Consider the following 250,752-nt stretch of genomic DNA (forward strand, 5'->3'; position numbering starts at 1 on the left):
ACACGACGATTTCCATATTTTCTTTAACTTTTTCGATGTTATCGTGATTAACAGAGATGGATGAACGACTCGTATAAGGAAAGTCTTCGATGACTTCACGACTTCCACTGAATGTTTTGTGCGACTCAAATAATTGTGTTTGTGATGGATTAGACTTTCCAAAACACTTCCGCATTAATTTTTTAATGGTAAAAATCGCCAGACAAACTTTTTGTGTCGCTAACAAACAGCTGCTATACAATTGATATATTTAGATATAATAGAGAGTGTATAGGCTCCAGGACGGGCCACACTTGATTAGATTATCACATACTAATATGCAGCATTCTCCACCTAAGGTTAAATTTCGAAAAAAATAATTTTATGTGTCGATAGCTTCTACTTTTGGAAAAATACATACTAAAATTTTAAACGAATATTTAAAAAAAGTGTAGTCACTCAGTTCAATCAGCTTATTATTATTTTTATTTGTTTTTAAACGCGTTTTTCTCAAACCTACATTTTTCGTATTGAATGCAGTTTATCTCTTGCAACATGTTGCTACAGAGTAAAATAGTTTTGTTCACCTAAAGCTTGTATGTATCACCTAATCGTCTAAGCGATAGCTTGAGTAAAAACCAGAATATCCTGACACGCCCACAAAATAATACTAATCGAAAACCTACAAAATGCTTACTACCAAAAATTTACCAAATTGGACGACAACTATTCTAGACCACAGATACCGAATATGTAGACCCCAGTCTCTACAGCGAATATTTTATCGAAAATATCTGTGAGATATAATATAGAAATTCGAAGATAATCCTTTTCTGATAATAATATGCCTGTATGTAAAAAATGGGTTGTATAGGGTCAATAACTCCGCTAGCCTCCATATATCTAATAGAAAGATTTTCGAACTACCGACTGACTTTGTATCGGCAAATAAGTAATTGTCATAAATATTGGATATACTAGTTGAACGCCGAAAATATGTGAAATTGGTCCACAAATTACCCAAACTATCATTTACTACATATATTGATTCTCGTTGTTCGAACATACCTTATGCACCTGAAGGTATTTCCCTGGCTATTATCCTGGCAAGTTGTAAGAGTATGATATATTCGGTTATACCCGAACCTAGCTCTTCCTTACTTTTGTTGTATATGTTTTTATGTATTGTAACTAGTGTGACCTTCCAGCTTGTCGGTTGTATGAAAAACGTTAATTTTTGAGCGAACGAAATTCGAAATCACTGCAGCAGTGGAAAACTTTTTTTTTTAATAACTTGGGAAATTATAAACAAATTGCAAAAATTTTTTTTGTGTAGTCAAATTTTTTCATGTATATTCCTTTCTTACGTGTAAATATATCCTCATAACTTTAAAATATTTTATGAATTAGTTTTCTTTAAAAAAATCCAAAAAATCACTTTTTTAGGCCGTCACAATAGGTGTCTACCCTAAAGCAACTTAACTCTTTCAATTCTTTACTAATTTAATTGAAATTTGGTTATTGTCAAATGGAGGCGCATAAGTTTCCAGAAAAAAATTGCGGCGATACTTTTTCTATAATATGCGTATTTTCAACTCTGGAAATACATTTTACCTATAAAAAAATGAGTTGCAACTTGTAATCATGTTTACAGTATTTTCTATCAAGAGTGTGCAATGTTTTGATCTACCGCGTAGCACATGATCATTGAAGTTTTGCATCCCGATAGATCATTCCATCGAATATTAATTTTCCTTGCCATGGTCTTGTCCAGATCGTCGTAAAGACAATGGGTTTACCAATGTCGTTCACGTTATCGGATGACAGCCGTACTACACTCTTGGCAATCCCGTCCACTATATGTTGCGCGCGGCTAACATACCTTTACGCTACTTTATTTATGTTCACTCTGAACCTTCTTTCCCTATTGAAAAGTGGGATCATGAAGTCGGTGCTTGCCAAACCACCATTACCCACCGAGCTAAGCCCGACGGTTCTATATGTAAATTCTACTGCAGTCATTAGTCGCCACGCCGAGTTTGCCGGGGAGTTTTCAGTGAAGAGGTCTATAGGGGGTTAGGTTTCGCACTAAGTCAAGAGCCGCCGTTGGAGTGATTTTAACAGCTCATCTTGAGAGTCATGGTTACAATACTACTAATGGCGTGTATATACCTTCCCGTCATTAAGATGGCAATATCGTCTGCATATGCCACTATCTTAGAGGCTTTTTTTTAGAGATCAAGATCATCCCTTAGAAAATCTTTATACTTTTTCCAACAATCATCGCCTTCCGCTAGCTTGGTTGAAAAATTCCCATAGCCTACGTCTGCAAGAACCGAGCTCCTAAATAAAAACTGCAACTTAACTTAAAACTTTATTTTAAATTAATTAATTATAATTTAAAATAATATTAGTATATATTCAACAAGTGTTATTGGTTTATTAAACCCACTTTTACCACGCATTAAATAAAACTTTTATAATTAGATTTTACCTTAACATCAAATGGCTGATGATCCTTCTCCAAGTTTTGATAAAAGCGTAAAAGTATAAAGCTGTTATATGGATCCACTATCGAAGTTTTATATGTGATATTACGATCTCGTTCACAAGTGAAATTGTTTATTTATTCGGTAAAATTGCTTGATCCAGAAGTTTGATGCCGATTCCAAGCTCCTTCTGCACGTGTTTTTACATTATTGATTTCAATAATTCTATACTGTTGGCCTTCTATTACTAGGCGAGGGGAGACTTCTAATATTATCGTAATTTTTTAATAATATTTCGAAACATTTTCATTTGAATTAGCTTTTCGATAATTCGAATTCGTAGCAAAATTACATATACGTGAATGTGTCAGAAAACCAAAGACTCCATAAAACATCACATATAGACATATTTAAAAAAATTTTGGTTTCCTTCTGAAACATTTTGAATATGCCTTTTTAAAAATGTTCACTTAAATTAAACTTTTTACCTGTTGTTATACCCGTAACGCGTGTTCATAATACCACACATTAATAACTCCATACAAGTGTGGAAATGTCATTCCACTTTGCGTAAAAGTGTTCTTGCTTTTGTAAATAAAAACATATGTAATTTCCTTGCGTACTCCAATTTTTCTCTTCACACTTACTTACATACAAGCACGTACACATTTGATTTGTTTTCGTTTTTATTTTATGAAGAAAGAAATTTTATTTTTGCTTTCTTTCGGTTTAGCTTGTAGCGCTTAAAGCATTTGTAAGTGCCACTTAATAATTCATTAGTATCATTTATAAATTGCACGAGCAAGCGCGAGTAGCGTGTAAATTTGTCATAAATTGCTAACTTATAAGCTTACTCAGCGTACTTTAAGACTTCGTTTCTGAAATCATATTTTAGATAGAGTCAAATGAGGGACTACTTTTTGGCATACAGAACAGGTGTGATGGCCTCACTGAAAAGATATTTTTAAACGAGAATGAAACACATGAAATAATTTATATGAGTATTAAGAAAAGTATAAAATTTGACGTATAGGCGTGGTATTAAGCACCAATGAAGATATCGGAATTAAAGCCACAATGCATTTAAGGTATGGTACCATTCATTTAAAAATGATGGAAATCAAACTAAAACTTTTCAGGGCCGCATATACCGAATATGTCGACCTTAGTGTCTATGACTGACTTTTTACCTAAAATATCGAAATACATATATTAATGATATTCAAATTCTGATAACAACGTGCCCTTGTGTCAAAAATGAATAAAATCGGGTTTATACTTCCCCTAGCCCTATATTCCTAAAATAAAATTTTTTCTGTTAACGAGTGTGAACTACACTTATCCCGGTATTCTGATTATGTCTATACTCCGAAAAGGGTATGTAAGTTTAGCACGTAGTTTGTAACTCCCAGAAGGAAACGTCGAAGAGCTTATAAAGTTTCTATAGAAATATATATAAGATCGGTCTGTCTTTATATACGTGAACTTGTCACTCGGTTTATGAGATATCAAACTAAAATCTGCACATTTGTTTGGTTTACCATTTCATAATGAACAGACTTACTCCGGAACAACGTCTGCAAAACGAGATGGCTAAGTTAGCGTAAGTTCATGGGGACGACCTTTGGTTCCAACAATGCGCCGCTACATGATAAACAGCCACCGAAACAATCAATTTATTGAACGAAACTCGCGTTGTGGGACTGTGGCGTGGCCCCTAAGATCGTGCAATTTAACTCCGCTGGACTATTTCTTGTCAGGTTATGTGAAGTCGCTTATCTACGCACATCAGTTCGAGACCATAGATGCCTTGAAAGAGAATATTCGGCGCGTTATTACTGACATACGGCCCCATTGCCGAAAAAATGGTCGAAAATTGGACCTTTTGACTGCAATTCAAGACTACCAGTCGCGGCGGTTCATTGTTCGAAATCATTTGTAAAATACAAAACATTTCTAAAAAAAGACCCTTTAGTTGTCATTCAAGCTAACCGATCAAAATCAAGATGACCTTTATATAGGATATTTTTTTCTTATTAAGTAACCTTAACCATATGATGAATGTTAAAAGCTGTTTAGTAAAAACTAAAAAAAAATTTTTATTGGATGTAAATAATAATAATGTTATTATAATTAATTTTCATTAAAAGTTTAAAATTTATTGAAGAAATAAAAATTATATTATCTACTGCGCAAAAGAATTTTTCATTAGTGACATATTTACAATCATGACTGACAAATTGCAGCTATGATAACGTTTCAGTCATAACTGACAATTTTCAGATATGATGGATTTGTGGTCAGCAATGACTCAGAAAAAGATATGAGAGTGAGCAGTATAGATATATAGTGAATCAATTCCGAATACTCATGTGTTAAAGAGAGATGCAAACTCACACACATACGTTTGTTTATATCAGTTTTTGCACAAGGCTCTTAAGAAAATGATAGAAACTTTGTTCTGCGCGCTGGTAAAATTCAGCTGTGACTGTCATATGACCAGTCAGATGACTGTCACTGTTCTTGTAGGGTATATGAACTCTTATTTGTACATATATATGGTATTTGATTCACTGTGACGTGTCTCAGAAGAAATGCAATGTGAAAGGAGCAAACAAAGAACAAGCGTAGTAAGCGGAAAAGTAAAGTGTTGAAGGAAACATCGTGTAGGCCAAGCGCTTATATGCGCTTTGGTTTGTACTATACCCTCTACTCGCATGTGACTATGGAATATAGTAAAAATGTATATACCATATTTCGCTGATTTCTCACTTACATATATATAGAATTCAATTTCCATAAAAATATTTACGCAATGCTATCCTTCTTGTTTTTAATTGGAAGCAATAACTGTTGGATGTACTATTATATTTTCAATTAGTTGTCTGAAAAAATGGTAATGAAAATATATCACTCATACGCCGAAATACTTGAAATTGGAGCTTGGATTAATTTTTACGCGGTTTTTGGTATAGATTGCTAATAATTTTGCAAATTTTGTGTATGAAATATTATTTCATTAACAGTTAATTTTTAAAATATGAATATAAATAAAATGCAAACTCCTCCTTCTGACTCCGTGTTAAATAAAAATTCATGACCACCATGTACAAAATGAGAAACTTTTTCTCTCCTAAAGCATGTTTTGTGGTGGCACACAAAGAAAAAAAGTACAGAACAGAAATGAGTAAGTACCTGGTAGCATATTTTCGTTAGCATTATTGCAGTTAACTACATATTCCTGTGTTAGAACCAGTATCACAAATTGAGAAAAATGCCTAAGTAATTACCTTTGAAGCAATTAGTGTAGCTTTTAGAGCAATAAGCTTTAGTTCTTTGATAAAATTTTTAAAACGATTTAAGGGACTAAATCGTACAGTACACTTCAGGACCACATAAATAGTATTCAATACGTAGAATGGTATCTTCTCTGTCTATTAAAATACAAAGTGCCGCTTTCTCAAAACCATATTTTTGGAATCGGACGACGATGGTACTCGGAGACTATCGCACGTATCCATTTGAAACTTTCACTGTAACTGGTAGTAATCTTATCTAGTAAACTTTTTATTTAAAATCTACAGCTCATTTTCTCGGTAAGAAGTGTAGAAGTTTAGTTCACCAGTTTGCGAAAAATGTATGTAAAACTAAAAGCGTACGTACTTTACTAGCAAGCCTTATGCAGATAGAAATCCGGTTTCTTATTTTGTCTTATTCCTTGCTCCGAGGCCCTCTTGAAAAAGCAATTTATAACAAAACTAACCCAATTCCTTAATATCTCAGCTAAGTTTTTATAAATATTTACTGGAGTATACCTTGAGGAGAAGGTTTACATACATAAATAAATTTTTATCAGCAAAATTTTCATAGCAGTTAACCAGGAGGCAGTAATTCGATTAAAACATAGGAACATTTGCAAAAGAGACGTTCGAATTAAATTATTTTTATACTCTTGCAACATATTACTAAAGCGTATGGGTAAGATTTTTTCACCTAACGGTAGTTTGTAACACCAAACACTAATCGAGATAGATAAAGATATATAAATTATCCTGATGCTAAAATCAGTCAATTTCCGGTTGATGGTCTGTCTGTCCGTCCGTCTGTTTAATTTGGTACAGGGGATCTCAGTAGGGAGGGACATCTGTGGTTGGAAAAAATGTAAAACAGGAGGCGTTGAGCCACCACCTAATAGTTTTACTGTACATATCTCACAAAATACTACAGACCTGGTTATATTGAATAGTGTGAATGCGAGATGAAGTATCGAATAGAATTATTCTAATTGTTATTAATTAACTGTTGCTTTTCAGCTATTACAACTTTTTGCTTCCGGCCGAACGTGTAAAAATTAGAAAGCCGCAATAAGTCCACTTCTCAAGCACTCGCTTATGTCATTGCTTTCTCCACCGCATGACCTTTGACCAGTACAAATACAGGCAAACGCTTGTATCGTCAATGTATAACAAATAAGTAGCGAAGAATAGTTGGTTTTTGCTACATACCATATACCATCAATATAGAATACATACATATGTATATACTCATGGAACTGATATCACGAACCACCACAAAATGTGCGTTTCAAACAAGCGAGTCCTTTGTACTTGCCGCAAAACCGAATATGAGATGGCAGTATTGCGGCTCTGCGTAGCGTGCACTGCTGGTTTATGCGTGCGTCCATTGACTACAAATGGCAGGAGTCGGTTCATTTGTTAAAAAGGCCCTAAATGAGTGAATGCCCTTTTGATTGTTGTTGGGATATCGCTAGAAAACCTTTATCAAGCTAAAGAGTTTTGGAAGGGCAATGGACTTGAAAAGAGATAAGATGTGGATGTACGCTCGGAATATGCTGAAGTTATCCACTTACTGAAATAAGGGTCTAATGCATATATTTTTCTACCCTTGTATGTTATGTGTATGTACCTGTGAAGGGTATTATAGCCCTGGTGCAGCCGAAGTAAACGTTTTTTCTTGTTTTCTTACCATAAAGCCCCATCATATGTTGCATAGAATTTAGCACCAAGATTTAGGGCTTACGTCTCATATAAGTTTACAAGAATTTATAAAATTTTTTCTTTCTGTTAATGTAAAACATCACTATGGTTACACATCACTAGCAGGTCAATATCTTCATTCGTTTGATACCTTCTGTGACGTTGCTAGTATTATTGAATACTCACAATGTTAGCCCAATAGAACCCGTCTTCTAAATATGGCGCCGCTGATGTAAACAGCCGCTTAAATTACCTTTTATACTCAACTGGTCTACAAACAGGTGCAACACCTCCCTTTAGCGCCGGTTGGGAGAATGTCACGCACTCACGCAACATTTTCAAGTGCTCGTTAAAGTTGGTATGAGCCTCTTCAGATTAAAGTGTACTCTTTTAAATTGAAGGTTAAAATTTTTATTTTTTTATTTTTTCTAAAGTCCCTATAATTATAGCAACAAAATCTACTGAATTGAAGTTCGCAAAAAATTGATTTGAAATAGTTTTAGTTTAACAGAAGTAATACTTGAGAATATTGGACTTAATGTCACCAGGTAAAGGCAAAGTGAGAAGAAACTGAAAATTAATACGCTCGGAAATATTAGGAAGCAGTGCTCGGAAAAAAACTGACCAGTACTTTCTTCCTTCCACAGAATATCCTTCGTTTTGCTTGATTTTCATTTCGTTGATTACACTCCCACACATTCGTAAGCAGGCGCAGATGGACATGCAATTAGCAAACACTATTTTTACACGAATTCCCTTGGGTACACATACTTGTATTTTATTGCAATATGTTCTCTTTTACATTTCAAGACTCTCTTCTCTGCAGCCGTGGTGAATTTCAACTAAGATATTCAAAGCGAAGTACTTAACATTGAAGGAAAAAGTCTACCCCAAAGCGAGTTTTTAAAGCAAAGTAGAATGAACTTTTTATAGAAAGCTTCAGTGGTAGTAAAGTAAGCTATATTAAGCTCTAAGGGTTGCAAAATAATTTTCGATGGGCAAACTATGTCTGTGACAAAACAGAGAAGTGTTTTAAGTTAAGCTGAAAGCTCCGAGCTAATACCGCAATCATTATACTGAAGGACCTAAATCGAAATAAGACTAAAAACAAGGTTGGTATTGGTATCTAAAATTGTAGTACATGTCATAGATCCACAACTTGAATTTTAGGACAGCTTTCGCTAGAATAAGTAGAGTACTGTAAATTGAATAAGAACAGTTTGAAATTCACGTTGTAGATAATAAATCTTTATTGTTGACCCAATTTTTTTGTTATGAATGATATGTATATAATCATTTTATTTATTTAAGATTTAATAAATTGACAGATAACTTTCATTATTAGCCGAGATTTTGAACAAATTCTTCATCTTACTCTTTATTTTAAATATTGGCACAGGTCCGTTTTATTTATCTTCGATATTATTATAAAATGTAATTGTACCAAACAACAGTACACATATTTGCACAATATATACAAAACATAAATCATAAAATTTAAATTTTAAACCATATTATAAATATCCTTTTGAAACCGAGCGCAAATGCATCAATGGAAAGAATTTTTAAGGGGGTCGGTTAATTTAGAGGCCAAAAAAGTCGCATTTTAGTTTTAGAATAAGAAGCATTGTAGACAATTCGTTTAAGAAGTATATTTTCGGACATATCTGAAAGTTTTTATTAATGATTGAACCACTGAAAAATGTTCAAAAAGTGCGGAGAAATCCGCATTAGCTTGCAAAGTAACGCAACGTAAATACGTTTCCTTTTTTTCTATACGAACCTCAAGATTTTCAACAAACAAAAAAATAACAACAAGTAAGGAAGAGCTAAGTTCAGGTGTAACCGAACATTTTATACTCTTGCAACTTGCAAGGGTCAAAGCCGCAGGAATAACTTCATGTGTTGCCAATATTAAATATTGTAGCGAAAGGGTGCAACTATATTTTTCAACGAAATTGTTAATAGATTACAATAAAATTGAGTATCATATTAATTTACTTTTAAGGTCATAGACTCACTTAGTTTTATTACTAAATTTTACTTCCCGTCAGCAAAATTTATATTGAAATCATCCTCAAATAAAATATATGTAATAAAAACTCAATCTAAGAGGCTTATATTTTAATATATTGAGTTTATGTGAAAAACGTCAACAAAAAGATTTGAATTCATTATGTTAGGGTATTAATATAATTTTGTAACTTTTAAGTAAACATGTTCACATAATAACTTGAAAATTTCACACATTTCGACCAATCTAAACGGGTTATAGTCAAGTGGAAAGTCGCAAATCACTATAAAGGGTATTGTTGAAGCACAGAAATGGAAGGGCTGACTGCATTAGTTTTTGGCATTGCTCAGATATACTTCAGCACTAATTTTTAAGCAATTTTATAAATATAAAAATATAAACTAGTATATAGAGTAAAGTCAGCCGGACGTTTCAAAATCCTGAATATCAATTATATGGGGACCACGAAAAGTTTTCACCCGATTTTATTTATTTGATACACAAAGATACACTGTCATTAGAAAAATACGCACTCTTAATTTCACTAAAGAAAATCCCATATTTGATATACGTAGTATAAAGTCAACAGGAAGTTCGAAAATATTTATATTAGGTATATTGGGAGTATTGCCCCGAATCAACCAATTTTTGATATAAGGATATATTGTTATCAACGAAACATTTTTTGCGAATTTCAATAATACTCACATATTGGCGGATATTTTCGGCAAAAAGTCAGCCATACGCACTGGGATGCCCATATTCGGTATGTGGGGGTTTGAACAGTTTTGGTCCAATTTTGACAATTTTTAGACCTAAGGTATGCTATCTTCAAGTAGATATATTAAGTAGTGCTTGTTTTGTACACTGGAAAGAGAAAAAATTAGATGGAATTTAATGTTGTGTTTTATGGGAAGTAGGTGTGGTAACTGTCCGATTACGCATTTTCACAATGTAACATAAGATCGTCTGGATAATGTTATGTACCGAATGTGATTAATATTGGTTGAGTAGGTACGGAGATATCTGATTTCACCAAATGCGTGCTCCTATAAAACCCTTTTGTATCATATCAGATGTAAATTTTAATATCTCTGACGCATTTCGTTATTGATTTATCGCGGCTTTAATAGTTTTTAACGTGGTTATCATCCAGTTTCACCTATTTTCATGCTGTCGTAAGAGTTGTCGAAATGGTATGTCTTATATAAATTTGAGTTATATAGTTTAAATAGTTTAGGAGGTATGTACAACAGGGTCCCCTCATTATTGAGATTCGTTGTACCAAATTTCAATTTTTGGCCAGGGAATACGAGTACAAAGTTTCATTGAGATATCTCAATTTTTACTCAAGTTACCACTTGCATGGATGGACACACGGACAGACAGACAGTCACTCGGATTTCAACTCGTGTCATCTCCTGATCGTTTATATGTTATATATCTAACTCCAATATTTTTAGATTATACAAATAATCATTAGGTGAACACAACTATTATACTTTCTAGCAACATGTTGCAAGGGTATAAATATCAATATATTTACACTGGTCTACAGTGGTTTTGTTGCCCTAGATATAAGATCGATTTTGGATATATTTGTGCTCACAGTTCATGAAACCTTTTTATTTATTTCCATTTTACATTACAAAAATCAGAAAAAACGAGACCAAATAGCATATTTATGTATTTAAGGATAGATTTAAGTAAGCAGAGACAAAAATGTCGAAACATGTATCATGTGTTATGTTTTAATAAAACGCATTTTATGCGCTATTCATTTATAGTTTTCAAGCTGGAAATATCTTTTTATGGACCATAAGTAATCTGCCATCATTTGACAGATTTCAAAAAAGGTTGATACCACTTTTCCATCACTTTTAGATCTTGGTTGAACCGCTCTCTCTGTTTCTCACTATAATTTGCAATATTATCCGAACACGTGTCTAGATTCAACTTTTTTGTACTTATTTCAGAAATTTTCTGCAAATGTCACTAAAACAATATCCTTCCACGTCCAACGCTTTGACAAATAGTTTTATCATTCCTAACTTGATCACGTATTAAACCATTGAGTTCATTTTAAGTAGATGTTTCACCCTCTTATTTACATCCATTGCTAGAATATATCGATATCTGGGTATTTGGCGACAACATCGTTTCTGAGTAGTCCATGCGAATTAACGAAACATTTTCTATAATGTAATTTTAGATATCTCCACGTGTGATATTTAGTAAACCCTAAAACTTAAGTTTAAGAGTTGAGATCACGTGTGAGGTGCGCAGAACCCTAATTATGAGTGTAAAACTAAACTTTTATACTCTTCCTACATGTTGCTACAGAGTATAATAGTTTTGTTCACCAACGGTTGATTGTATCACCTAAAACTAATCAAGTAAGATATATATTTATATATACATATATAAATGACTGTCTGTCCGTCCGTGCGAGCTCTAACTTGAATAAAAATTAAGATAGCATGATGAAACTTAGTACACATGCTCCTTGGCAAAAAAGTTATGACGAGTTCGTAGATAGGCGTAATCGAACCACTGCCACGCCCACAAGACGCCATTAATCGAAAACGTGTGAAGTACCATAAATAAGCCGTAAATTATGATACAGAACTCATATTTGGCACAACGAATCACATTAAGGAGGGGCACTTGTGCTTTGGAAATCTTTAAAAAACGGCCGTGGCTAAGTTTAATGTATTGTAGATACCTTCCAAATCTTAAGAGCTATATCACCAAAATTTGCACAGGACAAATTCTTTTAATCCTTCGTACGATAGTGTGAAAATAGGTGAAATCGTATGATAACCTCGCCCACTCCCCATGTAACGGTAATTTGTTAAAAACTACCAAAAGTGCGATAAATCATACATCCCTGATAACATAAAAGGGCCTTATGGGAGCCAGTGTCAAAATTGTACGATGGGCATGGCACCACCTGCTTTTAGGTGAAATCAAATATCTCTGGACATGCTCCACCGATTTTAACCAACTGCGGTATATAACATTCTTCTGATATTCTAATATTACAGTACAAAAATGGAGGAAATTGGAATACAACCAAGCCTAATTCTCATGAAGCACACTTTTAAATTCCATCTGATTCTTTCATTTTCCAGTATACAAATCAAGCAACAGTATCTTGACAAAACTTTGCTCGAATTGTGCCTTTGAAGTGTGCCACCTTATGACCAAAAATTGTCCAAATCGAACCAAAACTATTCTAGCCAAGTATAGTTGACTTTTTACCGAAAATATCGGTTAAACTGTGAGCTATATTATTGAAAATCCGGGAAATGAATTTTTGGTAATAGTATACTTGTGTCAAAATTGGGTTAAATCGGGTCAATACTTTTGCCCCCGTATACTTAATATAAGGATTTTCAAACTTCCAGTTGACTTTATACCAAATATATAGGTCAATGTGGAAGATATATAAGTGAAATTATAAGATAATCTTTTCCTTTCAATAATATGTCTTAAGGTCAAAAATGGGTTGAATCGGGTCAATACTTCCCTTAGCCGCCATATACCTAATATAAAGATTTTCGAACTTCCGATGAACTTTATACCGTATATATCGGCCAATATGTGAGTTATCTCTGTGAAAATAAGAACGCGTATTTGGTAATAATAACGGTGTATCTTTGTCCCTAAAATGGATAAAATGGGGGTAAATTTTGTCCTATCCCCCATATAACTAATATCATTATTTTCGAACATCCGGGTGAGTTTACGCCACATATATTGGTGAGGTTGGAAAGTGAGGTACCTTAATGAAACTCAGGGGATATTATTAGTATATGGCATGTTAATAGTATGTGGTATTGCCCCATAGATAAAATTGGTTCAATACCATCCCTATCTCCCACATACGTAATATAAGCTTTTCAAACTTCCGATTGGCTTAATATCATATATCAGTCAATAGGTAAGTTTTGTCATCACCTAAAACTATTTCGCCAGCTTTGATTCTTGCAAGTTGCAAGATAATAAAATGTTAGGTTACACCCGAAGTTAGCCTTCCTTACTTGTTATTTCTAACAAGCCGCTAATTATCAAAATATTATACATACAAGTATCATAAAAACAAGAGCACATTCAATATTTTCATTAATAAGGGCTTAATATGAACATTTGAAAGCATCAAAATTTGGAATATCTTACCAACAAAAAATATTTATGTTTTTGTAAAGCTTTGTTACTATATCTTTGATTCGTATAGAACAATTTCCCATACTTTACAAAGTAGAAGTTTAATCAGATTGATAGGTGAGATAGTTCTCGTGCAATCGTCGACGCCAATTGCAAACACATGGTTTTCAAAAAACGTGCTTTAAAGTTTTGGTAAGCGACTGACACGTGGTTGAATCGCTGTCGTTTACCTTAAATATCTTCTAAACGACTTCGAAATCGAAGCTAATATTATACGCATATGTTTAGATAGTTGTTGAAGAGATTAAAGAAAAAAAATCGTTTTTTTCGACATAAACGATCCGACCCCCCTAAAAACACAAAGCATGTTGCCCCAGTACGAGTAACTCGATGCCCCTCTTTTTTTATTGTCACCTCCTCGCCTAAAAACTACGAAAAGGTTTTCGTCTGGAAGGCAAGGGTAGATAAAGGTCGATTTCTTTAATTTTTAGTAACAGTATTATTATTAATTTTACGGAGTTTGTAGTATATTTACGAGTATGCCCATATATGTGTATATATGTATACACAAAGCTTTTAGCAGATGTCATGTCAACCAAATAGAGAAAAATTAAAACTCGTTTACAACAAATGTTCCATATCAACACCTTTGTATCTTAACACTCACTTCATATGGTATAATATATACATAGAGTGGGTTCAAAAAATAACATTTTCGTTTTCCCAAGTGTAGGTAGCGTTTTTTTTTTGGAAAACTGTTGTAAATATAGAAAATACATTATTTTGTTATAGTCGCGTTGTCTGCTATAGTCTGACATCTTTGATGTTGCAGCTTAATTTTCCACATAAACCACAGGAAGCGGCCTGAAGGTATGTTGGAGTAGCTGAACGAAATCATTCGTTGACGTTAAATGTTTTTTTGATATTTTGCCTTTCATTGAAGTCTAAACATTCACTACTGGATTGGCGTTTGGTGACTGTGATGGCCAATCTAAAGTAACAATACAGAGTCTGCTCCTATGTTTCCGATCATTGTCTTCTTGCAGTATTCAATCATGGTTATTTTTGCCGTAAAGAATTTCAGCTGAATTCAGTAAACCCTTTTTATATAATTTAATAATTCTTCAGTTTCCTGCGAAGCAGCTCAAAGCCCAAATCCATGAGCAAATAAGCATTCATAAACGTGCAAGTTTTCGGGGTGCTTAAAATTCCATTGAATTAATATTTGTCCTTTTCTTAGCCAAACACGTCTCAACGGGGTTACACAATACAAAAGTTGATTCATATGTAAATATTACTTTGCTCCAAATAATATTTTCCTGCGCCCATAGTTGGTATACGGTACAGCTGCGTATAATCCCTCTTTAAACAAAATTTGCTTAGCTTCTCTTAGACTGAGCAGTGGTTTCTTCACATAAAGGAGAACAACAGCTTTGTCCTCACTTTTTGATGTCATGTGATTCCTCCTTCTTCTTAGGTTGTCATCTACGTTTTCAGTTTCTTCATAATGGTCAGATCACCTCTTTACGAATGTAGAACTCGTATTTAAATATTTTGCAGTCTATTTGGGTCCTTTAGGATGCTTCGTTAGAAAGACTGCTTCAAAACGTTTCTAATACATAGCACTCAATTTTCTTATTTCACGACACGACGTGACACATTGAGAAGAACTGACCGAATTGTTGAACATGTATTAATTTGAAAAAAAGGAAGCATGTTATTTTTTAAAGCACTGTAACTATAATTCTCTGGAAAAGAAAGTCTCGCCGCTCAATGACTTACTCTAGTTACACTGAGATTGGGTTGGTTGATGCTATAGAAGATTGTATCCATCTTATATACATATATAAATTTTAAACCATTTTTAGCTATAGAGCGATTACTTATATTATTCTATATTCAAGGAAGCATTTGTAAAGTTCTTAAAAAAATATACTAATAAATAGTAAAGAAATATGTTTACTGATATTTTAGTTTTCCTAAACAAGTTTATAGTTGTCCAACTACGTCACAAAATGCGACTAGCGTAACCTAGTATTCTATACAACTTTCCCTACTACCGTCGGATTTTTCCTTTGATTGCACCTTAGCATAAGACCGGAACGCATGATGCTGTCCACCAGGTTTGCGTTTAAAACGAATGTTAGGTATATATGGTTTACCGACTTAAATAGGGCGTGACAGTAATTTCAAATTTTATTTTAGAAACAAATGGGAGAAAGGATTAACATTTCTTAGGGAAAACGCTATTACAGTCTGTGCGAAATTTGTGAGCCTAAAAAATAGATTTTTAGCTATAATGTCCTAATGCTTATGAATGCTTATGCTTAAAGCATATGTCTAAATTCATATATATTTTTTAAATCGCTTTTATTAGCTTCACCTGTAGACTTGCATGTATGTATGTATGTTTGTAACTTTTGTCTGTGCAAGTGATAACTTGAGTAAAAATTGAGATATCTTGATGAAACTTGTCATCCCTTGGGACCCAAGAGAGGTGGGTATTGCAGTACAAGTACCAAATTAAGATACCTAACTGTAATTTGCTACAGCGAACCACGGTAAAAAAATACACCTGTTGGCTGAAATTTTAAGGATGGGCATAGCTCCGCCCTCAAAATGGTATAATACACATATTTTCCAAACCGCTGAAGCTAACTCAACCAAACTTGCTGGGAGGAAGTCTTTGTAGCCCTTCTTCATATGCTGTGAAAATGTCAGATCAGATTATAACAACGCTCACTCCCTATATAACGGTTGTGTTTAAAACTAGTAATAAATGCGCCAAAAGCATTAAACTTCAAAGCTAAGATGGTGGCTTTATAGGAGCAGGTATACAAATTAAACAATGGACGTGGCACCACACATCATTAGGGGTATCCAAAATCTCAGTAACTACTCGACCAATTTCAACCAAATTTGGTATGCTATGTTACACAGCCGTTACTTTCACACACACACACGAAATCGGACAACAACTATGTCTATTTCCTATGTAACATAACTTTAAATTCCATCCGATTCTTTTACTTTCAGTATACAAATCAACCACCAATTAATATTTCGGAATAAAACTTTGCAAGTAGTGCCCTTAAGGTATTTAATCTTATGTTCAAAGATTGTTTAAATCGAGTTAATGCTTTTCAAAGACCGAGACACCAAATATCTGGACATTTGGCTGATTTTATAACGCTTTTATTAGCTTCACCTGTATGTTTCTATGTATGTATGTTTGTAACTTTTTTTTTTCAATGGTACTGAAACTTAATGGCCCTGACAAAAGAATCAACAGTTTGATATGCTCTGCAAAAAAAATTACACAAAAAAATTACCCTAAAATTAAATTAAAGAAAGTGAAAACACTACGTTTGGCTACTTAATCAATATGGCTTAAGAAAACTTAAAAGCATGCTTTTGAAGCACTTTAAGCTAAAGCATGAAAAAGACATAATTATAGTTTAAAAAACACACTTTTAAAGCACTTCAAACTAAAAAGTGAAAACTAATTTTCAATACAAACTGACAGTAGTATTGACCGAAAAATACTTGTACTGTGTGTGATATGCTAGATATGCGACAAATATGACACAAAGCATCCAACGCTCTCAAATAATACATTTTATTTATTTTTTCAACCATAGATGCCCCACCCTAATGCAATTCGATGTACTAAATAACAGCCTTGTAGCTTATTTTGGAGGTTAGTTATGGTACTTTATACTCTTGAACTAATTCAACTCGCTAACTTAGCTTTTGGTAATTTCTTTCTCTATTAAATACTTAGCCAGGGAAGACACCGGTTTAGTACCAACCAAAAATTTTGTTTAAAACTTATCTTACTTCTTACCCTTATCACATTGTTATACAATTTAGTGTAGCAGAGGAAGGCGTGATTTCCATAAAAAAAAGTTTCCACGAAATACTAAATTTTTATGAAACAATTATTCTAAAACGATTTTGAAAGACAATAGAAATAGTTTATCGGTTATATTTCGCCTCTGAGCTGATGATAATTTTTTTCGAAAAGTTAATTGTTAAATCCTTGTTTAGGATGTATAGCAGGTATACCGCTTTATCTGACCTTCATGCCGCAAATATTTTTTCTACCTGAAGACTTATATTTTGAAATGTAATCAGTATAAAAAGCCATCACCGAAAAGTTTTAGTCATTTGAAAAACAGATTTTGAAGAAAGCACAAGTCATAAGAAACTATATTTAAGCAAAGTGGATTTGAATTCAGTAAAAAGTAATATACAACCGGTTGAAATGGATTTGCTAGGTGTAGCACTCGCTAAAGTTATATCCGAAAATACTTGCGATGAGCTCTATATAACGGAAAGTAACAATAAAGGAGGTGACGACAATCAAGAAATCGTTTTTGCTTCACCTGAATCATTGAATGATAGTGTAGCAAAGGATTTGGAGGAATTCTTCAATGGTCCTCAGAGAAACGATGAAACATACGGGAGCAACCATTCAACGAGAGAACTTGGATCGGAACATTCAAAGGAGAGATATTACGATCAGGAGGCATTGGATTTGAGCTCGCTTAGCTGTAATGAAATAACTAAATACTATAGTTGTATAAACTTGTCCGAAGATTTAAACGAAACAGACAATATCAATCAAGTTTACATTGGGTTTCGCACTTCGACACCTATAGAATTTTGCTCGCAGAACTTGCACCCGATGATCGACAGAGATGACCTCGGATCGATGTCAACTATAAATCATAATTTTTCTGGTACGGACTATTTATTGAGAGAATCTGGTTATCAGTGCTGCGGCAGTTATATTGCGAAGGAGCATCGTGAGAGAAAAGGCAATTCATCAGCCTTAGAATTTGGCATGCAGAACTTACAACCGATGGTCGACAAAGATGACCTCATTGATGCCAAAATGCCTGATACTGATACTGATTTTGCGCTGAGAGAATCGGTGTGCCAGTATTCCGATGAAAGTTATATGGAAAGTGAGGAGCAACGGAAGCCAACTATAGGTCATAATTTTTCTGATACTGACTTTCCACTGAGAAGATCTGATTTTGACTATTCCGAAGACAGTCATACGGAAAGAGAACATCGGGCTCTCATGTTACTTATAGGCCGCGCTTTTTCCAGCCCTGACAATTACAATAACTCGTCTGGGAAATTTAATGAAGGGTGTTGGTCGCCAAATAAGAGCTTGTGTAAGTGGTATAAGGATAAAGAAATATGTTCACCACCTGTGGCTTTATTTTAAAGTACACAGATCTAGACTCACACGGATGCTAAATTTCATTGTGAGATTATAGAAAAAAAGTATCTCTCTTGAAAAAGTTCATTTGAAACAGAATGAATGATTAAATGACCGACAAAGGGGTTACTTTTATAGGAAGTTTGATCTGATATAGGTATTGATATTATTTGAAAGTAATTTCATAATGCCACTCCGTTAGAAACCTTCGTCTTTATTGGCAAGAATATGGGACGGTCGATTTTCACAAAATTGTCAAGTTCAAAGTCCGGACTATAAGATGGATGTATAACAATCTTCCAATCAAGCTCCTGGAGCTGGTCAGCGACTATCGATGTAATTGACCTGGCCTTGTTCTGATGGAACAAAATTACTCACCTAAAAGCCCTAAAGTTTGGTATTTCTGGCGATTACTTCCTTCAGACGGTCCATTGACAGAACAGGTAAAAATTAAGAGTTTGGCCGTAGGAGAATAGTCCATAGTATTCTTATTATATGTAGATTTTTCCCTGTCAATCCCATCGAACACATAACAAAACCTTCCTGACCGTCAATCCTGGCTTGGCTTTCGGCAGCTCACTTTTTATCACCAGTAACCATTCATAATAAAGATTTTGCTATGATATACGAAACATAAATATTAATTAGTACTCAAATTTTTATTTCTATAAAATTAAGCAAATGTACATTTAAGGATGGAATAAAATATAATATGAAATAAATCTTACTTTAATTCTTTTTTTGATTTCTAAAAGCGTTCTTTGTCGTCAATTGAATTACCATTCGGTCAGACCTACTCAATGCAATGTTCAATTTTTGTGGTCTCTTTTTAAGCTTTTTCTTTGGAACACCTTATGTGCTCGCGGCAGTTGAATAGCCAACAAGTCGATAATCAATACATGTCACAAAATCAATGAGTCAATAGTCACATGTCTATTTTGAACGCATTCCGTGACAATATTATGCAAAAAATTCTAAACAGCTGATTGGGCTTGTTTGATTGTTTTGCTGTATTCTTTCACTTATTGCCACTATTTTTTATTGTTTTTACTTATATTTTTACTAGCCGTTAACTTAAAGCCTATTGCAACGATCGATTGAATTTTTGCGATTCTTTCCATGACCGACTTTTGCCGAAACGTTAATGTAATTAGTAGCATATACCAAGGCGTTAGAGCAAATTATTTTCAGTTCTTCGCGAATTCTTCAACTATCAACTACTAAATTGTAAGATTTAATAAAAATGGATAGTGAAGAATCTGAGAAAAAGTAAAGGTGTTGAAGAGGATATACGTTCAGAATATTTCATCAGGGATCAAAATTGTAAAGGATTCTTTAAATGTTTCCAGTTATGTGGATAATGCGTGAAAGGGATGGGAACTGAAAGTGCAGAATTCACTGATTAGTAACGAAAAATTAAGTTTGGCGGGAACTATACATTCCAATGTGAAAATATCGATCGTTTTGTATACATTGCGTTAATTTAATTAATGATTGTGGAAAAGTTAAGAAACTAAATCTAAGTGAAAAATTGAATAATTGAGTGATAAATTGAAAATAAACTTCAATTATCCTTTTAAACAATACACAGTCCACACATGTAGGGTTACAGATTACTAAAGTTGAATAGTAGTATAAGTGTCCTTCCATTCCTTCGAAAACTCACAATTTTTTATATATCTCCATTGACTAAGTTAAGAAAAAACTTGTATTAAACTCTAAAAATTTTAAAATGCAAGTATCCTGTTTAAAGTGAAAATATCCTGAAACTGTTTTTAATGAAACTATATTTAAGAAATTTTATAAAGAAAAGATAAAAACATTTTGAAGGACTTCTGATCTCCTGTGAATCACTGGTGTTAACTGCATTTAAAAAAAAACATTAATTTCTTAGTTCTAGAGTGTGAGATCATGGAGTAAAGTAATGTTGATCGATTTCAGTGACAAATACACTAAACAAAACACGTGAATTTTCATTGTTCTGTGACAGTGACTACCGATAATATATATTTTTGTATTCGTTCGGTGCCACGCACTGCTGTGTAATCTTCTCACGGTTGCGCTGGTTGTCCGGAGTGGGCAAACGAGGCATCCACCGAGCCTAAAACTTTGTCACGTGGCCCTTTTAGTCACCTACTGTCTAAGCTACCGTCGTGGTTTTCACAGCCTAAGCATGGCTGATTAAAACCCAAGGTTTGAACTTTGAAACACGTAAAACTAGTTTTGATGGTCGCCAACGAATGAGAAGAGTCAGGGTAAACAGCATCGAAGCATTCATTGATTGTAGTAGCCAATTTTACTTTCTAGCACAAGAATCGAATCAATGTTTCCAATTTGTACAAAATCTTGGCGATGGCCTTTTTCGAGATGGTGAAATAAGAAGAACTGCCCTCGTACGTGTGATAGAGAGGTGTCCTCTATATAAAACCACTTCATATTTTGACCCGCGGGTTATTACTCTGTGTTGAGGAAAGAGTAATTGTTTTTTTTTTAATTTCACAAATATCTTTCTTCTTATTCGCATTTTCATTTCTATAACATATTTCTCCCTGATCGTTCTGAATTTGTTCCCACACATACAAATCGGCTGGTTTAAGCCCCCGATGTTAACTATAAAATCGATATAATTGCGGTCGATAGGATTGCTGAAGGCTCAGTGATTCATGCTTAAGAAGCATTATATTATATTGTTTTTAAATGTTTAGCGTGACAAGCCGATCCGATTTAGTCATGTCCGCCTGTCTGTCTGTCTGTACGAGGTGTGTTCAAAGGAAAAAGAAAAGGTGAATTTTGAATTTTCTTGAAAGGACTTATTTATTTATCAATATCTATTTTGTCCCCTTCAAAGTAATCCCCTTCGGATATATTATACTTGTGCCAACGCTTTTTCCAATTCTCGAAGCACTTCTGAAATGTGCTCTGCGGTATGGCCATCAGCTCTTTCTTCGATTCTGGCTTGATCTCATCAATTGTAGCAAAACGCTTTTCTTTTATTGGTTTCTTCAGTTTTGGGAATAAGAAAAAGTCGCAGGGAGCCAAATCTGGTGAAAATCACTCCTGAGCGATACTATGCCGATTGATATGCCAACATCCTATGCAACTGCCCTAATACAGATTCGAAAGTTTTCAAGAACAATTTTTTTTCTGTTTCAATGTTTTCTTCGCTTGTTGACGTGGTCGCACCTCCAGGATGCTCATCGGCATCAACATCTTCTCAGTCTTCTGTAAGGCGATTGTACCACTTATAAACACTTTTTTGAGACAAAGTGGACTCACCGAATGCCACATTCAACATTTCAATTCCCTTGGGGCACTTTGTTCCATTTTTAACGCAAAATTTAACACATATTCTTTGATCAATTTATTTCAAAAGTCAAAAATCGAAGAGCACACAAAAACGTAATTACCCTTTTCTGTTGTCAAAAACAAACTAGTAATCGAAATTGGCTCCTAATGCAAGCTCATGATAAACATATGTGTTCAATTATAACAAAAACAAAATATCGATAATCGAGTGTAAACAGCCCGGGAAAAATCAAAATTCATCTTTTCCTTTCAACACCTCGTATGTACGCGAACTAGTCCCTCATACAAACTGACCGATCAAACTCAAGTCCTTGAATGGAAAGCTTTTTTATTTGGCTAGGTATCTTTAGGAAATTAGGCACGGGTATATAGCATATAGCGGCTATTCAAACTGACCGATTAAAATTGAGATAAAAATCTTTTTTTACATTTTGATGCAAGAAAAAATGCACATGTAAAGGGTATTTTAGCTTCGGTGCAGCCAAAGTTAATGTTTTTTCTTGTTTTGATTCTAAGTAACTCCACTTATAAACGTTGAGTCTATTCGATATGCATTTATATATACCTCAAAGGAGCTATTCGTTTTGATACCAGAAGGAACAATCGCCTCCTAGACTGGCTTATGCTTACGGTTACACTGCAAAATTTAAACTTTTTGAAATTATTTAATTTTTTTACGGTTAAATAATAAAATACTTTGAATTTAAATAATTTGTAATTATTATTATTTTTTACGATCTAGATTTATACGAATTTCCAAGTAACTAAAAATTGCGATACTTTTAAGACACGAAGAATTTACTGCTCATTGAATATATGAGCAGATCAAAATGTCACAACGAAAGGGCGGTGACGATGACCCCGAAAAAGGTGAACCCGACTATAACATCTCGATGGGAGAGGAGTACATGCTAAATGAGATCGAAAAGAATTTCATATTAGCGGCCGAACGTGGTGACATTCAGGGTGTTAAAAAGTACGTAGAATGACTTTAATCTAATTTCGCTTATACAAATGTAGTATATACTTTTAATTTGTACTTTCCAGAATAATCGAAGACAATAAGGGTCAACCGGATAAGTTTAATATAAACTGCGTAGATCCGCTCAATCGCTCAGCACTTATATCTGCCATTGAGAATGAGAATTTCGACTTGATCATTGTACTGCTGGAATGTGGCATCGAAGTGGGCGACTCGCTGTTGCATGCCATCTCAGAGGAGTATGTCGAAGCTGTCGAGGAATTGCTGCAGTGGGAGGAAACGCATCACAAAGATGGGCAACCCTATGTAAGTATAGAAAGAAGTGCAGCCGAAATTGTTGTGACATTAGTGGCCATAAGCAGTGAGTACGCATGTATGTGTATGTAAGTTTGTCTATGTGTTGATCGCTAAATAATGTATTTTTCAATGTATTAATTACTAATTACAGAGCTGGGAAGCTGTTGACCGTAATAAGTCGACATTCACGCCGGATATCACGCCATTAATATTAGCAGCCCATCGCAACAATTACGAGATACTCAAAATTCTATTGGATCGTGGTGCAACACTGCCGATGCCGCATGACGTGAAGTGAGTAAAACTGTGAGCACAAAAACACACATAAGAGTAAATTAACATTGAAACTCGGATACCTATAATCCGCTGCAATTCGACAGCTTGTTTGCTTAATCAATGTATTGGTTAGCACTTCCGTTATAGTTTTGTAATATTTTTCCATCGTCTCCAACACTATTGACCCATTTACAAATGGTGCCAACACATAGGCCATGGTGTCTCTTTTCTATTGGTTGCTTACCAATACCGCTTTGATGCCCCCACACACGCAAAATCGTTCTTCGTAGTTCTTATAGCCGAAATTAGTCGCGTTTGGCACGTTTCCTTATTTGTGCTGTCCCTATGCACAGTCGTGGCGCCGCTCCGCTCTCCGCATGCGTATGTTTACGTGATTTTCGACGAATTTGCATTATTTTTGAAATGTTACCGCCTCTGCCCTGGTTGTTGTCATCTGTTTGATGTTGCATGCCGCATAAAATGACGTTAAAATAATTCCATTCGTATCAACGTGGGGTATGCTTAGCAGATGTGGGGGTGTAAGGCAATTCAAAGGTGATTTTGCTGCGTCCCCTTATGTTGCTTTTGGTTTTTCAGGTTATCCGTTGATGGCTTGACATTCGTCAATGATTCACTTAAAATTGGTCTAAATTATATTTATTTTATTTTTGTATTCTGCTGATAATTAAAAGAATAACTTTAAAAACTATTATACTCTGTAGCAACAGGTTGCGACAGTATAAAAATATAGAAATGGTATTCTAAGCCATTTTACCATACTTAGCCACAAATTCTGTTACAAAGTTTACAATGCGTACAGCGAGGACTATTTCGCAGAAAAAAGTGTTGCTTTTCAACGCTTTTATTAATAGAATAGAAAAAATCAACAATTTGATAGCCTCTGCAAAAAACAAAAAACCGCGCCTAAACCTATGCAGCTAAAATCATCAACTATTCATGCCTGCATTTGAATAATAATCAATTTTCTCAAACACATCCTTAAGGATAACGAAATCACTACACGTGTCTAAAGTATAAATATTGTTTAAAAACTAAAAAACTTGCATTTGAAGCACATTAAACTAAAAGGTGAAAAACAAATGAATCCTTGGACTACAGTTTGTGGTCACTGTAGAAGAATACCCTAAAGACATTTGAAGAGTCGCAAAAAACATTGATCCGAGGAGCGTCGTCAATACCAATAGAAACTATGAGTGCTGCTATTGATCAATGGTCGTTTGAGGGCTTGTGTGAAAGCAAAAGGTGATCATCATGCAAACAATTTTGTAAACCTTTCTATTGAGCAACTTTGTTTAGTTAAGAAATATTTTTTCTTGTTCCAAATATATTGTACTTTGTCTTAGTTGAATGGAATCGTTTCAGTTGTTTTATACTCCGAAGCTTAACTATTAACCGATTTCGGTCGTTTCTGGTATCAATCTAAACGATAGAAGTTTTCATCTGAAGAAAACTTCATCGATTGTACAATTAAGTTTAGTTGAGTTATCGAGTCTTCAACGAATATTTTTACTGGAGGTTTGCGCCTATTACTTTTTCTAAACCACTTACTCCGATAACCGCGAAGGTCCCAAATATATATTTTATTAGTAAAATCCATATTTATATTTTAAAATCGCCAAATTTGTTTCCGCAAGATCTGACTTTTGAAGACATGAAGCATTATCATAAAGTTATCTAACAATAAGGCAAATTTTGAACTTCAATTCTTTTTCGAGCGCTAACTTCATAGCGCCGAAAACTTACTTTTTTACTAAATTGTAATTTTATTTATTCTAAAATATCTATCTCTAATATCGTATCTGCCATGATTCTCTCGTTCTGTGGTCTAAGATATGTATCGGTTTATAAAGTAATACTCATCTGTAATACAAGTACAATAAACTGGGATGTCGTGAAAATGTTTATAATGCCTCCCCAACAGCTTTGGATAGATATTTTCAAAACTATGTAACCTCAATGAATTGTGGAACATTGAGTATAAGTTCTTTTAATGGTAAACAGAAGTTAAGTATTCTTCTAAAATCAAATCATCATTTTAATTTAGGTTATTTACTGTACTTTCTGACTAAAAATCATTTAAATTAATCTTGCATAGATGTGGTTGCGATGAGTGTGTCACCTCCCAAGAAACCGATTCGCTGCGACACTCACAATCGCGTATCAACGCCTATCGCGCCCTCTCCGCCAGTTCACTGATAGCACTTAGCTCACGCGATCCCGTTCTAACGGCTTTTGAATTGTCATGGGAATTGAAACGACTCCAGGCAATGGAATCCGAATTCAGAGCGGAATACACGGTAAGAATTAGGGTGAATGTAATAATGTGCAGAAAAAAAAAGAAAAAGTAAAATAATTGTGGGAAGAAGCTACAAAGAAGCTAAAAAACGAATAGACAATAAAATTAGCGCTTAAATGCATTTATTTAGTAGTAAAATGAATATGTTGCGATTATGCAGCTTCTTTAGGCATTTTTTAGGTGACCATATGTTGGATATTTGTATACTTACTTATGTGCATAACTGTAATGATATTTGTTTGTGTGTGCACTTTCTTATGTCTCCAGGAAATGCGTGTGGGTGTGCAAGCGTTTGTCTCATCATTATTGGATCATGCACGTACTTCAACCGAACTGGAGGTAATGCTCAACTTCAATCACGAGCCAACCACGGACATTTGGATGCCAGGACAGAGGCAAACGTTGGAGCGCCTCAAATTAGCCATAAGATACAAACAGAAAGCGGTAAGAAATTAATGTACTCAGCATACCCTATCAAAAACATATTTGATTTTGTCGTTGTACTTGCATAAATCAAATTTGCAATGTCTTCTTCGTCATCACAATTTAGTTTGTGGCACATCCGAATGTGCAACAATTACTGGCGGCTATTTGGTATGAGGGTCTACCCGGTTTTAGGCGCAAACAAGCCTCACAACAGATCATCGAAGTAATGAAGCTGGGCACTATGTTTCCCATTAACAGCATGAACTATCTACTGGCGCCGGACTCAGATGCAGGCAAATTCATGAGAAAACCATTTGTGAAGTTCATTTCGCATTCTTGTTCGTACATGTTCTTTTTGAGTAAGTTGGGCGGTGGATGTGTTACGGACAAAACACTGAAGTATTAACATATTCTTATCTTTAGTGCTTCTCGGTGCTGCATCGCTGCGTGTCGTTCAACTATCATTCGAGTTGCTTGGGTTCCCTTGGATGTTGGCAATGCTGGAGGATTGGCGGAAGCATGAGCGTGGCTCTTTGCCAGGGCCGATCGAGCTGGGCATTATCACTTATATTGCCAGTAAGTAAATGTATTAATTTACTTAGAACTCATAATTTATATTTTTAAGGTCTCGTGTTTGGTGAATTGAAAACGCTTTATTCTGATGGTTTGTTCGAGTATATCATGGATCTTTGGAATATCGTCGACTTCGTTTCAAACATGTTTTATGTCACTTGGATTCTTTGTAGAGCGACAGCATGGATTATAGTACATGTTAGTAGCATTTTTTATAAATCTTTGTATTACCATATAATTTTTTCATTTCGCCGTTCATGCTTCTGCAATACTTCCAACTCTAATATTGTAGTAAGCTATTTGAATATAGACTCCCGATATTTTAATTTAAAATCCAGTCCAGAAATGCATCATTCAAATTCAAGAGAAAACATTTCGTTGGGTATGAATTAGTAAAAATTTTTACTCAACGTAGGAAAAAGAAAGAGAGCTCCTTATCTAACAATACCGGTTTTAGTTCCCCAAAATAACATTTCTATCGGTAAATTATTTAGTTATGCTTTATTGTCCGCAGAAATCCGAGAACTCCCTTGGTAACGGAGAATGCGAAGTAAGTAACGGTTACTACTTCATTCTCAAGTCGAGTGCATCTACTTTCAAATAGAAAGCCAGAGAGAGGTTGAGTAGTAAACCTATCGATCATTCGTTTGAAATGATTCAAAATCGCCGTGTTCTTGTGCTATATTTATAGAGTTATTTAATGCCTTTTCCCTTCTCTTGTCTCCGAAATTTTGTAGAAAGTTGTTGTTACTTCAATATTTCATTTTCATAATATAAAAGACGCATAATTTTACCTAAGGTGAAATTCTTTTCTCGCCTCCAGCGAGATTTGTGGTACCGCGGCATCGATCCTTACTTTCCACGCGAACATTGGCACCCTTTCGATCCGATGTTACTTTCCGAAGGCGCCTTTGCTGCCGGCATGGTGTTCTCCTATTTAAAATTGGTCCATATCTTCTCAATCAATCCACATTTGGGCCCGTTGCAAGTCTCATTGGGGCGCATGATTATCGATATCATCAAATTTTTCTTCATCTACACTTTGGTGCTATTCGCCTTCGGCTGCGGCTTAAATCAGCTGTTGTGGTATTATGCTGAACTGGAGAAAAACAAGTGCTATCACTTGCATCCAGATGTGGCGGATTTCGATGACCAGGAAAAAGCTTGTACTATTTGGCGACGATTTTCGAAGTATGATTTTTAAGGTATTTATGGTAATTATATCACTAATTTGGAACAATACTTTCCCTCTTTGCAGCCTGTTTGAAACCTCACAGTCACTTTTTTGGGCTTCCTTCGGTTTGGTCGATTTGGTATCGTTCGATTTGGCTGGCATTAAGAGCTTCACTCGATTTTGGGCTCTACTTATGTTCGGGTCATACTCGGTTATAAATATAATTGTGCTTCTCAACATGCTTATTGCTATGATGTCCAACTCGTATCAAATTATTTCGGAACGCGCAGATGTTGAATGGAAATTTGCACGCTCCCAGCTATGGATGAGTTATTTCGAGGATGGTGGCACTGTGCCGCCGCCATTCAATATTATGCCGTCGGTGAAGCTGCTACGCAAGACACTGGGCAAGGAGGGACCGAAGCGCACTAAAAGTTTCATGGTGAGTGAGCAACCCTGTAATTTTGGATTAATAAATTTATATCCATCTGGTAAAGATTATCATATAAAGGAGTGAATTTCTTCGATGTTTAAATTTTTTTATATTGTACAATTTACTTGCACCTAAAATATATCTACAGTATACATTAGTAGATTATGCTGAAATGTCTCATAAGGGCAGTATTTTAAAAAATTTTGCTCTCGAATTCGTCTGGATGTAGGCAAGGGGAAATATCTCGAATCTTTCTTTTCGACTGACCAAGTTTCGCTAGACTGATGTTGAAACATATAAGCGCTCATAAGGTCATATCTTCGTCAAAATATTAGGGTTTCTTCATACATACCTAGGAGTTTTAGCATCACACAGAAATAACTTTCTACTATCCAAATAAGATACCAGTAACTTCCGTCACAGGGGATTGGCCTTAAAACCTAACAAAACATCGAAGTATGTAGTTACTTTTAAAATACATAAAAAACTGTGAAAAATAGTTTCCCGAAAATATCATTCGACCGCACATGTAGATTTTTCTAGTCACTGGAAATAACTGTAAATAATCGAATCTGAAACGTTTCCCCAGATCCCAAATACTCCTAATGAAACTGTAAGTGGCAATTATATATCAAAATAGAGAAAATAGGACAATATATTCCTTCGTTCCTGACCTTTCTGCCAGCTTACCAATGTTCTCTACTTATATTGCGTCGACTACCCTATCAGGAGTTCCAAGTAAATATATCCTATTTAAGAACCTAGTTCCTCAAAATACCGATATTAGTGACGTACATTATATTACCGCGGTGTAGACTACCTAATTTTCCCTTATTTCAATATAAGTTTAATTTAAAGAGTGTGAATTCTCCTGGAATTTGTTTAAATTTTTTTTCACTCTACACACTTTTATTTAAAGGATTGCGAGGCGATATTAATAAATTTTGCAAACAAATTTAATTCACAATGCTTTCCCTAATATCTCATTTCATCTGCCAACACTGTAAATAGGCGTTGTTGGAAAGAAGGTACAAACCCCTTGCGATGATAAAAATAAATAGTTAGTCATTATTAACAATTTCTCAGCTTGATAGACCGGTGACCGGCTTTACGGCAACAACACGGCGCTGTCCCAATCGGCACCAAAGTGTTACAGTAAAAAAAAAACAGATATTTTCCAATCTAATTTCCTGACTCCAATAGCTGCAGTAAAATCTCCCACTTTCTGACTCACATGCTATCTCGCTCTTACTTGCAGCGCAAGACGAAGGAGCGCTCACAGGCGTTGCACGACAAAGTCATGAAGCTGCTGATACGACGCTTTGTCACCGCAGAACAGCGCCGTCGTGACGACTATGGCATAACCGAAGATGATATCATTGAAGTACGTCAGGACATTAGCTCGCTGCGTTTCGAGCTATTGGACATTTTTCAAACGAACCGATTCAATGTGCCCGATATTGAGAAGAAAACAGCAGGTGAGTAAGAAATGATTGCGACAATGAAATGATACCCTAGTGCACTGAGAATATTAAATGTGTGTTCACAGCTGCGGCTGCCGGCACTAAGAAGGGTAAAGTGATGGAGCGTCGTATACTGAAAGACTTCCAAATCGGGTTTGTTGAGAATTTGCAGCATGAGATGACGGTAGGCGATGAGGGTAGCAAAGATATATTCTCCTCTTTAGCGAGGGTGATTGGCAAGAAGAAGTCACTGAAATCTGGGTAGATTCATTTAACTCCTGTCTGGAAGGTACAGCGATTCAAACACTTTTCTTAATGTTTTACAGTGAGAAAGACTGGAATGCAATTGCACGTCAGAACACAATGACCGCCGATCCGATTGGCTCTAAGCGTTCGTCTATACAGCGACACAGTCAACGCAGCTTGCGGCGCAAGATCATCGATCAGGCTAACGAGGGCCTGAAGATGAACCAGAATCAATTAATTGGTGCGTAGAGCTTCATCAATTAATATATTATCTCATTTGTTGCTTCATAATACAGAATTTAATCCCAATTTGGGTGATGTGACACGCGCCACACGTGTTGCTTACGTCAAATTCATGAAGAAGAAGATGGCCGCTGACGAAGATGGGGCTGCAGCCGCGTCTGAAGAGGCAGCGGCAACAAGCGCTACCATCACAGATGAAAAAGCTGCTGGAGGCGTAAGTACTAACCTTAAGGTAATACTTTACCATTAAGTATACACAAATTTTCCCTTCACTTAAAGTCAAAAAAAGTAAAACCGGATGATCGGAAAGCAGCCAGCGAAGAAAAGGCTGATATTGTATCCAAAACCTCTAGCACCAATGCCAAGGCAAAGGAAAGTAAGCCAGGCGATGGTAAACCAGGTGACACTAAACCAGCCGCACCGGCTCCGCCTGGAAAACCAGCTGCACCTGGCGCTAAACCAACTGATGCAGCGAAGCCTACTGCAGTTTCTGCTGTAAAGTCACCACCCCCAGCCGCTGTCAAACCAGACGCAGCTGCTAAGAAGGTTAACACCGCTAAGCCAAGCAGCACCGATGCCAAACCCGCAACAGCAGCTAAACCAGCTGACAGTTCATCCGCCGCCTCCGCTGCAGCTAAGCCTGCTGTTGCTGAACCCGGCGAAGCTACAAAACCAGAAGCTGCTGTCAAAAAGGAAGACACTGCTAAGACAGAAGCCGCGAAACCAGGCGCTGCTGCAAGTGCTAGTGCGACCGCTACCGCCGCTAAAGCTTCTGCCCCAGCTGCGCCCGCGGGTGCAAAACCCGATGTACCGGTAGCGGGAAGCGATGCAAAACCGCCTGCAGCGGGTCCGATAGCCACCAAAGCGGCTGGTGACTCTACTGGTGCGAGTGGTAGTGGTTCCGCTGCGACCACTGGTACGGGTGCGACGGCGAAAACAGATGAGAAGAAAGCGGACCACAAGAAGGACGATGACAAGAAACCGGACGAAAAGAAAGCTGACGAGAAAAAGGCGGACGATAAAAAAGCAGCGGCACCTGCCCCGGCTAAACCGGCAATTAAGGTAGGTCAAAGCAGTGCGGCTGCGGGTGGCGAACGTGGCAAATCGACAGTTACTGGTCGTATGATATCCGGTTGGTTATAAGTTGAGAATGTGTGTTATACGTACTTTCAAATTAGCAGCTTAAGTTTAAGTTTACTAACCCATACGTATATTTTGTGCTTTGCAAGAACAAATAAATTTATATTAAATTGAAGTTGTTTAGAAGAAATGAATAAAAAAATTTATGAAAATTCAAAATAATAGTCTGGTATCTGGTACCCTGAACAGGGTATATTAAGTTTGCCATGATGTTTGTAAAATCTAGAAAGAAACATCGGAGACCCTAAAAAATACATATATATATATATAAACGATCAGCGTGACGAGTTGAGTTGATTCAGCCTTGTCCATCTGTCTGTCTGTATACACGCGAACTGGTCTCTCAGTTTTTGAAGAGGAAGGATCTGAAATTTTGCTCACGCTCTTTTCTCCCTAAGGAATTGTTCATTCGCCGGAACAACCGATATGGGACCACTATAGCAAATAACTGCCATACAATCTGAACAATTGGAATCAAGTGTTTGTATTGAAACATTTTTCATTTGACGGGATATTTTCACTAAATTTGGTGAGGATTTTGTCTAAGGCAATGATGCAATCTTCGAAAAAAATTTTGCGGTGGAATCAATATTGCATACAGCTACCATACAAACTGACCGATCGAAATCAAGTTATTTGAAGGAATCTTTTGTATTTGTGAGTGGTATTAACTATAGGTATATTAACGTTTTTTCTTTATTTTTTTATTTTATGTGTTCCACGAACCGCATGATCACTGGAATTGTACTTGAGCTGACAGACAGATCCCTTAGTTACCAAAAATTTAAATACTTATACGGCTGCTATATATATTTCTGGCCTAATAATGAAAATACGAGTATTCATCAAAGAAAATGGTTTTTTTTTAGGTCGATTTCTGTTTTGTGCTGTTTTGTTTCGGGCTCATACTCATAGATCCATGATTCGTCACCTATGACGATCTTATAAACGTCTTTTGAAGCACCGCGATCGTATTTTTTCAGCATTTATTTACACCAATCCACACGAGCCTTTTTTTGAGCGATCGGGATCCAACGAGAACAAACCTTTTTTACGGCCAGGTGTTCATGCAATATCGAACGTATGCTGGTGGAAGAAATGCATAGGCATGCCTCTACCTGAAGGTATGTTACATGACGGTCTTGCATTATCAGTTCATGTGCGGCATCGATGTTTTCTGGCACAACGGCTGTTTTTGGACGACCTTCACGGAATTCGTCTTTGAGCGAGTTCGAAAGTTGTGAAAAATGATCGCACGAAAATGTTCACGAGTTAATTCCATTTTTTGGCCGAGATGAATTTTTTAATTACCCGTAAATAAAACAATTCACGATTAAATGACAAAAAGTTCTGAGTGATGTTATGCTAAAAAATGTCAAACTCTCCAATGGAAATGTCAGATTGCACCTGGCAACACTTAGTGTTGCCTAGGCCAGCCAGCTATATAGCAGCCCTCGTAAAACCCATATATACGAGTACTTGTATAAAGTGCCTTAAGTATTTTACAAGTCCGTTCAGGCTAATTCGCTGTTAAATAGTAAAGCAGGGTGATTGAAAGTATATTATCTAAAATGATATAATGTTTTTCCTGGTAAAACTGCAAGTCCATTGCAGTCGCATCCTAGAGTAGATGCATCCTCCAAGTATTGTTACTTGGCTAACCTGTTGCCAGTTGCTAGATATTGAGACGAGAAAGTCTAAGGCTAAAGCTAAAAACTGCAAAACAAAAGATATTAGGTCAAGTAAAAAGTTCGTTCGGTTTTTATCTAAGAGATGGCGTTATTGTCCATAGTACTAGTGTTACATGTCGCATCATGCCATACTATACGGGAATGAAAACGTGTTTATTCGCGCTAAAAGTTTGTCTTTGACAGTTGTTTGATTGATTGACTCAGTCCGTTGTGAGCGCTCGTCAAATATGGACACCAGCAAAGAGAAAATTCGCTATATTTTAAAATTTTTCTTCGATCAAAGCGACAAAGCAGCCAAAGCGGCTGAAAAAATTAATTTAGCTTATGGGCCCGATACTGTAAACCAACGTGTAGCACAGAAGTGGTTTGCTAGGTTCCGTTCCGGTAATTTCGATGTCAAAGATGCACCACGCGTCGGGAGGCCTGTCGTTGAAAATTGCGATAAAATCATGGAAATAGTGGAAACAGACCGTCACGTGAGCACTTATTTAATTACTGAGGAACTAAAGATAAGCCAGAAAACCGTTTGGAACCATTTGCATAACCTTGGATTCAAAAAGAAGCTCGATGTTTGGGTGCCACACGAACTAACGCAAAAAACATGATGGACCGAATTTCCATCTGCAAATCGCTGCAGAATCGCAACAAAATCGACCCGTTTCTGAAGCGGATTGTGACTGGCGATGAAAAATGGGTCACTTATGACAACATCGAGCGCAAACGGTCGTGGTCAAAGCTCGGGGAAGCGGCCCAGATGGTGGCCAAGACCTGATTGACGGCCAGGAAGGTTTTGCTGTGTGTTTGGTGGGATGGGCAAGGAATCATCTACTGCGAGCTGCTCCCCTATGGCCAAACGCTCAGTTCGGCCCTCTACTGCCAACAACTGGACCGCTTGAAGGCAACACTCATCTAGAAGAGACCATCTTTGATCAACAGAGGCCGAATTGTGTTCCATCAGGACAACGCCAGGCCACACACGTCTTTGGTGATTCGCTTCTAATGCACCCACCTTATAGTCCGAACCTGGCACCAAGTGATTGCCATCTTTTCCTGTCCATGGCGAACGCGCTTAATGGTGAGAAGTTGGCCTCAAGAGAGGCCTGTGAAAATTGGCTCTCCGAGTTTTTTGGCAATAGGGACGCAGTCTTCTACGAGAGGGGTATAATGAAGTTGACATCTCGTTGGCAACAAGTTTACGAACAAAACGGCGCATATTTGACTTAAATCGGACACATGGATGTACACAAAGTTATCATCTTTTGAAAAATCAATAAAAAACCGAATGAACTTTTTACTTTACCTAATATTATCTGCAAAACATAACCATATCGTATCTTAGCGCTCGATGGAAGGAGCAGAAAAATCTACGGATCCATTAATCCAAATATTGGGCTTTTGTCCTTTCTTGACCCAACCATATTGTTTTAATTAATTAATCGGCTGGAATTGGGCAAGAAACTAATTTGCTAGAGTTATTATACTAGAATTTTATTTATCCCAGCTTTTAGAATACGTCAAATAAAACTGTCAATTTTAGGTAATGCAGCCTTATCTCCTATATCTTATTTAGAGAATATTTGTCTTAGTATCTCTCTCTCTTAAGGGCTAGATTATATGCCTCACTCTTCCATAATATAATCCACAAAAGGTTAGTTGAAAGAATCTTAACTTTTTTGTGAAAATGGTGTACTTTACAAGAAATTACTTGCAGTATTAGGATTTAATCTATTTCGGTCTCTCTTGTATTTGTTATTGTAGTAAGACATACTTTCTATCAAGGCATAAATAGACACATTTTTACATTTTTAATACAAAAAAAACGCATAAGTCTCTTCAGCAACATGTTGCTCGAAATCCCTGAACACAATCACCAGTTACAAATGTTGCTACAAATTTGGTGGTAAGCAGCTGATTGCGGCAAAAGCAAAACTTGATATATGAGAGATATAGACTAAAACCTATACTAATATGTAGGTATAAGGCTTTAGACTGATGCTGTTACAGTTGCACGTCTAGATATGCAGCTTCATTCATGCGGCTTAAAAAACGGAGTAAGGACAGTGCACACACGTACATGTGCAACCACTAAGGTACATGTGCTACAAAGCATTTAGGGACGCCCACAACACTAAATGTACAGTAACAATCGGAAATTTCCCCAGTAATGGTACATATGAAAATGTATTGGTGCTATTGCTCATTAACATATGGTATATGTGTGTATGTAAATAAAGAGTGTTGCACGCAAATGCGTCGAAAAGTTGACATATCCTGTCGTCGTTGCTACGTCTTGGTATTGGTGACAATGTTGTTTATGGTGCTGTCATCCCTAGCGTTCGTGTAGCTTGTGTCAATGTTGCCATACACACACATGCAAGTTGGCATAGGTATTTGCGGCTATGTTGCTACATCATAACGCGTTGTTGCTTCGCTTGGCTATTAGCCTAACGGCGATGGCTTTTGTCTTTTCCGTATAAAAGGACATGCGTTTTAACAGTTATCAAGCATAATTTCAGTGAGCGTCGCAAGGCAAAGTACGCCAAAGACAACCAAGCAACAAGCGAAAAGTGTGAATTTGTGACATTTTTGTGACTCGAATCAGTCACTCGGCCATCCCTCGCCTGCAAATCCTCACCAGCGAGGCGAAACGGAGAACAGTCGCATCCCGAGACTTTCAAACACGTTGCCGTCACAAAGTTCGCATCGCTCTTTCGTTTGTTGCACATTTTGTTTGTATGCAAATCAGCAACGGTTATTTTTAAATATTTCGATCTTTTTGTTTTGGTTTTTCTTTTTTTCACAAAAAATTGCAACACTTGGAATTCAAGGTTGTTTCCTTGATTATTTTCATCGCTGTCGGGTTTTGTCACACAACAAAGGATTTATCAAAATGAAGTCTTTCTACTGTTTGGATGTTATCATTTGTTCGACAGTTGTTGTTGTGGCCTTAGCTGGATTTTCCGACGCTGGTAAGTGTACAAGAAACAATTGGACTCTCAAATTTGCCAATGATAAGAACTTTACTCGGATAATGACACAAAACTTTTGTGGAAATTTGAAAAGATTTAATTGTGGGAAAAAAGCAACAAAATATTCAAAATGTTTTCCAAATAAAAAGATAACGCAAACTCTCGTAAGCTGTGAAATAATATACTTAACGGTATAATAAAAAAACATGACTTTAAGTTTGTCATAATTATCGAATAAATTGCATGACAAAAGTGTGAGTGTGAAAAAAGTGCACAAATAAAAAATTTAAATTAATCGTTTAAAAAAATAATATTTATTTAACTTAAAAATTGTAGTCTAAGTAATAGTCTTCAACATTTTATATTTCAAAGTAGCCATCTATTTCAAGGATATTTGTTTCGTTTTAAAAACAAGTTTTTGTCAAAAAATATAAATATGATAAAAAATATAGAAAAACACATAACTTTCATTTTTACGGAATAACATTGAAATTGTAATTCTTGCTTATTCGTTGCTCGTCCTAAATGTTGGCAACGCCTAAATATATAATAATGAAATGTCCGAGCAACAGTAACAATTGAAGTGATTTAAAATATCAAACTTAAAATAGAGCTAGTTAATTTGTTAATTTAAGCTATCAAGAACATTTTGCAAGACACAGCACAAAGTTTATAATGTTTGGAACTGTAATACTCCGAAAACCTTCAGCGATATAATTTAATAATATTGTTGGGGAAAAAAAAAAGATCAATTTAGATTGAAATATCTATCCACTTTCTATTTTGCCTTTTGTGTATATAAAATTAAGTAGAATTAATAATAATCCTAATTGGCTGATCACATCAATACTTATGACTAAGTAAGGAGTTTATTAAAGTAACCAAGAATTTATTTTTGGCAGAAGTTATAGTGCGATTTCGATAATTTTGGACGTAAGATGAAATACCTTTAGGACACTATATATGCAAAGTTTTATTCTGATAACTTTATTGGTGTTTGATTTATATACTGTAAAGTGAAAGAATCAGACTGAATTTAAAAGTTTGTTATATGTGAGTTAGGTTAGGTGGTTTTCATTCGATTTGCAGTGTCTAGTAGGAATGTTTGGGTAATCTCACACAACAAATTTGGTGGAAATCGGTCGAGTAGTTTTTGAGATATACGATTTCACCTTAAGGTGGCCGCTGCCACACCCCTGAGATATGTATATTAAACCATTAAGAGGGCGAAACCACGTCCATTTAAAAAAAGTTTGCCCACAGGTGTCTTTTGCTACAGTTTTGCATCTTATTTGCGAATTAGTTAAGGTATTTTAAAAGTTTTGGTGTAATGTCTTTTTGTGGACTTCGCAATGGTCTGATTCCTCCCATTTGCAAAATCAAGGAATATGTGTACGAAGTTTTATCAAGATATCTCAATTTTTACTCAAGTTATCGTTTACACGTACAGTCAGTCGGATTTCAACCCTCGTTATCCTGATTATTTATAAATACATCTCGACTAGTTATAGGTGATACAAACAACCGTTAAGTGAACAAAACTATAGGTATACTCGGAAGCAACATGTTGCAACAGTAAATATTATTTAAAATCAAAAAAAACAAAAACGAAAAGAAAAGAAAATTATATTGCAAAATTTTTAATTGGGTAAAATTAAACTTAGTGCTGGCGTTGGAATGATAGTTCAGTTAAAGACAGTTCTATATAAAATCAAAAAAACTGCTTATTTGGACATGCATGGCCAGATGATCAAAATTTATTATTTTTTAGTATACTATTATTTAAGTTGTACAAAAGTTTTCGGGTTAAAATTAAAATAAAATTTAGAAATTATTGAGAAATTTGCTTCTGCAAGGTTTTTGTTTAAAATTTTCGTAAACAGTAGAAGAAGGAATTATTAATATTGGCTTTGCAATCTAATCTTCCTGAAAATCATATCTCTAAAAAATCATAATTTATTTTAAAATTGTGTTGTATAATCGTGGAAGTATTTATAATATATATAGCATGCAATATTTTTCATATTTAAGATAGAGTCTCTACATTTTAAAATTATAATTGAAATAAAATTACGTGAAGGATTTTCAACTCTATTCATATCGACAAATAATACTTTCCAATTCAAATTAATGGATAGTAGAATTTTTAAATACTATTAAACCACTTTTAAAATCAAATATTTTTTTGAAGTTATTCAGAATTGGCGTTTTTTTATCATTAAACTAATTAACATATTGTTTCATTATACATTTTATAAACAATATTTTTAAATAATAAAGGTGATGCAATATATTTCTAAGAAATTAATTTCAATTTAAAATTGTTGACCTTTTTATTGGAATGTATTTAAGCATATTTTAAATTAATAGTTTCAACTGTAGGGAATTCAAATTGAACATATTCCCGATTAGATTTTAATTAAAACTTATATACATTTACACCTCAGCGTAGAAATATGCTTTAAAGATATAGGTCAAAAAATGTAAGTCCCACATTCAATTCAAATTTTTCTAAGGGAGCTTAACATGCACAAACAAAAACAAAAACAAGAAAAAAAACGTTAAATTCGGCTGCACCGAAGCTGCACGAATATCCTTCCCGGTACTTTTTTTATAGCATAAAGGAGTATAAAAATAACTTTATCAGTTATTATATCAGTTTATATGACAACTACATGCTATAGTGGTCCGGTATCGGCGGTTCCGACAAATGAGCAACGGTGACAAATGTCTCAAACAGTGAGGGACTAGTTTGCATATACAATATATAGACGGATAGACGGTCGGACGGACAGACGAACATGGCGTACATAATTAAACGAAAAACTGCTTTCGGAAGAGAATTGAAATATATAGAAAGATAAAACAATCAAGCAATGTAACGTTTTCACAAAATATAATTATTCATCAGGAACAAGCGGCATCCCTTAAAACTATAATTAAATAAGTAAATTGATATCTTAGTATCATGCATTTTAAGTTAACTTGTATAATGAATTTATGTCGATCTGTATTGGAATATTTTTCTAAAATGTCTCGCTACTATTACATAATATTTCAAAACCACTGCAGAGTCTTTTAAATCCCCAGAGTTTTGTCCACAAAATTTATTGTAATTTAGGCTTATCATTTTAAATCTTTAAAGAAAATCAAACAATGAATTATGGTTTTGAAAAACTCTATTCAAATGGATATTTTGGAGTAATTCACTGTATTTTTAATGGCGTTAATATGATTATCTCTGATCACAAATGAAATCTCATGGAGAGAAACACTTGGCAGAGTGTAATAAGTTGTTGTATAATACATCGGTCATTCTGCTCTTTGCAAAATTCTCTATAGCTACCGCTGCTTGTATACAATTGAGTTATTCATTTGTCTGTATAAACTCTCTAACTGGGTTGTAAAAAATGCATTAAAAAGGCAATTGAATTAGCATTTATAAAAAAAAATATTTTGTAATCCTGAAAATCGTATTAAATAATTATCATATTTCTAATCCCAAATTCCGGATTAAAAATTAAAAATGAAAATTTTAGACCTAACTACCGGATTTAAATATAAAAAAAACATATTAATCCCATGTTTATAACTAAAAATTTAAAAAGGAATTTTGCACCTGCGTACTTCGTCTACATTTCGGTTATCTTTGTAAAATAAAAGCTTCCGTATTTTACATTTAATTACTTTTAATTTAGTGTTTCTATCGTTTTTTAACCCTTTTTATTCCAGTTTTTTTTTTTGAAAAATAATTTTGTATATTTGTTATTCCATTTAATTTTAAAATAAACAAGTAAGAAAGGTCTAAGTTCGAGTGTAACCGAAAATTTTATACTCTCGCAAGGTAAAGTGGTATATGCGATTTTCGCATATATTTTAATAAAAAGGAGGAAGTATGGTATTGCATCCATTATTTACATTCGCAGGCAAGAAGATACACTATTTTTAGAAAGAGATTCTTTCGGAATTGTCTTAAGACATTTTACATATTAACCGATAGATGCATTATAAAGTCAACCGGAAGTTTGAAAATATTTATAATAGGTATTTGGGGCTAAGGGAAGTATTGACTCGATCTTACCCATTTTTGGCACAACGGCACGCTGTAATCACACAAATATTCTTCTCGAATTTCAATACAAAGACTCATAGACTGACCAATAGGTCCGGTAAAAAATAAGCGATATGCACTGGTGTCCACATATTTGGTGTCTGGGTCCTTGAAAAGTTATAGTTCGGTTTCGACAATTATATTTATATCGACGGGCGTTTATACCCATTAAAATACCTTGAGGACACTATTTCTGCAAATTTTTGCATCCTAATAACGTCATTGATATTTGATTTGTATACCGTATAGTGAAAGAACCACACCAAATTTTGTTGAAATTGGTTAAGTAGTTCCTGAGATATAGGATTTCACCTAAAAGTGGGCGGTGCCACGCCTATGTACACTGGCTCCTTTTAAGCCCTTCCCTGCCATCTTGGCTGTGAATTTCAATGCTTGTGGCTCTTTTCATACCCTTGCAACATGTTGCTACAGAGTATAAAAGTTTTGATCACCTAACGGTTATTTGTATCCCCAAAAAATAATCGAGATGTATATATAAATGATCAGGATTACGAGACGATTTGAAATATGTGTGACTGTCTGTCCTTCCGTCCGTGCAAGTAGTAACTTTAGTAAAATTTAGATATCCTGATGAATCTTGGCATATATGTCCCTTGGCGCCAAATGAGGGTTGGTATTGCAGATGGCCGGTTTGCACCACAAACTTTGGTGCAGAGGATTACAGTGGCGAAGTTCACTTGTGGTTGGAAAATTGTTCAAAAGTGGGCAGAGCCCCACCCCCTAATAGGTTTAACGTCCATGTCTCCCAAACCATTTAACCTTAATCAAAGGAACTTACTCAGAATAAATCTTTTGAGTATATACTTCGACAGTGCAAAAATGGTTGAAATCGGATTGTAACCCCGCCCACTCCCCAAATAACGGTTATGATACCCCTATTTAGGTGATGGTACAAGTACGCGTTATAGGAGCCCATATCAAAATTTGAAAATGGGCGTGGCACTACCCATATTTAGGTGAAAACATATATTTCACTCAGCATCTGCTCGACCAATTTAAAACCAATTTGGGACATTACACTGTTTTGACATTCCAATCGCATAGCAACCACGCCTACTTTCAATGTAACAATTTTTTAAATTACATTTGACTCTTTCACTTTCCAAAAAATCCTTTCCTAATAATACTATGCCCCATGGGAAATATGGGTTAGATCGGATCAATATTTTCCTTAGCCCCCCTTAGTGTTAATACGAGTATAAAGTTTTGCCAACGCCTGAAAGTAAGTTGAAGGGTATAAAATGTTCGATTAGTCCGAATTAAGCAATGCCTTATTTGTCAATACCGATTTTGGGATTAAAAATTAAGTTTGAAATTGAACAATTTTAAATTGAAAATGCAAAATCACAATTCAAAATTGAAAATTTAAATTTTAGTCCAAAATATTTAAGTTTGATAATTCGTAACCTTCCTGGATAAAATTTAATATATAATTAATTAACAGAAATATCGTCAATACTGTTGTAGCTAAATTAAATGATGATATAACTTAATATTGGAAGTGCATATTATTTTCTGTATTATTGAAAATTATCATAGTTTCCATATGTACATAATTTAGCGATTGATAGAATCATATTTTCATACAGACTACATCTGGTCACAGTGTTAAAAAAGCTAATACTCTATACATTTTATAAAACTGTTTGAAATAATTGTAAAATATAGAGATTATGCTTATTAAAGTCAACTCATCAACTTAATCATTAAAAGCATCAAAGAAATAATTTAGGCAAATTAAAATTTACATTAAAAAACGAAGCTAAGTTTTTTTTTCAATTGTTCACCATAAACTCGTTTTTCTACCTAAAACATCATTCGAAAAATATATCTCCGACGACAATTGTCACTTGTGAAACAACAATTCAAAAATAGTCAAAGTCAAAGAGATTTTCCGCAAATTTACATGAAGCAATCAAACATTTTCGCAAAACATATATATACATATCAAAGTGGCATTAGCAAACATCAATCGCACTGCAGGTTACTTAAAATACAAACGCGCCGACGGTAAGCCAATGCGTATGAGCAACAGCGGCGCACTTTATTCTTGTGGCGTGTCAATATAGCGACGAGCTGTGAGGCAATTGCCGTTTGCACCCTCCTTTCTTTTGCTGGCTCAACTAAAATTAGCATCATAAGTGTAGTCCATTTCAACTATATTTTTGTTGTTCTTGCTCTTCATATTGTACATGTTGGTGATTTGTTTAAATTTAGTGCTGAAATGTTGGTCATTAAATTTGCATAGATTCCCTGTAGCAATCAGGTTAAGCTTGGTAAATTGCTGCAAATGAGACAGCTGCGAGAATTTGTGGCATCATTTCAAACGCGCGCCCTCCCTCCCCATACACAACATCCCGCATACACACATAGAACTACATATATCGTAGAAGCATATATTGATCAGCTTCTGCTGCTATTTTCACTTTGCTCAGAAAAATTAATTATCTGTATTAGCACACTTATAAGCGTTTTTTGTTGTTATTGTCTATTGATTTTAGAATCCGAGCAACGGAGTTTATTTGGTAAGTTTTAATAAATGTTTACAATTAATTTAGAATTTCTTTCGAGCACAAAAGCACATTTGAAAATATAAAAGTGGTTAAATATAATATAAATCAATATTTTGCGAAATAAATGCAGCAGTGAAAACATACACCAAAATAAGGGCATTGGGAAATATTATGTATGTTCAGAATAAGTCTCGTTTATTTAGGTTTCTGGTTTGGCCGTTAAGCTGATTTAAATAAATTGGAAAGAGCAACATAGATACATACATATATATGCATACAGGTTATAATTAGATATAAAATATGTATCTTTGATTTCAAAGCGTTAAAGCACAGCAATTAGAACAAACTAGCTTATATAGTTCAAGCAGACTGTCAGTACGAATGGTGAAACTTTCTCACTTTGATAGTAATTATTTATATTCCTACCTCAAATAAACCTTGGTTTCGAGTTATTAGAATCAATAGATTACTATTTTTATGCTCTCGTAAAATCTTGCACAGAGTATAATAGTTTTGTTCACTAAACGGTTGTTTATATCACCTAATACTAATCGATATAGATATGGAGTTATATATTATATATACATATAAATGATCCGGTTGGCGAGAAGAGTTGAAATCCGAGTGACTGTCTGTCCGTCCGTCTGTCCGTGCAAGCGATAACTTGAGTAAAAATTCAGATATCTGGATGAAACATAGCACACGTATTCCTAGGCATCCAAGGGGGGTTGGTATTGCAGATGAGCGTAATCGGACCACTGCCACTCCCATAATACGCCAATAAACGAAAAAATATAAAGTGTAACAACTAATTAAGATACAAAACTGTAACTTGGTGCAGGGGATCGCAGTGATAAGGGGCATTTGTTGGACAAACATTTTTTAAAACTTGTCTCAAGTCGCGAAAAAAATTTGGTAGTAATTAAAAAAGCGGTTAAACACTTTAACGAGGTCGAACTCAACTCACTCATTTTGTTGTTGCCTTTACAAGTAAATTTTTTGAGTTTTTGACAAGAGGAAAGCGCCAAAAATTTTAGCGAACTGAAAAATAATGAATCGATGGTATTTAATATCTAACTCATTTTTATTTAGCCACCAAAAGTTCCAAGAGGTGGACATACCTGAGCTGAGTTCCATAATGAAACTGTCAGTACTACTTTTTTAGTCAATTTACAGAAGATCAAACATAATTTTAAAGTCTCTAAGGCTATTTCTAAACATGTCTCAGAAGCTAATTTAATCAATTACGATCAGAACAAATTAATTATAGTAGGACGAGTGGATGAAAAAAAAATGTATAGAAATACAATTTAGTGAGCATTCGCACGAATTTACCTTTATCCATGCTGATATCCTTAAAGAATTTACGAATATACACAAGACAAACTTTTGTTTTTTAGAACTCATCCATTACCCACAAATGATACTGAAATCAGGATCTTTTATTTGGACCTGAATTAGGGAAGATCTTACTAGGTATCAGTATAACAAAAAAGATCTGAAAAGGGTAATCTACATACAAGCAAACAAATCGTTACCAATTTGTAAGATGACTGGGCCGTTTTTGATGATCTCTGGTTTGTTGAAGTAGTCTGCGTCTCAAATAGCATAACGACTATTAAAATATGGGTAAAATAATCAGTGTAAACAAAAATAAAAAAGAAATAATATTTTGTTAACTAAAATCATAACGTAAGTATAGCTAAAATATATCACTTCATTTATTGTCTTTAAGGCGTGACGAAGTTCGTTGAATCAGCTAGTTGCAAAACAAAACAGAAAGTTCGTAGCCTTATTATACTCGCACTTGTATATGTATATGTATGGTACTGTTATCCTTCATAGACATTTTCCTTATTTGACATTATTGTTTCAACTCCTCTTGAGGACGCAAGTCTCAGATAGTGTTTTCTTTCTTTAACACTAAAGATATTTTCCAAAATTTTACTTACACAACTCAGAGCTACAGTTGTTATTATATTATGTAAAGTGTAAGGTACGTGTTCTCAAAGTTCTCTTTTCGTCCTCTTAAATGTAAAGTGAATGGTTTTTTTCTAGAAGCAACAGAAACCGATTGTATTGCTTAAAAACTGCAGGACCACTTTGGAATTGTACTAATCTCGACCTCTAGTAACCATGACAGTGGAACTGTGACCAAATAATTCGCGACACCGTAAATGTAATTCTGTTTACTCAGTGTTCCTTGAGCATAATCTATAGATTTTTGTCCACAACTCTGATACTATATACTATATATTTCCTATAAAAATTAAAATATTCCTCAACTAAAGCCATAATACCGCTCACTGGTGCATATTTTATAGCATAAAGGGTATAAATAATATGTTTGTCATCATTTTTATTGGAGATTGTCAAATAAGAAAGTCTTTCATACAAGAACCTGATGTCGACCGATCAGTTTGTATGGTACTAATAACCTATACGGCCTGATATCGGCGGTTTATAAGTATATAAGTAGGCAAAATTTCAAATCGATATCTCAAAAACTGAGGGACTACTTCACTAAAGTACGTGAAATGGGAATATTGTCGTCAAAGTCAAGTTCTTATAATCTAATACCAAGCTGTCAATAAAAATGTTCCTCACCCTATACCTAAGTATATTCTTTCATATTTTGACAAGTAATGTTGCAGACTGGAACCCATGTGTCCCAATAGAGCTAAAATGAAACATTTTCAGTTCAACAGATGAGGTTCGCAAATGTCTTTAAGACCGCAGATATTTATGGCAATGTTCTAAACATTCCCTTTACGCCGATTACTACAATAATATACACCGCTTGTGACAAGATGTTTGCCATGCAAAAATTACAACTGTATCGAGATACATACACACATGCACAAAGCTATCATTTGGGACATCTTTGTTTATTTATTTATCTTCCAATACGCAAGCACGACTACGAGAATCCTAACAAAGTACACCCACTAATTTTGAAATTTATTTATCTAGCATTTAAATACAAAAACAAAGCAAATAGTGGCTAATATATACGAAATGTTATGCGTTGCAGAGCTGGAGCAGAAAAATCGGCGCACGGCCGGTGGACCTTCAGGGCTGATAGCCTTCCCGCGCGTCGGTCGCAGCGATCCGAATCTGGTGAATAATTTGCATGAAGCTGACATCTCAGCGCTCGGCGATAGTATCATGTACCCCGCCTCCTTGGAGGACTACGAAGGTAAGTTGATTCACCGAGCATTGTAATGAGTCTGTCGCTTTCCGCTTGACAGGAATATGTGCTCGTCTCCGTTGATGTTTGCGTGTGTACTCTTTTGCAAGAATTTTAATTGATTTGTTGATTTTTGTTTTCATTATATTAACAGTAGAATTTCCGAAAAGCGAAATGAAGCGCGCCAGTTTGATCCCCTTCCCACGGGTCGGCCGCACCGATGCGGAGCTGAGGAAGTGGGCGCATATTATGGCGCTGCAGCAGGCGCTTAACAAGGCTACCGGCCCAAGCGCTACTTCAGGCTTATGGTTTGGCCCACGTCTGGGTAAGCGCAGCGTAGACGCGCAGCAACAACAGCAAGCACACAAGTCGTCTGCGAGTGGCCAAAAGGAGCTTTACTAAGCATTGAGCGACAACAACAAGACATTGACGAACCACAAATGCAAACGATTAGGCCGACGAGTTTTGGACCACAGAAATCATACAAGTTACCCAAATTTTAAGTTAGCACAATTGTCATAACAGACAAAAATAAAATTTTATGTAAAAGAGAAAAAATATGAACGGAAAAATTAAAAAAATAGCACACAACATACAAATATACACTTAGTCATATATACATGTGTAGATAGTGTCTTTGGTGGAGTTTAGAAAGTTAAAAAATCAGTATGTGTGTGTCAGTATCAGTAGATGCGCAAAGAAATCTAAGAGACTAAATTTAATAAAACAATTTTTAAAGAGATCGACTTTCGAATTTGTTGTTTTTGTAAATTTTAGTTTTTAGCTTTGCATATATTGCACATTCAAAAGAACGCAATAACAAAAAAAAACATACTACATGCACAGATGTTGCTTTTGTTTTTGTAAATATTTTCTTCAAATGGGCTGGTGAGGGCTTTCATTGCAATGCAAGTACTAAAAAAATTATAAAATGTAACAAATATATGTATGTAAATGTATCTTCACCTTTTACTATTTGTCGCTCCCACACATACATACGACCACACATTTACACAGAGTTCTGAATTACAATGAAAGTCCTTTGAAACAAACAAACTAATAACAACAACATCGATTAAAGCAAAACGCCACACTTCTGCAATGGCTTCCCACACAAAAGTAAAAACAACAACACTTAGCGGTTTCGGTTATATGGTATACACTATACATACGATTTATATAAATCCTTAATGAGAATTATACAAAACTCCTTAAATTAATGTTCTTGAAATAAAAAAAATAATAAAAACATCTTTTAATTATAATTCATTATGTACCTTTACTATGTACACTTAGGAGTACAGTGCTTGAGAGAATCTAGGATATAGCTATATTTTTAAATAATATATGTAAATTAAATCAGTTTTTTTGTCGTTGGTATTTTTTGACATGCTCAATTAAAGCAAACGAACATAATATACATACATACATACATTGTACTTTATTGCACGGTGCAAATAGGAGAGTCAAAATGATTTCAACCATTGAATGTTGTAGGTTTTATTTTAATCACCAATGGGGATATTGGAATAGAACAACTTTACACAAGTAGTGCATTTAATACATTCAAGATGTGTCTATCAGATACCTAGTATGTGGATCTCAGTGCTTTTAGCTGATTTTTAACCAAAAAGAATGGTCAATCTGTACCTTAATGAAAGTTAAAGAGAAAAAATCGGGTCAATGGTTTTCTGGTTGACTTTATACTGTTTTTATATTGGAAAATTTCTGCGACAATGCAATGAAAGTTTTACATGTTTTCTTAACCAGAATATGGATTAGGACTAAATTTTGATGAAATCGATCTGTATCTTGATTTAGCCCCCATACCCCTAATGTAATGATTTCTGCCACTTCGGTTTTATATTTCCTCTGATACCAAATGTATTAAATTTCTTGATAAAAGGAGAGAAAACAAGTAAGGTCCTAAAGCTGGGGAAATACCTTATGTACAACGAAACATTGTTACAAAACCACGCTATTTAAATTTCATTTATATGCGGTATAAAGACAGTTGGAAGTTCGAAAATATTTTTATTAAGTATATGTGAGCTAAGGGAATTATTGATCCGATTCCATTTTTGACGTACAGACATACTATTACTACTGGGGTCCACATATTCGGTATCTGGGAGCTTCAAAAGTTTTACTCTCTGGTGTATTTAAATATTCATTGTTTTATCGCGCTTTTAGTAGTTTTTAACAGACCCGTTATATGGAAAGTGGGCGAATTATCATCCGATTTCATCCATTTTTACAGTGTCGGTAGGAGTGCTCAAGGTAGGATTTGTCCTGAGCGAATTTGGTTATTGCCTCTTAAGTGGTTTAGGATATATGTGCACTAAACCTCTTAGAGGGCGGGGCTACGCCCCTAACCCTGGTGCCTCTTGCTACTGCGATACCCTGTGCCAGTTTTGTATCTTAATTTAGTGCTTAGTTATGGCACTTTATAGGTTTTCGTTTGATGGCGTTTTGTGGGTTTGACAATGGTCTTATTACGTCCATATACGAAGAGAAAACATTAAGTGAAGAAAACAAAAAAATTCTACACCGATTCGTTCGGCGGAAATCCTCTTAGCTGTATCCTCCTCGTTAGGGTAATGGACAGTAATCGATATACATATGGTATCCCCAGTCTGCTGACGTATTTTCGAATGAAGACTTTTAGCGCTCCCACTAGAGTTCTTATGTCTTTCCTTTTGAATTGCAATAGGCGGTGCGGACCATAGACGAGATAGCATATACATTTTTTTGGCTGAAAATCGAGTTGAAACCGAAACAAATTTTCCTGTGTTATTTATTAAGGTTAAACACAATTTTACTAATTGATTAGAGGAATATTCCTATTCCACTATCCTGCCTACTCCTTAAAAGACAGACTATTTCACAGTAAAATTAAATGGTATTATATATATATAAGTATATATATGAGTATGCTTAGTTCCAAATGTTTTTGCTAGTCTAAAATTTTAAGTACCTTGGAGAACACATTTAGTCTCTATTATCATTGAAATATTACTTTAAACTAAAATTCTTGAAAGCAGCGCCGAATCAGCACAACTAAATGAGCCTTATCATTACATTCCTTGACACCTTTCTATGGACTGAGTCACTTTCCACATCTCAGTTTCGTTTTTAAGCTATTGATGGGTACTCGAGATATAAATTTCTTGGTAATTTTGCTCAATAGACTTTGGCTCAATCCCAACGTAGTTCAACTTTTTGCCTTACATTTAAGATTTAACAGCTCTTTATTACATAAGAGAGTACTTGAAAATTATACTTTTAAATATTTTCAGCAGTAAATGTGATTTTTTGTTAAACCTAGGGTAAAAAATAAACAATATCCACACCCATTACAATTATGCGTATATGCTTGCTTTATTTTTAAATTAAATTTGTGCAATCATTTTGTGCTTTGAATCTAATGCTTCTCATTTTTAAATCGTCGTAATTCGCTTTTGATTGCCTCTATAAGGGGCTCCGCTGAGATATCAGACCGATTTGTTACAGATCTGGGTGGACCAACCACCTGAAATGACTCCGAGTGCTGATATGGTCCAGCACTCAATGGACGAATAAGTGGAGAATGGGAACCGTAAAGACTACCACCCCAAGCGCCGCTGGCAGGTGAAGGTGGTTGAGTTGAGTTATTCGATTTTGTCGTTTTTAATGGTTGGGCAGTAGCTGGACGGACGTCGGTAGTATTAAGGCGTGCAGCTAAGCTAAAGATGGAAATAAAAGTTAATTTGCTCATAAAGAATATGTAAAATATTGTCTAAAAGTACAGTTTGCCAACCTGGATACGCCTGCTGATGAGCCGCGATTTTCCCATTTTGTCGGCTTACGTTTATTTACGAAATCTCGTGTTGGTAGAGGCATCGGCAAGTCTTCTTGACTGGAATACATGTGTATGACGCTTTCTAGCAGATCTTCATAATGAACTCTGATTGCTCCGGGATTATTGCCAAACCTTTCATCATACCCCATTAGAATGTCCTCTATTGGAAATGTGTAAATGTGGAAGTAAAATAGAAGAAGACAAGAGGAAGAATGTAGAATAGAGAGGAGTTTGCGTTGAGCTTGGAAGTGTTAAGTGTTGAGCAGATTGCCTGCCTGTTTTTACCAATACATTTAATTATCGATTGTGTCTATTAGACTATCAATCAATATTTTTTATCTACATTTGTATCTCATTAACTACGTTGGTGATGGGCTCTAGTCTACAGTTGTCTAATATATAATACATATGCTAGGCGCACTCAACGTTTAATAACGTTCCCGTTCCCCTTGTTCCCCTTCTTTGTGGTTATCCCCAACATCATTACCCGCATCATCGGTATCCGCAGTTTCTTTTAAACGTTTCTTATGCCTTTCCCAGACTACAGGGCCAACTACACCCGAATCTGGATTGTCACTCTGCGAAGCGCCCAAATTATTTTGTGATGGTGCTTTAGGTATGGGGAAACTTTCTATAGTGGCTATAGCTGTTGCATCCAACACATCCTGTCGGCTCTGCTGCCTACGCAACGGATATGTCTCCACGGTTTGTTTTTTTGCAGCAGGGTCCTCAATATTGTCGTAGTATGTGACAAAAACCGGATCCAGCACTCGATTCAATGGCTGAGGCAGTGAATTTTTCGGAAAAGCTTTCACAGAAGCCATTGATAAAAATGAACCAATACTGCCTGTATCGGAAGATCTTTCCGTGGGAGGTAATGTGCGTATGACCTCCTTATTAACAGCTTCTACGGTCGGTAGTTGCTCAACATCAATCTTATCGCCAAAAACGCTTTTCTGATGTAACAGTTTATTGCGATGATAATTGTTGTGCGGGTTAAATGCCTCATTCCTTTCAAAATTCGCATATGTGGGACTCAATTGTTCTTCATCCAAAGAGCCGCTAATCACCTCGTCACCCGAAGTTTGCGCCGCGAGATGTGTGCGTGGACTGGTCTCTAGCGAACCCACGCGATTCTCAGAAAGATAACGTCGCTTGGTTTTGCGACGTGTCTTGTCCTGCTTTTTCTCTGTAATAACAGTAGTATATACAGCATTCTCATGTCCCTCAGCTTGATCGTAATCATGTTGCGTATGCCTACGACGATGTTTTTCGAATAAAGCCGCAGCCTTATCGTCAAGTATACGTTGAACATCCGGGGCTGGTGGATTAATAGGACAATAGACTGAAGAGTCAGATGTATTGTCTGATGAGCTAAGTGAATCGCGACGATATTCACGTTTTGCCGGCGGACTTGGGAAGTTAATACGTGGCTCGCGTACATGATGTGTGCCATCGTGTTCAAATGAGAAGTTTTGTACGCCAATATCACGGGACTGCGTTGTAGTGCGACCGGTATCTAAGCCGGTTTCTGTGGAAGTGCCGCGCCCTGATTGTAGTTCAGCTAATAGCTCATTACGGCTGGTCGTTCTATGCAGTAAGTTATAGACAATTAGATAAGGCTTTCAAGTTTTCGAACGATAAGTATACCTTTGCTCCTCTAACCGATGTTTCTCACGCACACGCGATCGACCCATCAACAGTAACGCCATGAGCAAAAGCAACAACAGTAAGATAGCAAGCGAAGTAATCACCACCAAAGCGGTGTTATTTTGTATAGAGTCTATGAAACCCGATTGACCGCTGCGTATTGCAGGCGCCAATGGAGTCGCCTGTGGCTCGCGCAAATAAGCTGTTAATATTGAATAATTTATAGATTAGAATTTTATCAACTACAATACAATATATTCAAAGTTTAAAATCTGCTAAATTTTGCATACGTTCAGACTTCATGTAGACTTCCTGCCCAATGATATTTGAGGCTTCAGTTTCAGACACCAGTTTCATATCGTTGGCTGCCGTTACCGCCAACACAGGACGCCCATTGACGAGTACAGAGTAGATGAGCTCGGTTTGATTTGCAATAGGGCGTTCATCGCTGAAAAAAGGACAATTTTAAATGCACCCTAACTCAAACGATTTACACCGCCTGGGTACTCACATCTTCTCATTGATATCTTCATCGTAAGTGCCAATGCTGTGTATGCCTTTCTGTACGTCGTCCTCAGTTATCCGTGTGATATTATGGATAACCACACGTACTTGTGAATTATGCAGCAGCGGAACCTGCGGTTGTAATGGTACCAGTGAAGCTTGTGTGTCCAAGAGAGCCGCTGCAGCTTGGAGTTTCTCTGATTTTGTATCCTCCTGTATCAACTCCCATGACAATATACTCGTATGTGGTAATTGTGTGGTGCTTGTGACTTTTTCGCGTGTAGCTTCCGTATTCGAACTTGTGGTTGTGGTGAATTCATCGGAGGCGGTCGTGCTTGTAAAAGAGAAATTGTTTTCGATTTCTTCCGAAGATGTTTCCCACTCAGTATTTCTGTTTGGTTTGCGTTTCGGCTGAATGGGGTGAGTGTTGGCTGGTGTAGCATTACCGATCATGTCAAGCATTTCGGCGTCGTCATCGAGATCTGTATAAGAAGTATTGAAAATACATGTTTTCAAGCATTAATTTCCAATATGCCGTTTTCAGACCTTTAGGTGTCGTGAGGTCAAGTGTATGTACGTCGGCTTCATGTTGACCACGCTTATTTCTCCCAGCCGATACCGCAATTCCTGCAATCTGCTGTGCACCATTAATGCCTAAATGTTTCGAATTTTGCCTGTTCATACAAATTTTAAGAAGACAATGTCAAATTACACCACGCAGGAAATCTGAATGAAAAAATTGCGACTGATGTGGAGGTATTTGAGGTGTCCTGATTACGAATTTGAGTTCAAAATTTTTCCATCATATACAGTTATTTTTGTTATTTTAGTGGTGGTCGCACCAAATCCTACGTGCTAGGAAATTTTTGCTATCATTTCGGGTTTGGCAACCCAAAATTAGCAAAGAACAGCCTCTAACATTACAGTCGCAAAATGAGTGTAAACTAGTGTTATTATTCTTCAGTTGTCTTTGAAACCCTTCTTACTTTAAAATAGCTCTTTCAAGTTGTTTGCCGATTTTGGAACGAAAAAATTGCATACCGATATTTTAACTATCGATTACTATCCCAATGAGCGGGAATAGTTCCAAGAATTTAGTGGTATACATTTTGTTCTCTAACTGGGATTCTGGATCAAGAGATTTTCCAATTCGAAATCGTAATCTAATTTAGTTTGGTTAGTGGGATAGATAGTTAGTATTTACATATTTGTGAATGATGTGAATTAAATGAATTAAAAATTCTGAATCAAATTTAGTACCCCGGAACTGTCAAGAGTTAAAAGGAATTGTATTAATTATAGAAAAACATGCGACAAATTGTGCATTTGGTTATCGGCTTAGACTAATTTAAATACGTTATATTTAATAAACACCTCGTAAAAGCCAATCGATATAATCGCGCCAACTTTTCCTCTAAGGGCGGATTATCTTTTTGTGAATAGAATCCAGACATCACTGTAAGCAGCCAATATCTTCGATCTGTCGCTGAGTAATTAAGTGGTGGCATCGCGCCGACACCCCAAGTAGTGCCGCCATCGTCTGGTGGACAATCCAAGCATATCGGTATATCAATTTCCTATAACAAAATCATTTACTCATTCACTTCATCATTTACTTAGAGGATATATAATTCATATCCTTACATTATTGCCGTCCACATATACTGTTGCAACAACTGTTTCCGTTTTGACAATCACATCTTTGCCCTTACTGATGCCAGTATGCACTTTCTTCAGATAGTCTGGTGGACCATCACCCGACCCTGTCCAAAAGAAGTCTTCAAGATGTACTTCCTCACGCATTTCTGGATAATCATCGCCCAACTCTTCATCTGTATAATTAAATCAGAAACTGGTATTAATGAAAGTGGCTGAAAAAAATTTAAGTAAAATTGAAATCTGAGCGCAATGGATAACGTATATCACGAGATTATCACAGCAACTGCTCAAACACAAACTTTAGTAATTGCGGAGTAGAGCTCGTAATTTAGCAGGAAACATCACCGCTGCATAGGATTTGAAGACCGAGCAGAAGACATTACAGAAAATTTATTAAAAGGGACTCCCACGGACCAGTGTCTAACCGGGGCCTTGTGGTGATTACCCGGCTTACCTCCCCACTCGTCGGGCAGGATTAAATCTCCCTAAGTTAAGCGTAGTTTGTTTATGTAAATTTTCATAACTACGACCATGTTTGAAATGTCATTTGATGTCGGTAATGTTATATGTTCGAGTATATCAATACCCTTTATGGTTTAGCGTAAGTTGCGAACCCATATTTATTATGATGGGGTACTAATAGGCCGTTGTTTGAAGCTGTGTGAGATAGCAAGACTCCGAATAACAACCGCAGCCGTGAAACCACATATCAGTGCTTAAAGTCAGAGTGGATTATGCTACGAAGTGCTGCCTAAACCATCGTATATCGTATAGAACACGTTATTTTAGACACTAGAATAAAACTATTTTAAACAATAAATATCCAATTTTCCAAAATTTAGGTGTGTAGGGTAAGTACCAATGGGGCCGCCCTCGTATTTTATGAGACACGAATGTAAAACCTAACAGAGGGTGAGACCACTCCTAACTTTCGTAAGACCGTATTCTGCACTGTATGAGTATACAAGCATGTGAAAGTTAAACCAACTAGGAATTTTGCTTACAAAAATACATGTATACATATGTATGTACTAGGGTGAGCCACAAAGTAACCTATTGGATTTATAGGTTAAAATTAACCTCTATACAAAAAAAAAATTTCCCTGCAGAAAAAAATGTTTAGCTTATTTATAAAAGGTGTCAGTGAACATTCAAAATTTCCCATAGAAATAAAACTTAAACAACAATTTTTTCATTAAGAATAACATAACTTTTGAAAATGATAAAATTATTGTGTAGCGCTCCTTTCCTTAAAAATTTACCTCAGTGGGAGTTGTTGTAGTTCCAAAATTGTTACTATTAGAACTGAAAAGTTCATTTTATCTCATACATTCGACAATTTTTATGCTTACCCTAATTTATATGGTATATATAATAAAAAAAAGCGCATGTTCTCGAAACTGTGTCTTGAAACTTCTTCTATCCATTCATAATTGTATGCTTCAATTAGCTGCACTTTCTTCCTATTATCACTTTATCGCGCAGAGCAAATTGTTGAATATTCGCATTTTCTTATAATTTTCGGTAACTATAGAAATATTTGCAATTTTACAACAACATTGTTTATCGACAAATCGTCAACTGTTGCCAACGTTATATCGCTCCTTTGTTGTTGTCTTGTTATATCTTTTATTATTTATACAATAGAAAGTATTCCTGTGCAAAGCTTGTTTGTTTGATCAATTGACATGATTTCGCCTTAAGAATCCAATTCAAAAAATAACAAGAATAGAAGATATTATATTTGAGCAGATATTCTAGCGAGTATAGTTTATATCGTTATCTAAGTATTTGTATGCAACTACTTGTATTTTAATTCTACTGTTGTTAGTTGAAACTCATTCTTTCATAGGTATGATGTAATTCTAAGTATTAAAATACGAAACTACTGTAAACAGAACAAAGAAAACATTTCAAACCATTTTCATTATTTCATAACTCAATGATTCGAGTTAAATTACTTAAATAATGTGCTTACTTTTCAATAAAGGATATACAGGGTTTCTTTACTTAACTCCTATTCGAAACCATGAAGTAAACATTATAGGTTAAGAACTCTAATTATGAGTAGATAATGATGAGAGGAACCGATTCCTAGCTATGGATATTGTCATGCTTTTAATATAATCAGTCCATGGAAAGTGTTTCAAGAACGCATAAATTTCAATAATGTTTTAAAAGATCTAAAAATTCAAACTAAGTACAGGGACCCGCGATGAATTAGAGGCAATAAAACTTGAAAAATATAAACTTATTTGATCAAATATTAAGTTAAATGTAATAAACTTACAAACTATTTCAGGTAACTTAACCGAATTCGATAATTATTACAAACTTTCACATATTATTGTTGTATAACGCCGGAATTTAGCACCAAAAACACTTCCACCATCATATAATCATATTTTTAAAGTAAAAATCATAGCGAAATTCCATCCCACGCCCTTACACTGTAATAATGAGTGGTTTTGGTATAGAATAGATTCATCCTGATTACCCCAAATTGTAGTTAAGTGAGAAATACTATGTAATACATTTACAATGATTAAAGCGCTTAAAAACTTCGCAGATTGGCAATAAAAATGAGCAAACTTTTCATTTACAGTGATTTAATTCTGTACGCAATCGACACTAAATTCTAGTATTTCTATACCTTAAACAGCGTCTATTGAGTTTGTCACGAAATTTGTAACACTCAGTGGTAAGCGTCGGGGGTATATTATTTATAACTATATCCAAATGGATATACAGTATCCGCCGGATAATTGCACTTCAAGAATTGCAAGATTTTTAGTTCAATTAACCGGGGAATCAATTAAACGTTACTCGTTTAATTGAACAATACCTTCGATTACAGGAATCGCGCTTAATTGGACAACCTAATCAATTTCAAAAAAATCATATGCACTTTAAGTATTTATTTAGTTTTTAGTAATGATATTTAAATAATATCTTTAACTTCGAACGGAAAAGTATAAGGAACATAAACAAGGCAAAGCACTTATATATTAAGAGATCGTTGTTTGAAAAAATAAAATAAACTTAAGGAACAAAAACAATTCAGATTATTGTATATATGCAGCACTTACATTCTCATATTTAGAAATCGTTGCTTACATTTTTAAAATGTTAATTGAAAAAACCCATACTTTTTTTGTATAATGTTCAATCTACGAGAAATAACATTCGATTCCATATTTCCTCATTCACACAAATACTTGTTTTCTGAACAAAAATATCTTCTTGTATGTATTTTAAATCTTCGAGAACTGACGGAGGCTTTAGAAATATCTTCACCAATAAACATATATTATATTTTCAATTGCTTTGCAAAGATGCCATGAACATGCGGCGAAATATGTATGTGCGGCAATGCCAGATTATTTTTTAACGAAAGTTTTTTGTTTGAAAATAAGCGGGAAAATCAATTGACCGGGGGTCAATTAAGTGGTATAAAGTATATGCATGTATACATACATAAATGATGAGCGTGATAAGCTGAGCCGACATATGATTAATATAATGTCAAAATGCACCTATGTATTGAATTTCGTTCGGATATCTCAAAAACTGACGAAGAAATTTTTATAATCCCCAAAAATTAAACTTTATCGACCTGCTCTAATGTATATATACATAAAAGAAGAGCGTGATGAGCTGAGCCGCTTTAGCAATGTTTATCTGTCTGTCCGTCTGTCTGTATATATCCGAACTTGTCTCTTAGGTTTTGAGATATCGGCCTGAAATCTTACACATGTACTTTTCTCCTTGTTTTTGACAAGGTATCTTCGCGAAATTCTGTACGGCCTATAACCGAAGACAATGCTATAATCTCCGAAAAAATTGTTCAGATCGGACCACTATATCAAATAGCTGCTATTCAAACTGACCGTTCATTATCGATATAACGATTTTCATAAAAGATATTTTTTCCTTATTAAGTAACGTTAGGCTTGAAGATTGTTTATACCAAAGAACGTGGCTAGAATAAACAACCAAAACGTTTTCCGTTGGAAACTGTGGACCGGTTACCTTTTTAGATTTAGTTATACCATATATTTAGTTACTATAAGAAATGCTTCTGTGAAGGGTATTAAAGCTTCGGTGCAGCCGACATTAACATTTTTTCGTGTTACTTTTGCAACATGTAGCTTTGTTCACTTAACGGTTGTTTGTAACCTCAAAACTAGTTTAGATAGTTAGATAACATTTTCTGACTTTTTTATGTTACAGGGCAAAAATTTATTTTTTCACTTTCCAGAATACAAATCTATCATTAATGAATATATCGGGATAAAATTTTGCCCAAATAGTGCCGTTAAGATACACCATCTCAAGTCTAAAAATTGTCAAAGTCGGACCATAGCTGTTAAAGCCCCCATATGCCGAAGATGTGGATTCCAGTGTCTAAGGCTGATTTCTTACCGAAACTAGCGGTCAATGTGTGAGATTTGTAATCGAAATTCGGGTAGAGTCTTTGTAGGGTCAAAAATGGGTTGAATCGGGTCAATACTACTTAGCCCCCATATCCCCAATATAAGATTTTTAAACTTAATACGTTGGATATCTTAGCAAAATTAACTGAAAGTATAATATTGAATATATTTTAGTTTAATGCCGAAAATATATGAAACCTTAAGCCGGACATGTCGGTCAGTGCGAGAGCTATTTATTTAGAAATTGCTTGAGAGTAAAATATAATCTGTGAAGTGATTTCTGACTTTCAGCTGACTTTAAACCATTTAGGTCGGTCAAAATAGGTGATATTTTAATGAAATAAAGTGAACAAGTTTTCTTAAAAACTTCTTTTGTAATTATATTAATGATTGAGCGTTGAATATGAATGAAATTGATTTAGATTTTGGTCTTAATCTCATATCCTTAATACAAGTATAATTAATTCCAATATTATGGTTGATGTTTTTCACATGAGCTCAATATATTAAATTTAGCCTCTTTGGTTGAGCTTGCGTCATATACATCTCATTTGAATATACTTTTAATATAGTTTTAGCCTTTGACCTATAATATAACTTAAAGAAACACCAAACTTGATTGTAATCCCTTCACGACTTGACGAATAATGAATATTGAATTCTTTTGCAACATTTTTATACTCTCGCAACTTGTTGCTACAGAGTATACTATTTTTGTTCACCTAACGGTTGTTTTTATCACCTAAAACTAATCGAGTTAGATATATGGTTACATATATAAATGATCAGGATGAAGAGACGAGTTGAAATCCGGGTGACTGTCTGTCCGTCCGTCCGTATGTCCGTCCGGCTGTAACTTGAGTAAAAATTTAGATATCTTTATGAAACTTGGTACACATGTTTCTTGGTACAGTGAGACGGTTGGTATTGCAGATGGGCGTAATCGGACCACTGCCACGCCCACAAAACGCCATTAATCAAAAACAAATAAATTGCCATAACTAAGTTCCACAACAATATACAAGACTCTTATTTGATATACATGATCATATTAAGGAGGGGCATCTGCAGTTAAACTATTTTTTTTAATGGGTGTGGTCCCGCCCCCTAATAAGTTTAATGTGCATATCTCCTATACCACCGAAGCTATAATAACAAAATTCACTTAGAACAAATGCTTCTAGCATCTTTATCGACGGTCTGAAAATGGGTGAAATCGTATGACAACCCCGCCCACTCCCCATATAACGGTACTGTTAAAAACTACTAAAAGCGCGATAAATCAAGCACTAAACAAGCCAGAGACATTACACCGCGTTCAAAATTAGACAGTGGGCGTGGCACCCCAGGTGACACCCCATATCTTGGGATCTGCTTAACCGATTTCAACCAAATTCAGTACATAATATTCTTTTCATGTTGCTATGTTATAGTACGAAAATGGACGAAAATGAACGAATTACAACCACGCCTATTTCCCATATAACATTCTTTTAAATTCCATCTGATTTTTTCACTTTCCAGTATGCAAATCAAGCAGCAATGATTATATCGGCGTAAAACTTTGCGAATAATACGTTTTAAGTATACCACCTTGTGACCAAAAATTATCTAAATTGAACCAAAACTGTTCAAACCCCTAGGTACTGAATATGTGGTCCCCAGTGCCTATAGTTGACTTTTTACCGAAAATATCAGTCAACAAGGTGGCAAAATCTACAAAGAAATCTAAAACGAGTATACCATTTGACTTTGCGAGAGTATAAAATGTTCGGTTACATCCGAACTTAGCCCTTCCTTACTTGTTTAATATAAAGTTTTGCCAACACCTGAGAGTGTTTCCTCGGATTTGATACTTATACCCTAATTTAGCGCATCCTTACTTGTTTCCTAATATCAAAAAAAAAAAAAAATGGAGTCACATAGTACTTAACCATTCGATATACGCAGTATTTATTTTCAGATATATATTTATCAATAATATTGCAATAGTTCGGTGATATTAACTAAGGTCCCCAATCGGTTGGAAATTCGACCAATTTTTCAAAAAAATTAACTATTATATTGTATAATGCACTTGAAATAAATCTAAAAATTTCTAACTCATCAAAATGAAACGAATGATATCAAAGGTTATTTCCACATCAATGTGGTTTTTTTTTTTACAAACAATACTCGAAACTTAATGTGCTTCTTTCCACCGGTATATATTATATCAATATGACAGTTGACATATGTAACGGCAACACAGTCCAAAAAGCAACACAAACTTTTTTGTTAGCGTAATTATATAAAGATACTTAACCAACTAATGAGAAGCAATAATTACAACAATTGTTAATAAATTCTTATATCTAAACTACTAGCAACATATAGTCTTTTAAAAATAGGTTTAATATTATATTTACACGAGCGAAGTATGCTCTAAATTATCCTATTGCAGGTAATTACCGGAAAGCGAAAAATCATTTAATTTGGGAGGCCTCAACTCATATTTGAACGAAAATGTATGTTACAGGTTAATTATTTTCTGCTTCTTAAAACTTCTTTCATAAAGTCAAAAAAGTTAAAGAATAGAGAATTAATATTTGTAAGTTTCTTAATGTTATTGAATGCGATCGAATGGAGGATCGTCGAACTTAAAGCGACTAGTAGGAACGTAATTTTACAGATTATTTATATATCAATATTATCGGTAGAGCACTTCTCTTAGTAGGACTAAAAAATAGCAAAGCTAAATCTAGAAAGATAAATTTGTGGTCTCAATATATCGAATGTCTAAATTATTGTCGAATTATTGTTTCATTATATGATCTACAAAAAATCCACTGTTAGTGAATCTTGAGAAGTACGCAGCATATATTTCAATCAGAACATTTTCTTTATGGGTAGTAATAAAGAATCCCTCATTCGTACTTGTGTTCAATATTCATCCTGAATTAACATTCTTTATTAGCCGAAATTGTATAAAGTTTAGTATCATATGAATTTATACTACGGTCATACGTCATTTAGCTTTACTCTGATAACAACTTTATATACGAAATGCGTTTAAAGCTAACCTGACTAACAGAACTCACTCTATTCCTCATATTAGTGCGGGGACATGGTATGCACCGTTATAACCCATTTTGGGAACTTTATTAAATTATGCTAACCCAAATATTCCAGCTATTTTATCGAGATATAATATATACTTCTCTAATCAATATGAATGGTGTAAAGAAAAGTGTAAAGACGAAAGTCCTGTTATAAGGTACATTGGGTATTGGAGAAGTATGGGTCGGTTCAATAGTAGGTTCGAACATACTAACATTCGGTTTATGGGAGTGTGAAAAGTATGTATTTATTTGCGTGAAAATGAAAATCGATTCTTTAGAGAGTTAGTTCATTTTAAGTAGTTCCGCAATGAATCATTATTAGTTGGCGTGGTTTTTCATCCAATTCTATAGCATTAAATGACAAAATTGAATTTGTCCACCAATTACTCATCTTATGGCTTATATGAACAGAACCGCAGACGGTTTGACAGACAGGCATCCGAAAGTTAATTCATCTCTTTATCCAGATAATTTTGCTATCAATAATCTTATAGAAGTCCTGCTTAGCCTGAGTGTTACAAGCACCCGTTAGGTGAACAAAACTATTGTAGTATCACCTGTATATGAAGTTGCAAAAAAAGTTTGGCATAAAAATAAAACTGAAATACCAAGTATTCAAGCATATAATTATATTATACGAATATAATATTATATATCAATCCGTAACAACTATTAAATCGTATTGGAACCAAACCTACAAGTATTATCGTTTCCATGAGGTTATGTGACATACATTTTTTCTTCCCTCTTCGATTTGATTCTATTTTGCGTATTTATAATTAATTTTATCGAATGCCTCAAATATAAAAAAAAAAACTGAACACGAGTTCCTTATAACCACATTGGTTATTCAACTGGTCTCTATATTAATTCGTTTTTTTTATTAATGTTTGAGCATATGTCAAAATAAACAGAACGTGCAGAAAGCGAATAGTACATGCAACCATCATACGCACTACTCCTGGACATATTTATTATTAATTTGAATTATCAATTAGTTCGTACATATGTGCGTTACCTCTGTGAATAGGCGATTTTTGAATTTATGTTCTGTTGAAAATTAGCTGCTAAATTAAAAGACACCGATTTATTCGTGAGGTTTTAAGCATTTGACTCCATTTATTGCGTATATGAATTTTAGTTCCGGTCTGATAGCAAAGCCCAGGCTTCATAATAGTTCGAAGTATGCTTAAATATAAGATATTGTGCGTCAATTATATGGATAAACTTTAGGCTCAAAAGTGGATACAATTAAAATGGTTGCATTCAGTGCCAACATTTTAGTGTTACTGGATCTGCTTAGAAACTTTCCCTTCTTGATTGAAACTAAAGTTGTATAACGGATCTTCAGTTAATCTATAATGGCGTCCAGTCGTTTCTGCTAGAGAAGAGGTATTGCCGCCAATTAGAAATAAAAAAGTAAACCCAAGTCTCTATCCACTTTGCCTATAACATAAAATTGGTCTCCTTCTTCCTTTGCTCTCAGAAGTCGGTAGAGTATATAATGCTTTCCGAACTTGAGACTCCATCCATTGAAATTATTATGGTCTTACACCATTTGTTGCGCATAAATTTACATATGGAAATCTATCGGAAAACTGTTCTCTTCCACACACCGAATAGAACAGATGTTATAATTAATTGTCTTAATTTCAACTCCTTATACCAGGACAGATAAAGGTTTGTCCAGTCTTGTTAAAGTTTCAGTTTTGTTAGTCGAGAGACAAGTTTATCTCTTAATCACTGTGGGAGAGTGAGAATCTGTTTCGTATTGTTATTAGTGTTTTTATGGCTTCCATATGAACGAAGCTGTTTTCATCACAAAAAATATGTCAACCGTGGCGTTTAAAACTACACTTGAATGTGATGACTTGTTATTCAATGATATTTTGTCTTATCTAAACTTCTGGTTGTATAGTCATATGACATCGGAGTCATCAGTTTACCTAGAAATTGGATACTTTTATGTACCCAAATTATTGATTTGTTTTGCCTGAAATATATTCTTCTTTAGAAGAGAGAAATACCATAACAGTCCTGTCTGAAGCTGTGTTCATTATTTGTTTTCCGGGTATATTGAATTTACACATAGGGGCTTGAAGGTAAAACCACCGTGATGTCGAAATAATCACATGGGGAATTATATGCATTTGTGAATTTAAAATATTGTAATTTTTGTGAATATATGATATATCGAATATACATATGTACATTTTAGAATATTCTCCGAAAATTCAAAGCTGATCTGACAAATAGTTTCGGAAATATAAGCGTATTTGTAAGAATTTTAATATTCTCGCAAAAAAACAAAAGAGGGGTCCAAGGACCCTCACGTAAAGACCAAGAGTAAAACCCGAAAAAGTGCATGAAACTACTGTCTCTCAGCAAAGTTCATATTGTAGCACTTGTAGGGGTTTTAACTAGCCATTGTCCATTAGGCATACATGTGAAGAGACTACAAATATTGACGTCAGTTGTCAATATTGTCTGGAAGAAGGTAAGTTAGAAATATTTCGATACTTTCGCCTCGACTGTCCAGCTTTTGGCAGACTTCGGTTAAAGCAACTTTTACGCAACTTTTATGGCATACCTTCGCTGAACTGGCCGTATTGGCTGGTATGGTTATTAGCTTCATAGAATTGCTGTAGACCCGCAGCGCATCATATATGTTAATAGAACAGCAATTGAGCTGCTTTCGATTTAGTTGCTGATAATTAGCGTTGCTTACAAAACTTCGTAGGGAAAATTTGTTGGCACACCTAAGCATATGCAAGGTCAGTAAATTTATTATGCTTTTTGTATTTTTGGTTAAAAAAGGTTTTGGAAAACAATATTAGAGCACAAAAACAAAAAAAAACTGTGTTGTTTTATTGCTTAAAAGTGCATTGTTTTAGTCGCTAAAAAACACAGACTTTCGCTAAATAAAAATCGAATATGTCGCTTTATGTATTTTCACTTATTTATGATTGCCTTAATCATAGTCGAACGCACAAAAAAGCAACAAAAGCCAAACTAGAACAATCCAACCGCGCATACGCACACTTGTCATCGCCTTGAGCAGCCACGCAAAACAGCTGAGGCGTTCAACCATTACAACAACTTGCGGTCACACAAAGTGTGAACACAGCAATGCAAACAAATTGAATTGTTTATATATTTTTGGGAAAAACAATTTTTTTTAAATCCACATTTTCACTTTGTTTTATTTGCATGCCACATTCGTAATAATAATAATAATTGTAGTCAGAAATATTTATTTGTAAATGTGTACTTGACTAGCGGGGTAACCTACCATGACTTATTTGTATGAGCGGCAGGCCAATGTCCGCGCGGCAGCAGCCGAGCAGAACCAACACGGTGATCGACACATTTTCAGCCAGCATGTTGACAGCAAGTGTTGTGTTTTTTTGATTTGCGGTTGAACAGATTGGTTGGTGGATTTTCGGCGTGGCGTGAAGAAAGAGCACGGTGACGGCTCGGCTACGTAAAATGGCGTTTGTTAAATAATTGATGAGCTTTTAATGGTTTTTGGCGCACCAAATTGACGTCACTTTGCGCAGTGACACTTTGTTGCGACTTTAACATTTTAATTGCATTTTCGATTTTTTCTCTTCCACTTTTTAGATTATTTGGATTCTTTTTGTTCTTGTATTTTCTTTTCTTTTAAGTATTTTCTACGTTTACAAGTACGTGGAACATTTGAGAAACATATTTCGAGATATTTTTATAAAAATCCCTACTTTTCCTTATGGAAACGGAGTAAAATTGTTCTTGTAAATTTCTCTCGCACTAATCCTTGAGCTGAAAGCTTGATACGCTTTCCTATATATATAAATTAAAATAATTTCAAAGTTTTCATAAAAAAAATATTTTAATGAAAACAACAAAAAGTTTCCACTCTCATTCAGCATGTGCTTTGCAATTCATGCGCAGCTAATTCGTTTAGCAAAGTAACTCTTGCCTAGACAAGCATTTCATTTAATTACACTTCAAAAAATTTCGCTTCGCACACTTCCCCCTTTCAACCGTGGCACACACACGCACACATGTCTATCATAGATCAGTATATACTCGTATATGATAACTATATACACGCGAAGGAAGCAAAAGTTTTTTGAGTACTTTAACTTTTTTTTTTTTTTTTGTTCTTACTATTTATGATTTTTCATAATTTTCCGCACTTTTCCGCTTTAAGCAATTTTTTGCCGCTCGCACACCGTTGAATGTCTGTTTAGTACTGAATCATTTAAGCTCGCGTACGTGCGTCCAACGGCAGCCAATTCGGTCTCATAAACAAGCCTAACACACCCATACACCTGCATGCCCACACACACACATATGTTTGCCTGCAACTTGGCTCTAGTTACTAAGTTACTACCCCATTCATCAGTTTATACTTGACTATAGTTCCGCTTTGGTGCAATGTTTGATTTATTTGTTGCTGTTATTAGTGTTCAAGTGTATTTTTTGGCTTTAGTTTACTGTTTACAAACGCTCTCGCCCGCTTGTACTCTCGCCATGCTCTCTGTTTTGGTCGCTTCGATGCCTGGTCAGTTACCTATGGCAACAAAAATAAAGTGCACAGGTGCATCAACACACTTACACACATGCATACAAGTATGTATATATTTAATAATTTTGTTTATTTGGCGGAATTTTTCTTCCTCGTTGTACATTGAATAAAGCGATACACAATTTGTATGGGAGCACCCACCACTGTCTTTAAAATGCTGACACTCAATACACTCGCGTTTAAAATTATAATAAAAATGCGATTTTTCTCGTTTACAATGTACAATATTTTATTACATATAAAAGCCAGTTATTATTATTGCTTTTAAGGCATATCTGTAAAGTAATATTTTGGGCCGATGTCGATCGACGAGTTTATAATCGGCAGAGTAGCAGGATCGTTGTTGTCGAAAGTGTATAAGCGAAAAGTTGATGTGGCGCTCAGGCCCGTAGACGATAAGCGAATGTAAGATGGTATGTTGTGTTGTCCTGTGTGGTGTCATCTGGTGTGGTGTATTGGTGAGTATGTGGTGGGCATTATTAGGGGGCGCCAGTTTTTCCCGAGTAGAATGGTGTACTTGGAGGAGGGAGTTTAACTCATTTAAACACAGTGGCTGTTGGATTTTTTCTCAGAAATATTCAATCACAATTTTTATATGCCAGCGCTTCTTTGGAGTTAGGATGATTTAACGATTTAATCTGATAATTTGTATAACAGTATTTTAATTTACGCTAGAACTGATCTGTTGGATAGCATTGCAGGCTATCGCGAAACAGATAGTGATGGTGGAGTCCAATGTGCTGCAAATTGAGTTATAGCCGGTTTTTATTAAGGTATATTATAGGTCATACACTCACTTAGTTTTATTGCTATATTTTACTCCGCGATATCTAAAATTATATTAAAATTATCTTCGAATGAGATATATGTGAAATAAGCTCAACCGAAACACTTAAATTCAATATATTGAGTTTATGTCCACCAGAAGATCGGAATTCATTATATTAGGTATATGAGGTATAAATCAAGGTCTACACAACCCCACTCATTTTGCATTAATATAATTTTATAACTTAAAAAAAAATGTTTGTTACTAAATTTCATTACAATATCACGCATATTGACCAACTTAAAGGGTTTAAAGTCAGATGAAAAGACAAAGTTACTATACAAGGGGCCGAGAAAGGTCTAGGCTTGGTGCATTAACCTTCAACATTGTTCACTTGTACTCGAGAACATATTTTCAAGCAGTTTTATAAATTTATAACTCACACACAGTCTTCGACTATCTTTCTTATTGAGCGGACGTGTTTTCTTGACTACGGTTTTCTTTTGTGCCTTTCGCTTTGTTTTCGTAATTCACCTTGCATATAAGTGCACGTGCTTTTGGTTTGTTTCGTTCGTACGGTAACTCGCGTTGCTAGCGTACAAAAAACCAGTGTATATTGGTGATATTTTGTTTATTATGGCCCCAGGGCCTCCTAACCACGGGGAAAATAGGTTTGCTTTGCTTGCCTCTAGCCCCAACCCCAAAAGAAAAAAACTGACACATAAACCTTTTGACAATTTTCCAGAACTACCTCAAATTAAAAAAGATTGCCCTAAGTTTGTTCTTATCTCCGCAACAGATTCGAACAAATCACTTTCCAAATACTCTTGCTTCGCTGTGCATAAAAGCTTAGAATCAATTAGTAAGGAAATTGTGTCTATCACTGAATTGCGTGATGGTAAACTACTTTTACTTGTTAAAAACCATAAAATTGCTGAAATATTTTTAACAACAAAGAAATTACATGGAATTTGTGATATTTCTGTGAAACTACATGATATTTCTGTGAAACGACATGACAATTTGAATTGCTCTAAAGGTACAATATATGCGCCATTCTTAAACGACGTTTCAGAAGAAGAAATTATCGATAATTTAAAAGATCAGGGAGTTACTTCCGTCTATAAATTCACTAAAAATCTGGAAGGCAAACAAAAACCTAGCGGAGTGATTCTCCTTTCATTTGACCTCTACAAATTTCCCGAAAAAATCTCATGGCGCACAATACGGATTAGAGCCTATTTCCCAAACCCCATGAGGTGCAAAAGTTGCCAACTTCTAGGCCACACAGCTAAACGCTGCAACAACAACCCAACATGCGACACATGCAATTTCCCACCCCATCCCCCTTCATCATGCAGCCGCACCTTCTGTGCAAATTGCTCAGGCGATCACCCTTCCTCTTCACGCTTTTGTCCCAAATACCTTCAATCGAAAAATATTTTAAAAATAAAAACAGAAAGAAAATGTTCAATGCGAGAAGCACTAAGTTTATACAAAGAACAATTACCCCCCACAACCACAAACTCTTCTTTCGCCTCTGTTACAAAAGAAAATACAAACAAAAAAAGTACAAACGTGATTTATCATCGCTCACCATCTCCCTCCCGGCCATTCCTCACAGACCAATCTCCAACAACTGATCTTCTTCCACAACAAAAGAAAACTTCAAAAGAGAGCAATAACTACTATGTAATTAATACCCACCAAAATTCACCAATTGAAACTGCAAAACAAACAACTAAAAGCAATCCTAACTTAACGTTTCCCCAAACAAAAACAAACTCAACCAAAGTAAACATTCCACTCATTCCAAAAAAGTCCATTACCATCCTCTCCTCACATAATTATCACATCAGATAATGAAGATCAATAATTCTCAAAATTCCTTCTCACTTTTTTCTCTTTTCTCATATCGCTAAGAAATGTTCAAATTTCTGCAATGGAATATGAACAGTTTCTACAACAATTACACTGACCTAGAGTTACTCATAAAAGAGCAATCCCCAACTGTTATATCATTGCAAGAGACACACCTTTCATTTAACACCACAGCTGCAGTACCTAAACAATACTCTGCCTATTTCTCCAACCTAACAAAAAACCTTACTAGTAAGCAAGGAGTTGCTACTCTGATAAAAAAAGATATCCCACACAAATTTCTTCCTACATATTGTAATATCTCTACAATAGCAGTGGAAATTTTTATTGGATTTAAATTAACCATCCTAACAGTTTATATCCCACCACATCAAAACTTCAATATCAAAGAACTCCGCGATATAATCAGACCCATTCAAACACCCCTAATTATACTTGGCGATTTCAACGCCTGGAGTCCTCTTTGGGGCTCTGAATGTACTAACCAAAGAGGTAAAATCCTAGAAGACCTTATATTAGCGGAGAACTTAACTATTTTAAACGACGACTCTCCCACACATTTTTCTACACACAATTCGTTCACGAATGTAGACCTGGTCCTTTGTTCTTCTGCTATCGCCCCCAAACTAAATAGCCAAACCTTAACTGAACTATATAACAGTGATCATTTTCCTATTATAACTCACCTATCAACCCCCTTATCTAACAAAGGTTCGGCAAAGCCGAAATTTCTGTTGGACAAGGCGGATTGGTCTAAATTTCAACAACTTTGTGAAAGTTATTCTGCTGCACATCCCCCCGTCAATAATATAAATAAAGAAACAGCTACAATTACCAAAATAATTAAAACCTCTGCCCACTTCTCTATCCCTCAAACGGGTAAAAAAGCTTTCAAAAGTCATGTGCCTTATTGGTCTACCGAGCTTTCAAAACTAAGAGAAGAAAAACAATTACTATGGACAGTATACAAAAAAACTCGCTCTATCCACAATTTGATAAAATATAAAAAAGCCAATGCAGTATTTCGAAAAAATATTAAAAAAGCGGACTTGCCTACAAAAACTTACCGAAGCTATCACTCCCTTAACAAGCCCCAAGAAACTATGGGCCGACATAAAAATGTTATCAGGCTCGTATTCGCAAGTTAACCTTAAATGTATCATGAGCCCGAATGGCCCAATTTTCGATTCAAAAGAGATAGCTAATCATTTCGCATCTGTATGGTCCGACTACTCGAGCGACTCAAATTTCCACTCCTCCTTTGTATTAAATAAAAACGAACTTCTCAGAAGAATGTATAGTAAAGACAACCCACCTGTACATATTACCGAATCAGACATAACCATCGCCGAATTCGATTTCACAATATCATCAATGTCAGGCAAGACTCCCGGTGCAGACAGAATTTCATACCCCATGCTTAAAAATTGCCCTTCAAGTCTCAAAAATAGAATTATTAAATTATACAACAATATTCTATGTCAAGGTGTCTACCCCCAAAGCTGGAAAAATGCAGTGGTAGTTGCCATTCCCAAATCCAATAATGTCTCAACAGATGTATTCGGTTACAGACCTATATCACTCCTCTGCTGCATGGGCAAAGTACTACAAAAAATTCTATCAAAACGAATGTCTGGGTTCGCATTAAAAAACAACCTTCTCACCCCAAACCAAGTGGCATTTAAGGAAGGGCAAGGCACTATAGATGCTTTACTTTATTTCGAAGACTTCGCCAAAACTGCTTTATCGAAAAGAAATCACGTATCTACTCTCAGTTTGGATTTCGAAAAAGCCTTCGACAGAGTCGGTTTGCACGTTATCTTACAACAGCTTGAGAAGTGGCAAATTGGTGCAAAAATATTTAATTTTTTTAAATCTTTCCTAATTAATCGTAAAACCACGGCCAAAATCAATAACACCTTTTCAAATACGTACAATATGTACAACGGGATCCCGCAAGGATCACCATTATCTGTTATACTGTTTGTAATCGCATTTAACGAAATTAGTGTGATCATTTCTAAACATAAGCTCATCTCACATATTATTTATGCGGATGATGTGCTGCTTTTCTCCAAACAAAACAACCTAAATATTGTAAAACAAACTTTCTTAAATATCCTAACCGAAATTTCAAATTGGGCTAATGGTTCAGGTGCGAATATCTCTATAAACAAATGTAAATTATTCCATATTTGCAGAAAACACAAATGTAATAACTTCAATCTACAGTATAATATGTAAATATTGTAAATACTACTAGACTTAAATTTCTAGGTTTAATATTCGATAAGAGACTTACTTTTAAGGAACATTGTACACATCTTCGTAAACAACTAGTTTCTAGGCTTAATATAATTAAGTATTTATCATCAAAATATTGTTCAATACATATCACATCTCTTATTAATATCACAAGAGCTTTAATTTTATCTAAGATAGATTATGGTCTCCCTATCTACGGCAACTGTGCAAAAAGCAATATAAAGCAAATCTTTGCACCATATCATGCAACTGTTAGGAGAAGTATTTGTGCATTTCCGACATCACCAATAAAGTTTATTTTAACGGAAGCTGGACTCCCATCTATCGACGAAAGAATAACGAACACTACACAAAAACTTATTCCAAAACTGCTATTGTGCAATAGTAACCTTTAATATGGTATAGTAAAAGCCAAATGGACTGATGAAACAAACTCCAATATTGGCTCCACTATCTCTAGATGCATCAAACTAGCTAAAGATCTAGGTATTTCATCTGTACCGGTTGTAAACTTTATCTCAGCTGCACCATGGTTACTTAAAAAAACCTCGTTCGAGCTACAACTTCAAAAATATCAAAAGAAGAACACTAACTCCAGGGTATATCAAAGTTTGTTCAAAGAACTCATTATACAACAATACGCAGACTGGAAGCTCATATTTACGGACGCTTCCAAGACCGACTTCTACACGTCTTTTGCTATTGTTGATAACATTGGAAATACGTTAAAAGCTGGACAATTACCCAACTACTGCTCAGTATACACGGCAGAGGCAGCAGCCATATATAATGTATTACCTCTAGCTCGTGACTATAATACAAAAACGTTAATATGCACAGATAGCAAGTCTACAATCTCAGCTCTTCTTAATGGAACCAACAAGTCTTACCTAATTTCGCAAATTAGAAACATACTAATTAGTAACACAAACATAAAAATTATGTGGGTCCCAGGTCACGCTGGCATTACTGGAAATGTATGGGCCGATCATAACGCCAAACTGGCTGCAAAACAGTCATTGATTATCTTCGACTACATTGAAAAAAAGGATATATTCCGTTTAATCGCTTCACAGGAAAAAACCATAAAAGTTAATGCTTGGAAAAATGTGCAACATCACTACGCCATCTGCAATCAGAACGGGAATAAATCTGTCTACCCACCCTCAGGCCGATGCCATGACATCAAGGCCTTTGTTCGCCTTCGTCTTGGCCATACGTCATTAACGCACTCTCATATATTAAATGGAAACAGAATTCCACCCTGCACATATTGCAACTCGCCGACCTTATCCATAATCCATCTACTTGATGAATGCCCCTACTTCAACTCTGCAAGAACCAGTATCTTTCAAAACAATAAAGCTCTTGATTTACTAAAAGTAACATATATTGTAAATATTACCAAAATCTCTGAATTCCTATCTCGTACAAATTTAAAAAAATACATTTAAGCTAATCCTTCCTTTTCTAAATTTATTTATAACATATAATTTTTATTGCATAAAAACATATTGTTTGTAAATATTTTTTACACGGAATATATCATTTTTATTATTTAAGACCTTTATAATTAAAGCTGCGAGCTGAAAGCCTCTGAAGCTAGTGCTCCTTTTACTTATAATAATAAAATAATAATTGTATTATTATTTTTCATATAATAAATAAATAAATAAATAACTCACACACTGACCGACATATTCGGCATATGGTTTCTTAGAATATATTTTATAAAAATATTATTGTAGTATGTGGGAGTAAGGGTAGTACTATTCTATATTATACGCTAAAGTTTTTTGACAGGCATACTAACTATATCCTTCAAAGGTGATTTGTATATTGAAACGTGAAAGAAGGATAGGTAGGGTAGGCTTTACACCGTTACATGAAATTAGTAGAACGGCTCCTGAGGTCTGAGATTTTATCTTTAAGTGGTCGGTGCCACGCTAATTGTTCAATTTTGACACCGGCACATATAAATTCCTCTTGCACAAGCTCGGGTGTAAAATTCAATGCTTTGTGCGCATTTATTCCGTGACTTATCGCATATTTAGCTGTTTTTAACAAAACCGTTATATGGGGAGTGGGCGTGGTTATAATCTGATTGCACTTCACAGCGTCGGTAGGAATGCCACAAATATCTGTTTTAAGTTTTGCTATTATACCTTGAATGGTTTAGGAGATATGTACATTAAACCTATTAGGGAGTGAGATCACGCCCATTTTTTAAATAATTTTTGCCCATAGATGCCCCTTATTAGAGAGATGTCTTAATTTGACTTAAGTTACATCTTGCACGGATAGACACTTACCCGGATTTCAATTCATCTTGTCATCCCAATCATCTATGGTATACATATACACTCGTATAACCCTATATCTGTGTCGATTAGCTTTAGGGGATACAAACAACCGTTACGTGAACAAAACTAATATACTCAGTAGCAACATGTTGCAAGCGTATATAAATTTTGCGTAAAAATGGTATGTTATTAACTTAAATCATAGGTCGTAGAGTCACTACGGCCCATTACTATATTTTGCTTAAAATCCGAGAAATTGGTTCTTAATCAACCTAGTTAACTCAAACGAGATATATGTGATAGAAACTCCACCAAACAGACTAAATTTAATATAGTGGGTAAATAAATTCTTAAAATTTTCAATAAATTTTTAATCTGGTTATTGGCATAATTCCAACATCGGGATTAAAAAATGAAAAACATATATATGAATTAAAAAATTTGCAATCCTGATTATAAGGAGGAAACATTTGATTGTTTGTTTTAATGGATACTAAATACTTGAAGGATTTGACCGGATTCTTTCACCGTCGGGAAGCTACACTATCTCCGGTGAACATAGGCTATATTATATTTTCAAATAAGTAAGCGATCATTACTAAAACGCTAATAATGTAAGCCAAGGTGTAGAAAAATTATCTAAAAATTCCTTACATCGCGTGCGTTGCGAATACTATTGATTATAGAAGAATCGACTTTGCAGAACTTATAATTATCTCCAAAAAATGTCGCGGCAGCATATGTTGAACTATTATAGTTTTCTTTTATTTAAAAATAATAATTTTAATGTGATTCTGTAAAAGCTCTTTATTTGTACCTTGGTTTTAATATTTATCAAAATTAGTTTCTTATATGTACGTATGTAGGAAAAAAGTAAGTCCGGACAGAGAACTCTCGCTTTAGAAGATCACGCAATTCATTTAAAACATTTGATAACTTTCCGAGAAATGATGATTGAAAATTGTTATGCTGTTGTTTATTTTAATATCTCTAATGATTTGATTTCACATTCATAACAGTTTTGGCTTTTATCTCGAGTTTTATTAATAACTCTCTTTTAACTCTACCTTGTTGACTAAGTTGACCTTCTCCATGAGTATGTTAATATTTTTTTTCATACATAGTTCGATAGATCTCTATTCCCAAGTATTGTGTTTTATATAAGGAGAAAGTGGAATTTATAATTTGGTGGGTGTCAATTATGTTTTGTATTAATATACGTTTAGTCTAATTAAAACGATCTTATGTTTTTATGATTCGCTTTTCCTCTAGTAGCAATTATTAATTATACTTTGGAAATGGCATCTACTATCGTCTAATATAACCCAAGTAAGCAATATAGAAACGCAACAAGCAAAATTTGTATTCATTGGCGCCATCTAGCGTCTATTAGTGGTGGTAAATGATAGGACCGCGATTATCTACACGTGTGCGTGTAGAAACTTACTTTCCTTTTCTCAGAGAATGTTAATTAATTCGTTAACATTTTCTGTTTATGTTCAGAAAAATTGAATTATGTAAAGTTGTGAAGTTGCTCAATTTAGTAGTTTATTCAGCTTTTATGGAATACTTGAGCGAACTTTTAACTATTACCTTTCTACTTTTATAAACAATTTTTAAGTCATTTCGGTATAATAGTGTGGATAAAAGCGGTTCAGAACTTCTCCTAGTCGTTATATACCTAATTAAATTATTTCTCACACTGGAGTGACATAAGTAATTTTATACTCACTAATAAGCAATTAGAAGCTTTCATAAACTACTGTTTGAATTTATGTAATATTTGTTTGATCTATGAGAATGTATCCGTATACTTACTTTAGAACATATTGACGACTAACATAAATCAACTCGCTGCTTAAATGAAGCAATTCGAAATCGAAATGCTAATTTGCACGGCAATTAAAGTCGGTGTTTGAGGAATTCACTAACGACAACAATTTAATGACACAAGCGATACCTTTGACAACTAACGACTGTCATTAAGCAACTGTACGATTCCTGTAAGTAAATAAACCAGTTTTGATTTAAGAATTGCTTTTGAAAACTGAAAAAAATTGAGAAATTAATTTACAGTAAAAGCTTTATTTCATACAAAAATGGCAGTAAATAATCGAGTATTAAACAGTATTTTAAATTACTTTTGAAAACAAAAAACAGTTTAATTAAAATTTACAAGATTTTATCCTTAAGTAAATATTAAAAAGCTAGCTTCATTTTGCTTAACCAGCGGCGGATTTCAAAGCACCAGGGCTCAATTTGCGGTTCTTGATCATATAGCGCGGCTTGTAACCATCCTTGTCGGCTGTGTACATTGTGATCGTTTCGGTGTCTGTCTTCTCATCGTACACTGTGTAGCTACCCATGACAACGAGCTGCTCGTCGTCGGTGTCGGGATTCATTATCACACCGATCTCCTCCCGTTTGCTGCCATTTGGTTCTTCCAAGCTATTGAAGGTAAATAAAAATAATAACAAGTAAGGAAGGGCTAAGTTCGGATGTCACCGAACATTTTATATTCTCGCAAAGACACGCGGTATACTCGTTAGAGATTTCCTTATATATTTTGCTTGATTTGCATAGTGGAAAGTTAAAGAATCAGACGGAATTTAAAATGGTGTTATATGGGAAATAGGCGTGGTTGTAGTAATAGAGGTGCTAAATCTAATTTGCCTCAGTGAATTTTATTATTATAGCTTTAGCGGCTTAGGAGATATGTACATTAAACCGGACCGGGACCACATCCACTTTTTAAAAATTGTTAAATTGTAGATACCCCTCCCTAATGTGATCCTGTATACCAAATAACATTCTTGCATCTTATTGTGGAGTTTAGTTATGGCAATTTATTCGTTTTTGATTAATGAATATTTAATAATTTCAGCATTTCCACAGTTTTTAGAGCTCAAAAGATACTTACTTAAAACGATAACCCTCCTTCGTAGGTGCCAAGCTATAGAATTCCGACATAAGGGTAGGATAAACATAATCCAGAAAACCGGAATTCACGGTGAGAGAGAGGGTGGCCAAAATGGCTACAGCAAGAAACTGAAAAGAGAACACAGGTTTGGATAACAATGTATACGTAATTTTAAGGGTGTTATATTTTTGGTTTAAAGATTTTATTCAATTTTGAGAAATAAAAATAAAATTAGGGTATTTAAAAACAAAAAAGCACTGTTCTAAGACCGTTGCACAAAAGTGATTCGTAACAAACCATGGTCCTACAGTTTTTGAAATTCAATAGTACATAGTACTACTACACGAGTACATTTTTATTGCATAGCAAACTCGGGTTTATTGCTTTGAATTTTTGTCGGGTTGATAATGAATTGTCAAATCCGAGATCAATGACCTAAAATTTTTCAGTTGTACGGCTAAATTTTTTTATTTTCATAAACAACAAATATGTGATATTAAAGGTGAGTTAGAGAAACCTTTATATTTATAGAAACGGAAGTTGTAACAAACGCTAAATGATTCAGATCAAAATATGGCTGAATGTGTTGGTTATATGTTTTATTGAGTCAATACTTTGATATCTATCCCCTATATTGTGTCTATAACTATATTCGTGCGGTTTTTTTTTCAAAATTTGAACTTTTATTAAAAACGGAAAAAACAATACAATAATATTATTCAAAGCCCATCTGAAGCTATGAAACCATAACATTTTCCCATCTTTCTGGCAATTTGTGGATTCCATCTCAAAAGTGCTGCGCCAGCTTGGCGGCCAAGAATGAATCAAGCTAGGTTAGGTTTCACTAAATTTTTAAATTTGTAAAGTATCCGGAAACTTTTAATTGTTTTCAACTGGCTGCTTGAGTCACTCCTAAAGATTCTACGAGCTCTTCTTGGGTTTGGGAACATTCTTCAGCGAGTAATGCTTTCAGTTCATCTTAAAACGTTTTTGGTAACCCAGGACGTTCATCATTTTCACAACCCAAAATCACCACTTGTAAATCATGAAAGCCATTTTTAACACGTTCGATCACTTGGAGCATGTTCACCATAAAATTCCAACGAATTTCAGCGCAGGTTTTCTTTATATGTTTTAAAGAAATGAAGAATAACTCCTCGCAAAAACATGTATTTCAATGAAAAAAATTATAATTGTTTATTCTTCTAATCAATGATCTATTACTGAAAAAGACGCAGAACGATGGAGAATAAAAATAATGCGTCACTTCTTGACAAACCGCGCGAATGTAGTTAATAGATCCAATATATTATATACAATAGAAAAATCTCCACTCAGACTTCCTGGCCTAAAAAATAAGTTAACAACGCTTTCCTTAAGAAATCAAAAATAAATTACAATAATAGTTAGATTTTAATCGCCTGACGAATGATTAAATATAGAATTATAGGATTAAAAATATTCAAACTGGAATATGTTTTTTGTGGATATGTCTGAGGAAAACTTTTGATGAAACTTCATACATTCGTCAAAACTTGAATATAGTACTGGGTGCTACAGTGCAAATGGACATACATGTCTGAACTTTTCTGAAAAGTGATCACGGTTCCGCGCTATTAATTTTATGTACGCATATTAGCCAATACTGAATCTATCTCAAATCCGTTGAAACGACCAATTTCATACCTTTAGATTTACCCAAGATGTTTGAACCTTCGTCTTATGGGCAGTCCAGAAAAGAATATCGAAATGATTCTGCTCGCCTGGCGTTCGTGGCATGTAACGGCAGTTTGAATGTTATCCTTTATTTGTCTTCGAAGTAGTTGCTTTAAGAATCAGTGAATATATCGAACCATTATTCTACTACGAGCTACCATAAATTAGCTATATTATTTGGTTCAACCGCTTTTCAAATACCACTTAAGAGATAAGTCAAGAATACGAAAATGATACTTATAACCTTCAATCACAAATCACTAACAAATAAAACTCGTAAACATTGGCGCTCATAAAAAAAACATAAATGCAGATGTTAGTTCGTCTATCATAAAAAGAAACGCACACTATCAAAATATTGAGTAATGTAATAAACAATGTTTGAATATGTTAAACTCACTAATGATGTAATAATTCCTTTGGCTTATAACCCTGACAAAATATGTTTTTATATTCGGCTTGATGTTAAAGGTCAGCTCGAATATTCCACGTAATTGATGATAATACTGATTCTGATCTATATGTATATCTGGCGACATTACGGTTTTGGCCGAACTCCCATTTGTGATGTGTGCAAGTTTTGGATTGACTGCAAACGGGTTTATGGAGTTATGTCAAAGGGCGACTCCGCTATTAGCAAACATCTTTTATAATGGTGTGAACACGATCGAACACAGATTCCTTATTGTGATATAGAAACAGTTATCACGAGATTTCCGTTCCGTTACTTTTTGGGAGTGCGTTTGACAGAAAATTGGACAGGACTGTGACGTCATGAGCGAAAAAAAATTTGTTTACATTTTCTGTAAAAGTTTGACAGTTCCTAGCAATGGTAACACAGAACACACTTAGATATGGATCACCAGACCGTTATGGATCGAGGAAGCGTTTTCAAAGATGTGTCTACCAAGATGTTTGAACATCAGCCTATCATCAGTAAATATGGGATACTTGAAGAGAAAGTGTTTATACGATTTCACCTCGCTTTTTTCATAAAAATAAATGGTGATCATCTAGCAGGTTCTGTTAATTAATGTCATATTATGTGAGACCAAAATCTACAGTGTATTTTTAATTAACTAAAGTCCAGTAAAATACTTCTAGAATCATAGTACATTTTAATAGCGGGAACAGGAAGAGTCTCCCCAACTAATAAGGACCGGAAGGAATTTGTATATTTCTCTTTAATAAAATCTTCAATTCGAAGCTGAGGGATCAATATGTTCAGGGTATTTTTCCGAAAAACCAAAATTTCGGCTATAATAAGCAACTAAGACTAACCTCTTGCGAGTTAGGAGGAAATAAAAGAGGTAATTTTAAAATTTATATGATTTAAAGATTTATAACTTTTATGGGTGTATACCTAAATACATAAAAATAGAGCATACTGCCTAAGCCAACGCCACATAAACCTCTGGCATAAGCTTTAAACAGTATTATTTTATTTTAGCACGAAAAGATCAGAGACTGATGCAAAGTGATGCATAAATGAGCTTTTAAAATGTTTTCTTCTAAGACTTTCTTCAAAGAATTCTGCTTACATATTTTGATTTCTTGCTTTATGTAATTTCTATTAAATTTAAAAATTTATTATAAATGAATTCAATTCACTATTATAAATACAACACTAAAACAAAATTTTACTTTAATGCTTGTTCACACTTTCGAATTGTATTTACTCAACACATTTTTTAGACAAAGTAATATTTTTGGATTCATTAATTTATTATTCAATTTATGTTCCAAAATATTTTGTTTTGCACTGAAAGACACAATGCGTAAAAACATTTGTCTTACACCTTTGCGTGGTGCCCCAAAACCATTTTTGTTGTATGCAAAACTTACCAGCTTAGCAGATGCCATGTTGAGGCTGCTTGAAGATCACAAAACTGACTGACACATGAAAAGCAATTTTGTTCAATATTTCGCTTTCGTTTCGAATTTGCAAACGCCGTAATTAATAGTTTATACTCAAATATCCAAATACCTGTATTCACATATGCATATCAATGAGTTTTTAAGACATCTGTGTTCTCAGCTAGATTAGAAGACACCAGCGGACATTCAAATGCTTATACATGTCTTGCATACGTACGTATATACATACATATATGTATATATATATGTATGAACTTGACTATGTACATTTGTTTTCCTATACAAAATCTAGTAGATTTTTAAAGTTTATACTCTGCGATTAAACCGGTCTCATATTAATATTGGACTTGAAACATACTCGTACTAATCTAACTGAAAATTATTATAGACGCCAACGAACCAACGAAAATGATGGCATTCCGTAATGAAAAGAGAATAAACAACACAAAAAGGGCAACAGCTTATGAACTACAACAAATGTCTAATAGCGCTAATGACGTTATTGGTAAGAAGAAGAGAATAAGAGAGAAGTATACGACATCATAAGGAATTAATAAGCGTCTATATAGTGTTTATATAAGTTGTCAAAACATGAGAAATCCCACAGCCAATTAATTGTGGGGGGCAGTTGGATACATCAGTTATCCGCTGTTAAAACGATTTTTTCCCTCTTTCTATTCAAAATAATTAGCGATTGATTTTCCTTTGTTTAATTAAGGATACATTTTTTAGAGCTGTCACCGCCATATTTGTTCGACATGTCTTACAAACGACAAGTTTACAAAACAAAATAAAGCTGTCATCAATATACACGGTGTGTCCCACAAATAACCGAACTTTATATTAAGTCATACAAGATGCAGCGTTATCTATTTCAAACGCACCTACATAACATCATGTAAATCGGATGACATATGTTAAAGTTACACCCATCTCAATAAAAGAAAAAGTGTGCAATTGTTCCATTTTTACAAAAAGCAAATATACGATTTTGTGTTAAAGTTGAAAAACTCGCTGGGACATGTGAATTGAAGAAAAAAGTTTATGGTAACGATGGTAAGAGTCGCACTCTAGTTTATACGTGGGTTACACGATTTAAAAATGGTCTTGAGTATTTTAACGACGACCAAAGGTCAGGTCGTACACGATACAAAGTATCACTATGAGAATGTTGACTTAATGATTAAGTACGAGTAAGAATATTGTTTGGAGAATTTTGACTGAAGACCAAAAAAGTGAACGACTTTTCGGTGAAAAAACGGTCTTCTGTCATCAACCAGCCTGCATATTTGCCTCATCAGCATTTTTATGATATCCCAGACATTTAAGCAGCCGTATCGTTCCTTCAAATTTAAAGATTATAAGTTAGACTTTTATACAATTATTTTAGTGTTATAACGACAGAAAGTGTTCTTCAAATAATTTCGTGAAATTCTGCTGAGTTGCCAGTCTTTGGCTGGCGATAGTTCAGGTACATTGAGGTTATTTTGGCCGACTCTTATGAGAAAGATAATCATATGAAATATCAATCCACTCACGCATTAAATTTTCTGATTTGATAACGTTTATCCACAGATAATTGACGAAAAGTGTAAATATTTTAAATTACCATTTGCATAGTCTGAAAACTTTTTGAATTATCTATACATATATTCAGTATTGTATTACTCAAGACGGCCGAAAATTTCTAAAGGTACTGATAAAAAAAAATTCGCAGGGAGTACATTTTTAAGCTATTGCATATCTTTTATCTCGGGCTTTTAACGCAGCGACCGAATCAAGAAATTCCGTAACGGAAATAGACCTAACACGATCACAAAATATGCGCAGAAGGTTTGCATACCTTTAGTCGTATTTTTCGCATATCTCAAGCGGAACAAATCAATTGAAGAGCTGGGTGATTCAAAAATAATAGATACAACTTTTTTTTTGCCAATAAAATACAAAATATGGAATTTAATAAAAATTTAATTAATAAAAAATTAATTAATCAATATTCGGAGCCATAATATTAATAGCATTATTATTATTTTGGTAAATAGCTACCCCACCTTATGGAACAGTACAAGTATTTCGTTTGAATTGAACAATACAATTGAAATTAGGTATTTCAATCGGATTATTAATAGTAATAAATTTTCACTTACCTTGGCTGGCGATTTCAACATCAACTTCACTAAAAAAAATTAAAAAGGTTGATAACTGAATAATGACCCACAAGAATCCACAACAAAATATGGGACCAACATTCACGAGGTATTTTCCAGATATTTAGAGGATATCAAGTCTCAAACTAATGTTTCTTATTTCATGTTGTTTATATAATCACAGCCAAAATCTGTCAAATATATATTGTGTTCCCAATGCTGGTAAATTATTAAATAGAAATTTTGTAAGAGTTAAGCGTTCTTTTACCACTCGCTTACCAAAAAAGTAGATTCAGTCTCAGCAGAGAAAATGAGAGGACTGATGTTAATTGACATAGAAAGATCATTTAGTGAGAAAAGTTTAGTTGCTAAATCTGACAATTCAATTCGTTTTATAGTTATTAGTCACACATCAAATGCATAATATATATTAATATAAAAAGCAGATAATATATTCTAAATCTAAATCAATCACTAACCATTTTATGGAGACTCCAACTAAATGTTAATAGAAATTTTATACTATACATTAACCACCAAATTCACAGAAAGCATACTGATACTTGTCAATTTATACGATTTCATACGTATAATATGTATGCATTTCCCATCCCTTCTTTTTCGTATTCGGTGGTCATCATCCGAAGTTAAATGGAAATGATTTGTAGATTTGTGCACAAACGTGTCAAGGGGAGTGATGTTGTTGGCGGAATAAGAATGGAAGTACATACGTTCTTCAACCAATTTGGTTTCTTTACTTAGCAAATCTTCGATAATAACAGGGGGAGAATTTAATGCATGGTCTACTGCTTGGGGTAGCAGAAGCACGAACCATCGTGGACGTCTTATCCTAGAATTCTTGAGTCAAACGAACCTTACAATAATAAACAGTGGCACGCAAAAAACCTATCAAAAGGGTAATAAAGGTACTGGTGAAGTCAGCAATTACTCGTAGCAAAAGAGGCTGTTTCGAAAAGCTTTGTGAAGAAGCAAACATAGACCCCTGGGGAACCGCGTACAAAATATGTACTATGTCGAAATTCAAAAATATTTCGCTGCAACCTAAGAACGAATCATTTATGAGGAAAGTCGTCGACGCATTATTTCTGGCACATGAACCCAATCCTATGCTAAGTGAAACGATTGTACAGAGCCCCCTATTAGTCACAGAAGAAGAACTACTGGCTATCGCTAAAAAAATTAAAATCCCAAAGCACCTGGAATAGATGGTATACCAAATATAGCCCTAAATGAAGCCATGATTCTGAGACTCAGTTTGTTCGTTAAAATGTACGATTAGTGTATATTGGTAGGCGTATTTCCCGACCCGTGAAAGGTGCAGCGTTTGGTGCTACTCCCAAAACTGAAAAAGCCACCTGAAGAACCTTGATCCTATCAACCTCTATGTATGCTCGACACATTTGGTAAAGTGTACGAAAGCATAGTAAGAATCCGCTTGGAGCAATCCACAAAGCCGGCGGAGTACCAGAGAGACAATACGGCTTTATAAAAAAGAGGTCCACTGAGTGTCAGATAACTTCACAGCCACATCTGAATTATTTTGGTGTAATATTGGAATCAAGGCTTAAATTTAAATAGCACTTTTAAAACATGACGGGTAAAGCCAATAAATTCCACAATTCAGAAAAAAGGAAGGAAAGGATCAAAAGCATCACAATGGGGCAGCCACCGTGGCAAACCTCATCCAAAGAACAGTGGACCCACAGATTAATACCAGACATCATACCGTGGGTAGATAGAAGACCTGGATTTCCACCTGACCCAAATACTAACAGGACATGGGTGATTTAGAAAGTATCTATTGCAAACTCATCATGATGTGTGCATAGACGACTCTGAACACGTATTTTTTCTGTGCCCCCGTTTTTTATATATCAGAGAAAAGTTAAATATACACTCGGCGGTAGTCTAACAGTGGAAACTTTGATAGCACATATGTGTCAGTCCTCTGATTAATTGGAAAGCTGTCAGCGAAGCGGCAGCTCTAATTATGATTAAACAGAGATACTAACAACAGATTAAGAGTCGGTCAGTCCGTACCGTAGAGGATACATAAATACTTGTACATACATACATATCTCATTATTAATTTTAAGTAATAGCTTTACCGCGACAGTCCCCGAGTGCCACACGTATTTATTTATTTTTTCTTATCGTATATAAAACTTCCTGATGTAAAATACTATGGACACTATAAGTTTGAGGCTACAGACTATAAACATAAACATAGGCAGGAATATTATTTGATCTTTAAAATTATTATTTCAAGAACCTCATGCGTGATAACCTCTATAAAGAAAACAAAACTCTTCGCCGTATACAAATAGTTACACCCGTACTCGTATGTTTAAGCTTTAAATATACAGTAGTAGACTCCATTCATAAAACGAGCAAAAAATATAAGTACATACATAATGTCAGTAAATGGCAGGTATTCATATATTTTACTGACTCTAATCCGCATTTTTGATAGTCCCTTGGAGGACCTTGCATCAAATAGTCATTATAAAAATTTTCTTTTAAACTCAAATAAATATTTAATAATGTCTGAATAAAAACCGTATGTTTCCTTTTTTTCTTCAAAATAAATTTCCGAAGTTAAGTCATGTTTTGATCTCTGGACTGGTCTAAACGAAAAACGGTGGCATGGTGTATGATTTTTCCTAACTAAGACAGATCTAACAAAATAAAAACAAATGCTTGTCATCACAAAGATTTATCAATAACTTCGTTGACCGTCTTCATAGAACCACCATAAAAAACCTAAAACCATAAAACCTTTCCGTCCGTCCTCCTGTTTCTTTATGATATTTATAGTTTTTTTTTTTAAATCACTGCCAAAATAAGGCAACAGAGTTAGATATAGGGTTATATATATATAAATGATCAGGATGAAGAGACGAGTTGAAATCCGGGTGACTGTCTGTCCGTCCGTCCGTACAAGCTCTAAAAATTGATATATCTTTATGACACTTGGTAGACATGTTTCTTCGTACCGTGAGACGGTTGGTATTGCAGATGGGCGTAATCGGACCACTGCCACGCCCACAAAACGCCATTAATCAAAAACAAATAAATTGCCATAACTAAGCTCCACAATAAGATACAAGACTGTTATTTGGTACACAGGGAGGGACATCTGCAGTTAAATTTTTTTTTTTTAAGTGGGCTTGGTCCCGCCTCTAATAGGTTTAATGTGAATATCTCCTAAACCGCTAATGCTATAATTACAAAATTCACTGGAAACAAATGTTTTTAGCACTTCTATTGACGGTGTGAAAATAGTTGAAATGGAGTGGCAACTCCGCCCACTCCCCATATAACGGTACTGTTAAAAACTACTAAAAGCGCGATAAATCAAGCACTAAACACACCAGAGACATTGAATTTTATCTCTGGGATGTGTTCAAAATTAGACAGTGGGCGTGGCACAGCCCACTTTTAGGTGAAACCTCATATCTTGAGATCTGCTAAACCGATTTCAACCAAATTCGGTGCATAACGTTCTTTTTATGTTTCTATGTCATAGTGCGAAAATGGGAAATCGGACTACAACCACGCCTACTTCCCGTATAACACCATTTTAAATTCCATCTGATTCTTTCACTTTCCACTATGCGAATCAGGCAACAATGACTGTATCGGGATAAAACTTTGCGTGAATAATGCGATTAAAGTATGCCACCTTGTGGCCAAAAATTGTCTAAATCGAACCAAAACTGTTTATGCCTCTAAGTACTAAATATGTGGACCCCAGTGCCTATAGTTGACCTTCTACCGAAAATATCAGTCAATCCACAAAAAAATCTTAAACGAGTATACTATTTGACTTTGCGAGAGTATAAAATGTTCGGTTACATCCGAACTTAGCCCTTCCTTACTTGTTATACTTGTTTTCTTTTATTTTCTCAATAACGTTGGTCATAATTAAATTGCTTTAAATATTTTACAAATTATTGCAAAAAATAACAAATATGTGCGCATCTAGAAATATTAAATTTCTTAGTGTTTTATGAGTCACTAATATAACATTTGCCCATTACGTTTTCTGGTTTAACTACATGTTAAATCACCAATATGTCGTTAAAAGTCAAGATCGCGAAGATGACAGAAATTACCTTCTAAGCAATCAACTAGTTTCGTTGAAATTCCCATGCAAACATAGAATTTTTATAAATACATGTGCATGCGCATTCAATTAGCCATAAATATCAAAAATATTGATAAAGCAAATCTTATATCGAAATAAGAGAATTTTTTCATTGCACTTGTTTGGTTACAATTATAAATTTTATGAATGTTATGAATTTCGTCTTTCAAATTCTTTGTTTAAATTTTATTTTTATTCTTATCATGAAATACATAAAACTAGAACTTAGCTTTACATATCATCTTTACTAATAACTCAAACACTATAAAGTTGTATAGTAAGTTTGTATATGGAATTACTTCAGTAATTCAGTATGCTGGAACTTTGTGTTACATAAAAAAGTAGATTACTGTTAATATTTTAACTGGAGCTCGGCTCCAGTTTGTCAATATATTTAACTTTTCAGTAGCTTTAATGTTACTCATGATTCATACGGATCGGTCACTTTTTTCAAATGTTATGCTATCTTAAGCTGAGTTTTTCCTGTAATATTACCAAATTGGAATTTTTTATTAAGAATTTTAGCCTGTAACACCGGCAGTGTGACTACAATTCAGATTACACATAGTAAGCGTTTCTAAATGTTTTCCAGAACCTCCTTAAACGATGTAAAAGGTATATTTATTCCACCAAAAATTTTCACACCAAATTTATCAGCTGTTAGAGCAATAAAAAACTCCATACACTTATTTTCTATCTATTGTATCTTACAGGAGCACAAGTGAAGTTGAAAATAACATCCGTTGAGATATCTCCTGTGTTCTGCATAGGTGCTTTTGCCTTTTCTATTTTCGTTTGCGACTGATATTATTGGAAAAGTGGAATAGGCTTTATGATGAGAGAACCAAAGTTCAGGGAGGCAATATACAATTGCTGCGTCTACTAGTCCCTAGCCTTACACCTCCTGGATGTTTAATTGCTGTAGCAGCTGGTACTAAGTTTTCGAAACAGCGGTCGTAATCGACCTGTAGCATGGACGCTGCTTGATAAAGACAATGCAATCCTGTAAACTTTTGAAAGAAAATGTCTAGATGTATACAGCTTCAGTGCTAAATGCCATAGGGGATGGAACTTTAAACTATATTACCTTATAAAGCGCAGAAATTCCTCAAGGAGCAAGTATTAAGATGTCTAGCCCATGAACCAGAATGGACCTTGTGAGAGCAAAGAGAAAAGTGTTTAATATCATGCAAATACGCGAAACACCATTGTTAGCTGCATAGTCTTAAAAAGTGGAAAAAATTCGTTAAAGAATATTATATTTAGATTATATTTAATATCTTTCATACATTGTAAACATTATGTAATATACTTTAATTAAAAATTATTAGTTAGTTTATTGGTAACATAGATTTCGTATTAATTATTTAAACTGCCATTGTAGATATCTCCGCATTAATTTACGTTTTTTCACTATTTACTGCCCTTTGCCAATGACATTAAGAGCTTGGCACTTAATCCACGCCTCTTCACCTTAAAACGCGATTGATAACCATTTTTATCAGCAGTATATATCGTTATCGTCTGAGTATCGGTTTTCTCGTCATACGCCATGTACATGCCCATTATCAGTAGTTGCTTTGCCGGCGTACCGGGATACGCCAATCTCCTCGCGTGAGCTGCCATTTGGGTCCTCCTGCCTAGGTAGAACAAAAGTGATAATTGCTGTCATAGTCATAGACTTGTGTGTCAAATACTTGAATCGGTAGCCCCTCTCTGTGGGCCCCAGACTATAGTACATGGTGATAACTTCTGGATAAACATAGTCAAACATTTGAGTATTTGCGGAGAGCAAAGAGGTGATAAGAATGTATGCCGTCAAGAACTATATTATGAAAATAGAGTTATAAAATTTGATTTATTTAAAAATTAACGAATGAACGGAAATATATGGGAAGATTTCGCTTTACATCTCTAGAGCTTGAACAATTTCGCTGCCAAAAATGCTTAATCGCCATATGTTAAAATAATTTCTATATGGTTTTCAACATGTATTATGGGATCTTGTTTCTGTTTTCAAATTATTTAATGGGTTTAAGAGATAAGATTCGGGCCTGTATCTGTAATTTGGGATCAGGGGCAACTATAACATTTTTACATTAATTGTATTAATTGTCGAATATTATAAATTACTGACACAGGTAGAGAGTCGGTAAACCTGACAGAATTCAACTTTATGCAATCGATCCAGGCTTGTGTGAGGTACTGGATGAGAGAGCATAAGCATACACAAGACCCATATTGAGGACCTAAAACTGCTCTCTGTGCTTGGTTTTGTACAAAGTCACAATTCATACCAAACTTAAGCAAGAATTTTTAGAAATATGGTATGATATAGTCTTATACTAGCGCAAGTGAACGGTTCCCTAAATAGGATAATACTATAGATCCGGTTGTATTGAACAGTGTCAATGCGAGATCGAATGGAGTAATTTAAGTTGAATTATTTACTCCATAAGAACATAAAAAACCAAGCAGATTGCTGAGGTATTCCGAAGATTGTTAATGTTGAGTTACATATAGAGAGCACTAGGTTTCAGAGTACAAATAAAACATTAGATCAGTTGTCGGCATGAGAGGAACTGCGACTGAGTGTAAACAAAGTATATAGAAAATGTTTGCATTATTTCGTGAAACAATCATTTTCGTGACTCATTATTCATTCTATATATGTTGTACGATCAGGATAAATATATTGAACCATAAAAACCTTAACTTTGAATTCAAAACAGCAAAGAGCATTCCAGCACACGACCAATCACGATGTTGTTTCGTTGCTGCCTCGACAACGACTATAGTTTAGTGAGGTATTTTTTACATTCGCTGTTAAAGCTTACCATAGTAATATATATTTTTTTACACCATGAAAATATAGCAACTTCAATAAAAAAGCCCACCGACATTTTTATAAAACTAAATATTTTGACGTGAGAGTTTTCGATTGTAAATTAGGGTTTTTTCGATATTAAGTCAAAATAAGGTGGATAATTAAATATTTTAAATAAAAAAAAAATCCCAGCATGTTTAAGACAGAAAAAAAGTTAGTGTACACCAAATTTCGTGAATGAAAAAAGTTTTTGTAAAAGATAAAAACAAAAACCCAAAAACTTGAATATATGAATTTTTCACATAAATTTTAAGGTTATGTGAAAAAGGTGTTAATACAAATGTTGAAGATCTCTTCATTATCTAAAACTGTGCCATATAACTTTTTTCTATAGGACTCGTCGTTTTTAACAGTTAAAAATTCAACCACCCCTTCCTCTTCCCAACCTCAGATTGCCCGTAAATTATTTTTCCTTTCCTTTTATGTTATTTTATTCTAATTTTCATCCAACTATAACTTTTTTGTTTTCAAAAACTATCTGTCCTGGTCTAAAAAGTTTGTTAAAATATGTGCAAGACCTTCGAGTTTTTAAACTTTATATACACTTGAACTAGTTTCATTATCACTTGTAATTAAATTTAAGGTTGAATTGTCAAAGAATATTTTCTCATTGAAATTACATTTCTTACTCATATTTTTCCGAGTATGCACTTATTTTTTAAACAAGTGAATTTATGTTTTGTATCCTTTCAATAACTTATCACCAATCGTCTTTTAGTTCACTCACCAACTTTGCGGACACCATTTTGTACTGTCTTACATTAACGATCAAACCATCGACTGAAGCATTGCAATGAGATGAAGTTAACATGAAGGTTTTCCAACGCATCTGTCACTGAATCCATCATTTTAAATATGCATCATTGTAATTTGCAATTGGATATACTCATACAGAGACAAGTGAGGCGGGTCCAACAAACCTACTGCAGTGATATGCAGATTTGAGAATTATCTTATGATGTTGTAATAAATAATCAATTAATATACTCCGATCTTGGTGATTTTATTGATGATTTGTTATTTAAAATTGTTCAAGGTTGGACACAGTATGCTATAAATAGACACCTACTATCTCGAAAGATTAATTTATAACTTCTTTATTTATATCTACTGTAAAACTGCCATGTTGCAGTCGCGAGGCTCCTAACATACCTATTCAGAATTGATGCCGACATACTGATATGATTCTACTTACACCTTTACATTCAGGACACTAAACAAACTTTTTATGACTCCTTGAAACCATTCGTTTTATCCTGAACTTAGTTAAAATATATCATATCGTATAAAATGGGGGTTTCGGAATAATAGTGACACAGTGAACATAAAAAAAAATGTTCAGAGAGATGCTTTGACTTTGAAGGACTTTTCGTAATTTTGTCCAAATCTAATTTATTTGGATCTGATTGTCGTTGATTTGAATGGAGAATGCATTGTGTGGTGCAATGGAAGCAAAAGAAGTGCAGTGTGAGCAAATGGCGTCAGTAACCTTGTTTTCATCAAAGAAATTATGTAAAGAAAATACTACTAGGAAATATTAAATAAATAATTTGGCTCCATCAGCAGCTTAATTCAATTCAAATGATGACTTCTGTTTTATTCAGGATAACGACCCGAAGCATTTTGCTTTAGAGGTTAAGGAATGGTTGTTGTTCAACGAGAAAAAAGTGCTGCCGCATCCTCCCTAGACGAAGTTACGAGAGCGCAAAGTTAATCGCAAAAATGAGGTTATGGCTAATTTTCAGGAAATATGGGCAAATATACCTTCTGAACTTACATAAAATATGGTGCATTCTATGAATAAAAGACTGCAAACCATGATAAAGTATTAATTTTCCTTTAAGAGTGTTAAAATGTCAATTTATGCAAACTGTACAAGTTTTTGTTTTGGTTTTCGTAAATGAAGTTTTTTTTGATTTTTTTAATTTTTTGAAGAAAACTGAATTTTTATTATATCATATATTTAAATTACATTATGGAAATTAATAAAACGATATTTTGCTCAATTTTAGATGCAACTTAAAAATTTTAATAGTTGAGGAGATAAGTCACTTCAAATGCAAACCATCTCCTTGTAAAATTTTTTTTTGGCTGTAGCTGCTTTTACGAGTATTCTTATAAACTTAAAATTTGTAACAATGTGGCCAAAAATTGAGAGCACGAATTTGTGTTATTAAAGCTCACTACTGGACGTATTGCAGTTACCAAACTTCCATGAATGACAAAGAACTGACTTTAATATTTACAACTCAAAAAAAAAATACTACTTCGGCGAAGAAGTTGACTCTAATTGAATTTGTTTAAGAAAATTTTTTGCATTTTATAAGAACATCGACAAACTGTCGAAGTTGATTATTTTATTTATCGTCTAGAACCAAAAAAAGTATGTTGTATGAGAAAAGTTCAACCATCCAAAAATAACAGTCACACTTGGGAGATTTTGTCTCAATTATATATTATAACTATTGTAAAATAGTCTGCAGTCCGCTAGTTGGTCCTCCGGTTTCAAATTAATTTCTATATTTTCCTAGGTGCAATGAGCACACCGATTCCAAAACAATTGAGAGGACAGGTTATAGTTGTAAACTCACCTTTGTACCAAAACATAAATTTTCGTTAGTATTAATTAATAGATTCTCTATCCGTATATTCAAAAAATATGAGAATTCCAGTTTCGTATTATCTGAATGACGGTAACAGAGCGAATCGTTCATATTGTTATAAATAATTGAATCGAATTATTTCAAGAAACGATGTGATAGTAATTGCTTTACTGACAAGACTCACAAACGACTCCCGCATAGAAATCCAGAGAGCATACTAGCTGGCATAAGTCCCCCTTTTAATCAGACGCCTACATAACCTTACATATTGAGTGGTTTTGAAAATTCCGAAATAAACTAGAAATTTAATATAAAGTGGTATATACATACATACATATACAAGTATGTATAGTTATGAGTATGGTATTCTTCCTTTGATCTACTAAGTAGCTTGGTATGTATGCCTCCCACTCCACCCATGGGAAGTGTTTCAACAATAGATAATCTGAAAACAAATAAGTAAATAAAATTAAGCAGTCATTCGAAAAATTCTATACACTTCCAATTCTTTAAAAAGCGAGAGTTCCGATTGAAACCGTTCTTTATTTGCTTTCACTTAATTTCTCAAAAACATATTGATCGAAAACAAACGTCATTAAATATTTTATAAATAATTGAGTAAATCACATATGAACGCAACTAGAAAGATTAAATCTCGTTGTTTTTTATGCATGAATAATATCAGTCTAACACGTTTTCTGGTCTAGCCACATGTCAAGTCACTAATATGTCGACAAAAGTCAAGATCGCGAAGACGACAGAAATGACCTTCTAAGCAACCAACTAGTTTCGTTGGAATATGCAAATATAGAATTTTTGTACCTGTACATGCGCATTGAATTCGCTATAAATATCAAAAATATTGATTAAGCAAATTATAAATTATATGAGAGTCATTAATTTCGGAGCTCTTGGGAAGGTAATAGAACATACAATAAATGTAAATATTACGTTTACGTATTGTACTTTCTATTAAAGATAATTTAGTTGTTCTTAATTGCTCACCAACCTTGCGCGCTGCTCTCTTGTTCAAAAATTACCTCGTTAAAGTGGTATAACCGCTATCTTCAATGCTGTTAAGTTTTGTTTTACATATTTTGTACCTTATGAGTTATTATAAGGCAAAAATCCTCTAAATAATTATCTTACAAATATTTTTTTTTATAGAAAACGTAAGCATCCAAAATTCTAATGGAAAAGCAAGAATTTCTCTCAGTGCTGTCATTTTGTTTGTACAACTAGAATAGTTCAATTCACTGCTATCCAACGCTTGGAGAATCGAAGAGAGCTGTTATTATGCAGTAGCTTTGATTATGACGTACAAATGTATCTTTAAGAATAGCACAGTAATAGTTTATCTACCATATAGGTATACCATATAAAACCAGTTGTTATCATAAAAAGCATAAAGTGAAAGTTCAACCCTCGTTAGTTCCAATACTTACACTCGATCAGTATAGGGAGAAGCTTTTCAGTGAAAGTTCAATGAATGTTCACTACATTTAATGATATTGTGCAGATAGTGCCACTCCATTATTCAATTTAACTAGTTTACACAGGTAGAGGATTCTGTAAGAATATCGAATTCAGACCTTTCATCTCTTAAACATCTTTTACTTATCTGCTTTAGAAAATGCTACATTTACTAGCAGAAATCTTACCCTATCTCGCCAAATATGCGTTAAATTGAACTTTCAACTAACAATAAATACTATTCGCACTATATGAAACCCATATTGCTTAAAAAGCGTGCCACCCTTCTGGAATAACGTTAAATAATTTGAGAAAAGCCGTAAAAAGGCTGAAATTTGACGACGATAATAATCTGAGCCGAAACAGCTAAGAAAATTTTTTATTATATTTTATTATTATTATTCAATAATTTTTTATTTACATTTTTAGTCGTACTTAATATCTGTTGTTTTTTGAAAACATCAAGTAATATATTTTTATTAACTGTTATTGGTTAGCTTAGTATCAACTTATGTAGTTGCTGTATTTTATACTCAGATGTAATTAATTAATTTCCATTTATAGCCATGAAATAACAATTATATACATTTCTAACTATCCTCGTCCCTTAACCCGTGGAAGTCATTAAGAGCTTGGAACTTAATTTACGATTCTTTAATTTGAAACGCGGTTGATAACCATTTTTATCCGCTGTATACATTGTAATGGTCTCGGTGTCGGTCTTCTCGTCATACACCATGTACATACCCATTATCACCAATTCTTCGTCCGGCGTATCTGGATTCATAATAACGCCAATCTCCTCCCGTGAGCTGCCATTTGGGTCGTCCTGCCTATGTAGATCAAAAGCGATAATTGATGTGTTAACTAGTTATAGACTTTTGTGTCAAATACTTGAATCGATAGCCCTCCTTGGTCGGTACTTGACTGTAGAACGCGGTCATAATTGCAGGGTAAACATAGTTCAACAGTCCGGCATTTGCGCAAAGCGAAGATGTGACGAGAATTGAAACAACCAAGAACTGAAATAAAAAGTTTAGTTTAAAATAATAGTTAAAGTTTTAGAAATATGTTTGAATTGTCAAAAATTAGTACAACCAATCCCCCGAAATACGAGTATATTGGATGGTTTAATTTTACCTATCTCGGTCTTTCAACCCGAGCTTAAAAAATTTTTTAGTGACTCATTAGATATATATTTTTTAAGATTATACTATTCTATGAATAAATAAAGAAATATTTATTTGGATTCAAATTTACCTTTGTTTCTAAAACTAACCTAATCTAAGTCTATCGAGATAGATTTGCTCAAAATTATCAGTATAACTAACCGAATTGATTTCCGGATGTCTTTCGAAAAGGTAACTTGAGTAAAACTTGAGATAAATTAGTAAAACTTAGAATGCATCAGGTTCTTTCACTTTGCGATATTTAAATCAAGCATCCATCAGGAAAGACGAGGGGTTTTTCGTAATTCTGTTTACGTTTATACCTAATAGATCGGTCATATATCTTCCACAAGTTCACATATACCTAATATAGCCCATTCTCCAATATAAGCTGTCTTCGATTCGCCAAGCATTACTCTTTAGCGAATCGAACAAACTATACCAGATGCTCAAGCAACAGGCAGCACTTCTAGTACAACCCTGTGCTAACATATCTTCTGTCGCATGCAATAGTATTATTTCTTGGTGGAGAAATTCTTTTTTCGCATCGAAAAACGTTGCTGTAATCCTTTTTTTTGTTTTCGAAAAAGTACTATAATTGATTTTAAGTCTTAAGTTTTAAAAATACAATATAACAAGTAAGGAAGGGCTAAGTTCGGGTGTAGCCAAGCATTTTAAACTCTTGCAACTTGCAAGAAACAAAGGCGGAGAAACACCTTCAGGTTTTGGCAAAACTTTATATCAAACAAAGGAAAATACCACTGTGATTTCATCCATTTAAGTAAAGAGGATACACTGTTATTAGAAAAACATTATTTCTGAATTTTATTAAGATTTCTTATATATTGACCTATAGATGCGGTATAAAGTGTTAGGTAATGGGGCTAAGGAAAGTTAGGTATATGGGAGCTAAGGGAAGTGTTGACTTGCTTTGACTTATTTTTGGCACAAGTTAAAGTGTGATTTCGAAAATTGTTGGACGTAAGATGAAATACCGCGAAGGCACTATTTATGCGAAGTTTTATTCTGATAGGTGTATTGATGTTTGATTTGTATACTGTGAAGTGAAAGAATCAGAATGAATTTAAAAGTTTGTTATATGGGAATTAGGCGTGGTTGTCATTCGATTTCGCCCATTTCTACGGTGTCTAATAGTCTTTTGTTTGGGTAACCTCACACACCAAATTTGGTTGAAATTAGTCGAGTAGTTCCTGAGATATAGGATTCAACCTAAAGGTGGGCGGTTCCACACCCCTTGTCCAAGTTTTACACTAGATTCTATAAAGCCCTCCTCTACCATCCTGGTTGTGAAGTTTAATACTTGTGGCTCATTTATTTAGTGAGTAATTAGACTTTAAGTAGTTTTCAACATAACCGTTATATAGGGAGCGGGCGTGGTTAATATCCGATTTCACCTATTTTCAAAAAGTTTGAAGAGGTGATAAAATTACTTCTTCTCAGCAAGTTTAATATATGGTATCTTATGCGGTTTGGAAGATATGTACACAATCTAAAAAACTTTTTAGCCCACAGGTACCCCTTGCTATTGCGATTTCTTGTACCAAATTACAGTTTTGTATCATAATTCGCGGCTCAGTTAAGACACTTCAGAGCTTTTCGTTTAATGGCGTTTTGTGGGCGTGACAATGGTCCAATTCTGCCCATTTGCAATACCAACCTCCCTTGGGTTCAAGGAATACATGTACCAAGTGTCATCAAGATACCTCAATTTTTACTCAAGTTATCGCTTGCATAGTCAGACGGACGGACAGACTGACAGTCACCCGTATTTCAACTCGACTCGTCTTCCTGATCATTTATATATACATAACTCGATATCTATCTCGATTAGTTTTAGGTGATACAAACAACCGTTCGATGAACAAAAATATTATACTCTGTTGCAACATGTTGCAAGAGTATAAAACAAGAAATTTGTACTTTCATTTGTCATTTGACCATTCACAATAGTAAAACTGATCTAAAATATGCAAAACAAAACTTGGTAGCACTGAAGATAGTGGCTATATCACTTTTATGAGGTATCCGCATTATGTTATTGCTTTTATATGCCATTTTTTTGATAAGAGACCAGGAGCGAGCAGAGAAATTGTGAATCGAAGACAAACACATTTATTTAAACACTCTCTGGTACTTTATCACGTTTTATTTAATTTGAAAGACATTCTAATCTTGTTTAGATATATTTGATAACGCACCCTGAAGTGTTTATAGCAAATTGAATTATCTCCTTTGTAAAAGCGGTTATGAGAATATATATCTCTCTCTTATATAAAGGAGAATCAACGTTTAGATTTGGCACTGTATGTATATGCACTCGAAATAGTTTCACTACCATTTAAACATAAGTTATTAATACTTTCAAATTATCAAACGATAAATTCTCATCATAATTGTATTTTTAATTCTCATTGAATATCTCTCTATAATTGAATATACTTATTTTATAAAGGCTTCACACATCCAATAATGTAATTCTGAACTCATTTATATTTCGTATCCTTTCTGTAAATTATCCGAAGAAGCTTCTAGTTCACTTACCAACTTTGCGGACACCATTTTGCGCTGTATTACGTTAAAGATCAAACCATCGACTGAGGCATTGCAATGAGATGAGGTAAACATGAAGGTTTTCCAACGCATCTGTCACTGAATGCCCCATTGCAGATATGCATCATTGTAAACTGCATGGTGGTTTTGTTATACAGTTGAAAGCAATAAAAATGCAGCTAAAAGCTATAGACTTAAAATAATTAAAATTTGTGAAAAAGTGCAGAGATGTCACTATTAACTAAAATTTTAGACAAAAAATTACTACAGGAAACAACAAAAACAATGTAAAATTGGTTAGACCAGCGTTTGAATACTTAAGGTACACTTTAGGGTTCTTAGAACATTATAAAGTAGAATACCGAAAAAAAAAATTTCTTTAGAAACAATTTGTTTCAAAGAGCTAGCAGACCTGTTCTAATACTTTTAGAATAGTGCTTTTGGATAAGAACTTTTAGATGAGTCATGAATTTTACCTTAAACTCTATAGAAACTTTTGATATAATATTATTGAAAACCTGTTGACAATTTGGGGGAAACAAATTATAGAAACACCTTCTCAAAATGCCGAGAGGTAGTGAAACTATTTTTAACTTAAGTTGCAATTGTTTTGCCTGTCACTGTACATACATATACATACAAAAATGCATTCTCAAACAAATATTAGTGTTCACGAAAAGATATAAACTCACAAGCTTTCTAAGACATATTTACACAAACTTACATATGTTAACCCGTGAAAATGATTCTTCACATCTGTAACCATTTATCTACCAAATATTCAGTAATGACAGGTGTAACTCGCAGACATGCTCATTATGTTAATAAATAAGTATGCTTACACACCTCAATTTGAGTTCATTCATTTTGTTATCTTTCGTCAAACTACATTGAAATAACTTTTTGTTTTGTTTTCACAGTGCTAAAACCAGTTGCCACACCAATATCAAGCACGCGACCTTAACGGCGAGGAGGACGTACGGTTACAGCGAACCGCGTAATTGCAGTAAGGGGCTGGTAATTATCAAGAATTACGATGTTGTAATAGTTAATCAATTGCATGACTCGGTTATTGGTGATTCCATAGAATTTATCAAATCAACTTTTTCCAACGAGAGGTAAGCAGTTCACATGTAGCGGTATATTAAGATATTAAGCATCCGGTGAAGTAAAAGTGAAAAAGTGAAACAATGAGCAATGCAATTTTATGATCCCCATATTCTATTTGTATATCAGCTGTAACTAATTTTATGAAAATGCTTTTTAATGAGACCTTTATAAAATATATCCATTAGTACCTTTGGATTTCATATATTGCCTATGGTGGTTTAAAATTTAGTTTCTCAATACTACAATACAAATATTGTTTCGGACTTTTGAATATGTTTATTTTCAAAATTTGTAGAAATACGCAAACAAATACTGTCGAAATCGTTTCACAGCCCCTTCGCATTTTTATACGGAATATAAGGATCCACGTCCATTCGGGTAACTCTAGTCGGTAAATACAAGGTGTGTTCAAAAAGTAACGGGAATTTACAAATTTTAAATTTCGAGGGTTTGGCGAGTTTAACTGTCAAAATTTTTGTTTTTTATTATTTCGATATACATATGTACAAGCTCTGAAGTACGATACAATTTTCAACTGTATTCATTGCTTACTTTGTCTGTATAAAGTTTTGGCTGCACTCGAACTGTGTTGTTAATATATATAATATATAATTCTTTTGTTCTAATTATTATTCTAAATTATGATAATATCCCTTCGGGTTTCAAGTCATTTAATAAAAATTAATAAATAAAATTTTTCAGTTTCAATGACTGTAATATGTTTATTTTTTGAAATGTATGCATTTTCAAAATCACATGAAAGATTTTAATTGAAAACACCTAAATGTTTCTTTAAAGTATTAGTTTTCCGTTTTTAATAGAACTCAGAAGGTGATGACGCAAAAATGAAAAAGTTGCCGAAATTAGAGTCACTACCTGTCAATTTTAGTTTGTTGTTTACAGAGCTTTAAATTAGTACTCCTAAATTTGAGGAAACACTGTTAAAAGATAAACACGTTTATTTATCCATTCTTTGGTACTTCACTACTTTTTATTTAATTTGAAACACATTCTCATTTTGTTACGCTTTCATTACTTACCTTACTTTGTCTTTGGCAGCCGCTAAGTTTAGACGTGTTTTATGAACTTGCCAATTTTCATTTGTTAAAAGAAATAATAATAATGAAGTTCGTGAATTCTTGGCTAAAAACAATACTGTAACGATGCCCAGCATCCATATTCGCCAGACATCGATTTGTGTGCATTTTTCCTATTTCCAAAAATAAAGAGAATCGAATCGAATCGAAAATGTATGGAAAGATGCAACAGTCAGATGGCAAAACTAAAACATACCACACTTATGAGCTAGCGCGCAATATAAATCGATAGAAAGAATTTTCCTAGACTGGTACAACTTTTGTTTTTGTAAAGTTTGATCTCCATATATGGCAGATGTTTGTTTACGGTACGACAAGTTTTCGCGTGAAATTTTGCGTTGACAATAGAATCATGGCTACGGAATCGTTGAGAGTGTTGCCAAAGTATTTCGGGAAGTCTACATTGTTACGTCAAAGCTAAACTCGTACCAAAAGATCTGAATCTTTTGCAAAACCGACTTCGAGTAGAGGTCGCAAAAGAGATGCTTGACAACGTAGATAAGAACCCCACATTCATCAAACGTATTATTACTGATGGCAAGACGTGGCTCTATGAATATGACGTCTGACTATCCAAATGGCGCTCTAAAAATTAAACGAAAAAAAAAACAAAATTTGCTGAAGGCATTGAAGGCCAAGGCTAATAACAAATGTACCAGGTTTTATCGGTTCGGGTCAGATTTGACCAGAAGGTATGTGTGTATGTAATTTTGATGCACACGGAAACTTTTCATCGACTATCGAAATACTACACCATTCACCATATTCTCAGGAGCTCCCAGCGGAGTTTTCTTTCCGTCAGATCTTGAAAGAATGCTCGATAAGATAACAGCCGACACAAAAATGTTATATTTAAGGTAGTTTGATTTGATATTAAATAAGCAATAACGTTAACTTCGTTTGCACCAAAGCTATATATACTTCACAAATACAAAATATTCCTGACAAGAACTTGATTTTGATCGATCAGTTTGTATGGCAGTACATATACAGACATACAGAAATGGCTAAATCGACTCAGCTCGTCATCATTTTGATCACTTATATGGTATATACATATATTTTATAGGGTCTCCGACGTTTTCTGTTTGGGTGTTACAAATCGTGGCAAACTCAATATACCCTCTTCATGGTATAAAAAAAGAAAAACCTTATTAAATAGTAAGTTCTCCGATCTATAATATAAGCAATTTCATTGACCATATTGATGAGAGGCGACTAGAATAGGAATAAATTTGACAATAGTTCACTTTGTATAAAATGGGTCGGTATCAAAACTGAATAATATTGGTTCATAGCTGTTTCAGCACTTATATAAACAATAACATATAATAATAATAATATATAAGATTGCGGTTAAGCACGTGATAACAGATATTTGGGTTATTCGGTGAGTTTCTTTTCATAAAACTAAGTTAATTTAGTGCTAAATATGGGGGCATAATATCAAATGTTGAATTTATATACTCGTAAATTCTCTATAATAATTCACAATCTCTGGTGTAGTTTTCAAAATTTAATTGAATTTCATGGCGCTAAAAATATTTTAATTGTCAGGTGCCAATAACTGCAATTCAATTATATTTGTGGTAATTAAGCACACGAAATCCAACCACGGGACCTTAACGGTTAGGAGAATAAGTGATGGCATTAAAGTGGTTAATTGCACTTGTGTAGAAGTTTTCAAGTTTTCAAGAATTTAGATGTTATAATATTTATTAAAACAAACACATATGTACATACATAGAAGTGGTGTAGTTAGACAGCTGCGAGCATAAGAATTTTTTAAGTAAAGAAATTGTTATTTAACTCTTCAGGCCATAAAGTGCATGAGTAAAATACAAATGCAATAATAAACAAGTAAGGAAGGGCTAAGTTCGGATGTAACCGAACATTTTATACTCTCGCAAAGTCATATGGTACACTCGTTTGAGATTTCTTTGTGGATTGACTGAAATTTTCGGTAGAAGGCACTGGGGTCCACATATTTAGTACTTAGGGGCTTGAACAGTTTTGGTTCGATTTAGACTATTTTTGGTCACAAGGTGGCATACATTAAACGTATTATTCACGCAAAGTTTTACCCCGATATAATAATTGTTGCTTGATATGCATAGTGGAAAGTGAAAGAATCAGATGGAATTGAAAATGGTTTTATATGGGAAATAGGCGTGGTTCTAGTCCGATTTCGTTTTTGCACTATGACATAGAAATATAAAAAGAACGTTATGCACTGAATTTGGTTGAAATCGGTTAAGCAGATCCCAAGATATGGGGTTTCACCTAAAAGTGGGCGGTGCCACGCCCACTGTCTAATTTTGAACGCGGTTCCTATAAAGTCATCTCATACGATCCCAGAGATAAAATTTAATGTCTCTGGCGTGTTTAGTGCTTGATTTATCGCGCTTTTAGTAGTTTTTAACAGTACCGTTATATGGGGAGTGGGCGGAGTTGCCACCCGATTTCAACTATTTTCACACTGTAGGTAGAGATTCTAAAAACATTTGCTTCCAGTGAATTTTGTTATTATAGCTTTAGCGGTTTATGAGATATGCACATTAAACCTATTAGAGGCGGGACCATGCCCACTTTAAAAAAAAAATTTAACTGCAGATGCCCCTCCCTAATGTGATCCTTTGTACCAAATAGCAGTCTTGTATCTTATTGCGGAGCTAAGTTATGGCAATTTATTTGTTTTTGATTAATGGCGTTTTGGTACCAAGAAACATGTCTACCAAGTTTCATAAAGATATCTCAATTTTTACTCAAGTTACAGCTTGCACGGACGGACAGACAGTCACCCGGATTTCAACTCGTCTCTTCATCCTGATCATTTATATATATATAACCCTATATCTAACTCGATTAATTTTAGGTGATACAAACAACCGTTAGGTGAACAAAACTATTATACTCTGTAGCAACAGGTTGCGAGAGTATAAAAACATATAAAAACAAGAGATCAAACATAACTGGTCATTAAACATCCGGTGTGCATTCTTGTTGTTTTAAATTGACATTCTAATCGTATAACATGATGACGACTTAAAAGCATTATACTAGATATGAACTATTATATAGTAAATTTTAAAATAATTCAACTCGGGCATCTCGTTGCCATAAAGAATCATAACTGAGGTGAATAAAATTCTCAAATCATATGTTTTGTAAAAATCGTATGTTATACTCGTACTGACAGGTATTGCTTTTTTACATTTTAAACATGCTTCAAATATACAAAAAAAACCAGCAGAGAAAAGCCAAAGTTGAGAGCGTAAGAAGCTGGAAGAGCTGCAAGTTTCTGCTAGAACAGAAATTGGCTGCTGCCACATGAAGAAACCACTGTTGAACATATGTATAAGGAAGCGATATTTGAAGCATTTGCTTGATTTTATTCATTTTAATAGTTTTGAATGTCTAAAGTAAAAATTCTATTGATACATTTCAAGTATTGATGCATGTCATTATTAAAAGCAACATTTAGATGTCTCCTTACTAATTGGTGTTAGCTTTCTGTTTCTTTACGTTTTCACGTAAATGTGAATTATCAACAATGAAAAAAAAAACAGCGACAATGAGAGAAAAGAGAGCAGCGATGCTCTGAAATGTCACACAGCATAGAAATCAAAGTTCAACAGATTTCTATGTCATGTCCTGCGTTCGGTAATTGAATGCTTTGTTTTTATGATTTAAAAATATATTTTTTAGACATTCCTGTCAATAAAAATGATAACTGAATATGAATATATTGTATAGATTGATCCATTTCGAGGTTCCCTACTTTTTTAAAGAACAAAACATAAAAAATTCAAATTTAATGGGAAATATTTATAATCATTCGAAAGAATGTTTTTTGGCATTTATTTTTTAAAGATTATCTCTTTCAAATGTTGGCCGCGGCCACGTCTCAGATGGTCCATCCGTTGAGTCCAATTTTCGATGACTCGTTCGAGCATTTCGACTGATAACTGACAAATGACACGCGTGATGTTTTGCTCCAAGTCCTGAATCGAAGCGGGATTGCCCGCATAGAATTTAGAGTTCACATATTCCCACAGGAAAAAGTCTAACGGTGTGATATAGCACAATCTTGGTGGCCAATCGACCGGCCAAAAACGTGACATTATCTGCTCACCGAAGTGTTCTCTCAATCAATTTATTTATTGTGGCGATGTGTGGAAAATGGCGCCGTCTTGTTGAAACTAAATGTCGCCGATATGAGCTTCAATTTCAGGTATCAAATAGTCGGTTATCGTGGAGCCATAACGGTCGCCATTGACGGTTACGTTTTTGAAGAAATATGAACCGATGATTCTACCGGCCCACAAACCCCACCAAACCGTTGTTTTACAATTGAATCTCTTCAGGTTTCTCTTTGTCACAAATGAGGCAATTTCGCTTGTTTACATACCTAATGAGCCGGAAAAAAGTTGAATCAAAAGTTCAGATATTTTCGTGTATTCTACGAAATACCTACTTCTTCTTGGCAAAAATGTCCGTAAATGCTTGACATAACCCGCTGGGAATTAAGTGCTGTAGAAATCAACAACTAAATAGTACGCAGAAAGTGGAGAGGTTGTATACTCCCTTCCAAAAAAATTACAATTATATTTATAACCTCACACAGACTACGATGTATGGTAAATGAAATTATAATCATACCTACCAAACCAATGGGTTCATAAATTAATTGCTTCCTTCTTTTTATCTTTGTGACATTAAATTCTTATCTCGTGATTTTTTAGATGTTTAAAACTTGTACTTTGTTATTTTTCACAAATTTGCATGTTGTTAATTGAAGGAGCTTGTACATCGACTATTTTCCAGTTTAGAATAGATAAAAGGAAAAAAGTACACATTTTGGAAATTATCTATCTTTTAATATTTTTAATACCTGCTATTTTTCACTAAACAAAGAAAATAAATTTAGTTAGAATACTTTTGTACGATCTGCTACTTTGAAGAAAATTAATATCAAAGATTTAATTTTAACTTGTTATCTTACTGGCAAAAGCACATATGGTACATATTTCAATAATACCCACTTGACTTCCCAAACATATGTTACGCGACATACTTGTAACTACAATTTGGTTGGTTTTTGGTTCAAATCTCAACCGATTTAAAATTTAAAAGTATAGTAAGACTTTGTATTAATAGCGTCCATTCTTCGGAAGAATCAGCAAATTCTATAAAATATCGTCTCAGCCCATTGAAAATGTAATGTTATGTCTGTTTACCTTATTATTAATACTAATAATTTCAATTTTCCAGTATCTATTGGAAAGTTGTTTAATTATTCATTAGAGGCAACGAGTCGTTAAAAATCTATCAAAGCCTTTATTTCCAAAGAAAGGCATATATTGTATTTTGTAGTTAGACCTAAACTTCAAAACACATGTGTATGAATTAACAGCAATCAGCCAATTTGGATAAGAAACATGTCATTTGTCAATAAAACGAACACTGACCGCCAAAGACAATGAACGCATAAAATTCTTACGAGAAAAAATATCAAACACATCAAAAAAATAATTTTGGACAACCGAAAGATAAAGTCGATCGAGATAGTTGAGACTCTAAAAACACTATAGGAAAATGTTGGACATATCGTTGATAAATACTACCCAGTTATTTGTGCTAAGCTGTGTGTAAAGTGGGTGTCACGCGAGATACCAATCTATCGATTCATCATGTAACAAGTCTACGAAATCTATGGTAAAAACAGTAGCCCCCAGTGTCTTTTTCCCAGATTATAATGAAGAGTATGTATTTTTCCACTAAACTGAACCATTTGTTGTAATACAAGGTGCGTTCCAAAGTAAACAGTAAAAAAGTTACAAAGTAAACTCTAGTGGCGCCATATATATGTCGAATAGTGCGTTAGAACCTGCTATCCTTTATCGACTTTCAGTAAAAATTTCATGACATTTCATCTATTGGAAGTGAAGTTATTGCGTTTAAGTGTCAGTATGTTGTTGTCATCGGTGCGAAAATGAGCTTCGAACAAAGAGCCAACATTAAATTTTGTTTTAAAATTGGTAAAACTTTTACCGAAACGTTTCAATTGATGAAACAAGTTTATGGCGATGATTGCCAATCCCGTGCAGAGTGGTTTCAACGTTTTTAAAGTGGTCGTAAGGACAAAAATGAGAAATGAGCCGAAACCCAAAAAATCGCGCCTGGAGAAGTCAAAAGTGAAGACAATGCTGATTTGTTTTTATGATTCCAAGGGTATTGTCCACAAAGAATTTGTTCCACCCGGCCAAAACGTTAATGCGATATTCTACCTTGGAGTTTTGAAGCGTTTGGTGCGCCGTATTCGACGTGTTCGGCCCGAATATCGCGAAGATGAAAGTTGGCGTTTGTTGCACGATAATGCGCCGTCTCATCGATCGAAGCTTGTTGCCGATTACTTGACCAAAAACCACATTTTTACAATCAACCACTCCCCGTATTCACCTGATATGGCACCGTGCGACTTCTACCTTATCGGAAAAATGCATTTGCCGATGAAAGGAAAGCGTTATGCAGACGTGGAGGCCATTCAAAAGGCTTGCACCGGCATACTGGCGACCATACCGGGCAACGAGCTAAAACACTGGTTCGACATGCGTTTGGACCGTGAATACAATTAATTGATTTTGCCGATAAAAACATTTGTTCTGTCTTTTTTGTAAAAGTCCTGTTTACTTTGGAACGCACCTTGTATATTGTAGAGTCAATCGTTTTGATTATTGAGATACATTGTTTCCTTTTATAATTGTTTAATAAATTTATCAGAGCAATACTGAAATATAGATATATTTTAACTGTTTCGCACCGTTTTATATACGTTTTAATTCCATGCACTAAATTCCCTCGAAGCTAAGTATGTTGGATATACGAGTATGCAATTGCAGAACGATCTTATATGTTGCTTTATATTTTCTCAGTACTATGAATAATACTTAATATGAAACACTGTTGTCCACTTTCAGGCGCAGAGATCATCAGTATTATTAATTGAAAAGTAATTTAATTTTACTGCTACTGTACAGATAATAATCTAAAATTTAAATAAACAGCTACCGATATTCTACTAATACAAACCTTCCGTAAAAATATCGCAAGATAAACTTTGAAGTGTCTCAATACTATTATTAATTAAAATATCAAAAAACGGTCACCGGTGCATTTTTTATAGCAACTATATGTACAACTAATTATGAAAATACTATAATCGGCCAACCGAATGCAGCCAGCGGAAAACGTTTTTCCACGTTTGTCGAAATATATTTTATGAAGATCTTTGTCTTGATTATGATCGGACAGTTTGAATGGCAGCTATATGCTATATTAGTCCAATATGATCAATTTGTTCGTGGATTGCAGCGTTGCTTTGCACAATAATGCTTACCAAATTTCGTGAAGATATCTTGTCAAACTAAAAAGTTTTCCATATAAGAACTTGACATTTATCGATCAGTTTGTATGGCAGCGGTATCCTACATTGGTCCGATGTTGGCGGCTCCGACAAATGAGCAGCTTTTTGGGAAGAAAAGGACGTATGTGATCTTTTGTATATATATTATATTTTATAGAGTTTCCGACATTACTTTGTGGGTGTTATAAACTTCGTGACAAACCTTATATACCCTGCTTAGGCTTTTCATTCGATCTGACATGCTATTTATTGTATAACAATATTAATCTAATTTAACTAAGTACCGCAAGTAAACCGTGCTTTCTTTCATTCGTTATATCAACATTTTTATTGACAAATAAAAGTCGATCATTATATTAAAATTTTAACTTTGATTTTGGACAGCCAGGACAATCATATTAATTAATGCAACTAAATTAAAATATTGGCAGTAGCCAGGGTTGCGAATTTTTTAATTCAAACATTTTGGATTATATATGTCAATATTGTTATTTAAAGTTTTATTTGCTAATTCCGATGTTGGGATTAAAAACTAGATTTTAATTTTTTAATCCCGATGTTTCGATTAAAAATTAAAATTTAATTTTTTAATCCAAGATGTTTGAGATTAAAAGTTGAAAATTGAAAATATAATTTTTTGATTTGAATGAACGCAAAAAAATTTAATTCTAAAACAAATGCTGGAGATTAAAATTTTTCTTTTTAATTTTCAACTTGGGAGTTGGTTTTTGGGATTAAATATTTATTTATTATATTTTAAGTATATGGGATTAAATTTTTCTTTACCCGGTATGTAGGATTAAAATTTTTGGGATTATAAAATAAAAAAAAATGTTAATCAAATATTAATTCAAATATTTTTTTATGCATTTTTTGCAATCAATGGTTGTTGGAGTACTACCTGGACACTGTCCGATCGGGATTTTACCGAACGCCAGTTGCATTAGTTGCTTGAAATAAGATGAGATAGAATCATTTCAACCTCTTCCTCGAATGTCACGCCTGTCGAAATCTAATATCTAAATACAGCAATTCTTATCTGGCTTCTGAAAGAACAACGAGTATATTTAGCTGTCTAAGTGTGACCACCTGCCATCTTAAGAGATTCGACCCTCGGGTATACTAAGTTTGCCACGATGTTTGTAACACCCAAAAGAAAACGTCGGATACCCTATAAAAGATACAGGGTGGCGCCAAAAATCGTGCTACAAAAACAAATCGTAATAACTTTTTTTTAAATCAATGCATTACATTTGCATAGCAAATTTTACATAATTGTATATAATTAAGTATTTAAAATATATATGGACCGTAAATGACCTCCATGCTCAGCCACGCCTATGCGACACCTAATTAGAAAATTATTTGTTGTGGCCTGAAGTGTTGAAATCGGGATTGCCTCAATTATCGATTTAATGGAGTGGCTCAATTCAGTCAGATTTCTGGGTTTTGTATTGTACACCTCTTGCTTGACATAATCCAATAAAAAAAAGGTTGTTGCAGTCAGGTCAAGTGATCTTGGGGGCCGGTCTGGCAGTTCCTCCATCTTTCTGAAACTAAACTATTGAAAAGGATACGTCTTCGGCGCAGTTCTGTGTAAGAAAACCGATTCAATATCTTTAAATAACGGTGCCCATTGACTGAAGTTAGGTCCGACAATACACCTTGATGAAACTGCGCACCACACAGTGACGCTGTACTGGGTAAATTCCCGTCATGTGGAGAATTTCTGAATTTGATTCACTCAATATACGCCAACAGTCCTTGTTTACATTTCCGTTTAGATCAAAATGGGCCTCATCAAACATAAACAATCAATTTATCAAGTTATTGTCTTCTTTGGTCATTTCAATAATTTTTTGGCAAAATTCCAGGAGAATAGGCAAATCTAGAGGGAAAACTTAAATCATAGTCTGCCAAATAAAATAAAAAATAAGTCGATTGCTCACACAAAGAGAAATCGCACTGAAATTTTGCATACGCCATTTTCTTATCAACAAGCTGCTCATTTGACGAAATTGACGATATCTGAAAATTATATCATTTCATCTGCCATGCAACTGAACGATCAAACCCAAGTCCTTGTTTGGAAAACTCTTTTTTTTATCAAGGTATCTTCATAAAATTTGGCATAGATTATTATCCAAAGCACCGCTCCAATCTCCAAGGGAATGGGTCAAATTGGACAACTAAAACATATAGTTTCCCTACAAACTGACCGATCAAAATCATAATAAAGATATTTTTATATCCCTTTATGCAATTACACATGTTTGAAGGATATTATAGTCTCGGTGCAGTCGAAGTTACCGTTTTTTTCTTGTTTTTTACCTCCTTTGTTCTCCATATAACTTATTTTAAAGAGGTTTCGGTAATTTTTTTTGGTAAATATGTACTTAATGACCCCCACTTCGTAGGGAGTTGGGGTTGTAAGGGGTGCCACAATTAAGTGTCCTTTTTATGAATTCGAAGGAATTACCCGTCGGTCACCCCTTAAAAAAAAGTTATGGAGGGTGGAAAAACTCCTTTCCGCACTGGCGCCCTCGGCCGCGCTTCAAAAAACTAACCCTGGTCGGTCCAAAACCGGGGTGTTCATAATTCAATTGCGTCAAACTCCTTTCTGCACAAACAGCAGCGAAAAGGATTTTGACGCGATTGAATTATGAACACCCCGGTTTTGGACCGACCAGGGTTATTTTTTTGAAGCGCGGCCGAAAGCCGACAGTGCAAAAAGGAGTTTGACGCGATTGAATTATGAACACCCCGGTTTTTGACCGACCGGGGTTGAATTTGGGAATATGCTGTTTTCACGAAATTTTAACCCTTCATATAATTTTTTTGAAGGGTGGCCGACGGCTAAATCCACTGAAATTGTATTTTACAGACTCCCTTCACATACCATCTGCAACCCCAACCCCCTCCGAAGTGGGGGTCATTAAGTACATAATTACCTTTTTTTTTACTGGTTAGCCTTTGATCACAAAAATAAGCAAAATACACTTATTTAAATTTCTAGCTTTCTTTATTTATGTATTTAAAATTTTTATATATACAATAGCATTCAATTAAAGTAATCATTATTAGCAGTTAGCATTAGTACACAGAACTTAAGCATCATTTAAATGTATACACGCCTATATACATAAGTATGTACACATGTGCATACATACTTCTTATGTATGCATGTAACTGGGTTTATATATTATTTTACGTTATTTATATTTTGAAATACCCAGTTGGAGCTATCGAAAAATATATATATACATAAGTAGATATTTAAATAATTATTTCAAAAGTGTATATTTTATGAGATTTTCAGAAATGCGAAAGCGAAAGTACAGCCGAATTAACAATAATGTTAAGTATGAATTTGTGTGAATGTCCAAACATTTTTTCTTCGTCTTTTATCAGCTGTCTTCCATTCGCCAACCGCTACTTGTAATTTTATTGGTAATATGAACCATTCACAATAGTTAAAGTGAGCTAAAATATGCTAAACAAAACTTGGCAGCATTGAAGATAGAAGTTATACCAGAGAATGTAGAATAATAATCTACATTCTCTGGTTATACCATTTTAATGAGGTATCCGCAAGAGAGTATTGCTCCAAATCAACTCGGTTTCGCAACAACAAAGTTGCTTTCACATGTAAATTTTTTAACAAGAGAGCACAAACGAACAGAGAAATAACCAATCGAAGACAGCTATTATTACATAATATGTATGAGTACATACATACGTATGTGGATTGTATGTATGAATATATGCACATACAGAAGTAAGCCTAATTGATGGACAGCCGGTGCGCTGCAAGCCTTCCGACCCCCAATGCAGCAATTTACAATTACTCATATATATGTATATCCCTAACTATACTAATTCCGAACGTTTTTTGTTTTCTTATATATCTTCTGTCTTATTGCTGGATTCCACAATCACTTCGAGCTTAAATCAAAAAAAATTAAGCAAATTTAATTTTAAGGCTACTTTTTGAAGTTTTTTTTGTTGTTTTTTATGCACAGCAGATAATTAGAAATACCGGGTTTTCTAATTGCTAAGCTTAGATTTGCTTAAACTTTAGTCGAAATTCCTCGCCTACAACAGCAACAGCGCTTGCACGTTTTAATTCCTTTCCTCCACTCTTTCGCTTTTTCATTCAGCGCTTCGCCGCCATTATCGCGTCGCTGCAGCCGCTGCCGTTGTTGCTCACAATCGCTTTGCACATGACCATCTTCATGCTGGCGAGGAAATCCGTTAGATAGCATCATGTGGGGCGCGGCGGTGCCGCCGATTTCCGATTGGCAGGCGGTGGTGGTGGTGCGCTGCGCATACGTTGTACTGGTCGCATATCGAGCGGTTTCGGTGGTGTTGGCCTCTGCGGTGCTGTCGCATTGCCATTGCTGGTCCGCTCCGTCGTTGAATTGGATCGTTGCGTTAATTTTGGTTGGGTTGTGATTATTTTTGGCTTATTCAGGTCGGCTGATTTATGTTTTTTAATGTTACTTGTGTTGCCATCGTCTTCAGCATCACTCGAGACCGAATCGTAGGAAGAGGGTGTCGGTGAGTGTGGTAAGTAAGATTCTGGTTCGAGTTCTTGTGACTCCAACATCGTACGAAATTCCTGTATCGAGTCGTTGAGCGCCCACAATTGGGAGAGCAGCGAGAGATCCAGCTGGCGTAGGCCGTACTGTAAATAAAAAGATTGAAGAAAAATTAAGTAATTAATCATTAGATTATAATACTTATAAGCGAACTATAAGTGAAACCTAATATAAGCCTCATCAAATCCTCTGAACAATTAAATACTACATATCTTTTTTCAGTCTACTGAACCCAGTCCTTAACTTACAAGCCGTAATCATAGATATTGAATGATTGCCTGTGGAGTAATATGAAAATTAGGAATATTAGGATTTGTTGGGTTAAGAAATCAATAGATTGTCCAGAAGGTCAAGATATATACATATAAACTCTAACAATCTCATGATATTTGTTCGAAAAATGGATTTGTGGATGGTCAGTCGGATATATGCTTTATGTTAATTACACTCTTAATGGAAACAAGGTCAAATCAAAATGCTTAACGGTTAGAAGACGCGGCTTCTGTGAATTCTGGGCAACACTCTCGTTGACGACTTCAATTAATTTATTTTAACATCTTGGGTATATCTCTCACTATCTCGATCTCCACTATCCTCCTACTATTTTAATACCCTGAACAGGGTAAATTAAGTTTGCCATGAAGTTTGTTACACCTATAAGAGGAGAGAAGAGAACGTCGGAGCCCCTATAAAATACAAACATATAAATGAATAGCTGGACGAGCTGAATCGATTAAGCCTTGTCCGTCTGTCTGTATATACGCGAACTAGTCCCTCAATTTTTGTGGTATCGATCTTAAGTTTTGCAAACGTCCTTTTTTTCTAAGAAGCTGTTTATTTGTCGGAACCGCTATTGGATATCGGACCACTAAGTATATAGCTATCATATGTATGTTTGTATGGTAAACTCGTTCATTTGAGGTGTTATCTTCAAGAAATTTTCCATGAGTTATTATACAAGGCAAGGTCTCTGAAGAAATTGTTTAGATCGAGTGACTATAGCATATAGCTGCCATACAAACTGACTGATTGAAATCAAGTTTTTGTAAGGAATCTTTTGTATTTGTGAAGGGTATTATAGCTTGTGCAATCGAAGTTAACGTTTTTTCTTGTTTTCAATACAGAAAAACATGGCGGTTTTTTCAATCTAATTTGACTTCTAACCAACTCAATCGGATAAAAAATATGTCAATATTATTCAATGTTTACGTAACCACAAAACCTATGGCGCACCATGTATTACACGAAAGGTTTGCTTCATTTGCAAATTTTCGGATATCAGAACTGGGATGTAAAAATAAAACTTTTTTTCTAAAGAAATTTATATTTTTAGTTTCTAAAGGCTCAAACTACGCCCTTAAAATTTAGATTTAATATTGATTTGAATGAAGATACTTCGAAATTGATAAAAAATAAATAAAATTAAAACTCGCTTCTCAACTTAATAATAATTTCCTTTAATTATTTTATTCACTCAGCTCTCTGTCAGCTCAGCGGCATCACTTCCTTTGAGAGACCACGTCATTGACGTCGCATGGAAACTCAATGTGTAAACAATTTCATTTAATAAACTAATCATTTTAGTGGGTAAAAAGCTTTTTATTCCCTGAACAGGGTATATTAAGTTTGCCACGAAGTTTGTAACAGCCAGAAGAAAACGTCGGAGACCCTAGAAAATATATACATAAATGATCAGCATGATAAGCTGAGTTGATTTAGCCATATCCGTCTGTCTGTCTGTTCGTCTGTCCGTCTGTCTGTATATATACAAAGTAGTCCCTCAGTTTTTAAGCTATCGATCTGAAATTTTTCAAATGTGCTTTTCTCACTAAGAAGCAGCTCATTTGTCGGAACGGCCGATATGGACGACTCTAGCATAACTGCCAAACAAACTGAACAATCAGAATCAAGTGCATGTATGAAAAACTCTTTCATTTGACGAGGCATCTTCACGAAATTTGGCATGGAATAATCTTTAAGACTATAATCCAATCTCCAAAGAATTTGGGTAAATCGGGTGACCATAGCATATAGCTGCCATACTAATTGAACAATCGGAATCAAGTTCTTGTAAAAAGCCTTTGTATTTGTGAAGGGTATTATAGCTTCGGTGCAACCGTAGTTAACGTTTTTTCTCGTTTTTATAAATCCGACAGCTTAGACAGTAAGCATTAATCTCCCATTGGACTGTGCTACCGTATCGGATTGCCAACGTTGCAACAACATCAGCGGCTGCATATGCCATATATATGTATATACATATAAACATACTGTATTAGTGCTTAGTCACACTCTTTGTAGTACTTTGAGAGCAGAAAGCTGAAAGAGCATTTGAGATGCCACGCGCTCATATTAATTGACAAATGAGGATTTTCCTTCCCACTCCTCGAAATCACTTTTATTTCGATCACCTTAGCACCACCCGTAACACAATAGCAAGAAAGTAACCAGAAAAAACAACAACAATAAAAGCAAATATTCAATATCGTTATATGCCGCGCAAATGACGTTACACCTTAGTTGTGGCATACTCGTATTCGCAATGGCTTCGCCGGTTAGTACGAGCAGTGTTCGCATTTGTATGCTTGTTATGATTACCAAACGAGTTGCAAAAGTTCGAAAAGTATTTTGTTACTTTTGATAATTTCTATTGTATTGCTTGCCACAGACACCGTGAGGTATACACGCGCAGGAGTTTTGCAATTTCCAAGTGCTCACATATGTATGCATGTATGTATGTGCTGCGGTAGCGTGACGGAAAGCAAAAATGTCACTAACCGCCCGATTGGCGAATCGATCGAGCGTACAAATGCCTCTGCATTAAGCTTCACCTTTAGCAGCTTCCACAATTATTTATATAGATTATAGTAAATGTAAGTAAATAATTCATATGAATATATAGGGCAGAAGTGACCGTCGTAATGGAATTCAGTAAGTACGTAACTACCAACCGGTGGGTCAAAAGTTCAAATTTCAAACGAAGTAAAATCTCAAATTATATAAACGAACATTTTTTTATAGCGGTTTTCTGAGTGATTTTTTGTCATAAAGGAGCTTCCTGGACCTTCTCAAACTCCAACAGTCGTTGGGAATTGACTTTATTTACTCTTAGTATCGGGACAAGCAAAACAAAGAATTAAAGATTAGTTTGGATATGTCGGCAGCCGGAGTTTACTATGTTGTCAACTTATTCAGAAAACTGTTCAAACATAGCTGGAAATTAAAAACATTCCTCTAAAAGTTAAACAGAGTTGGCAAATAATTTTAATTCCAGTTCTCTCGCTCTCTTTCAAATTCAGAAATAAAATTCATAAATTTAGTAAGTCGTAACAAATTTACCACCAATTCATTTCATTCATGCTTCTTTTCAAATATTATTTTTTTTTTCTAAAATATCGTACGAATTGCTTTTTGTTCTTGGCTGCAACTAATGGATTTGCACTTCCAAGCAAAAATTAAAAACATTAATTACAATGCCAAGAACCCGCCCTTTGATATCCATCAAACAAATTCTATGCGCATGCGCCAAACATTTATGAATATGGTAGGAAAAAAAGCGAATTAAAAACAACACAAAAAGTTAAAATTGAATGGAGAATGTTTATTCTCATTCGAAAGCACGTTTTTTGGCATTAATTTTTTGAGGATTATCTCTTTCAAATATTGCCGCGGCTACGTCTCATATGGTCCATCCGTTGAATCCAATTTTCGAAGAATCGAAGCGGGATTATCTGAATAAACTTTAGATCCCGAAAGGAAAAGGTCTAATAGTGTGATATCACACGATCTTGGTAGCCAATCGACCGGTCAAAAACGTGAAATGCTCCAAGTCGTTCCATATGTCAGTCCGAGTTGCTGCGAACGGCGTCAAATCGACTCTCCATGGTCTTCGTGTACACTTTCAGCTACGGCCGCTATATATTCTTCACTGCGTGCTGGACGCGGTCTATTCGGTCGAATATTATCCAATGATGAATGATGGGTCTCAAGATGGGTGATGGTGTTGCGAATAATATGCTCAGTAGGCCGAATATGTTGACCATAAGTTAAGCGAAGCACGCGAAACACATTCTTTACTAAACGTTTTTCAAGCGTAAGTCTTTCAATGATGAAATCCCAAACAATACCGAATAAAAATAACATAACAGCTTGCCACGACTCATGCGTGATCTGTCAAAAAAGGTCATTGATATTAAAAGTATCGATCACCCGTTATATATATAGATATGTTTCTGTGTAGTTTTGCATGTTAATCTAATTTGTATGAGAATATGCTCACGGCAGTAGCTAACTTCCATTGCCGCAGTTAGCATACGAGTATCAAGTAAAAGCCAGGAATATGCCAAGAAATCGGTAATTATAACAAAAAGAAGGAAAAGCTACACACCAAAAATTCTAAAAAATCAAAAGTTCATCACAGCAGACAACTAAAGACCGAGCAGAGGCCAGTGGAGTGCCGATTGGTGCATTGGAATTGGCCTCGACCCAAACATAATCAGTCGCACTACCTGCTATGCGGTGGCAGGCAACAAACAACTAATACAAGCACTTGGCAACAAAACCAAGCGAAACGTAATGGAAAATTGAATCAGTATTGAGTGCTGTCGGTAAAATTGTTGGAGGCATTGCATAATCCATTGACATGTTGACGTGTGACGGCGGCGAATTGAGCGGCCGCCAATCGGCGACTTGCTTAGCGGTGCAACGGAAAACAACAAAATCAAAAGATTGATATTTGTTACAACAAAAATAAGTAAGCGTAGGGAATGCGAGAGCATTTTGTGGATTATGGCGTATTGTTTAAGCGTCGCAAATTGACCTGACCTGCATTAGCTACTTAATCTAAATACACCATTTCCAATCTATGGTAGTTTAGTTGGCACAGCTAACCGCCATAGTGCAACAATTTGTGGCAGCATTTGTAATTGATTCGAGAGTGAAGTGTAGTATGAAAATATATTTCAGTATACGTACATAATATATCATTACCGTTAAGCAATAACAAAAACAAATACATGCATGCTAAGTGCAATTCTTGGCAACGTTGAAATTCCATTTCAATTACTTACTTTTGGCTATTTCGGCCCGCAGCAATTAACTTGTTAATTTGTGTGTTATTAAATAGTAAAGTAATTTTTTGTGCGCTTGAATGCAGAACTGTTTATTGCAAGCGTTTTCGCCGTAACACAAGTGCTTCATATACTTGTATATGTATATATTATACAAGTATGTACTATATTTATATGTGTGCATACAACACTTGCAAACAACGTGTTGATGTATTATTTTAGTATACCATACACACATTCTTACATACATATATGTATAAAACCATTCGATTATAGTCAACTATGCGCTCATTAAGCAAGCTATGCATTATTGCAATAAATTTTACTCATATTTTACTTTTTACTGTATTTTCAAGTTTCAACGCTGGTTCACTAAAATAATATATATTAACGAAAAGCAATTGGCCAAACAACTAAGTAAAACGGAAAATGAAGCGAAAATGTTATATACTTTTCGACGGTCGAATGATATATTTTAATTCCTAGAAGTCACTTACACATATTATATATTTTTTACTAAAATTTATCCCACGTGTTAAATGAAGCACAATTTTCGTAGTTTATTCAAAAAATTCTTCTCAGGTTTTTTTCGAAATTCGAATGATTTTAAAAAGTACAGCTATTTTAGCGGCATGGCATGGCTTTCATTTTTAAATTCTTTCCATGCGAATGCAATTGCACTCGGTTCCAAATGAATTTTTATAATATTTTCGAACATTTTAATTTTATCATCTTTTTCTGCATGTAATATGCAAATATATATTCTAATATCGTATCATATAATCAAAATAGTTTAGGAAGGAGTGAATAGGATAAAAATTAGCTCATCAAATATATTATTGTGCACAGCGGACATGAAGCGTAGAAGAATTTGAGAACGTGATATGAAATGGAATGCAGAAAATGGTCCAACGAACTCATTGCATGTACACGAGCGACGTCAAAAGAGAAACTGCAACATTGCTAATGAGCAACAAAAGAGTCCGTGTGTGAATGCGGTCTTAACAGTTGACGACAGCACGCTAAACAATTTTTTGATTATACCCGATACTATTTTTTTTTTTTTTTTGTATATGACATACCTTAGTTTTTGATTTAAGATAAACCAATTATCTGAAAGATTTAATTAGAAGATTTAGTTTATGCATAAATTTTAAAGTTCAAAGCCTTTTTGAAGTTGTTAGAAATTTAAATGATTACAGAAAGTTTGAAGACTTTACCAAAATGCTTCGATTGAGAATCTTGCCCAGTAATTATGCTGGAGCATTACATGGTACTATTGGCTGTAGTCCATATAGTACCATTATATCTTCACAACATAATTCCTGCCAATATTTTGGGGAATTCAAGAAATAATCGATTATTTTGATAAGGCAAGGCTCTTGGCGACGAAAACATTTGCTCTTTTATTTTGTCTTTTTTTCAATTATTTATACATTCAGTCCATTCAAATGTTTCAAACTCAGATGTTTACGGGGAATAAAAATGATATTTCAAGGAAAACGATTGGATTATTAAGAGATTTTAATTTCCTAAACGAACTTTTATTAAATGATTAAATAAAAAAATAGAGAAAAAAAACTATTTTATATCAAATATATCAATTGATCCAATTGGAAAAAACAAAAATATAAATAATTTGTTAAAAAGATATATTTATCGAATATTTTCCTCATATTATCTATGTTAATATGCGTTCTTCACTTGGGATGAGCAAATTCATAAAATAATTGTAAAAAAAATAGTCAAAAGTGAAATCTAAAATTTTGTGACTCTTTAATATAGGAATTTAGTTAGAATACTATAGTAACTAAAATCTTATTTTTTTCAAATCATTCAACGTCTCAGATATCATTTGTCAACAGCTTAGGCTTGCCTCCATAAAATTCAGTTATAAATAAAATTCTGCGATATTTTAAGCATACACCTTCCATAACTTAGTTTTCTCACGAAGAAAAGTAATTTCGTAAAAATTACATGCTTTAAATTTCAATTCGTTTTTGATATTTTTTTGTATTGTATTACAATTTCTAATGTTCTGTACTTATACTCATGTGTAACGGAGATCTTATACATCAGCTCTGTTTTTTTCATTTTTGCACTTTCGCTAGATGAAAAACTACAACTGCTCTTTAAGCTGTCTTGTCTGCAAAAATATGTATGTAAGTACATATTTTTCAAAATATCGCGGAAATATTTAAGAGTCACTATGTTTATTTATGTTGGTATATGGAAGATTATATGGCTTCGGCTGTGTTATGTTTCTCGCTGACCTAAGAAAAAACGTTGGGCGTAGTCCAGCTGCGAATACTTTAAATATAACGGCACGACGAGTTTAACAGTTACTCAACTAGAAAGATTTCATAACTTTTCTCTCTGTACTTATTTTGGATTACATAGATTTATCAAGTAGTTTGTACTCAGAAAGTAGTTTGCGAAAATAGTGAAATATACATATGAACGTATGTATGTAAGTTTTATTGTTTTCTCTAATTATTTTTTCTTAAATTTTATGGCTTCATTTACTAATTTATGAATATCATGGTGAAAAATATTCAGAAATAATAGAAACAAGTAATAAAACAAAAATGCCCATACAATTTGAGTCTATTGAGGAGGAGCCCCCTGTTAATATCAATGTCACACATACGTTTTTATTTAAAAAAAAAGCCTGAATATGAAATATATTCCATCATTGTTTAGAAGTATCTGAAAAGTATATATATTTTTGAGGCATTGCCTTTGCAGCATTTTTGCGTAATAGTAAAAGATTCAGAGTACATAATATTGGAGAACAATATAAGCTCCGAGTTGGTATTTTGAGTTTCGCGACAAATTTCGAAATTGTAAGGAAGTAATCGTTTAATTTTTCATATTTTACACCTCAGTAAACCATTTGATGACAGTGAGTACTCGTATTTTTTGGTGCCAAAAGCTATCGCCTAAACCCTTTAGTATTTCTAAGGCCCATGATAAAAACTACAAATTGGTTCAGAGACCAGGGTAAAATACTTAAAAAATTAAAAATATCATAAATATACGAGTTGGTACTATAGATATTATATAAAGGAATATAATTTTTAAACTTATATCATCTGAGAGTACATTCATTTCAAAGGAATGAAAATCACGTAAGTCGTGTAAGTAGTTCTTGCATAAACTGCACTATCTTCAGTAAAATTTAAGATGTGCAATAAATAATTATGTCTTAGCTAACATTTATAAAATTTTAAGCATCACTGCAGTATCTAGGTAAGTTTACTACAACGAGTAAATTTCTTGATTACTCTCATCTCTGCTGAGAAGTGATGCAAAAGCAAAAACCATGAAAAATTCCTTTAAAATTCACTTAGTTAAATTGCTTCTCATTAACTACAAATTTAATTAATTACCATAGAAAGGCGTAGTCAAAGCAAAATGCTGTCACACCTGACGTATACTTAACATTAATTTAATTGAGTTGCATAATGGCTGCATAATGAGCTGGAATGGCACCTTGCATGTAGATTTCCTTGCTACATTTTTCACGACGTTGTTGTTGTTGTTGCATATTGTTTTTGTTTTGTATTAACGGCATTGAAAGCCAATGACAGATAAAGACACACGCTTGGCCACTGTCAATGAGCGTTTAAACTGCAATAATCCAACGTAATTACACTTTTCAACAACAGCGTGAAAATTCTGCAGCAAAAACAATAACATATTCACATAAAGTAAAGAGAATACATATCAAAGTTAAATGGATGGCAATGACGGGTGGAATGCAAGGCAGGGAAGGCGGGAGGAAATTCTAATGAGCAAAAAAAAATATTAATTAGAATTAGTCGCAAGAGCGATACGCAATGACAACCAGTAATTTTGCACTATTTCATGGCCCAACATCCGCCACTGGGAAAACACAGCGCACGCACCATAAGAAACATACAAATGCACACACCTACATAAATATAATATTGTTGCTATGTTGCTGCGTCAACAGCGACTAACAGACATACTCTCTTGACCACTTGCAAAATCTGTATATTATATATAAAGATTTCAACAAACATAAAACCTACTGACTTTTAAAAAGAAACTAAAATTTTGATTTTAAGTCGAAATAAGGTTTCCTCCTTAATGTTTTAAATTGAAAAAAATACCGTATGTTTTGGACATAAGAAGGTAAGTTTACAGCAAATCTCCTGAAAGAAGTAAATTTTTTGTAAAAGATAACGATAAAAAACCGAAAATTTAAATTTTTCTCATACATTTTGAGGTTATGTGAAAAAAGTATGTACAAAAGTTACAGGCCTTTTCATGGCCTACAACATTGGCATATAACGTTTTTCGGAAATCGAGTTTCTAACCCTTAAAAAGTCAACCACGCTCCTACCTTTCTCGGAACTTTAAGAGACAAACAAAGAAGAAAGAAAAAACTCTTGGAACTACTTCAGAGACCATAAATTGTAGGTCAGAATAGAAGAGGAATAGTTTGACTTTGCTGATTACAAAAGTTTGTTTTTGGGTTATTAAAAACCATACGTTTATTAAAAAAAGATACTCTCTTGCATCAAATTCAACTCGTTAACTTTTTGCTGATTCCACATAAAAGGTTTTTGACAAGAGCACAGCACTTAGAGATAAAGAGCATATAAATGGTAAATCGAACATAACTATATTTAATTTAATTTAAAGAATTATTATTTAAAAAGATATACTTATTTACTATTTCTTTGTCACGCCACATTACGCTTAAGCAGTTATAACGCCCTAAAGGAGTTAAGCACTTTCTCATAAACCAACTTCATCATAATTCATCAAAAGACCGAGTCTTGATGAATCTCTTATGCAATTTCATAAGGCTAGTACGTTAAAAATCAATATCCAAATACTTCTAGTCCTAACAAGTACAATACATGCTAAACAAATTATAAGTACGCCAACATATGACTTAATGATTTCTTACGTAAACAGAAGCCAATGAAATGCAAAAACAACATCATAAAAACTGTGTTGCCTAAGGGTCATATGCTATGAGCAAAAGCAACAAAAGCAGTAAAGCTTGAAAAAAGTTGCAAGCAACACCGTAGCTTAACTGCAACTGTTTCTGCGCTTTTTTGGAATTTTTTCCATTCGTTTGCTATAAATGGCACAAATGCTGAGTGCAAATGACATGCAACACACGCTGCTTTACGCACACGCGAACGCACTGCCACACGGCATCGCAGATGCAGTCTAACAATGAGGTATGAGGTATTCGTATATGCCGCAAAAGCGGCGCAGGGCGACAGCCGAACACTCACATTACACATTACTTCATCAAAGCGAAGCAATTGCAGCTGCACGTCACAAACTTTGCCATTGACGTTTCTAAGCGCAAAAAAATAATAACATGAAAAAAAAATGTGTGTATGTGTGCGCGTATATGCTACATGCCGCCTAACGTCACTCGCAATTGCCGTTGTGTGTCCGAATGAGTGCCGAAGAAATTACATTAACAGCATCTTGTCATTTACTTCCAACCCCATTATGCCCATTATGCGCAACAAATTGTTTTATATCTGACAACAAAGGCAATGACGAAGAAGAACTACCAGGCTCCTTTTCATGTTTGTACACCCTAGGCACCCTATATAATATTAAAGTGTCTCAGTAAGGAAGTTTATGACCGAGAGATATTCTAGGATTAAAGGAAAAATTCAGAAAACTTGAAATGATAATCCCTAATTTTGTTAACTATCATATCGAAAGGTTTGGACTTGGTAGGCTGCATTCTCTACTCAGGACTCTCGCATTTTGGATGATGGATTTTTATGAGAAGCCGATGGTTCCAAAATAACGGAAGGAATTAATACTAGAATAGCAGAACCAAGAACCAAACTATTATTGTCAGCTTTCCGTGCAAATTTCAAGCAAAGGTTTTCGTAAAAGTATGTGGGTATATCCATCCGGAAGCAATATCTGCAGTGGGTCCACATATCATCAAAGAAAGACTCCAAAAGTTGGAAAAAATGAAAGGGGTCAAGAGTACGAGTTATCGCAGAGACAAATTCATAATACTTGTAGGGATGTGTAGATTCCGTTTCAAATTTTGAGATAACTAATCGTATACTTCCGAATCTATTTCCGCCAGTGAAAATTATCTCAGAATTTATTAGTCCAAAAATCTAACCTTTGGAGTTTTAAATATTTTAAAAAATTTCAAAGTGGATACCACTCAAAAGGGAAGAGATTTGAGCAAGTAATAAGAAAACGTTGTAAGGGATAACTTCCATGAGAACTCGTAATATATATTATACATACATAAAAAAATTAAAATAAATCTCACTAATGATCAACCAAAATTTCCAACTGGCCCATCAAGTTAACCAACTCAAATGTACACATAAATAAATGCCATGGCATGTCATGTAAGCACTTTTGCCATTTCGACCAGAAGATGATAACGCAATGGACCATGACCAAAATCGCGGTCAATATTTCCGCCAATGAATTAAGCCAACAAAAATTCAGTCTGCTAATGACATAGTGTTCATTTTATAGGGGAATGTAGCAAAGAGTAAAAAAAAAAACTTAATAGAACGAAAACAATAACACACACAACACAAATACAAAAATATGGAAGATTATTGTTTGAAATCAACATCTGCGAAATGAACGTGTTAATAATAAGAGTATTAGCGGTGAAAGACCTTAATGTTTCGAAGCACTAAAGAGGCTCTATTTTTAATTTTTTTTAACATTATTTTTTATATATTTCAATGTTTTTAGTAAAAGTTAGAAAAATATGTTACTCATCTCTTTATAAGGGATCCAGGTAGCTCTTATTAAAATTCTTAAAAAATGTAAAAAATATTTTATTATTAAAAAATAATATTGTTATTGCTTAGTTAAAAAAATAATTTTTAACAGCTCACACGGTAGCCTAGTCTACGAAACCTAGGCCAACATAGAAACATTCCTTAATTCTATTTGGTGACAGTTTTCCACCGCTTCAGCAACAACAACATTGATTATAATATTTTTTTTGTAATATAGTATAGCAGCAATATAAGCTCATTTCTAAAAATATTAAAGATAGATATTAAAATTTTTTTTTAATTTTTAAGAGACTGTGGATTATTTTATAATACACAATCTTAATTTTTGAAAACCTTTTTTTACTAAAAAAAATAACAATTTTTTGAATAGTGTTAACATTTTTTGTAACCATACCCACTTACATATGTACATATATCCGACCAAAGACTGTCAACTCCCTAGCATTCCAAAGCGTTATTTGGTGAATGTTTCTGCAAACACCGCAGCAACAATACAAGTATTTTTATAACTTATCCAAAAAGATAATATTTTTGTTGAAGTTATACCCTCAGGTATTGAAAAAACTTAAACAATCTTTTTACAATATCTCTCTCTCTCTCTCTCTCTTTTACGCTAGTTCTCACTTTTAAAATAAGAAATTCAAGTTAGTAATTTTTATTTATCACCTTAAATTCAAGTATTATTTCTACTTCTTTTTTTAATAACAGTAGTAAATATTTAAATCACATACATGCATATGGCATATAACACCCACAAACACAACACTGCCAATTCAAGCGGATACATTGAACCTGATATTACGGTTAGAATAACGGTGCCTTACATTACTCGCCAGCAATGCAAATTAATGGTGCTGATAATTTCTTGTAGCAACAGCAATAGCAACAACAACAACCACACCGGTCAACTTTGCGCACCCACAAACATTTGGCTCCACAAAGGAGTGTCGCTGTGATTATTATTCCAAGCAGCAAAGCAAAGTACAGCGGTGATCTGCAAAAGTACAAGCCAAGCGGCACGTCTACATACCATCGAGTACAATTGTTACTTCTTTTTTCATATGCATAGTCGTATTGTTCGTATGTATGAAGATATGCATACAGTTGTAGTGTGAGTTGGTATTAACCAGGGGCAATACACATAGGTATATATTTAGGTTGACAGCAAGCAGAATAAAAAAATGAAAGTTGTTCAGTAAATAAAGTTGGCACACAGCACAAAGTTTAATTTTTAATGGCAAAGTTGGCGTCGAAAAGCACATATTAATTCTTGCTTAAAGGTCTACTAGCATATAGTCTTTTCTTTTTAAAAGTCTAAAGAGTTTGTATTTAGACTGATGATTTTTTTCTTATTTTTTACATAAATATTAAAAATTGCTTCTAAACGCTAAATGAATAATTCTTAAGCAATAAAACCTAGCAAGTTTTTTGGTTAGTTTCGTAACATAATCGTGTTCATGCACAAAACAAAAACAAGCAAAAAGAAACGCTAGAGACCCTATAAAGTACAAAATCTCTCTATTATATATAAAAGTTTTCTGCTGCTGTCGAGAATCAACTAACATAAGAGCGAGCTAGCTCGCGCTCGGCGGGGGCGGACGTAGGCGAGCGAGCGAAGCGAGCGTCCCGGAGCGCAGCGGAGGTCGCCTGGTATATTATATGTAAATGATCAGCACGACAAGCTGCATACTCGAACTGGTCAATAATTTTTTGAGATATCGATCTGAAATTTTCAAGCATGCTTTTCTCCTCATGCAACTGCTCATTTGCCGGAATCGCCAATATCGAAATACTATATAGTCATACAAACTAACCGATCAAACACAAGTTCTTGTATGGAAAACTTTTTTATTTGACAATATATTTGGTATTATTATTGACCAAGGCAACAGTGTAATCTCCGAAGAAATTTTTCAGATCGGCCCATTATAGCCACATTGGTACCATATAAACGGACCGATTAAAATAAAGTTCTTGTATGGAATCTTTAAAATTTGTGAAGGGAAGTTTACGATTTTATTATTATTATTTTTTTTTGTTTCGAAGTGATGCTATTCGGATCAAGTATCGAGATCACGGTAAAAGGTTGATGCAATACAAGTATAATGAGCTAGAAAATTTGTCCTTAGACCTAAAGAACATCTAGCAATTCTCAAATCTTTTAAGTGTTGCTACTTATAAACACATACATATACACTAAGAGTTTTCACGACCATCATGGTGGTTAAGTACTAGACACACATTTTTATGACGATATTTTACTCTGTTCGATAATTATTAACGATTACAAAAAATAACTGTTAAAATCGAATAAATAGTTCATTCAGAAATGTGGCGTATTCAAAATATTTGCTAATTCTTATATCTGTATATAATAGTATTAGAAAAGTCGGATGAACTGAATGATCAATTTTGTTATGTACTCCGTAGCTTCCGGTTTTTATAACTACTACTGCGAAACAACAGATAGATGAAAAAAAATATCTTTGAATCATTTAGTAGTCTTATTTTTGGTAAAAAAACAAAAAACTTAAAACTTGGTAAATTACATTTTTCACATAAATTTCATTCATATAAATATATTTTTTTTCAAAAATTATCGACCATTGTCTATATGTATAAAGGAATACATATAAGTATGTATTTGAAATATTTGTAAAGAATCTGCGAGAGACTGTGTTCGAGCTAAGATATATGTTGCATGAAATTAATATAAGCTGTCTTCGATTCGCCAAGTGTTACTCTCCAGCGAATCGAACAAACTATATCAGAGGTACTTGCACAAATGGGCACATCCTACGCTTACACGTCTTCTTACCGTTATGATTCTTTCTAAGTGGAGAATTTCTTTTTTTGCGTTAAAACACGTTTGCTGTGACCGTTTATATTTGTTTTGATTTATTGATTTTCAGTCTTAAGTTTTAAGAATACAAGAAAAAAAAGAAATTTGCAGTTTCATTTGTCATTTCAATAATTCACAGTAGTAAAACTGATCTCAAATATGCAAAACAAAACTTGGTAGCACTGAAGAAGGTTATACCACTTTAATAAGGTATCCGAATACTCTTTTGCACGAATTCAACTTGATAACTTTGTTGTTACTTTTACATGTATTTTTTTCAAGACAGCAGAAGCGAGCAGAAAAATGGCGAATCGAAGACGTGCATATACTTTTACATATGCTAATATATGTATATATTTGTAGTTATTATATACAATGTATTTAGTAGTCATTAAGGTTGACCATGGCGTATGAGTGATCCAAATAGTCGATTTCATAAAAAAATGTTGTCGCGCCAAAAAATTAATTTCGGTGATTTAAACCTTTTTAAGAAACCTGAATTAGGTAATATTAATACTTTAAATTAATTTTTAATTTTAAAATTTTGAAAAATACTATAGGGAGTTCAAAGGTAGTCACCAAGTTTTTTATATATTTTAGACTATCCATTCTTATTCATAAAATTTTCGACACTTTAGCACAGAAACACACTTGAATATACTTAAGGAAATTTTAGTATCTCATTACTCATTACGGTAGCGAAAAAAATATGATGAGTTAAAATTTTTTGCTTGGGTGTGGTTCGCATACACATACCTGACACTTATATTACTACTAACACTATATTTTCGCAATTACATTGCTTATGAAATCAAAATCAAAATGCACACAAGACGCAGCACTCACTACCGACTTGTCGCTCATCCACAAATCATAAGCCATGCGATCACTGTCACCGCAGCGCAGCAGCGGCTGTCATGTCACACATACTTGACGTTGTCGCATACCGAAATCAGCGCAATTCATTCACAATCTTTCGTTCTCCAAAAACGCCCTCCATTTAACAATTGTCGCAGTGATCAGCATCACTATTTGCCACGGCTAGCGGCAACGCTGTGGCGGCTGTCAGCGTCGCTGAGGATCATCGAACTTTCACTCGTCCGTCCGACGTCGTTTTTGTATGCGCATAAAACGCAATAAAACCGCAATTTGCGCACGTAAACATCAAACAAAACACCAAAGAAATTGCTATTTAAACAACAACAACAAAGCCACTGCCACACCACAGCCAAACACACACACATACACTCACGTACGAATCTTTATATCGCAATAAAATGTGAACTAGTGCAAATGTTAATTTTTATATACTGTGTTGCCACATCATAAACACACACACATACATATGCGTACAAACATTCATGTGCATATTAACATACGCATATGCGTCCGCTTGCATTATGGCAAAAGTTGCATGCCGCAAGCGCATATAACTACACCGCTTATCGATTATCTGCACATGCATATGCCTGTGAGTGTGTGTATGTGGTGTGCAAACCTCACACGCCTTGATGTAAGCTGCCCAACTTTGGTTGATAGTCAATTTCGTTGTGCCTCTTTGCGTGTGCATTCGCTGCTCAATTACCTATGAACGCACAGTTATGGAAAAGAAGCAGGGGCCAAAATCCCACATCCAACGTCAGCTGGGTCGCTACACACACATTCGTGTTATTTTTGTTTGAAAAATTGTTATTCTGATATTTTTGTGTTGCTCGTTTTTTTGGTGATTGTTGCAGTCACTTAGGTTGCCGCAACACGTCAACAAACATATTCATGTATATATATACATATATATACGTATATACATATTTATTTATTTATGTTTGTAGCTTTTGTTTTGCCTGTATTTGCCACTCCGCTTTAATTATACCCTACACAGGGTATAGGAAGTTTTTCCTTTTTTGTTGTATGTATGTTCGTTTAGATGGTTCTATGTAATTTATTCATATCTTTTGTTAAAATCAGTAGGTTATAAAATAAGTACACCATCAAATATTGAATATGTTTAATTATATAATTAAATTTAGTAGAACATTTCATTCAAAGTGGTCTTAACTTAAATTAGACTTTTTGTGTATAATAAATACGCATTTGTATTAGTTAAGCACTGAAAAATATTTCTATATAATAACATAATATATAGCAGGTCAAATTCAGTATTATAGTCTAGAAAGGTATAGTGCCGAGTGAGAGAAAAATGCCAAAGAGCTGATTAACATCATGGGGAGATTCGTTACTTGAAACGCGTTCACATTAGAACTCGATCTTTTACAAAAATATTATATATTACAATATTTATAACGGATATTTTGGTTTCGATAGGCAACCGGAACTCTTCATCCCTCATGCGTCGTGTTCTCACTATAAAGTCGTGTAATTAAAAGTGATATAAATGTTGGATAGTTTGTTTACCTTTAAGTAAATAACACCGAATGTATGTTTCGTAAGACGACAGATTTCATTAGTGCAATTAACAAATTGCTCCTTAATCTTCCTAGGAGGCGTTTCGACTTCGAATAGGAATCTGTTCACTATTGTTACCTATTTTCTTCTCCCATCGTCATCAAAATTTTAAATAATCTTATTGGAATCGTCTGTCATGGTAATTGAGCCTACTAAAGTTTCTTCTTCTAACACAATTTCCTTATAGGGCAAGTACATCGAAATAGTTTTCCTGGGCCAACACTTAGATAGCGTGAAGGACAATTCGCCCAGCTATATTTCATACACACATAGTTTAAGGTAACCGATATAACAACAATATATTAAGTACTGAGCCCAGTTATAAAGAACTAAACACAGATGGATGAGGTAGTCGTTGTAGGAAAAATGTCTTTATTTTTTTTTGTGCCGGTTTAGTTTAGTTAAAACTAGGAAGCAAATTATAAAATATTTTTTCTTCAAATATAATTATCAGAAAAGTGCCAAAATAAAGCTATGTCAACTATGTTCCATTTCATTAGCTCATAAGGCTCGATGCTTCCAATCAAAACATAATCCTCGTGTTACTCTAATACAATAATATTCAATATAAACAAGAGAGAGAGAGAATTGTCAATTATTCCCAACTCGTTTTGATCATATAGTATATATGTATATATGTATGTACATGCCTTCGATGCCAAGAAATCTGATTTTTGTTTGCTTGACCTTTGTTTGAATTGATCCTTGGAATTGAATATAGCTCTAGCATAGCTCTAGTTCTCACCTCTACACTACAACGGCTGTTGATTTTTTACGTTCCTTATCTAGACATGGAACATTCTACTAAAATAGAAAAAAATTCGGGAACTCTCTTCAAAGCAAAATTGAAAATATTAGCTACTATGATCTTCACTAGAACTTAATTGTCATACATACATAATACCTGTATATTTGTAAGAATAAGAAGAAAAAACCTCTAAAGTTGAGCTAAAAGGCATTGGTTAAATTATTCCCACTATTTTCGCGCATTTTTAATGTAATTCCAAACTGTATATATTGAAATTAATAAAACAGAATTTGGAGTTTGAACTTAAATCAGTCATACAAGCACTTCTGCCAAAAATGACTAAAAGTTCACTTATGCTCTAACTCCATGTAACTGCACGTTATCAGCATTGAGGTAGTTAATTCCCCTAACGGCCGCTTGCCCTTCCCCCGAGTACATACACCTATATCTGGCAGATCAACTCCATTCACTTAACGATAAAAAAGCGAAATTTTTTTGTTTACATGCGACTAGGCACTTGCCATAACAGAAATAGAATTTCACCTTAATTGGGAATTTCCTGGTTATTCAACTCTGGGCGAGCACTAACGAACGGTACGAATGGAGCGCAAAGCTGCTCCAACTTTCAACTGTTCCAATGTGCGAAAAGGTGCGATTAAGGTAGGCAAAGTATGGCACAAACACAAGCACATATCCACTTATGCGATTTGTGTACGTGTGTCAGCAAGATCACTTGTTCAAATATATATGTGTGTATGTTCTGCTCGGTTACGCAGATTTGCATGCTAATTCCGAAACGACTTCCCGATTTGCATTCAATTCATGTTTTCTGCAAAATAAATATCTCCAACTGCAAATAGAAATGTAAAATTAATCGTTTCGCGCATACAACAGACAAACAAACAAATGTAGATGTTTCCGAAATGAATGAAATCGGTGAAGTCGAAATGGTGAAAAGCCCAGTCGGCGTGTGGGTATTTTGAAAATTTGCTACATTATTTGATTTGAACACTAATTGAAATTTATTTTCGCTCTGTCGGCCGGCTTGGGCGCAAATAGAAAGGCATGAATGCTGCGGGTATTTAAGTACAATGTAGGTATGTATATACATACGTCTGTCTGTATGTGTGTGGCATGAGTACTTTTATATTCTCAATTAACTTCGCCTTCCTCATTCTGCAAAGGGCATTGCATGCTGACTTTCTGCGCATTGTCTACTCATATATACATACATGCATATGGATGTCTACATATATGCCGGCAGTGCAAGCACACCCAATTTACCGCTAAGCAACAAAGTGAAGTGAAGATTGAAAAGTCAAGTTACCTGCCGCAAACTAGCAATTGTCGACTTAATTAACTAAATATATACATACATACATATATATATACGAAAATCTACGGCTAAGGTCACGTGAGGCCAGCGCAACGATGCGGCAAGTGTTGCAAGTTCAACGGCAGCATAGCGGCGGTGATCTTTCGCGATCGCTTAGTGAGATACGAGTAATATGTGACGCTTGGAAAGGTTGTATAAATACGCATCTTCACCACCCTGCAGTAGAACGCAATGGATTAGAATCTCCTTTCAAATATATCACTGGTTTTTCCTCGAATTTCTACTAATTAGTTAAGCCGTAGACTTTTTATAGATCATATAAATAATATGGTGGATTTTTCTAGTTTGAAAGCAAAAAGGGGAGTAACACTAGATTTCGTGATTTACATAGGCTATATATTAGATTATCAAATAAGTTAGAGATCCTTACTAAAACGCCAATAATGTAACTCAATGTGAACAAAAATTAGAACAAAATATTGTACCACGACTTTGCAAGTATAATTATCATATAGTTACCTACAAAAAATGTCAGAACAGCATATGTCTAGCTGTTATAGTTACGACATAGTAAGTGTTCTTTTATTTAAAAAATAATAATTAAAATGCCGTATCTATACTTTATTTGTACCGTGGTATTAATCCCTATCAAAATTAGATACTTCATATTAAAGACTGAGTCAATACCTTTATATAACTTTTAGAATTGTTCGATTCATTCCATTCAAGATATCACGATTTTAAAAATTTAAGTATTAGAAAAAAGTCGCGTGGTGAGCGGCTCGGCTAGGCTGCAACATAATGTGCGATGCCATTATGAGATGCGATTTGATCTATACACAGTAACTTGAACTATTATCTCTGTAGGTTTATTATACATGTAGATTAAACCAACCTGTGAGGCCCGGGCCTAGGGCGGCATAATTTTAAAAGCGGCAAAATTTTTGAAATGACAGAATTTTAGAGGCAAAAAAAAGTAAATACAATCAATTTCAAAAATTAGTTCAGATTAGTTTTTATAAAAAAATGTCTATTTAGAATAAAGTACTAGATCAGCTTACTATAATTATCAGATATGTACGTGATAACGGTGAAATTGTTGAAAGGTTTCTAGAATGTCTACCAAATATCGGCCATAAAGCTAAAGATATTGAGGATGCTTTGTTAAAATCTCTAAAAAATAATGGTTTGGACCTATTGAACTGTCGTGGCCAATCTTATAATAATGCAAGCAATATGTCAGGTATATACTCAGGCCTTCATACACGAATCAAAACAATTAATCCTTTAGCAGATTAATTTCCTTGTGCCGCTCATTGTCTAAATTTGGTAAGATCATGCGCAGTTGAATCGTTAACGGAAGCAGTCGACTTCTTTTCTACTTTGCAAGAACCATACACTTTTTTTACCATATCTACACATCATTTTGGTACAGTTAAGAGTCTTTCTCAAACTCATTGGTCAGCTCGACATGATGCATGTTACGCATTAGAAAAAGAGTGGTATGCAATAATTGATGCACTGGAATTTATTGCCGAAAGCAGAGATGAGAAACCGTCTACGCGATCTGGAGCTACGGGATTGCAGTGAAAATTACAACATATAGAAATAGCAATCCTCGTCACCGTTTGGAATGTAATTTTAGATCGTTTCAATGCTGCTAGTAGGAAGCTTCAAGAATCTCAAGCTGATTTATCATCCGTTGTACAGATCTATAGTTCTCTGGCTCTATTTCTTCAAGATATGAGAGACAGACAGTTTTCTGAATATGAAGAAAAAGCTAAAGCCCTATCTGTAGTTCAAGATTACTACCGTTATGATACTTATGATTCAGCCAGATGAGTCACGGGTAAATGAAAGAACATATTTTTCTGGACAAGAAAATGTTTGCACAAATGTTGATTATCCTACTCTAGATAGTTTGAATGTACAATTGGCCGGGCATAAAAGTGCATATGAAAAGCTTTACGAAAATTCCAATTTTTTTGATGATTTATCTGAGATAGATACAAACGAATTGAAAAATCTTGCCAATAAACTAGTCAGTAAGTATCTTGACGATTTGGAAGAGACGTTAGGCAAGGAATGTACTCATTCGGAGACTTCAAGATGTTTATCCAAATGTGGATACTACTCTTCGTTTTTTTTTTTTAATATTCCGTCGAAAATTTGTTCAGGAGACAGATCCTTTTCCACTCTAAAAACCTATTTACGCGCAAGCATCGGGCAAGATAGACTTAATGCTTTGGCATTACTATCTATTCAAGCTCAACTAGTTCAAGAAATTAATGATTTGATGAAATTTTCCAAAGATTTTTTTAACAAACATACTAATGATATGAAAAAATTATATACCAATATATACAAGGGCTAGAGAACACCCGATATATGTAATATAACAGCTGGCGCAGTAGCAATTATTTTCTACAGCTAATTGCACGGAAATTACCATGGGGTTTTGGTGTATGTTGCTTTTAATATCTAAAAATGGTCCAAACAACTAGGTTTTGATTAATTCTCGTTTAAGTAGCGTAGCAAACCAATTTTAGATCAACTTTTATGATCAGTTACATGATCTAATTGAAAAATTGACAGCCATAAAAATTACATAAACATATAATTACACACATTGTTCCATACAAAGTCACGCATAGAAACTTGACACAAGCAAATAGAATTAGAGGCACTTTAACTCTAAATCTACTGCAGAAATATAAATTAATATAAGAAAGATATATGACTATGACTTAGAGGGGATAGCAAGGCGTTGAAGGCGACACACACGCTTATTACGCATACATACATACATATATATGCTTGAAGGTATATTGGTACAAAATGCGTTTGTAACAATTGCAACTATATCAAGTTAGGCGGTCAAGTAAAACTCGCTGCTGATCCGAGCTTAGTAACATAGCCTTAGTGCACACGCACACACACATGCACTGCATGCAGCTTACCGCATTTCTATTTCTTAAGCATCGCAAATACGAGCGCATGTAACAACAGGTTTTTAGTATTTGTATGTATGTATATCAATGCATGTTTGTGTGTATGCGTATGTGCGTTGTAAAATCGCCAATAGGCAGAAGTAAAGACTTTAATTTTTTAACTCTGAGCAAATAAAGTAAATGGTGTGTGTTTAAAGTTAAGTATATGTATATATGTGTGTGTAAGTAAATTCAAACAAGCAAATCCACAATTATACCTTTCAAATGGTCAAGCCACGTTTTTAGTGCATTCAATATATGTATGTATATGTATATATGTGTGTGTGCGTTCAAGGCCGCTTTATTACGTCCATAAACTACTAATTTCATGCTCAACATAGCCTCATTTATACACAGGCTCACACATACACACATACATACATATATATATTAAGGTGGGTCAAAAAAATAAAAGAATGTTCTGTTTTTAGCTTCGTACTCTGAAAATTTGGTTTATAGACACCTTTAAGAAAGGCTCTACAAGTATGACCTCTTAATTGTAACGGGACGGTTCTATAAAATGGTTTCTTATCGTTTTTTCGTAAATCTAACGGTTTAAAAAATATTAACAGTTAAATATTGACTATTTTAAGACAAATTTGTTTTTTCTTTTGAATTTTATAACTCAATAAAAAAACATCATTTTAATTTTCAAAGCTCAAAGTCTTGTAAAAAAATGTTCTGCTCTACAAAAGCTACATAATTTTTGATTAAGTTAAGCGTTTACGGGATATCTTCGTCAAACATCTATGCCTATCAAAGGGAACAAAAAAAAAATAAGAAAAGATATACCATTTTTGTAGAACATTAAATTACCTAAAAGTCGATGATTTTTGCAATTAAAAATTATGTTTTTTTAATTTAGTTAGAAAATTCAAAAGAAAAAATTAATTTGCTTTATAATAATCAAACCTTAACTGTTAATATCTTCGTAAGAGACTATTTTATAGAGCATTGCATTTCCTATAAAATCTATTAAACCATTTTTTTCAAGCAGTTGGTAGCGAGATATGAATTTTTCTATCTGATAATAAGAAAAAAAATAGAAAACTTCACAAAGCGAAAAAAACATCGTTTTTTTACCCACCCTACTATACATATAACGGGTGTTTTTTTTCGAGGTATAGAACTTTAAGTTGACATTACTGTTCAAGATGGCTACCGATTTAACAGCTGTCAAGTGATTTATTCTCAGTTTGGTTTGGCAATTCATCATGAATAGACTCACGCCTGAACAACGCTTGCAAATAGTGCAATTTTATTTTGAAAATAATGGTTCTGTGCGTAATACGTAACTACGTATCGCGCACTACGTTCATTTTATCGTCGACTGGTTCTGGCTGAGTATGTCGAAACACCGTTACATCCAGAATAACGGACTGTTTGTCACACAGCTCGTGCCACAATCGATTTTTTGAAAGACTAGACTACTTTCTGTGGGGTTATGTCAAGTCATTGGAAGACAACATTCGCCGTGTTATTGCCGATATACGTCTAGATTGGACTACATCCGAGCCAGCCGTGGCGGTCATATGTCAGAAATCATATTTAAAATGTAATACCACAAGATTATCTTTCGAATAAATAAAAGTCATGTCAATCGAATAATCCATCGTTGTTTTATTGCAATTTAAAGTTCTATGCCTCTAAAAAAAAAACACCCGTTATATATATACGGCCGCGCTGTTGAATTTTATTGCACAATGTAAACCCATACTTATGTATGTAGATATGTATGTACATATATACATTTGTAGAAGCAAAATTAAGCGCTTCTAATTACGAAAGATTGTCTATTCCTTTCTTATGCTCTTACGATGATGTTTCACTGCTTACTTATTTTTTTATGATTATTCAGTTTCACCTTTTTTTTGCTTCTATCGTCTGTTTGCGAATGCTCATAAATTTTATTTTGCATAATAAACAAAATAATCGATGAAAGCAGAACGTGCCGCAGTTGGCCCGTAGCCACATACATACATGTTCATATGTACTATAAAGAAGCGTGTGTATGTGTGAGTGTGTGGTAAAAGTTGTGTCTAAAGGCAGGTGTTTTCTCACTTTACACTTTTTTCTGGTTTATTTATTTTATATTGCAAGGAAAGCGTAGAACAATAGCTGGCAGCTAATAACCTGATTCTTCAATCTTCTTGTGCCAGGGAGCAATATGTTAACGGTACATTGAGTTTGTTACCTTGAAGGTTGCTTCTGATAGAATAAATAATTGTTAAAAATAATAAAATATATAAAATTCTCGTGTCACGGTTGCGGCTGAACCGATTCTGATGCAATTTGGTGTGCTTATCGGGTACGTCTGAGAATCGGCCAATATCTATTTTTCATATCTCTTAAAGTTAAGGGTAGTCGACCCTAAATTTTACTTAGTTATATTTTTTTAGACAAATTTTTCTGTTTTTATTTTTTTACGATTTAGCTTGAAAAGATATATTAAATTCCAAATTTTCACACCTATACAATCAACGCTTGATTTTTAATCGCGATTTTTATGTTATTCTATTTCATCCAGAGGCAATCGAATATAATATTGTATTATACTATAATTCATAATAATCAACCAACTAGTTATTCCCGCCAGTTGTCTCCCGTGTCACTTCCAACATTGCGAAGAAGGAATGAAAATAAGTCGGCTTATTTTATTCACATTAAGTCAAGTTTTTCTTTGTGCATCTCGAAAACGGCCAAAGCCGTTCACGAACGAAACCGCGCTTGATAGTGTTATAAATCCAACAAAAACTACGATTATCACACTCCTATTCAAAAGTAGCACGCTATTTTACATTGGATCAATCGAAAAAATTGATACCCCGTAAGTAAGGCACACCAGTTGATACACGTCCAAGTTTATTCAAATTAAATAATTTGGGTCGAATACCTATATACAGCCAATCCAGGGCAGACTGGGTGCCTTTATCTGCGACTATTGTTGTGCAACAGTATACAATGTATAAAGCTTGCTAGGTGACAATCAGTCGGACAGTATGCTTGCTGAAGCAGCATTATACTGTACAGGGAAAATTCGATGACTAATGGTATATTGTATTGACCTCGTACAAGATGCAACGATCTAACAATATCATTCAGTGACGCAATGTACAATGAGCATGGATTGATATTGGGGATCACTCCATTGATTTACTCAACACATATATAAATCGGCAAATGAAGTATGATATTGTTGAATTCTTCCACTATTACTGACAGTGAATTTTCTTCAAGATCCATCTGCCGAAACTTTCTCAAAACAATTGTTAGATATTGGCAATAAAAAACTATCTGTACATGAAAATACTGGATACAAAAAATTACCGACGGATTTTTGCACAATCATCAACTCACAAAATACTCTTATCGACAATATACTTCTCGATGTACACACAAAATATAAGATTGGTTGGCAGAAAGATTGATTTTGGCAGCAAAATCTGTGGACGTCAATGGATTAAATTCAAAGATAAAACAGTTTTTGCCAGGGACCACGGCTTTGCAATGACACAAGATTAGTTATTAAAAGATTAAAGAAAAACGTTAACGAACCCACTATTTTGAATGACAAGTTTCGAGGCGAAAATGTATTGCTGCCACGAATTCCTATGATTCTTATAGATGCACCAATTGAATTTTAATGCACTCAATTTCATATTAGATTGACATTCATAATGGCGATGAATAACTCACAAATGTTGTTTGTTTGTGGCTTAGTTTTGGGTACAGCATCTTCTCTCATTTTTTGTATTCGGTAGAGATAGACTGACCAAAAATATTGTACCCTCCATTGCGTTGAGGGATAAATCTTTGTTTATTTTTAATTGAATTAATAAGTAGTCTAAATATGAACCGTTTTCGTGAGAGCTATCACTAATTGGAATTTAATTTACAATATATATTTCCCATTCATTTTTCTTTCAATTATAATCACATCCCCCAAATGCTTATAGTGTTAGTTATTTTTAAAAGTATTTCCTCCTAAAAAATATTTCCTAAAAATAACGTACATATGTATATGGCAAAACAACGTTTGTCGGGTCAGTCTTTATATATACGTATACATATAATTAAATAGGAGCGACCCACCACTTTTTTTATCTTCAAACTATGATTAGAAAAATAGAGAAATGTGATGTTATGAAAGTACACAGTTTGAAATTTTTGTTTTTTTTACCGCGATCATTGTCACACTGCCGCAATTTGGACCGAAAGTTTTCAAGGACGATTTCACCAATATTTTGCCTCAAAAATACGGGGTTGTTTACTTCAATGTATTCCCCACGTACAAAATACATTTCGCACGAGTCCAGGCTTTAGGGTCGTCAGTTAATGTAATCTCTTTTCAATATCACTTGATGGTTCGCTAGAGTTGATCTCTCACCACATTTTGCTAAAATCACGATCTTTGATTAAAACCATAGAAATTTTATTAAACTGAACCAAGCAAATCTTAGCAAAACAGAGGTCATATGTTGAAACGTATGCTTTGAGAACATAGATTCAATCTTCCTTCCGACTAACTTTCAAAATCATGTACTTTTTTAAGATCTATCATCTATCTGTATATATCCTTTATTCATTACGATCCCACCACTAAATGGTTTGTAAACTTAGCATTTTAAAATGCTAGACCACTACTTAGTAGTGAGTTCAGGGTATTAAGTTCAAGTTTAATTAAAAGATCGATGTTTTTAAGATCCGTTAAAGTTCTTGGTCGAGCAGATAGTGGAAGCACCATTGTTGAACTCGTTTTTCTAAGTGTCTGTTTACTGATCCGATTCATACGAATATCTAAATGTTAAAAATGAAAGTGCAAAACAATTTAATCAGGTAAATAAATAATATTTTTGCAAATTTATAATTATATCAGTGAAAATAACCTAATCTAAATTAGAGCAGCTTTAAATGTCAAATAGTTGAGAAATTAGTTGAGTGCATTGAAAGATTGCTTAGAACTTTAGGAAAATTCTGAACTAAGTGGTCCTAAAATATAAAAAATATTCTTTTTTATTTGGGTTTCGCCCAGTAGGCAAAGAGTAGGTCTTCAAGTTCAGTTACATATGAAGAAAAAATATAAATATGAAGAATATATATAAATATCCTATGGCTAATTATTGATCGCCCCAAATTCTTTCAGCTGTTGAATATCATTTATACCGAAGTTCCAAGTAACTGGAAAAAGTACAATCAATTTTTTATTAAATTTTATGAAGCCTTCTATTTAAGTTTTGCGAAACTATTTTTAATCCAACTTCCACCCCACCTTACTCATTCCAATTTACATATGTAACTCATCAATCCTTATTTTATCATTCTGCTTTTATTTAGAACTCATAATCAATGCCATCAGCACAAAACCATAGTAAAGGCTCATTCGATTTCTTTATGAGCGCTTTGGATTTTCTTCCAGCGTTAAAACGCTTTGATTAGTTTGCTATAATTGCAGGGACAATGTAAAAAGCTGCTTATTCCTCTTTAATTCCCATGTCTAAGGAATAAACTCACTTGTCTTTTCTACTTTACACACACATACACACAGAAGCATTTTTATGTATTTATTTTAGATCGTTCTCGTTCTTGATTTAGCTACTCCATATGTTTTTGCCAAGGAGGGAACACTAACACCTTTTCCGATTTGTTCAACAATTTCACATTTTTCTTGTAAAGAAAACATTTTTCTCAAAGACATGATTACACCATCAATGTATAGCATTCAGCATTAAATGAAAAGATTTCCCCCTCAAGCAGTTTGTACTCGACGAAAGACAAAATTTCGAGGAATACCCGATATCAACTCTGATTTATTTTTGTATTTTCCGTTGCTGTCTACTCAGAGTTGCTTTTAAACGTTCACTATCCCCAGATAAGACTGTACTTCATACATAATGCGACACCCACTTATGTCTTAACAACTTAAGTTGTAATCTGCGGATAAACTTTAATACTAAATTAATAAATTGAATATTTAGTAATTTATATACATATATATATACCACATTTTCTGAGAAAATTTACCATAGCAATGTATGTATATACATTTTTTTTTTACCATACAATTTTTGATACCAAAATAAAGACCTACTGACTTTTAAAAAAATCTGATATTTGGATGCGATATTTTTTGATGGAAAATTAGGGTTTTTTCGATTTTAAGTCAAAATAATGCCAAGTTTTGTTTTACATATTTTAGATAAGTTTAGCTATTGTGGATTGTTCAAATGACAAATGAAAGAACTAATTTTTTTTCATGTATTTTTAAAACATAAGATTTAAAATCAATTTATAGAAAACCAAATTAAATTATCTTCTATAGTTTGTTCGATTCACTGGGGAGTAACGTTTGGCGAATTAAAGACTGCTAATGTTTTTAACCACTTAAAATACCCATCTACCTTGAATACTTAAGACCGCATTTACCAAGTTTCATCAAGATTTCTCTTTTTTTGATATGATGTTATTATCTAATTGTTTATTCATTCAACTAACAAAGAATCAGGCCGACGAATCTCACGAAACCTTGTTTTTTAAACATTGTAAATGTATAATACTTGTATCATTCTTATCTCGATTATTTTAAGGTAGTGCGAGAAACCGTTAGATTATAAAAATTCTGTAGAACATGTTATGAGAAAATAAAAAATTAACAAATGGTTTTTTGAAAATAGAAAATCAGAGATGATAAGTCTCTATCGCCATGAATTATTCCTTCAATAATTTTTGAGATTGCTATTGAACGTTTTGCGGGCCACGAAGTGAGTCTAAATAACCAGAATGTACACGGACTTGGAAAGATTCACCGATGTTGTCTAAATTTTGATGCTTATAGAAGAATCATTTTATCTTAAAAACTGGGATTATTAAAAATTATTTGACAAACCTTTCATTTCGAGTATAATGTCCGTAGAATAATTTTTCATGGCCTTCAGGCTTCTTTAATTGCATTTTACGTGTGTGATCATATTCTTATACCTATATCTTATAAGAGAGTAAAGCAAAGAAGGTTGAATTTTAGAAAAATTGTTGAGATTATTTGCTAATAACAAAAAATTGTTGGTATTACCCATTAAAAACATAAGTAAATATTACAATACTGTCAATTAACGCTTAGAGTGAAACTCGTATAGTTTCAGATGAGAGAAAATAAATAATTAATTTAAAAAAAATCGAGTTTTTCATATTTCGATAGGCTATAATATAGAAAAATTTATAGTTTTTGAATCACAGCCTTCTAAATTGTAGCCACTTAGTTCAATCAGTTCAGTCAGTTCCATCAATTTATCTTTAAACCGATTTTCTCAGAATACAATAATACTATGTTCGCACCGAATTGAAATCCTCTTGAAAACACAATTTGTGGATTGTGGAACCAAAGTCGTTCTGACCGACATTGTGTGTTTTCGATGAGTTTTCATTGACAGTTCACACATCTATTAGTTTACATTTGTTATGTACCCTACAAGAACAGTGACGGTCATCTGATGGGTAATATGACAGTCATAGCTGAAAAAATTTTGTCGGCGCGCAGAACAAAGTTTCTATAATTTTCTTAAGAGCCTTCTGCAAAAACTGATGTAAACAAACGTATGTGTGTGAGTTTGCATCTCTCTTTAACACATGGGTATTCGGAATTGATTCACTATGTATCTATACTGCCCACTCTCATGTCTTTTTCTGAGTCATTGTTGACCATAAATCCGTCATAGCTGAAAATTGTAGTAAGTTAGGACTGAAACGCTATCAGAAGTGACAAATTCTTTTGCGCAGTAGATAATATAGTTTTTATTTCTTTAATAAATTTCAAACTTTTAATCAGAATTAGTTATAATAATATACTTAAATATAAAAAGGAATGCAACAAAAAATATAATAAAATATGAAAATAAAAAAATTAATTTTAACTTGATGCCATCTTCTCCTCTCAACAGCTCTGTGTACGTCTTTCTCCAATCAGTGGATAGTTCTGAATTTAAAAGTGCAAATGTAAATTAACAGTACTGACACATCAAATGTGAGTGTATTGGTGAACCCATCAGCAGTTTCTTGCAGGGTACGTTTTGTCCAATTATGGAATGTAAACAAATTGCCAACTGACATTTAGGGCTGGCAAAATATGTCTTCTAATAATATCGATTAAACTAGAGTAGGCACCGATCATAATGAGTGGAATGTAAGTTTTCAAGGGGTTTTCAGCGAAAACTGTGTTTTCGTTTGACGGATTTTGTATGGATGAAAACACAAGCTTTCGCGTGAAAACCTCTTTTGTCTAAGAAAACACGAATTTTGTGTTGGTGCGAACATAGAATAACCTACCAATTTTTGATCTGACGACCAGAATTTTGAGTAAATTTAAAAACGAAGCCATTTTGTTAATTTTAAAAATAATGTTTTTTTTGGGGGGATATGCACGGAGAAGGCCGGAATTACTGCAGCAGATGCGAACTTTGTATGACTCGAAAAATATTTAATTTTTTCCCTACAAACTGTTACTGTTTATTCTTACAATAAGTATAAATATATTCTTTATATTGACAATTGATACAATAACTTTTTCATTTAATTCCCAAAATCTCCTTTTTTATGCTGTCACACTACCGCTAAAATTCAAGCATTAACTATTTTTTCCCGTATCGCTTTTATAATAAGGTATCATATTGATTACGAATTAGATAATTTTATTCGCCAAACCTTGGAGAGCAGCGAAACGAAAAGACAACTGGTATAAATACAAAATAAGACCATAACAACATAGTAGGAGTGTAGCTAGTGAATATACCACTTGACTGAGGTAAACATATATCCTCTGGAAAATACTTGTTTTCTAGTCCAATACGCTTCAGAATAGCCAAAAATCGGTTGGTGATATTCGAACCAACTATAGTAGAAGACAATATTAATTTAAAATCAGACACTTATCCAAGTAGTACCTTAATCTCTTACATAATATTTTTTTTTATGCAAGTACACACTTTGCATTCATACAACAATTCCTTCAACGACACAATTTTAACGCATAATTACCGTATTTATTAACTCGTTAAATATCAATTGGTTCGATAAACTATTCCAGTACCTTTTTCAACCAAATACGGTCAATAAAACGTATCAATGAGGTGTATCGTTGAATAATCGGCATACGGACCTGTAGACTTGTGTATGGTAATAAGTGTATTTTAATTATAACTGCATAATTACGTATTTTAAGTTTGTATGTTTATGTACAATATATGGGTATACTAGCTCGTATAAGCAGCTATTTTGAAGTACGGCTCCACATGCTCGATATTTGACGCATATCAATTTCAAACAATGAACCGCTCAATCGATGACCATGAAAAATTATTTACTTTCGATTTCAATAGTTGGCGAAACAAAAAAAAGGCAAATAACAAAAGCAAAAAAACATGCATACACACATATATATATGGGAATGAAAAAAAATATAATAAACTTTATTAAAGCGAATGTAAACAAGTATAATAAAACTGAGTAATTATGGAGAACCAGTAAACTATACACATGATGATGGTATATACGAGTCGTATAACAGTAAATGCATACACTGCTGAGTAAAAACAATCGAAACTGGATGGTATTTTATAATACAAGTACATACAATTTTAACTGGATCAAAATAAGATGTAAGAGAAACTTAAATACTTGAAACTACCTTATCGCAAAGAAAAAAACAGTATATAAAACTGTGTTGTGAGACAACGTTTGCCAAAACTTCGATTTCAATAATAGACGTCCCCATCTATTAGTATTAAATATAAGCAATAATGTAGCAACACAAAATAGAATAGTCGCTTAATGGAAACTGAAAAGAGACCCATATTGTTGAATCGAGAAGAATATACTTTTACTCCTTGATAAAACATATTTTCCTCTTCCGGAAAGTATGCACTGTTAAAAATTTACATACAGCCATGTCAAACGTAATTTCCGGTATTGATATTGAAATACTGAGAACAGTCAAGCGAAAACTAAAGCTTTCGAGTTTTACCACAAACTCTTACAAAGTTCACTTTTCAAAAATGTGAAAAAAATAGTCCGAGAAATATTACAAAAAATTCTTTAGAACACTACAAGTATAGAAGAAATTTATATTCTTCAAGTAATAGAAATTTATTTGCAAGTCCCATATTGGCAATATAGGCCCTAAAGAAGACTTATTAATTTTTAGACACTTACTCAGCTCTATTGTAACACTAATGCTTTTCATAGATGTTACATTTGTTAATTCAGTTATCGTTAGTACTCGTTGCGCTAAATAATTTTTCAAGAATATAAGTATATGTAGATGCCTAGAGTAATGCTGAGTAAATTAAGAGGAACTACTTATTTATACTATTTTATTTTTGGGACATTATTTTTGTAGATGACTTATGATTTGTGGAGAGTTACGCAGTTACATGCAAAACCATTTATACAATTAATAAAAGTTTGCTTCGTTAAAAGCTTTTTTGGAAATAATTTGCTGCATTATGCATTTGTTTATTCGCAACTTGTTGTTACAGAGTATAATAGTGTTGTTCACCTAAAAGTTGTTTGTATCAGCTAAACCTAGGGTTATATGTATATAAATAAAAAAGATGACGAGACGAGTTGAAATCTGAGTGACTGAGTAATAGTTAACACATCTTAATGAAACTTGGTACAAGTGTTCCTTGCCAAAAAGTGAGGACGGGTTCGAAGATGGACGTAATTGAACCACTGCCCCGCCCACAAACCGAAAAAATATAAAATGCCATAACTAAACAATAAATTAAGATTTAAAACTGTAATTTGATAGAGGGAATTATACTAGCAGAGGGCACCTGCGGGGTAAAAAACCATTAAAGCTACAATAACCAAATTTCATTAGAATAAATTTTATTAGAACCCGACACCGACAGTGCGAAAATGGATGAAATCAGATTATAACCCTGCACTCTCCCCATATAACGGTTTTGTTAAAAAGAACTAAAAGCGCGATAAATGAGTAACTAAATACACCAGAGACATTAAATTTTACAAAGGATGGTACATTAGGCCTTAATAGGAACCGGGGTTGAATCGGGTCGATACTTCCCTTAGCCCCCATATACCTAGTATAGAGATTTTTGAACATAAAGTTGACTTTATACAACATGTATCGGCCAATGTGGGAGTTATTTCAGTGAAATTGTGAGAGCGTATTTTTCTAATAACAGTGTCTTTGTGTATAAAATAGATAAAATCGGACGAAAACTTACCTTAGCTCCCACGTAACTGATAATCAGGGTTTTGAAACATCCGGCTAACTTTACTCCATATATTATATATGTACGTTTACATTTATATATTTATAAAATTTTTTGGTAAATAAGTTTTCAAGTATACCTGAACAATGTCAAAAATTAATGCAATCAGCCACTACATTACTCTGCCCCCAACATATCCTATATAATAATTTCCGACTTCCACATGACTTTTAACCGTTTAGGTTGGTCAAAATGTGTGATATTTTAATTTTAATTTTAATAAAATATGAAAAAAAATTGAGTGGACATGTTTTAATAAAAGTTATAAAATTTTATTAATGGTTTGGCGATCAATATAAATAAAGTTCTCCTTGGTCTAAACCTCATATTCCTAATATAATGAATCCTTTGGTTGACGTTTTTCACAAAAACTCAGTATACTAAATTAACCTCTTCAGTTGAATTTACATATCATTTGAGGAAGATTTAAGTATAATTTTTGTGTAATGTAAATGTAGTGATAAAACTAAGTGAGTCTATGAGCTCCAAAATAAGTTAATATGACATCAAATTTGAGTAATCCCTTTACGATTTGTACGAACAATGAAGTTCGCTATATTTTTTAATATTGATCTTTGCAAGAGTATGAAATGTTCGGTTGCAGCCAAACTTAGCCCTTCCTTATTTGTTTAATTCTAAAATTTAAGTATATTTGGCTACAAATGTAATATGTTCATATTTCGAAAACTAGAGCTGCTAGAGAATAACTAACTACAGAATTGGAATCAGCGTGGCAAAATCATGGGAGATCGAGTAAGAAACTTCATAAAACAAAACTACTGTTTCCCAGTGTTATTCATCTTACTCTAAAATTATATTTATTGGTATCTGAAACTTCGGCTATATATCTATGTACTTCTGCCAGAAAAGGTACAAATTGATACAGATCAATAATTATTTCAGGCTTATCATTTTAAAACTGAAAAAATAATACTTCTTTTTAATTAAGGTGTCTACTTCTATTACTTATTCCAACACTGTAAATGCAACTATACTTAAAAACTTTACCGTTCTACACCTCTGAATAAATATAATCATTCCTTTATTTCCCAATCAATAAATTATCATTAAGCCCGCGGCAAAGTGAAATGATTTCAAATTAAATATAAAATAAACCAAATTTATAAAAAAAGCTTCGCAGCAAAAAAGCAGAGAAAAAAGCGAAGAACTGAATCAGAAAGAATTACACTGGTTGTTACAGCAGATATCTACTCATGCCATATCTCTTTACCAAGTCATGCCCGGCTTACCGATGCCTAGGTAAAGTATGCCGTGTCGTCAACTTCAAGCTGTTGCTATTGTTGTAATTGCTGTTATAGCTAACTAACCTAGCGGCCAACCTCGCTTGCAGGTAGTGGATTACCCAACTCAGTTAAAACGTGAATAATTCAACCGCAAAATTGAATAAATGAAACACTGCTAACGATACCGTCTCACTTACACACAAATGTACTTACACGTATATATTTATTTATGTTATGTATAAGGATGTAGTAGTGAAATAAAAATTTAGAAATACATCCACGATTAAAATAATGCAACAAATTGTGTTTGCGAAGTGGAAAAAATACACAATCGAATAACTGCACACGAGTTCGTGCATGTGTGTGCGTGTGCGCCCCAAAACAATAGGCAATTAATATACATGTGAAATCGGCGGCGGTGGGGAGGTTTGACAAATTTGCATGAGCCAAAGTTGCCGAACGGGTGAATGGAGGAGGCGGTGCGAAAGTTTTTCATAGCTGTGGGTAAAGCGCAAATTAGGCCACGGAACTATGGAGCGACATTACACAAACACACACATACATAGTTATATATATATGTATATATATCCATAAGCTTGGAATAGTTGATCGACCACCGACACCTGTAGCAATATGAGAGCAAACATTAGATGCATCCGTTGCATATACGAGTATATATACATATAATGATATGTGTGTGTGCAACTTAATTAATTTATGTTATTTATTAAAATGCATGCAACTTATGCAAATTGGCAGCGCGTTTTTGCCAGCGAACATTCATTGAGCGCTAAAAACACACATTTTAGGCGCAAGTGCAGCAACTGGTAAGTAGTTGTTGTTGCTGTTGTTCTTCCCATATTATAGCTAATCTTGCGCTGATGTTTCTCTTATACTGCGGAATACAAAAGTGTGTTATTATGCTATGCATCTCAAATCAAATTAACGAATGTAAACCAAACTCTCACAGCGAAGCAAATTGGCAACGATATGCAAAAAAACTAATGTTAAAATGCTTACAAAACGAGCGGAACGAAATTGTTTATATGTTTATAGTACATATATATATATATGTATAATATGTGCCTTAAAAATGGGTCGGTAGCAATCCAACATTTTTAGCGCCAGAACCACACAGACCGTCTTCGGTTTGCCACTTCTTCGCTCGCTATAATTGTGTTTTACTCTATTAGCAAAAAGTACATTTAAAAGTAAGGACAAAGTTATTGAGTTGATTTCAAAAGAAGAGAGAATATGGATACATCATCAAAGCGTAAAATATCTACCATTTTGTCTCTTTTTAATTTTAATATCGCTATATGCTTAAAAATAGTTTGAGGAATTCTATGTTTTGAGAAGCTTTAATAATTGACAGCGATTCGACAAGAATATGTAGGGATAATTCATTACACCGTTGTAGTAGGTCCAATAGACTTTAACCAACGAAGACATACATACTATGGTACTTAATAACCGAGTTTACAATTGTAAATTATAACAAGTAAGGAAGGGCTAAGTTCGGATGTAACCGAACATTTAATACTCTCGCAAAGTCAAATGGTATACTCGTTTGAGATTTCTTTGTGGATTGGCTGATATTTTCGGTAGAAGGTCAACTATAGGCACTGGGGTCCACATATTTAGTACTTAGGGGCTTGAACAGTTTTGGTTCGATTAAGACAATTTTTGGTCACAAGGTGGCATACTTTAAACGTATTATTCACGCAAAGTTTTACCCCGATATAATCATTGTTGCTTGATATGCATAGTGGAAAGTGAAAGAATCAGATGGAATTGAAAATGGTGTTATATGGGAAATAGGCGTGGTTGTAGTCCGATTTAGCCCATTTTCGCAATATAACATAGAAATATAAAAAGAACGTTATGCACCGAATTTGGTTGAAATCGGTTAAGCAGATCCCAAGATATGGGTTTTCACCTAAAAGTGGGCTGAGAGATAAAACTTAATGTCTCTGGCGTGTTTGTGCTTGATTTATCGCGCTTTTAGTCGTTTTTAACAGTACCGTTATATGGGGAGTGGGCGGAGTTGCCACCCGATTTCAACTATTTTCACACTGTAGGTGGAGGTTCTAAAAACATTTGCTTCCAGTGAATTTTGTTATTATAGCATTAGCGGTTTAGGAGATATGGACATTAAACCTATTAAAGGCGGGACCACGCCCACTTTAAAAAAAAAATTTTAACTGCAGATGCCCCTCCCTAATGTGATCCTGTATACCAAATAATAGTCTTGTATCTTATTTCGGAGCTTAGTTATGGCAATTTATTTGTTTTTGATTAATGGCGTTTTGTGGGCGTGGCAGTGGTCCGATTACGCCCGTCTGCAATACCAACCGTCTCACGGTACCAAGAAACATGTCTACCAAGTTTCATAAATATATCTCAATTTTTACTCAAGTTAGAGCTTGCACGGACGGACAGACAGACACCCGGATTTCAACTCGTCTCTTCATCCTGATCATTTATATATATATAACCCTATATCTAACTCGATTAGTTTTAGGTGATACAAACAACCGTTAGGTGAACAAAACTATTATACTCTGTAGCAACAGGTTTATGAGAGTATAAAAATATATAATTTTGTAAGATTTTCGGTGATATTAGTGTTTGAATTGAAAGAAGCAGATATTTATTTGCTCAATAAATTGTTTCTGTGCTTTTTGCGTATTTGTGTTCGCGTTTATTCGACTTTAAAGTCAATCTTCGAGATAAATTGCAATTTTACGGCTTCGTCGATCTTCGATGGCGTAAATGTTAAGTTGATTCAGGCGGCAATTGGGAAACTTTGTGAGCAAACTGGTATAATAGTGGTGAACTAGCCATGGAATATTAGCAGTATTTGAAGAGCGAAAAAATAAGTTGTTGGACGGAAATTTTGTACTAACTAACCCAAATATATGTCATCTGAAAAATGTAAGACGGACACTTAAGTACAAAAGGTTGGCGCAATTGTTGATGCAAGGACGTGTAAAGGGTTGATGGTGGCCGCCACGTTAGTCTTTGTTATAAAACAGTGGAAAGAGAAGTGCTTTGCAAGTAGTTCCGATGGTTGGTTCTAATCCAGAAGTGGCATCATAAATTTTAAAAACTGTCCAATATCATACTAAGTACCTATTCCATACACACCTGGGGAAGGGTTGGCTCTCTTTATAGATAATGGTTATTCCAAAACTGATGCGACGCGGTGCAAAGCGCGAAATGCGAAGACGAAAATAGATATTATATAATCGTTAGGTGCGCTTTATGGGCTGGTGGAATCATTAGTCCGTTCTTCTTCAAAAACGATGATGACCAGAACGTTACAGTCAATGGTGATCGGTGTAGAGCCATCATTACTAACTTTTTCATTTCTGAATTGAACAACCATGATGTCCAGGAGCTGTGGTTCCAACAAGACGGCGCAACATGTCATACAGCTCGTGAACCTATAAATTGGCCTCCAAGATCTTGTGATTTAACACCGCTAGACTACTTCCTGTGGGGTTATGTAAAGTCATTGGTCTATGCGCATAAGCCACAAACGCTTAACCATTTGGAAGACAACAGCCGTGGCGGTCATATGCCAGAAATCATATTTAAAATGTAATACCACAAGATTATCTTTCGGATAAATAAAATCCATGTCAATCGAAAAATCCATCGTTGTTTTATTGCAATTTAAAGTTCTATGCCTCTAAAAAAAAATACCCTTTACATATAGTATACGAGTATATATAGCGGTAGAATTTGTATGCCTAAACGCAGCATAACAAAGTTTGAAGGAGATATGATGATCATCACCACGATGATAAAGTAGTTGTTTTTTTCGGTTTTTATACTCTTGCAACATGTTCGTACAGAGTATAATACTTTTGTTCACCTAACGGTTGTTTATATCACCTAAAACTAATCGAGTTAGATATAGGGTTATGTATATATAGTGGTAATCAAGGAAGAAGAGACAAGTTGAAATCCGGGTGATTGTCTGTCCGTCCGTCCGTAGAAGCTGAAACTTGGTTAAAAATAAAGATAACTTTATGAAACTTGAAACACAAATAAATTGCCATAACTTAGCTCCACAGTAAAATACAACACTGTTATTTTGTATACAGGATCATATTAAGGAGAAGCATCTACATGTCATTTTTTTTTTAAAGGGGCGTGGTCCCACCCCGTAATAAGTTTAATTTACATAACTTCTAAGCCGCTATATAGCTATAATAACTTAATTCACTGACAACAAATTTTTTTAGCACCTCTATCGACAGTGTGAAAATGGGTAAAATCGGATGACAACACCACCCCCTCCACATTCTGTACTGTAATCTCGGTACTATTAAAAACTACTAAAAGCGCGATAAATCAAGCACTAAACAAGTCAGAGACATTAAATTGTATATCTGGGATGGTATAGGATGACTTGCTAGTAACCGCGTTCAAAATTAGACAGTGGGCGTGGTACCGCCCACTTTTAGGTGAAAACCCATATCTTGGGATCTGCTTAACCGATTTCAACCAAATTCGATACATAACATTCTTGTCATATTTTATTATGTTATAGTGCGAAAATGAGCGAAATCGAATCACAACCACGCCTATTTCCCATATAACACCATTTTAAATTCCATCTCATTCTTCCATTCATTCTCTCACTTTCCACTATGCAAATCAAGCAACAATGATTATATCGGAGTAAAACTTTGCGTGAATAGTAAAAGTTAAAGTATGTAATCTTGTGACCAAAAATTCTCTAAATCTAACCAAAATTGTTCAAGCCCCTAAGTACTGAATATGTGGACCCCAGTGCCTATAGTTGACTTGTAATATCGATCAATGTGTAAGATATATAATTGAAATTTATATACCATAATAAAATAAATAAATGAAACTCTCGATCCGGCTTTGATCCTTGCAAGTTGCGAGAGTATAAAATATTTGGTTATTTATTTGTTTGTTTTATATTACGCCCTGAACAGTGTATATTAAGTTTGACACGGAGTGTGTAACACCCAGAAGGAAACGTCCTATAGAGTATATACTTGTATATAAATGATCAGCGTAACGAGCTGATTCTATTTAGCGATGTCAGTCTGTATGTCTGTGTATACGCGAACTACTCCCTCAATTTATAGACATCGATTTCAAATTTGTCTCATTTATCGGAACCGCCGATATCGGACCATTATAACATACATACAAAGGCTGATCCATTTCAAGGTTCCGTAATTAAAAAAACAAAAAATTCAAATTTAAGGGGGGAATGTTTATTATCATTCGAAAGAACCTTCTTTGGCTTTCTTCTTTTTTAAAGATTATCTCTTTCAAATGTTGGAAAAAGTCTAACGATGTGACATGACACGATCTTGGTGGCCAATCGACCAGCCCAAAGCATGAAATTATCTGCTCACCAAAGTGTTCTCTCAATAAATCCATTGATTGATGTGATGTGTAGGAAGTGGCGCCGTGTTTTTAAAACCAAATGTCACCGAGATCTTGAGCTTCAAATAGTTGGTTATCGTGGCGCGATAACGGTCGTCATTGCCGGTTACGTTCTCACCGGCATCATTTTTGATGAAATATGGGCCGATGATTCCACCTGCCAACAAACCACACCAAACTGTTTTTTTTCCGAATGAAATGGAATCTCTTGTATCTCTTCGTCCAAATATGGCAATTTTGCTTGTTCACATACCCGTTGAGCCAAAAATGGGCCTCATCGCTTAACAAAATTTGGCTTGAAAACGTCGGATCTTCTTGGAACTTTTCAAAAATTTGTCTAACGACCCTTAATTTTTATTGCACATATAATTGATAGATGCTCTCGGAAAAAAATTGCGTTCTGAAATGAAAACTTCTCTTCACGAAATCTACGAAAGTGAGTCCAAGGAAGAACAATAGCTAATTAAATGAGACTAGCAACTACATGAACTACAAGGTAAAATATGTATATATATATCTCAACCACAATATATAAAAAAAAACACATAGTACTCTTCACAAATACGAAAGGTTCCTTAGAAGAACTTGATTCCGATCATTTCAGCTTGTATGACAGCAATATGCTATAGTGATTCCATCTGAATAATTTCTTCGGAGATGCCATTATTGCCTTAGATAATGATGCGTTTCAAATTTCGTGACGATATCTCGTCAAATGAAAAAATTTTCCATGCAAGCACTTGATTCCGATGCTATAGTAATCGATCTGAAACATTTCTTCGGATATTTTTTATTGCCTTAGTTAATGATTCGTTTCAAATTTTCGTCTAGCTATATGCTATAGTGGTCCGATATCGGCCATTCCAACAAATGAGCAGCTCCTTGGTGAGAAAAGGTTATACGCTAAATTTAAGATCGATATCTCAAAAACTGAGAGACTAGTTCGCGTATGTACAGATGGACGGACAGACAGACGGACATGACTAAATCAACTCAACTCAGCATGCTGATCATTTATGTATACATTTTATAGGGTCTCCGACGTTTCCTTCTGGGTGTTAAAAACTTCGTGGCAAACTTAATATACCCTGTTCAAGGTATAAAAATATGCAGATAAGGCACTTCTCAAGATGTAAGTAATTCAAATCGTTACACTTTACTGGCAGAAATTTCGCCATACAAAGTTCAAAATATAGAAATGTCTACTAAGGCGCCCGTCAGAGCAGCACCTTAGCCGCCGCCTATTTTTATGTACAACATCAATAACATCATGGACATGTTATCCATGATTGAGAAAACGGTGGGTAAAGACACGTTTACTTACAAGGCAGTCAGAGACGGTAAGAAAGGTAAGGCTCATGCTTAACGATAGTGATGGCTACCGAAAAACAGTCAAAGCACTTGATATTAAAGTAGATTTTCACACATATTAGATGAAAGAGGAGCGTGCTAATAAGATTGTGCTAAAGAGTCTACATTACACAACTGATCTGGAATATATGAAGAGTGAGTTTGCAAAGGAAGGACACTTAGTTCGACATCTCACCAATGCCAAAAATTATATATCAAAAACACCAAAAATTCTCTATTGATCTTGAGCCCAGCACTAACAATTAAAATATATTCGATGTCAAAAGGCCCTGTCGTGGAATTGTATATTTCCAACCGCCAAGGAAATTTCATAACTTAGTCCAGTGCCATACTTGTAGATACCAAGAGTTCGGTAAAGCAATACCTACCTACTCGTATGGAACTTAAATCTGGGGGAGCTCAGTTGCTTCAACTTTTAAAGTTCAAGCCCTACAAAATAAAATTATTTGCATATTGGATGCACCTTTTTATGTTAGAAATAACGTCGTCCATCGAGACTTAAAAAAGCTCACTGTTGAAGAAACTATAGAAAAGTTTAGTAACGGTTACCTCTTTAGTTTGGAGAACCATGATAACGTACTTGCGATCCAACTGCTGCATAATAGTCTCCTCTTACGATTCAATTGATTTTACCTTCGTGTTTGGAAAATATTTTTCATTATGTGGAAGAATTGTTTTTGTCAGCAAATATAGTTATTATCATTTTATTAATAAGACGGATTCTAAATAAAACTGAATACTACACAAAAAAAAATTATTCATGCTCAGCAAGTTAGCCTCATAAATAAATATGCATTTGTATATATACGAGTATATTTATACTTCAATTTGCACGTTACACAACTGCTTGCATAGCAACAAAGGTTGTCACTTGTATCACCCGTATAAACCCCTGAATACCGTCTCTACCCGGCATAAGCTCACAGTTAACTCGCGTTTTCAAGCTCCTCTAATACCGAAAACTCAGGGAACGCCACGGAAAAACTCAAGTAATATTATAATTTAGCCACAGTTAAACGCTGCTGTTATCGCACTTAAGCGCTAGATGCCTAAACAAGTACTTACAATGCAGGCTTAACTAGTGCCAACTGAAAATCTAACAATTTGCCATAAACTTGCACTCCCACACAAACATTTAAACTAGTTTGTATGTAAAATGTCATGGCTTTGTTTTCTTAAGCGATCGTGTTGCGATTTTTTCTTTGTTTTTTAATAAACAATTTTTCCTAAGCGAAATTTTTTTTCACAAACAGTGAGCAGTAAGTCGGCGCTCCTTTGTTTAACCCGCACCTTTTTGATTTTATTTATTTTTTATTTCCTTGCTTAATTTAACATTTAAATTCTGTTTTAATTCTTTGCAGTCAACCTTGCTGAACTTTACACACCGCGTATTCACCTTCCCCACAACCCTCAGTATATCCTCACCCTCATTTGGCAATTAACATACTTCTTTTGTTAGTCCGTCCATGGAAATGTTTGAGAGAGTATGTATGGGTGCAACATTTAACAAACTCGAGCAACAGGTTATTTGGTGTCGGCAATATAAGTGGTTACAAGCCATAAAGCGCAATTTAGAAAAATTTGTAAAAGAATAACTAAAAATTAAAAAATCAAGAGAAGGCAAAATCATAAGAATTTTTCATTTCTGAGGGGTTTTCAAATTGTTTCTCCAAGCCAAGTGTTTGAGTGTTTTTTTTTGGAAAATTAGGTAATTTTTTTGGAAATAAGGTAATATGTCTTTTGTTTTGATATCTTAACAAGAAAAAACGTTAACTTTAGTTGAACCGAAGCAATAATACCCTTTAAAAATAAAAAAGATTCAATACAAGAACTTGATTTAGGTCGGTCCATTTGTATGGCAGCTTTATGCTATAATGTTCCGATCTGAACCATTTCTTCAGATATTGTACCTTTGCCTTGGACTTTCGTTCCAAAATTCGTTTGATAAAATGTAAAAAAGCTTTTTACGGAAAAATTAAATATTGATCGTTCGGATTGTTTGATACATAGCTATGTATGTGCTATAGTAATCCGAAATCTGTTTCGATAAGTGAACAGCTTCTTGGGGAGAAAAAAACGATCATCGATATCTCAAAAACCGACAGACTACTTGCCGTATATACAGGCAGACTTAAAATTTTTTTCAAATCAATAATACCAATCACATTTTTGGTGTGGTTGTTGCTTATGTAAATAAGTGTACGCAAGATTCAACAATTCCCAGTTTCTCCACATTTATCAAATTACAGCGTCAAATCTGTACATTTCTACAGTAGCAAAGAAAGTAAAGGTGCTCATTTATTTAAATACACACAAATCTATGGTCATGGCGGGTGTTTAAATGAAGACAACACTCCCAAAACACGATAATCTACCAAACCAAATTACCGAAAAAGACAACGGAAAACATTTAAACCACTTTCGATTTAGCCACAAGAAAGGTCATTAGTGAGAAGCGATGATATGTATTAATATACTATTAGCTCCATAATTCATACCTGGAGATTTTAACTCCAACCGGCGGGCAGTCGGGCCAGCAGGGCGAGGAGCTATTAATAGTGGTGACCGCATGCGCCCGAGTGGCTGAGTCAAACAACAGTAACCAGGGTCATTACATATTTAAAATTGTATTGATAATATCATTTCAGTTTTTTTTTTTATTTATAATAAAGAAGAAATTTAAATTTCGCGTCTGCGCTCTTTATTAAGAAAAAGTTATTGATAAAAAATTGAATGAAGAGCGGAAAACAACTCAAAAAATCTAATGAAGTCCGCTGAGCGAACGAGTGGAGGAGGCAAGAGTCAGTAAATCAAGAAAAGAGTAAATGAGCTAAAAATCGCTGCAGGAAAACGGCGACGTTATTCACTCATCATTAAAACACTTTGCGAAACAGCAAAAAGAAGAAGAACAACAAAAACGCAAACACATATAAAAAATGTTGAGACTAATTGTACCCCACAGGTGGCGCAACAGACGCTGCCCAACGGCAATTTCTTTAGCGGAAATCGTCAATCAAGTGCGCCGCGAATAGAAGTCGCAAGTAAATGCTCAATGCGAAAGAAATCGAAGTGCAAGAGAAATGAGCTGGCAATTATATTGAAGTTTTTCATTTCACTTTTTTTACATAACATTTTTTTAACTTTTTATACTCTCGCTACCTGTTGCTACAGAGTATAATAGTTTTGTTCACCTAACGGTTGTTTGTATCACCTAAAACTAATCGAGTTAGATATAGGGTTATATATATATAAATGATCAGGATGAAGAGACGAGTTGAAATCCGGGTGACTGTCTGTCCGTCCGTCCGTCTGTCCGTCCGTGCAAGCTGTAACTTGAGTAAAAATTGAGATATCTTTATGAAACTTGGTAGACATGTTTCTTGGTACCGTGAGACGGTTGGTATTGCAGACGGGCGTAATCGGACCACTGCCACGCCCACAAAACGCCATAAATCAAAAACAAATAAATTGCCATAACTAAGCTCCTCAATAAGATACAAGACTGTTATTTGGTACACAGGATCACATTAGGGAGGGGCATCTGCAGTTAAAATTTTTTTTTAAAGTGGGCGTGGTCCCGCCTCTAATAGGTTTAATGTCCATATCTCCTAAACCGCTAATCCTATAATAACAAAATTCACTGAAAGCACATGTTTTTAGAACCTCTACCTACAGTGTGAAAATAGTTGAAATCGGGTGGCAACTCCGCCCACTCCCCATATAACGGTACTGGTAAAAACTACTAAAAGCGCGATGAATCAAGCACGAAACACGCCAGAGACATTAAATTTTATCTCTGGGATGGTATGAGATAACTTTATAGGAACCGCGTTCAAAATTAGAGAGTGGGCGTGTCACCGCCCACTTTTAGGTGAAAACCCATATCTTGGGATCTGCTTAACCGATTTCAACCAAATTCGGTGTATAATGTTCTTTTTATATTTCCATGTCATAGTGCGAAAATGGGCGAAATTGGACTACAACCACGCCTATTTGCCATATAACACCATTTTCAATTCCATCTGATTCTTTCACTTTCCGTTTAAAGTATGGCACCTTGTAACCAAAAATTGTCTAAATAGAACCCAAACTGTTCAAGCCCCTAGGTACTGAATATGTGGACCCCAGTGCCTATAGTTAACTTTTTACCGAAAATATCGGTCAACATAGAACAAGGCGGCAAGATCCACATAGAAATCTAAAACGAGTATACGATCTGACTTTGCGAGTATAAAATGTTCGGTTACATCCGAACTTAGCCCTTCGTTACTTGTTTAAACTACTTTTGTTTTATTATTTAAAAATCATCATTTTGTTTCTGATTATATTATTTTATTTATTGTAATATAAATTTATGTTTATTATTTTCATTTATTTTAAGTTTAAGTTTAATTAATTGTATTTTTTTTCAGCTTTTTGTTTTTTTTCGCTTCAACTTGTATATATACTTGTATGTAAGTATGTATTCATAGAAAATGCGCAGTGCGCCATTTAACACGCTAAGGTGAACAACTCAATGGCTACGCTGTGCAACGCGGCGCTTTGGCCCCTTTTGTACTGCGCACACCTACCCCCGCCACCCGCTTGATACTCCCCATCCACTTCGAAACGTTATATTCACGTAAAAAACTGGCATTTTTCTGCAGATTTTCTAAATTAAGTTTATAATTGCATTTCAGCGCTTTAGCATTCGTAGGCAATAGCTGTTGTTGCTGTTGCCGCCGATAACGGCGTCGGCTTAAGTTTGCTGCAGCTAGCGAAGTGAAGCATTGCATTTATTTAACCTGATATTCTGTGCACGACCTGCGCTGCGACGGCAATGACAACAGCGACGTTGGCTGCGCAAACGCATTGCAATTCACTCTCTCAAATTGCTTGTCGCCGCCTGTTTAATGTTGAAGATAATTTTAAGCTGTTTGCCATGCTTAGTTTGGTTGGTTATTTATGGCAAGCAGCACTAAACAAATGGTGATTTGGAAAAGTGGATTTTATTATTTTTGAAAATCGTGATTCTTGTACGACCATTGCGCGTGATTATCAGAGTTTGTACTCAAAAATATTATAGTTTGTAATTTATGCAATTAACTTCACCTTTAAAAGTAATAATATTGGTGGTGCGAAAAAATATATTAATAATTTACCCACAAAACACAACGCAAAAATTTATTTTAATTTACAGAAAGCCTTGACCGCTCATACACCTACTATATGGGTGTAGTACATACATGCAACTTAAGTGCATAAATATGTGTATGTATGTAAATTACATGTAACGTGCCTTGATATATGTGTATATTTACAAGTAGCTGTGTGATATACAGAACCGATATATGTATATATATACATACATATGTACATATAATATATATGTACCCTTCCCTTCGGCTTCAGCTCATAAATCTTTCGCTACATAACATTGAATAAAATTCAGTCACGTTTCTTTAGACGCTCTACAAAATTCAAATGAAGTCAACTCTAATATATCCACATAGTTACTCTACAATTGTATTGTAGAACGTTGTTCAAGAATGAGCCAATATAATTCCGCTCGATATTTTTAGCTATCGGTAATAACTCAATGTCAAAAGTGGTATAAATTGTTGATAAATTATTTGGCGTCTGAGTACAAGACAAAGCAAAAACAAAAGGAATAGAAGTAAGCTGTTTTCAAGGCACCAGAACTCGGAGAGTAGTGAAACGAACAACCAGCTGGCATAACTAAAATAGACAAACATTACATAAAAATAAAAACAATATGTTAAACCACTTCCACAAGGTGTTCACATACTCTCTAGTATTAAATTAAACTTTGTTGTTACTTACGCAAAAAAATTTTTAACAAGGGAGTAGAGCTGAAAATATATAGCACGCAAGAAAGTAGTGTTTCAAAGACGGTAATCGGTTAACATTCTTTACTAATCTACCTTCGCACGAACTGTAACGGTAGTGATCTTTGAAGAGTTAAACGTTGAGTATAACAACCCGATATTTGATAGCAGAGGATCTCAACGTGTCGTATGGGTCGACTCAACCATTTTGGTTAATGTGTTGGGTATAAAGATCGTCAATGTTGAACTCGTACCAAAATACCGGTTTTTTTTACGAAAACGACGCCGATCGCAAAAGATATGCTTGCCAACGGAGTTAAGGACCCCACATTCATCAAACGCATCAATACATGGGTTTATGAGTATGACGTCGAAACTGTCCAACAATCTAGCTAATTGCGCTCCAGAAAAAAGCCGAAACCTAAAAAATCAAAAAATCCCATAAGACACTGAAGGCACAGAAATATTTTAACTCAGCATCCTATATCAGATGAGTTTTATTATTGCCGAATTAAACTCCATCCAACAAGTTTAACATTCATGGAATTAATAAAATTAGTATATACATATATCAACTGCCGTTTGGGCCGACCCCATTGAACCAGCATGTTTTTTTTTTTGTCTTACTTAAAACAGCGGAGTAACAATATTCATAAAATATATTAATCTATATATCCGTTATTTGACTCTCTTTCAAAAAAAATTCCGCATAACATATTTTACTGAAATCTTATACCACATCCAGGCTTCGATTTGAGCCATGCCATTGAGAGCTCCTACTTATAATATATTAAACTTATTATCACAAAACAGTCTTCCATTAAAGTTGGATTGTGAATTGTGTTCGTTGAATTTAATAATTCTTTTCGAATTCAGAGGCTTTAAACAGAAATCATTATAAGTTGACTCCAGCTAGCAATTATACACAAAACATTTCTCAAGACAAAAGATCTTAAAAACATCACACAGAAAAATGGTGAAACGTTAGTATAGTTAGTTATTTACTAATTATATTACTAATAAAAAAATGTGGAAAAAATTTGGCCTCAAGGGCCATCCCTGCAACTTCCCGCTAATTTCATACTCTAACGTTCAAATTTCGCTTTTTTGACTGCTTGCTGAGCTCTTCGAAATTTTTCTTTTTCAATATCTCGCAAGTAAATCAACCGACCCGGTTTGCGGCAAACGATGTGTTTTTTCAAGGTTTAGAACTGATTAGTTTTTGGTGTCGATCGGTCAAGTCGTTTGGAAGAAATTCGAAAAAAACGATTTTTCAAAATTTTTATTTTTGAGATTTCTCAAAATCTACTGGTCCGATTGGGTCCAAACTCACACGAAATTCAAGTGCAATGAAACCCTTTGGAATGCCGTTTAGTTTATTCAAATCGGTTGAGCCGTTTAAAAGTTATAAGAGGGTCACATACATCCACACACACACACATACATCCACACATACATACAGACATACGGACATCATCGTAGAAATGTTCGGGGAAGCTTCCTCGACCCCCAAACGTCGAGATCTGTTGAGAACTCGATTTTTGCAAAATGGAGTGAAACCAATATCTTCCCGATTTTTAGAAAATTTTCAATTTTCTTAGCGGGAAGTTAAAAATCGTCGATTTTTACAATACAATAGGCCGTCTGTATTTCTCCAACTGTTATTTTTTTTGTGAAAACATAAACCACACATAAAAAATAAAATACTTCCTGTACTCTTAACATGAAAAGATAATGTCGTTAAGCTTTTTTTTTAATGTGGGTGAATAAATAAGTGTGAACGTTACACGTGGCGTTGGCAATGACACGAAAACAATATGCAAACTGCGAGGTGACAACTAGCTAAAAGCGCATGCACAAAGATGCGTACAACGGCGAATGTGGGTACTTTATAAGTACTATGAAAAAATTATGAATACGAACCAAAGCAAAGAAAAAAGAGGGAAATAAATATTGTATAGCATAATAAAAATTCAAAAACGAACTTGTTGATGAAAATAACATAAAACTCTGCAAGATGAATGTATGTGTACACGTGTAGCGCTTAACAAATGCAGCGAAACTATGCACCTCCAAGAGATATTTGAATTTGTATGTGTACGTGTAAAATGTTGGTATTTCTACTATTTTTAGTTTTTTTTCATCTGTGTGTGTGTGTGCGTCTGATTTATTTTTAGTTGTTTGTATAGGCATTGTTTCAATTTGTCTCTATTTGTACGCTTCATTTACTCATTTTAATGCATATTTCATACGTTTCACAAATAAAACTCATAGTATGTATTTCGCGAAGATCCCAAATTGCGAAGCAAGCATTACAAAAGGAAAAAAAGAAAACGCGCCAGCAAATGAAGCAACAAGAGACCAACAAGAAGGTGGCACCACGTTAAAAAGGCAAAAGAAGATACTATTTTAAGGTCAACTCATTTCACTTTCCACACCAAGTTAAGTGACTGCCTGACTGACAATCGGACAGACTGCGTGAGTAACTAATGACTATGGGCAGCAGTGCAGGAGCCAACGAGCAAAGAGCAAAATACGATGATAGAAATGCAGCGCAATCAACGAGCTGTTGGATGAAGAGGTCTAAGATAGGGAGAGCGCACAAAGAGGCATATATACATATATACATATGTATATGTATAAATATACAAATGTACATATGTATATAAAAATTTGTGCTCGTAACTTTTTGGCCGCATCACTCAATATCTCAAAAAAAATTTGTGTCTTAACAGTCTGCTTCCAATGAATATGAACTTACACCTACAAAACAACAAATTTGTAAAAAAAAAACAAACAATAGTAATGCAAAAATAGTGCCGGCAAATGCTAATAGAAGTGTATATATTATACAAATCTACATACATAGGTATGATATATAGAAATGCACAATATATATACATATATATATATATGGTACATGAGTTGTACCCACAAGCGTGATAAGCGAAAGTTTGTTGTAAAGCTTCATAATGTCAAAGTCAAAGCCAGAGTAAGCTTAGGAAAGTGCGATTTTAGCCAGAAACCATTTGCGGCAGGTGGAAAAATCTTTGCAATCAACGAAGTAAAAATACAAAAAAAGCAGCTAGGAACTATGTATGTAAGCTGTATTTAAATATAGGACTAGTTTACACCTATTAAATATGAGTATATCTCATTTTCTATTATTGGCTTTTGATGGTTAAAGCCCCTAAAATGATATTCAGTAAGTGAAGTAGAACAAATGTATTTGAAAATGTGTTCATACTTTATTACCACATTTTCCAGCCAACTTATATGACATAACAAGAATTGTTTATATTTTCCAGAACTTTCTAGAAATCATTTAAGAATGTCATCGAATCAGCTAATAATACAAGTTAATAATACGACTGTCTACATCAACTTGATTCTAATAGTTTTATTTAGGTTTCGCAGTTCACATACTAAAAAATCAGCACCAACTGACATATCTTTTTGATGAGATTAAAATTAAGCTAATCTAAATCTATCCGGTGTTAAAAAAATTCTAGATATCGCCCACGAGTCAACCCAAGGGTTCCTCAATGTGGTAGCCAACTGGGCAAATAAATGGCTTAGCCGTCAATCAAAATAAAACGGAACTGAGTTTACTTACCAAAAGGTATAAAATCCCGGATGGACCCCTTGCCGCGTTGGAGAGACTCTCGACTTAACTTTTTATATTGCTTTAAAGAAGCTTTTGGGAAGCGGTGGCTCTCTCACGAAAAGTTGTGCTTTGGTTTTACAAAACCGTGATTAAGTCGATAATGTTTTATGATGTATTTGTCTGGTGGAGGGCGCTCAGTAAAGTCACACTCTATGAGTTCGCATGAAAGGGTACTGGATCTATGAATCCCGCGCAAGCTTAGCAAGCAATAGTCAGCAACCAGCACATCTGTGTTTGCGAAAACCTTTTGCCCCAAAAGTGGAACGAAAGATGTGCATTGAATTACTTGCCGCTAGCAAGCTTCATCTCGCTTCAATGATAGGAGTTCTAACTGAACACTGTCTTATTGGTACTCGCGGTGGTTCTCGAAATTTGCGGACAGAAGTAAACTATTTATTTAAATATGGAAGAATAATGTTTTCTCTATTTTAACAGAGAATTTCAAAGTTAATTACAACTTGTTACGTGTAAATTCCCCAAAAACAAGAATTATATTGTAGTTAGTCAGATTACACTTTCTGTTCACTTTCAACAAGAAGCGATGTTTCATATCGTGGTTATACTTGCAAGAACTTTTTTCTTTGTTTAAGGGATTACTAGTTGCAGTAATTTATAATTTCTCTGCTATAAATATTGTATTAAAAGCTTGTATTGTAAAAATGTATTGTACAATATTAAAAAAATGTGGGAGACCCCTAAGAATACATTTGAAAAAAAAACCTAAAACAAGAAAAAACGTTAACTCCGTAACTAGAATATCATTAATAGTGGTCCAATATCGGCAGTTTCGACACATGGGCAGCTTCTTGAGGAATAAAGTTGTAAGCAAGAGAGCGATATCTCGAAAACTGAGGGCCTGGTTCGCGTATACTAAACACCTACAACTAACTGAAGTATCACTATGGCAAAGGGCTTATACGACATAAATTGTAAGAAATATGTTAGAAAATCATATGAAAAATTTAATTAATTTCTTTTTGGCACTTCAACTATAGATTTTGACAAACTTTGCAAAAAATATGAACCTTTCTATTTTGCTTCTCTACAGCCGAATTAATTACCGTAAGTAACCTTCAGTTAGAAATGGGTCAACGCGCCTTTGCTCTACGAGCACCCAGAACATCCGTTGATCGCACGTGTAGGGTTCAATAAATTTCAAATGATATCAGCATATATGTATAAAGCATTTGCAAGTAAAGCACTTTACCGTCCGGTCTTCCGCCGCACATGCGCTAACCATTACTATCAATTGTTTGTTTGTAACTGGGCTCATAGTAATTTTTCTTTCACATTGAGCTACAATAGTAATGCAAAGTAATTTTATATTCCCGCTGCGTTGTCTCTAACCACCATAAAAGCCACAATAAAGCATTAACAACAAAAAGGCATTAGGCTTACACTTACCATTTCTTTTCTTAAAATGGCCAATTGTGTATCCAGTGTGCTTCCCGTCACGGTCGCCACCGCACCGCCAGCGCCAGCGGCGTTTGAGGTGATGCCAGATTTCGCGGGTGTCGCCGCCGCGGCTGACGCTGCTGTTGTGGTTGCTTCTTTCGCATTCGTTGTTGCTATCGTTGCTGTTGGTAGTGCGGAACTCGATGTCTTTGCCTTGTTGCTCACGTCCATTTCGTTACTTTCTAACAATTTCGCTGTGTTTAAATCATTTTTGCCAATATTATTAACACTATTCGTAGTACTGTTGCTGTTGTTATTATTATCGCCGTTTTGGTATTCTACGCTATTGTCCAGATTGCTTTTGCTCAAACTTTGCACACTACCGGCGCTAATGTTGTTGTGATTGTTGTTTTTGTTTTCCATATTGACATCAGCATCATCGCTGATCAAACCCGAATCGGAGCCGAGCATTTTATTGATACCGCTAAGACTTTTTGGCAAAGGTGGCAGATCGCTAATAGACAAAATTCTGTGAAGACAAAGGAAAATAATTTGAAGTAATTAATACTATAAATAAAAATTCAATCAAAAAATTTTGATATTACTTAATTAAATTATTATAATTAAAGTAATTAAATAACAATTTAGTATTTAAAACTATTTTAACCTGAAAATTTTCTGAAACCTTTTTTACGAAAATACTCTGCTTTGTATTATATTGTATAATGGGTACATATTGAGAGTCACCGTTGTAGAAGGTTCTAAAATAGTTTGGTATCATAAAGCTTCACAAGGGTAATTAGAAATAGTTTAAATTTGTTAGATCTTATAAAGAGAAATGCGAAGGAACATGTTTGTTTAATCAAACTGGTTTAGAAAGAATTTTTGGAGATATATGTTTGAGAAGGGTTGCCAACTATACAATTTTTTATTCTATAAAACTAATCAATTGTCAATGGCGATCAACCTAATAAAGTTTCAGAAGGATTTATGTAGCAGATAATTTAAGTAGCCATCTGTTGGAAGCTTTAAATTATTATCAAATGAATTCATATTGAAAAATTCTTTCTAATTTCTATACATTTAATAATAATTTTAATTTTGAAATAGGTGGCAACCCAGCCCAAAAACAGCTGCTACAGAAATCCTCTAGCTTAGTTTGATGGTCTATAATGATTTTTTTTAGTTGACCGGTTTCAAAAAATAAAAATAAATTAATAATTGGCAACCCTTTTCAAAAATATCCTTCCCAAAAGTCGTTTCTAAACAAATTGGATGTTCACATTTGTAAAATTTCTTCTTCATTTAATTTTAATTAAATTCATAATTAAACTTTCTATATATTTGATTTTTGAATTTTTATATAATTAAAATCATTGAAAACTATAGAGGTATCGCAAAACTATCAGTTATACCTAAACTTTTTGAAGCTATCATCACTGACCATATAACCTTTTCGATTTCTCTGTTAATTTCCTCATCTCAGCATGGATTTCGTAAAGAGAAATCGACTCTAACAAACTTGCTTGAATTTGTAAACCATGTATCATTGGGTTTTAGAGAACATAAGCATACGGAAGTTATATACACAGACTTTAACAAAGCTTTCGATAAAGTAAACCTCTCGATTATCATACATAAACTTGATCTACTGGGCTTTCAGCCAAGATTTCTTCAATGGGTAGCTTCCTATCTTTATAATAGAACACAACGAGTGATATTTGAGGAGACACCTTCAGATACAATTAATGTTTCTTTAAGCGTTCCGCAAGGTAATCATCTTGGCCCGATTCTGTTCTTGTTGTTTATTAACGATATCTCTTCAGTAATTGAATTCTCAAAAAATTTATTATACGTTGACGACATAAAGCTTTTAAACGTAAATCATACACTTGAACTGAGGAAAGGTGTCTGTTGCAAACAGACTTAAACAATATGGTTGCATGGTGTGATAGAAATGATTTGCCATTGAATCTGAATAAATGTAAGACGATGCGCTTTTCCCGTAGATCTGTGCACCCCTCTTCTTATGTAATAAAACACCATATTCTGGAGCAAGTTTTTAACTATGTTGATTTGGGAGTTAATATGGGCCCTAAGCTTAATTTTAGTCTTCATATTGATACCATGGTCTTGAAAGCAAAAGCTGTCCTCAGTTTTGTTAAACGTTGGTCTAAAGAATTTAGAGATCCGTATATTACTTAAACACTTTATGCAACTTTGGTTAGACCATATTGGAATATGGCTCAGTTGTATGGAATCCTAGCTACCAAATCCATTCTGACAAGTTACAGTCTGTTCAAAAACAATTTTTACTTTTCGCGTTAGCGCATTTCCGATGGGATTCTAGGGTAAGTCTACCTCCATACACATATACCGCCGTATATGTCATGATTTTAATTCTCATTCCAGCACATTTGACTTATCTGACTCACTTTTCAAAATTAAAAAGACTTTATTGTTTTCTCTTAATAAATGAAAATGTAACAATTTATTATATTGTAACTTTAGATCTTAGCTGTTGAAATTAAAAAACTCTCTTGCCTTTTCTGACTCGGCTAATTCCGCACGTATGCGGATTGCGCCCCTTGCGTCGGTTGGGTAATCGTTGGTATATTATTATTATTATTATTATAAAAAGGGATATCACAACAATCGTGAATTCAGCTTAGTAAATGTCGCATACGATGTTTCATTGTATATTGTGTAAATTTCTAGTGGTACGACTTAAAGATCCAAAAGATATGAACAGATTCGGTGGAAGATTTATGAGATTTGTTCGAGGATACCCGAAATATCGCCGATAACGGAAAGATAAGTTTCCACAACAAATTACAATTTAAAAAACTGCAGACTAGGTCATGTTAGATAGACTCTCTATCACAAAACGTGCATTGCTTCCTGGTAGCAGCCGTAGAGAAGACAGTTCTTCTGCGAATTTCCTTACTTTTGATGAGCATAACTTTGCTCCAATTACGGGCTATTTATGAAATTAAAATTCTTTAGTTAGTGGCTAGATCCACGAACTTCCAATCATCACTCAATTCTATCTACGTTCATATACATATATGACTCATATAATTTAGAAACATTACTATATCCAAGGTAATCGCACTTTCACAAACCCAAAAAAGTTGAGCACAATCAATAGCGTCGTAATCACACCACACCCACAAACGTACTTCCCGCCTTATTGCATACCAAGACGCACATCCATCCACACACTCACCCAACTACTTGCCAATAGAAGTAGCGCCCAGTCAGCACTTTTGTTAAAAATGCTAATTTAACTTTCATTGTGCATAATAAATTGTCGCTTCTTTATTGAAGTAATTCGCTTTTACCGCTTACAAGATGTTTTACATTTCTCTTTCGCGTCTACTTCTTGTTCACCGTTTGCTATTTTTAAGCGTGTTTGTTGTATATACAAGTCGTACGGTCGTTAGGGAAGTGGAAGCGTGAAATTGAGTCGCATTCTTCGTCAAAATAAATGTGGTTGGTTTCATAATTAAAACATATTATATGATTACTAAATATGCAAAATATATATGTGCAAACACCCACAAACGCACATTTGAAAATATGTTTCAACCTTTTTATACATATACACACACATACTTAATGAAACGTGACGTCAGATTTAAACTATTGCGGAGGAATGTTTTCTGATCAAATATTTATGCTAAGAAAAAACTACTCTTCGTGTTCTTTTAATCTTACTAAGAAAATTCTAGTGAGACTCAAATTAGACTTATATAAATTTTTTGACAACAAAAACTTTTCCATAGCCGAATTGCGTTTAGTTGTGTCTCAACCTCCTTATTCAACTAACTAAGTTTGTTAATATCCCAAAATTATTTTTAAAGGGTTAGTTGAAAATCCCGTTAAAAACTTAAGCGTGTTGAAATGTTCCAGAAAATATTCTTCAAAAATGCTTATACTCGTATAGGCTCCTCGGAAGAGAATAATCAACATCAAAACAGTTGTGTGGAATAAGATGGACAATTTACTTTTGTCACAGCTGACTAAATAAATAGTTTTAAATAAACACCTAAACAATGGTGTTTAACTTAAGGCTTTCTATTAGAACTGATTTAGTATTTGGAATTACTGTACTCATCTTTCAATGCTTTCTCTATTAATATTAAACTAAGGCTTGGTCAGGTACCCTTAAAGAAAAATACCAATTTTTTTTTGTTTTCAATTTAAAGTAAGTACGTTCAATCTCTCAGTTGAATATTTCGCGATTATCATTTAACTCTATTTTTTCTTTATCTTTGAAAAAGTATAACAAAGATATTGACTTTGAAATGTCTACCGAAAACGTGTGTTGGAAGTTGGACATAAGGAAGAGTATTAAAAAACAAGAAAAAATGTTAACTTCGGTTGCACTCTTCCCAAAAACAAGAGATTTCTTGAAGAACTTAATTTTGATCGTTCAGTGTATATGGCAGCTAAATGCTATAGTTGTCCCATCTGAATCATTTCTTCGGAGACTCTATCTTCGTCTTGTATGGCAGCTATATGCTATAGTGTTCCGAAATCAACGGTTCCAACAAATAAGTCGCTTTTGAGGGACTTGGCTAAATCGGCTACGCTCGTCATGCTGATCATTTATATATGTATATATATTTTATAGGGTATCTGAGGTTTCCTTCTGAGTGTTACAAACTTCGTGGCATACTTAATTTACCCTGTTTAGGATACAAATAGTTAAGGAATATAACCGTTAATCTTATAGCTATCACCGTCTATGATACTTTCTTTAGTATCAAATGGCATACAGAATTTGCGCTCTTAGATGTAAAAAGTGAGAAGAAGATAATCTTGTGTGAGGATGAGCAAAATTTTAACCATCAAGAAAAGTTTAGAAAATTGAGAAAACTTTCAGAAAAGATCTGAAAAAATAATATTAACGAATGTCACTATTAAATGGAGAGTTGAACTCCTAATATACATACTATGTACATACTATGTAGTTTAATAACTGACTGTTAAGTAGATCTGACAACAGACGGAACTGACCCTTATTTATATGCATCCAAGGGATGACTCAAAGGAATATACTACGTATTTGTTAAAACTTATACATCTGTTATATCTGGAACGGAAAAAATACCAAAAATTGATACTCAAATATTTAACTGATTGGTTATGGTTTTGCGAGTACTATGCAGTTCTCTTATTTGTTAATCTCAAAGTTTACTTCTGGAAGGTAAGTAATTGTGAAAACTTAGAGATAATTACGAACTAGTTTCTTCTCAATATACCTGTATAATATACTTTACTTTGATGCCACACCAGCAGACAATGAAAAACATTTTAGAATATAATTTTTTTTGTAACAACTACTTACTTACAGCGTTCAAAGTGTAACACAAAGTATTAATCAATCATCCTTTGGTATTTTTTTTTTTCAAATTCATATCATTTCCTATAACGTCGTTTTACGATTAGCAAAAATACTCCAACAAATGCTAGATAAATATTTAAACAGGTATGAGCTTATGTAGAGTATTGGCGTTGATGCTTGTATATGTACGTATATATTATATAATATTATATAAACAATATGTGTATACGATTATACTTAAAGATAGATAAAATTAAAATGAAAATGAATGAAAGAATGAAATAATAGTTCCTGCCTTTTTAGCAGATGTTGCGTAATATTTTTATGTTTTGTTACTCACAATAAGAACAACATCATTGGGTTTATAAACATGTACAGATAAGTCATACAGGTTATATTGCGGCTGCTTTGCCATTCAGGAAAAATTACAATTCAATTTGTAAGATCATTACTTTTTCACATAACGGTAAATCACGCATAAAACAAAGTAATGCTTTTAGTTAATTATTTAATAACGTACAGTGTTTCAGAACTATCTAGTTGCTTCAAAGAAAAAGTTTAAAATAGTCGGAAATCTGTAAAAAAAATCGTCGGAAATGTCTTTAGATCTTTAAATTTTTGTTTAAAATTTAAAAATTAAAGTACACTTTGGAATCCTAAAACTCTATGCAATTAGTAAAATACTGAAAACATTAGTTTTTCCAAACCAATCCTCTGTGAGATCGAAGCGTTCGAGTAAGACAACACAAAAAAAACATTTACAAAAAAAAAATAATTTGTCCTCTTCTCGACGATTTTTAGTTCGATTTACCATTACATAGATCACAACTTGTTCTTATAATTGGGATATACTGATACTGAAACGTTCGTTCTGTACCTTACCTTACGACTAAATCATGTCAAATCCAATTAATCTGATAGGTTATTTAAGATCTTTCTATATAAATGGTTTAACCCCTCTTTACAGGCGATTGAAAAGTCTTATAATATAATCCCATAATATGTATATTTCCTACATTTTCGCACTTATATAAACCGAAGCTGATCTAACATATTTACATTCGAATATCGAGACAAGAAAGTAACTTTCTGAATCTTTAGAAAATGTGGGAATGATATTTGTATCATTCATCTTTTTTTCTAGGTACTTTTATAGGATTACATACAACACAATACTCTTATTAGCAGAATGTTATGCAAAAACGATATTGTTGTTTTTCTTTCAATGGAATCCAATAATCTGCTAAATGGAAAGTTGGTTTATTATTTTTTAAATTTATTTATTTGTATTTCAATAGTTTTACTGAGCTATTAATATTAGTTAAGTGAATATTTTATGTAATTATGATACAATAATATCAATAGAACACTTCATCTTAGGTGATAAAATAAAAAAAAACGTTAACTTCGGGTGCACCTAAGCTATAATACTCTTCACAAATAAGATTCCTTACAAGAACTTGATTCCGATCGTTCAGTTTATATGTCAGCTATATGCTATAGTGATCCGATCTGAACAATTTCATCGAAGATTGCATTATTGCCGTAGACATAACCCATGCCAAATTTCGTAAAGATATCTCGTCAAATGAAAAGGTTTTCCATGCAAGAACTTGATTCCGATCGTTCAGTTTGAATGACAGCTATATGTTATAGTGATCTGATCTGAACAATTTTTTCGGAGATTGCATTATTGTCTTAGGCAATAACCTAATCAACCTTTACCTATGAGCAGTTTCTTGGGAAGAAAAGAACGTGTGAAGTCTAGTTTGCGTATTATAGACAGATGGACGGACGGACGGATAGACAGACTAAATCGACTCAGCTGGTCACACTGACCATATATATTATTTTGTAGGGTTCCTTCTAGGTATTACAAACATTGTGGTAAACTTAATATACCCTGTTCAGGGTATAAAAATTAAATAAACTATATAATATTTTTTAGAAATTATTATTATTATTTTCCCACAAAAACTCATTTTTAACGCCAACGTCTCTTTATTAATAAAAATTTTAATACAATTTTTGTAAAGCAATTTGGTAATTTAGCAAACTCAAGGTTACACAGCATTTAGCATATTGGCTTCAATGGCACACGGTGAAAAATTTTGTCAAAACCGCTTGGCAGCTAATATGTTAATACTATTGTAATTTATAAATTAGATTTTAAAAAAGGATGTAATCAAATTGTAGCGAAAATATCAGAATGAAATATATGTGTGTTAAATTGTAACTCCAGTATACGGTTGCCATCTATTTCCTTCCATAAGAAACAATTCTTTCAAGAGTCAAACAGTATACAATTTTTTGTAATCAAATAGGAAGAGAAAGCATGCAGATAATTTAGCAAGTAGATAATATTAATAATTAATTTTATTATTTATTTCGGTTTTAATACGCTGAAAGCGATATGCTCGTATCTAGTTTGTAGTAACTGAAATGCAAAACTTGAAACTTTGATTAATTTAATTTAATTTAAATTTTCAAACAGGTGGCATTGTTTGCCAAAAATTTCTCCGCCACAATTACATATTTCTTAAATCGGCTTAGTTTAACACCCGTATTTAATATAATACAAAAAATGAGCATGTGGTAAAACTTATCAAAAACTATATAAAATATATAATATATAAATGTATAATAATCTGTTTAAAGCACTTTTTTAAGATTTTGGTTTTATTTTATCAATTATAATAGTTCGTTAGTTAAGTTATTGACAAAAAACTAAACTTGGATAGGATGGTTGGATACCCTTCTCTACATAGTGTTTATTTTTTGTTCCAAAGTTACAAACGGGTGAGTTGTTGCTTTATCCGAGTATTACACTGTACGACATTCGGCCAAAACTTTTTTCGAGAGATTAAAATTGGAAAATCAAAATATTTGAGCATATTTAAATCATCACTATTAAATATAGTATATAAGTTACTAAACAAGTAACAATATGGGCATCATACACCTATCCACCTAATTTCAATGGTGTATATTCTTCGGTCATGATTTTCTGTCAGATGTTAATAGGTTTCAAATCCGAGCAAGTGTTTTTGAATTATAAAACCTTTATTTGTATTTTGGTTTTTTTTGGATTTCGGATTTTTGAAAGTATCCTTAATATTAAAAAAATTACCAAACTTTACTTTTTTTCTTCTTTACAAAAGCATATAGCATTATTTTGGTTAAAGTATTGTATTAAAAACCCCTTAGAGATGGCAGTCGTTTAAGAAGGTCACCATTTACCTGTAATAATTATGAACATTAGATCTACTCGGGAATATTAATATCTCATTCCATTATGAGAAAAAGAAAAACATAACTCATAACCAAAATCCAACCAATATTGAATTATACTTCATTATTTCACAAAGGAAAAACAGTAATCTCAGTAATAGCAGAAAAACAAATCTGTCATAAAGAATAACAATAAAAAAAAAAAACTTTATATTTAATAGTATAATTACACTGGTAAACCAAATCAAATTTTTTTAGCTATTGCATAGCTTTTACTTGGGGTTTGAGCGCGGTGATCGAATCAAGAAATTTTGTAACAGAAATAAACCTAACACGATCACAAAGTATGCGCAAAATTTGCATACTTTAAGGCGTATTTTCGCATATCTCAAGTGGAACAAATCAATTGAAGAGACAGAGCAGGGCGGTTCAAAAAAAAAAATATTTAAGACACATTTTTTTTAATATCAAATAAACATATGGAATTTAATAAAACTTTGATTAATAAAAAATAAAGTATTCAATATTCGGAGTCATAATATTAGTAAAATTACTATTATTTTGGTAAATGGCTACCCTAACTTTTGGAATAGTATCTTATTTGAATTGAACAATACAAATAAAATTAGATATTTCAATAGTAATAAATTTCCACATTTCCAGAGTGAATATGTACCGACTAGTATGAATGTGATGAATGCCCCTCTAGTAGCCAGAGACCGCATTATAATACCCCCTCTTCATATAAAGTTGGTCTCATATATCAGTAAAATTTTCCGAAATTGAGCACGAAAAAAATAATAGCTTGTATTTTTCACGGTCCTCAAATCAGGAAACTAATGAAGGACCAGAACATTTTACTGATTCTATGACAGATAAGGAAAAATCTGCATGGATTATATTTATTTGGGTTGTGCAAAATTTCTCAGGAAATAAAAAGTATCCAGACTACATCAAGCAGCTCATGTTGCGCTTCCAGCGACTAGGACCGCCATTTAGAAAAGCCACTACCCAGAAATTTTTTTTCTAATTACTGCTGGAACACTCTAAACAAGTCTGGTGTTCTACTCTGCAAGAAAAGCACATAAAGTAAAGTTATTTATTATACCCTGAACAGGGTATATTAAGTTTGCCACGAAGTTTGTAACACCCGAAGGACGTCTGTCTGTATATATACAAACTAGTCTCTTAGTTTTTAAGCTATCCATCTAAACTTTTGCACCTGTCATTTTCTCACTAAGAAGCTGCTCATTTGTCGGAACGGCTGATATCGGACCACTATAGCATATGGCTGCAATACAAACTGAACGATCGGAATCAAGTGCTTGTATGGAAAACTCTTTCATTTGGCGAGGTATCTTCAGGAAATTTGGCACAGAATATTATTTAAAGCAATAATGCAAGCTCCGAAGAAATTGTACAGACCGGATGACTATAACATATAGCTGCCAAATTAACTGAACGATCGGAGTAAAGTGTTTGCATGAAAAACTTTTTTATATGGCGAGGTATCTTGACGAAATTTGGCATGAGTTATTTTCTAAGGCAAGAATATAATCTCCGAAAAAATTGTTTAGATTAGATCGCTATGTCATACAGCTATCATATAAACTGAACGATCGGAGTAAAGTGCCTGCATGGAAAAAAAATAAATTTTTTATTGCCGATTCACGAAATTAGATCTGAATCAAGTTATTGTAAGGAACCTTTGTATTTGTGAAGACTATTATACCTTCGTTATATAGTGCAACCTAAGTTAACGTTTTTTCTTGTTTTCATGTTAAAAAAGGCCAATTTATTTTTTAGTTCTAAAATTGTAGTATTTTTGGCTACAAATGTAATATGTTCATATTTCGGAAACTAAAGCTGCAAAAGAAAAACTGACTACAGATTTAAAATCAGCGGGGCAAATCATACGTAGTTGGGTAAGAAACTTCATAAAACAAAACTACTGTTTCCCAGTCAAATTTTGCTATATTCTCTTTAAAGATCGAAAGTAAAAAAATTGTTTCCAAGAAATATTGTTTACTAATTTTGCATATAAATATATTTTAAATGACAAAATTGCAATAATTATTTGACGAACCCTTCAAATATAAGTAGTGAACACGTCAAAGGAATTATTACAACAAAATCAAATTAAAGGCAGAAGAAATAATTAAAGAAACACAGAGCACAAAAAACCCCCTCAAAATATTAAGCAAAGCAAAACAGTGAGCCGTGGACTAGGAAATATGCGCTAATGCGACATTAATTGCCTCAAAGGAAAAAAATAAAACTCATTAAAAAATCTCAGAAGAAAAATATTAAAACAAAAAATAAAAATAAAATTATAAAACTTTAGCAACCAAATCAAAAACCACTTCCCAAAAAAGTTTAAAATAACTAACAAAATAAATATAAAATCACTGCAAATTTGTAAGTTCATCAGCCGATTGTTGTGGACTTTTGTGGAGGAGTCAGCAATAGTCTTAGCGTCAGCATTTTGACCTAAGCTCGCTCTGAAGAAGGGTGTGTCAAAAATGGTAATAACTTTATAAGCAAAATGCAAGTGCGTGTGTGTGTGTCTTAATATGTTTATTAATATTCTTGCATAAGCAAATTAACTTGTGATATGCGTGACTAGCGATTATAGCTGTTTTCACCTCAGCGAGATGGCACTGAAATACATACACACATAAACATGCATTTTATATATACAAATATATAAACATATATTTAAACATACAAGTACGCACTCAATCGTAAATATATTTATGTCTACACGGCGTATACTTGACCCACGCAGTTACACAAACAAACGCACATACACACATACTTTAATGGTGTTAACTTTTGAACATAAAAAAGCTTGTATTTATGTATGCATGATTGTGTGCCAATTCTTTCCAATTAAATTCCGTTTCTCCTTTTTCCTAAATTTATTTTTAATTTTACTAAGTATAATCACAAGCACATATGCTTGATGAACATTCCACTTACTTTCACAAACATCGCGAAATATGTATGCCTCTTCGCACCTTATTTATGCATAGCGAATATACATACTTGTACACATTTATTTTCATAATTAAATTTAATTTTTACGGAACTAGTAATGACCTAATTTACACTATGTACTATTTTCCGCAAATATTAACAAGTTTCGTGTAAATAATTATTTTTATATACAAATTTAGCATAAACAAACTGGCCACACTTTAACTTTTCGTTTAGTTTTCGCTCGGAAAAGTGGTCTACAATAATCACTGCTTATCTAAATATATTCATTTAAAATATTATTTTGTATTTCTCCAAAATTTTTTCGAACATTTTATCTTCATCAAATTGGAGTAATCGGTGAAAGACACACAATCACAACAGCAACGCGAAAAATTAAATGATTTTCCGGCTAGTTAAGAACTTGAACTGTTTCCTCAAATGTACCAAAATTAAAATGAGGCTAAGCAAAATTTGGCTTACAGGGTGTGACAAAAAAATACAACAAAGAGATTTGCGAAAATCCAAAAATATTTTCAAATTAGTCATAACTATACTTTACTAAAAACCCATATTTCGAAAAAGTTGTAATGTGTTTCAAATTTTTTTCATATGTGATTTGTCCTAAAATTTACAATTCCCACTACTTCAAAACTTTGGTTGTGGTGTTGTTCCTCTAACTTCCATAGTTTTATCCTTGTGGGGGCTGTTCGGACCAACTCTTCCGTTTTTCCACTGCCTGCTATATGTACCTATTATTGGGTTCTCAAATGATTGGTACTGAATTTTTACACTGAAAGTCTAAATTGCCTCTTTGACTAAAATTACACTAATTACTCACGTGGGCGCAGCGCAAACGTTCGCTTTGTCTACCCACAGGAAATTTAATGGATTTTTTATGGTGGTTACAACAGAAGTTTACTTGACACATTTTATTAATTTCACAATCTCACATCACAGACAGAGTGCTAATCGTTCAATTTTAAGGTACTTTCTATGTAGTGATAACCACGGAAGTATCCTGCTTCTATGCCTGCTTCACATGACCAACTTAAAGTTCTAAGTCCGTATTAATAACAGTTTAATTTCAACCAAAATTAAATGTTTTCTTAACGTTCGTAGTATGAAAATAAGACTCATCTCACTTCGAAATAGCTTAAGCGACAAATTTCTTGATTATAAACTAGAATTTGATAAATTTATTAAAAAATAAAAATACTGCTTTAAAAATGAAAAGTCAGATAGCAACGTCGCACCCAATATTTTTGTGCAGTGCGTGGATGTGTGCAAATTATTCTTAGCTTCTTATATTTAAATAACATTTTTGTAGATTTTTTCGTCATTTCGGATTTTTTTGTTATATTTGCGTGCTTTTGGACGAACATTTTATGAGACGCTTGCTTTTCGTTTGTGCGCCCTCTGCCTATTTTTATTGAATAATGACGCACCGAGGCAAGGTGAAATAATATTGATTGAGAATATGCACAGTGGCGTTATTTTGCAAATAATTAACTGTTTTATAACTTAGAAAACAATTTTGTGAGTATTAAAGTTGTCTATATGTAATTTTCCAAAAATTCAAAATTTTGTTCTTTAACAAATGGCTCAAAACTATTGGATATAAAAATCTAAAAGTAATTGGTAGTCTCAAATTAGAAAAGAAAATAAGAGTGAAGTTACATAAATTTACAACAAAATGAAAGTGTGTGAATGTGATCAAAATATGATTACAAATAACATAGTAAAATACTAATCATTGTTCCGGTATGTGGAAAAAAATTTACTTGAAGTCAAAGGTCAAAAATTGTTCGAGTTTATATATCTTTGAATATTTAGATTAACCGGATTATTTAGGCTTAATTTTGTTTTTCGAATTGGTATTTATAGGAGATTTTTCGAATATATTCTAAATTAAATCTTCATCACTCTACTTTACTAAATATATATGTAGATATGTATATCCCTCCATCTAAACAGATGGCATTTAGTTACAGATAATACATCTTTCACTTTTTTCTTCGCAACACATTTATAAACATGTCAACCCTTGTTTTTCTAACAGCAAAGTGCTTTGACTAATTTATTACGTCGTTTTTCAAGAACTTTCACTTTTAATTTGCCTTCATTTGACCAGACCAGCAATATGCAAATTGATATCAAAAGAGATATCTACGCACAAACATATATGCACAAACATACAATACAAGTATGTTCAGATACAAAAACGAATTATTAAATGTCGGCTAAAAGCTGGAACGCCACACACACACACACCCAAGCATTTAAGTCTATCAAGTGCATCTGCTATTAAATTAATCATGAAAGCGCAGAATAGAGCTAGTCTGACCCTATAAATGTGTGAGCCACTGAAAAATTCCGCAAGCGCAGATGTACACAGGTAGGTGCAGGTAGCACAGCGGAATGGCGGAAGAAAACAAAACCCGAAAAAATCAAGATGCTTCAATGAAACGAACAATACTTGTGATTTGCTATTGTTGCTTTGTCATTTCCTTCTATTTTTATTTATTCACATTTTGGAATAATAAAAGAGAAACTGCAAATTGGTAGAAGCTCCCAACGCGCAGCGCATTTTTGGCATTTAAGGTAAGGACCGAAAAAATTTATAATGTAAAAATTAAATGTAAGTAAACGTGTGTAAATGTGTTAAAAATGTACGCTAAATAAAGCGTGTATATTTCATCCACGAGCTAGCTGCCTTGTCGAATAAGAGTTAGAGATGCTGAATTCCTTGGAAGCGAGATTTACATTTTTCTATCTGATAGTACAAGTTGGTTGAAAAGTTTTTGCGCTCAAAATGAAAAATACTGGTTTTAGCACGAAATATACTTTTTATTCAATACAATATCCCTTAACTTTAATACGCTTATTCTAATAATCTTCCAATAATTTTATGCCATCCCTATAATGACTTTCCGGAAGCTCTGCAAAATACCCGCCGAAAAACGCTTTCTACGAAGAAATGGAATCTGAAGAGGTAGTGCCGCTGAGAGCCAAATCTGGTAAATACGGTGGTTGCTCAAGCAATTCGTACTTTAATTCGTTGCATTTTGTGAGCAGATACATTGTCTTGATGAAAAATGATTTTTTGTGCTGCAAACCAGATCTTTTCTCAAGAATTGTTTCATTAAACTAATCCAAAGGCTGCAATAATATCCAGAGTTGATTGTTTTACCTTTCTTCATAAATTTCCTTTGCTTTTAAACATTTTAAAGCCAAAAGTCTAATCACTGCGCGATATTCAATTCTTTCCATGTTAAGAAAATACTCTGACACGTCAACTTCAAATGTCTTGTAAACAAAGAATTAATTGACAGAATAAAGTCTAACTTTGCATGTGTTCTCATGACAGATGTACCAACCTGAGAAACAAATTTGGAGTTAGTAGTGCTATTTCCACCAACCTGTTATATAAAACTGTAATGCGGAAAACTTTTCCGTTACAATTAAGAGCTCATACTTGGATAGACTTTCTTAGAGGTGTCTAAGAACCTAATTTCAGAGTTCGAAGCGAAAATAATATTGTTTTTTTTTACTCACCCTAAGGAACATTATTGGAATACTCACTGGTCACAGTCTGGTGGGGTCAATCGGCTGCAGAATGGGATTGAGAGGTTGAGAAGACTGCAGCAGATGTCAAGAGCAAGTTTACAGGGGAAACAGGAAAACAATTGAGCATTCCTTGTGCACTTGTCCCGCATTGGCAAGACAAAGCCTCACGCATTTGGGGCTCCACGGTATGAGGCATTGGAAGAGGTATCGTTAGTGAGACCACAGACTCAGTTGAAATTCGCGTCAAGCGCAGGCATCTTAAAGGATTACTACTCCTTATGAACAACGTAACGGCCCTCTATCTGGCATTACAAAACTGGTCAATTCATGGCTTATTAGCCTACCAGACTAACCTAATATCACTAATAAACTCTGATTCAATAAATCTACTTAAATCTAACTTCGATAGATGTATATATCCGGTCTAATACATTTCTAATTTTGTCAGCTAATATCACTACGGATATCACACCTTGTTATAAACTAATTTACATCTAGTATTAACTACAAACCACCCAAGTCAGCAGGCAGTCTCTTTTCCATAAAAAATACTGATATTTTTCTTACGTGTTGGCGTCTTACTAGATGGAAATTGTCAGAAACATAACCTTTCAAAAATTAAGTTCTACAAGTAGTGGAAAAACGAAAAGCTCCTTAGAAAATTGTTCAATACTTAGTACGATACTGATTTTCTTTAGTCTAGCCAGGCACAAATATGGAATCGATTTTGAACAATGGAACTATGCTAGTTAAGTTCTCCCTTAAGTCGAGAAGTCGACATTTATACAACTCAAGTTTGTCGACTTTGAAATCACAAAGCCTTTTGACCTTCACATTAACGATCTCTAAAGCTAGGGTCAAAGGAATTTAGAGGACCTAGTACTAGTAAATTTCTTTGTTCTGTTATCTGTACTTAGAACTATTCTTAAAAATGGTTCGATAATTTAAGTCCAAGAAATAAAGATAACTTGGGGAGGAAAAAGGGAATTTATTATTTTTTTGTTAAGAAGGATAAAGTATAGTATTCGTGTATCTACTAATTGCCTAAAGTTTATTGACCTTTCCACATCAGTACCATGCGACCTTTTAATATTAATAATAAGAGCTAAAATTTTAAGAGGCTTCTTTTTTACATTCTTCAAAGTTTTTAATCTATTTAGTTGAAAAAGTTGTCTATAAATGACACACCCTAATGTACACACATAAGTTTCTCCCATAGGAGTTTTGTTTGTAATACATATTATTTTTTTTACTCACAAATTTTTTTCGCACTGGGTTTTATTTATTTACAATTATACCTAGTGGCGACTAATACAGAATAAATCAAAGACCAACAATCAATAAGGGAGGTATAATGACAAAGAAATTCACCATCAGAAGCAAGTGAAGGTCATTATTTTGATGTAGACGATAGAGAAAAGCAGCTGTGCTTCAAAATATTGACATCTTTTATTACCCTTCATATTACCTATCATATTTCCAAATAGTAAATTTTTATACCCTGAACAGGGTATATTAAGTTTGCCAGGAAGCTTGTAACACCCAGAAGGAAACGTCGGAGACCATATAAAGTATATATATAAATGATCACCGTGACGAGCTGAGTTGATTTAGCCATGTCCGTCCGTCTGTCCGTCTGTATATACGCGAACTAGTCCCTCAGTTTTTGAGATATCGATCTGAAATTTTGAACAAGTCTTTTTCTTACCAAGAAGCTGCTAATTTGTCGGAACGGCCGATATCGGACCACTATAGCATATAGCTGCCATACAAACTGAACAATCGGAATCAAGTGTTTGTAGGGAAAACTCTTTCATTTGACAAGGTATCTTCATGAAATTTGGCGTGTATTATTATTTAAAGCATTCATTTAATCTCCGAAGAAATTGTATAGATCGGATGGCTATAGCATATAGCTGCCATACAAACTGAACAATCGGAATCAAGTGCTTGTATGGGAAACTCTTTCATTTGACAAGGTATCTTCATGAAATTTGGCATGTATTATTATTTAAAGCATTAATCTAATCTCCGAAGAAATTTTGTAGATCGGATGACTATTGCATATAGCTGCCATATTAACTGAACGATCGGAGTAAAGTGCTTGCATGGAAAAAATTTTTTTCACGAGGTATCTTCACGAAATTAGGCACGAGTTATTGCTTAAGGCAACAAATTATTCTCCACACAAATTGGTCAGATCAGATCACTATATCATATAGCTGCCATACAAATTGAACGTTCGGAATCAAGTTCTTGTAAGGGGCCTTTGTATTTGTGAAGGGTATTATAGCTTCGGCGCAACCGAAGTTAACGTTTTTTCTTGTTCTTAGTAAATTTAAGCAACAGCTTCTAAAATTTAATTATTTTCTTATATACTTATTTTGATAATTTTTTAGAATTATCTATATCAGTTTTAGTTTTTTTTTTGCTATCTTACATATTGGCTTAATTTCTTAAATCTTGTGATACGCTTCGACCTTCAAACGCAATTTGGGCGCCTTTCAATGACGTGAAGTGCTCAATTAAACAAAAAGCCGCTAAACATTTAAGTTACAGTTCAATTATTTCACTTCAAAGGCATTAAGTGCAAGTGTAATATAAAATCATAGATACAAATACATATATATATATTTGGACATGGACACACAGTTTGTCATATAACTACTTATTTACACTGAGCAGCTTAAAGCAATTATGCACTAAAAGTTAAGCCAAGAAAAATGCAGAAAATCAATAAAAGTCATAACATAGCTTATATTTTAATAAAAACGCTGAAAGCAAAAAAAAAATTGTTAACGTTGGGGCCTTGGAAACAAAATAAATGTTTACCGTTGCTTTGCTCAGATGTTTGTTTAACACTTGTGTTCCTATTTATTATTTATTCACTCTGTTCTTGCATAATTCAGCGAAATGTTTCGGGTTTCTCTCTGCTTTGTTTGTTGTTTTTGTATTTCGGTGATTAATTTTCTTATAATTCATACTAAGTTTAATTGGTTGTATGATTAGTGAGACAAATATGTGTATTGACTTGTATTTGAATTAATCGATCTTTTGTTTCTAATTTGACCTTTTAGAATTTATTAGTCAAAATTAAAAATTACGGTCGGTTTTTGTTCTCTTATTCTATTCTTTATATTGACCTATTAACGCACATATAACAAAAAACTTCGCAAACATATAACCTCTTAGAGGTGTACTAGATATAAAGGATTCAGCCAGGTAGATTATATCAGGTACGGTTTTGTGGCTCCACTCGACGGAGATTATGGGGATCTCACTTGAATAGTTGAAACAATGTATTTCATGATCAGAGCACTTTTTACACCGTAATTTTGCTAACAAACTGAAAATGGAATAGTTCGAAAATAGTTTTAATGAGAATACCTAGATAATACTGTCAGTACCTCCAAAAAAGTGCAAAAAGCTTCGTCACTCTCAGGGATTCGAAATATTTGGACTGAGTAAAAACATCAGTGCAAAACCGAAGAGTTTGGCTGGGAATCGAAATTATTTTATATTGTATAATGGCCCAAAGAACAGTTTTGAGCAATGACTAAATAATAAATACTAACCAACGGCTTTAAGGTGTTGGTTACAAATATTGAAAAAAATATCCTTATCGCAGTAAGAAGATAACAACGAGCAAATGTCTAAAAATGATATAATAGTATATATAATGCTAAAGAATACTGGCTTTTTAAGAGTTAAAAAGAAATGGCCCTGAATCACATTCATTGCAAAGTGCTTCATTTAAACTCATCAAAATGAAGCGAGATGGGTTGTGATTCTATGTTGTTTACCATCTACTCTTTGTCCAAAACAACTTAACTTCTCCAAGTTGCCTTAAATTTGGTAACTATAGCCCGTTTCTTTATTTGGTTAAAATTACAATCGGGAGTCTAAGGTGGATTGCCGAGGTGGGATTGTTTTATTCCTATAATTTATATTTAACTGCGGTTCGTAGTCAAGCCATCAACCCAATTGGTTACGGTATATGAGCAGGCATCGACGAAGTACTTATGTATAATTGAACTGATCTAAATTGGGCCAAACCAACTCCAACTTCAGCGTCAACGCTAATTAATCCGGTTGACCTTTAATGCTACAGCATTTGTGTCAACCGCAATTACAACACAAATACTTTTATTATTTTATTTTATGTATTATTGTTGTTTTTGAGAACTATAACTGAAATTGGAAAATGGCACAGTCGCAGTGGTCACAGCAGCTGAAAAACAAGCAAAAAATCGCATATCAACTAAACAACAAAATCATCAAAATATTTATGTACATTGTGACCAGAAAGTTTCCAGAAATTGTCATTTAAACTGCCCGCGCTGAATATTTTTCAGCACTTTTTTTGTTAAGTTGGTAGCACTGTCCTTAATTACTGTGCCAAAAATGAGCACGATCTGTCAACCAGTTTGTTTGCAGCAGCTGTTGAAGTCAGTCGACCTCAGTAGTGTTTTGCGATCTTTACGATGGGGAAAAATATTTAACAAAGAATTTCGTTTTCGGAATCGTTACGAAATTAGAAAAGGCTTATGGTGAATCTATTCTATCGAAAACCCAAGTCTACGACTGGTACAAAGCCTTTAAGAATGGTCGAAAAACTGTCGAAGACATGCCTCGCTCCGGTCGTCCTTCGACGTCTACCACTGACGATAAGATCAAAAAAGTGCAGGAAATCGTGCTCGAAAACCATCATGCGAGGGCTGGAGAAATAGCACGTAAGCTAAACATCGGCCGTAAAGCAGTTCGTTTGACTTTGACCGATAATTTAGGCATGAGTCGCGTCAATGCTCGGCTAGTTATAAGAGCTGAATTTTTTGCAAAAAGACCGCACCGAGCTGTTATTGTGAACGATTTTAAGACCAAAAACTCGTTCAATACCATCGATCAACCACCGTATTCATCGGATTTGGCTCCATGCGATTTTTTAATTTCCAAAACTTACCACTCCGTAGTACCCGTTTCAACTCGATTGATGCCGTAAAAGACAATTCGCAGAAGGAACTGAAGGCGACCCCAGACAGCGCCTACAAGGTATGTTTCAATGATTGGAAAAAGAGGTGGCATATGTGTATAGCTTCAGAAGTAGCATATTTTGAAGACGACAAAATAAATATTAATGAAGATTATAAATGTTTCGTTTTACTTACAATTTCCGGAAACTTTCTGGTCACAAGGTATGCACTCGTATGTATGTATAAAAGGATATTAAGCATTAAAAAGTCAGTACCAGTATATTTATATTTGTAACAAAGGCATTTAAAACCACATGAAGTGCCCCAAAAGCGTTCACCTTCGATAATTTTTTGCTTAACAAGCGTTGGAGTCGTAGTGGAACTGCCACAGCTGACTGCCGCAAAGCAGGTGAATGCTTCGACAAAACGCCAACATGTTTTACATACCACTTGCATACAAGCACACAGCGCGCAGGTGAGGCAATAAAATATAGCTGGAAATATTGTGACAACAACCAAATACAGCCATTACAACAAAATACAAGTAGTTACAATCAAATATGAGTTGCGCTACGGCGCATGAGTTGACGCAACAGTAAACACCCCACTTACACCCTCAACAACCAGGCACAGACTAGCTGAGAGTTTCACCGACACTCCGAATGTCGGTTTAACGTTTTTTCCGACGTATTTGGGTATGTATGGGTGTTTGTCTTTCTAAAGCAGTGGCTGCGGCAACAACACGGATGGATTAAAAAAAGTCACAACCGCTGAGCCGTCAAGTCGTCGAACTTCCAGTAAGCTAATGAAACCACCGGAAAGCCGCAGCTTTTACAACAGTTGAACTGAAAATCCCGGATCCCTGGAACTTCGAGAAGGCAGTAAAATCAATCGAATAATAATGAAAATAACAGAACTGAATTCTTATTCGACTAAAAAATCTGAATTCGTCAGCATTTCTCAAAACTGCTTGAAGGATGTTATCTATCGCTATAAAAACAAAATATTCATCACGTTTGGAATTTACAAAGCCCCACTATAGTGAAAGTTCTGTTAATTTGCATAACTTTTTGGAATACGAGTACTTCAGTATAATAGTTACAGTTCAAGAAAGCATATAGTTTTAAACAAAGTATACATACATATTATATTTGAGATATAATGAAGGCTCATATTTGAACATTTTTAGAACGGTTGCCACCTATTCACATATTTTGATTTAATAAATTGATAAATTAAATTAAAAATTACTTTTAGCTTTCAAACAAAAGAGGACTTCTGACAGAGATATTTTGAGAAAGGTTGCCACCTGTTTTTATTTATTTTATTAAATAAAACGATATAATCAATTCAATATTAAAACATTACCAGCAAAATTAAAGAAATGTAGAAAAAAATTTATATTTATTTAAAAAAAAAACATTGTAATTAAAAAAAAAAACAAGAAAAGCCGTTACCGTCGGTTGTATCGAAGCTATAATACTAAATGTCAACCAGAAGATCAGAATTGATGATATTATATTATATATGAGATTAAGACCAATGTCTAGATCAACTCCATTCATGTCTAGCGCGAAACCATTAATATAATAAGGTTTGTTAGAACAAAAGAATTTATTACATGTAGTACAATATAATTTCACATATTTTCGGCATTAAACTAAAGTACGAGTATATCCAATATTATACGTTCAATTAATTTTTCTAAGGTATTTTATATATTGACATATATATACGGTATAAGACCAACCGGAAATTTGAAAATCTTTCATTAGGTATATGGGAGATAGGTGTAGTATTGACCCGATTTTATCTAGTTTTGCCATTACTACATATTATTAACAGGAACAGATGCTCTCTAAGTTTCATTAAAGTACCTCACATACCATCAACAATATATACCATAAGGAGTAACCGGATGTTTGCAAATTCTGTTATTAGATATATGGATGCGAGGGCAAGCAGAAACACGCTCACTTATTTTATTAAGATAACTCACACATTGGCTGATATATGGGGTATAAAATCAGCCGGAAGTTCGAAAATTTTCAACCCATTTTTAACATACAGACACACTTTTTACCAAAAAATTATTATCTTTTAATTTCAATTATATATCTCACACATTGCCCGATATTTTCGGCAAAAAGTCAGCCATAGCCTCTTTTTTTTGCAAAATTTTATCAATTCTTGATTTGTATACTGGAAAGTGAAAGAATCAGATGGAATTTAAAGTTGTGTTATATGGAATGCAGGCGTGGTTTTTATTCGATTTTCTCACTGTAACATGGGAATGTCAAAGTAATTCTATGTACCAAATTTGGTCCGGATACATCCGAGTTCACCTTTTTTCACGCTGTCGTAAGAGCTGCCGAAATGATTTGACCTGTTCAAATTTGGGTGATATAGCTTGAATGGTTTGGGAGATATATATGAACATTAAACCAATTAGGGTGCGGGGCCAAGCCCACTTTTTAAAAGTTTTCAAACCACAAATGCCCCTTGTAATTGCGATTCCTTGTACCGAATTACGGTTTTGTATCTTAATTTGCGGCTTAGTTATGGAAATTTGTCGATTTTCAATAATTGGCGTTATGTCAGCGTGGTAGTGGTCCGATTACGCCTATTTACGAACTTGTCTTCCCTAATCCACTACGGTGGACTTGCACGATATCTCAATTTTTTTACTCAAGTTACAGTTTTCACGGACAGACTTACGGACGCACATTTGAAATTGCGGAAATTGTTCAAAACAATGTTTTTTGTACATTATCTCCCTATAATTCCCAAATCGAGATCGAGTAACGAGAACTGACATCCCTAGTATGTAAATATGTTCGAATTTCGTTCGTATACATGTTAAGCAGCCAATTGTGTGATATTAAAAATTTACTCGCTCTTTTGTCACAACAAGTTGTTAATGCGGAGCCGCAAATACCAACTATCAGCATATTCCACCAACGCTGTAAATACAAACCTATATCCTCCAAAACGCCAACGTTCTTACTGACGCTAATTCGGTGCACCTAGTGAAGCATACTCTAACTACATCCTGAAGCCATCACCAGGTAGCATACAAAATTTTAAACTACTACCTAAGCAGGTTGTCGATTAATCTTCTTACTTAAACTTATCGTAAAGCTCATAACAATTTGCATTTTCATACATATTACGTATTCAAAGGGCCCGAAGAAAACTTCAAATTAGCAAGTTAATGGGATAACCCGTGTCAATCAAAATTGTATCTAAGACACAAGATTTCTTAGTAAAATCAAATCAAACTCATTTAGGTAGATAAAGGCGGCTTTCCAATTATCGCATTGCAAATTTTCTACTAACTACTACTTGGCCCACACAAAATAGAAAGTAACATGATTTATAATATAACGGTTTTACTAAGCGATTTTTAAGTGTCACAAATTTATCTCGCTTAATATAGAAGTTTTGTTATCTCTTTTATTTTGAACTGATGTCGAGTCTTCACCTCCACGCAAAACTCTACGCTAGATTAACGTCACTCCCTTCAGTCCAACACCGACGATATAAGTATATTCAACCTACCTTCGAAATGAGTGATTGTTTATTTGTGCAGATAATACTTACAAATTAATTTTTAACAATCTGCGGATTATACAATAGTTCAAAAATACCATTTATCAGGACGAGAATACTGGTTCGTAAATTAGACTAGATAACGCTAAATTCTAGGTCTGACCCCCAAATGGGAATCACACTTGGATTGCTAAGAACATTCCTTTATGAAATCAGAAAACCCTAAGGATTTCTAAGATGATAGCTTCAAAAGCTTTTTGAAAGTCAATAAATTAAAAAAGAATCAGACAGGATAATAAAAAACCCAGATCTTTTTAAAATAAAATTCCGCGATCCTTTCAATATGGCTAACAATCGACAGACACCGCAGATCTATCATAATCGGACTGTCTTGCACACACGAGGATAGTACTCATGTTAGCGACACAGCTTATAATATTCTGGTGTATTGGTTAAGTATCAATCAACCTGGATGCGAAAGATATATGTATGTATAAAATAAAACATGGTGGGAACCCCACTATTGAGGCTTGTGTGTGCGTGCGCGTATGCGTCGATTTGTGATATCACCAACAAGAAATAATCATAAATATAACTGGTTATTATAGGAGTATCAACTCATAGACGAATACGCACTGAACCAGTATTCATTGAAGGCATACTCACATGCACAGACACATACATATGTACTCGTATGTAAAATGAAATGGCCATATGCTTACAAATAAATGCCACTGCAATTGAAATGGACAGCCGTAAGAAAACCTGAAAACAAAAATAATATAATCCGCAGATTGTTATAATTTTTTTTAGAGGAGTTATAACTTCGGCTACTAGAAACTTTTTTTATTAGTTTATTATAACTGACGTAGTTTTTTCATTGCATGTTTATTGCTAAAATATTTGCACGCAAACACGTATAATTTCTATATTTTTTGTTTTAAGAAGCCAAAAGCGAGTAAATCGTGATTAACTTTACAAGCATGAGGCGCATGGGCAGCATCTATCTCTATTGTTGTTGTATAAATTTGGCGACACACTGGCTTAGTGACTACCATATACATACATATTTAGGTATACCTAAATTCATTTGAATAAACATATTATATTTTTGGTCGCGAGTGCGAATGTGCAAAGGAGTCTTGTTACAGAAACCAGGAAAACTTGGAAGGGATATACATACATATGGTATGTATGAATGGAGCAAACAAATTTGAGATAAATTTAGGAATATTTGAAGTTAGTTTTTACTATAGCTATAATCTAAACGAAAAATATGAGAGAACATTTTTTTTTGCAGATCCCAAACATTGAAGAGTGTTCTATTGGTATTTAATTTATGATAATGAAAATTACAATTCACATTATATTAAAATAGCTTTTAAGCTAAAATATGGTTAAAATAAGTGATAATTTCACATTTTAGATATACTTCTTTCAATTCCAAACAAACTGAATTTAAACGCTAATTTAAGAAAATAATAATCAAAATATTGCCCATCTGTAGCTATATTATTTTCTCATTTTCTGGCAAATTGTAGATTCCATCCCAAAGAACTGCCAATTTTTGTTACTCTATTCTAATGTGAACCGTATTCCAGTGCGGCGTTCTGCGAGGGTAAGGTCTGAGCGTGGGTAAGGTAAAACAACAGCCGCTGATTTGCAAATAATTTTTAAACAGTTTTGCAATTGAGCGTTCTCATGATGAAAAATTCTTACCTCGTGTCTAGTCGCTATTTCTGGACATTTTTCGGCAATCGCTCGCTTAAATTTCATGAGTTGTTGTTGGTAGCATTCCCGTTTAATGGTTTTACCCCGTTTTAGAAACTCATAATATACGTACCGCACGCCCTTTTGATCTCACCATCAACTTTGTAATTGATTTTGATATCTGAAATGGCTGCTTAAGTGACATCCAAAGATTCTGCGAGCTCTTCTTGGGTTTGGCAACAATCTTTATCGAGTAATGCTTTCAGTTCTTCATCTTCAAATGTTTTTAACACCCAGGACGATCTTCGTCTTTTAATCTAAAATCACAACTTTTAAATAGTGTAAACACATACGATGACTTTCGGCTGAGGTTTCTTCATAAAAGAAATGAAGAAGAACTCCCCGTAAAAACACTTTTCAGGTAAAAAAGAGTATTGCTATTTACAGCTCATATGACATATACTGAAAAAGACGCACAAGGACAGCAGGTATCCAACGCATGTTTAGAATATTAAAAAAATGTAATAATAATCAAGCGAACCTCACGTATATGGTTATGGACCCACTATTCGGCGCGAAAAGAAGAATATCTTCACCGAAGAAAGAAATGAACCACATATGCATATATGTTAGAACGAAAAGCTAATACAGTTTGTTCGATTTGTTACCCTGTAATATTTTGGGGAACCAAATACAGCTAATATTCTTCGTCTTTACTACACAAGGACATATGAAAAACCTTTATTCTCCTACATGCCACTCCGCAGGTACAAATGTATTTCAAAATCACTATTGTCTACTTAAAAAAATATATGTAATATATTGTTTATATTTCCAACCAATACTTTTCGCAACCGCAACTCGACGCATGCACACAACTTCGTAGGAGCTTACTTCACTTTGCTTCATCATATTATATTTTAGTTAAATTTGTTTTCGTGCCTCATTTTCCATGATACTTCATTTGATACTGGCATACGCAACCACACTCATATATTTATGTGAAAAACCAACTCGTCGTCGCGCCGCAAGCACCCACTTCACTTCACTCGACAGCAAGCGGTGCGGCGCGACATGCTCACCAACAATTTCCAACATTTTCACCCGACAACCAAGTCACCACGCCATTTCGCCGAAGCGAATTAGTGAATTACTTCCGGTGTGTGCTTGGCTAACATTAATTGGTTCGTTCGCTCTGCCACAGTTTTGTGTGATTTTGCAATGGCATTTGTTTTCAGCTGCCAACATTTGTTTATTCGACTATTGTATCAACTTGCTGATGATGATGGCGTGTTTCTGGTTCAACAAGCCGCTGGATTGCATATTACATACGCTACCTGTAATGGTGTTGGCGATGGATCACTCGGAAGAACGGCCGTTAATCTAACATGTTTGCTTTCATGTTAACGATGGCAACAACAAAAATAAAGTCAAAAGTGGAATAATAAATATTTAACAATAACAAAGGAAGAGCCAAAATGTGAACAGACATGTAGTTTAGTTGTAATGTCTAACGAGTCAGTTGTGTTCGTACATGGCATACGAACCATAGAAACGAGATTCAAAAATAACAGCACTAATTTTCGACTCAAATAATAGTTAGCCGCTACTTCTCAAATCTAAAAAGGCACAATCGGAACTAAGGAGTCCTACACTTTTATGGGCTCTTCAGCTCAGAAGCACCAAGCGGACGATAAACTTGGCCTAAGCTTCTGAGAAAATATTTGCGAAGAGCTATTTTGGTTAATGCCAACAGAAAGCCGTTATGAAAATCGTTGCACGGCCGCGTACAGTTATACACATTCACCCCTACATTTATAGAATAAATGCGCATAATGAAAAGCGCCAAAATGCGCAAGACACCAGCCAAAGCAGTGAACTAAATGAAAAAAGAAATTCGCACGTTTACGTAAGTTACACACGCGTGAGCGCGATTGTGCCAATATTTTTTTACCGCAACGGCATATTGCCACGGTAAAAGTTGACTGTTGTATAACTAGTTTGATAGTATGGAATACTGGTTAGGTTCAGACAAGTATTAAAACCAAGTAAAAACTTTGAGATGATTCAAAATTCATCAAGCATAAAATAGTTAAATTAGCCTAAATTGGTTTATAGGACTTCACCAGCTTGAATATGTTATCTCGACACTCCTGGTTGTTATTAATATTGTCGACCGATCAAGCATAAGAAGCTCTTAAGTCAGTAGCAGACACCACGAATTAAAAGTTCACGAGTTGCTGCTGGGTACACGAAATAAACTCGTATTTATACATTTAGCTATATACATATGTACTGGTAGTTTGAATGCATACAGTTTTTAGTGTAAGAGTTACATAAATATCTAAACATTTCTCCCCGGCCGATTATGTGAACTCGCGCGACAGAAAATGTATCGGAAACTAAGAGAAAATTGGTTTACAAGTTAAAGCAATAAAAAGAGTGTTTCATTTGTAAGTCGGTTACAATGTTTGCCTTTTGAATGACTTGTCACACTAGAGAATAGTATCTTTTATTTATTTTTGTAGAAAAAATGTACAAAAAAAAGAAAATTAGAATATACAATAATAATTGATATAATTAGTGTAATAAGGCCAACAGTTCGATACCAGCAGAAGAAAGTTCTATTAGAATGAAATTGCCCGCAAACAGCTGGTTGATGTTATTGGAGCTGTTTAATGACCGAAATACATTTCAAGATTTGACATTTGACACCAACAACAAAGTAACTCTACAGGAGAGTATTTAAACACCTCTTTCATTTGGCTTAACTAATCGCTTTTGTATTTCAATTTGATTAATCCTGTCTATTTATTTATATCAGTGGGTTGTTTGATTTGCCATTCTGCCATTTTGTGAATCGAGGCAAAAAATTCGGCAGTGTGGCTTTCTCTGATATTCATAGATCACATACAAGTATGTCATAAAATGAAATTGCACGAGCTATAAAGCGAGGAAACCATACTTGGGTACCATCTAAAGGGAATTTGGTAAGACTTGAGCTACTTTGCAGATAAATTTTGCTGAAGAAGACCAATCACTATAAAAACGTTTTTCTTTATTTGTTGTTTTTCGAAAATTTAGTGCGATTGGATCATTTTAGTGGCTCATCATCATTGTCGACTCTTAAAATTAAAGTCAGAACTTTTCTAAAAAATATTATATATGCTTATTTGCTTAGAAAATTTTATTTGAGACAGTTTCTTTAAGCTTATCTATCAATATAAGTACGGTCAGCTTACAGGTTGGTACAAAATAGGTTTTTTTATTCAATATAATCTCCCTTAACTTTAATACACTTATTCCAATTATCCTCCAATATTTTATGCCATCCCTATAATGGCTATCCGGAAACTCTGCAAAATACAAGTCTACGGTTGTAATAGCTTCTTCATTCGACAAAAAACGATTTCCACGAAGGAATTGTTTCAGATTTCTGAAGAGGTAGTAGTCGCTGGGAACCAAATCTGGTAAATACGGTGGATGCTCAAGCAATTCGTTCTCCTTTGTGAGCAGGTGCATTGTCTTGATGAAAAATTATTTTTTGTGCTGCAAACCAGGTCTTATCTCACGAATTGTTTCACCGAGCTAATCCAAAAAGCTGCAATAATGTCCAGAGTTGATTGTTTTACCTTTCTGCAGATAATCAATCAGCAAACTTCCTTTTGCTTCCCAAAAAATTGATGCCATAACCTTTTTTGCTGATCGTTGTGACTTCACCTGCTTTGGAGCTGAACAACCAGCTTCAGTCCACTGTAAACGTTCTTGTTGTGCTGAGAAATTTGTTTTCGATCCAGTTTTTTTTGAATTGTCAAACAGCTTTTTCATATTTAATTCTCCTTGTACAATATAATATGAAGTACTCGTTGTCTGAGATGCCTATGGCATTAGCAATTTCACGCTAAGTCAAACTTGGATCTTCACTAACAATATTATGAACCTGAACAATGATTTCTGGTGTGGTTGCGGTTTTTGTTCGTCCTTCGCGTGGATCGTCTAGTACGATCGTCAGTACGACCACGTTTAAATTCACCGGCCCAAATTTCAACGATGCGTTATGAAGGTGAGGACTACTTATACACTTATAACAATTGTTCATAAATTTCCTTTTCTTTAAACCTCACAAAACCAAGAACCTAATCACTGCGCAATACTAAATGTTTTCCATATTAAAAAAGTACTCTGAAACGTCAACTTCAAATGGTTTCTAAACAGAGAATCAATTGACAGAATGACCTGTAACTTTGCATGTGTTCTCACGACAGATGTACCAACTTGAGAAAAAAATTTGGGACTAGTAGTGCTATTTCTTGGTGAACACTACTCACTTTTCAACCAATTTGTATATGCCCATTTTACTATATATGTATATTGGTCTATATTCATGAGGTTTGTCAAGAGATGACGTAACTTGATTATTATTCCATTGTTTCAATATTCCAAAATTCCGTCCAAAAACGTTTGAAGACGAGGAACTGGAATCGGTGAAGATTGTTGACAAACACAAGAAAAGCTCGCAGAATATTTAGGAGACGCTCAAACAACGTTTTCAAAACGTTTAAAAGCAGCCGGATGCTTTTGGTAATAAAACTAGAAGGCTGGTAAATAGGACTGATTGCCAAACGCAGCACGAGCAACCGAAGGAATAAAGGCTTTAAAAACTACAACAAATTACTGAAAGTAAAGGTGTTTGAATTAATCATTTCCTATTAGACGCAATCTTCTAAAACAGTTTAAAGGGTAATATCTCTCCTAAAACTCGTTTAAAGTAAGGTGCATTCGAGTAAAAGGCAATATTGTGACTATGCTATTATAAGTATCTACTATTATGTTTTTAGAAAACTTGAAAGATTTTAAAAATTAGAAATTAGCTTTCACAACCCCAACCTGTATGTCTGTAATACCGAAAAATTTCAACAAAAACTAGTTTTATAACGAAAACAATAAGATTAAATTTGGATTAAAATAAAAGTAAAAACTGTAAACTTCGGTATAACTTTGCTTGCCCACGACCGTAAGTTAGACAGCAACAATAAGTGACAACGCCGCTGGAAAAACAATAAGAACCGTTGTTTCATGTATAAGCTAAAGGTGTGAGAACCGTTAGAGTAGCTCGTCAGTTAAGTGCTTTAACAGGTGAATATACTCGTACGAGCCGCATTAAATTTTGAAGTACCTGAACTTAAGCTCATCTAAACAAGCAGCCAGCCAACCGCTGGGTCTCACTGGGCATAAGCTTCCGCAACAATGATGGGACAGAAAATGTGATTGACTATAATGTAAAGTGGTATCATCAAAATTAACGTACCAACACACACACATAGAGGTGCGAGCACAAAGAGGCATGTAACGCGAACATAGGTGAAGAACAAAAACAAATTAAAACCACAAGTGCTTGGGACTTTGTTTAATAAGAAAACTGAATAACTTAACGAAGCGACAATATATGGTATTTGTAAACAACCTACAATTGTTAAAAAGACGGAGCGACAGAAATGCAGCTAGTATATAAACTAACTCGTATATACTGTTAGCGGAAAGCTAGAGGCTGAAGTTCTTGATGTTTATGCTATCGTAGCCCATTTTAAGAATATGACTATAACGCCAGTATAACTTGTTGCTTTGAGGAGGAAATCGTTTTAGTTTAAGGTTGCCATCACAAAAGAATTATAATAATTAGTAACAAATAAGGTTTCTACACCAAATGAAGTCTTTTGTAAACGTGACAGTAATCTCGCAACTTGTTGGTACCGAGTATAATAGTTTTGTTCACCTAACGGTTGTTTGTATCACCTAAAACTAATCGAGTTAGATATAGGGTTATATATATATAAATGATCAGGATGAAGAGACGAGTTGAAATCCGGGTGACTGTCTGTCCGTCCGTCCGTGCAAGCTCTAACTTGAGTAAAATTGAGATATCTTTATGAAACTTGGTAGACATGTTTCTTGGTACCGTGAGACGGTTGGTATTGCAGATGGACGTCATCGGACCACTGCCACGCCCACAAAACGCCATTAATCTAAAACAAATAAATTGCAATAACTAAGCTGTGCAATAAGATACAAGACTGTTATTCGCACCGCCCACTTTTAGGTGAAAACCCATATCTTGGGATCTGCTTAACCGGACTACAACCACGCCCATTTCCCATATAACACCATTTTCAATTCCATCTGATTCTTTCACTTTCCACTATGCATATCAAGCAACAATGATTTTATCGGGGTAAAACTTTGCGTGAATAATACGTTTAAAGTATGCCACCTTGTGACCAAAAATTGTCTAAATCCCCTAGCCCCTAAGTACCCCTAAGTACTAAATATGTGGACCCCAGTGCCTTCTACCGAAAATATCAGTCAATCCACAAAGAAATCTTAAACGAGTATACCATTTGACTTTGCGAGAGTATAAAATGTTTGGTTACATCCGAACTTAGCCCTTCCTTACTTGTATGATGAAAAGTATGAAAATATATTAACATTAGCGTAGTATTTTTTTGGAATCTTGAGATGAAATGAAGTAATACCGGAAAGTCACAATAACAAAGGGGGTGGAGGGAACGTGATATAAAGCTCTTAAGCACAATGGAAGCCTATACAGCGTCCATATTCGACTAGTAATATTTGGGGATATCCAAGAGCATTGAGATCGTAAGCGTAATATATATAATACATATGATATTAAAAATTCTGGTAATTAAATTTATTTAACTCGGTTTTAATGTCGTCCTTTATTCATTTTACCTATTCAAATAACCAATAAGAAAGTGGCTTAGTGCCTATATAAAAGCACTTACTAACAAGTACATCGCTCTTACAAATTTCAGTAGTTTAATGCCCATGTAGATAGTTCTTCTAAGTTTAATAATTATGTACCTCCCATTGTTTTTGATTAGTTTTTTTAACTGTCAAGCGACTAGGCGTTTGCTTAATAAACAATTAACAATTAATGGTCCAAGACAAATTGAAATCAGCAAATATTGGTTTAATTGAAAACACTCAATGGCGACGATTCAGTAAAAATTTAATTTTCATTTGATTTTTAAGTTTGATTGACTAGCAGTCAAAGTATTGGAGAAATGGAAGAAAATTCACTCTAAAGGGAAATAGAAGAAATTGGAAGCATGATAAATTATTTTGTAGTGAAATTTGTGATTAGAGTGGGGTAATGAAAAAATTAGGGTAATATATGGTCGACATTTATATAAAATTTGTATACCCTGAACACCAAGAAGTAAACGTCGGTGACCATATAAAATGTACTTGTATACATAAATGAGCAGCATGATGAGCTGAGTTGATTTAGCCATGTCCGTCTGTCTGTCTGTATATATACAAATTACTCCCTCAGTTTGTAAGCTATCGATCTGAAATTTTGCACTTGTCCTGTTTTCTCACAAAGAAGCTGCTCATTTGTCGGAACGGTCGATATCGGACCACTATAGCATATAGCTCCCATACAAAATGAACAATCAGAAGCTAGTAATTGTATAGGAAACTTTTTTATTTGACGTAATATCTTCACGAAATTTGACATGAGTTATTTTCTAAGGCAACAATGTAATCTCCGAAGAAATTGTTTAGATCGGATCACTTTAGCATATAGCTTTCATACAAATTGAACGACGGAATCAAGATCTAGCTAGGGAGCCTTTGTATTTGTGAAGGGTATTATAGATTCGGTGGACCGAAGTTAACGTTTGGTGTATGCATTAATTCGTGCGGTTTCTAAGAGAGGGCTCTAGTATTATTTCGCGTCATTCATTTGAAAATATCGAAATTTGTACCAGATAAAGTGTTTTTGGAGAGTGGGAGTTCTTCTTCACTACTATAACATGAAGAAAAGTGCTACCGAAAGTCATCGTATTTTACTAGACGTTTATGGTGACCATGCTTTAGCCGAACGAACGTGCCAAAAGTGGTTAACATGGAAAGAAGAAGCATTATTTATCAAATCTACATTAAAGATGAGTTCATAATATCTCACCAAGCTGTTAGGTAGATCAACATTTTAAAAACCAATCGAAAAATAAAAGGGAAATGATAAAATTGTTTGATTATAGCGTGTGTTCATAATTTGAGAGCTGGGAAAAAATTGTAATGGTCAAACACCGACAGTTAACGCACCCACCTCATGGAACAACCAATAGAACTTTCAAAAACATCATCACCTCCAAATTTAAATTCGTGCTGGCTCAACAACAGCAATTTACTATGTTAAAAATACAAAATTTTGCAATCACAACAACCGCACTGGCAAAGTAAATTCATGAAAAAAATCAAATTAAATGAAAAAGGTTGGATAAAAAAGGAGGATAGCAATAATAACTGCTGACAAACTATGATATTTTAATTACAAATATGCCAGCATGGTGAACATCGCGTGTAGGAGTACGCCACAAACTAGTATACGAGTACAAAAACAACAAACGAATGAAAACATAAAGCGTAACAGATCAAAATTATAATAGTAAACCAAAGTCGAGTGTAAACAACGAAGAAACCACAAACACATGCACGCTTAAAAAAAAATAATAAAATAAATAATAGTAAATAAGTACAAAAAATATATAGTGCAATGGAAAAATTTAAGTATCTGAAAAAATCGCCAAGATTTCATGTTAAACACTTCGAAACAGACTGTTCAGTGTTTGTTTGCAGTTCGTACAAACATATGTACCCAGTTGCAGCTGGGCATGCATGGAGGCCCATATTGGTAAATATGAACAACAACAATTTATTGTGGAAAATGCGGCACTCTGAAGAGGAATGATTACAAATTGTTACAATTTATTTATTTTTTTCTTTTCACATGGCTGCATATATAAGTACGAGTATGTACATATGTCTGCGTATACATACTTGTATAGTTAACTTCCAACATATGTATGTATGTACGTATGCATATATAATCGTTGAAATTTTTAGCCGGTGAAAAATTATTACAATTTCACTTGTTGTTGTTGTTGCATAAAAAATAGTTATTATTGAAAACTATCATGTCAAATATATATGTATATATTAAATACTTGTAACTGTATAAAAGGTGCACTCACCAAAAGTATCAAAGCAATGTTCATTGACTGTATTTGGGAGTAGCCGGTGGTGATCACGTACGAATCAATTTTGGAGTAAATATAATAGTTTTCGTTACAAATCAAATCGAACAAAACATCATCTTAAGCTCACCGCCAAATGAAGCACCACCCAACATTATACCGGCGATTAAATACTAGGTTAATTAAAGACCCAAGTAACTTGATCCAACCAATCTAATGTCTGCTAATAGTGTAGACACTAGATGGCCATGTCATTTATCCAAGAGATAGAGATAACCCATGAATTACCATTCTCTAGTTGTAAGAACTCAAAATTTGTCAGAAGTCCTGTTACAGAAAGACTACTACGGTCCAAGAGTCTATTTAAGGATCTAGTGATTAGACAAACATACATTACAAGGTGTTTTTCAAAGTAAACAGGACTTTTAAAAAAAAAACAGAACAAATGGTTTTACCGGCAAAATCAATTAATTTTATTCAAAATAGTCTTCTTCTTCATTTTTTTGAACGGTCCAAAAGTATTTCGAACGAGTGTTTTTGCTCGTTGCCCGGTATGGCCGCCAGTATGCCGGTGCAAGCCTTTTGAATGGTCTCCACGTCTGCATAACGCTTTCTTTTCATCGGCAAATCCATTTTTCCGAAAAGGTAGAAGTCGCACGGTGCCACATCAACAACAAACAACACAACAAATTCTTTGTGGACAATACCCTTGGAATCATAAAAACTAATCAGTATTGTCTTCACTTTTGACTTCTCCAGGCGCGATTTTTTGGGTTTCGGCTCATTTCTCATTTTTGTCCTTACGACCACTTTAAAAACGTTGAAACCACTCTGCACGGGATTGGCAATCATCGCCATAAACTTGTTTCATCAATTGAAACGTTTCGGTAAAAGTTTTACCAATTTTAAAACAAAATTTAATGTTCACTCTTTGTTCGAAACTCATTTTCGCACCGATGACAACAACATACTGACACTTAAACGCAATAACTTCACTTCCAATAAATGAAATGTCATGAAATTTTTACTGGAAGTCGATAAAGGATAGGAGATTCTAACGCACTAGTCGACATATAGATGGCGTCACTATAGTTTACTTTGCTACTTTTTTACTGTTTACTTTGGAACGCACCTTGTAGTAGAGCCGATCGAAAAGCACGATCTTTAGACCCTCAACTTCAAATTTCAAATTGTCCATGAATTTACTTTCATTATAAAAATTGTAATAGAAATTTAAATGCTTACAGCTTTTATTGGCATTTGGCTACACTAAATACCATATTGACAAGCTAATAGTAGTTTCAAGCTCCCAGAGGTTCGAAATTGTCTTCCTAAGTCGGATGCCCAATCGTAAAAATGTATATGCAATTAGGATCAAGAGCCTAAATATGATAGTCTTGCTCTATTGCGGTCGTTAAAGGCCTAATGTTTTTGTCTATGAGCCTTAGTAACTTTCCTACCTAACCTAAGAACAAAAGCTTAGTAAAAACCCGAATGCTAGAGAAATTATGGCAAATTTAATACGAACATAGGGAATCTTTTTCATTCTAAAAGGCAATGCCTTTCGACCAAGTTACTAAACATTTTACTCTACCTTGTTGCTCAGCTCAAGGCTTCAGGTTACTGAATTAAAGGTTATGTCATTCATCACCTAACTTCAAAGAAATCAGAGTTCTATTTACTCTATGTTTTCATATTTCCATATTTAACTACAAGGAGCTACGATATATTAGACCAGTAATTCATAATATTTCAAAATAAGTTTCCAACACACGCCTCATGTCGTACCGACACTTACGTCAAAAGTGATCAACAAACCCCATCATCACTACTTTATCAACTGTTGATCGCTGCCACTATAAACGGCGCACAGACAAGTAACCTACGACTTTTCACAACGTAATTCACTCGACGAACAGCACACAATCAGTGTAATACCTGCAAAACTGCGGCGATATACGAAACCTCATATTATTATGTGATCAGTGCTTTATTTGCTGCTGCTGTTGCTATTGCTTTTCTTGTTGTTTTATTGTAACAATATAGTATTTTTCGTTTTCAATTTAATGTTGCAATTTGTGCTTTTGCTACGACCAATCATAATTCAACGACTCATTGATCGGTGCGAGAGTGTATCTTCCACGTTTATGTGGAAGCGTTTCCTCCCATTGCAACTGTTGCAACTGTGACCGGCAATAATCAATTGCAGCGGTAGCAACACTTATTAAACATCACTACAGGCAACTCAAGTATATCTATGTGTTTGTGTGTAATTGTGTATGCATATATGTACCATGTGGTAAATAGCTGACCGTTGCAGCTGGACAACCTTTGTGGCATGCCACCGAGATTCATTTATCAGTTGGATATCAGTTGGGGTTCGAGACATCACCTTGATTATCGATTCGTAAGCGATGAAGTCAAATACAAACGATTTTTTAATGTTGAATAATATAATACTATTCATTCATAGAATTTATCTAATTTATAATTGTGAGTTGCTTAGTAGTTGAAGGATGTCTCTGAAACCCATTTTTTGATGTTATAAGCTCTTTTGAATGGGTATATGCAAGCTTCTTTATCTAGACTTACATACATATTTGACATTCAAACATACAAGGTGTGTTCAAAGAAAACGGTGAATTTTGAATTTTTTGAAAAGTACTTATTTATTCATCAATATCTACTTTGTGCCTTTCAAAGTAATCCCCCTCAAATATAATGCACTTGTGCTAACGCCAGGGATAACGGGATGCCCACCACTTTCCAGTGTGAGAGCGCCTCAAAATTAGCGTTTTTAGTAATAGTAATAGTTTTAGGGAATTTAAATTAAAATAAACAACATTTATTAAGATTAAATATTATTATACATGTATCCCTTAAACACATGCAGAAACTATTTAAAACCTTTTTTGTTATTTTGTAATATTATATATTTATTAAAACAATTGATGTTTGAACTTTCAATACTTAATCAAAAGAATAAATGTATTAGCTCTCAATTAATACATGTTTTTTATAATTTTCAATTGAAAATTAATACTACTAAGCATGGTAACACAAAAGATTTCATCACATACATTTCAATTTCGTGTTTTCTTTCATTTTCATTGTTTTCCAATTTTTGTTAGTGATCCTCAACAGCAGCAACAAATCTCTCTATTTACATATTTTTCTGTAGGATTCAATCTGGCTGTCCCTCTTTTTATACCCTGAACAGGGTATATTAATTTTGCCACGAAGTTTGTAACAGCCAAAGTAAACGGCGGAGACCATATAAAGTATATATAATATATAAATGATCACCGTGACGAGCTGAGTTGATTTAGCCATGTCCGTCTGTCCGTCCGTCAGTCCGTCTGTATACACGCGAACTAGTCCCTCAGTTTTTGAGATATCGATCTGAAATTTTGAACAAGTCTTTTTCTTACCAAGAAGCTGCTCATTTATCGGAACGGCCGATATTGGACCACTATAGCATATAGCTGCCATACAAACTGAACAATCGGAATGAAGTGCTTGTATGGAAAACTCTTTCATTTGACGAGGTATCTTCACGAAATTTAGCATGGATGATTATTTAAGGCAATAATCTATTCGCCGAAGAAATTGTATAGATCGGATGACTATAGCATATAGCTGCCATATAAACTAAACGATCGGAATTAAATACTTGCATGGAAAACTTTTTCATTTGACGAGATATCTTCACGAAATTTGGCATAGATTATTGCTAGAAGTATTGCAATATCCGAAAAAATTGTACAGATCGGATCACTATAGCATATATCTGCCAGACAAACTGAACGATCGGAATCAAGTGCTTGCATGGAAAAATTGTTCATTAGATAAGATATCTTTAGGAAATCCGGCATGGATTTCTCTTAATGGCATATAGCTGCCATACAAACTGACAATCTAAATTAAGTTCTTATATGAAAAAAATTGTTTACGACAAGTTATCTTCACGAAATATGGCAAGGATGATGATTGTCCAAGATATCGCTACAATCTTCGAACAAATTGTTCATATCAGACCACAGCTATCATAGAAACGAACCGATCAAAATAAATTTTTGTATGGAAGTTTTTAGTATGGATTATTGCTTAAGATATGACTTCAATCTTCGAACGAATTGTCAAGATCGGACCACTATAGCATACAGCTGTCATAGAAACTGACCGATCAAAATCAAGATCTTGTATGGGCAATTTTTTTATACGACAAAATATCTTCACAAAGTTTGGCATGACTTACTTTTTTCATTAAATAGAGAACCCATTTTTTCCGAAATGTAATATAGTTTGTAATAGAAAATTAAACCCTTAAATTTTTCCTATATAGTAAATAGTGAGTAACATAATTAATCAATCTTCTCCAATATATTAGGTCAAGTAAAAAGTTTATTCGGTTTTTATCTAAGAGATGGCGTTATTGTCCATAGTACTAGTGTCGCATCATGTCATACTATACGGCGCTGAAAGCGTGTTTATTCGCGCTAAAAGTTTGTCTTTGACTGTTTTTCGATTGATTTACTCAGTTCGTTGTGAGCGCTCGTCAAAGATGGGCACCAACAAAGAGAAAATTCGCTATATTTTACAATTTTTCTTCGATCAAAGCGAAAAAGCAGCCAAAGCGGCTGAAAACATTAATTTAGTTCATGGGCCCGATACTGTAAACGAACGTGTAGAACAAAAGTGATTTGCTAGGTTCCGTTCCGGTAATTTCGATGTCAAAGATGCACCAGGCGTCGGGAGGCCTGTCGTCGAAAATTGCGATAAAATCATGGAAATAGTGGAAACAGACCGTCACGTGAGCACTTATTTAATTGCTGAGGAACTAAAGATAAGCCAGTCGTTTAGAACCATTTGCATAACCTTGGATTCAAAAAGGAGCTCGATGTTTGGGTGTCACACGAACTAACGCAAAAAACATTATGGACCGAATTTCCATCTGCAAATCGCTGCAGAATCGCAACAAAATCGACCTGTTTCTGAAGCGGATTGTGACTGGCGATGAAAAATGGGTCACTTATGACAACATCGAGCGCAAACGGTCGTGGTCAAAGCTCGGGGAAGCGGCCCAGATGGTGGCCAAGACCTGATTGACGGCCAGGAAGGTTTTGCTGTGTGTTTGGTGGGATGGGCAAGGAATCATCTACTGCGAGCTGCTCCCATATGGCCAAACGCTCAATTCGGCCCTCTACTGCCAACAACTGGACCGCTTGAAGGCAGCACTCATCCAGAAGAGGCCATATTTTATCAACAGAGGCCGAATTGTGTTCCATCAAGACAACGCCAGGCCACACACGTCTTTGGTGACTCGCCAGAAGCTCCTGGAGCTCGGATGGGAGGTTCTAATGCACCCACCTTATAGTCCGGACCTGGCACCAAGTGATTACCATCTTTTCCTGTCCATGGCGAACGCGCTTAATGGTGAGAAGTTGGCCTCAAGAGAGGCCTGTGAAAATTGGCTCTCCGAATTTTTTGGCAATACGGACGCAGTCTTCTACGAGAGGGGTATAATGAAGTTGGCATCTCGTTGGCAACAAGTTTACGAATAAAACGGCGCATATTTGACTTAAATCGGACAAATGTACACAAAGTTATCATCTTTTGAAAAATCAATAAAAAACCGAACGAAAGATTTAACCACTTTACAAAAAATATATTATAAACAAATCAGATTAATTAATAATTTATACTGTCCAATTTGAGCTTTCAATAAAATTTTTCTTATATCTGCCAAAAACTGTTTTGCTGGTGCCAAAAGTAAGGTATAACATGTAGCTAATTGGGGCAATAAGTTGAAAATTGTGTTAAGAATGGATACATATGAGTAAGGAGCAAAAATATTATACTCCGTTCGCGGAACTCCGCCCTAATTTCCCAGCCGAAGCAGCTGTATTAGCAAATGAGCGCGACACCTTACGCCATGCCGATCCCTGTGATCCCCGAATAAGGGATCTCAATTGGGAGATTCGGCAAATGGTAAATCATCATAAGCGGACAAAATGGATAGAGCACCTGAAGTCCTGCAACCTCTCCACCGGTGTGAGTAAGCTTTGGACTACTGTCAAGGCCCTGTCAAATCCGAGAAGACATGACGATCGGGTTGAAATTCAATTCGATGGTCATGCCTCCTCGGACCCGAAGAAGTGCGCGAGCTATTTCAGCCGACAATTTACACTGCACCCTTCGACTGACAAGGCCAAACGACGTGTTACCCGACGGCTGCGCAAAATGCCAAAGACTGCGCACCACTTACTTTCACCGATGGGGAGGTTCAGAGTGTCATCAAAAAAGCGAAATCGTCTAAATCCATTGGCCCTGACGGAATAAGCATGCTGATGTTAAAACACCTAGGCCCAACGGGAGTAAATTATCTCACCAAGGTCCTCAACCTGTCGATATCCACTCTTCAAATACCCGATGTGTGGAAAGTCGGAAGAGTGGTCCCACTACTGAAACCTGGGAAACCCGCCAACAAAGGGGAGTCTTATCGCCCGATAACTCTCCTTTCATTCACTCACCACCTGAGCCTAGCAGATCATCAGCATGGCTTCCGTAAAGTGCACAGTACCACCACAGCACTTAGCGTCATAAACGCCCAGATAGTTCATGGCCTTAACCAGAAGCCACCCTGCGAGAGGACGATCCTCGTAGCGTTGGACTTGTCAAAAGCTTTTGACACAGTCAATCACACAACGCTACTTGAGGACCTAGAACAATCAACGCTCCCTCCAGGGCTGAAGCGGTGGACTATGAACTACCTGAGCGGTCGGCATTCATCCGTACTGTTTCGAGGTCAAAACTCCAAACTTAGGAAAATTAAACAGGGGGTTCCGCAGGGCGGTGTCCTCTCCCCACTACTGTTTAATTTTTATATTTCGAAACTCCCCCAGCCACCAGCGGGAATTTCAGTGACCTCGTACGCTGATGACTGTACGAGATTAACGTCGGGAAATGGAATCGATGGCATATGTTCAAAAGTAAACAGCTACCTCTCCGATCTTTCTCGCTTCTTCTCTGCAAGGAGCCTAACACTCTCTCCCACTAAATCCACAGCGACCATCTTCACAAATTGGACGAAGGAGTACAGACTGGACCTGAATATTTCAGTCGATAGCACAAAAATTCCGACAGTAAATAATCCTAAAATTTTAGGCGTTACAGTCTGTGCTCTTTCACTCCTACACGACCGCGATAACTGCCAAAGTACAGAGCCGCAACAAAATCCTCAAGTCGCTTGCCGGCAGCTCTTGGGGAAAAGACAAAGAAACGTTGTTGGCAACATACAAGGCAATCGGCCGGCCGGTCCTAAATTACGCAGCCCCAATATGGTCGCCTGGATGCAGTGACACGCAGAAAAAGAAGCTACAGACCTGAAAGAACACTGCACTCCGAACTATCACGGGATGCCTCTTGATGTCTCCAATCGAACACCTACATAGTGAGGCCCATATGCTTCCGGTTAAAGAACACAACGAACTCCTCTCCAAGCAGTTTTTACTGGGGTGTTTTCGTAGAAACCACCCCTGTAGTCGCCTGACTGTAGCGGAGCCGCCTCCTAGGAACATCAAGAGGTCTTTCCTTGACTACGTCGTCGACATTAGACAGTACGCCGACCGGACTTCGGACGCAACCGCCATTCACAGTGGAGCCATCAACACCTTCACAGACTCCCTCTCAGTGAATGGCGTAATAGGAGTCAAACCACCACCCATAGCAAACATAGAGCTCGAGTTGCCTCGCGAAACCAGAGTGACCCTCGTACAACTTCGTTCCGGATAATGTAGCAGGTTAAACTCCTACTTATCCAGAATTGACCCCGACATACACAACACATGTCCTGCGTGCAATGAGTCTCCGCATGACACTAAACACCTCTTTGCATGCCCAACAAACCCCACCCATCTAACACCCTTCTCCCTATGGTCCGACCCCGTCGAAACAGCTCGTTTCCTGGGCCTCCCGTTAGATGACCTCGACGACAACGAATCTGGAACTTATCATCCAAACGGGGACTAGGTAACCGTTACAACAACAATAACAACAACAGGAATTGTCGTATCCAACGATTTACTGCGGAAAAAAGAGGACATCTACAGCAACTTATAGTAAAATTGCACGTTCTGAAATTCGACGCTATGATCGGCGTTGTGTGCGCGTGGACGTGCTCCTGTATATTTATAAGTTCTACGAGTTGGAGCGCATTAAAAATGCAATTTCCATTTGCCTGCGTAAAAAGTCTGGATCGAGGAATATAACTGCTGCAAATGTGAGGGATGAAAATTTTGTCAGCAACCTTATTCAGCATGATGACGGCTATCATGTACTCAAAGGACTTCGATCCTCACCCGCCCATTGGGAGGCTGAAAAGAAGAAAGTTTTAGCCATGATCCGCCAGTTTGGTTTGCCAACATTTTTTATCACAATGTCTGCTGCAGAAACAAAATGGCCTGAGTTGTTAGTCATATTGAAGAAACTGGTGGATAAAGTAGACATTTCGGAAGAGAAAGCTACTGCTCTATCAAGCTCTGAAAAGGCGAGACTGATAAGGACAGATCCAGTTACATGTTCCAGGTATTTCGACAAAACAAACGGACTATTTGGAAAGAATTTAGTAGTCCGTTACTACTACAGAACTGAATTCCAGCATAGGGGATCACCACATTGTCATGGCATGTACTGGCTAAGTAACGCACCACAATTGGAAAGTGATGGAATCACCAACACAAATGATGTTGAAACATTCATCGATCGACACATCACAACCGATGGGGATGATTTGGACTTACTGGAATACATTCAGTAACAAAAGCACAGACATGGTCGAGCTTGCCTAAGAGACCTACATGGAAAACAATTGTGCCGATTCAACATGCCATATCCCCCAATGCCACGGACAGAAATACTTTTCCCTTTGGAGAATGAGGAAGGTTTTGAGCAACACAAAGTTCAATTCCAAAAAATAAAGGAACTATTAACTCAAGCGGATCTCCCAGAGGAAGAAATAACACGGTTAAACTGCTTCGAAAATTTTTTGGCGGATGAGCGAATCAATACAGATTATAAAGGATACATGCTAGCTCTTCGCTTATCTGTAAAAAAGCCACACATTTTCCTAAAGAGAAAATTTTCAGACAGGCTTCTAAATGCCTGTAATAAAAATATCCTTAAATTGCATAGAGCAAATATGGATATTCAATTCATTCTGGACGCATACGCTTGCTGCAGCTATATCATTAATTATATAAATAAATCCAATAGAGAAGTATCAACATTATTGAGACAAGCCATGGAGGAAATAAATGCAGGGAATTTCTCCATTAAAAGAAAACTGCAGCACATTGGAAACAAATTTGTAAATGGATCGGAAATATCGGCTCAAGAAGCAGCTTATAATATTTTGGGACTGCATCTATCAGAAGCCAGTAATGGGGAAATATTTATAAATACATCACATCCAAACAACCAAGTAAGGATGATAAAGCCCCGACTTGAATTGAATGCTTTACAGGAGGACTCTACAGACATATATGTGCCGACTGTGCTGGAGCACTACTCTCAAAGGCTCGATCAATTGGAAGAACTATGCTTAGCAGATTTTGCAGCATGGTTCAGATTTTGCAAAACAAGCAGAAATGTTTCTGATAATAACGAAGAATACAACGAAGTAGGGAACGAGAATGACACGCCAGCTGCACATCCAATGGCATTAAAGGATGGATCAGGATTTCTAAGGAAAAGGAAGCAAGCCCTTATTCTGCGTTGGAAACGTTTTAGCGTTGAAAGTTCAAGAGCCGATTTCTTCAGAGAAACCGCCATGATGTTTCACCCATGGAGAAATTAGGAAGCAGACTTATTAAATAATACCGTCGAGAGTATTTGCAATTCACACAAGGAGCAAATTGAGCTGAATAAACTCAAATTTCACAAATTTTCATCGAACGAACTAGAACGGATTTTGGAAAACCTTCATGTCACAGCGGAAGAAACAACTGATGATCGAGCTGCCTCACAACTTTTAGATCCCGAATTTAGAGCTCTAGCCGTTCCAGAGCAAATAGGAGACATTAATGTTTTCCAAGAGCACAACAATACATAGGAAGAGGAAGAGGCGGTTTGATTAATTAAACTCCCACCTCTAATATTAGAAGACCATTTACTGGCAATGGTGCAGTCAACAGCAAACAGAGGGAATACTTGGCTCATGTAATGCACAATGTCAGTAAAAGGGAAATCTTCTTCGAATATGTCGGAGGCGGTGTTGGAGTGGGCAAGAGTCGGCTTATAACAACTATATATCAGTCGTTGACATTGCGAGCTAATAGTGTACCAGGAACCAACCCCGAAACAGCCAAGGTGTTACTCTGCGCACCCACTGGCAAAGCAGCATTTGGAATTGGGGGCCTAACCCTTCATTCGGTTTTTTCACTCCCCGTCAACCAGTCTTCCGGCGATCTTCGGCCACTAAATAGTGACACATTAAACACAATTAATGCCAATCTCATAGATATTAGGCTTATTATAATTGACGAAATTTCAATGGTTGGAGCAAAGATGTTTGCATATTTAGATTGCAGGCTAAAGCAAATTTTCAGGAGCACCGCTTACTTTGGAGGCATACCAATTATCGTGTTTGGTGACTTAAAGCAGCTGCCGCCAGTAGGAGATCGATGGATATTTGCGCCGAATAGGAATGATCATTACAGTACAATTACAGGAATGCCGCTTTGGGATCAATTTCGGTACTTTGAGCTCACTGAAATAATGCGCCATCAAGCATATGCCATCGCTTTAAATAACATGTCAGAGGGAAATATGACACACGCTGACATCCAATTAATCAAAAGCAGGGAAAAGACCTCTAATGAGATACCGAACGAAGCCATCCATCTATTTTATTCAAATGCTGGAGCAAATGATTTTAATTTAACTAAACTGGCGAACACGATGACCGAGGAGTTCATTTCGACTGCGAAGGATACAATTAAGTCAAGTTCCCTAACAGAACGCAGCAGGGCAAACATTTTAGAAGCTGTGAAGTCTTTTAAGCCATCGGAAACACAAGGAATGCTTTATACATTGGAGCTCAAGACTTCGATCAAATATATGGTGACAGTCAACATAAGCATAAGTGATGGTCTCGTCAATGGTGCTACGGGGGAACTAATGCAGGTTGATTCCGAATCACATAGATCTGAAAGTTCATCGTATCGTAACAACGCCTAGATATTTATTATCAAAATGTAAGGAGCCTAAACAAGCATATTGAAGATATTAGATCAGACAAGCTGATTTGTTCTGCTGATATTCTGTGCTTTGCCGAGACATGGGCCTTACCTCAAGAAGAATTCCCTACAGTGTTACTGCACGCCTTGATGGTGAAACAAGATCATCCCGACGACGCCGTGCCAACGGCCTTATAATATACTACAAGCAAAATAGGTGCCCAGGTCTATCAGAAGGATCATTTTCAAGAAACGACACCGGTTCAACAAACGATTACCAACTGTTAAACGTAAACAATTCAACAGTTTCCATATCACTTGTGTACAGGAACCCCCGCTATAGACTTCCGGAATTTAGAAACCAAGTGGAAAATAATATCCGTCAGATAACTGAACAGTATAATGGACCGTCAGTAGTCCTTGGTGACTTTAACATATGTCGCCTAACAGCAACTGATGATTTGGAGGCTCGATTGCAACAGTTAGGATTTCAATCTTCATTGGCTAAGGTCGCCACAACAAAACAGGAAACATCAATAGATTGGGTATGGACAAATATGGATTCTGCAATGACCTTATGTATCACATATGAAACACCATATAGTGATCATGACGGAATATTTTTAAGCTTTAGAAAATAGATATATTATATGTTAGATTCAATATTATTAAATTTAAGTTTGTATTATAATATAAAGTGTAAGTCATAGATGCAATTATTGTAATTTATATCTATACTAATATTATAAAGCTGAAGAGTTTGTTTGTTTGTTTGTTTGAACGCGCTAATCTCCGAAACTACTGGTTGAATAATTCTTTTTGTGTTGGATAGTCCAGTTATCGAGGAAGGCTATAGGCTATATAACATGACGCTACAACCAATAGGAGCAAAGATATAGTGGTAAATGTGTAAAAAACGGGAGAAATTATTTCATCTTTGAAGCCTTCCGTTGCGTGCGCCGTGAAAACGGTTCAAGATACACAAAAAATATGTATTAAGGAATAATAGCTCTTTTAATGATCTAAAAAACAGTCCGCGATAGTATATGTCTATATTTAAAGATTAACTCACAAAAACCTATGGTACCTAATTTGGTCGAAATAATTTGTTTAAGTTGTATCAACATAATAATATTAATCTTTATTCAAATAAATATGTTGTTGGTTAAGAGTACTTCATTGTGAATAAAATTGTCTTTGACATAACTTAATTTCAACAAAAAACTTTAAAGATTACAATGATAAATAACTCCGAAACAAAACCAACTCGCTCTCTGCGCTGGCCGGCGCGGCGGGAGAGAGGCGGTACTTGCGGGCAAGCCGGGAGGGGGGTGTAGCTCAACGAGATACCATGCCGCGCAGCTCACTCGCGCGGTCGGCTCCCTACTGAACGGTTGAATGCAGCGCAAATTTGTTTATGCGATATAATTATCATCGTAATATTACTTTTTAAACACAGTTTCATTTTGTAGTTGTTTTCTATATAGTAGGTACTTTATTTGTTTCAGGATAGTATTTAGTTACACAATAATAACACTTTTTTGTTTTCATGTAGATTATTAATTTATAATATGTGTTTTCTATAAGTATAGTATTGTTTGTTTTAAAAATAGTATTTAGTTTCTAATATTTTCTTTTTTTGTGGTACATAATACCTGTAGGTACCTAAATAGGTGTCGCCTACTTAATTATTCTTATTAGATAAGGGTTTAGTTTAACATATTTAGTTTCTAATTTCTTTTTGCTTTAGATAAAACCTGTAAATAGGTGTGGTCTACCTATTTATTCTCATTAGATTAGGGTTAAGTTTAAGCATAAAGTCAGTTTACCTTATTTTCATTTTACGGTTGTTCTTTTGACATAATCGTTAAAAATAAAAGTTATTAGGTTCCTAATTATTAATCTTCTTAATCTTACGTTTCTTTTTTTTATTACGAGATACGCTTTAGTTAAGTTTTCATTTTCTACGTTTTTTCTTCATCACTATAATGCCGAGAAAAAGAACTCAGCTTTCTCGGCAGACTGCTAATGCAAAGCGGCTGCAAGTTTTGCGCAGCAATGAAACTGAGGATGAAAATATGCACAGGTTGGCTACACAACGAGCAATTACTGAACAAAACCGTGCAAGGGAATCAAGCGTTGAACGTTCGCAGCGTTTAGCCTCACAAAATTTCCGAACTTTGGCGAACCGGCAACGGGAATCGAGTGCTGATCGTTCTCAACGTTTGGCTTCACAGAATGCCCGAACATTGGCTAACCGCGATAGGGAATCGAGCGCTGAACGGTCCCATCGATTAGCACAGCAAAATGCCCGATCAACTAGGAAGAGAACTCGCAGACAACATAATTTATTAAATGCTGCTTTTGCTTATGATTGTACCGTTGACTATTCTGAGCTAAATGATATTGATATTGGTAGAATGGATAAAATATGCAACTTATGCCAAGCAAAAAAATGGGCAGCTGAAACTCATGGACTGTGTTGTAGTGGTGGCCAAGTAAATATACCTATAATTCCGGAACCAACATCCGTTTTAAAGGAACTGATATCAGGCTCACATCCATCATCTAAGCATTTCTTAAATCACTCAAGACAATATAATACATTATTTCAGATGACTTCATTTGGTGCCAAAGAAATTCGTGAGGGAAACTTTATGCCCACTTTTAAAGTCCAAGGGCAAGTTTATCATTTAATCGGTGACTTACTTCCAGCTGTAGGGGCACTACCCGAATTCCTGCAAATATATTTTGTTTCCCATGCATATCAGGTATCCTTGCGCTCAAATTTAAACCCAAGCTTGCAAATCGATCTTATCGACGTTCTCCAAACATATCTTCATGATCATAATACGTATATTCAAAGTTTTAAGTACAATCTAAAAAATAGACCACCGAATGATTTAAAACTTATCATTCATGCTGATGTAAAACCTCCTAATGAGCATAGAGGTCGGTATAATGCGCCGGTAGTAGATGAAGTAGCTGTTCTTATGATAGATGAAGACAAAGGTCCCCGTGATATTATATTGACTGCGAGAGATGGTCGACTTCAACGAGTTTCTGAAATTCATAGATCTTATGACCCGCTTCAATATCCCTTACTGTTTCCCTTTGGAAACGACGGATACTGTATTAATATTCCACAGCAGAATACTACGGCTACATCTAAAACTGTTTCATGTATGCAGTTTTATACATTTAGATTCATGGTGAGAATAAATGACTTTAACAGTATACATTATTTCAAAGGATTATTCAACCAATATTGTGTTGATATGGCGGCAAAAATGATCTCTGAGAGACTAGACTTCATCAAAAGAAATCAAAAACAAGTAAGGAAGGGCTAAGTTCGGATGTAACCGAACATTTTATACTCTCGCAAAGTCAAATACTCGTTTGAGATTTCTTTGTGGATTGACTGATATTTTCGGTAGAAGGTCAACTATAGGCACTGGGGTCCACATATTTAGTACTTAGGGGTTTGAACAGTTTTCGTTCGATTTAGACAGTTTTTGGCCGCAAGGTGGCATACCTTAATTGCATTATTCACGCAAAGTTTTACCCCGATATAATCATTGTTACCTGATTTGCATAGTGTAAAGTGAAAGAATCAGATGGAATTGAAAATGGTGTTACATGGGAAGTAAGCGTGGTTGTAGTCCGATTTCGCCTATTTTCGCACTATGACATAGAAACATGAAAAGAACGTTATGCACCGAATTTGGTTGAAATCGGTTGAGCAGATCTCAAGATATGGGTTTTCACCTAAAAGTGGGCTGTGCCACCCCCACTGACTAATTTTGATCGCGGTTCCTATAAAGCCAATTTATACCATCTCTGAGATAAAATTTAATGTCTCTGGCGTGTTTAGTGCTTGATTTATCGCGCTTTTAGTAGTTTTTAACAGTACCGTTATATGGGGAGTGGGCGGAGTTGCCACCCGATTTCAACTATTTTCACACCGTCAATAGAAGTGCTAAAAACATTTGCTTCTAGTGAATTTTGTTATTATAGCATTAGCGGTTTAGGAGATATGCATATTAAACCTATTAGAGGCGGGACCACGCCCACTTTTTAAAAAAAAAGTTTTAACTGCAGATGCCCCTCCCTAATGTGATCCTGTGTACCAAATAACAGTCTTGTATCTTATTACGGAGCTTAGTTATGGCAAGTTATTTGTTTTTGATTAATGGCGTTTTGTGGGCGTGGCAGAGGTCCGATTACGCCCATCTGCAATACCAACCGTCTCACGGTACCAAGAAACATGTCTACCAAGTTTCATAAAGATATCTCAATTTTTACTCAAGTTAGAGCTTGCACGGACGGACGGACAGACGGACGGACGGACAGACAGTCACCCGGATTTCAACTCGTCTCTTCATCCTGATCATTTATATATATATAACCCTATATCTAACTCGATTAGTTTTAGGTGATATAAACAACCGTTAGGTGAACAAAACTATTATACTCTGTAGCAACAGGTTGCGAGAGTATAAAAAATAGAGAGCAGAAGAGTACATTCATTTAAGAGATGCCGTCGTAAATGATGGACATATAAACGCTTCTAATATTGGCCAGCACGTTATATTGCCGTCATTTACAGGATCCCCCAGATTCATGAATGAAAGAAGTCAAGATGCCATGACATATGTCAGGAAATTTGGAAGACCTGACCTCTTCCTTACATTTACATGTAACCCCGAATGGCCAGAAATAAAAAGTGAGTTATTGCCCAATCAACATTCTTATGATAGACATGATTTAATTTCTAGGGTATTTCATTTAAAACTCAAGAAAATGATAAACCTATTAACGAAGAAAAATATTTTTGGTCCATCGAAAGCCTTTGTTTACAGTGTAGAATGGCAAAAAAGAGGTTTACCTCACGCCCACATTTTATTGTGGCTGGCTAAAAAAGTTCAACCAGATTCTATAGATGCAATAATATCGGTTGAAATACCTGACATACAACAAGATCCGATTCTTTATAATATTGTCATAAAAAATATGATACATGGTCCTTGCGGATTTCATAATCCTACAATAACCATGTACGAAAGAAAACGTTTGTTCTAAAAAGTTCCCTAGGCATTTTATTTCGGAAACACAAACGGGGGATGACGGCTATCTAACCTACAGACGCAGGTCTCCAGATAATGGTGGAAACACAGCTATAATTCGTGTAAAAGGTACATAAATGAGCGTGGATAATCGTTGGGTGGTTTCCTATAATCCACTGCTATCACGAATTTTCAATGCACACATTAACGTAGAGTTTTGTCAATCGGTTAAAGCTATTAAATACATCTGTAAGTATATTCATAAAGGTTCTGATCAAGCCACATTTTCGTTACAAAGTAATAACGATGAAGTAGAAAACTATCTAAATGGTCGCTATATAAGGAGAATTTTATATCACGAAGTTCCCCAGTATTACGTTTGGCAAAGAAATTCATTTTCTAGAAGAAGACGAGGGCAAGATGTTGAGGGATATCCCGGTGTAAAAAAAGACACAACTTAAGGCCGTGTTTATAACATTCATCCAACTCAAACTGAATGTTTTTATTTAAGAATGTTATTGCAATATGTTCGCGGTCCAATGTCATTTCAACATCTAAGAACCGTGAATGGTGTTATTTTCCAAACGTACCAAGGCGCTTGCAAGGAATTAGGTTTAATGGAGGGAGATGAACATTGGCAAAATACCATGTCCGATGCTATCATATCCGAGCCAGCTACAAAATTAAGAGAATTATTTACCACTATCCTTATATTTTGCCAACCATCTGACCCCTTAGGGTTATGGAATAAATTTCGTGATGCTTTATGTGAAGATATATTAAACAGAATGCGTAATGAGAATCAGGATATGACATTAGCATATAATGATGATATACCTATACAATGATGGACTAATCATAATTGAAGATAAAATTCATGAGATTTTAGATAAATCCCTAACCGACTTTGGGCTTCCTGCAGCTAAAAGAAATAATTCGCTTCTGGACCCGTTAGAAGTAGCGTTGCGAAAACCATATAACATAAATGAATTAAATGAGTATATCACACAAAATGAACCAAGATTAGTTAATGACCAGGTGACAACGTATAATTGTGTCATGAAAAGTGTTCGTTTTAATGAAGGAAGAATTTTCTTTTTGGATGCTCCCGGTGGGACCGGCAAGACGTTTATCACTAATCTTATATTAGCAAAAGTAAGGTCTCTAGGAAAGCTAGCCTTGGCAGTAGCGTCGTCAGGTATTGCTGCAACCTTATTAGCAGGTGGACGCACAGCTCATGCCACTTTTAAACTGCCCCTAACTGTGTCTTTAGAGAAATATAGCGTGTGTTCTATACGCAAAAATGGCCCTTTGGGGAAAATTTTACAAGACGTCAGTTTAATAATCTGGGACGAATGTACCATGATACATAGAGCTCATGTAGAAGCTCTAGACAGAACTCTTAGAGATCTTAGAAGCTGTGATAAAATCATGGGTGGGATTACTGTTATGTTTGCTGGGGACTTTCGCCAAACTTTACCGGTAATAGTAAGGGGAACTAGAGCAGACATTGTGAAGGCTTGCCTTAAAAGTTCTCCATTATGGAAATTTGTAAATATTTTAAAATTATCGACAAATATGAGAGCACATTTGGGGGGAGGTAGTATAACTTTCCCTTCAAAATTACTTTCTGTAGGAGACGGGAAAATACCTCATTATAATAATAAAATTGAAATTGATTGCGATTTGGGAGTAAAAGTGGGTAACATCGAGGAATTAGTAACTTAGGTATACCCTGACATCAGCCAAATAGAAAACAAGGACCATCAATGGATGTGTCAAAGAGCAATATTGGCGGCAAGAAATCATTTTGAGTAAACTCCCAGGAGATATTGTAACCTACACATCCATTGATACCGTGATGGATCAAGAAGATGTAGTTCATTACCCACAGGAGTTCCTCAATTCCTTGAACCCAAGCGGCCTTCCCCCACATTCTCTTAAGTTAAGGTGCCCCAATAATTTTACTAAGAAATCTCAAACCACCAAATTTATGCAACGGGACCCGACTTCAATTAAAATTTCTGCGCAATAACGTCATCGTTGCAATAGTTTTGACTGGTCCAGCAGTTGGTCAAACAGTCCTCATACCCCGCATCCCAATGATACCCAACGACTTACCTTTCAATTTTAAAAGAATATAATTTCCGCTTAAATTATCTTTCGCAGTCACAATAAATAAATCACAGGGGCAAACATTCAAACACGTGGGGATCGATTTACGCCAAGACTGTTTTTCGCACGGCCAGTTATATGTCGCGTTATCAAGATCGGGTTGTGGCGAAAATCAAGATGTTCTTCTGCCACAAGATAATAAAACAAAAAATGTAGTATATGCAGAAGTTCTTTAAAATAATTAAATTTACTTTAAAAATTGTACAGATATAGTTTGGAACTCGAAAAAAAAACATAGGTTTTATCCTGAAAATTCTGCGGGAACTCGACCATTCCGAAAATCCCGCAAGAACGGAAACTATGTGGGAAGAACCAAAAATCTGCCGGTAGTCACTATTCCACGCGGACGAAGTCGCGGGCAAAAGCTAGTATCATATAAAAAAGTATTATAGAATAATAAATATTGTTATATGTTATATATTTTCTAATTTCTATAAATATTATAATTTGTTTTGTTTTCCATTAATTAATGTGAATAATCAATCAGCTTAAAAAATTAAAATTTATGTAAATGTCTGAAAGATCTATTTACCTCAATAACTAACTTTAATTCGAATAGAAGATTGTTTATAGCAAAGAACCTGGCTAGAAAGAACTGGCAATATGCTTTCCGTTGGTTGCAAACCGTTGGCAAGTCACGTTTTCAAATGTGGTCATACATAAAGTAGTTACTAAAAGAAATGCACCTGTAAAGGGTATTATAGCTTCGGCGCAGCCGAAGATTACGTTTTCTCTTGTTCTAATTGCTGAACGTCAGACTTACGCAACTGTCAAAGTTCAGAAGGTTTTGACGTTCAAGAATTGCGCTCTCATTTCCAGTGAGAGATGAGTTGGACATCCCTTTATCTCTGGCTGACACTTTTTCCAATCCTCGAAGCACTTCTGAAATGCGCTTTTCGGTATGGCCATCAGCTGTTTCTTCGATTGTGACTTGATCTCATCAGTGACTAACCTTTTCTGTTGTCAAAAACAAACTACTAATCGAAATTGGCTCCTACTGCAAGCACATGATAAACATATTTATCCGATTATAACAAAAACAAAATATCGATAATCGAAAGTACACAGCCCGCGAAAAATTAAAATTAACCTTTTGCTTTGAACACACATAGTAGTTATGCATATAACTTAGTAAGTGCAAAGTATGCATTCGCCGATTTGTTGGCTTTTGCATTTTAAGAAATGCTCGCAAATCAGCACTTGACACATGCAACTTCCACATTTTCTATTGTTTACTACTAAAGTAATACTTATATAATTGTATCATTGTTTGACATTTAATGTCTATATAAGTATACACAATAGTTTATTTGCAGCCGGAATTGATTTCTCAAGCATCATATCATGTGACAGGGGTCAAAATATTGTTTAAAACAAAAAAATATTGGATATGCAAACATACATATATATGTATAAAGTAATGAGTAAACATTTTTTTTATTAGATATATAATAAATTTTTTAAAGCCCAAGGAAAAAATTATATCTAAACAAGTAAGGAAGTACTAAGTTCGGCTGTAACCGAACATTTCATAATCTTGCAACTTGCCACGATTAAAGCCAGGAAAATACCTTCAGGTGCACACGGTTTGCTAGAACAAAGAAAATCAATATAAGTAGTACAATATATGATAGTTTGGGTAATTTGTGAAATAATTTCACACATTTTCGGCATTAAACTATAGTATATCCAATATTATACTTCCAGTAAATTTTTCTAAGGTATCTTACTTATTTGCTGCCAGTAGTTCGAATATCATTCCATTAGGTATCTGGGGGCTAATGGAATTATTGAACCGATACAACCCATTTTTGACATACAGGCATATTATTATCAGAAAAGTATCCTCCTCGAATTTCTATAACATAGCTCACAGATTGACCGATATTTTCGATCATATGTTCGCTGTAGGAACTGGGGTCCACATATTCAATACATGGGGGGTTGAACAGTTTTTGTCCGATTTAGACAATTTTTGGTAATAAATTCGCCCAACTCAAAGGCACTATTGATGTAAATTTTTATCCCGATACATTCAGTGGTGCTTGATTTGCATAATGGAAAGTGAAAGAATCAGATGGAATTTAAAATTGTGTTATATGGGGAGTGGGTGAGGTTATCGCTTTAGCGGTTTAGAAGATATGCATATTAAACCTATTAGGGGGCGGGACCACGCCCCCTTTAAAAAAAATGTAAAAATTTTAATGTGATCCTGTATACCAAATAACAGTATTGTATCTTATTGTGGAGCTTAGTTATGGTGATTTATTTGTTTTTGATTAATGGCGTTTTGTGGGCATGGCAGTGGTCCGATTGCGCAATACCAACCGTCTTACGGTACCAAGAAACATGTGTACCAAGTTTCATAAAGATATCTCAATTTTTACTCAAATTATAGATTGCACAGACGGACGGACGGACTAACAGACAGTCACAATCTCAGATTGAAAGAGAACTGGGCCGAAAAATACAAATCACAACTAGACTTTTCAGATTAAAAATCAACTAGCAAAAAAACACTAGACTACTCTATTTATTATTGAGTTTTTTATTAGATTTAAAATATTTTATAATTAATTAGTTAGTTCTTGGAGCACAATGTAATATAACCACATTTGTTTCGCATTGTTTAAATAAACTAACTTAACTAATTTATTTCTCGAAATCCAACAATCGAACGTGCATACATAAGTATGTACCTTATGAAGAATGTATCAGGTACTTGGGTGAGAAAATATAGTGGAATAATTATCAGGAGTTTATAAATATTTAAGTGATAATAGGCAAAAAAGTAATAATTTTCGATGTCAATCTCTGTAGAGTTTTAAGGGGCACACTCTCTAGTCAGAGATGATGGTTCCAGGAGGAATTATGGTCGCGCTAAGGGTTTGAAAATACGCTTTGAATTCAGGGTTTACTTGCGAAAAATTCAAATGAACAGGGTTTAACAAATTTTCCATGAAGTTTGTAACATCAAATAGGAAACTTTTAAAAACTTATAAAAACAAGAAAAACCGTTAGCTTCGGTCGAACTTGACGGAACTTGATTCCGATCGTTCAATTCGTAAAATAGCTGTATGATATTGTGATCTGATCTGAACAACTTCTTCGGTGATTACATTGTTGCCATAAACAATAATTTATGCCTAATTTTGTGAAGATACCTCATCAAATGAAAAACTTTTCCATACAAACACTTTACTCCGATCGTTCAGTTACTATGGCAACTATATGCGATATCGGCCGTTCGGAAGAATGAGCAGCTTCTTAGTGAGAAAAGGACAGGTGCAAAATTTCAGATCGATAGCTTAAAAACTGGGGGACTAGTTTACGTATATAAAGACGGATGGACACACGGACATGGCTAAATCAACCCAGCTCATCATGCTGATCATTTATGTATATATTTTATAGGGTCTCCGACGTTTCCTTCTGGGGGTTACGCGCTTCGTGGCAAACTTCATATACCCTATTCAGAGTATAAATATTGAATTCCTTATGTACTTACCGATACATAAATGTTTCTGTATAAATACATACATGTATATACAATATATTTATTATGGTTTCTGATGGAAATTATTTAATACTTCAAGGTTTCTTAATGGCTACTTTTTTTTTGAATTGTAATATTTATAGCAGTTTGTATGTGTGCATGCGATTTGTAAAAAAAAATTACTAAAATTACTACAAAGTAGAGATTTTTACATGTTCCGTATATGTGTCTCAATTATCTACGCGATTTGTTTACGCTGAGAATAATTAGCACTAGAATTTAGGTTGCTACGTGAGCTCAGCGATCAGTGTGAGTAATCGATGGCATCAAACAGGGTAGACAATAGGTTTCCAACGAGATATGTTCCCTGTATATTATAATAACTTTTTATATTAAAATTATTTATTATAATATACGTATATATAAAAAAAGAGTGTAACAAAAATATATTTAAATAATAAATTATGAAAAGAAATTTTCACTTAATTCCATGCTTGCTACTCTCAAAAGCTCTGCTGTACGCATTTTTCCAGTTCATGAATATTTCGGAATTTAAAAATGCCTAAATAAAAATGAAAATTAACTAAAAATATAATTTTATTTTAAACTTAATAATAACTTACGTATATTGTATTATAAAATCCTTTGTTATTTATTTATTTTTAATAAAAGAAAAATTGTTATTGTACAGAAGCACGCAACACTTTGGGTTTATCGCACAAAATAACAGCTACACAAGTATTTCACAACTTCTCTAAACTTCTATGTATGCTGTCTCCTTTCGACGTCTACAGAACTTGCTTTTGGAAAAATCGTAAACATTGACGGTCATTTTACTGTTCATTTGACTGTCAGTACTGACATAGTAAACGTGAGTGTATTGGTGAACCCATCAGCAGTTTCTTGTAGGGTTACTTTACGATACGCGCCAATTAAAGGTCACAAGAAGAGCAACACACACACAAACAAGCACGAAAAAAGTATGAAGAAAATGGTTGGTAGATATTGGTACAGTCGTTTACACAAATGTATGTGTGTATCTTTTTAGCAGCGGTAGTGAAGCACGGCATATGAATAAATTGATAAATAATATCATATGTACATATGCATATAAATACATATTTATTTATCATTATGAAAAGCACAAGAACAAATTCAGCGAAAACTACGAAACGAAGTGAGTCATGGGCAAAGAACGAGCATCAGTATGGCTTTAATAAATTTATTTATATAATTTTTCTGATTTTATATATTTCAATTGTTGTTGCTGTTGTCAGCGTTATCGCAAAAGTCACTCTTCATTTGCATTCCTTGCCAAAACTCACACCTTCAGTTGGACGCTTGAACAGCAGGAGCGAGACGCACCTCCAAGCCATACGCGAGCAAACAAGTTTACTTTTGTAACTCGCTGATGCGTTTAAAGTTCACATAATCCATTAAGTAAATACGGCGCATATCAAAACAAATAGCTGAACACGAAGAGGAGCACTGCAAGTGATGCAGAGCCACTGAACTAACGAACCGCTGCAGAAAAGGCAAACAGTTGGCGAATTGGCATCAAGAAAAGCATAGTCACTGCGAATTGTTGTTGTAAGTTGTATTTGTGTTGCAGAACAAGAACAAACGTTAACTTCGGTTGCGCCGAAGCTATAATACCCTTCACAAATACAAAGGCCCCTTACAAGCACTTGATTCCGATTGTTCAGTTTGTATGGCAGCTATATGATCTGAATAATTTCTTCGGAGCTTAAATTGTTGCCTCAAATAATAATCCGTGCCAAATTTCGTGAAGATACCTCGTCAAATGAAAGAGTTACCCATACAAGCACTTGAATCCGATTGTTCAGTTTGTATAGCAGCTATATGCTACAGTCATCCGATCTATACAATTTCTTCCGGGATTGGATTAAAGCCTCAAATACTAATCCGTGCCAAATTTCGTGAAGATACCTCGTCAAATGAAAGAGTTTTCCATACAAACACTTGATTCCGATTGTTCAGTTTGTATGGCAGCTATATGCTATAGTGGTCCGATATCGGCCGTTCCGACAAATGAGCAGCATCTTTGTTAGAAAAAGACAGGTGCAAAATTTCAGATTGATAGCATAAAAACTGAGGGACTAGTTTGTATATCTACAGACAGACGGACAGACAGACAGACAGATAGACAGACAGACAGACAGACAGGCAGACAGACAGACAGACAGACAGACGGACATGGCTAAATCAACTCAGCTTATCATGCTGATCATTTATGTATATATTTTATAGGGTCTCCGACGTTTCCTTCTGGGTTCTACAAACTTCGTGGCAAACTTAATATACCCTGTTCAGGGTATAAAAATATGAAAGCTCTGAGGAATTGCCACTGTATGGTGTAAGCTTTGATTACTCATCAGCATTATGTCGGCTGAAAGCAGACCTACAGCAGCGCAAGTGTGTACAAGCACAGTTGTGTTCATATAAATAGTAACATAACGATATTCTTTAAAAAACTTTTAATAGCGCTGCAGTAGTATATATATGTATATATAAATCTTATGATATAAGTTAGATAGGCATCATCATAAAAAGAGTTTTGAATAAATCGAGGTCTATAAAAGTTAGAGTTTATTTTGCTGTTAATTTGATAAGTAATACGTTCCTTAACTCGCGCTGACAAAATTTTTTCAGCTGTGACTGTCATATGACCAGTCAGATGACTGTCACTGTTCTTGTGGGGTTATTTTCAAACACCATTCAGCGACGATGTAAGCGTTCAACACTAGACTCCGCAGTGGTTGAACAGTTTGCTCTCTTTTAGGGAGTTAGAATAAAAAATATATACCCTTATGGAATTAAAAAAAAAAACGATTTTTGCAGATACATATACTATATCGAATGTACATATGTATGTACATTTGAGAATATTTTTCAAAACTTTTGAGTTGATCCGGCAAATAGTTTCGGAGATATGAACTTTTTTGTAAAAATGTAATCGACCGATCGACTCACACGACCTTTTTAGATATATTTGTCAGGGAATGATGAAAATAGTAAGATTTCATAAATTAATTTCGATTTTTAGGCCACCTGACGTGTACATTTTTTCTTAAAAAAAAAACAACCCTTTCTTGGGAAGCCGCCATTTTAGCAAGAATCAAAGTTTTGACTAGTCCTTCGAAATCCGGTATTCATCTATAATAATAATATTATTTTTTTGGATTTTTGTATTTGAGATAATTTTAAGCTGAAAAACTTCCTCACCGCCAGACACTTTTTTTCGGAGATCCCCTGGAGATTCCCACGGGGTCAAAGGATTCCAAAACTTTTCAAAATAAACTACCAATCATTAAGGTACATTAAATTATGAAAATTTTAGTTTTTTAATTATTTATTAACTTTAAGAAGAAGTAGAATAGTAAAAAAATGTTTTCATGTATTTCAAGTCCACTGTAACTTTATTTAGTAAACAACACAGTAAAAAGGTATTGGAAGGATTTGCCCAGTAGCCACCATTTTGTATCAACATTTTATTATAACTTTTTTTTTATAAACTCTAATATACGTATGTTCATGAAGCCTGAAAGAGAGAAATCCAATTCCTTTTTCCGTAATCCCAGAATAAATTGGCAAAATTAGGTATTATTTTGTAGGCTCTAGACTGGCCTAACCGCTTAAATGAAGCAGCTACCATTATATGTATGTAGACAAATCTGCAGTTATATAAAATATTGTACAATATTTAATGATTTTTTTGCTTCTGAATTGATATCTGTGTATGACAGCAAAAGTAACTACCTGACCTTTGACTTCAAATTCACTTCCAGTTGCCGCATTAAAGTCTTCCTGGCTTACCCCAACAACATACACCGTGTAGCAGGTTGATTTACAGGGAGCCAAAAAACGGAAAAATCGCGTATGCAGGAAATGTTCTACGAATCATTCTGAATAACTTGGCCTAAGAAAATCCGGCTCTAAACCCGATTTCGGGACAGCGGTTTCTTAAGTGAAGTTTAATTTTTCGGGATTATGAATATTTCGTCGTCAGTTTCTGAGATATACGAATGAAATTTAATACATAGGTACATTTTGACATTATATTGGTCATTTGTCGGAATCGGACAGATCGGACAACTATATCACATATCTCCCATACAACTATTTTATTTTCCGGTTGCCTGCCTTTAATTAAAAAGCTAAAAGCTCCTAATTTTGCAGAACTCTCTATCCTATACTTAACATTGACAGTGAAAATAAACAAAATCGAACAACTACCATATGTATAACACATATCGTACGATATGTATACAAAAAAAGCATTAAATTTTAATTAGAGCCAGGCAACCAGAAAATAAAATAACTGAATAATCGGTTGTATGGAAGGCATGGGATATAGTTGCCGGACTGGCCGATTCCGACAAATGATCAATAGAATGTCAAAATGTTCCTATATATTGAATTTGATTTGCATATCTCAAAAACTGACGAAGATATGTTTATAATCCCGAAAAATTAAACTTCACCTACAAAATCGCTGATTCTGAAATCGGGTTTAGACCCATATTCTCTTAGGCAAAGTTCAGAATGATTCGGAGTACATTTTCCGTGATGTTTTATAAAAAATCAATCGACCCGCTCTAATGTACATATATAAATACATAAATAACAGGAGAAACAATATTTTGTGGTACCTTATCGCAGTAGATATATATGCAATGGATATGTAGAGCATAAAACAGCAATCGCTGCGAATTTTTTGGGCCACAGCAGGCGGGCGGTAGCATATACATATGTACATTAAGGTACGCTTCCAACTACTTGAAAACATGTCTCGTTTTATATATTTTATAGGAAACTAGTTGCTTTTCAAAAAAGGTCTATTACGATTTTTTCATTAACCTTTTTTAAGGCAAATAATAATCTATAATAAGAAAAAAATAGAAAACCGTTAGCCGGAAGCCCTGCCCGTTACAATTCAGGGCTCATACTTGGAAAGCCTTTCTTAGAGATGTCTACCATTCAATTTTCCAGAGTACGAAGCGAAAAAATTTGGTTTTTTGACCCACCCTAAAACCTTCTGGTTCCAGAATAATATTTGTTTGTATGGGTGTGATTTGGTTCATATCTATGTGCATATAGCCCGCTGTGTACACAATTTCAAAATAACTAAATAATAAATAAGTTGACTTCATTGCAGCTACAGTTTATCAACCTTAATTAAATGCTGGCAGTAGCGAATCTCTGAGTAATGGTAAGTGCCGAGCAAAGAATTGGCATACGAAATGCAAGCACAATGTAGCTATGGAAATGTATTTGTGGATATTATATTGTATATGTATGTGTATATGGTATGTATATGCCTTGCGGTAAACATCCGTAGTCGCTCGCCACCGATCGATCATGCTACAAGAAGTAAACAAATATCCTTAACTAATCAAATATCAGTATGCAGTTGTCCACTTCGTTGTTGCTGACTTATTTAAACGGTTAGGTATTATGTAACGATATCACATACTTGTTCGCATTAAAAATTAAAGCAAAAAACACAAACAAAAAACATTGACAGGAAACAGGATAAAAAACGTTTGATATTGGAGACGGACAAGCGTATCATGTAGGTAGGTCACCATACCAATATACCGTTAGTCATAATCGGCCTTACAATTGCTGTGTAGAGCCAGTGAGCTACCCGAGGCGTCAGTCCCCATCTGGGCCCCACCATTCTTTTACATGTGTAAAGCGCTGTAGCTGCTTTCTTTACCCTAGCTTCCAAGAAAGCTTCCTGTCCTAAATTAGTCCCATGTAGCTTTATCTCCTATCGTTAGCCTGGTGCCATTTAATAATGGCGGGGTGATTTCTAGAGTACTGTGTTTCTTAGTGAACAATACTAGTTCTGTCTTGCTAGCATTTAAATTCAGTCCGCATGATACGGCCCATGGATTAATATCGTTTAATATTGTCTGCATAAGGCTAGCGAGGGTATCCGGGAACTTGCCTCTAACCGAAACTGTCACATCATCAGCGTAGGCCACAACATGTACCCCTTTCTTTTCTAGATCCACAAGCATTTTATTCATTGTCAGCATCCAGAGAAGTGGGGATAACACGCCTTCTTGGGGTGTACCCCTTTGGACAGATCTGCGTATCGTTGAATCTCCCAACGTTGAAATAATTGACCAGCCCAAGAGCATCTGTTCAATTAATTTCCGCAGAGGCTAAGAGATATCCAGATTTTTAATCGCGCTCAGTATGGCCTACGACTGGAAGTTATTGAAAGCACCTTCTATGTCTAAGAAAGCTATAAGGGTGTATTCTTTTATCTCCAGAGACTTTTCAATCTCTGCTACCACTGAGCTTAACGCCGTTTCTGTGGATTTACCCTTAGCATACGCATGGGGCGAACTACTATTTTTCGTCGGTTTAGTTTGCCCCTTATGTGTATTTCTGTTAGTCTCTCCAGTGTTTTTAAGAGAAATGCGGAAAGACTTATTGGTCTTAAATCCTTTGGATTAGTGCGTGAGCCCTTGCCCACCTTTGGTATATATATCACCTTGACTTTCCTCCATACCGAGGGAATATTGGTTATTTATAATATTACGCATGGTTGTTAACCAGTTTATTATGTAACTCAGGGACTGCTCTAACTGAGCCGGGAATATCCCGTCTGGTCCGGGCGATTTATAAGGCTTGAAGCTGCCTATCACCCAATAAACATTACTATCAGACGCTAGGTTTACCGGAGGGGACTCTGCTACCACTTCACTCTCCAGTGTATGCTCCCTTTTTTGGTTCTCGGAACTGTCTGGAAAGTGAGTATCCATTAGCAGGCCTAGAGAATCTTCACCAATCCAATGGTATCTAATGTTATGTTTCGACTGTGTCATTATTTTTCTAAGTCGAGCGGATCATGTAAATAGATAGCAGAGATTGCAGACAGACACAACGACTACGATACAGGGACGAGAAAAGCTGAACATCGAGATTTCCTGTATTTATCGAAAAATGTTTAATTAAGTTTTTTATTGTTTATGTACTATTATTGAAATCTAAGATTAAACGAAAGAGTCCTCACACATTTATTTTCACATAAAAGTCATGATCCAGTGTTAACATCAATATTTTTACTCAAATTGAAATCCTCAATTAGTTTTGCTTCTGCAAAAAATTATTCAAAATTTCTTAGTCATGTAAATTATGTGCACCATAGTATAATGGTTCTTAAACGGTTTTGGTTTTTATCATTAATAATTTTTTCTTCTTCTATATGATATCTTCAACAGAAAATTTTATAAACCTATTAAGTTGGATACCTAAATAGATTGTAACCCTTAAAATTAGTAGTAATTTATAAGACTTCTTAATCCTTCCTTTATACCTAGATATATTGTTATATTGCATCATGAACGCAATATGTATTATTAAATTAAATATTTTAAACAGGTGACAGCCCTTCTTAAAAATAATTGCAACTATAAGACATTAAAATTGTATAGCCTTTTAGAAATATTATTATATTATGTTTATGATAAATTAACACCAATTAAACAGGTGGCAACCCTACTCAAATAGATAATTCAACCTCTATATTCAGTTTGATATCTTCTTTTGTATATTCTTTCTTTTTTTCCTTTTCATTTTGCTACTGGTGGCAATACTCAGGACGCTTATTTTTAATCATTACACTGAACAAATCATTCAAATCGATCTAAGATGGCGCGCGGTTATCCGTAAAAATCATCCACCAATCTTCGAGGTCTTACGGAGTACTTAATTTTTAATAAAATCACTATATCATAATCATCATGGTTTTACAAAATATAAGTGATCCTCCATATCCATAATTTTTCCTATAAAACTTCAGATATTTACGTAATAGACTTAATTCCTATTAAGCCTTCTAGACGCCTGATGTCTAGAAAGATAAGACATTTTATCTCCCGCCCTCTTGGCGTCTTAGAAATGCGGGGTTGTGGAGGTTCTCACTTCAATATTTAAGTCTTATAAAGCTTTTTCAGCTGTAAATTTTTATATTTTAGTTAAAAAGACACCGACGTACACAACAAATCTGAATTTAGAGATAAAGAAAACACTTATCCTCCTAATCGCTCAAAGCGTTTTATGAACCACAGCCTATGGTATATTAAAACAATGTATAATCCCAAATTTCTTTGATAATTTGTCTCAATAATAAATGTATAATAACTCACCTCTTCAGAGTGCGGCACCGTTTAACATTTTCTGCCTCCTTTACACTATCCCAAGAATCACCAACGCCGAGCGATGACATTTCATCCAAACGCTCTTCATCCTCCAAGCCCGAATCCTCCAAACTTATGTGACAGCTGGTCATGGTGACCTCTTTGCCATTATCGCCTACCTCAATCCAATCGGAAGTGCGTATACGCGCCGAACGTTCAGTGCCATATGGTGACGAATCTGATGAACATCCTGAAGGGCAACGTTTTCTCGGTGTGCCAACACCGTTCAATTTTTTGTTACGATTATTCTTTTGCATATCATCTTCCTCACCATCTTCGGTGTCTTCTATGTTATCAGCATCGACATCTTCGGTGTCAGGATCCGCATCTTCAATGGAATTGCAGCGCTGACGTATTTTGTTGTTAGAGATATCGATGTTGCTGTTATTTGAAGTGGTGCTGCTTAATAATCCTTTTGTTGTTGTTATTATTGACGTTGTCGCTTCATTTGCGTTTATTGTTGTTAACTTGATGGGCTCCGATACTGGACTGCTTAGTGGCGTTTGTTCCCTTTTAGTAATTTTAGGCGTTTCAACGCTAGTCAAATTCTCCATGGAGCTGCTTCTGTCACGCATTGCCGTCAATTCGGATATAAGTATCTCATGGAAAGCTGCCTTCTTCTCCGGTGACTTTAGGATATTTTCCATTTTTCCTTTCATACCCTGAGTGCTTTCATTCGTATTGATATTTATACGTGTGCAATTATTGACCAGCTCACCGGTTGTAAGCACAGTAACCGAAGTACCACCAGCGGTAGTGGCATGAGGTGTTGCCTGATGTTGCAGAGCAGGCTCATGTTTTGTTATTACTGGCAATTCGGTGCCGTGACGCTGTTGGTTAACTATTATTTCCGAAAACAAACGTTCAGCCGCGTTCTTCAGATTGTTCTTGAGCTCAGCCGTCTTACCGCCCAGAAAAGTATTGGCACCCGTATTGATTGTGGTGATATTGGCACGTAATGTAAAGTTATCAAGTGTAGTTTTCGAACGACGAAAAATACTCACACCGGACGAATTCGGTTGTGAACCATTATTGATAGAAGTATCATCCAAGTCAAGCGTAGCGACAGGCAACTTAACAATTTTACGCGGACGCGGTAGGGGTTGCATCGATGTCGGCAACTGGTCGAGCTGTATCTTGCCAATGCGCTCAAAGTCAGCACGACCTAAGCTGAGACGTGTATCCTTAAGGCCGCTCATTTGCGATTGCGATTTTGGTGAGCCACTACCCATGGAGTGATGGCGACTGAGATTGACGGCGCTGGCCGACGTTTGGACGATAACGACATCACCACTGGCATTATTTGTATCTGTTGCATTTACTGTGGCAGCTGGCAGTGGGGCTGGAATTTTACCGATCACACTATTAACATCCACTTTGGTGGCATTACCATCTTTTTGCACTGGAGCTGTAGCTTTATTTTGCACCGGGACTGTGGCTTTCGGTTTCATTGTCGGTATATCGGGTGCTTTGCGTAGTTTTAAAGGCGGCTTTGGACCGAATCGGTTGTTAATGGTATTGTTGGTTGCTGTGGGCGATAGTTCTTCCGAACGTTTTTGTACATTCATCGAGGGTGACTTATAAATAACCGTACGACCACCAGCTCCGGCTCCAACTGAGCTCAACTTTGGTTTCTTACGTATAATCGGATGTTGTAAATTGTATTGCGTCGCCGCAACTGTGCTCCCATTGCCAACACTCATGCGACCACTCAAAGGCAAAGTCGTAGCCGAACTGGTCGCTGTTGATGATGCCATTGATGTGCCTGTTGTTGTTGTCGCAACACGATTCTGTGCTGCTGCTGTCGCAGCATTCATAACTGATTCTCCATTGCGTTGTGCTTTCAATAAACCCACTGCGTGCGCGCTTGCATGCGATGGCCTCGGTGGGACCGGTGGTCCAGCTTTTTTCAACGGCATTGCCGGCACCGTTGTAGACATTATTGTTGTTGGTGAGGTTGTGGTTGCCATAGCTGGTTTTACCTAGGTTTACACGCGATTCACTGGCCGTCTATTGTCTGCGCCGTCGCCTCACTTGTCCACTCTGAATTAGTAGCTATGTTTTATGGTTATTCAATGTATGCAAGTGTATGTGGCGACTGTATAGATGGTTTGTTATTTACGTTGGCTGCTGTTGTTCTGGCTGCGGCTTTAGTTCAGACCGTTGCTGTCGGCCGTCACAATAACCAAATGAAAACCTGTATTTGTAGGTCACTTTTTATTTGCAGTCCGTTGTCGTAGCTGCACTTTTAGTGGAACCAAACTTGTTTGCCACCGCACTTTCAACTCCACAACGCTCACTGTCCTCTGCCTCGTCAATTCACCACCTTTTGTTCAGTTGATTTTCAAATTTACTATGGCTGCATTCGCCTCGCGCCTTGTACATTTGTAGGCGCTATCATATACTTTTTCCTCCACAAAGCTGAATAGAAAATTCTTGTTTACTGCGCAGACTCGTTTCAGATTTGATTTATATTAATCAGCCTATTTCTACGCGATGCGCATGGCCATAATGTCAGAGGCTGTGGCTCCGGCTATGTTTGTGTCTAAATTTTAATCTAGGTTAGTTGGGTATTCCGCCGGTCACTAAACGCGGTTTATTAACTCTGCATACGCTATACTCTCGTTTATATATATGTATATGTGGCTGGTCTATTGAGAGTGACAACAACTAACTGCGTCGCAATCCCGATTCACTTAGTCCAGCACGCTTTGTCTGGGTACTCGTTTTCACGCTCGCGTTAAAAAGAAAAGTTTCCTACATTTTGCACACACGCTCGGACATTCAAATATCGATTTAGGTTGCCAATTCGTAGGCGCATGCGAAACTCACAGATTTACCACGACCACGCGATTATTAGTAGACTTAGGAAGGAAGTTGTATTGTTGTTATTATTAATAAATTGGGTTCACGTTTTAATTATCTCACTTGCGCCTTGCGTTTTACTTTCGTTCAATAAATCACGCTTCGCACTCGCGTCATCATACATGCAATACGGCCTTGCTTAGTGGGGTAGGCAGGCACATTAGCACACATGCGCAGTCGTAGCACCTCGAGAAAGGCGGTATTCAGCCGAAAATGTTGAATTTGGAAAATAATCAACAGCAAATAGATCAGAAGCGCTGTGTTGCAATAAAAGCGTACTTTACGTGGGTGCGTGTGTATGTGTGTTGGTAGGATTTCTGCTAACGTCGCCTGGATCACGTCGCTGTTTGTTGTTTATGCAAATACGTACATATATGTATGTGTTTGTTTTATTTTGATTGTTTATATTTTTATTTTGTCGCTTTGAATTTTATCTACATATTTTTAAACAAGTACATATGTATGTATGTATGTGTATGTGTATTTTTGCTATTTGGGTGTCAGTGAAAGGTTTTCGATCTTTTCTCTGTTTTGTATATTTTTATGATTGCTTGAATTATTTTGGTTTTGTTCAAATTGGTGAGTTTTTGTTCACCTTTCCTTTTCACCACTCACTACTTGTAGCTATTTAGCTGCAGTTTATATTGCAAGTGTTTTTTTTTTTACCAAACGCCGTTTTTACTTGCTATGCACTCATTTGGCGCTTCAGTTTAGTAACACTAAATAGAGAGAGATGAATCGGTAGTTAGCACTGGCTTTTTTAAAGATATTTACACATGTTAACATAATTTATGGGGAAATTAATTTTTAATTTTTAAATTGTAAAAAAAAATTTTATAATTTATAAGTGGCAAAAAATAAAATATCCACAATATTAATTTTTTTTTTACAAGTCAGAGACGAGTTCGGGTTCGAGTATGTAAATGTAGATTACTACTCAATTCTAGAGCAAGTTTTAAACTATGTTGATTTGGGAGTTAATATGGACCCTAAGCTTAATTTCAGTCTTCATATTGATACCATGGTCTTGAAAGCAAAAGCTGTCTTCAGTTTTGTTAAACGTTGGTCTAAAGAATTTAGAGATCCGTATATTACTAAAACACTTTATACAACTTTGGTTAGACCTATATTGGAATATGGCTCTGTGGTATGGAACCCTAGCTACCAAATCCAATTTTTACTTTTCGCCTTAGCGCGTTTCCGATGGGATGCTAGGGTAAGTCTACCTCCATACACTAGTCGTTTAAAACTTATTAATCTACCTACACTTTCTAGTCGTAGGGAAATGCTTGGCATAACATTCTTAGTGAAACTTTTGAATGGAACTGTTTGCAGTTCTTTTCTCCTGTCTGAAATTAAATTTAATATCCCGGTTCGCCTTTCGAGGCAGTTTAGACCTTTACTGCTAAAATCCTGTAGATCAAATTTTGAACTAAACGAGCCATTCCGCCGTATATGTCATGATTTTAATTCTCATTCCAGCATATTTGACTTATCTGACTCTCTTTTCAAAATTAAAAAGACTTTATTGTTTTCTCTTAATAAATGAAAATGTAAAAATTTATTATATTGTAACTTTAGATCTTAGCTGTTGAAATTTTTGTTTCTGTAGCTGAGCAGTTTTAGATCTCAACACTTAAAAAACTCTCTTGCCTTTTCTGACTCGGCTAATTCCGCACGTATGCGGATTGCGCCCCTCGCGTCGGTTGGGCGGGAGGAGGGTAATCGTTGGGTTATTATTATTATTATTAATAATTCAATTACTTATATGGGCAACCCCATGGACAAATTAATTCAAGTTGAATATTTTATATTTCCAATATGTGTAGTTATTATTATTTCCCAAACATTATTTACTTTAAAATAGATGTAAACCCGTAATTTAAAATTAATTTAAATTGTATTTTACTTTATTTACTATTTTGAATATATAAAATTTTATAATAGTTTCAAATGTTAAAAATACATTAAAGTTTCAAATTAATAATAATAATTAGTGATGCTGCTTTGGATCTAAAAATATTTATTTTCTTTAATTACTATGTGTTTATTTCAAAATTAAAGTGGAAACTTGGAAGACAATAAAATAAAATTTTAGAAAATCCTTTTTTTGTAACGGTTTTTAGAAGATAAAAATAAGTTATAATGCCATTTCAAAAAAAATTTACTAAGCTTAACTTGTTTTTTATTTTTCAAAACAAATGCACGGATCTAATACATATAATTTATTAACAATATTTTTATTATATTTTACTTTATTGTTATTCACTAAAAAATTAAACTTAAAAAAATTATAAATTTTATAATAAATTTTTTTTTGGAAGCTTTGTTGAATGTTAATATTTATATAAAATAAATTATAAAGAATTAACTATACCAAAAATATTTTTTTAATCAAATATGTGGGTTTAAAATATTTTTTTTAATAAAAGAACGGAAAGAATTAGTTTTTATTTAACTTCCCTAAGAACCCATCATAAAATTTACGCGTACTGTTAACTGTTGTGACAGTTTACCGTCGATTAAGAAATGTCAACTTAAACTAAGAGTTTCTTATAGCATAAGAACACTTGACAGTCATTCAGAGACAATAAAACTTAAACCCGAGTTTGTATGATAACTACTGTACACTAAATAACACCACGTTAGTAACTTTTTGTTTTTGTTTTATTTATAAATACATAGCTATATTTTCTCTTGACTAGCAAATACTAAAATTCACTTCACTACTGTAATGTGAAGGTAGTTTACATGCAATAATATTTTACACGGTATGCAAAACTTGCACTTGTACAAATATACAGCATTACTCAGCTTTTGATTAGCAATTAAAAGATAAATTTTTACATAAATAAAACTATGATTACTTAGTATTATGGAACTGTATTCATTTTAAGTGAGTCATATGAGTAGATTTTCCTAATAGAGCTCTGCTTAAAATCTTATTGCAGGTTTTTCAGGTAAAACTCATATAAATTGTGAAAAATACATAACCACATCAAGCGCTTATTTTCTTGTAGAGTTTAACTCAAATAAATTACCAATGTGCTTCAATAACACCCTTTGTAAGCTTAAAATTTTAATAAAATATGTAAAAATATTTTTAACGATTTAAGTTACTGAATAATTTCAATTACTTTTCAAATAAAAAAATTTTACTAAATTGATTCTTTAAGTTCTTTTTCCACTACTATAGTATACATTTTTAAAACAAGATATATTACCGGCTGAGAGTATTCATTTTTCATTTAATAAGCAAAATTTCTCTCAAATTATTTATGTAAACACTTATTATATTTAAGAATAATTTGTCATGCAATCAGATTATCTCCTGTGAATTAAAATGTTTTGTAAAATATTGCATTTGCATTTTTAAACATTAATTAATTTAATTACAGTTAACTTCATTAGTTGAAAACAGTAAATTTGTATACAAAAGATAGCTAGAAGCAAGATTATTCCATAAAAACTAAAACATTTTTTAACAAAAACCTTTAGAACGTAGTCAGAAACCATAGTCTAAAAATATATGTATTTGACTATTAGTTTTGTTTAATGATTTCTCTTTATATTAAAAAATGCATTTGAAAAAAAAACTTTACTATAACACAACTCAAATTTTTGAAGTCAATCGCAATTACGAAATTATATGAGTATTAATAAATAATTTTGATAATTTATATGCAAATTCAATTATTCCGTTCTCTTAAACTTTTCGCTGCCGAATTATCGGAAATTAATCAAATTACTGTAATTGCAAAAAAGTATTACTTTTAAAAACTCAAGAAATATAAGGCAAGAAAAAACGTTTACTTCGACTGCATCAAGGTTATAATACCCTTCACAGGTGCATTTTTTATAGCATAAAAGGGTATAAAAAGACCTTTATCTTGATTTTGATCGATCAATTTGAATGACAACTATATGCTATATGAGTATTGGTTCGATCTGAACAATATGTTCGGAGACTGTAGCGATGCCTTTAACAAAAATCCATGAAAAATTTTGAAACGATACCTTGCCAAATTAAAAAGTTTTCCAAGGACTTGAGTTTGATCGGTTAGTTTGTAGAGCAGCTATAGTTGCCCGATATTGGCGTTTTCGACATATGAGCACCTTCTAGGTGAAAAAAGGACCCGCGTCAAAAAATGTTTTGGTAACCCCTTAGTTAAGTTTCCTATAAACTATTACAATTTATTTTAATTCTTAAGTTTTTAAATTTAAAGAAAAAATTAAACTTGTAATTTCCCTTGTCATTTGAACCATTCACTACAATAGTAAAACTGAACTAAACTATGCAAAATAAAATTTGGTAGTATTGAAGATATACCAATTTAATGAGGTAACCGCATACTCTCTTGTACGAATTCAACTCCATAACTTTGTTGTTGCTTTTATTGTAATTTTTTTTACAAAAGAGCAGCGTGCAAAGATAACATATGGGTAGATTAGTAACGAATCGAAGACAGCTAGTATAACAGTCATTTATATATAATTTAGGTGAAAAGTTTAAATTGTTGTTGTAAAAAGTGCAGATTTGGGAAAGATAAAACAAGGTCAACAAAAGAGTAAAATAACTATGATTTTTTTTTTTAATTTAGGAATTCATCTGCACTTTCTTTTCATCAAAATTAATGAAGTGACCTCTAAAAAAATGCCGCATGCACTTTTAGAGTTAAGCTCAATAAGAGTCCTTTCAAAATTTTTAGCACCTTTTTCTGAAGCATTGGAGTTGAGGGTCACAATACGCATTGTTTATATATTTATAAAGACAGGGGGATTTTAAATAATCTATTAACAATATAACTCAAGTGAAATTTTGGAAATTCTATGTAAGATATTGAAAATAGGGCTACTACTAATTAAAGTTCTAATAACTATTTTAAACCACATCTTCAAATTGTCAAACGGTTAAAATATTGAAAATATTATATTCAAGTTTGTTAAGAATATTTAACATTTTTATAATCAAAACAACTTTTAAAGATTTCGACTTAAAACGGAGGCAACAAATTTAAGCAACGAGGTTTATCCCAATTTTCCTCCGAATTTCGGGTGTAACAACTGGTAGTTTTTATAAATTTTAGTATATATTTACATATGGAATTCGGTGTAAGAGCTACTCTATATACCACAAACACATACAAAAAATCTGATACCAAAGCGAACAAAATCTGGTAATAATAACACATACATATTTTTTATAAATAAAGTTAGATTTCTGTAATTAATTGAAAAACACTTATAATATGCATTCCTTTTAACCATTTATTACTTCTTTTTAATTTAGATAAATGCTAGAAATATATTTGTCCCCCAGAGAAAGTTCGTGAAAGCCAAAATAATTCAACATTCCTGAGCTACAGCTATTTATTAGAAAAACCAACACCCACCTCTAGACATGTTGAATATTAAAAGGAACCTAAGCAGATATATTGTAGCAATTATTAAACCGAGGATGCTAATTGGCTTGACTAATAATATTTTTATATTACGCGTTTTGAATAATTATAGGTTGGAAATAGTAGTTATTGTTCTAGGCATTTAAAATGTTTCACTATTTTTTTTGCAATTGTACAATTAAAACACGTTCTATCACTGATATTTAGTACACTGTATGTATGTATGTATTTTCACTGTTTTGCATACAAAACCAAAATGGAATTTTTTAACCCGAGTCTGATAAGTTTACTTGATATTTCGAGGGAACTTATTCATTTCAATTTCATTCGCTACAAATTAACTTGAATTACACTCCGGCTGAGACTGTGACAAACTCACACAACCAAACAAGTAGAGAAATCTTCATTTGGAAAACACGTAGCCTAAACACCCTCACAATATTACTACATTTATTTACTCATTCCTTGTTATTTTAATTTTGAAACGTCAGCTGGACACCGGTGAGTCTGCGTCTATCTGTATTGTTTAAAATTAAGATGCTCAATTGTCGATTGCAATGACGGACTGCTGAGCACAGTGACACAAACACACACATCCACAAACAACACAACACTTAAATTGTAGATTGCTAAGTCAATTATGCACTTCTAGACACATAAATACATATGTACAAATGTACGCTATATATATTTTTATTTTTGTGTCCAATTGCATTGTTATTTTTATCACTTGCTCGCCAATATCACTTGTTGTTGTTGTGTCACAAGCCTCATCAGGCAATATCTTAAGTGAACACGATTAGCCTATTGTTAGGCCTTACAAATTCTTCATATTCATGCTTCATGCTTCAATATCATCACTCACACAAACATACTTTGCATTGTATCCACTCGAGAATCAAAACACAATTCGTTGTAATTCGTCGTTAACTTTGATTTTGTCGCGAAACACAAGTTGTCGATGATATCGCATCGATAACGTGTTGTACCGTTTAGCACGAGAGCCCGAAACAAACTGAGGCCTAAGCTCACCTTTGCCGTGACTGCGCTGCGCGACTCTTAGCCATTTAGCAGCGCTCATATGGCCCCAACGCTGCGCAAATGCCGTTCGCTCAGCAGTGCTTCTTTATTGATGCCTGGCACTGCTGTCGCTCAGTGGCGACCGGTTGCTGGTTGCATTGTCGCAGCACTCTTTGCCTTCAGCGCTCATTCTCCATGCCTGTGTAGAATACAGAGTTCTGCTATCTCTCTCGCTGGCTCTGTTCGCAGTTACGGTGTTGCTGGAAGTGTGTTTAATTTTATCGCAACTCCGCCGTGGTCATGCCACACAAAGCCAAATAAAACAGTTATCACAACAAACCTATTCTAACTTTGTTATGTATGTGGGCGTGCACTTGGGTGTGTGCATTTTAAAATGTATTAGGGCATCTGTGTTTCGGAGTGCCCGAGCGTTCTCGCTTCCCATCTACTGACGTACTTAAGTGTAGTGGTGAAAGAATCGGGTGTTGCCAATGCGGTATGTTCATTAGATGAAATAGTGGATTTTTAACTAGCTATATTTAAGGCTATAACGGCTAGCTATGGACAGTAATACATTATCACACCACGGAAGCCGAGTTCAAGCAGAGCTTACTCACACCATGGAAAACGGTTACCTTTCAACAGGCATTTTTACACCTCTGAGTGTGTTCGTGACTGAAACTTTACTTTTCGTAAAACCAATGAGACTTGAAAGAGAAAAAGATATACGTAGACTCTTACAATAACAGGGAGTCATGATGTGAGTTTTTTTCGCCCGACGACACGCCGGCCTTAGAGATAAATAACCAATCGACGTCTTCGACTCATCAATTCTCTGCACATAATGTTTGGGCTTTGATTTATCGATAAACATTTACATGTTATTCAGTTAAATTTAGTAAAAGTATTCGTTAATTGGTATACCTGCTTGCAAATATATTCCGATTGTTCGCAGTCTATATGTTTTATAGCAATAATTTATTCGACTCGTTACAGCTAATACCATGCAGACTCAAAAGTTCGTATCTTTGCCAATACTATTGTAGTAAGTAAAAGTGACTCCGTATGTTAGGTAGTTAGACCACCCTTCAAAATATACGTTCATACTGTAAGGTCTAGTAAAAAGAAGTCCATTAGATATTATTTCATTGAATGCAAGGTTATATTTGTGATCCAATTTAGGTGAAATATGCTCTGAATTGTTCGATAACTTATTGTGATTTTATATGGAACACTCGATTTTCATAAACACCTCTTGTGGCGAATTTTACACCAGCGAAACCATTTACCACAGAGAGTATTAGGTACTAATCTATTGGTACCAGATCCGGAATATAAGATGGATGTATAAGAGCCTCCCAACCAAGCTCCGGGAGCTTTTGGCGTTATACATACATTATACAGTTACGAAGCTTAATCAAATAAGTTTCAGATTGCTTCAGATGTCGTATTCTCCGTATCTGACTTTCTTCGACTTTTAAATGAGGTCTTAGAGAGTCAAAATAATGCTTGGTGAAAAGAAATCTTATGGCAATGAAGAAATAATCACCGGTGTATCGTTTTCGATAGACATTTTTTTGAGTAATAAAACTGATTTTTCCACAATGTCCGATTCCATTTCGAAGCTGGCTTAACGATTCTTATTTGAGCAAAATGGATATCGACATATACAAAACAACTCAATTGGGATTTGGTGCATCTTAATTATTCAAAGATTAGTTTTGTCTCAGTGAGATTGACTATTTGTAAGCAAGATATAAGTTTTTCGGTTACATGAAATATTCCGCTGACTTGATCTGTAAATGGCATTTAATATTAAGAGTTCAGCTTTTTTGACCTTACATAAGTTACGAACTTAAATATGTATAAGTATGTATTATTATAATATGAATTGATGGAATACTCAGTTCAGAAACTAATTGGGTAGTAAAGGTGTATTTTATTCCAAATATTCTAAAAACTCGAAACTAAAACTGCAATCAAGATTTAATACTCTAAATAGTTTTATTATTATAACAAAATCTGATATCACCAAATATTAATTTATGGTATTAGTACTGGTGATGTGCAGATTTTCTTGAACAATTTTTCGGCCCAATACTGAAAAGCGTACGCTCCTATTGGCACAAACAGTCACCGATGCAAAACCGTGGACCGAATCAGCTGATACGACCTATCTTATGAGAGCGCAATGTAAATGAACAGTCACCACCACTTCTACCGTCCGCTTCAACGGACCGTACGGCATGGATAATATGATTCGAAACTCTTTGAATCGAGAGAGCGCTGTAAAAGTCCACATTTTTTATAACATTTGACAGTGGTGCCACTGTGGAAAGAAATACGTTTTGAGATTTTTTAATGTATTTCTTGGGTATTTTTCGGTTTCAATTTTACAGAAAAATATACATAAATAAAATTAGTTTAACAAGCTAGATATCCTATATGATGTCTAAATATATGTACGTGTATATTTTGATCACAAAAGATTCTTAGTGGTAGTGCATTGTTTTGTTGTTTGGTATAGGAATCCCGCAGAAATAAATTTCGAAATCAGTGGGTAATTTATGAGATCAGATTTTTTTGTGACTTTTACGTATATTTCTAATCTTTATTTAAAGAGATTTAATATAGTTTTGTTTTTAAGAAAGAGCGGGTATTTTGTCGCGGAGTATTGTTTTGCTTAGCAGTACCAATTGTCAACGTATATACATATTTGCTTAGAATTCCCAGCAAATGTTACGTAAACTTTAACTTCTGAACAAATTATCAAAAGATATTTATTTATAGAGCGTATAAAAAAGAAATAAGGTTCATGTTTAGGTTATTTAAAACTTGTAAGTGTTTTGAAATATTAAAATATTTTGATAAATTTAGTTTTAAACGTTAATTTTGAAAATATTTTGTAATTAAAATATACATGTATATATATTTAAACGTCATATAGGATATCTAGCTTGTTAAACTAATTTATGTATATTTTTCTGTAAAATGGAAACTGAAAAATACTCAAGAAATACATTAAAAAATTTCAAAACTTATTTTTTTCTTGAGGGGCACCACTGTGAAATGTAATAAAAATGTGGACTTTTTTCAGCGCTCTCTCGAATCAAAGAGTTTCGGATCATTTTATCCATGCCGTACGGTAGGATATCCGCAAAAATTTAATTTTTTCCGTAGAAACGAGTAAGCTGAGAGTGAGAAAGCAATAACTTGCAACTTAAAAAATTAACTTGAATATATTTGAAATATTCTTAAAATAACTCAAAATCACAGTCAAATACACTTATTTATAAATAGGTTAACTATTTTTAATAGTTGGATTTTAGTTTTGAGCTTTTACATTATGAAAAATTATAACTAAAAAACTAAATGTGTGAAAAATCATTGGTGAAGTAAAAGCAAAAGAGAACAACTGATTTCTGCGTTGCAACTACGGGCATAACTTTTGACAAATTTGGTTTGATACGGGCGGTAAGTACGGAAGGGAGGAATGTCGATGACTGTTTGTGCTATAATGCGTACCTATGCAAAATGTAAACAAATCCTACAGGATAACACAGTAAGCTAAGAACTAAGCCCTTATCGATGCATGTTAATAGTTTATGCAAAAAGAATAGCACCAATGGTGATATGTTTGTATGTATCTACAAAGATATTGTTTGCATTTATGTAATTATACCCTGAACAGGGTATATTAAGTTTGCCACGAAGTTTGTAACACCCAGAAGGAAACGTCGGAGACCCTATAAAATATATACATAAATGATCAGCATGATGAGCTGAGTTGATTTAGCCATGTCCGTCTGTCTGTCCGTGTGTCTGTATATATACAAACTAGTCCCTTAGTTTTTAAGCTATCGTTCTAAACTTTTTCACCTGTCCTTTGCTCACAAAGAAGCTACTCATTTGTCGGAACAGCCGATATCGGACCACTATAGCATATAGCTGCCATGCAAACTGAACAATCGGAATCAAGTGTTTGTATGGAAAACTCTTTCATTTGACGAGGTATCTTCACGAAATTTGGCATGGATTATTATTTAAGGCAATAATCTAATCGCCAAAGAAATTGAATCGATCGGATGACTATAGCATATAGCTGCCATATTAACTGAACGATCGGAGTAAAATGCTTGTATGGAAAATTTGTTTATTTGACGAGGTATCTTCAAGAAATTAGGCACGAGTTATCGCCTAAGGCAACAAATTATTCTCCCCAGAAATTGGTCAGATCAGATCACTATATCATATAGCTGTCATACAAATTGAACGTTCGGAGTAAGGGGCCTTTGTATTTGGGAAGGGTACGGTGCAACCGAAGTTAACGTTTTTTCTTGTTTTTAAGAAATTTTATGCATACTCAAGATATTCTAAGGATCGCCCTGAGACGATCGTAGGGCAATATACAAGTACATATACGTATACCAGTGTCAGGTGGGATCTTTTCGTTCTATTTACATGTAAAAAATTTGATCAATGAGACGAAATAAAAATTCGGAAATGTTTTAATGTATGCTTTCCGTTAGTAATTATTGTAGTTCTCTTTACGAGCACGTACATATGTATATTTGTATACACAGGTTCTCTGTGTTAAAAAGACACACAGTTTAAAAGATATACTACTTATTTTACCTTATTTTTTGAATTGTTGTAATTTAAGCTGTGTACTAAATGCTACTTAGAAAGTTTTTTAGAAGGGCAATGGCCAATCTAACGTAAGAACGTGGAAACTCGGTGTTTTGAAGGGAGTGGACCATATTAAGGATGTTGACAGATAAGTTGCCGCATTAATATGTGGAAGTGCAGCCTGCTGTCGCATCTAGTACATATTTCATCCAAAGTATTCCCGATTTTGTTTAAACTGCCACGTTGCGATCAGGCTGAACCTAATCAGTAAGGAAAATGTGACGTGTGTCCAACAAAGAAAAAAAAATTGCAATGTGCAACTCGCGGGATGGCTATACTGATAGAAATTTTGAAGCCCTAGCGAATTTCTGTAAGACTGAGCATAAGGCAGTAAAATATAATTTATTCAAAAACTCTTTGATGAGTCCAAGTTCTGAAACAAACACAAATTGAGACAGGTCCACATTTTAAAATGTTCCTACTTAGTTTTTAAAGCATTTGTGTACATCAAATCTTCGGAACGTACCACAAGACATCATAACTTTTAAATTTTACGGTGTCTTTACTTACTCTGTAAGTGCTTATTGATTTACAAACTACCTGTAAAGATCAAACTTTCATCGAGCTAATAGAAAGTTTATGAAATCTTGTTTATGCCACAAATATGAAGAGTTTCGGTATCTCCGGTATTGATAAAAAAAATAATATGGTTCGAAAGATAAAAATGCAAAATTGAGTCATATGTAGCAAGCCGTAAAAGCTGTCTTAAGTTACCAATCCATACGGGTTTTTTTCTTTTAATCAAATTTTGAGTAGTTTCTTTAAATGAATGTCCATATGTAGGAATGTTTATACAACCTGGTAATTTTTTCTGCTTATACACTTTTAATTTCCAAAAAGAAATATATAACACCCTCTCTCCCAATAACTTTTCTAAGAGAGTTGCCAAAACAACGAAACATTTAGAGAGAACGACCACCGACAACAACAAATTGTAACAACTGAGAAACTTGGCGCAATGCCAAAATGCACTTAAATTACCAAGTTCACCATCCTTTCATCACCGTGTGCAACGAGGAGGCAGACAACTCCAACCCACAACAGCATTAATTTTTGAAAACATTGTCGAGAGCAAAAAGGAAAATTCTGTATCAATGCCTTTCAATGCAGATTTGCAACCCAAATTTTTCATAGGAATCTGGTTACATAGTTGACGATTGTAAAGCTGAAATCGAAAATTCAATCTTTTTTGGCAACAAAATATCAATGCCAAGAAAAGGATATGAAACTACATTTATGGAGAAAAAAAACCAATTCAAAAAATTTACGAGCAAAGTTGTAGGGCTACATACGTCGAAACACTTGTATGTTAGACACCTCCGCGCGCGTCTTTTCCAACGTGACACTTATTCTAAGAAAGCCGTTTTATTACTGTGTATATGTGTGTGTATTGTTCACGCGCCATTCAATTCTTTTAAATACTCGTGTGGCGTGTGGTTTCCCACCACTTATGAAACAACCAAGGAGGCTTAAGGATATCTATGACATACAAACACTTAATATATACATTAGGTTGGACCAAAAAAACCAATGCTTTTTTTGCTTCGTACTCTAAAAAATTGGTCTAAAAAAGGCTCTCCAAGTATGAGCTCTTAATTGTAACGGGAAGGTTCTCCGACTAACGGTTTTCTATTTTTTTTCTTATTATCAGATAGAAAAATGTATATCTCACTTCCAACTACTTAAAAACATATCACGTTTTATAGGAAATTTATTGATCTGCAAAATGGTATCTTACGGTTTTCGTAAACATAACCGTTTAAAAAATATTAACCGCAAATTTGTTTTTTTCCTTAAAATTTTATAAGTCAATGAAAAAACATCATTTTAAATTGCAAAGCTCATAGCCTTGTAAGAAATTTACTGCAAAAAGGAAAAGAATTTTTCTATCTGATAATAAGAAAAAAATTTAAAACCGTTATGTGGAGGATCTTCCTATTTGGAGAGTCTATGTCAACCAATTTTTCAGAGTACGAAGCGAAAAAACATTCATTTTTTAACCCACTCTAATATACATATATATTGTATTCAATGCACGTCGGCGTGAAAAGCTGCAAAATATCGGAGCATGTGACAAACAAACTGTCACGCGTTTCCACCGATTCGCTTTCGTTCGGCTTCGAAAACAATTCTGCGATATTTTTTTTTCATTTTTTATAGTCTGGCAACATGTTACTACAGAGTACAATATAATAGTTTTGTTCACCTAACGGTTGTTTGTATCACCTAAAACTAATCGAATTAGTTGTAGAGTTATTTATATATAAATGATCAGGATGAAGAGACGAGTTGAAATCCCTTATATATCTGTTATATAGTGCAAAATGGGCGAAATCGGTTTACAACTACGCCTATTTCTCATATAACACCATTTAAATTCCATCTAATTTTTTAACTTTTTACTATGCAAATGAAGCAACAATGATTGTATCAGGGTAAGCCTTTGCGTGATTAATGCGTTTAAAGTATACCACCTTGGGACCAAAAGTTGTCTAAATCGAACCAAAACTGTTCAAGCCCCTAGGTACTGAATTTGTGGACCTCAGTGCCTATAGTTGTCTTTTTACCGAAAATATCGGAAACTCTCGATAATAGTATGTTTTTGTGTCAAAAAGGGGTTGAATCGGATCAATTCTTCCTTTAATAACACCTGTAGTAATTTTTCTGCCTTTGATCCTTGCAAGTTGCGAGTGTATAAAATGTTCGTTACACCCGAAATTAGAAACTCTTTACTTGTTTTTTTTTTTACTTTTACGAGCATTTCCGAGTTTATTTTGCTTTAGTGCTATCCTGCAGGCTCTGTCGCGACGTCAACCGACACTGCAGTGTTGGCAATTGACAAACAGCAGCAAAATAGCAATGCCAACATCATTGATGGCAGTGGCGTCTTCAGACGTCTATTGCAACTCATGGAAAAAAAGTGAAATACGTACAATACTTTATATTTTCCGCATTGTCTGTTTAAACCCTATGATAATTCGTTTGGTACTTGTGTCAGAAATAAAACTTTTTCGTTCTAAAATTATAAATAAAAAAAATTTATAAAAATAATATTCAACTCATCAAGCTGGTAATCATAAGCACGCTCAGGATAGCATATGTTTGCCTCAGTGAAAAGCTTGCACATCCATTGCCCCAACCAGTTCTGTTCCATATTCATTCACTATGACGACATGAAGCAAGTATATCAACCCTGTTACGCTTGAACACCGGAAAATTCCCTTTTGACGTTATAACTCGGATATGTTATCGTACTTTCAGATTGGTCCATAACTTGGAGTTTATTGATCAACCAGATTTTGGTATTAAATCCCACTCACAAATATCCTTTGAATTTTATACCATGTTCCGACCGACACTTAGTCACGATATTTAGACTGTTGAGTAGATTATCTTACTAATCTACTGGATTTAACAAAATTTTGCCATACAAAAATTACACTCGTCACCGAGGAGATTTGAAGCTAATCTACTAAAAATTTCCCTGTGCGACTGGGATTTAACGCCATCTGTTTGTCAATAGGTAAATTTATCATATTATCACAGCCGATTAAGACACTACTAACTGTCAAAGTGGAAAAAATTAAACAAACAAATAAAATAAAAAGTAAAAAATTAAAGCAATATCAAGTAAATAAGTGAAAATTACATAAAATAGTGTCAAAAAATATAGTTAAAAAATCTTTAAAAAACACTTCAAAAATAATTCCTTATATAAACTGACAGAAATATTGACCGTACTTGTATAATTTTTTAAAAAATTATTATCTTTAAAAAAATTACTTTTTAGTTTGAAGTACTGTAAAAGTGTGTCTTTTATATATTTTTTAACTATATTTATTTTTCACTCTTTAGTTTAAAGTGCTTTAAGACTATGTTTTTATGTTAAACCAAAGTTATTATTTTGACATAAGTGGTTCTGTCACTTGAGTGGATAATTCATGCTTTTAACTGCATAGTTTTATAGTCGTTGTACGATTCGTTTATTTTCACAGTGTGTGATAGGAATGGTTGGGTAACCTCACATGCCGAATTTGGTTGAAATTAATTTGATAGTTCTTGAGGTATAGGATCTAAACCTTGGGGGTGCCACGTCCATTTTCCAATTTTTACGCATTCTCCTATAAAGCTCTTCTCTAGCATCTTGTTTGTGGAATTTAATGCTTATGGCGACTTTTTTTAGTGAGTTATCGCACTTTTATTAGTTTTCAACATAACCGTTATATGGGGAGAGGGCATGGTTATTATTTGATTTTACCCATTTTCACAGCGTATGAAAAAGTGCTAAAAAGACTTCCTCCCAGCAAATTTGGTTGAGTAAGCTTCAGCGGCTTGGAAGATATGTACATTAAACCATTTAGGGGGCGGGGCTACGCCCACTTTTAAAAAATTTCTTCCAATAAGTGTCCTTTATTACCGTGATTTCTTGTAGCATCTACAGTTCGGTATCTTAATTTAGTGCTTAGTTATGGCACTTTATAGGTTTTCTTTTAATGGCGTTTTGTGGGCGTGGTAGTGGTCCGATTACGCCCATCTGCAATAGGCAAGTTTCCTCAAAATATTTCTATTTATACTCAAGTTATCGCTTGCACAGAAATTTACAAAGCTATAAACATACAAACATACAGGTGCAGCTAATAAAGGCGTTATAAAAAGAAGAGTCATGTGAAGTGAGGGTGCTAAAGCCGATCTAATAGAGTTGTGGCGAGAAAAAATGCCACAGCTTCGATATAAATCTCCAACGGCAGCGAGACCAGTCTAGATTAGTGAATAGATTAAATGTAATCTAGTCACTTTAAATTATTTGTGAAAACATGGCATTAAAATACAACTTTTTCAATCAATTTTTTTTCCATGGCCGGATTTTTCAATAAAATTTAATAAAAAGGTTGAAACATTCGGTCTTACTGTTGACCATCGTATACACACACCTATAGTAAAAATAAACTCGGAGCTTCTTTAAGACGAAAATGAGTTGAACTTCATAAACACATTTTTAAATGTCACTATTATGTTTGGGTTTCGTTTCTTAACTCGTTTTTTTTAGTTTAATGAATGTTAACGATTTCGCTTTCGGTAATTCTTTTAAGTTTACTGTATAATTTATTTGCCGAATTTCTTAGTAGACCATTCCTCAAATTTCTCCATTCATGCAATTATTTCAGATTGTAGACGTCTAACTCCGTCTTCTGCCTGCTCTTAGTCATTCATTTTGAAGTACGTATTTACTTTCTTGGCAATTCTAACTGAGCTTTTGTAACACCAGTGAAATACAGTAGACCCCATTTAATATAAAGCGAAAGTCAAATATACCAATTTTAAAGATTTAGATGTTTTAAAATATAAGCAAATGAAAACACCAAAACAAAAAGGTTACGAAGGATCCTAATTTGACAACTGTGATCGCTGGTCCTTTGTGATCCGCTCCTAGGTATGAAACAAAAGACGAAATCGAGGCTTTAGGCTTATCACAAATGGTTAATATCGATTCCTGTTCATTTTTTAGGTTTGCCGAAAGTATTTCTTCCGAGCCATTTCAATCCCACTCTGCTATTAATAATTAATATTAAAAGTAATTAAACATATAAAACAAGTAAAAAACTATAATAAAATTTTCGACTATAAATTTACTTTTTGGGTTTACAGAGAAACAAAAGACGAAATCGAGGCTTTAGGCCTATCACAAATGGTTAATATCGATTCCTGTTCATTTTTTAGGTTTGCCGAAAGTATTTCTTCCGAGCCATTTCAATCCCACTCTGCTATTAATAATTAATATTAAAAGTAATTAAACATATAAAACAAGTAAAAAACTATAATAAAATTTTCGACTATAAATTTACTTTTTGGGTTTACAGAGATCGCAAAAAGAAAGAAATTATGTGATTTTAAAATCTAGAAAAGGCGATATGATACCGTCAACCCAATTGCGCGTGGCAAATACACTTTCTATCGACATAACGATATACTTTAAAGCCACCATAAGTACAATAAAATTCTAACGAAATGTACTATTTAGTAGGAGAGGTAATTTACATGCCATTTAATAAAAAATTAGATAATGGGTGGGGCACTTGCCACTTTCAGAACCAGGTTTTCATCCTCTTAAGTAAGTTAAAGTTTGGTCAAATCATTCGTTTGATGACTTTTTGATACAGTTTTCAACCGGAAAAAATGAATTCAAACCTTCCCCCTACTTTACAATTCATTTTCTGTTTATTTAGATTTTTTTACCTGCTTTACTGTGCTGCATTCAAATTTTCGGAAACTCTCTTTGTACGACTATTCCATCAAATATTCCTTGCCATATTCTTTGTGTAAAATGAGTATGACAAACACTCGGCTTCACTTGCTTTTTGCCACTCATTTATGCATGACTTGATTTCAACCCCTTTTTCGGAAGTTCCATTTATTGCACTTAAACTCACACATACACAAACACATTAAGACATGCCATCTGAGCTTAGTCAGTGTCCAAATTAGAAAAGATTAGAGTAGGCCAGCTATTGGAGTACTTACGAATCCTTGCTGTTGCAGGAAGCCCTAACAATGAAGGTTAAGCTTTTGTAAATCCACGGACCGGCTCTGGGTTAAATGGTTTTTAGCAAATAAACTTTTGCAAATAAACGCATTCCTTACATACGTGCGGATATAAATTACCATATGTCCTTACCGAAATACACACCTAGAGGCATATGTAGATATGTATGTACATATAATAAGACTACTCACATCTGCTATAATATTAGCGTTTGCTTAAGCAGCCAATTATATTTGTTATCCAAGATTTTTTAATCTTTCGAAGCCGTAGAATAATTTTCAATATACATATAATACGAGCATGTCGTCATACGAGGCTATTAAAACGTAAGATATCTTCGTTTCAGAACTTTCCGAGCGTGGAATCGAACAACCAAGGAAAAATCCAATAGACCGTCATAGTTGAATAAAATCATATAGAATAACTATTTCAAAACGAAAACATCGTTGTTTTTTTATATGACAAAACAGCAGAGACTCACCTAGTTTCCTCCTATTGACCAGCATATGCGGCTTAAACGTTTCTACATAGGATATATTGGGGCCTGGGGAACGTCTGCACTGTTTGCATTAACTTTTAACATTACTCAATTATACTCGAGAATATGTTTTCACACGACTTACACACTGACCGACATATTCGGCATAAATTCTGATAGAATAACGAATATTATGATATGTAAAATAAGGGAGCTGGGGTAATGCGTGGATAAAAGTTTGCAAATTTTCATCATGAGGATATATTATGTCCGATATTATACGTTCCCTTAATTTTGCAAAGACATCTTACATATTATGGCATAAAGCTAACCTGGAGTTCAAAAATCTTTATGTTAGGTATATGGGGCCTAGTGTCGACCCGGTTTTACCCATTTTTGACACGAAGGTGCATTATTATCGGAAAAGATGCTCTCTGAATTTCAATAATATATGTATCTCACTGATAGAATAATATTTTCCGTAAAAAGTTAGCCATCGGAATTGGGATCCATATATTCAGTATGGGAGGGCTCGAAAATTTATGATCCGATTTTGATATTTTTTAGACGCAAGGTGGCATACCTTAAAAGCACTATTTGCTCAAAGTATATTAGTGCTTGATTTATTTACTCGAAAGTGAAAGACTTACATGGAATTTAAAATTTGAGCGCGATTGTAGTCCGACTTCGCCCGTTTTAATACTTTTGACGTATTTTTTCAGTAATCTATCGCACTTTTAGTAGTTTTGAACATAACCGTTATATGGGGTTGAAGTGTTTATCATATTTATCACACTGTAGGAGGTTTGTTCTCAGTAAGTTTGGCTGATATAGCTTTTCTGGTTTATGATATATGTATTTTAAATGCAATACCAACTATCTAAGGATTCCAATAAACACGTACACCAAAATATCTATATATAATATTTAGAATTTTGAATCAAGTTATCGCTTTCACGGACAAGCGAACAGACAGACAAACACTTAACTTGTCACAAAATCTATAAGCCAATGGGGATTATCCTAAAATGTGTCCGGGCATCCGGGCTAAAAAGATCGTTCGTTTGTATGATAATAAGCCACTAAAAAATGCATATGTTTTGTAGTTTGCTACTCTTCAAAAGATACATGCATAAATTTTACATTGGAATAGAACAACTCAAGTTCTGATATTTTGAAAAAAATACTCTAAAAGTGAATTTCGAATGTTTCAAGAAATTCTGGTGATCCAAAAAATCGAGATATTTGTGTTTGGGTGTTATTTGTGCTCTGCGCGATGCAAAGTATCTACTTGTAGGAAGTTTGATTCAAAACAAATCATAAGCCCACCGCAGACAATGACCACTGTGGACGTCTAAACAACAATGTTATAGATGAAAACATCAACAAAATGAGTTGGGATGACCAAAAATTCAGTAGATCGAGCAGAAATCTAAAGAAATGAAATGAAATTTTTGAATTAACGATTCTCGATGAAAAAAGGATGCCACACGTGCTTACATTCGACTAATTCACCGTGTCACATACTCACCTAAAATCAATGTAATAAAAAAGGTGTGGGGATGGTTAGCTCACAAAAGTTTTTGAGTCTGACCGGCAGTCTTTCACTAAAGAGGAAGTAGTTGA

At 34.5% G+C, this 250,752-nt stretch overlaps 6 protein-coding genes and 1 pseudogene across 11 annotated transcripts; 2 read left to right on the top strand and 5 right to left on the bottom strand.

Annotated features, from left to right (window-relative positions):
- Positions 1-20,060: 20,060 nt before the first annotated feature.
- trp (transient receptor potential) lies at positions 20,061-31,876 on the top strand. 2 transcript variants are annotated; one of them, XM_014239038.3, is made up of 16 exons: positions 20,061-20,208; positions 22,934-23,167; positions 23,239-23,479; positions 23,622-23,764; positions 25,863-26,064; positions 26,331-26,507; positions 26,614-26,848; positions 26,913-27,065; positions 27,115-27,260; positions 27,886-28,253; positions 28,321-28,678; positions 29,928-30,147; positions 30,219-30,393; positions 30,459-30,619; positions 30,675-30,835; positions 30,901-31,876. In XM_014239038.3, exons 2-16 carry the CDS (start codon positions 23,022-23,024, stop codon positions 31,762-31,764), a joined length of 3,750 nt encoding a protein of 1,249 aa, XP_014094513.2. In that variant the 5' UTR covers positions 20,061-20,208; positions 22,934-23,021; the 3' UTR covers positions 31,765-31,876. The 2 variants fall into 2 exon arrangements, with proteins under 2 accessions (XP_014094513.2, XP_069969273.1); XM_070113172.1 differs by having other exon boundaries at positions 20,066-20,112.
- Positions 31,877-35,949: 4,073 nt separating this feature from the next.
- Positions 35,950-47,507, top strand: Capa (cardio acceleratory peptide capability). Of its 5 annotated transcripts, none has more exons than XM_036357926.2 (5): positions 35,950-36,185; positions 36,281-36,421; positions 43,055-43,078; positions 46,101-46,265; positions 46,411-47,099. In XM_036357926.2, exons 2-5 carry the CDS (start codon positions 36,343-36,345, stop codon positions 46,656-46,658), a joined length of 516 nt encoding a protein of 171 aa, XP_036213819.2. In that variant the 5' UTR covers positions 35,950-36,185; positions 36,281-36,342; the 3' UTR covers positions 46,659-47,099. The 5 variants fall into 5 exon arrangements, with proteins under 5 accessions (XP_036213819.2, XP_036213820.2, XP_036213821.2 ...); XM_036357927.2 differs by having other exon boundaries at positions 35,950-36,148; XM_036357928.2 differs by having other exon boundaries at positions 35,969-35,986; positions 46,414-47,507.
- A 2,105-nt stretch (positions 47,508-49,612) lies between these two features.
- On the bottom strand, positions 49,613-65,682 carry LOC106620519 (uncharacterized). The gene is made up of 10 exons (XM_014239037.3): positions 64,740-65,682; positions 53,896-54,083; positions 53,626-53,828; positions 52,798-52,925; positions 52,259-52,733; positions 52,038-52,195; positions 51,748-51,949; positions 50,585-51,687; positions 50,056-50,257; positions 49,613-49,981 (listed from the first exon to the last, which is right to left on the bottom strand). Exons 1-10 carry the CDS (start codon positions 64,828-64,830, stop codon positions 49,681-49,683), a joined length of 3,051 nt encoding a protein of 1,016 aa, XP_014094512.2. The 5' UTR covers positions 64,831-65,682; the 3' UTR covers positions 49,613-49,680.
- Positions 65,683-75,303: 9,621 nt separating this feature from the next.
- Positions 75,304-79,868, bottom strand: LOC106620523 (larval cuticle protein 65Ab1). The gene is made up of 3 exons (XM_014239042.3): positions 79,720-79,868; positions 76,159-76,286; positions 75,304-75,686 (listed from the first exon to the last, which is right to left on the bottom strand). Exons 1-3 carry the CDS (start codon positions 79,735-79,737, stop codon positions 75,461-75,463), a joined length of 372 nt encoding a protein of 123 aa, XP_014094517.1. The 5' UTR covers positions 79,738-79,868; the 3' UTR covers positions 75,304-75,460.
- A 7,444-nt stretch (positions 79,869-87,312) lies between these two features.
- Positions 87,313-89,787, bottom strand: LOC106620524 (uncharacterized; annotated as a pseudogene).
- Positions 89,788-93,367: 3,580 nt separating this feature from the next.
- LOC106620522 (uncharacterized) lies at positions 93,368-96,860 on the bottom strand. Its single transcript, XM_014239041.3, has 3 exons — positions 96,765-96,860; positions 93,928-94,055; positions 93,368-93,866 (listed from the first exon to the last, which is right to left on the bottom strand). The coding sequence occupies exons 1-3, from the start codon at positions 96,846-96,848 to the stop codon at positions 93,641-93,643; spliced, it is 438 nt and encodes a 145-aa protein (XP_014094516.3). The 5' UTR covers positions 96,849-96,860; the 3' UTR covers positions 93,368-93,640.
- A 12,546-nt stretch (positions 96,861-109,406) lies between these two features.
- Positions 109,407-237,430, bottom strand: LOC106620518 (serine-rich adhesin for platelets). The gene is made up of 4 exons (XM_036357916.2): positions 237,274-237,430; positions 228,081-231,715; positions 163,500-164,019; positions 109,407-111,093 (listed from the first exon to the last, which is right to left on the bottom strand). Exons 2-4 carry the CDS (start codon positions 230,099-230,101, stop codon positions 110,671-110,673), a joined length of 2,964 nt encoding a protein of 987 aa, XP_036213809.2. The 5' UTR covers positions 230,102-231,715; positions 237,274-237,430; the 3' UTR covers positions 109,407-110,670.
- Between the last annotated feature and the right edge of the window lie 13,322 nt (positions 237,431-250,752).

Source organism: Bactrocera oleae, chromosome 2, assembly GCF_042242935.1.
Source record: "Bactrocera oleae isolate idBacOlea1 chromosome 2, idBacOlea1, whole genome shotgun sequence".
NCBI lineage: Eukaryota > Metazoa > Arthropoda > Insecta > Diptera > Tephritidae > Bactrocera > Bactrocera oleae.

Excerpts from the sequence above, each read along its gene's own strand:
- LOC106620523 (XM_014239042.3), bottom strand. Across the intron at positions 75,687-76,158 it reads AAGGAGGGTTATCGTTTTAA|CTTGGAAGAACCAAATGGCA; the intron begins GTAAGTATCTTT and ends TACCTTCAATAG.
- LOC106620522 (XM_014239041.3), bottom strand. The coding sequence starts at position 96,848 with ATGTTTACCTCATCTCATTGCAATGCCTCAGTCGATGGTTTGATCTTT. Across the intron at positions 94,056-96,764 it reads AAATGGTGTCCGCAAAGTTG|TTCTTGGTTGTTTCAATTCT; the intron begins GTAAGTGAACTA and ends TTTTTATTTCAG. Across the intron at positions 93,867-93,927 it reads AAGGAGGGCTATCGATTCAA|GCAGGACGACCCAAATGGCA; the intron begins GTATTTGACACA and ends TGATCTACATAG.
- Capa (XM_036357926.2), top strand. The coding sequence starts at position 36,343 with ATGAAGTCTTTCTACTGTTTGGATGTTATCATTTGTTCGACAGTTGTT. Across the intron at positions 36,422-43,054 it reads AGCTGGATTTTCCGACGCTG|AATCCGAGCAACGGAGTTTA; the intron begins GTAAGTGTACAA and ends TATTGATTTTAG. Across the intron at positions 46,266-46,410 it reads CTCCTTGGAGGACTACGAAG|TAGAATTTCCGAAAAGCGAA; the intron begins GTAAGTTGATTC and ends TTATATTAACAG.
- LOC106620519 (XM_014239037.3), bottom strand. The coding sequence starts at position 64,830 with ATGCTGGCTGAAAATGTGTCGATCACCGTGTTGGTTCTGCTCGGCTGC. Across the intron at positions 52,734-52,797 it reads TGACCTCACGACACCTAAAG|ATCTCGATGACGACGCCGAA; the intron begins GTCTGAAAACGG and ends CTTCTTATACAG. Across the intron at positions 50,258-50,584 it reads TGCGGATACCGATGATGCGG|AGGACATTCTAATGGGGTAT; the intron begins GTAATGATGTTG and ends CATTTCCAATAG.
- trp (XM_014239038.3), top strand. The coding sequence starts at position 23,022 with ATGTCACAACGAAAGGGCGGTGACGATGACCCCGAAAAAGGTGAACCC. Across the intron at positions 23,168-23,238 it reads GACATTCAGGGTGTTAAAAA|AATAATCGAAGACAATAAGG; the intron begins GTACGTAGAATG and ends TGTACTTTCCAG. Across the intron at positions 23,480-23,621 it reads ACAAAGATGGGCAACCCTAT|AGCTGGGAAGCTGTTGACCG; the intron begins GTAAGTATAGAA and ends TACTAATTACAG.
- LOC106620518 (XM_036357916.2), bottom strand. The coding sequence starts at position 230,101 with ATGGCAACCACAACCTCACCAACAACAATAATGTCTACAACGGTGCCG. Across the intron at positions 164,020-228,080 it reads CGGTGCCGCACTCTGAAGAG|AATTTTGTCTATTAGCGATC; the intron begins GTGAGTTATTAT and ends TTGTCTTCACAG. Across the intron at positions 111,094-163,499 it reads CCATTTTAAGAAAAGAAATG|TACGGCCTACGCCAGCTGGA; the intron begins GTAAGTGTAAGC and ends TTTTATTTACAG.